A 288,358-nucleotide genomic window follows, 5' to 3' on the forward strand; every position below is an offset into this window, starting at 1 on the left:
GTGACTCCAATTATCCCCATAACACCATTACCTGCACTTGTATTCTCATTAGAAGGCAGAACACATATTAATTGTGATCTCTGAACTATGGCTTCCTACTGCAGATTGGCAAGGCAGGATCTCTTGTACTAGACACAATTTAATACATATTTCAACTAGCTAGAGCGTGTGAGAAGTTGTGGGATACTAAGCAAGCTATTCCACTCTTACTAAGTGGGACTTACTTCCAGGAACCAAACAGAAAAAGCTGTTCATTTAAACAAGTGACACACTTTTCTGAAGCTTATATTTAGGATACTGATTTTAGGAAGTCTGTGTTCTGTTTGGAGCTATCTTTCAAATAAATCCAACCATGAAGCCATGGTTTCTTCTCCAACTGGTTCCACTGGTGGTCAGTGTATGTCTAGGTGACCAGCTATTGTTTTGTTGGCCTCCAGTACATACCCACATACTGTTCATTACTATCTAGGTCATTTACTGCCCCATTCAATTATGTTATTATCTATCCAGTGTAAACACTGTTTTGCAACCAATATGTCAGTTTGTCAGTTTGAATACACTCCAATGATTTCATTTGATGTGTAACATCATAGCGTATGAATGACAGAAAGGCTTGACCAAAGCAGACCTAATATAGCTGAACTGATGCCTCTTCTGTAAAACAGGTGGTGTTACAACTATCAAACAAATTCAGTTATTACCACTGTATTGCTTTAGTCTACCACAACAGTTCAAATTTCCACAGTGGTCAAGTGAATCTGAATAGAACTGAAGCACCAACAGCTGATTTAAAAGTCAATGAATATTGAAGCCACTTCACAAAGTCTTATTCATGAGATTAAAAGATGAGGCCTTGCCACAATTTGCAGTCAGGAAATGAATTGCTGACTGGAATGAATCTAGCTTTTCACTATTGATTCATGTTAGATTTAAGCTGATAAGGCAATATATTAAAGAGATGTACATTTGTCATAGCGTCGGCTGACATTCTATTAAAAACTATGCTTGACAGGTTATTTTTCCATACATTTTTGGTCTGGTACCATTTCCTACAGTATTTTAGTTAGAACGCATTTGTGCTTTATTTCACTCTTAACTTGCTGTGTTGTTTGTATGGTGCAGTGATTACACTACATCAGCGTTTCCGAATCATGGTCTTGGAGACCCACTGTGTCTGCTGGTTTTCATTCCAACTGAGCTCTGAGTTACTTAATTAGACCCTTAATTGAACTGATCATTTGCTTTATTAGACCTTTTAATTGTTTTCAGCTCTTAAACAGTTGAAAAGTTCAAGTTACTTATAAAATGTTATAGCAAACTTGAACCGTAGCAGGTATAGTCAGGAAAGCTTAGTTGTATGATTTCTATATAAGATGCACCAAGTCCTGTCATAATTTACCTTTCTGCTTGTGTCTTTATTTCTGTATCTTTAACATATCTATATGATCGCTGCTAAGATCTTCTATGGTCACCTTACCTCTGGATACCAAGAGCCACCGATTGTATGATGCAATACGATGTCACCCATCACTAGTTAAAGCCTCTATACAGAAATAGCAATTCATTGTCATGGGAAGTGCAATACTGCCATCTATTGCTCAGCATCAAATGACATGTTTTATTTTAATACAATGTGTGGAAAGATAAACTTTAGGAGATTTGGTGGAAAATACAGTAGAATACTTAAATGCTTTAGTTTGCTACAGTGGCAAAAGTCTGTACTCTCAACCACACGCTTGTAAGCTATACACCCAACTGGCCTAGTACATATAGCAGACCTTGTCACTCCAGAATGAACACATTGTAAAGTCTGTTTGCATAATGAGACAAAAACTATTTTTGTGAGGTTTATGAAGCTTGAATTTTATCCATGGGAAACACCATTAAAAATCGTGTTTTTCATTGCAATATCTATTTGGGGAGCTTAATCTAGTGTACAATGAGACAAACACACGGAACTGTATTAAAATGAACGGTTATTTCTCATTTCATATCAGCTTCAACTAACAGAGGCTGGATGGAGTCGCTGCCAGCTCCAGATCAACAGAAAGCCATGTGGTCGGTAGCAGACTGGTGTCGATTCCCCCAGCTCGTCGCTGGGAGGGTGACCTCCTGCCTGGTGTGAGAGAAAGCGGGAAGCTTTATGCATCATTAGATTATCTAAACTGCACTGACTGGGCTGGGATACGAGAGCCGCTTCCCCTGGCTGCTCTACGACTAATATAATGGACAAGGGTCTATAAGATGGAGATTTTGCCAACAACTGCCTGCCAAAAATGAACTATTTACAATGGAAGTTGTTTAACCTTAAAAGGAACCACTACAGCATACTGTATACTGCCACATTACTTATGCAATTTTGCCTTCTTTAATGTGAGCGCCATCTTTAAACAACTTCAGTCTACAGTATGTTGTTTAGCGTTATGAGATGTGATAAATTATTATGTTGTTCAAAGATGGCTCTCGATTCCAAAAATGGATGGGCAATATGATTTTAAAATGAAGACTACAGTATTACACAAGTGGGCTTGCATAAGATTCAGTGTGTAAAGAAACTACACCTGATAATCATATTATATGGCAGCTCTTGTTATTTCCGAAGCAGTATGCTGTCATGTTGATTTAGATGAAATGTTTTTATGAGAAAAGAGGCATCTAAAATCATCCAGATCAATTATTAACACCACAAAGGACACCATAAAATAATGAAACGAAACAAACCAGAATGGTGTGCTCTTGGCTCTTTAAATGAAGGATTAATGAATGTGTATATATTTGTGTGTTGAGGGGGAAGAGGAAGGGGTTTTATTAAAAAGAAAGGTTCCCAGGGTATTCTCACAGCAAATTGACCTTCTATTAATAAGCAGACAATTTAGGGACTCACATTGCCGAATTTCCAGTGCCAATTTAACATTCTATTAAAAAAAGAAAACATATTCAAATTAAAACACTCATAAAATATGAAAAGATTTTTTTTTTTTAAACTGAGTACATGAAATGCATCAGTAATTTCTCATCACAGTGCTGTTCCCTTAACTGGCCATGACAGTTTGAGATGAAATAAAATGTTCTATATCAAACACTACACAAAGATGAGATGACCTTTGATCAAATGAGCTTTTGAAGTTTTGCATTAAGAGAGATCACAACAGACTGTTACACACAAAGTTAAGTTGTTGCATTGTAAAGACTTACATGAGGTTCAAGTCCTTTTAGCAAATGGCATGTAAAGTTTCATAAAAGGAGCAAGAAAAATGATTTAACCTGTATATATTTCTCTTTGTTTTTTTATCAATAAAGAGAAAATGGGTGTAGGGCGATGTCTCCTGTTTAAAGTATCCTGATTGTCTGCAAATGTACATTTAATTAAATGTTATAGCTTCCTTCACAACTTTACTTAAAGCAAAATTGCGCTATGTGTGATTTCGATTCACTGTTTTTATGATTTTAAGACTTCAGCTTTTTAATAAAAGTATTATATTGACTTTAAAAATGAACAGTATGTTCTTCTTAATCTACTTAAAGATAGCTGACTTGATTGAGGCAAAAATAAAATTGTTTAACTTAATATATAGTGAATAGCATTCCAATGAGTTACAAATGTCAATTCAAGGACTAGAGAGTCAAAGGAGAATAAAAGACTGTACAGATTGTATTCTGTTGGTTTTGTCATCCGTATCATCATTTTGATCAGATCTTCACCATTGTTTTGGTGTTATTGTCTTCAAATGAGAACTAGTCCTGGTTTGGACTCTCGGTCACTAACAACACTTCACAACTGTTAACGGTAACAGATCCTAACACTCCACCTGGCTTACAGGCAGAAACCTGGAAAATGAAAAGACTAATTCAATATTATTACCGGCCTGACTGACTCCATGGTTACAAGGGAGATCAATCCAGCATGCCTTTGTCAATAAGCTCTAGGAGTCTGAAAGCTGATTTGATAAGCCACACAGATAAATTGAGGTGCGTTCATGCCAGGCTTGAAATCAATCTTACCCGTCCTGTCAAAGGAGATGTTGCATAAAGTAGGGTTCATTTTGCAACCTGTCCTTAAAGTATTTATTTTCTGCAGCCAAGCAGTAAAATAAAATGCGGCTTCCGTACCTACTTCTGTCAATCTCGAACTATATCGCACAAGCAGATTCAGAAGATCAAGACAAATGCCTGAAATATTTACTAGAACGCGATGTAATGAACAGATGTGTAAATACAATAGACAATTGACAACAGAATACATAAAAATGAAAACAACATTGACATTATACCTGCCATTCTTCTCTTAAGGCACAGTGCATAAGGTAGCTTGGTGTTATCTTTTTTTTTTAATTGTTAAAAGCTCAAAAGTGAAGTCACTGCTTCTTCACCACCTTTCCCCATTTTCTAAAACAAGTAGCTACGATTTGAATGAATAAAATCAGAAGTTGTTCAAGGTCGATTCTGACCCCAAATCATTAGCACCTGTGAATTAATTGTGGACATTTTAAAAAATAATAGACTCCTTTAATATGGCAACATTTTATATAGCTAAAGGCACGTAAAGTAAGGAGAAGGAAATGAGCTCTGAGTTAAGTGACACAAGTACTGTAAATTAATTATTTCCCTGTCATGAAAATAAAAAAAATAGAATAATTTATAACCACACATATTTTTTTTTTCTTCTGAAAGCCAAAGACTGGTGCTTAACCTTGTCCCAAACTATAAGCCAAGGACTAGATGCTGGGTTTAATTATATTACAAATGTCGCATTGCAACACCACATATTGTGCGTGTAATTACAACAATCTTAATGAAGTACTGAATCTTTTGGACAGTAGTGACAGTGAACTCAAGATACTAATCACTTTTTTTTAGATCCAGAAGGATTTAGTGCAATTTGGGTAATTTGTAACTCTAATGATTTTAAATGGCTTGTGTCCATTGTGTCCAATGAAAAGTAAAAGTTAAAAAAAAGCAGCAATCAAGGTCAAGACTGTTGTCTATTTTCTTTTCTTGAGCCCTAAACCTCATCGAAAATTAGGATTTGTTTATAAACCCTGAACCTATGGATCAAGAACATGTATAAAACCGCTATATAAATTATTTTCTGATTGACCAAGAAACTCATTCCAAGCATGGCCTACCGTCGTCTAACCGATCTCCTTCAAAAAAAAAAAGGAAAATCTGGAGTCTAATTTTGTTAAATAAAATATAAACTGACAACAAAACTTGTCAGTTCAATGCCACCACCAAGGGCATTGCATGTCTACTCTTTTGGAATGACTTCACGTTTGGAAGCTCGTGTCTCACAAATCTGTCTGCTTTAAGTTCACTACTGATCAGACCTGGCACTAATTAGCAAATAGATCTGTCTCCAGCTGCCTTTAAAGTCAGACAGGTTGCTGTAGGGAGTAATCGAGGAATCCAACCCAAGATTACTTTTATATATATATATATATATATATATATATATATATATATATATATATATATATATATATATATATATACACGTTTTCACAAACATCCTAACTCTCGATAAAAAGAAAAACACTACAGTATAATAATGTATTTGTCATTTTGTGTCAGGAAAGTTGCCAGTGAAGTTTGATTATCTAAAACCATTATGCGTTGTCACTCCCTTAAAACTACCATTAGAGGTCCCATTACTGACAACATGGTGATTAAAAAAAAATAAAAAAACAACACTGCCTAGCAGGTCTAGAACTAAAGTCCAGCATTAAAGGAATTGTACTGGTCGCAATAACAGGCAATTGCATTCCTGTTCTCCACAAGTACTATAAAGAAAGATTACTGCCTGACTGAATTTGAGAGACTGTGCCTATGCCTATTTCTCCATCTGCAAACAAACTGCAGAAATGGTTATAATACTCTAGTTGCTCTGAGAATGAGTTTAATGCACAGGCAGGTCAATGTAAATACAATATTATTGCAAGGATATAAAGTTTGATGATCTAAAAATCCTCAGTTCCGCTTGGCACACAGTCCTGTTGCCGGCTTGGCTGGGAAATTCAGATTTGCCGATGCAGCTGTCACCGCTGCAGCGTGTTCCCACAGTGCCAACACCTGGTACTCCCACACTGTGATCTCATAACAAGGAATTATTACTCTGATTTAGGGCTTCAAGCATGATGGTAAAGTCCATGTGAAACATGCAGTAATCTGACAGGCAAAATGACTTTCCTCCAAAAATATGCTCATTTGTTTGAAGAGCATTGTGTATATGATATGTTTTCTATTCTGAGTTAAGATTAGCTACATCTGTAAGACTAGGTTGCTACATGTGTAACATTGCATGATCCCAGTCATTGGGATAACCTGAACCCACCTATTGTGCTCCCATTCATTTAAAGAGGAACAGTCTCCCCAATACAACAGGAATGTTAAACTCAACAGAGCTTTGGAGTAAGAATACTGTGTAAGTGTATGAACACCAGTACAACATGCAGCCAGTACAATAGGCACAAGTCTGTCCTGTCTGCCCATCCTTCTGTATGTATTTCTGTATTTAAAGATGTATATACTGAACTGCATATTCAATTGTGAAAAAACTTGGTTTGAACATTTGCAGAATGTAAGGCGTGTACAGAAGCATATGTCCATCTGTCTGTATGCCGTACTTACATTTTTAAACGTGCCTTCAGTGTAAGCAAGGTTATGGTGACTTACCTTTTCATGGTGATGAATTTTGTGAGTAGTTCTAATTTTGTGATTACAGTTATGTCATCGATGACAGTAGGGTTGATTGGTTTGAACTTAAAAAAAAAAAAAAAAAAAAAAAAAAAAAACCTCAATTCCCATTTTGATTGGTACTTTTATACAAAGTACTTAAAAATTAAAATAAAGCAAAATCTCTGTATCTCCGAGGTTCTTTTTGATAGACGTGGGATTAATATAGTAAATTGTCAAATAAAAGCATAAATACACATACTGTAAGTTGCAAGTAAAATTGTCTTTCTCTTCCCTTGACAGCAGCTCAGTATCTATATGAGATGCAAATGGTGTCAAGATTACATTTTACTCCCAGGGGATGAACAATGCATTTAAAAAAGGATAGTATGTTTCATATTCAGTTCAACGAAGCCTTTTTTGCTGTTAACCTCAAAAGATTCACATTTCTAGCAGACGAGTCTATCTCTAAACATGATTAATCCTCTGTACTGTCAAAAGTCTCATCTCAAATCTAGTTTCATTTGGGAAACGTTTGTTTATTGTAGGCTCACAATTACATTATGCTCTGTCGCTACTGACCTCGCTATCCTTAGTGGAAAGGTAAAAAGATTTTGTGTTGAGAAACACAAGCGCTATTCAATCAAGCTTTTGACCTCTAGACCCCTGCTCTTTAATTTTCATTATTCTTAACCTTTACTTCGGAAAGATCCATATTTCAGAATTTGTAACATTAATCTCCGGTACTATAAGAAGTCTCCCATGTATGGGTGATTACGTGTGTACCCTTCAGCAATTCTTGTATATTTTCACTATTCAGCCACTGCAATCTTTATGTTGTGTATGTACAGAAAACAATAACTGGATGCTGATGTCTGGATTACCTTTCACATCCATCCATGATTGAATGCTAAACCCAAGAAATACGTTTTTATTTTCCATTTCTTTGGGCTAAATCCTCCCTCGTTCACATGGCAACACAAATAAATAGATAAATAGATTACCCATCAGTTTAAACATCAGTATGACAGCCTTGTCTTAAAAACGCCACACAAGTTGACTGCTATTGTTATATCAGTACAAATGAAAATAACACGTTATTATAGACAGCACCATAAGACCATTTCCAAAGTTAGTATTCCTAAAAAATACTTTTCTTGTACCTGTTTGTTTTCAGTTCAATTACTGGCTGTATTTTGTCCTTTTACTTTTTGTAAATAAAGGTATGCCTTTTTACATCACCACTTGAAGGAGAGAAGGAACTTGCCTCACATTCAATGACATTGATAAATACTGAAATGCCAGTGTTGAAGTGTTATGCTTGACTAATATATACGTGGTGTTCTTTTTACTGTACTAAATCCCAATAATACCTTCTGTAATTTGGACACAATAGAATATTGCAGAATTTAACCTTACGATAATTCCAGCGAGAATAAAGATGAATGTCTTGCCATTTATTCTAGTAGATAATAATTCAAGTCTAGAACACTGCTTTGTTGCCTTTTGTAAAAAGAATATTGATCCATTAGGCTCCCTTATTAGAGCTGGGAGGTTAGATGGTTCAGTCAGAATGGAAATACATTTTATTCTGCAATAAACACCAAGGAGGATAAGCACTGTATCTAGTCTACTTTAACGGAGTGTATCAGCAGGGTAGTCTCACTGCAGCACAGAAAATATGTTTAAAAATAAATCATTTGTGTGCATGTAATTTATATACAGAACAGTGTGAAAGTTTCACAACATAATTTATAATGACTTTAACTATTTTAATTCATAACACAGATGTTGTATTGTCAGCATTTGTTACCATTATTTATATTTGTAGTTTTGTGAATGAATCAAACAATGCTACATTGCTACTGTTGCTTTTCATAACAACTGAAATCAAAAAGCCATATTAATATGCTATTGTTCTGTTTCTTAAAAAGACTGGAATCTTTGATCTGCATATAAATGACTTGTTATAAAAGGGGAAGATTATTATTATTACACAGAATGTTGGAAAGTAGAAAGGAATGCCACTAGGGGGCAATAACCATCATGTTATGTTACACAGGTTGAAATTCATGAATGATCCATTTTCTTTCTGATTGTTCTCTCTTGAACCGTGTTACAGCATTTCTTCCATTTGCCACCCTTTGTAACTTATTCCATATGTTTATTACAAGCATGGTGCCTGAGGCACCCTGTAGTATGGTACGGTATGATATGGTAAATACTGCAGGTCCTTCTTGTGTGCACTAATCTTTGAACTGAGGTAAATATGTCTTCCAGGTCTACATTATCAATCCTCTTTATCATCTGAAGTGTAATATTCTCCAATAAGAATGAGCTTAACTTCCTTAAAATGGCCTGTTAGTTTCTGTGAACTTGTGTCACTTTTGGGGCTAGCTTCTCCAGTATGCAGTTTAGGTTGCAAAGTAACAGAATCCCTTCTTCCATGTTGTGTATCACATGTTTTCACCCTGTTTAGAGATTTGAAATCTTAGCATTGGCATTCATGTGTATGCACAACAGTAAATGTTTCAGCAGGTTGGGTTGTGGTTGGCATCATAGTCACCAAATACATGTGACACGAGCACAGTGAAGCACTACTCCTTCACGGCTCAGCTGCTGGGAACTCCACTGGGAAACCACATAGCTAATAAGGTGGGGGTAAAGGATTTGAAAGCAAATTATTTTTTACAGCACTGCCCAAGCAAAGGAGGTTTATACTTTAAATTGAACTGGCATAAGTTTACTCCGAGCAACCTGTCTTTGCAAAAAAAGCTTCTACGTTAACAGTTTTATAAAAGACTGCACTTCAGCAGATGCAACGTTGATAAGTTCTTAATAAACAGTCATCTTTTGCAGATTTGTCCAACAGGTTCTACATGTATCACCTTGGTTTTCTATTATCAGGGTTCTTGCGTTGTTCTGGTATTATCTCACATACAGTTCTTGTAATTATTTTTTTTTTATACCAGTTGGTGCATACCAATATGCAGTACAAGCCAATTAAATATAATACAAGGTGTAGGGGCACCGTGGAGTTCAAAACATGAAGAAAAAATGTTGACCAAATTTACATTTTTTTAATGTATTATTTGTGAAGATATGTTAATTAATTGGATTAAATGTAAAATAGAAATGTACTTCTTAAAGCTTCCACAAGAGGACATCATCTCCACACTCACATTGACTGCAATTCAAATAAAGCACTGAATGGGGGGAGAAAAAAAGGTTCCCAGAAAGGCAAAATGCATTTTTAAAAATCTGCAACAGGTAAGAAAGCAAAAAAAAAAATCTGAAATGGTTTATGATACAATATAACACAATCAAACTCTTTACAAGAGTATTCAGCATTATTTATTCCTAGTCACAAACAAAACGAAGCTCATTTGAAGTGCAGGAAAGGCTTTTCCTAATAGGACCACCTGTTCAGTCCGTGCCACCGCTGGTGTGTGCTTCTTTCCTTCTGAGTGTCTTTAAACTGTATGAATCCACTCAAATCATTCTCGTACGTCTTTTTTTTAACATAATGTGTGTGTGTGTATTTATATATATAGTATATTGAAAAATATATTTTGTAAAGTGTCACTATCTTTACACTACTTTGTATCTACTTTGTATCTATACTGTAAAAATATTTGTATGGTATATTATATTTTCATGACTTTTCTTTTCATATGGTGAGATCAACATTTCCCTAATAAAATCTTTCAGAAAAATTCTATAACAGATACAATTACAACAATTCTGTGAATAATGTTTTCTCTGTAAATTATTTTAAAAATATATTTATTGTGAGGTCTAAATTTAGTTTTTTTTTTTTTTTGTTTTGTTTTGTTTTTTTACTGTGGGGGTCTTTGGATACCAAAACCCCACACTAAATAGACACTGGGTGAAACAATCCATTATAACCCTCTAAATACTTTTGGCTGCATATATCCCAAAACATAATGTTTGTCCAAAAATATTTTGATGAAAAAATGATAATTCTCACATGCTGCAGTGGGACCCTCGGGTCAAACAGACCTGAAACATAATAGGAGGTTTACTCTATTGGGTCGGAAGCCACCATTCATTACGTGCCTGCATTAGTTTGGCTCTGGACTTCGTGGTGAGAACCCAGTCTGACAGATTTGCATGCTTCATGGTTGTTGAATATAACCATGCAGCATAATTCTCATTATTTCTCAGCATATGGTCCAGCTGGGTCTTCTGTCAGCTAGTGCATTTCCAGGCCTAAAGTCTGCCAGCATGTAGTGGAAACTTGGTTCAATTGCACTAACTTGGTAGAAATGGTGCCAGCGGCATGCCTCGCAGTTTAAGCAGATGTTCCGCATGTTGGTGATTTTGAACCAACCAGCCTCATATGGCATGATAATGTGAGCACTTGACAGTTGCTACTGGCATCACTTGTTGGGGAAGGTGTGGGTAGCCAACGCTGTGATCATTTCAGGGATTCTGACAACCCCTTTTTCCCCACCTGCTTTAAACACATGCTTACATGTCTGCTCAGGATAATCCCATCACAGCGTTCTTCAGGAGCCAATAATCAGTTCTTAGTAAGACCTTCTGCTCCATGAATACTTTATTCAGCTGGTAAAAATGATTTGATATTAAATATCCTGATGCTGTACATGTATGTTGGAAAAGTTGTTTTTAGAATTGGTGTGTTCATATCAATGCTAAATTGAACAGCAATAAACCGCAGATGGTAAATCCAGATAATATGTTTTTTTTTGGGAGGGGGGAGTTTATAATGTAAAGGATCATAAACTTCTAATCCCTTCAGCAGAGTATAAATGGGTTGTCAGGGCCTGCCTATTCCTTTCATACATGACACACCTTATAACAAGGAATATTAAATGACCACCAAATAGTGAGTTGCCTCTAAATCCATTCAGTGGGATTATGTGAACTCGGAGACGATTGGGAAATCCACCACATGCCCTAATGTCAGAGACTCCAGTGTTTCGCTGTGTCTGTCAGCACCTCGTTGTATCAGTCAGACTCAACTGCTCCTGTTTTCCTCATAAGAAAAAGATTAATTCTGCAGATTATCTCTGTGCAATAAAGTACTTACTGTTAACCAGTAATTAGGAAAAGTGTCTGCCTTCTCCTGTTCTGGAGTAGCGCCAACCTTATTTCAAGATAAAGTTTGTGTTTGTCTTTGTTTTTAAGCAACACTTCATACACTAAACTCACTCTAAACTCATGCTATACTGTTGTATGTTGCTTATTTAGGAGCCAGTGAAATTCAGCCAGTACTGTTGTGTACAGTGCATCTCAGAATAAAAGGATTATCTCCAGTTCATACTGAAATGATACCAATAAATCAGGTTTATATTGAGGAATTGTGTTATGTGTGCATGTTTATCAAATAGGGTTATTTCTTGTGTAAATGTCTTGTTGATGGCAGACGGTTACATGTGTTCAAGCTGGGGGGGAAGAAAAGAGCTTCTGAACTTAAAAGGAGAATTCAACTCATGGGGTTCAACTTGGGTGCATGTCACAGGAACTTAATTTCCCCCAGATTGCTGCTGTTCGTAGACAGGCTGTTTGTCTTTTTTATGACTTTATTTTATGTTTCTTAGGTCATGTTTATAGGAATTATTTGAAAAGTGGCATGTTTATGAAGGTTATGATAAGAACAGCAGGCGACTGAGGGTTTTAGTTCATTAATAGAAGAGGCACAGAGAAGGTCAACTTCAGCGTAGACAAAAGGACATTGGAACTGCTATCGCCATATCAATGTACCTCAGCTTCAACAAGGCATTCAAAGTTTGTAATCAGCCGATCATGATTGAGAGGACCAACTTAACCACTTCAATACTACTGTATAATGACATGCCTGAAAGTCAAAGGCTTATCAGGAGCTGTTCAATAGCTTAGAAGGTGTTAAGTGCTAAAGTGAACACCTGATAATATACGCTAGGCAGTAAACAATATATGTATTGACGTGCCATTTCCCAATTGAAATTCTAAGGCAACAAATTATCGTGTTTCTCTAAAAATTATCCGATTCTGTCATTTAGTTATTTCTGTATCTGATCAAGCAAGCACAAAAGAGACTGAGCAGCACATTCGATTATACTGTATAATCATAGTGTTATGATAGCAGCAATTCATCTGTGATTTAATCTGTCTGCAGTAAAAACTGCAGAGATGCCGCTTTTAAAAAAACAAAGCAGATTCAGTGAGGGTTAAACTAAAGGACAAGACTAGCAAACGGAATGAGGAAGCGTAAGAGAAAGCAGAACTTTCAGCTTTGTCAGTTGCTAGGCTTTTCAAACAATGAAATAAATCACTGAAGCTACTTGCTCTTTAAGCACATGCTCTCCATCTCTAGGTTCCATTTAAGTCAGTATGATCATGCTAGAACTCCTGACTGACAGCTGCTGATAGGAACAGTTTGTTGTTACAGGTCCCACCTGGTGTGTCTGTAATAACTCCTCAGCTGCAGTCTTTCCAATGCCAGGGCTAAGGGAGAACAAAAAAAACACAGAGCTCAGCTCAGCTGAGCCTCGAAGACAACGTATATGTATTTTTTAACATAGTTACTGTTTTGTGCTCTCTTCACAGACAACTGCATCAGGAAAGCAAATGTTTATTTATAAAAAAAAACTATATAGTATTAAAAAAAAAAACAGGCCATATTACTGTATTAATACAATGCATGATTAATTTTCAATTTTAAATAATGAAATGAAATGACATGACTTTTTATGTTTTTTTACGAAGTTGATACTAAATATTGTTTAAAATAAAAATCTGTAATATTAGTCCTACGTATTGAATAGCAATGGATTTACTTAAGTAGCTTGTAATAGATTAAAACATGCAATAGATGTTTTTTTACAAACAACACTAATTCAGTAGAAATGTACTTTCTTAGCAGTCCTTATTCACATTGTCCCAGAGGAGAAAATTTTGTGTGCAGCAAATTTCCTAACAAGATACTAAACAGTATTTTTGTAGTTGGGTAATAATTCATTAAAAGCTTCAGCTACCTGGATTTATCTAATCTTTAACAGGTCTATCTAATCTGCCACTCCCAACCTGTTCAATTGAGACATATTGGTTGAAATGTGCAATACAACTTGTAAAATAAAGATGAATAGAATAGGAACAGGTTTTGTGAAGCCTATGTACTGTTTAGCAGGGTAAAAAAAAGGGTAACTGCTTGTATGTGTGCAGAGTAACCATTCATTAAAACTACAAGCATTACCAAATTTGAAATTACACATTTACTGCAATAGTAATTACACCAAAAGCAACACAAATACAAGTCTCACAACTGATTGTTACAATTGCGGAATACATTTTTTATATGAGTGAATAAATACATTTTTTGACACCAAAGCTCACCTGGTAAACCTGGTACTCTCTCTTGGAGTACAGGGTAAGTCATGACACTGTGGTTAAAAATCCTTTTGGCTTGCTTGGAGGTCCATATGGAGTGCTGGGTTCATCATATCTTTCTTTACTGAGCCCTACCGGTCGGAGGTAATGTGCCAATTACCTTGCCTTTGAGGTTCACTTGCTTGGTGACATCATTTGCTTGGGTTTGGTGCGTGAAAAAAGACGACTGTCTTGACAACAGGGACAGGAGTAGCCCATTGGTCTTCATTCCTCCTTATCAGTAAGTGGGTTGCACTTATGAGGCAAGATTTGAATTGAGAATTGGATAAAATAAAAATAAAATACAGGGACATTTTGATTTATTAATAATAATAATAATAATAATAATAATAATAATAATAATAAAATAAATAAATAAATAAATAAAGAGCTATACTACATTTTTAAGGATGCTAAAACATGAATATAAATAATATTGAACCTGATGCTTTGTTCATTGCTTCAATTTCTATGCCAAACATACTTTGGGATTCATTTTTGCCACAGAAATGCTTTGAACAGAAAAATCATAATTCTGTTTAGCAACGCAGTGGTTCACACAGGGAATACACTAGATTAAAATCGTAAACATCAAGAATATTAGGCACCTCCATTTCCAGAACATTTGTCAGTCAAATGGCTAGTACTTCATTCATCATTCAATAAATAACACGTCCAATGACCAGCTAGAAGGTGCTTTATATCTTACCTCAATCCATTCGTATGTCAGAGTTTGCCTCCTCCTCCCCAGCCTGTTTGTTTGGCCTTGTCTAAGGGGGAGGGCAGCTATACTGCCCCCTTGCCCGTGACTTCCATACAGTCAGCCTCTCCACTATCAGCAGACTAAATTATGGGCAGGGGTACCTCAAAGGGCAAGGCTAAAGGCCAAAGGTGTAATGAAAATATGTATAATGTTGTATTTGTTGTGTAAGCTTTAATAAATATTATTCTCTATCGCATGAGTTTTCCTGACTGAGTCTGTTTTGTTAATCAAATACACCTTTCTAGGCAGACATGAGATCATTGAATACAAATGTTAATTACACAAACAAGTGCCTGTTCATAAATGGGGGTCATAGGATTTTACATTACAGTAATAACTGTAGAATTTACTTTGTACAAATTCAATTTGAAATATAGATTTCCGTTCATTGGTATTTCTAGCATTTAAAAAATGTTCCCACAATTACATAAATTATTTCCATCAAACGTACCACCAGTTTCTGTCCTGCAGAAGGCAAACTTAAATATTTGTAAAAGACTTTCATAATTTTAGGATCATTATAATAATATTATGAAAACCAAAACAAATAAATAAAAAACATAGCAATGCTGATTTAACCACTTCATTGTCATAAAAGAGCACATTGTCATCTTTTATTAAAAAATTTTTTTTCTGGATTCCACAAATGGTTTAACACATTTATAGGAAAAAAAAAACAACCGTTTACTGCAATAAAGTGATTTCCAGTAAGACTTGAAGGACAAATACCCATTGTGATTCTTCTCAATAAGACCCACTGTGTCTGTAGACTGATTCCTTGTATTGTCTTCACATTCTTCAGTGAACTGTGGTCCTCATTCTGCATTTTGGCCATAAACAGATGGTTCTAAAGAGCTGTTGTCTGCCTCTGGACTAACGTAATCCGTGCAACATCTCACATCTACATACCAACCTACTCAGCTCTCATTCACAAATTCAACAATACGAATAAAGCCAGAAGAGAAGCTGGCACTCTGCTTGGAGCTACTTAATAGAATTCTTAAATTAAATTAATATTCAAAACATGTAATGTGAAATACAAAATAATGTTTTTGTTGTTGTTCTGTTTGAAGTATGAATATATTGTTTTATTCTACAGAAATGCCCCTTTGTTGTGTAAGGGCTGTTTTGTTAAAATTACTTGTGTATGTTTGCAATTGACATACTTCTGTAGGCTACAATATTACCAAGGCAACAAAAATCCTCAATTGTTCACTTTCACTAAAGGCCACGCAGCTGTTTAGTGTTCAGTCAGAAGACTGTTGTATTGGCTTAACAATACTGTACAAAGAGACAGAGTCCAGTTTTTTTCAGACCACCAGAGATCAGATAGCAACTAACTTTTGTTTCAGTTGTAACCTCCAAAGAATTAAACTGTTAAACAGTTTGTATTTTGACATTTTGTACCTCTTCTCTTAAAAAAAAAAAAAAAAAAAACCTCTAGTTGAAGTCTTATTTAAATGATCCAACAGCACACAGTTTGGTTAAATTATTAAAGTAAGAAAATATATATTATGAATAGGCTATATTTAAACATCTGTTACAATAATTGCCTTTAACATTCAGTTTCATAAGGGATATCAAAAATATGAAAGATGTATTTCAATCACTAAATTATAGGAGACTCACAAAACATTATTCAGGGGAGTTCTTTTCATTTGCACACTTGTGTAAACAGACTTAAAATATACTCTTGTTAATCTTGCAAGATTATCAATAAACAATCAAAATTGTCCAATTTGTAACAAATATGTATTTAATCATTAACATTTTTAAACAATCAATCATACGACATTCGATTGTGCCAGTATTTGAAGGAATTCAGTAATAAAATGTGATGTTTTGGCATATTCTTTGTCATGGTCATTCACGCTATATCACTATATCACAAAAAACACTGAGAAATTATTCTTGTTGAAACATTTTTCAACTTTTAAAACCATGCTTGTTTTCAGTACTGTATGACTAAATATTAAACATGGGATAGATTCTCTCAACCTTACAGGAAACTAACAGAACTGTTTTAGTCTTCCCAAAATCTTTGGTAAATAACTCAAAATGGAGTACTTATAATAGTACAGACATAGTTTTGAAAGTTGCTCAAAAACCTGTTCTTGAATCATATTTAGGTTGACCCATCAAGTTTCACATATATTGATCTTCTTGAATGTAATCAAAGTCAAAGGACTGTGCTATGCAAATCACCAGTAGGAAACGTCCACATGCCAAGTTCCGTGACCACATCAATGAGGGCCACGATGAGGTTATATCTATGTAAGGGGAACACCTAAAGAGAATTCACCTTGTTCCATTTCAGGGACATCATTTGTTGCAACTACCAGTAATTCAGATATCCATTTTGTTCTACAGTACTTTCTGTTTTAAAATGCATTATACTTGCTTACCAGTGTATCTTATCTGACCTATATGCAACTGCAACAACGGTGTATGTTTGATCAAAAAAACAAAGTTTTTTTCTTCATTCATACACTTCCACAGTATTAAACTTTTCTTTGATAAGAGGAAGCAAGACGTCGTGAAGTGTATTTTCTTAATAAACCACTTCCTTATGCAGGGCCAGATCCTTGCAATTTCTAACAATCTAATCAGTTTGCAAATATGAACAGCTTGCTAATAGGCGCTTGTTAAAAGGGACATACTGTATGAAAGAACAGTCTTCACATACCACTTCCTTTCATAAATATTACACCAAACACTCAAATATTAGCTTGGTTTCTGGTTATATACTTGAAAATGGCAAACAGTCATTGTTTTGTTGTCTTACTGAACAGTATTTGTACTATTTTGTTAGGATTTCAAAGTCATTTCAAAGTCATTAGAGACTTTGTAATGTATTGCTGCAAATATATTGTTGCATGTTGGGAGTGTGGAGGGGCCAAGACTGTAAACGGGGGGGGGGGGGGAGCAAATAAAAGGCTCAATATGCTCTGCAAGCAATTCTGGTTGTTTTGTGCAGTGGTTAAAGAAAACAAGCTTCCGCCAGACCAGATCATTATTTAAAAATGTGTATCATACACCTTTATACTGATATATAAAGGGGGGATGCTACAGGGGAAATAAATTCCCTTTTTGTGTATTCTTGTATTTATTTATTCTAATTAAATTGTTGCCACAAATGCAATGGCACATAAAATGATACAGTAAGTATACTACAGTTTTTGCAAGTTTCATTAGTATCACGAGAGGAAAGCAGGAAAGGCAATAGTACCTTGAATGAAGTCATTTTGAGGATGTGTTTCAAGAGGTCCAAAGTATATAGTCACAGTCCAATTGGCAATGCTCTACTTTATATTGCTCAATGATACTTCATAATGTATTTTACAGTCATAGTGGAGGGAGCTTTTCAATGAAAGATTTGCATTTCACCAGTCTCTGAATTGTCCCTAGATGTAAAGACACGTTCTGCCCATGTAATCATCACCCTGCATCATTATAAACACCAGTTCAAAAACAAGAGAGCATGATCTGAATCAGAAAACACTATCACTGAGCTGAAAATTCAAGTTACATCTTTTCTCTTCTATTATGCGGTCTGTTGTGTATATACCAGAACTTTCTTCTAATCTTTCAGTGGGCTTGAACAATGTCCTATATCATGATGAACTTAAAAGATACTACTTTATGTCCCTGAATATGAACAGAGGGGGAAAGCCAAGCTATACAAAACAACCAACTTGTCCTCAATGTTATTGGGACAAACATTCTTGGATAACCTGCTTGTTAAAGTGTTTGGTAATTGAATGGTTTAGTAATACGGAGCAGTGGTAGCGCTACAGCAGGAAGATCCTCACTATCTCATCCACTGTTAAGATAGACTTTTTTCTGTTCTCTGGAGTTCATGTTCAGATTAGGTGGAAATGTTCCTGCAATTGGTGTGGATGCTGATGTTTCAGCTCTTCTCATTGTTCTTACATCTTCCTGTAGCACATACAGTAGACACCATTTCTCCTAGGCAACATTATCACAAGAGTGTGAGAATTCTCAACATATTTGCACATTCCTAATCCAAAGTTTCTAGGTATGTAGACATACTTAAGAATTAGTTGTAGTTAAATATCCCTGCCATATAGAAGAAGAAAAGCAATAATGTGTTCATGCTACATTTATTCATGGAAATAATTAGGTACAATACACCTGATTTTCCTTGGTGGACTCACCTTAATTTATTGTGCAGACCAAACTCGGTGTGCTTAGCTTCTGAGATTTAATAACACCAAGACCCATGTTGCTGGATATGATTTTCTTTAAAAAGCTGTATACATATTGTTTTATGGTATATTTCTTTTGTTTTTGGAGGGAAACTTATTGAGCTGTTTGTTTGAATAATTACAACATTTAAGGAGTCCCTGCTGTGCTACTTTTCACAGGGCTATGTAATGATTAGGTTCCCAACCAAGAAAATGTGACGCACTGTTAAAATTCGGAGCAAATCCTGTTTATCTGTTTGCATTATTAGCCAGAAATCTAGTGTGAAATTTCACTGTGGGCTGACAACTGCAAAACCTCAGTTGTCTGCCTTGCCTTTCTTACACACAGCAGGCATCTGCAGGTTTGAACTTGTAAACACAAATTACATGCTATAACTGTCTCAATTGTGTATTATTTTGCTGACAATGCAACCAAACTCATTTAGATTTATAATTGTTTCTTGTAGTACACATTCTAATTGATGCACTTTCCATAATAAAGCCTGTCTTCTTTGTGGGTTGTGGTCAACTAAACAAATAAAATGAGAAAATAATCTTCTGGGGGAGAAATACAATTAGTATCCTTTATGTTATCTTCTAGATGCATTTTCAGTAATTTCTAGTTAGACTTTCTATTAATAATAATAATAATAATAATAATAATAATAATAATACATTTAGCTTTTTTGGGGAAAAGAATAATCCCTTGGTTGAATAGGGGATCAGTGATGACACAGACAGTCATTGAAAAGCGTTCTCGTTAATAATCTTTTAAAGAGAACACAGTAACGGGACCTTGTTTGTAGTCATTTCCCTTTGTCTTTGTGCACTCCTGGATTTAAAAGGGCTCTGTATTTGTGAATTCGCACAGACACCATAACAGCTCCCTTGTCGTGTGTGTTACTCCCTGTCTTGGAGCCTGAAAGAAGACACATTGGTTTCTACCATCTCTCTCTTATCAGATTGAGCATCCACTCCAATTTGCAATTTTAATGAAAATTAGACACCTGCATTGCAAATGATCAGCACTCTGAGGATTTACAAAAAACAAAAAAGAGTGAGAGAGAGAGAGAGAGAGAAAAAAATTGCCTTATCTGAGGAACCGGAGCTAACAAGGTGTCCAGTTTCATGAGCCCGCAGATTGTATTTTCAGATGGCAGTGGGGGAAGAAAGGGACTCTTTATTCTCTCGGCATTGACAGTGATCTTCTCAGATGGTGAAAAAATCAAGAGAGTTACCACAGCCCAGGCCTTGATAAAACTCAGGGGACAGCTGACCTCCTTGTGATCCCCTTGTGAGCTTCAGATGCTCCTCCTCATGGGACTGAGGCCGCAGCGTTAGTCCTCTCAACAAAGAAGGCCCTCTTTGGCTACTCATTGTTATATTGCTACCCTCCAGTGCTCATATACAGGGCCTAAAGACACCAGAGCAGAAACCGAGGCTGGTTCTTTTTACTCTCATCTCTGAAAGACCTATCAGCCAGTAGATCTGAGCTGCTTGCTTGTTGCTTGCCTGCTTGCACTCTTGATGGCTTCCAAGAATATCAGAAACAGTCAGCCAAGATCGCTCTTTTACCACTGAGGTCTAGCGTTCACATGACAAGGGTTCATCGAGATCATTTCTTTCCATTACACAAACTCCCATGAAAAAATTGGAGGTATTCCCTATCCACTTTGACCTAGATGTTGCTGAGATAATATGATCAAAGAGATGATATAAACATGGTTATAAATTTCCATATATAAAGGATAAGTCCATAACACAGGTATTAGGGGACCTACAATTGCTTCATCCTTTTTTATAGCCCACCATGTGTGTTAGATACAATTCACAGAATGTCATTAATTGTGTATTCTTAGATTAACAGCTGGGTGGCCTAAGGCAAAACTAGACACATGCTCACACACATTGTTAGTTGTTAGCATTACAATCGGCCTCCTCACCATCCTCAGTACTGAGCCACATTATCTCGATTTCCGTTTGACCTTAAATTAAAAATGTGATTATAATGGGATTTTCACTGCATCAAATATGGAAGTAAGCTAATAAACACGTACAAAATGTACATTACACACTGATTGCGTGGTAAACGGTAAAAATAAATTTGTATTTTTTTGCAGTTTTTGAATGTCTGGATCTTTTTGGGATGCATTCCATATAGCTATGAAAAGGCTTATCTTGAGAACCTCGCAACAAATAAGTATTTACATTTCATTTTAACACACGCTGTTTTTAAAAGTAAAACAAAAACAGGTTATTACAGAGGATAATTAACTAAAGTTTGTAGATTAGCGCGGTTTCTTTTTTTATGTAAATATTACAACGCTACTTCTTAATGTAATGCAATTATTTACCAATAATTCTACCAGCTTTGTATTATACAGTTTGCAGCTCTAGCCAAGATAACAGAAAAGAAAGAAAAAAATATGAATTTTATAACAGTATTTAAAAAATGTATTTAAAAGAAGAATGTTGGAAAAGTTTACGTCTTCTGAGCACGCCTTTCAGTTCCTCTGCATTGCATAAAATGTTCCACATCTGATCTCCAATTTTGAAAATGTTTGTGAGGAAATTGCACACTTCACATTTTAATCAGGTTCCCACGGCGTGGTCCAACTCCACTCTTGTCTCATTTCCACCTTGTGTGATCCTGAACATGACGTCCAAGGACGGCAACCAGCCCTAAACCATCCACTACCTGTCAAAGCTGTGAGCTTAGGCAGCCTGGAAAAATTACACATAGCGCTGGTAAGAAAGTGAACATTCATAAACAATACTGTATAAGCAGAAATATGTCTGAAATAATGTTAAAATGTTAAAGGGCTACAGAAACATATTTGTTAACACATTAGTTTAGGGATCCGTGGTTATATAATATGAATGATATCATACACTGTATATATACATTATTATATTCTCATTACATGTAAAAGCTGTTATTAATCATAATGTATAACTATTAATAGCAAAATGAATAACATGTTATAGATTGGATATAACCTCTTATAACAGATGCCTAAATGCTGCCATGTTTACAGTGTTGACCATGGAACATGTTTGTTTGTTCTTTAAATACATTTTTATGTTACCACCAGTTTTCTCTCCATTTTCAAATGCCCAATGTAAATGCCACCTTACTCCAGAAACTGACGTACTGACTCACGAGGACTGCAGATCGATAGACGACCTCTGTTCTTGAAGTGTAGACAATCAGAACTTTTATCTGAGCAGCAGATGCATGCTGAGCTACTGAACACTGGAGGCAAGAGTGCTCTCCGCGTGGCCCTGTCTGGTCATATTTTTGCACTATTTGTAAAGTGCCCATATTAAAGAGGGTCCAACCGACACTAGTTATTGTCACCATGTGTGAAATCTCCTCATCTTGCCTTATACTGCCTATATTCTGGGATGAAAATGGTAATTTGCAGTCTTTAAAAAAAAAAGCGCATTTGCACTGTCACCTTTGAATGCACTCAGATGATGCCACTGCGAGCTAGAAAGTATTACAAATCTATACCCTCCTTCTCTCTCTATCAGCTACTTTGAAAGCTGGTCCAAAGACTGCAAAAAACAAGCAATGAGTTTACCTTGTGTACTATAAACAGGAGCACCTGTTTTTCTCATGAGCAACTTGCTGTGTCAGGAGGATTAATCCATAAGAGAAGAGACCCATTGCTGTCGCTCACTACCACTGTCATTGACACAAGCCAAGCAGCAGTGTCAGTGATGAAGATTTTCCCAAAATTAATGTGTCCTTCAAGCTCCTGTTTTAACAAAATGATTTTGTTAGATTAAAAAGTCATACACACAGACAACGAAATTATCCTGATAAACAAAAGTTCAGTATTTTTAATTTTAAGTTCCATTTCTAAAATGTTATTGTTTTGATTCTCTACTTGAAAATTCCACAATGCATTGTTATTTTTCTTGCAACACTCATGGCATGTACACAGATCTTTTATTACCAGTATTGTAAGATGAATGATTTGTGTGTTCCATTATTTGCAATGTAGTAAAGGCTTTGGAAAATCCTGTCTCATAATTAGGCAATGGAAGTCAGAAGGCATTGAGAAGGTAGATCTACAGAGCAGGCATCAATGATCAGCAGTGTTTCATTGATTGAAACTATTTTTCTCACATATTTACTCACATATTTTGTACATCATTGCATACCAATATGCTCGTCCCAGTACCTACTCACCGGTACCAGAACCTACTTTTTCACATTGAAAACGTTTGCATAGTTAACGTAATTTTATAATTGTAAACTGTTTTTACCATTGTGTCTTAAAATGCAATGTCCAGCAAAGCATTTGAAATATCTTTACCAGATGTCTAACCATCACTATGTACCAGAGTTAAAAACTTAGTGCACAATAAAGAAAATCACACACACACCCTCCCCCCCACAAATATCAGGTTTTAGTTTGCCTCAAGTTTATGATTTTAGCTTCTGTAAACTGAATATTTTTAAGAGACTCGTTTTGTCTTAAAACAAAAATTGAGAAGACATGACTTTACCACTTTAAAATTGCCATCAACAGCAAGATTTCAACTAAGCACACAGTGCCACCAGGAGAACAAATACTGTAAATGTGGCACGACTCTCAAAGTGAAGTTAAACTTTTCTTTAACCACCTGCCTTCCTGACAAGCACAGGCCTAGAAAAACCTGGTCAAGAGCCGAGTTTAGTTCATTGAGGAGGCGAAAGCATGAAGCAACTGCAGAGTACAGTAATTCCACCGAGTGCTGTTGCCATATGGCCTGCATGGAATTAAACAGCTGTTTGTGAATGCAAGTCAAAAGTGTGGAAATACAAACTTAAAGAACCAGCAACATCTGCAAAAGGGCTTTAGTGTAACCAAGGCAATAGCATGAAAGCCAATGACAGTCCATGGCCTGTGCTTGTCAGTCCGTGGCTGTGATTAATTGGAGCTCAGAGCAGAACAAGGTCCAAGAATCCAGTGGAGGCCTTGTTGGCATTTAGGCCTTGCCCTGGGATCAGAGATGGATCAAATTGGAACTTTTATATGAACAGAACGGGAGGAATGCAAGGCATCAGGGGAGTAAGAATGAGAATCACAGGTGCCTTCACAGCTTCCTTTTACCCTCCCCAGGCCTCCTGTATGCATAATTACTATTTGGGATTTTGGCAGCTCTTTGCCTTGTGAAGTAATGATGTTTTTTTTCCTTCCTGTGTATTTAAATGGTGTTACATTTGACTGTAGTTAGGACAACAGACCCAGCACCAGTCCTAAAAACTGGGCAGCATAGGGTCACAGACAAGGACAGTTGAAGGAAGTGTTGGTTAAACACAGGCTTTGGCTAAACAAGGTTTTCTCGGTCAGACAGGTTATTTATAAAAGTGGCAGCAGGAAGATGAGTATAGCAGCTGCCTTTTCAATATGTTTTTTTTCGAATCACTAAGAATAAGTGCTGTCTGTTATTAGTCTTCCCATGGTGGTTGCTGTGGCTGAACATTCTGGAGCTGCAGCCAGGTAAAACTGGGTAAAAGTTCAGCTATGAGGCTGCAGCTGTTAAATCTCTACTTCAAAATTGTGTTCTTTAAAAAACAACAATGTCTAAACCTCAGAGCACAGACCACTGTAAGAAAATAGTTAGGAACATACAGTATTTGGCAAGATGTACCAAAGGTTTTGCAAGTTTTGTTAACAATTTAGCAGCTTTTATTCGACTTAACTGTTGAGTAAATCTTTTTTAAAAGTTCAGCTTTTTAAATTTTGGTATATCAATGAAATGTATCAACAAATTCATACATTTTTGGGACCACTGTTTTCAAATGTCCAATATAGCCAGACCATTAACGTTCAATTAAATGTGTTGCCTAACTTTAAGTAAACACATTTTCCACAGCTCCTGTGACCTCCACTTCAGTTCAAATAGCAATTTGTCACCACACAGCAGGAAGTGTTCCCTTGGGACCCTGTCCTAACAGAGGCAGGTCATTTTAATAGTAAAATAAGTGCAACCCTGGAATTTGAAACCCTCATGGCTCTATTCACAGTGTAAAGGGAGATGGGAGCTTTGATGGGTGGGTTTTGTCATCAACAGATGGAAATTCTGCCATACATTTTTTTGTGTTTGAAGATTGGTACTTAAAGAGGAGCATTGCTGGTTTGCTGTTAATGGTATGCACAGCTTAATGATCTCTGACTTGTATGTCATTGTACTGGATAAGTGAATATTACAATGGTGTACTGCCATTATGTTCTCATACTTTTGGACTGACGCTCAGGCAGTTTTGAAGGGCATTTAAAATAACGTGATACTGTATTGTGAAGAAAATAATTAATTTAGTGGAATCCCTTATGATTTTTTAAACATCAAGCAATAGCCTTCCCTTTTATTAGCAAAAAGCAACATATATTATTTATTTTCAGCAATGGTGTGAAAGCTTATTAAATCAATAAGCTTTTTTTTTACTTATTCCCAAAGCCAAGAAGAATCAAAACTCTGCCTCATACACCACCCCATTAAAAATATTTGACCTTTAAATTGTTGGGATTATTCATGTTGTCTGCATATGCATCATAGCGAGTTAATTCTAAGACCTTGTAACGCTGTCCTCTTTTTTGCAGATCCCTGATTCTTTGTAACCAAGATGTGTGTGATGACAGCAAACCTGTGCTCCATCAGTCAAGTTTAACTGAGCACTAATGCTGCCGCTACCACTAACCAGAAAAGATCCTCTGTGACATTAAAATTATGATGAAATATTGTACTACAACATAGTATAATAGTCTGCATGCCACACATTCTCCCATAATGAAGAAATCATGCAGTTCAATGCAATGTCAGTGCATGCTTTTACCAAATACAGTGATCAATCGTGATTATAGTTAATGGACAATGAGGTCCAGTTTACCCACTGTTGACTTTGGGCTTGTGAAGTCACCTTTCTTTACTGAACAACAATTAAATTGAATAAAGGCACGAAATAGATGTAGCACCAAAGTTGGGCGACCCTGGATAAATCATTTCAAAAATTTTAAAAAGGCCTTGCATTTTACACAATCGCTAGCTTCTATATAACAACATTGTTTGCTCAGAGCAAGGCTTTGCAATGTGTACTCTTGGCAAACGATCGTTACTGGCTATTCTATATGCAGACCTTTGCAGAGTTATTACCAACACCAAGACTAGCTGCATTAGAATTCACATGAATGAGAGTTGACTATCTATGTAATCACATGAATGGGAGTTGACTATCTATGTAATCACATGAATGGGAGTTGACTATCTATGTAAGCCCTGCTGCTGAATGTTTATGCAAGGCCAAATGCAACTGTTTCAGTTTTCCTTCTTAAATACCGTACAGTATTTGGAAGAGAAATCACAGACTACTTTACCAATTATCTTAGCCTCTCTTCAACCTTAGCAGAGGTTGGAAGTTTAGATCAACAGGAAGAGTTGAATGCAACATACAAACTTCCAAAAAAAAGCAGAGGATCAGATTGTGCTTGGCAGAGGCTTTAGGAAGTATCAAATACAACACCTTCATGTGAGGTTACAAAACACTAGGATTGACTCCAGACTCTGTCCCAAACAGCCTTGTGCTCCTGTGACCTCTAAATCGTGCAGTACATTTTAATTAGCAGCTGACTTTAAGGGAATGTGACAGAATGGTACCCAGACGCGATTGTCCATTGATTAAGTTTGACTGGGCTCTTACACAGGCAGATTTTTAATGCTTTTTACTGCTATTAGTTGATGGCAAACATTATACAAGGCCTGCAAAATTGAACCGCAGAGAATGCTCAGGCTTTCATATAGCATTTGCAAGATTTGTGCAAAAAATCTTATTGTGGTTGTATGGTTCTAACACTTAACGTTAAACTTTTTATACAAAGCACAATGATTTTCAGTGCTGAAGAAAACATACTGACCAGAATATGAGACCCCTAGCATGACAGAGAAATAATAAATATATTGCTTAAGGAAGTAGATGCCTGGAAATGTGTTTAATGTATATGTACTTTCTTTATTTGGGAAAAGCATCCTCTAAACAAATTAGCCTGTAATCGGCAATTGACGAGGACACAGTCACTTGAAACTGGATTTTTCCCCTTCCGTAAAGATCTACACAGTGTAACATTCCACCGAGATTTGATTGCAGATAAACTTCTTATTCCACCTGGACCAAACAGGATGATTGAAGATTTGTTTTCAATTATTCATTCGGTTTTCAGTTTCTGAAGGTCAAAAGACAATATGCTCACTCGCACTGGCGCGAGGGAAAGGTGGCATTGTCATTAAATATTTATTTACTGCATGTAGTTCAAATAAGCTCTCGAATTAGAGTGGATAAACAAATCAGCACTTGCCTTACTCTAATGAATAAAAAATTTGAAACAGAAACTGTTGCCTTGTCCAAAAAACTGTCGTACAATAGCAGCCATTTGACCTGTTGTGGTTAAAATAAAATAAAAAGTTTCCTCATCTTAAACCCAAAAAACAAAGAATATACTATGATGAATGATATATGTGTGGCGAGTAAAAATGCTGATCTACCAAGTTCACACAGGGACTACTAATACTAAGCCACTGGCTAAATGAAGCAGCCCGGGACATTGCTAGGTAATTAAAATAAATCACAATATCCCTTATTAATAGACTGAACTTGATGTAACCTTTATACAGTTTGTTTGCACCAAAAAATAAATATGGGAAAAAGCCCTTGCATTTTATGTTGCACATGGGACTGGCAGGATTTTAAACTGGAAACACACTTATTTATAGTGGCTGAAAACTTCAGAGACAAAATATAAAAAATGCAGAGGTCCCTTGACGTGAGTCATTCTGCTTTTCAGCACTCCCAAAATTCTGACATTTTTGATATCCCAGTTAAACCCAGAAGAAACTATAATGTACCAAGAAGGAAATGGAAACGTACCTTATCTGATTGAGGTGAAATTGTATTTATTAAAAAGGAAGTCAAGCTAAATGTTTCCTTAAGAAAAAAACAGCCATCTGCAGCCATTTTGCACTAATATGTACCAGCACTATAGCATGTTTTTTACATGCTTGTATACAGTACATGCATATCGGTAGCAAGCTGGTTGTAAATCAAGAGTGGTACATTTAAACTCAGTAGCAATGGCGTAACATTCAAACAAACCCCTAACATTCATATTGTTTACATTTTGAAGCGACTTGACTTGGATTGAAACAATTAAATGTCCAAGAAATGATTTTTGAACCCTAGTTCCCTATCAAATATAGAAGTGGTTTTGTGCTTCCTTTTAAACTTGGTCTATTTGGAATGACTTGTGGATAAAATAAAGCGAGAAAAACATGTAACCATAATTCTAATCTACAGACTGCAGGGAACATGTAATACATCTCCCCACCGTGTTCCTGTGTGTGAGCCTCTAGCCCACAGATCAGTGTCAGGATTTGTGGTAGTAAAAACTGAATGTGTAGAACAGATCTCACTTTTATCATTCATTTATTTTACAAAGTAAGCTTGACATTCTATGGCATCCTTCAGGCTTTTCGCTCAAAAACAGATAATATTAAAACAGATGAAGAAATCCCGGAAGCCAATTTAAATTATTTAAAAAAAATGTTGGGACTTAGAAAGGGTTTGTTCTGATTGTCAAGAAATAATATTGGTTTTTTTTTATGTAATGTTTTGAACTAAAAAAAAGTCCATCCTTATTGGATGAAATTGCTGTCATGAGATAATATATTTTCAACCAGTTCATGTTTTTCAACTGTTTTTAGTACAATGTGCTTGTCATATTAAATGTTTCATACATCATTAATAATATATTTCTTTCTGACAAACTGGGTTAGACCCCTGCCATGAAACATAGGGTTATGTTTACACAGGAGACATCTCTTTAGTTTTGCATTTTATCTTAAGGACCAGTAGTAGAACATCCTCACACATCAGGCACAGAGTGTGTCTTCTGATTTTTCCTCCACAGTAACAGTATTTGAACCCTGTGACCTTTTTTGCTACTGTGTGACCATCCCTCTGCTAAAAAATTATGACTGAAAATATTCAGTGACATGGGTTTCATCGTGTGGATAAGTATAACTATAACATGTACAGTATGTTTTATTTCTTTTCCCATTTTAATGGAAAAAACAGTTGGTAATGTAGACAACAGAAGCCTGGAATTTTTCCTTTTTTTTTTTTGGTTTGTTTTGTTGAAACAGGTTGACCCTCACTGCCGTCACAGCTGAACAGCAGTCCAGGAGACCTACAACTGGTATTAAAAAAGCAGTGACGAGGAGAGTTTACAAAGAACAGCTCAGTGAGTCAGGGAATACAGTGGGCTATTCACTGAAGACCTGCCAACTTGAGGGACTACTAAGATTCAAAGGTCACCCAGGACAGTTGGCACACAGCTGATGCCTCTGTTTGCTGTATTTCAGTCAGATTTTTAAAGCAGTCCCCAGGGACATCTGAGATCACAGGCCTCGAGCAGTCTGTATTAGTTTGATTTGTGAGTAATGCTATCATTAAGATGGAAAAGGCATCCGTTATACAAAAAACAACAACTCGTTTAGGTCAAATTAAGACGGTCTGGAAATCATTAAGTAAATTAAACTTGAAACGCCACTGTGATTCATGAGCTGATTGGCACATTAATTTAACAGATGGTCAATCATGAGAAATTAATATAAAATACTGATTACTCTCAAAGATATTGCATTACTCCTATCTTAGCTAGCAAGTATAGAATACTAATGGATTTTGCTATAAATGCAACATTAAAAAATGCACTAAAAACATAATATTTACTTAAACATGTCTTGTTGAATGTCAAACCACAAGCGTGCAGAAAATAAATTAAATTTATAACTAAAGTTCGGGAGGAGGGTCAGACACCAATCTCCGCGTCACCAAATGGAGTCATTCAATTTACACATTAACTAATTAAGACTGTTAGCACTATAAATACCTTCTTCACTTATCGCTCATTTCTGTTTTGATGTCATCGTACCACACACACCATGGAAAACATCCTCGATTACTCCATTTCATCAGATGATGATTCGTTTGCATTTTCCCCGGAGCCAAGAAATCCTCAACTAATTCAACCAGCTCCTTCCGTACCCGATCTACCAACTCCAGCCTTCACAGCTCAGATTTCTACTTGCCCAGCGCCATCACCGGATCCCTCGTCTCTTCTCCGTCGCCCAGCACAACAACAGGCTTGCAGCTCCCGTTTGTTCCACTCGTTCCCCTGCAACCCCCGACATCAGAGACTAGATGATCCCCAGGCTCTAGCATTATCTATGTACCAACAACATCCCTTTCAAATCCGGAGCACATAAAGAGATTTTAGTCAATATTTTTTTCTCCACTCTGCAGCATCCTCCATGTCGCAGGCGTTATGACGACAGCACAGATCATCGCTTTCCAGCTCACCCCGCTTTCAGCCATTTTAGGGACATCATTTGTGAGTTCTATCCTGACTGCCAGCGTGAGCTGGATGATTATTTGTCGATCATTTTAGACCTATCAGTTAGATTCGGAGATTCCCATTTCTATGAATACCACAAAGCCTTTTCTGCCTAAGCCACTGCCCGTCTCCAACAATGGAACCAGAGGATCTACTGGGACCAAGACATATTCTTCTGTTTTTTCTGTTTTTTCACAGGTCTGTTCTCCTGTTTTTTCACAGGTCTGTTCTCCTGTTTTTTCACATATTCTCCTGTTTCTTCTGTTTTTTCCTAGCATGCTCTGTATGCAGTTACATCGCTCACCCCGCCATTTCCTGCTCCCTTACCGACCCTCAACCCCCTACCCTCATGTCCCTTCCTCGCAATCCTCCTCATCTTTTCATCCCCTCCAGATCAAGAGACGGTCAAGGCCGCAATATTACATACACTGGAGGCCGCCAGATCTGTATCAACTTCAATGAAGGAATCTGCTCCTATTCTGCCTGTAACTTCCTTCATATTTGCAGCCATTGCACCGAAGCCCATTCCCAATTAGTATGTCCCTGCAAGCCCAAAAATTCCTGTCCACACCCATTAATATCCAAACCCTAGCCTCAGAACTACCCTTCTTTTATTTCTTTCCTAATTAACAGTCTCACTAAAAAGTTTTCTACTGTTTTTTTTGTCTCCCTACCTCTTCCACTTATTGCAAAAACCTCCAATCTGCCATCTTAGACCCCGAATCTGTTGATATTTTACTAAAGAAAGAAACCCCTCCTTTTCCCACCTTTCGCTAAACCCACTGGGGTTGCAATAAGGAAATACTTGGGCAAAAAGAGACTGATAATAGACCTTTCCTGTCCTCATAACTCCACCACACCCGGCATAAATAGTTTAATCCCTTATGAAGATTTCCCCCTGCAATATGCAACAATCAACCACACCATCTCCTTAATCAAAATTGCTGGGAAAAACGCATGGCTGGCTAAAGCCGATATATCAAACACATTTAAAATCATGCCCATTGATCCTGTGCTCTGGCACCTCTTCAGAGTACAGCGGCGTTCCAAATTTCACTTTTCTGTTCGCCTGATGTTCGGCTGCAGAAGCATCTCTGCATCTCCTGGATGATTTTCTTCTCATTGACTTTTCCCCACGCTCCCCCTGCCCAGAACATCATGATCCTCAAATCATTATTTTCAAATCTCGGCATTCCCCTAGCATCAGAAAAGACCTTGGGTCCTCTCACTTCCATCGAGTTTCTAGGCATCACTCTGGATTCCCAATCTTTTTCAGCCTCCCTTCCCCGGGAAAAAATAGATCATATTATATCTATTATTTCCACTTTTCTGTCCGGTCCCCCTCCTACCAAACACAATCTTCTGTCCCTCCTAGGCCATTTAAACTACGCAATAAGGATAATTCCTCAACGAAGAGCTTTCATCTCCTACCTTCTCCTGATCCCTTCCCTTGATTCCCTCAACGATATCATACTTCTGGATCCTATTTGCCACGAGGAACTCCACCTGTGGGAGCTCCTACTAAAAGAATGGAACGGCATTACTTTCTTTTACAATGACTGTCTCCTGCTGCACGAAGACATTCAACTGTTCACAGATGTAAGTCCCTCTCTCGGCTTTGGAGGATACTACAAGGAAAAATGGTTTTCTGCTCCATGGCCCGAAGAATTCAGCACCAAGAACTCTTCTCAGCATCGCTCCCCACTCACTGCAAACGTACTGGTCATCGGAGCAGCTTCTCGCCAAGGAGTTCCAGACTCCCTTATCAAACAGTTAGGTCGTTTGTTCTCTTTGGGGGTCTCTGCCTCGTCCAGTTGGCCATGCAGCGAGCCCTTAAACCAAGTTAGGTTTAATGCCAAATGAATGTGAATATATAACATGCTTCTCTGTAAAATTGCATACTCCACATTCTCCTCAAATAAATATTTGTACTTAATCATTTTGTGATTAGTGTTTGTCCCGAACTACTGAAATCACACTTTGAAAACTGACACTTCCAGTTGTCAAACTGTTTTGAAAGGTGAACTCCCTGTTGAAATGAACCTCTGTATTGAAAAGAATTTGTATTTTTAGGAAGGTACACAATGTAGATTGAAACAAGAAACAAACATTCTTGTTTTTTGAACGGAGACTTCCAGCCACAGGTGTTAAATTGTTAAGCCCCTGAGGTAGCTTAAAAGGAGGTGTTATTATTTAACACCTCCTTTTAAGAGAGAGATTACACAGCCATGTGAGGCTCAGCAGGAAGGGTGGGGAGAAGGGTCAGAGGTCACTGACAGCCCTCATGTTACAGATTTGTTTTCTGTCAGAGCACAACAGGTGAGCTCTGTGTAAATCTCCTGTCATATTTGACAGCAGCAGAGATTATGTCAGGAATCTGGGGAACACACAGAAAAGGCCCAATCACTCAAGATCATCTTTTCCCAAACAACCACTGCTTAACTTCACTACGTCAATGGAACACAGTTAATGCTGTTTCATATTTTTGCTTTACAACTCTACATACTATTATTTTCCTTTTATATTTTATCATGTTATATACATTACAAGAGAGAGAGAGAGAGAGAGAGAGAGAGAGAGAGAGAGAGAGAGAGAGAGAGAGAGAGAGAGAGAGAGAGAGAGAGAGAGAGAGAGAGAGAGAGAGAGAGAGAGAGAGAGAGAGAGAGAGAGAGAGAGAGAGAGATTTACCATTGTCTCTATACCATTGTTTTGAAAAAGCGAAAATCAACTGTTAATGGTACAAGAACTAGCAAGAAGCAACAACACAAATGCACCTACTGAGATACTTACCCGGTCCTGGCTTAGCGCAGTGGTAACATTTTTGTGAATATGGCCCAGACTTGGGAAGGCTTTGCAGACCTTATTTCCTGATGCAACAGGGCAGAAGCTTTCCTGCATTTTTTTTTAGAGCTCAACCTCATCTCATCACACCGACAGGACAGGACAGAATCCGTAACAGCAGTCAGTCACACAACACTGCTCATTACACATACATTAAGTACAATTTTAAAGTTTTCCTTCACATTGATATACAGTAGAAGTATATTATTTCTGCTTTTATTTATATTTGGTAGTCCATGCACAGCAAATAAGGTTTTCATTTTAAATGTGATAGATTAATTTGCTTTACGTTGCAGTGTGTGTTTTACAGCCTACCCAACAGGGAACCATTTGAAAAAGTTATAATGGGGGTGAAAAAAATATATATTGTAGTACTTTATCTGTATTTTATAACTCTGTTTTTGTAATACAGCTATTCATCTAATCTATTCCCCAAATTCCAATACTTTGTTTGCACACTGGCTACAATAAACTGGACACTTCCCAATGGCTTAATTTACTCCCAAATTTAATTTTATACAAGTAGTACAGCTCTCTAGTGGCCTTTGTCTCATTTCATAATAGGATTCAGAGTGACAATGATCCTCCCACTCATGCAGTTATGTCATGCTATCAGTGTCACAGCCGTGCAGTATTTCTTATGTTAAGACAGCTAATACTGTGCTCTGCCAGTAACAGATATGTAGTGTTTCTGTAGCTGCTTGTTGTGTAGTAAGTTTGTGGAGTTAAATTATTTCAATAACATTATAATACCTCATTTATTATATGACACATATTTTAATTAAGTGTATTTTGTTTGTTAAAAATACAAAGGAGCTTCTTTTATATTTAATGGTTATACACCAGAAAGTCATAGATCAATGTATCTGTTTCGTATCTGAGGGTTTGAAAATAATCCCTATGCCCCTTTTTATATTTCAACTATAAAATATGGGTAGCATATTCTGTTTTTTTGGTTTGTTTATAGTTAAAATGCTATCCTTACTTTTACAGCATAACTTTATAGTTCCATAGCAGCTTATGCCTAATGCAACATAAACAGTCGCGGACAAAAGTATTTGGGAAGTTAAAAAAAAAAAAAAATGACAAGTGATTTCTATAATTTCTAATTGTTCTATTGAAATATATCAATTAAAAGTAGACATGCAGCTTTATAATAAACAACAAATGATTGCATAACATGCATAAAATGAAAATATAACTTGCAAAAACTAATTTCATACTTTAAGAAAAGTATTTGGGCAATCAACATATTTCGTATGAAACCCATTCATTGCTAATTATTGACAACTATCATGATTGAAAACCATCACCTGATGATAATTATACTATAAATAAATACATAATTATCAAGTGCTGAAAAATAAATTGGAAATGTGTGATTAAAAAAGCAACACAAATGGTTAAAACTAAAAAGTATAGCAACAGTCTCAAAATGGCAGTGACACAGCTAAACGAAAAAGGAGAAACAACCATAAAAATAGCAAAGACTTGGTTTACTGAAAAGCACTCTGTGTGGGCTATTATTGACAAACACAGGAGAACAGGGACTACTGCAACTAGTTCCAGGTGTGGAAGACCAAGAAAGATTTCTGCAAAATCTGGAAGAAGAATCGTTCCATCAGCCCAGCAAAATCCTTGGATTAATGCAAAAGATTTGACACAAGAATTGAGAGAAGATGGTCAAGAAATTCACGAGCGAACAATTCAACGATACCTTAACCGATGTCCGTGGGCGAAAACCAAGATGCAAACCTTTGTTAAAAACAATACACACAAAAAAAGCAATTGGAGTTTTCCATTGAATAATAATGATATCTTTATTTTTAAATAGTGCCTTTCATAGTGGACCACCTTCACAAAGCGCTTTACAGGGGAAGGCTGTGAACTGTGCATTATATGCAGAGTCACTGACAATAGGACACTGATTTAACATCTCATCTGCAGGATGGAGCACAAGGAGGTTAAGTGACTTGCTCAGGGTCACACAGTGTGTCAATCAGTGGCAGAGGTGGGATTTGAACCGTGTTGAAGAACGGGCACAAATATCTCTGGAAAGATGCCAGGAACTGGTTTCAAAATACAGAAAAAAAGACTGCAAGCTGTAAATTAAGCAAAGGGTGCAGGCACACAACATACTAATGTAAGGGTGCCCAAATACCTTTGTCAAAGTATGAAATTCAACATAACAATCTAACATTTTATGCATGTTATGTAATAATTTGTGTTTTATTATAAATCTGAATCTCTACTTTAATCTTTCAATAGATTTTTGTTAACTGCCCAAATACTTTTGTCTCCGACTGTATATATTAAATAACATGCAGTATCTGGACAAAACATCAAAAAACATCATCTGTAAACCTCGTGGTCTATTTTGGCTTTAAAAACAACATACTTTGCCAGAGTGTTTAAATAGCCTTGAATAGGGGTAATATCAGAACCCTTGGAACGTTCTTCTTTTTAAAAATGTTAAGGCCTCTGGAATCATCCAACTAGTAGCCTTTCCAACAGCCTACACTTGGTAAGGACACAGTACTGCTGACATGCCTTTTTTCGCTGTTTACCTTTGCCAGCTATTGTTCTATGTAAAGGCAAAATCTATGAAAGAGATTTCTTAACTTTTGGCGTGAGGATGAATGTTAACTCAAAAAGACATACAGAGGATCTACATTTCAATGTCCTGGAGTGTTTGAATGTGGCCTGTAATATCCTGTACACGACTGTAGTGTCTTCTGCAAAAAACTTTTTTTTTCTGTATCCCAAATTATGACATATTCCTGATGAATTTCTTGCAGGAAATTAGCTTGCGTATTACTAAAATAAATCAATATAGTAGATTGTTGGAAAGACAACACTTATGATTTATACTGTATATGTACTTGTATGTCACATGATTTACCATGCATACCACTCTCCCCTGATTTACAGTGATTTAATATGCTAGATCATACTGTGTTTACATATTTGATAAAACGCTAAACATTTTGTCCAATTTAATTTATACCATGCTCTCTGCTGTAAGAATACTATAGAATTTACTCACTCAAATCTTGTTTGCATTCCTCAATACTCTCAAAATTGTAAATATATTATTATAGCAAGCTTTTTGTTTGGCTACTTGTTCTCCCCACTCTGTCCTTGTATGAAATCATACTGTTAACTACAAAACCAGATTATAAAGACAGATTTTTCTTCTTTTACTCCTTGTCAAAAGCTGATCTGCAACAATTCTAACATTCAATAGATTGCTTTCAGTCTCTGGAAGACATATTCATCAAAGACTTTGAGTGCCACAGCTTTAAACTATATACCAGCAGTTCAGACCTGATTTATTACATTTTTTTCTATATTAGAAAGTGTTTCTTTCTCAGACACAATTGAGTCTATTAGGAAATAATTGAGAATACAATTAAGTATTTCAATGTGACAAATGTACCTTTGTTTTTTATATGGAAATAATTTGTATTTAAAAACGAACACAGAGCTGACAACTCAAGATTTCTTGTCTGGCATGTGAAGTTATTAATAACTTTTTATATAACGTTCAATTAGAAAAAGTTATTCAAGCGTGAATATATTTCAAATTTTTTAATCTACTATACCTTGATCTAAGTAAATTTCTGAATTAACATGCCGTTTCTAAATTAAGCTGTTTTCATTAAGGTTTACGTATACTCTCCTTTACATACGTTGTACGTTCCTGTAATTCTATATTTATTACACTCATGAGGTAAGCCTTAAACAATCCTCTTTCCCCTTTCAGGGACTTGTCGCTTATAATGTTCATGAAGTATCCTCTATTTATCATATTTGAATTAACACAACAATATTTCACAGGCATAAACAAAAAAACCCTTATTGATGTACAAGGAGAAGATTAGTTTTAAAATGTGTTTTCCAGGAGGATTCTTACGATATTGTGGATTAAGTTAGAAATATAATAAAAGTGACAACATAGTACTAGGAACTCATTACATTTGAATGTGAAGAGTTAAATGCTCTGTAGAAGAAAACATGGCTCTACACTTTCCTCTCTCACACTGTCTCACACAGCTGCGAGAACCTTCACTAATCTTTTCAATTAGTCAGGCATTTTCTGAGGATCTCGTGTTGAACCAGGAGAAGACATCTGCCAGGCAGAATGGGCAACACACGTTGGAACCAGTCACCTGATAGCAACATGCGTACAACCACAACCACCTCAGAAGGATGTTGCTGGATTTCTATAAACACTTTGTAATTAATAGTGAGTCTTCCCTTTATTTCAGGGTGTCACAGCATTTTTGTAACCCTCCAAATACCCTAAATAAAGACCATCTGCAGTACTACTAAAAACTGAGCAGAGGAAAAAGTGAATCTGTTATGAATATTTGCTTTGGGAAGATCTTAGGTTAGATTTCTTTTTGAAATGACGTCCGCTTTAGCCATTTATTACTGGAAGTCTGGAAAAGGGTTTAGGATTAAGGTGTTCTTCAAAGGCTGAGCTAGTCGTGTTTATATTAGAAGCTGCCAAACATAATAATACAAAATGACTGCTGAAAAATTGTGGCAGTGTTTTTTATTCAATTCTATTTGATCCCGTTAAGGACTTCCCTTATGATCTCTTTTTTAATATCACAAAGGGAAAATGCATAGTCACATACTGCAACCCAATGCCTAATAAGAGTTTATCAAGATGCAAAAAATTGTGTTCTTCCTGAACTTAGAGATAGTTCAGTGAAACATTGACATGGGACACTCCTTTATGTCCTTTTAAAGTTCTGTCCACAGTGGCAGTAGGCTGTTTCTATGAGGACTTGTGGAATTCATTATTCATTTACAACTGCTTCAATACATTTATAAAGTAATTATCTTTTTTTTTTTTTCCCCCCCCAAGTAACTTATTTTACATGTATGGATGTTCCAAAGTGCAATTATTTTCCATAACTCAATGGCAAGACTGGCAAACTGCTTCAATCGAAACATTTTGGGCAAAAGCGCTGCAGTTAAGCATTTTTATATTTTATTACAGGAATGTATTATGAGTCTTCATGGGTAATACAATGATAATCAATTCATGAGAAAAGACACAGCAAACTCTGTTTTTATATAGCAAATTTACATATAATTTAGTTGTGTCCTTAACTGTATTCTATCTGACAACATTTTTCCTGTAAAGGCATTTAACATGTGTTGATATGGTTATGCAAAGCCAACCACCTTAGTTGTGGTAATGTGGTTTTACAAATGGTTTCACTGATTTATAAGAGAACTTTGTTGGAAACCAAGATACAGTAATGGGTCCCATACTTCCCATTCAAAATCAATATGGAAGGAAATAAGTAGAAATCTTTAATCCAGGGTCTTTATGTAAAAGCAAGGGGAAACCTCTCCCGTGTGAGGAAGAATATGGGGTATTATGTAATAAAAACACACACTGTACCTCATCCACTGTTTCCAGGAAAGAGCTCAGCTACAATTAATTATTCCACAAATCCTGATTTGCTGTTCTTTTGCGATTATGATTTTGTTTTTTGAAAATAAGAATTTGTAAAAAAAAAAAAAAAAAAATCAGTACAATTTAACTTCTGAATTATGTTAAGGGCCCCAACAGTACATAGAACCTATCCGTTTTAATACAATTGATCTTTTAGAACATTTTGATCTTCGTTTTTTTGTGTGCCGTAAATGCACATGCACTTCACCTGAATCGCGAGACATTATATACTGGAAAAGAAGTGCAAATAAATGAAACACCTGTGTGCTTTCACCTCTTAACCTCTCTGAATCATGGAACACACTCACAATGCAAGATATGTTGTTTTGTTAAGACAATCTTGGTCTTGATAGACATGGCATTTTTGAAAAGGGTGTAGTTAATGTTTGTCTAAACCAGGTGGCTGAAAGTAAATGCCTGACTTATGTAAATGTGGAAAACAGGCTGTTGGAGTTAGTCACGCGGAGCTGCATCACATCTGAGTTGTCAGTCGTCCAATGCCCTATTGTGAACACGCCTGGCATATTCAAAAAGCATTATGGAAGTTGCTTAAAGGTGTAGCAACTGAATTTGTTTTTATCAATTTCCCTTCTTTTAATTAGATTCTGGGTAACACTTTACATGAAGTGTCTATAAATGCTGTGTATTCACATAGTAGTTACTTAGTAAATACATGTGTACTTACACATACTTACAATGTTATTATGCATAGTTACAATGTATTTAATTTATAAATGTTTTTGCAAGATATATGTAAGTACACAATTGTAATTGCTACCCATACTGGTTTTATACCAGCACGTACTTGTTTGTTCCGTGTCTGTTTTGTCTGTTTATTTTGGCCACTGTGCCGTTTTTTTTTTTTTTTTTTTTTGTAAAAGTGTTTTCATTTTGTTCTACCTTTTTTATTTGTTTATGTACAATAAATCTGCAATTAGATATACAATGTAAATTGTTACCAGATTCTCTATGCTTTCAGTTAAATCTTTCATTTCTAAAATGTTTTATTATCTTTAAAACATCTCAGTTGTCCTCAGGAATTAGACCTCTCTGTCCTGGACCTCTCAGATTAAATATTTAACTCTGTGTGGTGTACCCATTACTCTGTTTCAGGAAAGTAGATTGGTGCAGGGTTATGTTAGATGGATATACAGACATACTAACACACTGATCTATAACTTCTCTAGTACTTTTCAAAGAGAAGAAAATATATTAAAACAAATGTCCCATAGCTAGACTTTCTAACAAGTAAGAATTAATTTCCATTTTCTGATTAAAACAATAAATCCATCACTGTGTAAACTGAACAAACTCCCAGGGTGAAACTAGAAATCCAGAAACACAACTGCAGAACATTTGGATCAGTCTCTCCTATAAAGAGAAATCCAGACTACTGATTTAAAGATCCCCAAAAAATCACATTTAAACCCTAAGACATTGGGTTTAAACCACTTCCCTGATGCCATGACCTCTGCACAAGTGAACATTGTATTTGCTTTAAAGATAAATGGGGGCATAGCTTATTATGATGTGCTCTTTAATAAGCATTCATCATAATCATTTAAGTAGTCGACAAATGTTGCAACTTCACATTCTCTTTAAAACCCAATGGTAAATAAAACACACCAACGGAATAGCAAGCAGGTCAAAAGTAAAGGTGTAGAACCCATCTATCTGTATTAAGGTACCAACTACACATGTAAATGTGTAACGAAAAAGGAATGAGAAAACTGAAGTTAACTCACTTGAGCTTTCAATTGCGGCTTGTGTTTTTTTGTGCCGTCTTAAAAAGAAAGAACGAAAACGTATGTATGATGTAGTTTAGAACTGTGATTCTCACCGTGAAAAAATGGTTAACAGAAACATTTCCAGAGCTTTTAAGTGAACAGCTTAACATGAAAACTTCTTATAATCTTCATATTTGAATAATTTACCAGACAACAAAAGATATTAAAAGCATGGTAAGGTCAAAGATGCAGAGGGATCTGCAAACACAATTTAAGAGTCGATACCACTTAGTCGATACCACTTAAATATGAATAATTAATACATTTCCCTCTCCTTGTTTTTAAATGACTGTGAAATTCATTGAGCCAGAACACTTTTTGGATCAGTCCATTTTACCTTGCTGCAAGCTATTTAATAAATAAATAAATACAAAAATACATAAAAAGGAGTAGACTGAGCAAATTATTTTTTACATAATTCTCACTTTGTAATTTACATGAACATACTTGCCAATTATCAGTAGTGTATTACTTTTACCATCTGCAATGTACAAGCTCCAGAAACCAATGTAAGAAATGCAACATGTGTGGTTCGTGGTTTTTCTTGTTGATGTTTTTCTTGCTGATGTGTTTCCACTATGGGCAGTGTTGCAGGGGGGCAGGTTAATAGTTACACTCTGTTATACCAGCTGTATTTAGAGAGAATGTTTGAGAGCGCTACTAAAGACACCGGATGTGATGACTGAAACATACAAAGCGTATTAATCTGCTTTTCATCAAATGCACATGCATTCCGTCCACTCACACAGTCCACTAGCGCAGCACTTCTCAGATGCGCTTTCAATCATCACAGTCCAGTTCATGCTGCTTGCATTCTGGTTTCCTATGCATGTACTGCTTCTGTGTCTTAGCTTCTATTGGCCACCGTTAACGTCAGTATAATCACTGCATGATGATTGGTTGAACTTTCATTTTGATGAGATTTCATTTTGTTACGCGTAAAAATCTTTAGGAAGATATTATAAATAAGTATCACATGTTTTGCCTTGCACCTATTTACCACCCTGCCAGAAATTGCGAGACAAGTTTCCAAAATTACAAGTGATGCGTGGGATACACAACACAGGATCACCAAAGTGCTGCTTGACAACGTTTTGTTTTGTTGTGATCCTGTTTTCTGTTATGAGGAGAGTAAACGAAAACCAAAACGGTATTTTTTTTCTTTGCACAACGCCCTTTTTTGCACATTTATTTTACGAAGAGTTTATTTTAGTTAAATCTGACAGTTATGCGAGTATACAGTTAAAACAAACAAACAAACAAACAAAAAGGCATAAGTAAACCTCAGTGATGCTATTACTCTGAAAATGTGTCTTTTGCCACATTGTTTATTACGAAGGAACTACAATGGCAGGGATTTAAAAAACAAACAGAAACAACAACAACAAAAAAACTTTTCTGCCTAAGTACACAAAAATGTATTTTTAACTACTGTGTGACAGGCAATAAGGACTTCACAACCTAGTATTGTTCTGGAAAATTACAGTTTTACATAGAATATTATGATATAACAGCATTGTAAATTGTTATGTTTAAGAGCCACTGGTCTGTATATTAAAGCATATTTTATTAGATTGAACAAATCTGAAAATATCATTATAAAAACTGGAACTTTCAGTTGTATAAATAATTTAAGTATTTGCCATGTTGACTAGCAAAAATGTGTTTAAAAATTCTCCTGAAAAGCCTTCTCGAAACCGATTGCCAGAAAGTCACCACTCTATGATGAAAAATCAATTTAGGTGTACAGTATGTGTATCACTGACATAATTCCATCACGTTTCCTCCAGTTCAGCTTTGAGAAGCCTTTTCTTAAACTTATTTTCTGGAATAGTTCATAGTAATTAATCTACACAGACACAACAGAGAAGCAGACATAATATATAATTGTAGATAAGTAATAAATAAGGGTCTGGAAGGTATGGTGATGATTTCAGAGAATACTATGGAAATTGTGAAATAGGGTTATTTCAGTCCCTATTGTGCATTGTTTAACTTGGACCTTTTTGTATAAATTGTTCATAGTACAGTTTTTTTTTTTTTTTTATACAATTTTATTATAACATCACACCTTTTTTAAGATATCTTGAAACACAACTCCCTCTCAACAGCAGTTACTGCATAGTGTAATAGTTATTAATGCTTGCCATTTAAGGTTTAACTGAAGTGTTATATTACAGTACATGACTGTGATACATGCAGACAGTACAAATATTTCAGTATATTCAGCTTCCTTGTTTATGGTGAATTGGTTATAATTTATCATCAGTTATTTTTTAAGGCCTATTTTGTATTGAAAAATGTATCATGTACCGATATCTATACATTTTAGAAGTACTTATTCATTGGCACTCAAATTGGAAAATAAATAAATAAACCACAGGTTTACTCCACCCGGCTGCGCATATGAGTACCTACACGTTTTTGTTAAGAATTTCACCCCTGCATATAGTAAACATGAAATCAAATAATAGAAATGGGTTTCATTTTCATGTGAAGAGGGAAAAAGGAAAAAAAAAAGAAATTGAGAACACACATAATGGAGTGCTGGTCCTTCAGAAGTTATAGGCAGAAAGCATAACTTAACAATATCAGGCACTTCAATTTCGAGAAATTGACTTTTTAAATTAAGAAGAAGAAATACAATTTCTAAAAGTAACAGTATAAACTACTGCACTTGTTTTATTTCAACCATGTGATCCTGTTAAGTCATTTGAAAAACATGTCTAAGATATTATATGTTGAAACAAGACTATTAACAAAAGAAAAAGGCTTGTAGAACTAGTTCTATGAAAGAGCCGAATAGCAGGAGTAAACCAACCACAAGTTTATTTTTTTAAGAATATTAGTGCAAGAACAATCAGCAACATTACTGAAATGGTAAAGCGCCCACCCATCAAAAGAATGTCTAGAAGATTGATGTTGCCTGAAACATTCTTTTGTTTGCCTCCGTTTATCAGGTTACAAGAGGCTGTGACACATCTCAAGTGCTTGCAGCTGTCCCCTTCGATGTTTTGCTTTGCTCTACCAAATTAAAGGCTTTCAATCTGTATGATACGGATATGCCTTAAATGCCACTGCTTGTTTTGGATTTATCTGTTGTAATCCTTGTGAATACAGAGTATTCTGAATTCTGCAAAATGATATATTAAATGCGCAAGATAAAAGCAAGGTTAGCTGACATACACTGTCAAGAAACAGCACCTTCCCTGTGCTCACCCCTAGTGCAACCCCAAGAGGCTGTAACAGCTTTCACACGTTGTCACAGGATCTAAATGTGTTGGTTGACATTTGGACCATTGGATTCTATTGGTTTGGGATGCAGCAATGTGGCAGTTTAAATGACATGCAAAATGCAGTTCTACCTGTGCTGTTGAGAGGTATAAAGGCTGCAGATAACCCTATCCATCCATATACAGTAGCAAGGTCAGGCACTACTTTGCAGAGCATTGAAGCTCAATGGAATTAACTCCTATGTGAAATTACAACACATTTGGCACTGGTACTCTTTGGACAGGAAAGGCACAGGACTGACCAAAGACTACCAGGCAGTGGTGGATGTCAAGTCAAGATTGTGTGCCTCAACCTATAACCTCGTGGTTCCCATATCTGGACTGGCATGAATCTTGAGGGACAGAGTTGAGAACCACTAATATAACCAGTGCCACACTTCATTACTACATTTTAGATTCAAAACAAAGTTGTTGTTTTTTAAAATGAGCAATATCAAGTTGGCCATATGCTACATTATGGCTGTAAAATATATGTTGATTCATTTGCATGGGAAACTCCTGTAACTAACCTATGCAATGTACAGATGGGATTTAATTAGCCTTGACAAATCAGGAATGACAGTATTACATCATAAATCTGTTACACCTTCACCAAGACCATACAGAGGTACAGCTAGCATCCATAACAAGTTAAGAATGTGAATACGCTCCATTATTTATAAGCAAAGCTAATACCCAGGATTAGTTCAGTTTCCATGTTTACAGCTTTAGTTCGGTGTCCACATGACATTGACAACCAGAAAGTCTTTACATCTAAAGTAAGTTTATACCCATTTTGCTGGATCCTATAAACGTCAGTAAGCATTAGCTTGTAAAAAGTTCAAAAACAGAGTTGATCTGATGTCTTGAACAAGTGTGCTGGCAGTTCAGTACTTTTTAACAGTGAGTTTACTGTCCCTTTTCTTTTATTGTTAAATCATTTTAAAATGTTCTCAGATCAGATCTGTCTGTATCAAGGTTTAAGAAATAAAAATAATATTGAGAAAATGTTTGTTAACATTGTGTTAATCTGTTCTGTATTGCATGCAGCTTCACATCAAAACTGTCTCAATTTAATAAGAGGTGATTCTTATGAATTACTTTCCAGAAAAAAAAAAAAAAAAAAAAAATACTGGAATTCTTCTGTGCATGTAACTGGAGTGCACTGCAAAAACTTAAACAGAACTTCTGCCTTAACTGAAAAGTGTTTTCAAATGCTGTTTTGTATGGGCAGAATAAAGCAAAGGTATAGAATTACTGTCAAATTATCAATTTGCTCATAATAACGAGAGTATGATTGACAACATTTTTCAGCTTTCGTTACCAACCAATGTCAATTATCATCTGTAACCAGGAAAGTAATTGAGAGATTTGAATTTAATAAGAGCACATTCCAGAACAATAAACTATAAATGATTGCCGTAATAACGGTCAATCGTAAACATCTGTGGTTTTGTTTTGTTTAATTGTTCTAAGGCAATGAATAGAGAAGAGTAACTTGTGCATTTCACAAAGCCAAAAACAGTCATTTCACATACACGTAGCTCGAAAGATATTTTCTTTTTCAGATTCACATTGTGATCTACCTATAAAAAACTCAAAAGATATCTGAAAGCAGAGCTGAATTTTACTCTCAATTAAAATTCCTCTATAGTTTAATCTTCTGTGCACTCTGCTTTATCAACAGTACTTTTATCTCCCCCCTCTTGAAACCTTTGTCCATTCTTTACTCAGTCAAACTGCCATGCTTCTGCTTCGACTGCAAACTCCTGACTTGAAATTAAAAAACGTTTTTTTCAAAAAAATTAGTTATAAACAACTTGTGTGCACATTGCACTTCATCACTAGTTGCAAGTTAATAAAGTGGTCTCAGCTGTTTAATTTCTCATATTTGAATTGTGTCTGATTCACCTCTTTTTCTATATAGTTTTCCATCATTAACTCATTATGGTTTTGTTTTTTTAATTTATCCTTATAGAATGGCCAGTGTGGTTATTGTGAAAATAATCCACTGCAAATAGATACAAATCATAATTTGAGCAATTGTGTTGCCATTATGTGAAAACTCTGCTTCTTTCCATAGTAATTTCAGTTTTATTAACTCATGACTTTCATATCGGGGACAGCTGCCAATTACATGTTGGTTGAAAGTCACAGACATATTATCAAAAGCCTCTTCACTTTCGATCTTCTGAACAACACAATATTAATAGACTTTTTAAGCTAGTTCATTATACCATGCTAATTTCTATTGTGAAACATCAAATAGACTTCTCATTGCTTTATCCCTCCTGTCAGAATTGGCAGGATGAGCACAGACACAACAGGGACTCTGGTACCATGCAGTGCTTTTATTCTAAAAGCTGGTTTATTCAGCAGAAGCAAAATCAAAACACAAGCAGCTGTGAAACGCAAGTCTTTTTTTTTCCTTCAGTGAGACATCACAGTCAGGTAGACAATTATGTTTAACTATCATGTATCCTGAGAAGAAGTTCTAGTACCTTTTAAATGAGGCCTCTGCTATCATGAAGTACTTCCTATGAGCTCAAACGGTTTTCTTTTGCTTACATTTAAAAGGGGAAGCTAATTCAATTGTTGTGTACTTTCATGCTCTATATGCATCTCAGATGTGTCATTTTTTATTTTTTATTTTATTTTACCTCAGCTGCAAAGCCAGTCATTCGGGATAGCACCGGATTGGTTAATAACGAGAGAAAGTGTAGAGGGGGTGGAGAGAGAAACTGAAAGTAAGACACTCAAATTAAGATATCCAAACGTGAACATGCAGCCAATACGTTCCATTTATAAAGTGTCTATTAAATTGGGATCTTTAAGGATGGAAAATCTTTTTTCTTAAAAAAATGTGTACAACAAATAGGAAAGTAAACATGTGCAATGAGATTTTCAGCCGTGTATCTTTCACAGTTTAATACAAAAAATAAACCAATGTTGGCAAAGGCTTATTTGGGGATCTTTGTACATATTATGGGTAAACAGCAAAACTGTTCACATAGCCTTTCTTTATTAATGCATGCCTTTACGGTTGCTTGTGTAGACAAAGTCAAGCAAAGGTAATTTCTTTCAACAGTTTCAGTTAGAAGCTTTTATTGAGAACAAATGTAAGTGAAAGGAACTTGGCACCACACCACAATCCTTTCTCTTTAAAAGAAACAGTAATTAATAATGTGAAATGCTAGAGCACATTCATCCTATGAAACTTAAACAAGCAGTTTTATTTAAAAACTTGGGAAGGTAAGGTTGCCATGTATCAGAAAATAAACTGAATGTGACTGTTTACCTGGTTAGAAACGCAAGGTGGTATTCATTTGTGCCTTGTGAGAACTTCTAGTTTAATAATTCAGTTGTGAAACTTGTTAGCAAAAAACAAAATAAATCATGTTAGTGCTCCGTGCCAATTTAATTAGAACTGACAAGTGTCAACCACAATCTTACCAAAACATGTCCAGACGAATCAAATTCTGATTATAATAAGTAATGATACAAGGCACTGGAGGAATGACTAGAGAACATGAACCAGTTTGGTAAGTATAGGGACCCAATCCCATTTTGGGGCAAAAACAAGATTTAAGATTTATTTATTTTTTTTTTTTTTTTTTTAAATTGGATCAATTGTGAATATTTGTACACATTTTTTTTTTTTTTTTATGCAGTCGAAAAAAAACTTTCAGAAGCGCCCTCACTGTATAATGTTTATTTTTGCTTTGTTTTGTTTAGTCTGAAAGCAGCTACTGTCCACATATCATACATGTTTACACTACTCCACACTATCTTTACACATCTTTCACCACAAACTGAGAACATTTGTAAACTTCTCAAATTTCAAGGTTTGTTGCACAATAGAACTCACTTATTCCTAATTTAATTTTTAATTGACTGACAGTGATCTAATGCAGCATAATTGCCCAATCATTTGGCAGGTATAACCACAGTACAGTAGTACTATATATTATCATGATGGTATTATGCGAAATATATTCTTTTTCACTTTTGCATGCAAGAGTGAATCAGGAGCAATCAGAAGAATGGATTCCTAATGTCTCAGCATGTTGGCATACAGCTTTTAAGGTTCTTATAATGGTAAGGTTCGTATAATGGTTACGTATTTACACATACAGTTATATCCTGTTTATACTTCTTTGCTTGTTAACCTATTATTGTTTCCAGTTTAAATTGCACACAATTTACCAGTGATATCTAAAAAGATAGTCAGGTGGTTCTGCTTGCCATTATCAAGGCATGTCCGTGCTCTTCTGCTCCCACCTGTTAACCATTTAGGAAGATGATGATGTGTTTTCCCAGTTTAACACCTTTCTGTTTTATTGTTGATGAATGGCTCAAGCAGATGTCCTGCTGTCTTTGAAGATTCCAACAGATGACTGTGATATATTGCCCGAGTACTGGTCTGAATAATCTGTAATGTGGAAAAGTATGAAACAACATTTTCTTCCAAGCGAATGTCTCTCTACTTTGCACCTTCTCCTAACAGCACCCTTTATCCTGTTCCAGCTCAGCTGAAGGGTCTGGATACTGAAAAACATCCACGCAGAAGGGCGTGGGGTCTTCACTCATCTGCTGCAGCCGTTACTCTTTAATAAAACACTAGGTGCTATTTGCACTGTTCAAGTTCAGATAATATTTCAAGGCCAGACAGAACTGTACCAATCTATTAGGGAGACTGTTCGTTAGCTGAGACGTTTTATAGTCAATATGTCTCTATTTATACATATTTGTAGTTATTATATTTTAATAACTGTTAAAACCTTTACAGGTAACTAGTTAATGACCCACAGGGGCAATTTGAAGAACTTTTTAAGTATTTATTAGTCTAAAAATAGGCTACCTAGTACCAAACCAATGTTGCTGAACCAGCTAAAAGTCTTACTAGTAGTAATCTCTCTGATGTCCTGATTGAATTAACATTGGACAGAATTATCAAAAGAATAAAATATCTTCAGTCTTGAAAAGTAACGGGGGTCTAACTGAAGTTCATAAACCCCTAATCAATGTAGGTTACTATTTACATCGACAGTATAACCGGGTGGCACAAATAGAAAAATAGAATTTCAGAATGACAGGTAGAAAGCAAGTTTTTGTATGTAGACAGTAAGGAATGCATGTGTACTAGTTTAAACTAAAACACAATTAGTACTTACTGCCGTGCTAAACAAACCTCTTTAGTTACATTTGATACGTTCTTATGATTACTGAAACTCCTCCAAAAGCGGGTCTTTTTTAAGTAACCATGTGTTTTTTGTAGGACTTTATCATGCAAATAGGCACTGAAACAACTGACAAACCTGTCTTGTCGTAAGTGTGATAAAAAAAAAGTACTGTTGTCCATTGGCTTTTGAAGGGACCCGGTATGCATACTGATACTATATTATTATTTTAGTTGGCCACCATGTGTTAATTCCACGGAAAACAGGCTGAAAGGGTACTAAATTGAAAGTGTACAGATAATGCCAGATTCCATGGTTCTCTCCGCAATTCTACATTCCCAGGAAATTTCACTGTGAAACTGTTTTCCCAAGGGATAGTCGAGTTAAGAAAAGCAAAGGGAAGGTTTCCAGCTAAAAAAAAAGCTGTAAATGAGAAAAGAAATCCCTCTTCTAACACTCCGATTTGCCAGTATTAGGGTGGAGGCAAATAATGAATGCATTTATGAACAGCTCAAAAAGGTAGTAGGTTTATACGTGGTATCCGAGTGTCTCCAGTTCTGAGCACAAAAGCCAGTTTTTCTGACTCATGAGAAGCATAACAGCATCTTGTCTTAAACTGAACAATTATCCTATTGAGACTGCGTTACACTGAACCTTAAGGAGATTACATTTAGATTGCCGTATAATGAAGTATTTATTAGGCAGTTGAAAATCAAAAGGATTATTGAATTATTTTATTAGAACATGGTCATTCTTCTGTTGGAGGAAAAGTATACTCACCCCCCCTAACCCCCTCCCCCCCCCCCCCCCAACTGTGTTAAAGGCTGATAACAAGATTGTGTGGTTTTACAGCCCATTAGGAATATTAACCTTACATTACAAAACATTGGACCTGCTGTAGGTATAGAATGTCATTATTATATTTCATTCATGCGTTTTCTTATATCATCTTTATGAATTATTCAATGTTTATCAAACTTGTCATTTGTTCTTGGCAAACATCTTTTTGTTGTGGTTATTTCATGATGTTTGCTGGTTTCCATTAAAACCACAACTGCATCTTAACCTTAAAATCTAACCATAAGCCACAAATGAGCACTATGGAGATGAATAACAAGTTTGCTTGCAAAGTGTTATTTATAAAGGTCATATTAAGAAAATGGCATTTAAGATAAGTCTGAAATTAGACTGTTGGGCCTGGGGTTAGGGCGGTAACCACCAAACGTATTATTCTTATTTAAATAAATAGTTGCTTTATTAATTTAGGATAGAATCGCATTCGCAATTTCATACACGTAAAAAGCTGCCGGTGATCCCTAACTGCTTCTTAAAACCTTTTAACCAGAATGAACTCCTTCAACTAGATGTGTGTTGTTTCTTCTCGAGAGCTGCCTTTCTTTTTGCCTTCAGTAATGATGCAATGAGAAAGCTATTGCTGCTTGGTACAAACTGCGCATCCATTGCGTCTCCAGATAAACTGGCAAGCAGCATTTGTGATTAATTGCTTAAAAAACATGATTTATCTCGGTCTTCCCTGACAATAATATATTGTCTTGAAGTTTGGTTAAAAACAATCAGTAATTTGAACCAGGTACTAGGTAGAGCTCTAAGATCTCTACATTTGACACAGATGTGCATCTTTTTTTTTATTTTTTTATTTTAAGATTAAGAGGTTACCATTTGGAAAGGATTATAGGCTATCATGAAAACATTAAATGGATCAGGAATATGCAGCTATGGGATATACAAGTGCAAGGAAAATTGTGATTGAAAGGAAACTTTAGAAATTACAATGAAACAAACAATAAATTAGTATGATCAAATAAAACATATGAACACAATAAAACATTGAGGAGGCATTTGGGGAAAAGGTACTGGGGTGCTGAAAACGAATTAAATTATTTCATGTGATGTAGTCCTATAGTTGTTTTTTTGTAAACCAACTTGACTAATATTTGATATATTCTAATAATATCTTTCTTGGACATCATCGTGAAGTCATATGGGGAGGACAAACGTATTTAAAAAACAAATATATACTATAAATAGACGCGTTATTGTGTTCATATCAGAAAATGTAAATAAACATGACAATATTATATATAATTAAATGTGACATTTCAAAAATATGACACATGTCAACATCACTGATAGCATTAATTCGTTTTAAAGTTTCTAATGCGTTCTTTGAAGGACCAGTTCTTTTACGTGAACTGCACATGATAAGGCACGGATTTGTATTTTTGTCGGTCAGAAGTTCATGTACAGACCCCCCTTTACATTAACAAGCAACCACAAAGAAAACCGCGGTGGCAAATCTTTGGTAATCCAGTTATAATGAAGTGCTCACACTTTCATCAATGTGTAAAATGCGTGCACTGCACTTCTATTAATTACTTCTGGCATTGATTTCCAGTTTCTACGTCTGTGCTGAGTTTAATTATAAAAAGGGTAATTTGGTGTCTTTGTTAAATGCAGCAATACAAAAGCAGTTTTTGTGTAATGAGATCATTCAAATATGACACAGTAGATTTATGTGAAGTTGTCGGATACAAGCGTTATCACGTTATGATCAAGTTATGTCCACGCTTTATGAATATGCAGGCATATTTCTATATTTTGTATTGTAATGTATGTGTCGGTCAGGTTTTCAAAACGTCAATGCATTAACTAAGTAGTTAAGGTCTGAAATAAAAACAGGTTTCATAACGTCGGAAATAAAAGCAAGATGCGATTAATACATCCCTAAAATTATAATTGAATGCAAAAACTAAATACTCAATATTCATTTAAAAAGAAAAAAAAAGTTGTCCCCCTTTAGTTGAGGTATACTGTACAGTATTAGATCGGTGCAGTGGAGTGTCTGTAGTGAGGCATGTTCTGTGTGTTTATTTAAATATATATTTCAGTAGATTCAAGGCAAGGGAGAATGAGTTAAACATGGTAAATCGAATGATTTATTTTTCCTCACCAGCTCCATTGATGCACAGCTTGTGCAAAGACATGTCCGGTTGGAAAAGGGCAGAGCCTACTAATTATGATACATTGTTGGAGCTATTGTATACCGACTGGGTCTATATTGTCGGTAAAAAAAAAAGTCGGCAAGTTTTAAACTTTATCAAAGTAAAGAAAAAAACAAGTCTGCAAGTAGGCCTACTCCAGCTTGCTCGGGAACTTTAGTATTATATCTACTGCCTAAAAGCCCGAAATCTTATTTAATGAAACTCGGTTTCAATATTAAATAAAGCAGCCTAAATATATATTTTATGATTAGTATTTAAAAAAAAAAAAAAAAAAAACGTTTTAAACTTTAGTCAGTCAGGGTAAATACGTATCGTACACAGCAGGTATGGGGTTAAAACAATACGATAAAAAGCTTGTCTCGTTTTTAGATTGGTTTAATATAGACTGCACGTCAGAAATGTATAAACTGTTTAACCTGTTATTAGTGATATATCTTAAACCACATCCCTGGAATATTTGCCAGTTATCTTTTGAATATCAAAGAAACAAATCATGTTAAAAAGCAAATTTCTTATGGGCTACTGGCGTCCTTTAATTTTGCAATAAAATTATTTCCTATCGTATGTATGATTGTTCAAATCAGTTGAATATCAATGTAACATTATTTTAAATGTAATATTATTTTTAAATTGTGTATGAAGATAATTTAAAAATATTATTAAGCATTGTATTTGTAACAAAAACGTAGTAATTATATTTTATGTCACTTGTTCTGCTTTATCAAATGCGGTAGGGGCAAGGTTAAATATACACTTCTTTTTCTACATTTATTGTACAATGTATTTCCAATATACAACGCAAGTTAAACTGTATAAGTTAAAACTGTAAAAAAAAAAAAAAAAAAAAAAAAAAAGTCTGCAGCCAAACAAACAGTTCAAAAAGTGAGCGGTGTCACTTTAAGCAGAAGTGAGTGGTGTGGTTTCACACTCCGGGTGGGAAAGGTGGGTGTGGCTGACTGGTGATTGACAATTTTAATCAAACCTTATGGCGCCTGAAGAGCTCTGGACGGCCAATGAGCTGACGAGCGTACACGTTTCTAAGAGCCGGGTAGCCAATAGAAGGCAAAGATGGGCGGTTTCAGAACGCTGTGATGTATCCAACGTGGGTTCAGAAGCTAGCGCTCTGAAGAAAAAAAAAAAAATCTGATGTTGCTTACGATCTGAAGTGGGGGGAATCAATTTGGTAACAATCGTATTGCGGCGATAGAGTACAGTTGATAAGCAACTGTACGAAACTCGTGGAGTGTGGACTGCGAAGCGTAGAAGCGAGATACTGAGTTGACGTGCGGGCTGGAAAGGTGTTTGTAGTGAAAGACGTGGAGCAGCAACAACTGAGAAATAATCTTGATCATCAAATAGATCGTCCTGCTACATTTCACTTATCAGTAGTAGGCTGTTGCAATATTGGAACTTGTTACAATTCTGTAAAAACTGTGTCTGTAAAAACATGATACACATGTAGCCTGCTTCTGAAAAGTTTTCTCACATATCATTGTTTCCAGAAAAGTGACAAGCTGGATCGTATCTTTGAATATCTGCAAGAAATCTACCACTCCATCAGCATGATGAATATTTTACATATTTTCCACGGAAGAAGTAACACGCTTTGATGTAGAGATTTTGCATAGTTGGTGTGCAAAATAGAGTCGGCTTTTTCGGAGAATTTGCACGTTTGGAAAAGAAAACAATTGATTTTTTTTTTTCTCATACGTTTTAAACAAAACATCGCTGGGAGAAACCGTGAGCCTGTCTGACAGATCTCGTCTCTTGCATCCTTTTAAGGGCAGCCGCTTTCGACATGCATTTAGTTTTGGCCGGCAGACAAGTTTCTTGTATTTCTTTGTAAATCGCAAACCACTTTTTAATTTTGCAATAGAGTGCAGTTCGGTTATCACAGAGCTGCTGGGAGTAGCTAACTAGTTTCACAAGGAGAATCGGGACATGCAAGCGGCTTTAACTTTCATCAATGGGCTAATGAATACCGAGCCTGCAAATGCGAATGCGATTTGTCTATAATAACCACTAATTGTGTGTGTGTGTGTGTGTTTTTTTTAAAGCTGTTCCAATCTGTAGTTCATCTGAGCTGTAGACTATTATTAAGCTGGATACAAAATGGCGGCCTCGTTGGGACAAATTGGATTGTTGCCTTATTATTTTCCGTATTTAATTTGTATTCTGGAACTGTTTATCTCCTCCGGGTTCAGCATAGATTTGCAGTGTCCTTTGAATTGTACATGCACTGGAAACCTGGTAGACTGTAGCAATTTGGGGCTGACGGACACTCCATTGGATCTCCCACCCTGGACTTCCTATCTGTAAGTATTTATTAAGTGGTCATCGACTTCAACAGGCCCTAATTTACAGTATATCACATTTCTTCTTAAGAATTCTTAGACGAAATACAGGTACAATATCCACCTATATCTATGTAGTTAAAAATAATGTATTTATTCCAACTAACTTGCTAGAATTAAGTTAATAATATGCAGTGTCCAAGTTAGTAATTTAAGAGTTAAACAGAACATTGGGTAAAAGCTGTTTAAATGTGATTCCATCTAGAGTTAAATGCTACACTTTAGTAATAAATGCTGTAAACATGCTAACCTTTTTAAGATTTTTTAATTACAACAGCTGAGTTAAAGGTAGACATGTTTGCGGTTATTTTTTATTTTTAAACAGTAAATGTCCATGTAAAACTATACCGACTACTTTATATAATTACCTGTGTTTCCACTCCTGAGTGCTACCTCCGGGATCAGTCTCCCAAATATCCTTATATTGTTAACGATTGATGCAAGTAGAGGTGCAACACCGTAACAATAGATCGGAGATCAAATCTACATTGTTTATTATTTTAAAAGGAACAAAGTTAAAAACAGAGCAACGTTTCGGCCAGATGGCCTTCATCAAGCTTAAGATTTAATATTTTGTGAAACAGCAGACCCTGTTATTGATATTAGCTTAACTGATGACTAATTTATGAAATTATTTTGATGCTCCTTTAGAGAGCGCAGAGCATGAAGCAAAACTCCAGATTCACTGTAAGATTTGTTGAGAAGTTTACAAATATTCTCGGTTTGTGGTGAAAGATGTGTAAAGATAATGTGGAGCCCTGCCAACATGTTTGCTTCCATAGTACAGTGATTGCAACAAGATTAAAAATAAAACAACAAAACACTTTAAACATTAAACAAATAGAAAACTTAAAAAAAAAGAAAGATAATCAACCATTATAACATTATTGATTTTAATGTACTGCCAATCAGATGACAACACAAAAAAATCTTTATTAAATTATCAAAACTTGCTTTCACTTTAGTAATGTAAAACCTCTTAGTCAAGCAGACAAACATTTGAGGACAAGCCTTTATCAACGTCTTCATCAATCACATAAGTTAGTCTATTAGTTTCTGGCTAATTCTACTTGCTGAATGGATTAAAAGAATAATCAATTAGGAATGTTGGTCTTTACCCCTGATTTTGTGCAAGAGGCCTACAGAATTACTAAACCAACTCTTAAGATCTCTGAATAATGTAAACAGTCCATAAATCTTACTTTCCCTGCTTAGTGTAGGCCAATATCTTCAGTGCAGATTAAACTTTTTTTTTTTTTTTTTGGTAAACCGAATATAAACTTAAGTAGATTTAAAGACACAGTTTTTCGTATTGAAAACTGTGTTTCAATGCTGCAAAGTTTGCACCGTTTCTCATAATGGGTGTGGGAGGTTGTATGATTTTAAAACTAGAAACCAACAACCCAAATTGTAATGTAAGTATAGTGCACTAGCAATAAACCAGACAGCTTGTAGTGTAACACCATACAGGGATGTCAAGAAATGATTGTTTGGCCCAGAAGACTAACTATTTATAACAAAGTAGGTGTGCTGCTTGTTTGGTTTCTCAACACTCATACTTTATCTTTTTTAAATGTAAGCTCTTGAGCAGAAAGCAGTGAATCCATCTATTTTTTTTCACTCTGTGGTCTAAGTCCCAGAAGAAAGGCTGGTGTGTTGCTAATAAACTGTTGATGTGTCAGATTTAGTTTTTTTGTCCATACCTTGGAACGTGAGAGAATGTTTCCGACTTGCTGGCCGATGTGTATGTTTACAGTATTCAGACTGTTAGTCTGGAATGAATTTGCTAAATAGCCCGTGTCTTACTGAGACCGCCAAATGGTAAGCGGTCAAATAAAATATTTCTGGTCTGCACAGGATCCAGATTATCTAAACTATCCAAACTATTGGTGAAGATTTCTTTTTAAACTCTTTAAATTTGGATTTGGGGTTACAAAAAAAGTGAACCTTGTTTTTAACATCAAATTGGCACCTTTTCCAGGATGAAATAATTTTCTTGGCATAGTCCTGTGGTTTGGTCTTCATTTACTTGGCTTTTTAGTTTCTTTTTTTTCCTGAATAGCTGTAAAGTGTGTGTTGTTTTTTTTTTTTTCTGGGAGACCCGATCCTACAAAATTGCTGTTATTCAGGCCGTATTATTTAATTTTCTGCTCAAATCGTACACACACTTGCCAAACACGTTGTAAAGTGAGTTGACAGAAGAAACAGTGTTTCTGCAGGATTGCTGGGCATGTTATCTCCAGAGATACTGTAGGGAACGTGTTGCTTTCATTTCTTCCTGGCTCATACAAAACGTGTTGCAGTTACTATTTCAATATTGCTTGAAATGCAAGTTATTCTTGGTTGTAGAATAAAGCATAATTTATGTGAGATTTCCTGCCCTCTGATTGTGAGATACCAGGCCTTTTTATTCTGTGCCCAGAAACCATGTTAATGCAGACTGAAAAGAATGACCACCTTTACAAACGGGCAGGGGGCTAAATGGACCATGTAGAATGTCAGCTGCTGGGACAATGAATGTGATTCTGGGGGAAAAGGACATAAAGAATACACTCAAGTTCCCAGTGGGCTGGTTGTGTCTCTTAGGGGATTATGTCAGAGGGATAGGAAACCACAAGAGGCAATTTAATGCACAATTCCACCTAGCCCACAGATAGTTCCAGCACATACTGTATTTTTGGTCATTTGTGCGTTTATTTAACTGCATACTGACGCAAGGATCTAATCGAAGCCACGGTCTCGCAGTAAAAGGAGATGGAATGAAAGGTTTGCTCTGATTACACTGTTTGCAGGAGAGTTAATTCACACTTTAAATTTTAGTGTGCACAACAAAAAAAATTGCAAGATCCAGATTCCAGATTGGACATGTTTAACAGTGTTGTCAGGCTGCACAATACTGATTTGTGGTCAGTCATTGTGTTTATGAAATGTTTAATGCAAGTTTCTAATAAGACCATTTTGACACGGTACATTAGCATACCCCCTCCTTACCATGGCACTTCAAAAGGGCTCTTCCATTCAACAGCTATGTATAAAAGTTTATGGCACACATTGTGTTTAGATAAAGTCAACAGAGACTGACTAGCCTGGGTCACACTGTCTGTTATGAAGTGCTGCTGCTTGGGCTATGTTATAATTTATAACAAACAGTTTTGCATATGTAAAGTCCCTGCAGAATGTCTTCATACATTTTAAATGAAAGAAGCTCAATAATTCTCTCTCATAGCATAAAAGCCATACTGACATTTTGAGTTGAGTATTAACATACACTTGGAGACTAATATTTATGTCAATAATATAGCTTCACTGAGCAAAACAGAACATTTACATGTATGAAATACTAAAGCATTTTTTTTTTTCACTTTAAATACAATACAAATATAATTCAGTTTAATGTATTTTATCCAGCCACACTATACAGGGCTGTTGTTGAGTGCTTTATTAGGTGAATAAACTGTCTCTTATGTTTAGCAGCCTTCTTGTAATGGTGGTGCTGCTGTCTCATTTAGAGTTGGTGTCAATGAAAACAAATGTCTCTTTTACAGATAGCTGCTCTTCACAGCCCCCTCTGTTTGTACTGTATGCACTGACAGATGGTCAGAGTTTATAAAGTTTTGACCACCTACAGTCTGCAGTGTTCTATCAGAAACAGGTTATTAATGTTAACTTTGATCGTTCTATTGCTATAATGCATCTCAGGACACATGACATTAGCTGGCACTAAAAGCTTTTGAGTGGTACTGCGTATTTGGTGTGTTGCGCTGGTGAAGTGAGTGGTACCTTAAGTTTGCTCCAGGTTCCTTGCCAGCAACAGAGAGAGGTGAGAAGTCCTTAGGATGCTCATCAGTGTTGTATCACTTGAAGAAAAAAGGACAGAGGCCTGTGTGAAAAATCTCTTCTTAATGTCTTCCAGTTGTCTAAACATCACGCTCTTCCTTGTTTTCACAGAAGCTCTTGTGGTAATCTGTGATTGGAAAGCAGTAGAGCCGAGTGTTACATTTATGAAGAAAAAGACAAATGAGTACTTTAGTACATGCTTTTATAAACTTATATGTAGAAAACTATAATTTGAGGACAAAATAACTGTTCTCCAGGCAGAAATTGGACACAAATTATAATCTATTCAACTTTGTCTCGTAATAATCATATTTCCTTAATGTGATCTTGTTTTTGGCCTCTGAATGCCTATACTGCAATACTGGAAACTTATGCAACCCTGATGTTTTACAGACCTGAAGATGTAACTGGAAATGTGTCAGGCATTTCAAAGTTTTAACATTGTACAGCAGTGCAGTGGGGGGGCACATCCTACAAATTACAATATCACGTTGAAATGCCTCTCTGTTCACTTTCGTTAATGACTGTATTACAGGGGCCTAAATGTATATTCATTTGTACAGCATACATTGTGAAAATGTCAGCTTTGCTTGACAACATGAGTCCTGATGCACACTATAGCGAGAGAAGATTCATCACCTGTTGGAGAGCACTTGTTTTTTCAAGTGTTTTGTATTGTGCCCATGTCTGACCTATAGAGTAGACTTGGCAGTTGAATCAGAAAATAAGTTTACTTGTAAACTACTGCTGTGCTAATAGGTAATACCTGTACTTCGGCTCTCTTAAAGGTGTTCTGTACACTGTGGCTTTAGCCATAATGTCAAGTTTGCGTGAAGGCAATTTTTGTGGCCATAACTGTTTTATGTACTGTATGAATGGGGTATTTGCAAACCTTGAACTGCTACATTGAATGTGGGCCCATAGTGACCTGAGACCCAAGTACTTCTAGTGATTTCCTGTTTGGCCTGACCAGTGATTATTAAGTGTGCGCATGCCGTCAGCATTATGACACCCAATTGTACTGAATTTTAGATCTCCCAGTATCTTACTTCTGTCAGCAATTTGTCCTCGGCTTGGAGTGTTTATAAATGGGGGGCGGGGGGTTATGAGGGCTTCCCCTTCAGGAAATTGGTTTGTTGATGGTGTGGTGTGATAGGAAGCAATAGTGGCAGCTCCTGTGGGATTGGGTTTTCTTTCACTTGGGAACCATTTCAAACTGTACAGTGGAAATGTTTTGTAAATGTTATGGTGTGCTGCGCCCAAGGTCTTTTATGCTAACTATGCGTGGCTTTTTTGTAACTCCCTGCACTTTTACAAGACCATGTTTTGAGACGGTGGCTGGGGAAAGCTGTTTAAATCTTGTGGGTTTTTTTAATTACTCCTTTCTTGTGGCTGGTCATATCTTCTGCATGGAACTTCTATGTGTGTGACGCTTCTTCTTTGGGCTAAATATTGCAGAAACAATAACCTAACGTGCTGGAGCCAGACGCCAGAGTGTTATTGTTAGAGGAATTTAGAACATAATTGAAAACAAACCTGAATTTCACAAAAACAAAAACAAAAAAAATAGCCGGAACAGAGCTAGTGGAGCAGAGGGGGGAGACATGATCCAAGTACTTTTAAGCGGGTGTCTACAAAGTGGTCATGATAGATGAATCATCTATGAATTCTCTACATCTGGTAACAGTTTGGAAATCTGGAAAAGACATTAGAAAAACATCAAAAAAGGTTCAGAGAGGTACAGTACAGTGAAGAGAGTGCGGGAATTTAAGATGGAGTGGAGAAAATTGACACTTGCACACCCTTTTCCCCTTTCTTATTATTCAGACATAGACTTTATTGCATGTGATCTCTTCATAGTCGCTCCTGTCTTTATTATTATTGTTGTTGTTATTAATGTATTGGTCAAAGATTACCTCTCTTATTATTGATAGGCCACACCACTTGTTTTGCTTATAACTTTAAAAACACGTACAGTATTTTAAATGGCCTATTTCATTTCGCTTATTAATTAATTAATAGGTGATTCACTATTAACGGCCCCTGTTTGTTTGTATGTGAAGCTATGTTTTTTCACAATAATGTAACATACTGTATAATTTAATTTGTATTAAACATTCAGACCTTTCTGTGCTTTTATCATAAACTAATGGACTCTCAACCTTCTTCACTGGTATAAATTTATCACTGATTTTTTTTCAAGCACTCCAGCAAATGCAGACGTAGTTCTATACTTTAAGAAACAATTAAACCGTGTTCTTTCAGATTGTCTCTTGCCTTTTAGCAGTTCCATGACTGCAGCTATTCCAATGTGGTACTGGATTGAACAGGCTTGGATTTTGCTGACAAGAGGGCAGAGTGCTATAAATGTTCAAGGAAGTTGTCACCAAGCAAGGCATGGGTACTGACTGCAAGAGCCAGATGGATACTGTACTTAAAGCTTTAGGGTATTTTGCCTTCAATGCGCTTTCAATGTTGTGCTACAATTAATTTGTTTGTTGACCTGTGTTGGTTTTAAAAATTAAACCATTATTTATTTATTTTTTTCCCGTGTCTGCAGAAGAACTTTTTTCTCCATGTTTTCTGACTTGTGAGGAAGTTGACATTTACTTCTGGATATAGAAATTGCTGCACACAAGCCTCTTCCCTGTGTCTCTGGGTTTTTGGCCTGGTTTCGGCATTGTCTCCACTTTGTTGCCTCAGGCCTATGCAGACCCTTTTAGCCTTTATTTGGACTGTTCATTTAGTGGAAAAAATGAACAGAAAACTACAAAAAGTTTTGAAAGGTCAGCCAACTACTTGCTACCAAAATGTGATACTGTGAGTCTCACACAGACATAGACGATTTCCCATAATCTGTTTTGAAATCAGTGTTTGTGTTTTAATATGTACATGTTTATATTCTTGCCTCAGGCTGTTTAATATTGCTAATCATAATGTTATTAAAGCTATGTTGTAAAAATGGATTGCCTTCCTGTCCCTTTCTAATAACAAAAATACATAAAAAAATAAATATTAACATGACATCAGAACTTGAACTATTTAAAGAAAAAAAAAAGAAAAAAAACACATTATGAATATCACTGAGCATATTTTTTTAGCCTTGTGGTTTACTAGTGCAATAACCACACAAGCTATTGGTTTGTTTTTGCATAGAGCAGTGAACTGGCTTTAAAGAGTAAGTAGTAGGGCTCCCAAAAAATATATATAGCGTTACACGTCCCCACGTGTTGCTACAACTGTTTAAATAATGTACCTACAATTTTTATTTTCATTGTTAACATCCAGACAACTTTTTACACTTATAACTTATAGCTCTTTTCAAAATGGCGACTGCAGGAACAGCAATTTAATACCATGTATAGTTATTGCTGTGTTACCTGTTTGACAATGGGCAATAATCCTTACACTATCCGTGCACTACAGCGGCCATTTTGAAAAGAGCTTTGAAACAGACTTTAAAATTCTAAGTGTAGAAAGTTGTCCGGATGTGAATAATGAAAATAAAAAATACAGGTACATTATTTAAACAGTTGGGGACGTGTAACGCTATATTTTTCAGATACTTACCCTTTAATGTTAAGGAATGTGGCACTATATAAATTTTAATCCCAAATCCCTCAGTTCTCTGTCCTTTTATGGTGTATGTCAAGGTAGTGCAGCAATAATTTTCCGAAAATCCAGTGTGTTTAACCTGATAGAGTGAAAATAAACGCCAAGCTGTCACTGTGCCAGGCCCAGGGCTTTGGTTCAGCTGTAATAGTCTGAGCTGGCGTGTACAAGCTGAGCTGTACAGAATTACAGTGTATGTTTTAACTGTGGCAGGGTGCCTGGAACAGCTAAACAGCCACAATAACTGCTGTGGGGTCTCTGCCTGCCTTGATGTGAATAGCAAAACTGCCCCCGAACATACATACATTTATCCCTACAAATCATTTAATTGGAAGTTTGGGCAAAATAGTTAAAACGTGCTTTTAAGCGTAGTTGAGGGTACACTGACTAACAATTAAACTTCAACTTAAAGGCTTCCCCGATTGCTTAACGGAAATTACTCTGCTTTATACTGTAGTTAGTTTTATTTTTATTTTATTTGTGTAGTGTCAGAAGTATGGTTTGTAGATTTTGAGGTTTCTCATATAAAACTAGGGCTGTCAACTACAATCTGTTAATTTATGGGCATTAGTTGATTAACCGGTAGATTAATCATGCACATTTTTAAGAAAGGTAATGATCTTGTAGCGCTGTCCTGCCTAGTAATCCTTAAAAAAAAAATCAATAGAATCTGAAAAAAAGCTATTTTTAAAAAGCATTTTTTTATTTTTATTTTAGTAAATGTAATTGAACAATGTCAAACCATGAAAAATTACAGCAAAATATAATGCACAAGAACTGAGAATGGACTCCTTATGAACACTTTTTTACATTATATACAAAGAACAGCACAAAACCCATAATAAAAAAAACCAACACAGCTTACATACGTTTCAGAATCTATTACAGATTCCAATACATTGTTATATTAATTACTGTTCAGGGATTGATGTCGCAAACAGGGAGGGGAAAAAATCCACCTCATGTTGACAAATTACAGATATCAAGGACATTTATTTATTTGTTCAAAAATGATTTGTGTAAAAGTGTACTGGTAAATTAAAGCCTATACATAATTTATTTACACTTGTTCTCTGAACTAATGGGAAACCTTCCTTTTAAAATCCTGTTATACGTATTCACAGGGATGTAAGGGCTAAATGTCAGTAGCCATCTAGAGCGTTCCATTTAATTATCTGCTAATACATACTTGGTAGTAATAGGATGACCAATTAATATGGTTGAAGTAACGTGGGATGACTGCAAACTATTCGCACTCTCCTTGTATGAACACCATTGGAAAATAATGTTTCCTACCGAGTTTTGAGTATAAATTAAACTTTGTAGCCCACGTGCTAGTTACTTTGGATTTTTACCACATAATGCCCAGACAGAATAAATAAATAAATTTCAGCATGATTAAATTGTAAAAAAAAATAATAAAAAAAAAATCTGCTATCAACTTTAGTTGATTAATCGGTCTGATTTAGTCTGTTATTTGGAACAGCCCTAATTTTATATTTTTTATTATATATTATATATATATATATATATATATATATATATATATATATTTATATATATATATTATATATATATATATATATATATATATATATTATAAAATGTGTGTGTGTGTCTGCAGTCACGAGGCTCTGCCAGACTGACTACTGAGCTATAAATGTGCCTTTACGACAGAAAGAGAAAACAGGTTTGTGCAGTGTTCTCCCTGACAGGCAGGTTATCTTAGCAGGATGGTTATATAAATGCAGGTTGTTCTTTGACCAGTTTTTTACAGTTTCAAATGAGGGGTAATAACGGCCTCTGTGGTCATCAACCTGTGCAATAAAACCCTATCGCTGAAATCACTTCACACTTTTAAAGTGCAAAGTTCTCACCCTGTTGCCTTTCATTCTCTCCCTCCATTGTTGTCAGTGAATATGTTTTAACCTGGTAATCTCCAACCAGATTTGATTGACATTGATTCTGTAGGGTAGTATAGGACCTCTGAACTCAACAGTTATGCATCTTGCATAACTGTCCTTGTGGTAAACCTAAATTACTGAGGTTATCAGGAGTCCTCCAGACTGCTCACATTTCAATACAGTATCTAAACCATGTACTTGGTAGTCTCATAACTTTTATAATCCAATTTCCTTAAGGCCTAGTTTGCAGCTTTATCACTGTTTGTTTTTCATGGACTGTTTGTATCCCTTGCAGGTTTCTGACACACATGCACACACTGTACTGTTTCACAGTTTTTTGCAAACCGGTTCCTAGAACTGACAAGCAGCCCTGTTTTTAAATGACTTGCTTCATAAAACTATGAAATATTTTTGTAAAAGCTATATGAGTGGAATGAACAAGGTTAGCTTTTTATTGTACTTTTGAAACTCATAGAATGGTTAGTTGAGAATGCTTTGTCTGTATAGCCTTTCTCTTAAAGTCAAAGTCAGAATAAAGTAACGACCAGCAATGTGATCAAATATTACTGGAGTTAGATTTTAGCATTTCAGTTGCTGTACCAGCAGGAGAATAAATAAGCAAGCTGTTTTGCTTCACCAGTGTGGCTGCTTGCTGCCCATAAATTAAGCTGGAAATTGTACTGCTGTTCATACCGAGGCAGAGCAATTGCTCTGGACAGGCTTACAGTAGGGAGGTGTGAAGTGCTTGCTGTGTGCCTGTGTTACCAGCGAAGGGTGGGGGTGTGGACGGAGCGGAGTGCGTAGAGAGAGGCACTGTAGTGTAGCTAGGCCTCTCGACAGACGAACACGCCATGTCACCACTGAAATACAGCAGCATGTGCGACTATGTGGGAGAGTGAGTTTTGTGGGTCACTAACTTTATGGGGGATTGAGAGAAAATACAAAACAACTGAGCTTGGAGTAAGGGTTTGCTTAAATAAATGCCATGAATCACTTGGGCTTCTGTAGACATGGGCACCTAAAAAAAAAAAAAGATTCTGAAAGTTACTTATAGTATGAAAGAAATTACCTAAAATAATGTTTTATATATATATATATATATATATATATATATATATATATATATATATATATAAACCGTTTCGTGTGCCCCTACTAACTGGTCACAAGCAATATTTAACACTGTGGGCCGCCATGAAAAATTCTAAAAACAAGTTTGCGGACCGCCTGCCTTATAAAGGCAGGGCAGCTCTAGATAAATATTGACGCCAGAGCACCGTGTGTGTTTCATAGTGTGCCAGTCACTGTACAATAAAGGACCTGTTCACTTGCAAAAGTCTGCGATGTTAACTGGGCCAAATGGTTAGTACAGGTGCTGAATAACGTACACACCCTAACATGTAAATTCAAGCTACTGTGACGTTTCATGAAATTCTAACAAACTGACCGATGTCAAACAGCAGTTTTGAGCTATTAGCAATGAGGTTTATTGAGTCTCTATGCTAGACAATGTAGTAGTCAGGAATGTGCATCAAATACTATATAGAAAATAATAATTATTAGTGTGTTTTATAATTTACTGGTGTCGTGATCTTACATTGAAGCAAAAGTGCTGAATTACTGTATAGTGGAGTGCTGATGTGCATAACATAGACTTTTACGGCCATAACAACGCTAAAATAAATGTCCATAAACTGTAGAGACTCGGTACATAAAATAGTTGAAAACATAACAGGAATAATGTAACAAACGCCCACTATTGAGGTACTAAGAATCCAGCCGATTACTTGGAATACCATTAATGTAAACAGTGAAGGGTTTATTGATGAAAAACATACAAGGGTAGTGAAAATTATTGGGGTTTCTTCACATTTCAGATAGACTTCAGACTCCTACCTACACTCCTGCCGCGGCAAGTTAAAAAATAGTTACGGCAGGGGGCCGGGGGGGCTACGGTATTCAAACTTTCTTTGACGATGTCAGACACCCTGCAATGCACACATTTTCATGAACATGAGAAGAGGAGGAACACATTTATGGCAATATTATATCAGAAGGCTCTGTTTAATTAAAAATAAGATTTGATATTAAATATGTTTGGCAAGCAAAAAATAAAATGTGAGATGTTAACGTATTTTTAATTTTAGTAAAATAAAAAAATAGGACAAAATAATAATAAAATCAAAATACTATTATGAAATAATAAAAATAATAATATTCTTCTGGCTCAAAATCAGTATTAACTGCTTTTGAAAAATAAAATAAGCAGCCCGCAAAAAGTCCTCAGAACTTGACTTTTTTTTTTTTTTTTTGACAAATTAAAAAAAAAATGTTTAAGGGGCTAATAGTATTATTAAGGAGTTAATGATAAATTAGAAATAATAAATTACAAAACTAAAGTAAGGTTTCACGTGAACCACCAAGTCGTTTCCTTGTGTGAGGGGGTGAAGAGGTAATGGGTTTGAGATAATAACTAAATAAATGTAATACATACATTAGTTTATTTTTTTAATCACAAAGTTGACCAAGTTTTCCAGGTACGTTTTGACTTTTCTGTATATACAACTCCAAATTTATTCAATATACACAATAGAACTCTCACAAAACAGCTAGTTGCTTTTTCAAATCACTCCTCACACAGCGCTGCAGAAGCTAGACCAACAGCACAACGTCAACTGAAAGTCCCAGAAAACCACCTGATTTCTCGTTATTCAATGGCCAAACAAAAGATACAAAAATGTATCATACAAGTGTTATAGCTGGGCTTCTAGTGTAGTTTTGAAAGCAGTCAATTATTTTTAATAGGAGAATAACAGCGGTAAAGACAGTGTGTGCGCAGTTGGGCCGATTCAATCAGACTGTGCATTCTAAAAGCAACACTTGGGCCGATTAGATTGTCCCGTGCCAATTATAGAGTTAAGCATATGACAGCTACAGTATTCAAGCGTGCGTGTGGAGGTGTATTTTTCTAAGTGTGTGTTTGGGCAGTTGAAAGGGGCCCACCAACCTTCATTTTCAGGGCCAGGGGGTGCAGCCGCACACCCTGCCCTCCCACTGGCTCCGTTACTGGTGTGTTGCATTCTGTTCTTTGATTGTTCAGACACAACTGGGTTATGTCAGAACTGGGGGTCTGTCTTTCAAGTCGGAAACAGACTAACAGGATTCCAGAGTATTCAGAAGCTGTTTTTTTATTTATTTATTTTTGTTCTGGGGGCAAAAAAAGAAGCTTTGACTGAACCCAAGAAAGTAAAGCTGGTCAATTTTTTGCTTTCCGAGGTGCATTTTTATCTTTTGTTTGAGCCAAGATTGAAATTATACTGTCAGTACATCTTTTGTGATTTTTATTACTGTGATATCTATCTTATTTGGGTATTGAAAGTCAACAGTGCGTGAACCACAGATTTCCTTAGAGATTGTCAATAGGATGATGTTTTTTTGGGGAAATATGTACTTTATGCATACATGCCATGTCAAGCCTTAGAGGCAATCCTGATGTGTTTGTTTTGCTGTGAAGCTTGCTTTTGCTTTTTCAAGAGAAGTAGCTGAAAGCCAAATTCCATTTTTCTTTGTTGCCGAGAGTATGCAAAGGTGCTTGGTTACAACTGTTGCTGTCATAGGAGGGCCTACTGTAGACTGCTAGGCCTCAATGCAGAGCTGATGAGAGAAATGGCAAAAAGTTTACAGTATGTGCCAGGCAATCGCTCACATTTTAAGCGCTACATTTACAGGGTGCTTTATCTTTGTCTTGAGTCAGAGGATACGTTGCATTTTAATGTTTGCAGTTAACAAAACTAGACGTTACCAGATCTTTCACTGTACTGTAGTTTTATTTTTTTAACTTCTTTTCTCCCGAGTACAGTATAAAACGGGTTTCCTTCTTTAGGATTAGCACAACAGCTTGCTACTCAAATACAGACCCTTTCTTTTGAACTGCTAATTGTAGGTATAGAGGGACTATAATTGGATAATCTGCTCATCAGTGTTCAAAAAAGACTCATTCTAATCTTGTTTAGCCAGGGGGTGGTAACTTGGTTTAATTTAAACCCTTTGCATTGAAATGCCATGCTCCTAGTTATGCTGTTAGAACCCCCCCCCCCCCCATTTGTACACCCCTATTGATTTTGCCCAAGCAATCTCTGCTTTGTGTGTAATAATTATTCAGATTTACAATAAAGATAAACCTAAAAGAGCCGAAGTGGATAACAGTGTGTCAAAAGTTGTCTTTGTAGACTCCTTTACTTTACTGGCAAGGCACAATAAATCAGTCAGATTTTATTGCACAGTAATCCCATCATTTACAGACTGCAAAAGTTATCTATATGAACAAACAAACACTATTCTTACAATTTCTTTTTACTATCGGCAACATTCAAATCCAGCATTCCTTCGAATTTAAGACGTGCTTTTTTTTTTTTTTAACCATTTCTTGCTTCTCAAAGATAGCCTGCGTCTTAAATTCAAGTACAGTATAGTGATGCGTGTATTAAAATCCTCAACAAAAGACGTGACTATCCGAGTACACAAGCAGCAACGTGACTTACTGCTGAGAAAAGACAAACCGAGCTTCCTGAGGCATTCCAAGCAATTTCAGCATTTCTAACAAACCATACCAGCTTGGACAGATCGGAAATGCTGATCAGACCCCCGTATGTTTTGACATGCCAAGTAATGTTCAATGCTGTTACGTGTTGCCTGATGCCGTGGAGTGTTGTGTCATGCTTGCTGTTGTTAGGATGTGTGATGCCGTAAGTGAGTGGTAGTAAGTGTACAACAGAGACGCCATCTTAAGTATTAGGTATACAGTTAGGGTGGGTAAAGCAGGCACCTGGCGATTTTTCCTGACAGTGCACAGCACAATAAAACAAGCTCAGTGGTTAATCTACAAACACTGTTTCGTGTCAATTTTGTATGATACAACAGCGTAACTGAGGTTGTATCTTTGTAAATGCATATTTATTTGATTTATTTTTTCCTCAAATGTGAGGGTGCGTCTTAAATTCGAAGGAATACGGTATATATTTAAATTATAAACTAACCAGAGCTCAGCTATGTCTTTGTAATGGCTTCAAGATTGTATAGTTTAAGTAGGTGTGGCATAATCTGATTAACTGTGAAAACGAAGCTCAATAAAAGAAATCAAAGTCAAGTAAACAATCCAACTAATTTCCTTGTCACTACCAGAGAAATTAATGAGCCTGCATAGCTTGTTTTAAACTGGGAAGAACTTTGATGTGTGTGTGTTTTATATTGTTCAAAGAATCCGCTTTGAAAGATAAGGTTAATGTGTTGAATATAAATGTACTCGCCTTTCCTGGCTCCACCAGGCACTTTGAAGGAATAGTGCTGCATTATTTGTTCCAGTATTCATAAAGGCTAACGCTGTTTATTAAAGGATACTCATGTGCAGGTCAAGCTTGCCAATGCCACACTGAAGGCAACAACACTGCACCGTGTGGTTTTGAATTGATAGGCCCTACTTTCCGTTTTTACTTTTTAATGTCTTTAAATTATTCTTTGGCATAAGTTTGTCGGTTGAACAGGTGATTTTATCATTTGTTTTGAAAGGAAGGGTATTGTATTTGTCACGAAACTAATAGTGCTAGCGGAGTAATAAAAAAAATCAGCAATTCTATGACTGATTTATCGGTTTGTTTAGATTAAAACATTTACACAGTAATTATAATTTTTTTTTTCTATTTAGTAGTAAAATGACGGGAGTGCACTAGCTGACTGCTTTATTCAACGACGAGCTTAAAGTTAGTTTATTTGCATGTGCTAAATGAACACGTAATTCCTGTTGCCATAAAAAACACACACACACAACTATTTGCCAAAAACAGCATGGTAATATATCGACGGACTTGTTACATGAATAATATTACTTACCGAGTGAGAAAGGCGGTTGGGTGCCTCTTTTTTAGATGTTACAGCAAAGCTGTAGTGATATTTCACCTTTCTTTTGCATGCTGCACTGAACCTGTGAATTGCTAGGATGGCCATTGAAATCCCACACAACGCTTGTGGTTCTTGGTACCGGGCCTCCCACTTCCATCGCTTTCCGAACGCCGTTTCTTTCCCCGGTCTTCTGTACTAAGTCTTGCTAAGTGAATCCGCTATATTGGTGTGTTCCCGCTTGCCACTCTCAACACGTCTCCACAAAAACGTTTTCCAGACTGTTTTGTTTCATTTATTTTTTCGCCCAGTGAAAGCACTTTGCTAACGTAACAACAACATTGTGTCGGCTATAGAGCGAGGATAGAGGTTCTAAACAATACAGTGACGGTGCTGCTACTTGTACAATAGTACTGACAAATTAGCAAAACCATGTTTCGAATAGGGTTGCGTGGGTATTATTGAAGAAATACGTCTGACTTGCAATTTGATGAAAACGGGTTTTATCTAAAAGAGAGAACGGGGATAGTAACAGCAGAAGATGTGTGTGTGTTTTTTTAAACACAAAACAAAAACAACTGCCATCTTCATTTTTTTCTATATAAGTTTCTTTTTAAAAAAAATATTTTATTAATATATCGCCTTCACTCTGTCAACCAAATCAGTAATACCGATCTGCTGTTCAGACAGAGTGAACAGCTGATTGTAATTAATTATTATTTGAGAACGCACCTGGCGTGAATGTAGCTAATATATGAATGCATATATTAAGGCAATTACTCGAGTACTAAAAAGATTATTAAAACAATACTAACTCGATTAATTATCCCAGCTCTAGATTAGAGTGAATGCTGAGCACTCGGTGCCCTGCTATGTTTACCATCTTTTGTTGACTGCTTAAAGTCGATTCCCATGTGAATACAGCAGCACCCTTCTCTGCTTGTCGGGGTCCTGTTCTGTTGGTTTTAAGTGGAGAAAAAGAAAGTGCGACTCACTTCTAAATTGAACTGTAGTCTCAGCAGTCAGAGTTGACGGAGATACGTTTTATGAAGGGTAGAATGTTTTCTTCACAGTGTATTAATTACCCACTCACAGCACGTAGAAGTGTAAATCACTTACTGTATGTATAGTAGTAGAAAATGGAACTGCAGAGATTTGAGATTCATGCAGACGAACCTAAAGGACACATTGTTTTTTGTTAAAACTGCTAATCAATAGACTTTTTTTTTTTTAAATTACATTTTATTGGATTTTTTTAAAATAAAACAATAACTTTTCAGTGTGTGTGTGTGTTTAAAATAGTAACATAATTCTATTTTAACACACTTTTAATGCAGCAGGCAGAGGACAAGGCAATACTGTACTGTAGCAATACTACATTATAAAGAGTTATGCTATAAGTAGCCTCTCATTTTTCTCTTGAAGGAAACTAAAGCTCAACAGTATTTTGCCTTGCAGCACTTCACATTTGTCAAGCCAGCCACTTTTACTGTATTTAGTGTAATTTAGTAATTGTCAGTTTATAAGGTGGGCAGCAATTTTCCTATCTGCTGTACAATGCTTTGTGTCATTTCAAAGGCTGAGGAGCGTGTGATTTTATAATGAAGCGTTTTGTCAGAGCTGTAGCTGCAGGGGATCTTCAAGAGTGCTATTATCTTGTCTCCGTGTGGAGAAATTTGAAATTGGTGGCTAGTAGCACTGCCCTCCTCCTCCTCCTCCCTCCCAGCCTCTCCGCTGTGCTCCTGTAACAGCCGGGGCATTTGCCTGATAGTGTTGGACTTCTGCTGGGGGTCTCCAGCTATGGGGAATACTGGGTACAGCAGGTATTTGTTGTTTATGATAGAATTTCTTTTTAAAATAGATTTTTGTTTCAATTTTAAATTGATTTGTAAGTTTCTAAAATAAATAAGTACACTTTTCTAGGTGTCTGTTTTGTTCCTGTGAAACTTGGTGTCAAGGAAAGTGTGAAGTGAGATTCTTTTCAGTCTCCAAAGGGGTTGGGGCTGATTGAGCAGAATGAGCTGATTCTACAGGATAATACATTAGCACAGGGTTAAAACTTTGCTGCTAGGGTTTACAGTACCTGGGCATTTTATTTTAGGACTCGTTTGAATTTTTTTTTTAAAAAGTGAAAAAAAAAAAAGTTTTAACAAGCTATACTGGGAATAGCATGCAATGTTATGTTTTTTTTTTCCTGCAGTAACTGCTGGTACTGTAAAACCTCCGACAGCCAATCTCCTTTCTTACCACTCCAGCCAAACTATATAGACGTTCAATGTTAACCGTTTTAGTGTTTATCATCTTTAAATGTAACTGTATAAATGGGTAATTGTATGTAAAAAATAAATTGTAAGTCGCCCTGGATAAGGGCGTCTGCTAAGAAATAAATAAATAATAATAAATACATTCTGCTTCTTCTATTCTTCCTGTGTTAAAGCATTACATCTGCTTTATAATTCGTTTCAATTACATTCGTTTTTTCTTCACGTCAGCCTTGGTACTTGCAAGACCAAAGATGGGCATGGAGTTCTGTAGAGCTGGAAGACGGTTTGGAACAAACTGAGAGAGCTGTTGTGTCACCTGGAACAGAGCTTGACAGTCACATGATGTATTGTAGAGGAGGGGTTTGTAGAGCTTATGAAATACTGAAGTTACAGTCGTTGGGCTCCCTGAAGAGTTTGCGCTTGGGATCAGATGATGCTTTATATGTGTGGAAGCACTTCTTTTGAGCTTCTACTGTTACAGTAACTCCTCAGAATTCTGTTTATTTAACAGATGCAATTGTAGCTCAGTTGATGAAGCTGTACTGTTGGATCTTGATAGTGTGATGATGGGTTCCCTGCAGGGGAGTTACTTGACGTTGGCCTTCCTGGGCCTGTAATTATTGTTGCTCTTCTCAATGCTCACAGGCTTGCCTGTTTTTGCCAGCTTCTGTTTTCTGCACTGAGAAGGGGCCTACTGTACCTAGCAGTATCATATTCCTAGTCTATTTTTATCTTTCAGCTATGCTTTTGGAACACCTGAATGTCCAGTGGGATTCGCAAATGCACAGTCCTTTTATTAAGTATAACATTTTCGCTTTAGTAAGACAGCAGTATCATTTTTCTAACTCACTTTTTTTGATTAAGTGGTAGCATAATACACAGCTTAAAAATGACACACATGCAGTTCTTTACAATAACAAAAAAGGAATTCCTCTTTCTTGTGTAGTAATAATGCTACAGTACAATTTGACATTGTGTGTGTCCGCATCAATTTTAGCAGTAAACATTTGTATTATATTTGTGTGTGTTCGTATTTTGGAAAAGCTGTTTTAAGTGTGTTAAACCATTAGTTTTACACTCATTTTTAAAGTCCACTTGGCAGTATTTTGTAATTGGAACTGCAGCTATCGAGATATTATGTCACTTTATAATTAGATCAAATGCTTTCAGACATTTTTTTCTTCCCACTGAGGAAAAGAGAAAGGGTGATGAAAAGAGTTGACATATGAATCAATTTATAGAAACTTTGTGCAGTAATTGTGCTGTTTAGTCAGTTCTTCTTGAGGGCAGGCTTTGTTTTCTCTCACAGGCCTGCAGGCCCGAGTGCTCCCATTCCCAGGGGTCTGTCAGAGGAATGTAGTACATCAGGTAGTGCATGCTGACTAGGCCTGGGAACACCCAGCCATCTTTCGACAGATTAGCTGGAAGAATTTCTGTAGCAGTTCCCGATTGTTCATGGGTTCTGGGCTGCTTTTGTTTCTGAACAGTAAAAAATGGTGTTATGACAACGGTTGACAAAGTGTTTAATGAAAGCTAGGGGTTGACGATAAATGAATTCCTATGTCTGGTCTTCCTCTGTTTGCTGTAACTGAAAGATGCAGTGCTATAGCTGCCTGTGCATGTTTTTTGCAACTCAAATCAGGAGATTAAAATGTTTAAACTTGTCCAGTGAGAGAGAAGTGGAGGAGGAGTGTAAAATTACGGCATGCTGACAGACTTTCAGGGGCCTCAAGACCATGGCTAAAAACAAGTTGCAAGTTTCATTTATAAGGATCGGGAAAAAAAAAACCTCACCCTAGAATGATACCTGTGATGCAATTAAATACCACAGCACATCACAGTGCAAACCAGTTTTGAAATCCTAACTGAACACATGCACGCACATTTGTGTACCAACCAATGTAAGCCAGGTATAGTACACTTGCATTGTTTTTCTTTAAATGCAGGGCTGTGTGTCCATTTTCATTAATAAGATCCAACCTACTGTAGGGTACTGTTCATCATTACAGGCAAAATGACATGCCATGCCATGAACATCACCACACTTCTGTTATTATATATTTTCAAAGTGGACTCCTGGGTTCAAGGAACCCCACATGGGACACGTACACACACTTGCATGTCATCTCTTGAGACAGTACTACTAGCAAGAAAACTGCTGTTTTAATAGCACGGCAAGGAATGCGACATTACAAATGCAATTGGAAATGAGCACTGTATAACGGTAAATGGGTGTTTTGCCAGATATTCAATACTGCTTACTCAGGCCTCTAGTACTCATTGGAGAGAATCTCTCTAGATACAATGTAGTGTGTGGTAGAAACCTCTATCCTTGCCGTAACATAATCCTTGGACAAATTGCACTTTAATTTCAGTTACAGTATGAATATAGACTTGGCTGTTAAATGCACTGTTAGTCTAAACTGCAGTTTGACTTTTATACAGATAAATGTCTTTGAGTTGGGAGTGAAATGGATACCTGCTGAAGGCAGCATATTGATTTGAAAATCCCTCAAGTGCTTTAGAAATCCATTCTGGACTTTTACTGGCCAGGAGTGTCAAAAAGAGGTCTAGGTTTTATCTTGTGATAGTGTTGTGGATCCACGATAGCTGCACTGAATCTTTTTTTTTTTTATGTAGAAAAAGAAACTAACAGCAAGCACTACAGTTTTGTGTAATATTCATAGTATGCTACTGGTGCGCTACAAATATTTCTTGCAGGTCGTAGATGGACGGTGGACTAAAATTATTTTTGCAGTACCATCTTTTAAAGGCTGTTAAATGGTGTGTATCGGAACACGGCTCCATGGCTTACCACTATAAAAAATATATATTCTAAATTGAATTAATGCAGTACCTAAAATAGGATTGTGAGGCTCTAGCTTCGCATCCTAAGTCTTTAGACATTTGTGCACGTGCTGGTAAAGCGAAGTGTTTTTAAGATTTACTGAATGAGCTTGTAGAACACTGTATCGTTTCGCAGGCACAATTGAGAATACTTACCAGCATGTGTGAGCAGTGTGCCCTGCAGCGTGCTGATTCCACTGTCTTTTTATTTTAACAGAAACCTGAGCTTCAACAAGCTGACAGCGATCGATCAGGCTGCCCTCTCTGAGCTGCCGAACCTGCGGGAGTTGTAAGTATCCCTACAAAGCACCTTCCGCGCATTCGCAGTGGAAAGCATTTTTTACGGGGAGAGATGGAGCCTAACAAAGCTTTAAGTTGCACTTTTGCATTGTGATTTGTACTTTAAAGCAATCAATTAGCAATCGAGGCAGCAGTGTGGAGTAGTAGTTAGGGCTCTGGACTCTTGACCGGAGGGTTGTGGGTTCAATCCCAGGTGGGGGACACTGCTGCTGGACCCTTGAGCAAGGTACTTTACCTAGATTGCTCCAGTAAAAACCCAACTGTATAAATGGGCAATTATAAATGTATAAAAACTAATGTAATTGTATGTAAAAATAATGTGATATCTTGTAACAATTGTAAGTCGCCCTGGATAAGGGTGTCTGCTAAGAAATAAATAATAATTAAATCCACACCACTTACTGTATGACAACCATTTAACACACCTAATGTTAAGACTTCAGAGTAATATGCTTTTGATCATACCCGACAACTATATTACAAATGATGGCATATTGTATTTTTTTCCAGTCTCAGATTCCATTCTGTCAAACATGCTTTACAATATAATACCTGTCTGATGTTGAGTCTAATTGGAAGGGTCCTGCTATTTTAGGCAATCTCCATTAAAACTTGACACCAGGCTGAATCCAGGGCTTAAATATTTTATACTCCAGTCTCTGTCTGTTACCATTCCAGAGAAGCAATTTTGTTTAATTACAAAGCAAGTGAGCTTGGTAAAACTGAACTGAGTGATTTGAACACTTGTTCTGCCTAGTGCACTTTTAGAATTAAAACTAGAGGCTTGATTAGGGGTCATGGCGATCCTAAACTAGAACTGTGAGTGAAAATATATGGGAAAACACCAGGTTGTGCTCTGCAAAAATATTTTTACCTTGAAATGAAATATTCAAGTCCTTAAGATTACCCTGAACTAATGTTTCTCACACACAAACCATTCAGCCCTTGAAGTAGTCAATTCTGGCTTGTTTTTGTAATTAAAAAAAAAAGGCTTAGCTGATTTCAAGCACTTGTAAGTGCATTAGCATGAACAAGGTCTACCTTGGCCAGGTAATTACAGTAGGAATAGTAACTACAGTAAGGCTCCATTGTGCTCTGTACACTTCTTTTTGTGCTAATTTGTATTCCAGCACCAGTTGTGATTTGTGGTTTTGTAATGTGAGCCAAATATCCACTCAGGACTAAGCTGCAATACCACCAGAACTCAGTTTACTTCTTAATAGAGTTTTGCTGCCTATTTTGCTCACACAGCCACCTTTTAAAAGACATACAGGGTCAAAATGCTTTAAATTTGCTATTAGCATTTTCAGAAAGACAAAAAGTGAACAAATAAACCGCCAAACATTTTAGGGTCTTGTGAGTACCTCTTAAGTTGTCTTAAGGGGTACTCACAAGAGAGCCAAAAAATTGTACTAATAACCATGAATGCTGAACCTCCCCTATTCTATATTCTTTCTTTTTCTTTTTTTTTTTTAGACGGCTTGGTCACAATGAGCTGACAGTCATCCCTTCAATAGGAGCCAGTTCATCAAACATTGTCTCTCTTTATCTGTAAGTACAATACTACTAATTACTGTACAAACCTGGAGTCGGTGGCAAAAAGCAGTCAACCTTCTTTCTAATGTTAATTCTAATTAAAACATCAGGTACACTCGTCTGCTGCTATGTAATTTTTTGTGAATGAAGTATAATTAGCATATTGTAAAATTGTCTGTATAGCAACTGACATAGTGGAATGATGGAGCCTGATCTGGTGGGAGACTGTAACTTTCTTAAAAAGCGTCCAATTTGACTAAGCAAAACAATCCTCTCAGAAGAGACTGCTGCCAAATTTTCCTTCACATCACCCGAAATAAAGTCTTTAAAAAAAGCTTACCCGAGACTACAAATTTATTTCACTTCTCATCCAAGGTTTTTAATATCTTGGATAGCCAGAGGAAAAATAAAAAATGGAGTGTCAGCAAGTTCCTTGATGGCTACTGTATCGCCGTGGTAAACAGAAAAAAGTAATGCCCTGTATTTAAACCTGTGTTGCATAGTCAAATATACTCCAAAACTATTTGAAGGTTGATCATGGTATGTGGGCCACCTAAATTAAAGGGGAGGTAATATCGGATAATAATCTGTGCAGTTCCTTTCCTGTAAGTTACTAACTCTGAGTTCACAAACTGGTAATTCACTCTGGCTGCAAGGATATGCAGGAACATTTGTCTTTACTACAATGTAAAAGCAATAAGATACATTAGCATTTAGCAGGCCTTCAACTGAGTGTAACCTTATCCTTGCACATGGAACGATCTTATCTGCCTTATTTTCCATATCGCCGGGCTATATCTAGAAAAATATGAAAATAACGAGAGAATGTGGGAGCAAGAGCGGTTTATATTGTGCTCTTATTGTTTTGGCACAATAGCACATAGAAACGGTGAGAGGCAGTCAGTCTCAGCCATGTCTGCAGCAATCAGACCAGCAGGGCTGCCACAAGCTCAGTGAAACATTACAATGCTTCTTAGATTTGTGCAATTTTGTGAATCATCCGAGAGTTTTTACAGTAGGTAGATGCACGAGGCTTGCAATAATAATTGAAAGTCTGAGGTTTTATATTGGCAGCACACGCTCTTGTTTCTGCAGGTACCGTGACTGCCAAACTAAAGCACATCCTCCCTGGGCCTGACTGTGCTGACAGGTGTCGTTTTAAATGCCTGAATTGTTCCGGCAATGCTTGTTGAAAATAGCAATATGTTGGCTAGGTGCCAGTGTTTTTAGAGGTTACAGAGTTTTGTTATAAAAGGTGCTTCATTTTTGTTCCTATTGCAAATCTTAAGTGCCTTTTATTCATTACTGTTTGCTTGGCGAATTTGGTGAACAGTTTTGCAAGCACTAATTAAAATGGGGTATAAAGCGTAACGGAGCACAATTTTGGCCTAAAGAATGATATACATTTTGATATACATTCTACATATTAACTGCTGTAATCTATTGTTAATAAAAATAAAAGGATTCTGCCATTAGTTTTAAGGAAGCAGCAGAGTGTTGCCTCCTGTTTTCTCATACCTAACCTGTATTCAGATTGGCGCACCTGGGTCACATTGTTCCTGTGTGTTTACAAGACACAGCACTGCCTATTGTATCTCACACAGCCACAGGATAAATGGCAATGCTTTCTTTGTGATCTCTTTGAGTTTGCTTATTGGTTACCATTTTAAAGAGCGTGGCATACAAAGAATTAAGATCTCATACCAGGCTGTCCTTACAAAGAGAGCAATTGAAATGAACACAGCATTTGACACAATATTTGTCCGCCTTGCTAAAATATGAAACAGGCAGGATCAGGGGTTCTCGTGAACCCGTGTCTTTGAAAAGGAAATGGTTTGAGCACAATGTTACATTAGAGTTGCTGTATATGCTGTAACAAAGGGATGTAACAAATCAATAAGATTGCTTTGATGGCAAACTGAACATAAACCTCTTTAAAGAAATCAATGATCTTTAGAGCTCATTTTGTGTAAATATCAATTGTAATTTGAGTACATGGAAACACAAAGGACTTAATTAAGCAGCTCAAGGTGATAAGATGCAGTGTCTATGTACAGCAATACAGACAGGAGTTCCAGCTATTCAGACTCTGGCCCCCTGAAATGTAAGGTATTATACAGGATAATACATTTGTCTCTGGAATTCAGAAACACTACTAATAACAACTGGGCATTTTTTTTTTTTTTTTTTAACATTAAGAAATACTACAAGACAAACGTTTCAACTGTTAGTCTTTTTCAGCGTCTTCAATTATTATTTTTTTTTACATGTAGTTCTGTGCTGCGGCATTTAAAACGAGTGAACAAAAACAAAGTAAAATCACATCTGTAATTTCTTTGTAATCTGAAGATACTCAAACGTGTCTGTCCTCAATTTATTCTAAAGTATTCCTTCGTACCTAATTGTTTGTCTGCTTCGAGGAACTTTTGTAATGTTATGATTTAACAAATAATCATCTGTAACTTTTACATCTAAATATTTTGAATGGCAGGCCTTGTACCTAAAAAAGACAGATTGGCCTCTTTTGAACTTTCTAATTGCTTTGTAATTGCACCCCCAGGCCTTGTTTGACTGGAGGAGAGAGAGGCTGAGCTGCAGACTTTGCAGACTGAAACGTAACATATGGTATTCTTAAACAGAGATTTTACATGTTTTTATTACAAACTTCATGTTTAATATTACTTTTATATTGAGTCTTGTTTTCTTCAGTATTTTACTTGTTGTTGCCCAGCACTGGTCTATACACACATACGTTTCCTCCAACAAAACCTCCCCTTGTAAAAAGCGGTAACTTGAAAATATCTTTTAGTATGCCGTTTGTGTCATGATTGGGAAGTGACTCTTTTTGTGCCTAATGGTCCTGCAAGTCTGTTTTGTTACACATCGGGCATTTGGTTACAATTATAAGCCTGGCATCCAATAAGCGTGTGCGTGATGGCATCTGAGAATAAATGTGTTGCTCTTTTTGGGAAATCAGATCTGCAGGCATGTGCATTTTCTCAGATGTGATTCATGAATCCAAGCACAACCTTCCTGGAACAAATGTAAAAGCATGATTTGGACTGCTGACTACCTAAATACCTAGTCATTCTGCGGTTGTCATGTTTTCGCAGATTCAACCCATGACAGGATGCCACAACTCATTATCCTGTTACAATAAACTGGTGCTTCAACCACTGAAGCCTAACCATTGTAGACTTTCTGTAATAACAACTGCGGATTGGCACCCTAGTATTTCATGATTTACTTGAATTGTTGTTTTTGTGCATTCCTATAACCTGTTGGCACAACTTTTTTTTTCTACTTTTAATTATCCTTATGTTGCATTGTGTGCATCCAAAACATGGGAGGGAAAATGTCAAAACCTAGGTGAACAATTTTACTACTTGGTGTCCAAGACACAAATGAACAAAAGTTCAATTAAAATTGAGGTACTCCTGATTTTATATTTTGGTCCCATTTGGTGCGTTACTGTGTAAAGTTGCAATGAACTGTGGGGATCGTTAGCTTAGATCTCCATTGTCAATCAGAGGGCTTACTGTACAGCGATGGGGGCATGACATCATCGTTGGAACCGTCTGGATCCAAAACTGTAGTCCTCACTTTCCACTTGTGAACTTGTGACCGCAAGCATCAACTCAGATGTTTCTGTATAGAGAATTCTTTTAGTGTTCGTTCACCGGCTGGATGACTTTCAAACAGCAGCGGGGCTGAGAAAGAAAGTTCTAAACCTCAGGGTTGAGAGACATGGCAAAGCATAAGGTGTCTGTTAAATTGTGAATTGAACAGTATCGGTTGCATATTGGACTGTATCCACTTCATAAAGTGGTGTCGTCCAAGTGCAGTACCAGTACGCCTGCTTTAAATAGTTGTGATGTGATTTTATTAATTGAAAAGGGTATGAACAGGCCTCGTTTTTCTGTTTTGTCAGGATCCACTAGTCGGACATAGTCGCACACATATCCAATTGACTTGAACATTTTAACAGGATCTTTGGCTGCAGTTTTTTTTTAATGTAAAATATAAGCAGTGCATCACACTATTTTTTGAAAACTGGAGGAAATATTTATGGTACATCTTTCTATAATTTGGACTGATGAATGACTCGGTGGTACATTCCGGTAAGTAAAGTATACTGAAGAAGTCATTCAGTTTTAGTGATTGATGTAATGATGAAACTAATTTATTCACTTAAAAAAAAAAGAAAGAAAAGCTTAATTTGTCACTGGCTAATCCCAGCTCTGTTCGCAAATGCCCTTTTGGCAGGCACTAAATGTGGTTACTGTGACCTAAACATATTGTATTTTTAAACATGTATGCACAAACACGCTGTGGCTAAGTTTGGTTTCGAATGTAGTCCAAATGATGTAATCCTCACACGGCTCTATTAAATTGGCACATCTCTTTAATACGAGAATCAAGGTGGTCTGTTTGGGTTTGCCCTCTTCTTGCGCAGCCCAGCTCACTTTGGTGTAGTTATTTTGTAGCTCACCGAGCAGATAAGCCGATCTTGGTGTAAAACAGCAAATTTGATAATCTTCAAGATTAGTGGCTTTAGCTGGCTTAATGAGAATAATGGGACAAAACCTTAAGACTTTAAGAAACCCCACAGCAAGGAAGGTGACAATGATCACATGATACTAGGGTGGACGTGGAGACCAAAAAAAAACACTGTGAAATCGTTAGCTATTGTTAGCTAAGCCCCTTTCTAACTATAGTTCATAATTGGGCTGGAACCAAACTGACAAGCAGAGTGTTAGAGAGCTCTATATAAAACAGTTTTCAATTCATCTTGATTTCACCATATTAGTAAAGTTTCAACAGAATAATAAATGTGTACTTTGTATGTGTGTGTGTATATATATATGTGTGTGTGTAGGAACTTCTACTTCAACACTATTGAAATAACAGATAAGCTTCTTTTGTCATACATCTTTATAGTTTGATGTAGTGCAAAAGCTTTGAACCGCAGCAATTGCGTTTTTCTCTTTTGCTCAAACTGTTTTAGTGAATACGGTTCAGTGTTGCCTTACTCCTGTAACCTTGCCTGACCCGTTGAGTCTTGCTCGTCTAAAATTCCTGGTTGAAACTCATAAAGTACACCAATAAACTGTGCTGGTGCCTCGAACCTGTTGTTTTGTGTCTGCTGGAGAGTAATTGGAGCCTTTTAAAAGTGGCTTGGACTGCTTGAGGAGAGGTCATACTGGTAGCTGTGGGGTGTTTGTGGAGTGCTGTGAACTGATGTATATGAGATTACATGGGCCAATATATCCACATAATGAATATTTTTTTTTTTTTTTTTTTTTTTAATCATCTTGTACAGTGCATAACCCGAGATTCTTTGTACACTACTGGCCACCAATCATGTGGTACGAGAATTGTTTAAAAGCTACAACATGACTTTACAAACAGTATGCCACAGTAATTCCCATTGTTTTCCTAAAGGACACCTCAGACACTTACAAAAAAGATACAGTAACGAGCAGGGATATTGCTAGCCTTGCAAATAAGCTAAAGGATACTTCCACAACAGTGAAAATTATTCATTTGGGATAGCCAAGGGGGCGGAAACATGCAACAAAGTGCAATTAATAACATAAAAGTGGCTACTGCCGTTCTTTGAAGAGAAAACTGCAAAGTACAATTCTGTGCTGTTTTTTTTTAACTGCACAGCTCTCCTATAGCATCACAAGTAACTAATACCAATTGTAATAGAGACTGTTTTAGTCAGTCAGTCAAATTCTTTTCAACTGAAGGTCAGCAGCTGTTAAAACTCCCTCCATCCTCTCTTTGATGCAGACTGTGTACGGCCACCACAACAATTCACTTGTCTATTCAGATCCCTTCCCTCTAAGCAGCCCCCATCCCCGGCCCACTGCTGGAGCACATTCTCAGGCCCTCTGCAGATGCAATTTGCATCTCCTGTTTACTCAGGTGGACGGACTCAACTGAAAAAATGAAATGCCTCCAAATGGAAAGCAGTGCCAGCCTTAGCAAATTCAATTAGCTGGGACTGGGATAGAAGAACATAAGAAATCTAAATAAACCATGTCATATGCTTTGCAGTTACCCATTGTCGATGTTGCATCCTCAAAAAAATCAAGCAGTTTAGTTAGACACGATTTCCCTTTCCTAAAACCATGCTGACTGTCTCCCAGGATACTGTTACCATATAGGTAATTTTCAATTTTCTTATTATAGTTTCCATAAGTTTACATAAAATAGAAGTCTGGCTTATTGGTCTGTAGTTACCTGTTTCGGTTTTATAAGGGTTGTAAAATACATGGTGTATACCTGACGGTGCCACCCTGGGTTAGGTTAATGTAATTTGTCTGACAATCTTCCTTAATTTGATTCCTGGTGGAATTCACAGTGTTTATATTTGTTAATTTTTGTCTCTTAGCTTCTCCATATTTTTGTCCATAATTGTGAAGGGAGTGCTGGTGTGTGATAAAGCTAAACTTCTGCCCTTCTAGCATGTGGCAAGCTGTTCCCTTAAATGGATTTGACAGTATCGCAAAGGCTATTGGGATGCGTGCCATGAGCGCTCTCTGTGGCGCACTGTGAGATAACCACGTATTGACGTGCCGTAGCCACTGTAAACGTCTGCTGGGAATTGGGGTCAGTTTGGAGGAGAGGTGGTGCTGTAATTCTACCTTGTGTCTCAGGGATCAGCTAGCTAAGGAATGTTTGATCCATGTTATGTAACACTGGCTTTGATGTGAGTTCCAGTAACTCTCAAGCATGGCCTCCCTCAGTGACTCCGGGCCTTGTTTGTCCTTCAGTAGCTGCCGACCATAACTCTCTCGTGTCAGGAGATTAGCTCTTGGTTTGCCCAGGGCCCAACAAATCGTAGCCGTCTTTGCTGGTATTCAGTAAACAGAAACTAAAGGAATTGGACAAAATTCCTTTAGTTTCCTGTCTGTCCACAGTGGTGGGTTATTATTGGGCGCATAAGTGCTCACCCTTTTTCCATTAATAGGGATAGCCTTTCAAATAAAATTTGTGAGCATCACAGCTTTTTCTTCTTTTGTGGTTTATTTGCGATGGCTGGAGAAAAATGATTTTTTTTTTTGATGTGTAACCATAGTTATGAAGTTAATTTCCAGTTGTAAATATTGTGGTTATAAACTAGCAGCTTCTAAAAGCTGTCTGCTGTTTTGCAGTGATTTGCAGTTGCTGCCGAGCAACAATAGCCACAAGTCAACAACTCCCAGGAGGATAAAGACAGTTTGAAAGCTCGTTATTTACTTTAGCCAGGGATCTGTAAGCAGATTTCCAATGTGTAATTGTAAACGAGCGCAGACAAAAAAAAAAGTGTTCCAGTATTGCTCAACTTGTGTAGATACCCACTCAAATAAAAGTGACTTGTTTTTATCTGTTTGGGTATGCACATTTTTCAGTCTGCTGTGCAGTATGTACCAAGCTTCTCTAGTGTGCTCAACTTTCGGCTCGGTCACTATTTGGTAGATTGCAGACAAGTCGGGCATTAGTTTTGGATGTCAAATACTGCACTGTGTCAAACTAGCAGCTGCTATGTGGAAAATAAACAGTCAAACTGACACGGGCCACCTGGAAATTATAAGAAACTTCTTTTGCCAGGTTCTTCTAATTCTCCCTGCTCTGCAAACTGCTGTGGACAGGATTAAACCTTCTTTGAAGCGAGTAAAACAGTTTAAAAAAAAAAAGGGTTAAATTATCATTCTTAAACTTTTGCCTCGAGCGTGGAAATGTCCCCAAATGTCCCCATGTTTTTTGGAAAGTCAGCGTGGGAACATCATGTTGACAGATGTGCAGCTGTTGAGCAAATAAGGGATGCTGTCTAAACTACCAACCATTTTAAATAACACCCTGTTAGAAGCTGCAGCTTTTGAAAAATGACCAAAAGTAACATTTTACAACAAAGGTCAGTTTTACATTTAAAAAGTTTAGCTGTAATACAGTAGCATTATCTTCCTGGTCTAATTTCTAAAATCTTAGCTGATTTTTCAAAAATGAATTTACTGCTACTTGTTCTAGGGGGTCCTGGTGAATGAAAAGTTCAGAAGCAAAGCAATCTTTGTTAACAATCTGAGGTTGCAGGAAGTTAGGCCAGACCCTAGGCCTCAAACAAGTCTTTCAAGTGGAGGAAAGTGTTGAGTATCTCTGCAGATAAATGGCTGTACAGAGTTGGAGCTCTTCTTCACTCAAGTGTGTTTATTGACATAAGAGCCCACAAGAGGCCTTATTGGCACGTTTACATGAATGCACTGCTTTGATTGGCTGAAGACATCTTTTTGCCTCATTGCAAAGAACAAGCCTGGAGATTGATTAGGGTCTAGTGTGGGTCTAGTATGTGCTGTAATAGGTTGGGAGCGTAGCTTTATCTTGTGTGTTTCATCAGAAGTTTAAGTGGCTGAAACTTAAACCTTTATTGAGTGTTTTTCAGTTTTATGCTGTTTGTCAATGTACAAAAATAGCAGATTGTAAATCTTGATTTAAATCATTTCATCATGCAAAACAAATACAAAAATACATTAGCATGGTATTTTATTGACAAAAATGTCAATGTTGTTTTAAGTTGCAGTGTTCCATGCCTAATATGATTTCTAAGGGACACTGACTCTTTGCTCTTGTATTCCCTTTTGCAGGCACCACAATAGGATTCGCAGCATAGAGTCAAGCCAGCTAAAGCCTTTCGTCTCCTTGGAAACCTTGGATCTAACTTCCAATGAGATCACTGAAATACGAAGCACCTGTTTTCCATCGGGACTGCAGCTCAAAGACATGTATGTTTCTCTTTTCTGCATCTACTGACTAATTAAATATAACAGGATTTAAAAAAAAAAAAAAGAAAAAAACCAAGAAGCCAGGCAGAAAATGTCACTGAAAAACATTAAATTGTACCTTCTGAACTTTATAAAAAATGTAGAAATGCTCATTAGGAAAGCAGATTATTATTGTATTTGTTTAGAAATATTCTTTTAATAACAAGCAAGACTTTTTGAACCTAACAGCTGTGTTCTTGTAATGACTTTAAGTACATTGAGACACGAGAGAAAGTGCTTTTATGAGTAACTGATGGACACAATGTAACAGTAGAAAAGGTGGTTCCATTTCTTGAGGCCTTCGTAGTTCTAAGCTAATTAGTATAATTAGCATCTGAGCTCTCTGATTGAAGGGGGAAAAATCTAATGGCGTGACAAGTCCAATAAATTTACAATTGTAAATCTTTATTGCAGATATCTGGGCAGTAACAAAATAGGTCTCCTGGAGCCTGGTGCTTTCGATAACCTGTCACGTTCCTTGCAAGTACTTCGTTTGAGCAGAAACAGGATTGCCCAACTTCCTGTCAAAGCATTCAAGTTACCCCGGCTAACACAATTGTGAGTAGCAGTGGCTGTGCACATTGTTAATGTTTATGGCTTTAGTCTGAATTTGGTTTAATGGTTCTCTGCTATTTGAATACTACAGTGTGTGTGTGTGTGTGTGTGTCATACATTTATTATATATATATATATATATATATATATATATATATATATATATATATATATATATACTGTTATATATTATGTGCCACATCTCATTTACAACACTGGTATAAAATGGACAGAAGAGTACCTGTAATTGTGTAAAACCAGTGACATGGGTATCTCATCTTTGGTAACTAAAACAGCCCATTACCCAGGTGGTCAGATTTTGTTTTTGGTCAAATGGGTATCATGTCACTGAGCAATTGTAAAAACAAGCCATATCATACAAAGGAACCACAGAGATGTGTATTGTTAGGAAGCTCAAAGGCCTTTTGAAAGCAAACCTGCCCACTTCCTCCAGGTGTAGATAGGCCATGAGATAAGGTGGCCGCTTTGAAGGGCAAGAGAATCGTTGATTTTGGTGTGTCTTCTATTTTTCAAGACAGTATATAAATGTGTTTGTTTCAGAGAGCTGAACCGGAACAGAATCCGCTTGATTGAAGGCCTGACTTTCCAAGGATTGGACAGTTTAGAAGTGCTGAAGCTACAGAGGAACAACATAAACAAGCTCACCGACGGGGCCTTCTGGGGACTCGCTGGAATGCAAGTGCTGTGAGTCTGTCTCCCTTTATATTTAGGTATAGGGGTACAACAGCCTTCCCATAACCATTTGTGTGTATCTAGACCCCAGTGTGCTGTTTTCTGACTCTTTTTTTTTCATCGTTTCCTGCAGCCATCTCGACTACAACAGCCTGACTGAAGTGAACAGTGGCTCGCTGTATGGGCTCTCCTCTCTCCATCAGCTGTACTTAGGCAACAACTCCATATCACGCATCAATCCTGATGGCTGGGGGTTCTGCCAAAAACTGCATGAGCTGTAAGTGTTGTTTATATGAAAAAGAAAGACACTTTACCTGTTGTAGTGTAGCTGTATATTTTGTGATTGAAATAAGCCGGAAATGTGGTGCATCTTATGAGTATCCTCTGGAGACTTCCTCAGGTTCCAATAGCAGCAACAACATCACACACTAGTCTTTACCAACAGCTTTTTCCCCTTAACGCCCACTTGTCTGCCTGTCTGCATGTTTAATTATGATTGGGGGGGGGGGGGACAGGCAGATCATAGGGGATATTTTGACACAAGAGCTAAACATTTAACCGTTGCTGTAATGTCTACAGACAGGCTTTACACCAACAGGGAGATGGATTCTTGTTTCCTAAACACATCTGCTTAGTTTAGTCCTGGCCCTTCCTAATGTAAACCGCCACAGAGAGCTGCCCTGTTTAATAAAAATGCCGGAGCCCAGCAGATCAGCGCTGTGAGCTCTCTAAGAGGAGCTCAGCCTGTAAATGTCGCTGCTGTGTGAAACTTTCCAGCTGCTTTCCAGCGCCGATGGGTATCCTGAAGCTGTGTCTGCCTTACTGCATCAAGAAAGGGCTTGAATGCAACAGGCATGAGCCTGCAAGTGTGGATGACAGCTCCAGAAAAGATTCAATAGTGACACTTTCTCAAAGGGTTTCCTTTTTTTTTTTTTTGAGAATTGCTTTAAATAAATTAGTTTCTGGTTACATACTGTGTGCATTCTTACTTTCCATAGTCTCTTCAGTTGTCACTTGGTATCACTGAGACCAGCAAAAAGCACAAACTATATGTCTTCCAGATTTAGTAATAAATTAGCAGTTTTTCCAGTGAACTGCTAAGGTTTTTTGGTTTAATGTTCAGCACTCTGCACTTTGTATGAAATCTGTCATGTAAATTGATATACATCCTTAACACCCCTAGCTAATTGTGTTGTTCTGTTCACTCAGAATGCTGGGCTCTGCATTCTAACATTCACACTGGAGTGAAAAATAGATATATGTGTACCTTGCTCAAGATCACATACTATATATATATCAATCCAGATGTCCCACTGAGTACCAATAATATATCATTTCTGACTAGTACTAATTTATACACTCTCCTTAATTTCTAAACACTATTATTTAAAAACAAAGACACACATTTAAAGATCGAGTGTGTGTGTGTGTGTGTGACTGCTTGGGTGTATGGTACTGTAACTACAGTAGGAAAAGCAGCCAAATCAACTTGCCTGTATCACAGTCTGGCTTCTTCATTAATGAATCCATTTAGAGTAATCTAGAAAAAAAAGCTTAAAAAAACACTGCTTTTTCTTCAGGGTTCTGTCCTACAACAACCTGACACGGCTGAACGAGGGCAGCCTGGCTGGGCTGGGGGGGCTGCACATCCTCCGACTGAGTCACAACTCCATCAGCCACCTCTCCGAGGGGGCTTTCCGGGGACTCAAGGCCCTGCGCTCACTGTGAGTATCCCGGAGTGTCCCCTCTCTTAACACCTGTCCTTGGTAAATCCCAGGGCTAAAACCTTTGTTTTTCATGTATTTTTTTAATATTACTAATGAATATAATTTGTGTAATTTTTATGCTATGCTTAAACTAATACATCTTTAAAATGATCATTGTCAGCAGATGATCCAACTCTCGGGGAACAGACACACATCAATGTGTTTTACTTTTGATAGGCAAAACATTTCAGAAGCTTGCAAACCTATGGTAAACTGACTCAAGCGATAATGATGTTAAGGAAAAGAGACCAGGTGAATAAGTCCCCACCTAATGTGTTGTATTTGCTTTGTCTGCTTGGAATTATACCAAGAATTAAACCTGGTACACGTACTGTTTGGTTCCCACAAATACTGATTCCCTAGAGAATTTGGTTCTATGCAGAAAGGGAAGAATGAAAAGCATTAATGGGAGATTGCTCCCATACATTTCTTTGCACACTTGAACTCCTCACAGGAGGGAGTACAGTAGCTACTTCAAGGATGTTAGGCGAGAGCTTTTTCCCTCCCAACAAAACAAAACAAAAAAACTCTGTCTCTTGCCTGCAGGATGAGGTTTTCTCAAGTGGCTTGGCAGTCCAAGGCCTAGACCTCTTTTTGACTTTGCATTTCTAAAGCAGGGAGGAAAGCAGGGGGTTTGGTTTAAGAGAAGCTTGTTTTGTGTATTTGGTTTAGGGCCTCTAACTGAGCACTGAAGCCTTCCTTCACCCATTCAGAAAGAGTTGTTCTAATCTAATGATGAGGGAAACTGTAGGGTCCTGCACCTGCTGAAAGAGACCCGGGCATGCTTTAATTAGAGCCTATTGTTGCCGGGGATTGACGAGCCTTCAGTGGGTGTGAAACTGCTGAAATGCAGAGCTATTCAAATGGAGGTCAGGCCTTGGGAGCCCTTGCATAGCCGTGATTAACCAGGCAGCAGGCATTCAGGCCCATCCAGCCAGAAAGAATAGGAAATTGGCAGCAAAGCCTGGGAGAGGAGGGAAGTGAATACAGACAAAACATCAGAGTGAACCCTTTAAACAAATCAAAGGATTCTGTGATGTTAAAAAGAATGTTCCCCTGTAGACCAGATTGTTTATACAAGTCCAGAAAAGCCAGTTCTACACCAGAACAAGTATATGCAATGATTTCTGAGTAGTGATAGTTAATAGTTTTGTAATTGTTTAATTTGTTTATATTTTGGTACAGTTCTTAAGATAGTTAAAGAATTGTATTGTATCTTAAATAGGTTATGGATGAGGTAAAACAGCTCTTTACTAGAAGTTCCCAACACCCCAAGCCCATTTATTCTGAAGTTTTATAGGAAGCCTCCAGGACTGGAATCCTCTTTTCTTCTTCTCCCCAGGGAGCTGGACCATAATGAGATCTCTGGGACAATAGAAGACACCAATGGGGTCTTCTCAAGCCTGGGTAGCCTGAACAAGCTGTGAGTATTTCAGCGTTTGAAGTCTCTTTGAGCCGAGCAGGCACTTTTTAGCCAGCTATTGTTGTGCCTCGAATGAGGATGACGGTGGGATTTGACTTGTATTAACCTGGGTTTAAATAAAAAATGGGAGCTTGTCTTTAAAGTAAATTTAGTAGGGTCAGTTAATAGGCTAGGGATATCTTCTGCTAGAGCAATGCCGAATAACAGGAAATTGTTGATGATAATTCAAATAAGTTAAGGGCTGGCATTTAAATGGTGTTTGTTGGCAGCAAGTTTTAGTATTTTCCAATCAACCCACTTTCAAGATACTGTCTATACGTAAAACATATTGAAACATAAATATGACTGTAGACATAAGTAAAAGTTTTGATGGCAGAATTTTTGTATTTTAAATAGAAAGTTTTGTTAGTCAGGGTTTAAAAAAAAAAATAAAAAAATCACAAAGCAAGTGCCTACCATTTTTGTCATAGCATTTGAGAAGCAGGCATATAAAATGACTGAATAATCACCTCAACCTATGAGAGGATTTAAGAGTCTCTTTGATCTGCAGAGGATTAGCCAGCAAAAGGCAAATCATGAACCCGGCAATGAGAGTGCTATTCAGGGTAGAGAAGGTGCTAAATAGGGAGGGGGAGAGAGAGATAAAACCAGCCAGTTCAAAAAGCCCTCGAATTCTGTTTCGCTGCTTTCCAAGTGTAGGAACAAGTGAGACCGCCACTGATGTGCTGCCCTGGCAGGTGAATTGAGGCATGATGAAAGTCGTTAAGGAATGCTGGGAAACTTTCAAGTGTCTGGGATAAGAGCTTGGGGGGGGGGGGGGGGAGTCTCTTTTGTGATAGCTTTCATTTATTTTGGAAACTGAATTATTTCTTTTTTATGTCTACCTTTTAAAAGACATTCTATTTTCACCATCAGTAAATTAACAAACAAAATAAAAACATAAATAAATGTAAAAATAACATGTATGTTAAATGTCCCCTTGTACTGGAGAGAAAGAGAGAGATCTTTAGCAGAAATATTTCCAATCTTTGGTGCAGCTGGAGTCTTTTTCGTTGAAGACATTTTAAAGAAAACATGCAGCTCTATACAGGGTGTTCAATCATTTACTGGAAGCAAACTAAACCGGCTGTCAATGAGTACATTTCCCAGAAACGTGTGATAACCGTGAAAAAAACACATGGCTATTTTAATATGAATGTATAAAGCAAAACATTATGTGGCTACTCTAAAATGATACACTTTTAGTTAAATACATGTGGTGTTTCTTATTTTACTTACTGTTTTAAATCAATATTCTTATTATTCCCAATTATTTAAGTTTCTGTATGTTTTTTTTTTTTTCTTTCTAATAAGCACAAACTATTTGTTAAGATAAACATGGAACTTTAAATTACTCGGCTTCAACGTATGAATGCAGTCCAAAACAAAGAATTCTGTTAACATTTAATGCTTCAAGCTTGACATTCCTGGCAGCTGAATTGAGTGGACATTTACAAGAGACTCCTAATGTCTGAACTTAAGACCTTACATGGTATGAAGTGTCCAGAAGTTGCCTTTTTTGCTAGATTAAACATGTATTATGTTGTTACTTCTTACTATGTGGGAGTTGGTTATTCTCAAAAAGGGTCAAACACAACAAGCAGGTCATGAATAAAAAGGGGAGTTAAGCTTCTTTTGAAAGCAGAAAGCGGCTTTCCCAGAGTAAAACCTGCAGCAGTAACAGCAGCCCCAGCAGCAAGTGAAAACTCAAGATATAGTCATAGCTGTGTAGTTGGGCGTTTAATACAGAGAAGGCCTTAAGAATGGTAATTTGTTTCCTATTAAATATGCGACACATTAAGTTACCATGAAATTGGCTGCTGGCCAGCTCTGGGCTGAGTTGCCAGAGGGATGAATTAGTGGGATGTCTCACTCAGGTTGAGACGGATCTGGCTTGCATGGGCCTCCTGATTAGGGACGCTGTAGCGGAGCGATTTGGATATAGCTATTTTACCAGTGTGAGGCTTACTACTACCACTAGGGAAGCTGACATGGGCTGCTGATTATGTCCCAGGGTTTCTAAATGTTTCTTAACATGGGAAGTGATTTAGTCATATTTACACAGATTTTTTTTTTTTGTGTGTGTGTATTGTGACTTTAAAAATGACTTTAACACTAGTATATAGACACCTTTTTTAAAATGGTAGATCTATCCGTGGTATGTCTTTGCACTGGAGGCTATTTTTCCTGGATAGAAACTACTGCAGTTGTATTCACAAATTTTGTGGTAAACAGGGACGGAAACTGTTTCAGTTTGCGTATGTTGTGTCATCCCCTGTCGTCGTCCCCCCCCCCCCCCCCCCCCCCGATTCGTTCTATACAAACTGGTCCTATACCTTTTGAATTGGTTCAAGGACATACATTATGACCATGCTGTTGCAAACATTATCCAGCCAATTGCACCGTCCTGTCAGTAGCTGCCCTTGCAGAAAAATGTAAGCTTTTGCACCAGTGCAAAGTTGTACCTAATTTGGTTTCTGAAAAGAAAACACCAACTATTCCTATTTTTTTTTCTGGAAAATAAATGTGTCAAACTGTAGATTAATTTATAGGCAGGAGAGAGAGTGTTCTGTCCTTTGCTGGTAGAGTTGCAACGCCATTGGTCAGATGTGCACAAATAGGTAGATATCCCACGTATACAGAGGCCAGCTGCTCAGCATGACTCTGGGAAAGAAATCCTCTTGCAGGAAACTCTAGGATACAGAAGCTTTCATCTGTGTCTTGGCCAGTTCAGATGAGTGCTCTAATGACAGAGTAGTTAGTATTCAGCCTCCATCGTTTGAAGCAGAGGGGGCAGCACTAATTCAGCCGCCCGCTTTCCTGTACAGAGTGTAATATTTGAAGATTGGCCTGGATTAGACTCCAGAAAGAGGGAAAGTGTCCGTTCTCCGCTTGCACTCCAGGTTGACAAGGGTACTTGTATTCCTTTACAAGATGTTGTGTCCTTTCGAGTGGAAACCTGCCTTTCATGTCAACCAGTACTCGCAGCTCTGCCCTGTCATCGCTATTAAATTCTAATTAAGATAAAAGTCTTTCTTTGAAGAGCAGCACAGGGCTAAAATACTTCACCCTCATAATCTCTGCGCAGTTCGAATTTCGAATACTTCAAACTGGTCTCTTATCAGATTCAGCCAAACTAATTGTGTTTCTTTCTCTCTCTTTCTCTCTCCCACCCCCCTCCCAAACCTTTTAACTGGACCTACATGTTTGGAAACTGCAGAACTCTGTTTGGAAACAAGATCAAGTCAGTGGCCAAGAAAGCATTCTCAGGCTTAGAGGCCCTCGAGCACCTGTGAGTATCCCAGCATACCATGCGTTCCGTGTGGAACTGCCAATAGTGGCTGCTTGAGAGGGCTGCTAGCAATTTAATAGCGTCTTTGTAAACTGAGAAGACGGGCCATTTGTGGAGGCCAGCTGCTTCCTTCTCGTTATAGTCAGCTTCAACTCTGGCCTTTTTTCCTGATGCAGGGAACAAAGTTATCGAGCATATGGCTAGTTTTGTATAAGAAATTTGAATTTATATAAGCCGTTTCACATGCTAAAAACTCACTGCTTTTTTTCAAAATACAACTTTTAAAAGCAACTGAACTGAAACTATTTGATTGATGAATTATGTTAAGTTCTTTGATGTACAGCAAAAAATAGCCTATGCCAGGAAAAGAGAATGTTATGCATATTATAGTATGGTTTCTTTTTTTGTAACTAAAACAATATACATACAATTTTTTTTTGTAGGAATTTGGGGAACAATGCAATCCGCTCCATCCAGCCTGATGCCTTTGCTAAAATGAAGCGTTTAAAGGAACTGTAAGTGAATTTGAGTGGCTTTCTTATCCTTTGTTTATTCGTATTAAAGCATTATCTTATGTATCAGATCTTTAATAGTTTTATTTTCCTTTTTTTAAGACTCCTCAACAGTGACAGTTTCCTTTGTGATTGCCAGCTGAAGTGGTTACCCCAGTGGCTCAGCGGGAAGAAATTCAAGTCCAGTGTCGTAGCCTCGTGTTCCCACCCAGAGTCCTTACAAAGCAGAAGCATTTTCAGTGTCCCTGCAGACAGCTTTGTGTGTGGTAAGTGTGTTCTGTATTTTAACCCTGACAAACCGACTTTGACATGAATGTACTGTGTGTGATTTGCAAAGTAAAAAAAAAAAAAAAAAAATGACTTGTTAGGCTTTCTGATACTGTTGTGCTTAAATATATATCTTTCAGTAAAAATGACACTCGGAAGCTGACTCAGACTTTTGAAACGACATATTTCCCAAACAACAAACCTTTCTGTGTTTGAAAATTCCAATCAATTTCTTCTGCAGGTCTTTCTGCTCACAGTACAGTAGATCTCCTTTAATTAATTAAATGCTTATCGAATATTTAATTACTCTGGATGTATAAATCTTTGAAACGGCACAGCCTGGAATGCAGCTTAAACCAACAGGCTCCTCGGGTCACATGGATGCTACAAAGGCACTCGCTTTAGAGGAGTCAAGCAAATACAGCTGTTGCACGCAGACATTTTGCAGTTTTGTTTTTCGCCTTTGAGAGCTCATGTCTCACTAACTAATTGGCATAATTCTGTGTTTTTTTTCTATGTCATTTTAATTATACCAGCAAAGCAGTGATGCTTGTGGGAAATCATATTAAGATTTTTTTTCTTTACCACTTGATTTGCCTTGAGGTGGTTAATAGATATTTCATTTTGAGAGAGCTGTAGTCATTGCTGAATTAATACTTTATTAAACTAAACGTGCACAAGCCTGTAAAAGAATATGATGTGTTTCATCCTCTTTTGCAGACACTTTGCTTTCACATCAAATGCACATCGATAGCTTTATTCTGCTCAAACATACACAATTAGTTGAGAACCAAGACTACAGTGTTAAAAGGGGAGAATCCTGAGAAATATTAAGAAAACACAGAGGAAAGTCCCTCTGTGTTTGTTAAAACAGTCAAAGCTGCATTTGAATGACATTTTTTTTCCCCCTTCAGTAAAGGCATGCGTTGAAAAGTGTCTCGATGATAGACTTCAATTTATCCAGATTAATTTATGGCAAACACATCCTAACAGCAAATTAGCGCTCTGCTCTGTTTCATCTTCAGTGTTGTGTTCAAAGACATTTTGTGATTTCAAGAAATTTCAGCCAAATCAACAGCAGAATGGCATTCTGGATTAGTAAGGTTGTCATCCCAGCGTGGCTAAAAACACTTGTTCTCCTACCCTCAGATGATGTTCCGAAGCCACAGATCACTCTCCAGCCCGAGACCACAATGGGAGTGCTGGGGAAAGACATCCGTTTTACCTGCACGGCGGCCAGCAGCAGCACCTCGCCAATGAGCTTTGCTTGGCGCAAAGACCAGGAGCTCCTGCGCGATGCGGACATGGAGAACTTTGCTCACGTGCGGGCCAAGGACGGCGAGGTGATGGAGTACACCACCATCCTGCACCTGCGTCATGTAACCTTCGCACACGAGGGCCGCTACCAGTGTATCATCACCAACCACTTTGGATCCACCTACTCGAACAAAGCGCGTCTCACTGTCAATGGTACGTTAGCTCTGCAACAGCTTAGGAACGAGGAGAGGGAATGCTAATGTCATTTGCTTATTTTTAAGTGTATTCCTGTAATGATTAAAAAATATGAAATCCCTTTGTCATTGCCTTCATAAGAACATACTGTAAATATCAGCCATTATCAAGTCCAAGGCCTCAAAAGCTTATTACAGCTGATGTGTCTTTTTCTAAATGTTAGTCACAAGTTAAATTGGTGGTGGCAATTTGATTTGGTTTTCTTCTCTTAAATTTCTTTTTTTTATTTCTGTGGAACTAATTGATTTAAACCACATATTGAATTGGATAATTTCCAAATTACATACACAGACTGATCTTGCCAGTCTCTCTAGAACATAATACATATTTAACAGCAGCAGACAGGCTTGTTATCCACATTCCAGACATATGGATTTCAAAACGGACACACACTGGTTTCATTTGTGAATGCACTACTTAAAAAATGAAGAAGAAAAAAAAAAAGATTAACAAATATATATTTAACTTTCTCCACATACAAGAAACAAGATATAAACAGGCTTTCCAAGATACGAAAATAGCACATGCTTAAGTATGGTAACATTAAAAGCTTATGGGAGAAATGTAGATCCTTCACTTGTCTTGATCCATCACTTGTCTTTTCCGCCTCTTTGTACAGTCCTTCCCTCCTTTATCAAGATGCCACAAGACATCACAATCCGCACTGGCACCACGGCCCGGCTGGAGTGTGCTGCAGAGGGGCACCCGTCTCCTACCATTGCCTGGCAGAAAGACGGGGGCACCGACTTCCCAGCCGCACGGGAGCGGCGCATGCATGTGATGCCCGATGACGATGTCTTCTTTATCATGAACGTGAAGATTGAGGATATGGGCGTCTACAGCTGTACAGCGCAGAACATAGCTGGTACCCTCTCCGCCAATGCCACTCTGTCTGTGCTGGGTAAGGAAACATATTTAAATTTCCACCTGCAGTCTCACAAACACTGCCTTTTGTTATCAACTTAAATCTTTTTTTTTTGTTGTTGGTACTACTAAAGACAGTTTACGGTTGAGCTGACACTAGAATCAACACCAGAATTAAAAAATATTGATTGATACATACAATTAACCTGCAAATGCATTAGTGGTCTTTAGTTCCTGCGCCAAGCACACCAAATGCTAAAGATCACTAATAACTTGCACCTAATTCTTAAACATTTTACAGAGACTCTGTAAAAGCTGTATGCCTAACATGTACCTTATGTGGTATCCTGTTTGCAGAGACGCCTTACTTGGTTCAGGCGCTGGAAGATCACACTGTGGCAGTGGGGGAGACGGTGGCACTGCAGTGCAAAGCGATGGGCAGCCCCCTCCCCCGGATCAGCTGGCTGAAGGGGGACGAGCCCCTGCAACTGACTGAGCGCTACCACTTTACTCCTGGCAATCAGCTGCTCATAATCCGCAACGCGGTGCAGGAAGACGCTGGCAAGTACACCTGCGTGATGTCCAACACCCTGGGGACCGAGCGAGCTCACAGCCAGCTCAGTGTTCAGCAAGCAAGCGGCTGTGTGGTCAGCAGGAAGGATGGCACCATGACTGTGGGCATCATCATCATCGCTGTGGTCTGCAGCATCGTCATTACCTCGCTGGTCTGGGTCTGCATCATCTACCAGACCAGGAAGAAGAGTGAAGAATACAGTGTCACTAATACAGGTGGGGGTCTTTGTTTTTCCTTTAGATTTCCAATAAGTCAAGTTAAAATAACTAGAACAAGTGTTTTAAAATTTAGAAGAGCTTCACACCTGTGTTTCTACCAATATATGAAGTATTCTAACAATTTACTTTTTTTTTTTTTTAAACAGATGAAACCATTGTCCCTCCAGATGTCCCAAGTTACCTGTCTTCTCAAGGAACTCTGTCCGATCGACAGGAAGTGTGCATCAGTGTGGAAACCAGCAAAGGTCCTCAGCCCAATGGACACATTGAGAGCAATGGTACAAACATACGCTCTATTTTTTAATTATCGGAGATGTACAGTCAAGGGATGTTCTGTATGTGTCTCAAATTTTAAGATATACAGTAGATGCCGGTTATTAGCAACCCTGATAAAGACCACGTTCGGTTATTAACATTTTCCCAGGAACCAATCCCGTCCTAGGCTTTAATGTTAGTGGAATTCTGATATTAGCAACTGCACGCTGCTTATTGACAACTTTATTACTAGTTGCCAGTGCTACAGAGCGCACATGCATGATTTTTGCACATGCTTCATGCAGCTTTTAACACACTGACTTTGCAACTGCGTATTTCTGGTGGACCGAGGCAGAATCGTGGCTCTGAAACTGGCTACGAAGCTGCACGCAAAATTGAGATGGATTTACAGCGGGAGGTGGTACGTTGTAAAAAGCAGACAACGTTGGACAATTTCTTATTTTAAAATTGTGTTATTTAGAATTGATTGTAAGTACAACACGTATTTTTTGTTTGCTTTACTCATTGTAAGGATAATTGTAATTTGCCCTGATGAGCTGGAGGGGAGAGTCACCAGTAACATGTATTATACAGTATAATCATTAATGTATCACTAAACCTCTTGTTGTTTTAATTTGAAATGCAGGTATTTGCCAGAGTGATGCAGGAGGATGTCAAGACATGGAAAACCACATGGCCTGTAGAAGAAAAGAAGATGACACAGCAAGGCCAGAAAACGCAGGTACAGATTGGACTTCAATGTGAAATTTGCCCCACCTTTTTTCTTCCCTGAAAACACAAACTAAAAGTCAGTACAGTTTACTTTGTTTTATTAACAGGTTAGCTTTTGTTTCATTTTTTCCCCCCGGAAACACTTAATAAAACTAAATAAACTGTTCTGAATGTTAATACAGGTTTTCTTTGTTTCATAAAATAAACATTCTGCATTGAAGGTTAGGAAATCAGGTTGTGCCTGTTGGGGAAATGTTGTTGCTGGACATTTTATTATTATTATTATTATTATTATTATTATTATTATTATTATAATAAAGAAGCATTAATATACCGAGACATGGGTTGGTCATGGGTTAATTTATGTTGTACACAGGTGGATTTATAATTTTTCTCATTTTAAATTCAGCTGGGTATGGAGTTCAAGTGATCTGCAGCGATTGTTTGGATAATGCCAACACTTACTCCAGAGATCAAGAATATTACCCTCAGAACTTCAGACCGGAAGATCACTCTCATCAACAAGCACTTGGCAGCACAGGATCATGCAGGGCTGACCTGGAAGATTCAGGCCCTGAGAATCACCAGCACTACAATGGGACTGTCAGTAGTTTGGAAAGAGAAGGCCCTATGTATCCTAGCAACCATGACAGGATGACAGCACAAACACAGAAAGGACCGTCACTGAAACATTTTGACATCAATGGTAATGTTTTAAAAGCTTTTATTTAGATTTTTTTTCCCCTCCAACATTTCAACTGGTGTTTATCAATGTTCATTCGAAAGAAACCTGCTGAATGTTACGTTAACATTTTGAATTACATACCACTTTGTAGTTTTCCATATACTTAACAAAAAACTGACACAAATTGAAAAATGTGACATTTCGAAATCTAACTTTAAATACTGTACATGGCTTCCAGTAGACTTTTGCAATATAATTTGTTTAGTTTCTTTGATTACATGATGTTAAATTAAGAGATTTTTTTTTAAATTGTTTCAATCCTAAAATTCTAGGTGAGACAAAGATTTTGGACATAGCTGTAGGATGCCAATATGTCCAGGGGCTGGATTAAATGTGTTATACTGTGTCATTTATGTTCTAGAATACCTATTCTGTATGTCTTGCCACCTTAAGTGCACTAAATTTACTTTATTTTTCAAATGTTAATATATCTCAACTCTTCTATTTTTTTTCCAGGTTCCCATTCACAACCTATAGAAACTTCAGGACCACTCAGTACTGTCTGCCCTCCATCTTTAGAAGATTCATTCCACGAACCAATTAAATTAACCGGTCTTCCTCAGACCTCATTGGACAATAAATGTGAGGTCGAAGCCAGACAGGCATTGCCTCCTAATGGACACCTACCCATGCTATGTGACTCCAATATTAGCGAGAGTATTCCATTGAGGAGAGCCAGTGATTGAAAGGATGGCCATAAAAACTGCTTTTCCTCTTTGCACTGAAAACCCTTTATTTATTGTTTTTGAGACACTACCTCAACTTTGAAACCAGAAGCTCTCCAAGGAAAGGGCATCAGAAGTTTGAGGACATTGCTTGTTTGAGCGTTTTTGAGTTGTACATAATTGTAATCTTCCCAGAGTTATCATTTGTAGTTCAACAGTTGATGTGCATTTGATGCACGCAAATGTAGAGAATATTGTACAAAGAGAGAGTTTTATTGAACATGGCTTGTACATAAGAGTTTTCATATATCTTTTACAAAGGATATTTTAATCTTTATTCAGTGCATGAATAACTGAGTGGATTCTTTTTTTTTTTTTTTTTTCCAATTTCTAAACAGAAAAAAAGTACTGTCTGGTGCCTTACTGCATGAACCCTAAGTACACTCATAAGAATCCACTTCTCACAACATTTGCTCAATTACAAATATATATTTTAAAAGGATATTGGAAAGATCACCAGCACACGTTCCTTCAGTTTTTAATTGCACTTCTAGGTTTAGTTTTAATTTTATAAAGAATTATAATGCTGGTGGTTTATGGCCTTAAACACACTTCTCATTAACTGAATTTTACAGTGGAAGAGCTTTGATTTGACTTCTCATTGGTGTGGAAATGAATGTAAACCCTATACATTTGTGTGAAAACAAAGAGGAACATCTTATTTTCAAGCACTTTGTCTGCTGAACCTTATTTTGGATTTCAAAAGTTGGTGAAAAACAGGTTGCAAAATGTTTGGCCTACGCAATGCAATAACATTTACAAAGGCAATTTTACCTTCATGTAAATCTACAGTTTGCAGACTAAAATTGTGTTTTTAATAATTTAGCTTTTCTGTTATGTCACAATGTTTGAAAGTCACTCTGCTAGTATTGCAACTCTTTAGTCAAAGTACCACCAGCTTTGGCTCATCCAGTTAAAGCATTGCCGCTGGCAGCGCAGGATGAGTCACACAACTTGGATGGTGCTGGCGCCGGTTTGTGTCCAGGCTGTGCAAAGAGGCCGAACTTTACTGGGGACCCCGAGGGGGGTGTCACATTGGCTCTGACGCTCCCAGGGTGGGGGATGGGGAAACCGGCAGGGACTCTTTCTCCTCATCGCGCAACAGCGAACCCTACTGGCCAGACACCGAGCACATTCAGAGTGGATAAAAGCAGGGCTGATCTCTGTGCTCCGGGATTGGTAGCCAGACCACCTCTGCTCTGGATTGCTCGGCGTAAAAGCGGTTCTGGCTTTAGGCTTGTGAGAGCGGAGGATGCGCACACGCCCTCAGAACGTCTGTGCTGTGTGGGGACCCTCTGCGGTGAGGAGAAAAAACAGAATTGGACATTCCAAATTGTGTGGAAAAATAACTACAAATGAATAATTGGTCACTCAATTTAAAAACAAAACAAAAACAAAAAAGCACCACCAACTTTTGTTAAATGCTGTACTTTTACAAAGAGGTGAAACTAAAAGCCTCAGACCATTTCATTCACAAATCTCAGCTATGTACGGTACATTAATTCGTAATAAACCTACACATTTTCATTTAAATGCCAAAATCAAACTTTTAAATCAATATTCAATCAATCCATTTTTAATATGGTCTAATGTAAGGGTTTTTAATATAAGGTTGTTTCTGGTTTTCATAGTGCTTATCCCAAAGCCCAAAGATTTTGAGACTATTAATCTCCCCTGTAATTTGCTCCACATTTTAAAGTACATATCTCTGATTCCTATTGGCTCTTTAGGGGATCTTTATTCATGTCACCACATATTTAGTATATTATATATAAATGAAGTATGACAGAAATGTCTTTAATGCTCAGGATGCAATTCCTTTTCATGTATCCTGTAGTTATATTTGAAATTGGAATAAATTGAGCTGTTAACCTGAACACTATCTGGTATCCAAGCTCTTCCATACAGAATCGTTTTACATGTGTAAAAGCTGCTGCAGCTGGTGTTGGTTACCTGTGGACATTATCAGTTTGTGTATATTTAAAAAAAATGTTTTAATATTATTACATGTTTGTTAAACTGTAGTGGTAGTAACACATATGGACCACTTGGACAAATAAGAATCTTATTTGGGTTATAAGTAACATGAGACAGCAACACATTATTTTCCAAGCTACTTGTCTTGATCATTCTAGTCTGTTTTTGATTCTCGACAGAATTGCACTATAGGTAGCTTATATGAGTGCCAATGTACTGTTGATGTTGTGGGGAAGTGAAAGGATGTGTAATATTAAGGAAAATACCTGCAGAATAAAACTTGCAGCTGTGATTCAAAGAAACAAACCAGAGATTTATCAAATTGTTTGCAAATTGGAAGCAAGATGTTAGACCTGGACAATGATGTGAAATAATCTGTATTCAAACTGTTGGCAGAAAAATATTTACCCCTCTCGAAGCAATTGTTATTGAAAACACAAAATTGCCTCAAATACAAGGGTAAAAAGCTCAACATTGCATTATTTTTAAGAGATTGTTTTTTTTACTGCCACAACAAATATGTGCTGCTTCCGAGAGACAAAGGGAGAGTGTCGCTTTTCTGTACAAAACTATTTATTTATATAAACTTTGGTAAAAAAAAAGATTGTACATGGACAAGAACAAGTGTCTAACGTGACACTGAAGTGTCTTTATTAAAAACCCAATTATAATATGACATGGTGTCTTTGCATCATTGCTCACACTCATTTTTTTTAAAAAAGGACATTCTTATAATAAGATTTCCTAAAACTAAAGTTATTATTTTAAACCCACCATTTGTCAGCTTCAATTGACATGTAAAAAGGTTTTCCGAAAGCAATACGTTACAATTAGTGCAACAACACAACGTTAGTACAGAGCTTGTGCTCATCTGTGTTCATTTTACAGCTTTTCTGTTTGCAATTATCTGCATATTCCATAGGTCTAATAACTGTGTATCATTCCAGGAAACGTGGAATTGCCTGCTTATGCCATTTTCACAGGTCAAATGTTTTCATTTAATTCAAATTGGGGCCAATCCATATAACTGCTGCATCTGTGAATTGAAATTGGAGCCACTTTTGCCTCTATTTTCTTACTGTGCAACCCTAATAAACTGCAATTATTTCAAGGGAATTTGTCACTGAATGGAAAACTTGTATGATTGAAAACAACTTCCATATCAAAACTTAACATTGCAAGTAAAAAAAACAAAAAAAAACATGTATTCTGGATACAGGGACGCCATTCTCATGTCACAGTTTGTTGAGGAAATTCTTACTATTGTACAGAAAGTTGACAATGTGCAAGCAGCTTCAAACTTCTTCAACAAATCATCTATCTGCATACCAGCTTTATAACAAACGCAGAGCTTTTCTCTCTTCCTTTATCTTAAAATCTAAGAAACAATTTAGTAACAACTGTCAATTACTGAGAAATGGATATGACATCAACCTCTTTGTTAACTTTGCTCCATGTGTCCCAAGACTCAGAATGTGGCACTCAAATTAGACTCCAACCGGAAAAAATGGCAAGTGGAAAGCCAGAGGTTTCTCCTGTAGGTGCTTACGTGATGGTCCATATAAAATGCACAGTGTGAATGTCAGGTACCGGCAAGGAGGCTCTAGGGGGATATTTGCTGCTATTTCTCTTTCATTCCCCTCCACTGGCACTCACAGCAACAGCCAGACGTTCCTCTCTGCTACAACAGCAAGCTGCGAGCTTTCTCATAGGCCCCTAAGAAAATGAAACCACCGAGGCTGATCCAGGCCACTCTGGGGACAATGCCTGCAAACAATCTGAAAAAGAAACATTTGTACAGGAAGGTTTTTATTTAATGCAATTAAAACGGATAAGGCTTCAGCTTTTCCCATGTTTTTTTTAAATTGGTAAATATTTTCTTGTGTGTTGATCCCACTGGAATTTAAAGCATAAAGAAAAATGACACACAAACATGTTACAGTCATGCATAGTTGGTCACCAAGCTTCTATTTACCGTAAAAAGAAACATATGTAAGATTTTCTCTTGCTGCTAGAACTCTACTAAAACAGCACAATAAGCTCTGGGCTGTTATTTAAGTAAACAACTTGTCTGTCTTAATTTTGTTAGCAAGCAAATGCACATTAATAAACACAATTTTTTATATAATCACACACAGTGCTTTATAGCTTTGATTCCTTAGAAAAGGGTCAAACGAAGTTGAGATCTGAGACATTTTAATCCCTCATAATTGGGAAAAGGGGTTATATTTTGTACACAATTCTCATGTGGGATGGATTTTGACCAAAGGATATCAATCATGCTTTGAAAAAGGGGCATATATTTCTATTTCTATCTCTATCTCCTCTTTCTCTAGGAACTCTTTGTTTTATTAATTTTATTAACTAATCAAAATGCTTATTGCTGCCATTATTGCCCATCAGTACATGAAGCACCTGTGCATAATGTACTGTACTAGAACTGAACAGCCTGACAAGGTGCCAAACACAGTAAAGATCTTTCAACAACAGATCCCAGCGTTTAAAATATCCAACCCAGATCAAATGTTTGGAGGAAGACATTTCCTGTGCTGTAACCTTTTATACATCGTCCTATAGATTTATGGTTTACAGCACTGGGTACGAGCAGTGTTGTTTTTTATTTTAAAACAGACTATTACTATAAATGTTACTGCTTTACACTTATGTTTTTTTGTTTTTTTTTTATAAATCTTTACAGTAAAATATTGAAATGCCACATCGCTCATTGCTATTCTATAACCTTAACTGTTATAAAAAGTTATCACAGTTATTATGACAGAAAATACAGGTTTCTTGAAGACAGTGGGGTATATTTATCTTAGCAGAGGAGTGTCTATATGCGACATTTCTTACATTTTAAGTTCACTGCAATATGTTACTAATTTTTTTTATTTTTTATTTTTTATTTTTTTATTGTATTCAGGGATAAATGAGCTAATAAACCCTTCCTGGGTAGGAACACAAGCACAGTTAATATAGAGGTAAAAGGCGACTGTATTAAGACCAGTCACTATTACTTTAAATCATTGAAATAAACCTCAATGTGTACATTGGATAGTCACGGGTTTGATTTTGCACTGTTTCATTTATGTACCTTTCTATATTTTCAGCATAGATTAAAAAAAATTTAAAAACCTGTGGCTTGATCCCTGGCACAGCCCCAATCTTGTCCATACTCTGGATAGATACAGTCTGCACTACTCATTATCAACTAGCCCTGGAATAAATATATCACGCGTTCATCATGTTTTAGCTCAGATGACTCATAAGCGAACGGACAATTATTTCCTGGCTCAACACGTGAAAGTATGAGTAACCCCACCTGTGACAAACATTTGGGGGTCTCCGTTTCCAACATCCCCCCAGAGTATACTGAGTAACCGTGACATCAACAATCTAGCTACATCATCATTTAATCACTGCATCAGAGCTGTCGTATATTATTCATCGTTCAACAGAGCTAATCTCAAATCCACTGTGTTGACTAAAACAGCATTAATAATGGGAGTTCCCACATGTTATTGGATAGAAGTCCTCATTAAATCCAGTGCAGTTTTAATCAGCTGCAGAACCCCATTTTCTATAAACATACAGACCTTAAGCACTGACAAAAAGCACCAGACTTTAACTATGTGTGGGATTGTGGGTGATATTAGGTTCCTAGTAATAAAATAAATACTGCCAAATTCAAACAGAGTACTTTGTCCCCAACATTAAAGCTTGAAATTCAGAAATATAAATGTACACAATCTTATTTTGCTAGGCATAAACACCCCAAAATGCTCAATAATACCTATGCCACAACATCTCATTAACTTATGAGTAATAAAAAAAAAAAAAAAAAAAAGCCAAAGCCAAATTAAAGTATTGTGGCCTAATATATGTTGTAATTTTCTATTCTCCAAAATATACGTGCTGGTACTTAGGAAGATCCTATCATAAACGTGGTTTATGTGAACCTCTAATTGCAGTTCTTTTGGTTTTTGTAGTAATGAACACCGCTCAGAGCTTCGGGCAATCTGACAGATGGAAGCAGTTTATGGCTTCACTAGACAGCAATTGAGCTTATTACCATAATTATAGCTTTAAAGCAGAGCAATTTGTACGAGGTACGTACCGGCGGAACAGTTCAGGGTTTACCCAGAATCATTTATCATTGTTTTCTTACAGAGCTATACATACATAAATATGTTTTCTTTTTAAAGATGTGCTTAGTTCACAAACAGTACTGCAATTAGAAGGTGAATCATGCATTTTTTTAGTAAGAAGAAAGAAAAAATCAAATGGGAAACACCAGTGTGGTTAATTCAACAGGGATACTTAAGAAGGCTGCTGAAAAAATATTGCAAGACTTTTTTTTTTTTTTTTTAAACTAAATAAAAAATTACACGTTCCAGAGCTTGTAGCCTTTAATATTTTTAGTGCTAAGGTGATCTTTTGGCTTTATGACTGCTCATAAAAAATATGTTTAAACGAAGCTGACTTCCTTGTGTAAGAGTATGAAGGGTATGTGCTGTGGATTGTCAAACAGTAAATTATTGATGTTGGCCATAAATAACTTGTTCTGAAATAATTACCCAGAATTTGAAACACTTTTTATAAAAACAATGCCTCTGCGCCATTTTTGTAAAATATATTTAATATTTTATATATCAGGGCATGTAGTTAGCTAAATTGCCAAGAAACACAGCTTTTAAGACAAGGCCTCTCATTCCTTTTTTCATGTTGCCAAACTAACATCTTCTAAAAGTTATGCATCATTAACCATGTGCATTTGGTTAACACAAAAACAAAATAATACTACAATAAATCTCCTTTGAAATACAAGTAAATGTTCTGTGGTGGGTTACGGACGTTTTGTTTTATTGTTGTAATCCAGGTCTCCAAATGATTCATTAAAAAAATAAATAAATAAATGATAATTAAATATTGATATCAGTCAACCTTTCTGGTTCTCAATAACTAAAATACCTATCCAGTGCACTGCAACCAGAGAATGGAAGAAAAGTGAGAGTGGGCAGACTCCAGTCTACATGTTCCTCATATAAACTCAATTTGTAAAAAAAAAGAAAGCCACCTGAAACAAACAATGTTAGTACCATTCTTATCCCACACCAAGGATAAAAGTAACACTTTGAAGCCATTTTGTACCATGAAAAGCTGTGTGATCTACATCCACAGCCTCTCATAATGCATAGCACTGGTACATGCTTAAAATATGATCTGTGGTTCTCAAGACATAGTTAAAACTGTGGCATACCTTGTTGTCAGATATGAATCCCTCAGGGTAGATAATATACGATAACATTACTGCTGATAACGCTTACCCAGAGAATCCTTTTGCGTTCCAGACCTCTTGCAACACAAAGGGAATGTTTCCTCTAGCCGTGGTGGTACCTGCCTACATCAGCACAAAGTAAACAGAAAGAAAACACTGTGATTTATGACCTATCTTTTTAACTTCCACAGTAATAGAAGCAACACTTTGTTTAGTCTATCTGCATTTTTCTTCTGTCATGAAAAATTGCAAAGCATCCACTTCCTGCCAATGCAACAGGTGATCCATAATTGCCTACACCTTAGGTATCTACCCTATGAAATTACACAGTATGAGTCCCACTAAATCGTGGTTGTCTAATTTTGTAAGCAGGAAGCACACACCATTTTGAAGTAACTGGTTTATGTATTAAGTATAGAGGGTTATTTTAATACAATAATTATTTTTAATTAGGAAAGAAAGATTATCGCACGTAGAATCAATTAATTAAAACTATGGATGGATTCAGGTTATAATTTTTCACACTTGGACGTTGATTACAGAATCCTAGTCGACATTTAAATGACCAAAGCCTTTTCTTTTGGACTTTGGTTAGGTTTTAGGTTAAGTCATGCAAGGCACGTGTCTGAAATCGTGGCCCTTCTTTCTTTCACTAAAAATGCAATTCCATGTCTGAACATTCCAAACAAAACACACATCCACTGATGCAGGTCTTCAGGGCAGCTCTCAATGAAGTGTCCAAGCTACCTCTACTAAACCTGACGAGATATCTATGCAAACTACCATGATGATAGATGTCATGATGAAATGAAATCCACCCATCCAGATTGTGCTTGCTTGTACACTTGAACACATGTTGAAATTCAGCAGGATGTTTGTTCTAACCTGTCAGGCTGTTTAGAATTTCAATAGCTTTATTCATTATCATCAAATAGTCAACTGTTTTGGTTAATGGTGTTATTCTTTAATGTCAAGGGCATTCTATTAACTATTTCCATACGTATCAGTGAGTGTTAATGAGTCCACCATACCAGTAGAACCCCGCTATTTTTGCTTGTTGCAGTTTTCTAAATAAAATACTCTGCATGATATTGGATGTGTTTATCTAGAAGACCAGTTAAAAAACAAAAGAAAACAAAAAATACCCCAAGAGCTAAATTTAATGATGCCAAGTCATGAAAGACAGCTTTTATAAAACACCCACTGCGCTGGCAATGGATTAGAAACACATCTGTACTGCATTTATGTATAGGGTATTAATTACTGTGACATGAAAAATAAAGAGTTAATCCAAAAAGAAAAACATATTGAAAGATGATATTGTAGGTGTTCTATAATTTAAATACTTTAACATTTAGTTGTGTGTGTGTGTGTTTGTTCAAATAAAAGGTTAAACACGTTTTTATTTGAAGCAACGCTGAAACATAACATTTCCAGTCTTGACATGGCTGGTCATATTGTAGCTCAATTTCTGTCCAATTCCTTGTTATGTGTATTTTGGCCCTGTAACACCTCCCAGCTGTCCTTTGCAATATTATGCTATTGCTTACGCTTACCTTTGCCAACATAATTCTGGTCTTTGCTACGTCCAGGGGTGTCGTGACTGCAGCTGCAACTCCACCTGAGAATGCATACAATATATATTACGGTTAATCTTGGGAATAACTTTAAAAAAAAACAAAAAAAACTTCTACATATACACATTTATACAAAGCAAACAACAAAGTCCATTACAAAAAAAAAAAAACTATATCCGCATTTGCTTTCAACTCATTTCAAATAAATGTCACTGAAGGATGCTTTGCAAGAGTAGACATAGCTCTCTGATGTAATCTGATTAAAGCTGTTCTGCCAGAAAGGTGTTTCCATGGGTCACACGCATCTACAGTAGCAGGAATTATCTAACTTGGTTAAGTGGCTGCAGTGACAGTTTCGGATGACAGACTACAGCAAATGTGACAGAGATACCAGACAGCCATTACATGACCGGCAGACTTTTTAGTGCTGTGCAATGGCCAGCCTGCGCGTGCACACACACACACACACACACACACACACACACACACACACACATTCCTATACCACCTGTACATCCAGGGAATATACCACACCCATAAATAAAATAGAAGGAACATATAAATGATGATAAATTATTTAACCAGAAACAATTATTAACTAGCTGGAGCTACTTAAATATAAAAAAAAGACCCAATTACAAACAAGTTTAAATCCAGGACAATGAAGTACAATTGTTGTCATTTCAATCCAGAAATATTGTGTACACACAATAATGGTCCTTAGCTGGTAATGCCATTATAAAAAGTAACACCCTGTGCTTATGGCTCAATAAATACATTGACTGTATTTATACAAGCTTTCCCAGCAATGAGCCAAGTGAGTGTGAAATTAGCAATCCAAACAAGCACTCTTCCAGACTGTGACATGTAGCATCTGATTAACTTCATTGTATTCTTAAGTAGCATATAAAGGTGTGCTTTGCAGTACTTTCAATTCAAAGTAAATTTGCTGGATTATATATATGTATGTATTATTTTGCATTCTGAATAAACTAAAATCAAGCTTCAGTGCAACAAGTGCAGGGTATGAACCACCTGTTGTTTGCAGACCCTTGCTAATCCAAGCTAGCCAGTACCACGTATACAGTACAAGACATCTAGTTTGGAGCTCACTGAGCTGTCTGCCAAGAACATGCATTATATGGCAAAGAAATATGAGTAGAAAGCAAGCCACAACTTTAGATTATATATACAGTGGGTGTAGATCTAGTTTAACAGTTGTATCAAGTAGTTTTTACAATGAGCCTATTTAATTGATCTAAACTGGGATGGACCGAAGTACTGCAGTTATTTAATTCATTAATATAGCACCCTTCCTGGTGTTTTTTCAGATAGAAATTCTCTTACTCCACGGTTTAGATCAAATGAATACGGTATACCATGACACATACTAACTTAAATTGTCAATAAAATGGACTGCTTTGCCACTTTGTGCTCAAGTCTGACATGGTGCTATTTTTTTTAAAAATCCGCCTTAAAAATATAGCTCCCCTTGAACTATTTATTTTTCAAATTCTGCATTAGGACTGATGTATAATTCAGTACAATGTAAAAATCATTAAAAACTATATTAAAAGTGCAAACCCATTTAAAGTTTCTCTTTCTCCTCCCCAAACTGGGGTTAGATATACCAGGTGGTTGTGGCCAGAAGCGTTGCTAAAACAGAAAATGGCAGGCTTTAGGCCCTCGGGGTGTTCTGTCAGTATCCTCAACCCTCCCGACTACAATTAATCTGTTTTTTCTGTCATTCCTGTCACATGAGCTGTGAATTATGTCCTCTTGTTGAAATCACTTAAAACCCCTGAAGAGCTATGTGGGTCAAACAGCTGCGTGGCCTAGCACCCAGAGCAGGCCTCTTCACAGATAATTTTCAAAATTGTCCAGTGGTAGGATGCAGTGAATTTTATTTAAAATGTTTAATTTATATTTGGTTTACCAGGACTTACCTTTTACAGCAGAACTAAAAAACATGTTACTGTTGAGATGACCTTTGTGGAATTTGTTAAGGAATGCAGCTTTGTTAAACTTATAACTTAAAAAAAAATATATATATATATATATATATATATATATATATATATATATATATATATATATATATATATATATATATATATATTTTTTTTTTTTTCCTGGCTTTTCCCCCCTCCCTTCACATTTCCCAGTATAGCATATAATCCTTTGCACCTGCAAAAGCTCCGCACACTGCTGACTGCCAAGAATACAGCACATGACCCTGCTTCCATGACCAAAGGCCCTGCAGTGGAAAAAAAGGGGGGGGAAATGAAGATATTAGATGCAGTTAAAACCATCTGAAACCCCACTGGGTTAGCTCTGAGGATGGAAACTCAAGTGTGCAGCTATTTTTGTGTTCTCATGTTCAGTGATGTAATACACTCATTTTCCCAAGAAACTTAACTGGCTACCAAAAGAAGCAGCTGGAAAAGAGCAGGGGTTACAATTACAGTATAGAGCTCAGCAAAAACAAAGACTTACAATAACAAAGATAAATGTACAGAAGATTGTCCTGAACCTTTTTAATATGGCTTCAATTATTTCCCAGTGTCAAATTATAAGCATTCCCAAACTATTTCTCATATGTAGGTTAGTATAATTTACAAGGGACTTGCATGTGGATTTGCTAAATAACCGTCTGAAGGAAATTGTACAGCTATGCAGGCGTGCATAAAATATCTTAATCCAGGAAAAATATCTCAACCTCCGCCAGAGGAGCTTTGTTTTATCCATACCCTTGACAGGCAACGCTCACTGTGGTGCTAACCTAGCCCTCCATCCTCATATTGTGCTTGTTCACAGCAGAACAAATGCCAGAGACACAACAGCCTCTTTGGCAGATCGCTGTGGTCGCTGTGTTTCTTAGGCTTTCTGCATGACCCCTCTTTTTGAATGTTCTAGAAGTCAGACTGAAGAGATACTATGTATCCAGGCTGTGAACACTAGGATATCTCCTCATACACTATAAAGAGAACACCATTTTTCACACATCTCTTGGCCAGTGAATGAAATGAAACTCAATTTAAAAGGACTCTGTCTGAACATTTTGGTTTGTCAGACTGTTAGAAACATTGTTCTAGAAGAACTGCCTTGCTGTTGATTTGATATAGCCTCCTACCAAAACAAGACAGCAAGCCAAAACTCATCCTAGACAAAGAATGGCGTCCTTAACTAAGGACAAATATACAATAAAATGTGATCGGATCAATAAACACAGTTATTTTCTGCTGATAATTAAATACTGTACTCATATTTCTAGTGTTGATATCACTTTTGATAGATGGCATAAGCACATTTTAGATATATGATGACATGATATTGTGTGCAAAATAATAAAAATAAAAAAGTTATCTACCTGCGCCCCCACCTCGATAGAGGAGCCCTTTCCTTACTCAACCAGACCACTACTTAAAAGCAAAAAAGCTATACTGTTGTGGATATTTTAATTGCACATTTCTTTAATTACTTATATGGATTGCTGATTATAAATACCGCTTGATCACGTGCTGTCTTTTTAAAATTGCCAAGTTAAATAGCTGCTGTTGTGCAATGTGCTGTATGCAACACAATTGAACAGTTTTCAATTAACTGAAGAACACATTGTTACAGATGAATTGCGTATTAGATTTATTTTACCCCTCCCTTATGTCATATTGTGACCTGTAGACCTTGTGACCTTGTTTGTACAATATGTACCATGAAAGAGGTGAAGTCAACAGATTAAAGCACCAATTGACAGCAAGTTTGAGCAATAGAGAAAAAAGAACGCAAATCTTACGATTAGAGCAACAGAACTTGAAATTTGTAAGTATGTCAAATTAAAAGGTTCATTTTTAGTCATTGGTGATGTGAAGATTAGTCCCTTGCATGTTCTGCACTACAATATTGTGCCGTATACAGATTGCGTGTTTAACACACATTTTAAGTCTGATTTCTTTGCAATGTAAACCATTATTTGTAAATGGGACCCATGTAGCATAAATGACTATATTACCTAATAAAGTAGAACATTTAAATCCTAGCATTGAAAGTGTCATAATTAGCAATCCTGTTTTAAAAAGCTTTACAATCGCTCAGCTGCCGCAAATAATGACTGCTTGATTGGTTTAAGGAATGCCATTTGAAGAACAGCATGAAATAATTACCGGCAGATCTTTTTTTAAAAGGGCACTATCCCCCCCCCACTCCTTCACTGGAGTGTGTAGTCCAGGGGCTGCACTACTGTAAGTGCCAAGATGTGTCATGTGTATTCCATTAAGTTGCAGATTGAATGGGAGACTTTGTTTTTTCACTTCAAAGGGATGCCGTCGCAGAGAGCCATCCCAGTCTCTCGCTCTTCCCTTATGAATAACAAATTGGAATTAAATCTGCTGGCTGTGGTGCATGGAAACTCACACAGGCGGAGCTCTGTTCAACTTCTATGCTCTCTGACCCCCTTTTAACTCTTCTGGACAGACACTACACTGCACTATTTACCATCCTTCACAAGCTTCACACAACTTACTTTACCACCTTAAAGTATAGAACCCTTTTCCTTGTTTAAGAATTACATTTAGTTACTTAGATTCTTGTTTAAACCCGATTAATGTCAGAAGACCAGGAAACACTTATCATTAACTCAGAATGTTTCTAAACATCAACATTTTATTTTAAGATTAAATAAAAAACATATACAAATCTTTATTGCACTAAAAACACATATTTTACTTCAAAACTGTCTTACAAAAAAAAAAAAAAAAAGATATCTCTCTCTCTATATATTAATCTAATGATATATCTATTTGTAATTATAGTGTAGCTTTCCATAGATACAGTCAGCACTCGGTTATCTGTTACCCAGATGCACATCAGTTGTGTTTTACCACCCTTGTATTAAGAATATATATATATATATATATATATATATATATATATATATATATATATATATATATATATATATATATATATATATATATATATATATATATATATATATATATATATATATATATATATATATATATATATATATATATATATATATAGGGCAGCAGTGTGGAGTAGTGGTTAGGGCTCTGGACTCTTGACCGGAGGGTCGTGGGTTCAATCCCAGCTGATGGACACTGCTGCTGTACCCTTGAGCAAGGTACTTTACCTAGATTGCTCCAGTAAAAACCCAACTGTATAAATGGGTACTTGTATGTAAAAAATAATGCGATAACTTGTAACAATTGTAAGTCGCCCTGGATAAGGGCGTCTGCTAAAAAAAAAAAAAAATATATATATATATATATATATATATATACATATACAAATTAATGCACTTACCCGTCACATGCGATTTCCATCTCCTACTTTCTGAAGCCTACTTATTTTCAGATATGTATTTTTGATATTGTATCATTTTTGTGTTCCCTGAAAAACAGACAAGGGTAGGATCGGGCCAAAATAAAATAATGAAATATGCATCAAGCGCATTTAACCGTCACTGAAGTCAAAATTTTATAGGGTCGGATATGCGAGTGATGACTGTATATAGATATAGATATAGACACTGTATATAGACACACACAGTAGAAACCTGGTCATCCAAACAGTTTAGGTGACATAGAAATAGTTCTTATGAACGAACATTCGGATAAAATGCAACTTTACAAAAAAACTTCAATACATGTACATATATTGTACTCTAAAGGTGTATTTAAACATCAGCACTCTATGCCCCAAACACTTTGTTTCCTTAGTTTTACACTGGAACATTTTCTGACAAAACAGTTCTAACTGTTGCATCCGTGCTGAGTTTTTCCCCTGCTAAGCAAAGCTGCCCGATGCTGTGTCTTTGTAAAATCTGTACAGCCTCGTCCTCTGGGTGTAGCCGACTATAGAACAGCAATGCTTTCTCAAAGTACTGGTCCTGAAATCGGAGCGCCTCGTTCCATTTCTTGCATGAACCACATGTACAAGTTTTTTCTCTCGTATTGTCTTGACACAGTCGCATTGTTCTTCGTAGTGCTGTGGCGGTACTTGATTCCAAGGTGCTCAAGAATTTCTCTAGTTTTTTGTGTCAGTAATCGTTGACTTTCCCACATCATACTCTTTGAAAAGTGCATTCAGCCTTTTCCAACCGTTCAATACGTTTTCAGCTAGAGTAAGTACTGTCCTGTCCTTTTTTGTCTGTCAGCCATTTTGAATTTGTCGGGGACACACTGGTCTAAACTTGAGCTACCGGAACATATCACTGAGGAGCTAATCAAAGAAACAAAATAGTAGTGATTACACAACTAGGTCCCTGTTAAAGAAAGCTCAGTCTACTGATCATAGTTCAATCTGGTTAATTAACTTAATGTGGCAAATACAGGGATCAGGGATCAAGAGGACAGTAAATGCTTCCTACAAATGATCATACATTCATATAGTAATTTAAAATATAACAGTAAAAGGATTCTTGAAAATAATGTGGTGACATAAGTGAAGTTTAGAATGTCTGTTGTAAGAACATATTGCTGGGAGGAACTAGTGGAGTCATCTTTCAGAATTTGATTTCACAGGGACCAGATTGCCAGATTGAGTATTGTACTTTTCTCATGTTTAAGGCAATAGGACACAGTGTGCAGGAATTCAATGGTGTTCTTCTGGACATATGGATAGATATGGACCAAGGAGTGACCATGCTTAGACAATCTCGAGTCCTCTATCGACTACATAAATGCAAGCCTTCAAAGTGGTGCATTCAAGGAATCTGTATGAGCTGGGTTTGGTATCAAACTAAAAGCAAGGGATATAGAAAATCCCCTTTAAGGCCATTGCACACTGGATCCGACAACGCATCTGAATTTAACGTGTGTCTAAACAGAAACTGTGTTGTGTAATATCATATGTTTTCATTTTATTTTTTTATTATATATTGGGTAACAACATTATTGTAGATCTAGTAGAAACATGTTTTTGTGTTCAAAGTTACGTACAACAGAATTGTATTTATATTTTATTAAAATACTGAAACTAGATATATTTACTACAAAGCCTCCACTGCACATCATCGCTCTGAAGTACGATACTAATGCATCTAGTGTGCAATGGACGACTTTTTCGGATGACGGATGCTAAATGACGGATCCAGTGTGCAATGGCCTTTAGGCTTAACAAGATCTATGACTAACTGAAACAAATATAACAATATTATATCTGATTTTGTCCAACACCAACAAAATGCGGAAGACTGACTTTTCCACATCATGAAAAAATCCTAGTAGATATTTTGGGAGGGTGGAATTTTCAGTAAATAAAATGCAAAAGTTGTTGCCTCCGGTTTCAACAAATACATTTTATTACAGTAATTTAACGAAATCTTGTAATTTGTCTGGCTACCATTTTCTATTGTGCCATTTTGGACACTATTATGATCGTGACTAAAGATTTGAATTCCTCTGTTCCACACAAAATGACTTACGAAGCAGAAACAGATGGCAAGAAAGAAGAAGTCTTTCAAAGTGTGAAAAAATCCTGTGAATGACAGTTATTATTTCACTGAGAAAGTGATCTCTATTTCCCTCACAGCTGTCTGATGCATTGTCCTTTTAGTAAAATTAGGCGGTTATGGCATTGGAATTTGCTGTTCTCATTGGTTAGCTATGACATCATGCCTTAAAATGCTAGATTTAAAAATCACTTTTATGATGCAGAAGCAGACAACTGAGACACATGTGCTGTTCTCCTTTATGGTGAAAGTGATACATTTGTAATCATTCCTGAGAGATAGATACATGAAAATGCAAGATATTGTTAAAATTGTACTTAGTCATGCAATATTTTATTTCCCCAAACAGGGACGGAAATAAGACTCTTACTGTATAGAAGTTTCATCCATTCCAAGTTTTACTACAAGCTTGATTAGCCATAGTGTATAGCTAACAAGCTCAGGTGTGTCTTGTTAAACTCATAGTAAAGCCAGTAATGGATCAAACTGCTATGCAATGGGAGTCTTATTTCCATCCCTTATATCTAAGAAACTACATTAGTCATTTTTGTGAATTGAATTCTAACAATGGTGCAATCAACTTTGAAAGAATATTATTCGACCACCAAAACAGAAAGCAATATTCTAAGGTTTCAAGTTGGCTAAATATTGACCTACCTTTAAAAACTCCCAGAGTGGAAACTGCACAAGAGAGAAGGGAATCTGAAATCAAACAGAAGTTATGTCAGTAAGAAAAAAAGGTCACAGGTTTGCCACAGACTCTTGCAATGGATTACCCAGGTGTAGTCATTGATTCACTCTGAATACAGTGACATCACAACTTTCTTCAGAATATCAAGTCCAATCAAAAGAGTGGGCCTATGTGCAGCCTTTCTTATGTAGTTACTATTACTTTCTCGATCAAGAGAACCCATCACCTAACACATTTGGAAAACTGAATGTTACACCATTCAAATAAGTTGACACTGCATTGCATTTCAAGAGAACACCCAGCTACGTCATTGAGATCTTTCAATTGAGAAATGTAGCAAGTTAATGAATAGTTATCTTCCTGTACTCCCACAAGGCTCATGAGTAATGATTAATAAATGAGAAGTCCCCAGTTTAGACTCCTGTGTAAAACAGAACTTGACAGGCAGCTGCCACAGCAAATTTGTTATCTGCCCAGGCAGGAAGCAGCAGCGAGAAGAAATCAATGTCACTGCTGTACAATGAGCTGACAAGCTGAAATCTCAGAGGAAGTTTGTCATCTCCAGCAAAAAAGGACCTTCCCTTGAGATACTCCAGTCCCACAGAAAGGTCAATCATGGCCAACACTACCAACTTCTTGCTGCTCCAGCCACAGTGTTCATATGCTAGTTTTTTATTTTAGATTTTATTTGAGCAACACAACAACAATTTGCATGTGTCCTATAGGCAAAGTAGTGTACAGTACCACCACTCCCCAACTCTCTACCCTAATCCACCTTTCAATCTTTAATATTTATTTAACCTTGTGGATATTTCTGAGGTAACAAAGTGGAAGTTTAAAAGCACAACCATCTGCTCTCTAGAAATCATCCTTGTATTTAATGAACCTCTGCGCGACAATGTTTCTCTTCCGAGATGGTGCTGCACAATATGAAAAGATTCTGAAGACTGCAAACCTGTCAACACCATTGCTTTTAGTTGCACACTAATCTTTCTAATAATCTATGTCTGTGGTTTTCATTCCTGCTCTTCAGCAACTCAAACTGTTCCAGGTTACTGTTCCAACCTGGACAAAAAATATATATATATATTTTTTAAATGTGAATTGTATTAAGAACAATGCCCACAGGGATTCGAAGCTGGACAGTAAATGTAGATTTGAAATCAACATATTGTTCCTGGTTTCAGTTATAATAAAAACCTGGACAGTTGGAGCTTCACAAGAACTGGCGTTGAGTACCACTGATCTCCAGCATTTCCAATATATAATGATGATCTGTTCTCTAATCCAAGCCTTTTTATTTGTGCATCACAGTCAAAGCTAAGATTTGAGAGAAGACTGGAATGTGAAACAGCTGATATTAAATCGGGTATCATTAACCCTTTAAGGACCGGGATCGTGTTAACACGATCATACTGAAGTGGGCTTCTAGTACCACGATCGTGTAAACACGATTAAAAACACACACACACACACACACGTTCATAAATATCAAGAAATCAGTGGATATAAGCAGATACTATTTCATGAACTTTCATCAGGTATGTTTCTTTTTCCCTTATTACTGATAATAATGGAATGAATAACTATTACTTTAATTATAAATATTTATTTTGAGAAAATAAAAATCGAGAGTAGTGTCCATTATTGCTTATAAAGACCCTGTGAATAAACGTGTATTATGTCATTGCAATCACTCAGGTGAAACAATGTCTTGTAATCTGCCCAAACATCAAGATTTTTCAACAGAACTTTCAGGGAGTATTGTAAGGTCCCTCGGATCATAGAATAACAAGTTTTTACACGTGTAAGCAGAATACAAAATAAAAAATACTTTACATTTAAATAAATAAATAAATAAATAAATACATAAATAAATAAATACATACAAATAGTTTAAAAAAAAAAAAAAAGTTTGTATGGTTTCTGAAGTAGTTTATAGTGTTCTGAAAAGAAAGACACCATTTCCAAGATGCTACTGAAAAAACATGATTTTTAGTGAATTTGTATAGTAAGAGAGTCAAATACAGCCAAAAAACACCTGATCCTGGGGGAGCACCCCACTGAAAAATGCATGGTCCTGAAAGAGTTAAAAGTTTATACTTGAATAACTGTGCAATCAAAATGAGTGAAGGTATGCTCTTTTCTTAGAGCTGTCACTGTGTTGCCATATTGCATCTCCCATTTAAGCTTTTTGAGTGAATTCGTGTTACAAGAATTGTATTAAAACATTAAAAATGTTGATCTACTGTAATGATACTTTAATGATTCATAATTTTCTCTTTTTTATGAGTTAAGAGTTGCTTTATGTAAGGGTGTATCTGTTGGTTTCAGAAAAAGACAAAACACTTGTATGGAGGACTGTATATTAATAACTGCATATGTTCATTCTGATGAACAAAAGTAAAAAAAAAAAAAAAAAAACATTAAAGAAAAAGCATATTTTAGACTACAGTATGCAGAGCAGGGCCCAGATACTGTAATATTAATTAAACTGTTAGAAATAAATACAAAACTAAACCTGCATTTTATAAACTTGTACACTGTATAAATATTCAATCTGCCCAAGCTTTTTACATTCAACGTTTAGATACTGGTATGACTGGATTTAAACTTTTTAAATAGTGTGGATTTAAACATTAAAATCATCATCACATCATACACAGAAGGTTACATTTAATCAAAACATACAGTGTCACTTTATGACCCCATTTCTTGCATTCTCACATTTATATGCCATTATTCAATCAAAAAGAACAAACATAACTATGGGGAGTTTGATTCAATGTCGTGATAAAACTGGGTAACAATGCAGTATTATAATTTTTTTTTTAACCGGATCCACCACTTAGCAGCTGCTTCAGTTTAGCAGAAACAATAATATCCTATTTATAGCTACACACCCTCAAGGGCCTACAATAAAATCTGTATTAGCTAAAGGGTCTCGCAGGTCTCTATGCGCCAGCATCACATCAAGAAATCAAGAGAAATGAAAAGGTCTTTGCCATCCCCAGAAGAAATATTCACTGACAGAATGGTGTCGCTCTAGGCTAGACTGTAACATTTATAACCAAAGCAGGCAAAGTGCAAATCTGTTCCACACATGCAGCAGATTTACTGCCAATGCTTATTAAAGTGCATACCCTCGGCAGAGTTATGCTCTGACTCAAAGATAGCACGCACAATTGAGACTGCTTTACAGCTCAATACTCATTTATTAAGGATTAGAAGATTTCACATTGTTATTGCTGAAAGAAATGACGTCATAAAAAAGTTAACCCATCCACAGACACCCCATTAGGCAAAGGCTCTTCAAGTATCATATTTTATACTGGTCTTTCAGATCAATCACTGTTCTGGCTTCTTAATATCTTGAGCAAATATACAGTGCCTTGCAAAAGTACTCAGACCCCTGACCAATTCTCTCATATTACTGAATTACAAATGGTACACTGAAATTTCATTCTGTTTGATATTTTATTTTAAAACACTGAAACTCAAAATCAATTATTGTAAGGTGACATTGGTTTTATGTTGGGAAATATTTTTAAGAAAAATTAAAAACTGAAATATCTTGCTTGCATAAGTATTCAACCCCCACACATTAATATTTGGTAGAGCCACCTTTCACTGCAATAACAGCTTTAAGTCTTTTGGGGTAAGTATGTACCAGCTATGCACACAGTGTCAGAGTGATTTTGGCCCATTCTTCTTTCCAATATGTTCGGTCTGTTTCCATTTTAAACCACTTTAACTAACTAATAAAACATACCACTGTGGCATTCATTTTTACAAAACCGTGTGTGATACTGTAGATTGAATATTGTTTTTGCTTTAGTTATGGACAGGTTGTGTTGTGTACCGCAGTCAAATGGGTTTAGGAAAGCAAAACACAATGCAAATTATGCTGCACCCAACAAACACTCAGCAGTCTCCAAAGCTGCTTGATCCCCACACATGCCGTACTGTACATTCTCTGGCTAATGTAAATTTTAATAACAGCTTGAATATTGTTTATCCTGTAAAAGTAATGTATTTACATTGGATGACAATGCGTCTAACAACCTTTAACTGCACCCTTTATAGAGGTACGTTTTGTTTAGTACATGTGGCACTGACCATGTAAGGGCAAAACCGTAAAATAAATCCTTGTATTGTATGCATGGCTTTTTTTTGACGAGTTCGTATAATGTACATGTACAAGTAAAAATAACAAATGCAGCTTTATTTACACCAGTTTTGAGAAGACATTTGAATGGCATTAACAGCCAAATTTACAGCTTTTCCACAAATTATTTTTGGGAATAATCTTAACATTCATAGACTCAGATGGCTTGGCAGTAGTCAACTATAATAACAAATACAATTTTCCATCTTCCTTTCCAGTATATTTTAAAATGTTTAAAAAAAGGAAAATCACATTTCACCCGTACGTAACCTTCTCTTCTTTTTACAGAAATCAGAAAATGTACTACAGCAAGCCATTAGTGTAATGGAGTTATGAAGTCCATATCAAACTATAAATTCTACAAAACTGTGGTACGCATCTGGAATCATCATTGTGTCTGGGTTAAAGATGATGTCGTTATAATAAACACATCCCTTTTTGTATTACACACATCCATTCTTACAGAAAGATAAGCATGACCTCATGGGATTCTGCACAGACCTCATTTGTAGACCTACAGTCATGGGCTTGGCAATGAGTGTCAGAGATACTATAACAGTATCATCAGGCAGGAAAGAGCACCTGTCACATCAATCTGAGTATGCATGACCAATATTAAAGAATATTTAAAAACAACCGCTAGGTAAAACAGAATTTATTCTACAAAATGAGAAATACTACAGTGTAATTAATCAAATTGCTATATTAATTTACTGTTCATAATCAATACAAAAACATTAACCAGTAGTTAATAAATCATGGAGTGTATTACACCACTGTCCCTGCTTTTCATCTTGTTTCCTACTTTTCAGTGTACTGTTCCTCATCAATCAGTAAAAACATATATGTGACACACTGTCAGATGTTTCAAGCAATCTGCACAAAATCCTTGAAATTGTGTGTGTCGGGTAGTTAGTTTATCACATTCTGGCGTATCAGTTTGGTTTGTCTCTCCATTTTTCAAAAGGTCACTCGGTCGATTTTGCACTACAATACACAGTTTAGTGTCACAAGCCCTTAAAATTAGTTTACCATCAGGAAAATAGCAGGGCTGGCGATGTTTTTTTTTTTTATTTAAAAATAAATAAATAAATAAATAAATAAATAAATAAATAATGGAATTTTCTTTGTAGTACCATAGTTGTAGCTCTACAGTACCTCCAAACTGTAAATTTAAGGATGTTGTTAATGGTAGTTTGTGAATAGTTACGTACCAAACTAAATTACTCAATCTTAAATGAATACATAAATAAAGCAAATTATTTATCATTGTGGAATCCTCTAAATGTGAACTACAAAATGTGAACTACAAGAATTTAGCGATTGAGTACGCCAGAGAAACCCCCCCTCACTCATCCCAGTCCGTTTCCCCTTTCTGTGTCTGTCCAAACACACGCAGTTGTTACTTAGGACTACTTTGCTTTTTATAGTGTGTTCAATTGTTAAAGTTCCTGATTACACCACTAAATAAACCTGGTTTCAGTGGGTCTTAACACAAAGCTCAATTGTCTATTTGGGACCCCGTTGCACTGTCATCAGAATCACGTCTGCGAATATGTTAATGATGGGGCAGGCGCTCTATAATGGGGCAAGACATGTCTTCAGAATACCATTTCAGTGCAGTATTCTTCGCTCCATTTATGCGCCACAGAATAGGGGGCAAGCGGCATTCGCGCTTGCACTCGCATTTGTGCTGTGATCAGAATACAGCCCTGAGAGTTTTAGTTTATAGACAGTAAGAGTTTAAGATGTTTGTGTTAATAAAAGGTTTTTAAAACATACTTTTCATGTCTTTTCCTTGAGAAACTATATAAAATGGGTAGTAAATGAAAAAATTCTTTAAATCTTTTTTTTTTTTAAATCAAGCGATTTAAAATCAGTCAAGATGTACAAATAAATACATTTAAACTTCAAGCTTAATTTTATAGCCTCTATGAGAGGAATGTGACAAATCATTTGTGTATAGCACACATCCTGTAAAGGATATATCCCTTGTATAACACTCAAAACAATTTTCCCAATATTTGTAACAGGATGTGAGTTATATACAAAGTGAGTGAGGAACTGGGGAAATGGTATTCTTTATAGTATACTGTTTATTTAGTTATATATTTTAAATTATACTTCACACTAAAAGCTAGATAAACAACTACTTTGTTTTTATGTAAAAGTTATAGTCGTCGTCCCACCCCACCCTCACCCCCGAGATAACAAATACAAAATAATGGTACAATAGTCATATGACTAAATAGAACAACTATAAGCTGGCCTTCAGCAATCCAGACTACAAGGCCACAATAAGAAATGTAACAAGGTAACGTGTACCAAATGATGGGTTTACAAAAGTAGACAAAATGATGGGTTGTCAAACTTGACATGTTTTACTGCTGTCCAGGGAGTAAAAGGGAAAAAAGATTATGAAGGAGCTGGCTCATGTCAATGTGAAATTATACAGGAAACAGATGCAAACCAAAGTCTGCAATATAGAATGAGGGTGAACCAACACCTGAACTGGACACTACAGCTAAATTGAAAATAATTACATTAATCTTAGTTTTCCCATCTTAGTATTGTCGCTCTTTGCATCTGATTTGCCAAGACCTTGATGAACAGTTATTATATTCTATCCTACAAACATGAGTAATACCCCAGGCCAAAAGATAGACTAGATATCATTAAAGTTCAGATTATTCCCATTTACAAAATAGTTATTACATACAAATGTATACTAACCATATGATTTATAATACTTATTTGTTTTATTATTTAAAAAACAAAATTATTTAGGACTTGCGGTTAGAATTTGAAACCTGACATTGTTCTGCTAAATCAAAATCTCCCCTATCTATAATGAATTTATTATTTTTTTTTTTACACTCTGAGCTATCTTAATGCATTTGCAACACATGTATTATGCTTTTGTTCCAGTGCAATCTAGCAGACCCAATTCACAAAGTAATTCGTCATGACTTACTGGATTTTAAACAAAGTATTTTTTTTTTCTTCTCATTTTTCCTTGCATAACTAAAAAGGTGCAAACTTGGAACTGGAGCAGATGCGCGGTCAATCTGTGCCTTAAGAGTTCAAGGAAAAGAGGTTTTAAAAAGACAATAAAAAGGTTAACAAGGATTAAAACAACCCCTTGTCTGACTTGTTACAGGTATGTGTTTCACTGTTGTGACAGTCCGTCTGTCCGCACGATGGGCCCTCCAGGAATTTTGGTATGGGAATGTTTCCACTGTCCAGCTGCATCACCGGCTTTCCACATCAGGTGACATACAAAAATACTTTGTGCTGTATGACAAGCAGTATACAAAGTACACAGCTACGTGTGTTTAATCCTGAGGAAATCTGTTGTTTGCTTTGGTAATGGCGCTAACCTTTCTTTTTTTTTTTTACAGGCTTCACAAAGCTACTATTAAAGGAGCACATACAATGAAGTGCTCTACTATACAAGCTGGTATAACAAGAGGCCAGGGAGCTACACCTTCCTCATGTTTAATATTGTAATACTGTAGTTATTACAATAGGTAATATTCTGGCTTGTATCAAGCACCCTGACCCATATTACATAAAATACATTACAGATCAAAAATGTATTTCAAATTAGAATGTAAAGAATCGCCAGTTGGTCAGTCATCGATGCAATCAAAAGCAATGTAAATATACAAAAAACAAGAAATGAAAAAAACGTATATAAAATGATCATACTGCAAGTGCAAAAAAATCTTAACATAGTTAAAAACAATCCACAACAATCCCAGAGAATATAACTAACAAGTTAATACATATCTAGACATCTATGCAAGCGTCTTAAGTTTCTAAGACAAAGACAGAAAAGATAAGCATTGAGCGCAGCAGCTCTAGAAGAATGAAGATATTGTGCACCAGGAAACAGATGTGTGTCAGATGGCAAAATCATTAGCGTGTCCCATCTTTAAAGGAAATGGAATAACAATGAGCCATCTGAAAATGTGAACTGACCAGGAAATATACAAGCCAAGGCTAATCTCCAATTTATTACCAGGTAATGCCTTCAAATCTTGCACATGTTAAGTTTAGTGAGCATAAAGATGCGTGTTTCTCCTCACAAAAAAAGGAGCATGAAAACCAAATGAGTAAGTGTGGAACACAAAAGTCTTAAGTCTTAAGCCACACATTCAAACCTTCAAACATAATATTGATCTTCCTTTCACTGCTCTTGAAAGGAAAGAGGATTCTTGCCTATGTATCAGGTTCCAATTCCCATTGAGAAAAGGATGCCAAATGCCTAGGCTTAGAAATGAAACAATTCATTGTGAATTGGGATTTCATTACTCAATGCAGTAAATATTAGGACACTAAAGTAGTTAATCAAGATAACTACAATTGATTTATTGTTTATATAAAGCAATTTATCTGTCATATCGGAGACTATAAATAGAACTATCAGGAGCACCATGTACAGGTGGGATTGAGACCCAGACCCTATTAAAAAATGCTGCTGAATGGATTTTAACCCAAGATCAATCTCGCTGCAAACACCAAAGAGCATAAGTATATACACCACCACCACCTGTTGGGCAATTAATATAACACACCTCATTGAACTATTTGTGGTTTATAGCCATTTCACTGAATGACGTAAAAGTAGAACAAAACTGAAGAACTACTAATTTCTTAATGGATTAGGCACTTCTCAGGATCTGTTTGAAGTTATAGAAGAAAACACAGATTGGATTTTTGTAATACTGCATTGCACATAATGAGTTAACCAGAAGTTAAAAGCAATTAAAAGAAACTGCTGTTTTAAGTCAAAGTTAGAAAAATTAAGGTTCAAACACATACGGTATTACGTTTTGCAAATAAGTGTATATTTTATTGTCATCAATTAATGGCATTTACAATACAAGGTGGCATTTAAATGGACAAACAGTTCTGTTGCTAATCTACCACATTTGCTTTCATTTGACTAACACTTCATAACCGCTGCATGAATGATCTGTTTTGTACCATAACAAGCCCCTTGACAGTGATCGTCTCGATTTGGAAAGTGTTTAGAGGCCTGGTTTCAGCTAGTTACACATTCCAGAACACTGGGAAGCGGCTGTGTTATATGTGGCCACCAGCACCACAAACTGTGTTTTATACTTTCTGACGGCAGTTCAAAAATACAACTAATATATTATGGTGAAACACCTTCCAATTTCTGTATTTACCCAACACACTAGCCCCATGGGGATAATAACATTATGTTTAGTATACTATTGGTATTTAGATCAGTTTGCCACACACTTATCTGCACAAATAAATCGTATTCTACCTAGAACTGCTGCCACCCTCGAAAATAACATAATTTATGACTTTTAGCCCAGAGTCCCACTTATAAATCATGTAGCTAATTAAATAACAGCAGATTGTAGTGAACAGGAAACAGGCTGTACCAAAATGGTCAGAGCGTATATCAAAAGGTTTCAAGGACAGGTTTTAGGAAAAATACTATATATATATATATATATATATATATATAAAATACAAAAAATAGTTACAGTACATTACCAATCACCCATTGAAACCACATACTTTTCCCTAGTTCTTTAGTACAGGTATTACTGTTCTGGGATACACTGTCACTTCTATGACCAATTTAGTAAAACCAAAATTGCAGAAAACAGAGTCTGTTAAAACATACTAAAATAAAGCTAAATTACTGTAGTTGAAATTATTTTTTATAATGCAAGACACGCTATATAAGGGAAAAATGTAATGGATTGAAATCCTATAAAGCAGCACACTAATATGAATGCACTTGCTGAAAAATTCCACCTGACAGCTCAAAATGCCACTTCATGCACAGTGTTTACACAAGCTAAAGCAGATTTGTTGCCTCGCATGTCAAAACATCAAATCATTGCTGCACTGTGCTTTGTTCGAACTGGCCTGGGGATAAAACGGGGGGCTGCAAAGAGCAATAAACAAAGTAGAACTAGTTCTGGGTACATGGATCAGTATTCTGGCAAACTTTTAAGATCATAATTCCCAGCAACTTAAAATAATACTTATCCTGTGATGTGGTTTACCAGCATGTGGAATTAGCACTTGTGTTGCTTTTACTAGGACACACTATACCAGGATTCACAATTAAGTCTATCTGGGAGGTTAACTTTTAAACTTTGTGATGGAGTAAATCGGACCAACATTAGTTCTGGATTCCAGTGAAGTGTCAGGTCAGACCAGCCAGATTAGTCTGATCTGTGCTGGGAAGGCAGTAAAGCCATCCAATAGTTACACAGTTACACACACCGACAATCTGGAAAGGAATACAAGCAGCAAGGTGACTTTTACATAATCACACTCAAGTTTACGTGCGGAAAATATTGTTCTGCTAGATACAATGGATACAAATAACTGCATATATATATCTTAATTGTACTACTTTTATTGTGAAGGGGTGTTTCAGGAGCTTGCTGGTTGACTAAAAATACCCAAGTATTTCAGAAATTCTTACACTCCTAATGATGTCAGGTGATAATTAATTGGCTAATAAAAAAAAAAATATCCCCAGGTATGACACAGGATATGCCCAAAAGACAAACTAATTAGACGATGCCAGTTTCCTTCTGATATATTGCAGTTCTGAGGAGAGATATGGACAAAGATAAAAGAAGAGAATGCAGACGCCAAGAACGCTTTTCAACCTGCAATAGATTCATTTGTCTCTGTCCAACACCTGCATATTTATTATGTTCTTTTACCTTTGCTGTCCACAGCTGGTGTGAAACCGCATGAACTAATATTAACTATAGGGATTATAATGGACTGGGGCCGGCCATTAAAATTGATATATTTCCTTTTTACAGGCACATGAAATACTAAAGCAGGAAATAATTCAATACATCGGCTTTTTCGTTTTGCTGAAGGAAAATAATGTAACTGAGAAGTTAATCTAGAGTCATACAGTATCAAGGTTAAAAAATGACACATTTAATTTTTTTGGTGGGGTTGATTAATTATATAATCTTCACAGTGGACCCATGACAGTATTAAGTAATATCATCTCTTATCGAATGAGCATAAATTAATTTACTAGTCCAACTGGGGTAGCTGCTTCCTAAGGTCAGTTGGGTTCCGCACATTGCCACTGGCTGCAATTTTAGTAAATGAAAATGAGTAAAAGTAGTTTGCAATTTGCACCACTTTTGTGAAAGGATAGGTTTCTTAGTAGCTGTTATTTAAAAAAAAAATGTTAAAAATCAGAACACCACTTACAGTTTAGTAAAAACAGCAGACAATTTCAAGCTGGAAAAAAAACAGCTGACTTGGTGTTCAAGAAAAATATAATAATAATAAACATACAACTGATATCCATAAAAAGTATGCTTACCATGAGAGTGGTTTCTATTCAACTGGAGCCAGGGTATTAATCTTAAAACTTGCTCTACAGTCCCCTGAAGGTCCAGCTTTTTGATGGTAATGTGTGAAAACAGCATAATCTGTTCATGTAGTGGTGCTTTACAGGGTCAACCAAACTAGACTATGATCCAGATGTACTGGTTGAATTTACACCAGATGAAAAGCAATACTGGCAAAAACTCTCATCAGTAAAATCTGCTCGACAATGTAAGGGTCTGAAGTGAAAGTCTGTACTGTAACAGGCTGTTTTTTTTTTTTAATCTCAGGAGAAGGATGTAGGTTTACTGAAAAGAAAACACTTCATACTTTTATGGGGCACAGGAAACAGAAAGCAGGGGTGATATCTTGACATCTTCTCCGATACAGTTGCTGTGCATATGGCTCTTTTGACATTCAGCAGTTACGTCATGGTTTAACATTTACCCTTTTGCCGTAAGCCTCTCGCAGATGTTCCTAGTCCGTAGCGGCTGTTACTTGAGCTAAAATAAATATTAGTGTCAATTCAATTACATATCAACTTCTTCAGCAGGTGCATTCACTCCAGAATTTAACAAGCTTTAAAAGATGATCCTTTTGAACCACAGATCATGCTAAAAAGTACCTGAAGCAGATCATTTATTTGATGTAACGTAGCTGATAAAAGCGAATGAAACTCAACTCATATTTGGCATAATCCAGTCAGAGAGATTAAACAGGGTTCAGAAAAATACAGCATTATACATCCCCACGTGTTGCTACAACTGTTTAAATAATGTACTTATCATTTCTCTTTTCATTGTTAACATCCTGACAACTTTTTACATTTATACCTTTAAAGCCTGTGTCAAAGCTCTTTTCAAAATGGCTGCTCTATTGTTTTATTGAGTCACTGTAATTGGTAATGTTCTTATTATTCTAATTTATTGTGAATAAAATATAACCATGCAAGTGTTTAAACTCCACTTTTTCTGGTTTGACTTCTTACTACACCTCACAGCACCAATTCAAAGACAACATGTCTCCTCATGCTTTTAGTACAGACATTGTGAACAAACAAATACAATAAATACTGTGGAATGACTCACAACCCTCATTTAACACAGTGTTAATGCAGTTCTCCTAAACAGAAATACTTTCACACATACTGTACATGTAGAAAAAAATGTGCCATTGGTCCTAAGTAGGTGAAGTTTCTGTATTTTACTAGTATCCTTGGCAATCACTATCAAACATAATTAACTGAAGATTATCGGGAGATTTCTAGGAATTCTTAAAGATTCCAGTACAAAACAAAATGCTAGAAATAAAAGCAGCAGTCTAAAGATAAACCAAAACCACACAGTGGGCGGACTCCATTTTTAACTATACAATGCACCAAACTTTCATCTAATAAATGCGGATTGCTTTTTGGTTGTTGTTTATAGTACATGCTGTATACTTAATACAAAATGCATCTAAAAAAAAAAAAAAAAAAAAAATTCTGACATTCGCCCACAAAGCTTGGTTACATAATGTACACTTGACAACCTGAAAGGAACCTGTTTGACCATGTTGGGGTAAACAATTAGAGTGTTTCTTTTAAAAGAAAATTCCCCGGACTGCTCAACCACAGGAGCATGGCAAGTAACAGTTTGTTGTTATTACAGATTATTATGCCGAGCAGTAAAAGTGACACCAGTGAACTTTCTGCTGTAATAAATCTCTCTGCTGTGAGGAACACAAGTAAAGGCTGTAATTAGAGGTTAACCTCACTATAATGTACAGTTCCGGGATGTTTAGAAGGCTCAATGTGACACATAATGTTGACTCTTTCATCCGTTTGTTCAGATTTCTCTTTTTTTTAAATCAGAGAAATACAATTGATCTTGGTTTATAAGTGTTGCTCCTGTGTAAATTATAGTATATGAAAGGAAAAAGCTGCATTTGTAATACTTTTTTTTTTTAAAAAAAAAACCTTACCCATCCAAGGCAGTTAGCAAAAAAAAAAAAAACGTTCTTGAGTAACAATAACTGCACTGCAGAAGAAGAAATCCTTAAATGGAAAGGTAGAGACTATCTGCAGCAGACTCAAATGCCTGAGTGGCAATTTTTAAATTCCTGAATCCCTTTTATGTTTTTTCACTCTTCTGATGTACCAAACATTTCTTCCAACAAATAAAATTATCTGAACATTCTTTAAGCGCTGCTTTTAAAGCTTATAAACATGGAAAGTGTCATGACATTATAACAAATAACTACAGTACGTAATACTGTACACAATTTTACAATAAACTGAAACAGTGTACTGGTCCAACAGATGCATTATATCACTGTCACACAGTCATCTTCAAACTGCATACAATTTACTCGTTACGGTATGCTATCAAGAGCAAACAAACGTTTCAGACATTTTCCATTCAAACTGCAGAATGCTTTATTTAAAAAGAATAATGAGCATTCTATACTGTAGGTATCGTTCTGATGAAATGAGTACACATGTTTGGTTCTTGTTTTCCTAGAAACGTCACTTCTGTTTGCATACTAGTTGATCAGTGGAAACCCCTGTGATCCTCTTATGCTGGGCATTCCTTTACTAGCCTGCTTGTGAGGCTTATTGGAAACACATGTTAGCTGAGATCATTTCATGGTTGGGTTGAGACAAACATGTAGAAAATTGTGGGGATCAAATATAGCCCAAAGAGTTGGTGAAACTAACATTTGGGGACCAATGCAACCTCATCCATGTGAACAATGTTTTCTGAAGCATTAACACCAAAATTCTACAGGCCAGTGAATGTAAGGCCACTCCATGAAGCATCTGTATCAATGCATGCATTCACAGTATCACTCACTGATTATGTCATTTACTAGGTTTTTAAAACTTCAATAAAGGCTTACGATGAAATTGTAGTTTTTTAAAAACATGTATGTTCTGCAGCTGGGGCAAACCAGCGAGTAAATGCCATTTGGGAGGGTTTTTTTAAATGACTGTTCATTCAGTTATTTCACAATCACACCTATAAACCCTTGTGGCTATTACTAACTTGAATGCAACATCTAAAAGAAGCCTATGAGGCAGCTAAAGGAAGTGTGCCATACGTTCTCTCATTCTTCATTATACTATGGGGTGATGCACTGCTTTCTACATTATGGTGTGGTCTTCCTGTGTCATTCAAAAACTTCTTTTTACAAACATCCCTTCCACATGCAAATACTGTAGAAGAAAACATCTAGCATTGCTTGAACGTGTGTTCAATTTTAAGACCCACATTCATTTGGTGCTACAGTAGCTTACAGTAAGTGGGCTTTGTGCTGCAAGTCATTTCACTCAACCTCAAGCACAAGTCAGTGCATTATGGTGATGTAATTTACAGACTGGCCTTTACATTAAAACCACATTTTAAAGATAGACGTTCTGTATCGTTCAGCAATTAGATGTGTTACTGCTCCTTGCTTTAAATGTTATAGAATGGTGATTTGGCCATTTCTAAACACTATATTTAACGAGATCTGACTAAGCAGGCTAAACTTGAGACATATTACTCACAATAACTATATGCTACAAAGAGAAGATGATAAGCATGCATTATGCTTCCCCTGGAAATATCTTCACTAAAAAAAAAAAAAAAAAGGTACTAAATATATAACAAATCATGGATAAGTAAAGATCAACATGGAATAAATAAGGAAACTTAGTGTTGCTTACTAAAGAAAATGAAAATTGTTAAAACCAACCTTTTCAATATTAATAAGCAATGGTACATATGTCAGTGCAATCATGATTAGGACGTGCTGTTGGATTTGTAATGTTCAAAACCTACCTATGGTATATATCGCAAACTTTGCTCATTGTTATGCACAGTGCCATAGAGCCTCTACTAATCAACCAACATTACTCTCTGCAGAACCTGATAGTATTAGAACCCATCATCAGGTAACAAAAATGGCTAAGAATTTCTAATTCCAAAGGCTTGACTATACTGTCATACTTAAGATGGTCCAACAAAATGATATAAAATATAATAGATTAACAACTGTGAAGTCTACCAACACAACCAAACCCAAAACATTTCAAAGCAATGTAAAAATTCTAAAACAAAATGAAGTGTTCCTGTGGCTGCTATGGTGCATTTTACACCTGTCATGGAATGGCGGTATACTGTAGGTCCACATGATAAAATGCTATTGTCACTTCTGAACCTTGTGAAGGTTTAAATATTTACAGTCAAACTATGTTAGAGGTTATGTGGAACTGCCAGATGTTCTTATGTAACTATGTGTTGGATTTAACTTAAGTTCATCAAAATAGAGAGAATTTGAAAGGGAAAAAATGCTTTTCTAAATGCATCAGGGTCACCAGTTTTTCAAGAATTTAATGCAGAGTTCAAAGAGCCGCCGCCAAACTAAATCCCATGTGGTGTAACAAACACCCTACTGCCAAAAACATTACACAAGCCAACATGAGCCCAAGCCCCTTTACACTGAGACAACAGTGTAAGCATGCACCTTTTGGAAGGACATATGGGTAAATGTCAGATATAAAAAAAACAAACGTTATTTAATATTCTGCTAGAACATTTATGTGTTCCTGCCACATGCTGTAGAACCCACTTTTCTTTGTATTCTCTATACAGTAGACTGGTAACTAGGCAAGCTGACCACTTTTCTTAAAGGTAAATTCAGCTGTATCAACAGAACACCACACTGATGCAAGTTAAACTTGCTGTAAACAGACAATGACTAAAGTCTGATAAACATTAACAATTAATACTGTACTTTCAGGGCTCTATGTTGGCCAGATTTAAATTGAAACATGCAAAACAGATGAAAGTTGTAGAATTGAATTTTACACTGAAGAAAGCATATGATGTAAGGTTTGTCTACTTCACATAGTTTTAATAGCTCTACCTTTGAATTACATACAGCCAATTAACATCACTCTGGAGCAGGCCATTGCTGGCATTCCATGGTGGGCCTCTTCTGCACAGCACCTACCAATGGTCCAGGCATTGTGGCCGGTTTGTAATGTGGACGGCTGTCCTCTTGGGTCCAATCTGAGACCACAAACTTGTAACATTTGCCAGATTAGAACTCCGGCCTCCACAGACGAAAAGGCTTGAGCTGCTGGACTTTCTTTCTTAATCATTTCTATGACTTGGATTTGCAGCACAGTAAATCTGTGTTCATTTCCCATGAAAGTTATAATATCACAGTGCAGTTTCTGGATGTCCACAGTTGACCATCACATAAATTTACAGCCATAAAAAAAAAAAAAAAAAAAAAAAAAAAAACCTCAAAACTTCATAATATCACTGCACATAATTTATTTTCCGTGTTGTTTTGTTAACTGCGGCTAAACCACAAGTAATACAGTTCTATGTTACCACTCACATAACAGCTGCAGGTATTGATAGAAAATGTCTTACAGTACTCTGTAAAGCCCTTGTTTTATCCATATAAAACACACTCATGGATTCTAAGGTAAAATAAAATCTAATGTCAAGTTTTATTCACAGTACTATTTTGATGGTCTTAAACATACAGAGAAGGTGAGTTGGCACTTTGCTAATGTGAATATGTCTGTAAAGGTTTGTGCCTGAGATCACAGAACAGATTTCTGACCAATACCCAACTGAGAAAAATGTATTCACTATGATGCAGATAGAAAATAACCTATAAATATATACAGTACAGCAGGAACCAAAGAATATCAGCAGGTGCCAGCTGTGGAAACAGCAGCTTATCAGCTCAGTAGGAGTCATTAATAAACAAAGGTTCTCAAAGAAGGCAATAGTTAAAACGGCAAAAGAAAAAAGGAGGGGTAAGAGCGTGCAAAAAGACTATTAATGTGCTGAGAGGCAACAAGGGGCAGCTGTAGAGCTTTAGCACTGGGTCTCTAATCCAAACGCCAGCCTCAATATCAGCTTACACAGCACTTGATTAAAGGTGGCACTTATTATTCTTGATAGTTAGCGAGCGTCATGTTTTTTTTTTTTTTTTTTTTAAGCTAACTTTTATAGTATTAGGTGTCTGTGCTGATGGGTCAACAATCAGATGAGAGAGGTTAGAAATACCAGTGACAACTAAAGCGGGTGCCCGCTCCATGGTGGGTTTTGATAGCCTGGCAAGGCACCAATCGAATGGAAGTTAGGCATCTCAGAACAAGAAGCTCTTCAGTGCCTTTCACATGGATCTCCGGTCTGAGATTCGGAAGCTAGTGATCTTTGTAACAAAAAGCATTATTTTTGTTGAAAAGTGTTGTCTTTGCATTCCCCCCCTGCTTAAGTCTGCTCTGTGATGTTGTGGGTAAAAATTGCGGGCCACTACAGTATAACAGCTGCAAAAAAGAAACTACAAAATCCATCTGTGTTTATTGGCCCTTGACCATAGCTTTATTTAGTTTGAAGAACAATTAAAACTTTGTCTCCCCCAGGGAAAGATACTGGTGGTGTTGGATGACCAGTAAAATTACTGTAATAAGAAAACTGGAAAACCCTGAAGAAATAAGGCACCCCTTATCATTCATCATACTATGCATATTAATTTAAACAAATGAACTGCAGCACAGCGTGCATCACTAATGATTACAATGTTCCAATATATTAACACTTAAGGTTACACTTGAAGATATTAAGGTTACTTGGAGTTGAAAATAATTAGTATTAGTTTTTCTTTTTTTGTAAATTTAAAAATGGTTACATTTTATGTGGCTGTTTGCAGGCGTCGGAAGTGTAAACAAAAACACAGAAACCGTTAAAAGAGAGAACAGAAGGAACGTATATGCCACAGAAAAATAAAAAATACCAACAAAGACCCACTTTCTTTAAACAGTTCAACGCATCAACAGGTCCACATTTGAATGGTGTTCAACATTCTGCTGCACTGGATGCAATACAGTACTTGTAGGACAATTACAATCAATATTCTGAGCAACTTGTGTTTCACTTCTACTGTAGGTTTAAAGCCTTTTGACATCTTAACAGCTTAAACTAAACCTGCATGGTGTGAATACAAAGGATAAATATCTAACCACACTTTTAGTGTAAACCATCCTTTGTTTTTCCGCTGCAAAATAAACACATACTTCAACTTATGATCATGATTGATGAAGGGATGTACACAAAATGCAGTCAGGACTACAGTAAACATCTCCAAGATATAAACAGAGACCTATTATCCAACAGCTGCTGCATATTGAAAAAATGTGTGTTCCACGTTTGCTTTAATATTAAGAGTGTGTGAATATTTCTCTGATGATAACCACTGGGACCATTCACTATTCATAATAACTATCAAAACAGTATCATTAAATATAAATGACTCAGGGCTTATGACTTAACCTAGTCAGTGTTTATGGCAACAGCTTATCTTAAACATTTAGCTACAAGTTTATTGGTACGTAAAATAGTAAACTGAATTGAACACATTGAATCAATAGAGAAAATCCATTATCAGAATAGTGGATTGTATTGAGGGAGAGGGAGAGGGTGGGGTTGGGGTAAAGAATTGCTTAAGTAGGTTACCCGTCCCTTTAAATGATGTAATTTTTTGCATGATCAACTATAAAATTAACATTTTAATGTGACATTCAGCCACCTTTCAAAACATTCCCTGTACTTTATGATAAGCTGTTGTTTTATAAGGCTTGAAAAACAACTGGCAAAAGCAGAGCAGAAATATGGAGAAAACCCAGTTGAGAAAAGGTTTTTTTTTTTTTAGTTATGGGCTGGACGAGGGTTTTAGCATTCTTTCCAGCATTGGAGCAAACCATTCTCCCACCTGCTGAAATTGGCAGAGACCGACTGCTCCAAAAATAAAAAAAACACCACAGTAACTGCCTTACAGCATGGTGGAGACAGATGGTTCTCCAAATTGCAAAGTGTACATAAAGCGAATACTGTGACAAAAAAAAAAAGTTTAATTCAAATGAGCAACAGCTGGAAGAGTCTATATTCCTGTACAGTATTATGGTTTCAGTGTGGATTTAAAACTATTAGCCATTAATGGCAAAAAAAAGTATTTAAAAGCTGATGGGCTTTCAGAGATGAAAAGGATATACCTACACTTTCTACCAATTTAAGGGAACTCTCAGACAACTGTACTTCTTTCTGATTTGAAACACTTGCATGCACGGAGAAGAGCAAGCACACAAAATTTAAAAAATAAATTAAATATTTATCAGCACTGTTAAATGAGTTACAGTTTAAGAGCCTGAGGTGGTAAACAGAGTTCTTATTACCAAGCTGTCAGGGGACTGCTTGGATGCACAGTATTTCCAATCAGCCACCACAGCCTGTATATGCATGTCTCTCCTCTTTAACTAGTGGCTACAAAAACCTAAAACGAGCAAGACGTTTCCAACATCCTCATTCATTTAGAAGGCAAATGATATATTGGATTTTGGAAAGCTACATGTCCACTTGTATTTAATGATGAGTGAGAGGGCATTGTGGAATGAAGTGTCTTGTTTCAACATTTAAATACAAATTTCCTGTCTTATAATGACTGACACAGGCTGCCAATGTTGTCACAGATATCACAGAGGCCCCCTGATCCTCTCTCAGTAATAAATGAGAATGCTGATTGCTTAGACTACCCAAAGCCTGGACATTTGCTTCATCGCAAGTTAACATACCCATGCTAATTGCTTGCAACCATCAGTGTACACAATGTAATAAATAATTAAAGCATGCCACTAAAAAAAAATTCATTGAGACATGTTACATAAGAAGTTTGTCTATTCACAGATCACATCTATACCTTAACAATCTATCAGGAATAATTGGAATGTGGCAACATTAGAACTCATTAACCTTCTATCCGTTTTGCCATGAATCCAAAAATCCTCATTTTTCCACCTTGTCTTGCATGGATTAATGACAGTACACAGCAGTTTTAAAGTAACCTGGGTGATGTATTGGGAACAGATGCACAGAGGCCTTTGGGGGATCAAAAATAAATAAATACCGAGGTAAAGGGTTTAATCCTAGTTATACCAAACAAGCCAAGTGATTTGAAGTTGTCTGTAGGAGTGACTGATAGGGTTCACTGGCAGTTTTGCTGCCTCATCACACCAGTTCCGACATTCTTACTGCTGTACATTTTAAACAAGCCTTCCCATCACCTGAACCTGCCACATTTGTTATGTCACAGTACACATTTTCACACAAGCAAAATGTGTTTAGTAGTATCTAACTGGATAGGAACTCTCTGTCTGGCAAAGAAAGCATGGGGACTTTATAAACGGCGCACCAACATGGAGGCCGCGCTACGCTATTTGACTAAGTAAACAAAGTGGATCAGCAATTAAAAGTTCCTGCAAGTAAAAGGGTATTTAAACAACTGTAGCTTTTTAACCCATTTAAAACCTTAAACTACACATGAAAAAGGAGGATTCTAAAATGTCAGTGTTGTTATTACGACCTGTATGAAGATGAATATGCTATAGAAAGATTTGTTGAGAGTGAACAGAACTAAAAAAACACTTCATCTTACAGTTAGCACGTTTTGAATTATTTTGTTAAACGCTGAATCACACGAGCATATCTTGAGATGCATCACAGTTATTTTCAAAACCTTGAGTGATGGTGTGGAGCGCATACGCACATAAATCTTTTTTTTTTTTTCCCCCCAGACACAGCTCAGACAAGTTTGACTCGAAACATGGAACGGTATTCTCGTTCAGACAAGGAGAATGGGTTCAAACTGAAAGCTCACATTGCCTGCTGGAGATGTTATTGTGCAACACTGAGAGGGAAGCTCACGCATCCCAGGTGAGAAAGTTAGCTGCAGGGCAAAACACAATATTTTAGGTAACTTCAAATGGAGATGATGCAAAAATAACATTTCCATGAAATGTCAGTATTGATTGATTTTCTTTTTTTCCAAATCAGCTAAACAAGCAATCTTGTGGTCTCTTTACAAAGATACCTTATAGCAGTATGGCATATAAAACATATCCCTTACAATTACAATATGACACCATTATTACAATATGTACAGTATTTGGTTAATACTACACAGGATTAGATTACATTGTACAGTAGATATAAAACTTGCTTAAATAGGTTTAAGAATGACAGCAGTAAAACAACACCCTGTCACTATCACCTGCAACTGCTGAAAAATGTTAAACTACATTTTTACAAGACTTAAGAGAAAGGCATTTTCTTGCATTCCCTGAAATAAAAGAACGCATAGGTAAATTGTGCCCTCTGGTGTTTAGAAACATTAATGCAATTTAGTTCACCCTACAATAAGAGTCACAGAGAGTGGTGAGAATCATATTCTTCAAGCAGTAGAATAACAGCTTTACATTGCTGAAGAACAAGAACTGTGTAAAAGGAATGTATCCATCCATATATATATATATATATATATATATATATATATATATATATATATATATCCATAAATACACACACACACACATATATATATATATATATATACATATACACACACATATAGTAATCCACCCGTCACATATCTACCCTAACCATTTATCTGCTATGATCAACCTCTTCAGCAACGCTAGTTTATTATTGAACAGAGTAGATTAGTTCAGAGATTGTAGATCCTACCAAAGTTTTTGTGCACTGTGTTGTATGGGCTCCGTGCGCTGCCATTGCTGGTAGTGTCACGTGAGCTGTTCAGTGTGTTGATATGTAAATAAATTCTGTTCACCTGTGGGGCGTATCAACTTCAACCTCCGTCTCGATCTCCTGCCTCACTCAGCAGTGAAAGCACACACCCACACGGCTACCCAGTCACAAGCATTAATACCCTGTATCTTTCTAAACAAGGGATTTAGGGGAGCTCCCTAATAAAAGCTGAATCTCAAAACAATAATTGTGTGAATATAGTAATTGTTACAGCTGTGTATAATGGTATTTAAAACAGGATTCATTCATCCAAATTCTTACATATCCGCCCTGACTCTGGTCCCACTGCAGTGAGGTATGCTATATATTCTATGTTATATATACTGTATCTATATATTCTGGACTCCACATTTAGCCAATTCATTTTGAGGTAATCCAACATTGGTGTAATAAGGTTTATTGGAAATATTGAATATGGACTCTTTAGCAAGTCTTAAGGGTCTATTTTAATCCAATCTGAAGAGTGAGATCTAAATACAGTAGCAATGTTTCTTACCAGCTCTCCTGGCCTGATAATTTGAGCCACTTATTAACATCACAATACAAAAAATACAGTGAAATGAGGTTTATAAATGTAATGGCAGTGGCATTAAGATCTGCCACAGTTCTGATCATTAAGATTCAGATCATCGTCTACCTCATCTACTAAATCCCATGTTTGTTAAATTCTGCCAGGCGATACTGCAAGATAATACGTTAATAGGAGAATTCAAAGCAGCACAGCTGGTACATTTTAAATTGAACTACAAGATACTTACAAATACATTTCTAAAACCAAAGAAACATTTTGTACAAGCTTGCCATTTATCAAATAACAAAGTTGGCAATTAAATCCATTACATAAACACCACAGATAAGTGTGCCTAAAATAAATCAGAATAAAATACTGGTTCTGTGACACACTGTAAATGTTACCCCTACTTTGCAGGACAAGTCTGAGCAGAATTAAAATATTTAGTTAAGATACGGTTTTGTTTAAATGCCATTTGGTACTACATTAGCAAGATGTTATTCTTGATGGTAAACATCACACCCACTCCAAATACTGTACAAGTGTTCCAGTTCTGAGCTTATTTCATTCCTGTTCAAACATTCAATATATGTCATCTAATAGCTAACACCTTAGGCATGTTTAAAAATAAATACTGAAACTCCAGAAACGGATTATTATTTTAGACAGACAGGGTGCAAATAATGTTTGTTTCCCAGGTACAGTTCAGACTTCACTTCCTTTCACTAAGCACTACTCTCCGTTGTGTTGCAATACTTATTCTGAGTACATACGACTTTTTTTTTGCTCCAGTCTAAAGTGAATTAAAAAAAAAAAAAAAAATTCCAAACTAGAAATAGACAAACATCTCAGGTTTTTTTTTTTTTTAAACTAATGTCTAACGAAGAAGAAAAAAAAGTGGAACAAACATTTTACTAGAGCTTAAGTTTTGTAACTATGTCCCTTAATCTGTCTTTTAATTAGATGTAGTGCAATAGCTCTACCAGCTGTTTGTGGCTTAATAGGGGTCCTCTTTTTCTTGGGCCAAAACCAAAAATTTTTAACAATTGACTTTATTCCAAAAAAAAAAAAAATCTCTATAATGGAGATCTATTACATTATTCTTTAACAACAGCAATAACACCTTAAAAGTCACCATAAGACTTTGAACAGACATGGTTGAATGATATCACGTCTAGACCTTGACAGACTTGGCAATGAGGCCCTTTTAAGGCACAGAAAACTGTACAGCATATTCAAAGACCCAAGTAACAGCCAAGTATCACTGAATCTGGACCAAAGTGGTCTGGCTACATCAAAAACATACTGGAAACTTGTCCATCTGTTTTTTTTTTTTAAATTGCCAGGCAGAACTTTGAAAGTAAACCTTGCAAGAGCTTGAAAGATGTCATTTTACAAGGCAGATTACATTATTTCTGCAGCCAGTTCCTGAATCTCGCAGTAATTCATCCTTAACCTTTAATTAAATCTGAGTTAAGTTAAAGAAACTCCAGTCTGGAAGACAGACGTTTTGACAACTTGTCTAACTCACAATAGTAATAATTTTAAAAGATTGGATACAAACGTACTGTAATAAATTAAACCTGTGTCTAACACAATTAATACAGAGCCATTTGTGTACCAAGGTTATGCAAACCAAACATCTAACCATGCATGCATAGTTCAATCTGTAAAAATATGTAAAACAACAAGACTACTTCAGTATACTGTATAAAGTATTTATATACCATGAATGGCTGTATGTGACCCATGCTTTTGCAACTCTGTTCTTTAGATGGGATAGTGTTCTGCATGACTGATAGCAGGTGGTCAGCAGTGTGAAACTGCATACATACTGTACACACAAATTGCTCACACATGGTTTATACGCTTTTCTGAACACATGAATAAAAAATACAATATTTGCCAAGTATCTTTTCACAACAGGGTCCTCCTTTCGGGTTTTGCTCCCTGTTGGTGTGCAGCATCAATATGCATACCACATTTTAAAGCTTGAAGCTCCGTTAAGGGAAGTCTCAACATTTTTGAGTTTAAAAAAAGAAAAATAGTCCTTAGCTTACATGGGCTGTGTGCTAAAAAACGTGCAGGAAAGTAGAACATACCTACTACACAGTACTTGCGATAATCAAATGAGAGGAATGTTTGTTGAGCATTTTATTCATCCCAAGCCAGTAAAATAAGCAATACACATTATTATAAAACAGGTGTCTAATGAATGAAGCTACTGTTAGTCAAGTGTAAACAATCTGTAAATAAATACAGCTTGTTGTATTTTGCCACATACTCCCTACCACAAACTAAAGGCCAGACTGGGAAGTGTTTTGCTTCTACGTAGTGTAACAGGAACAGGTTTTAGCCTTTCCGCAAAATCAGTTTGCTTGATTTCTGTTCTAGCATAATGGCTCCCAGTGTTATTCAGAAGCAGCTATAAATATAAATTATATATACCCAAATACTACAGATATTGTATGTAATATTATAAACATTTCTGTTATACAGCACAGATCATCGTAATTCAAAGCTGGGTTAATTGTTTTTTGCCAGTATTGCAAGGACTGTCTTTCATTTATTTCTGTAATACTAAAATACAGAATCTGTAGTACCTGCAGGTTTGAACATTTGTAACTGTTTGTCGAGCTGCATACAGAACACATTCCAGGGCGGGGGTTGGAATGGTTTCACCAGATCAGATTGTCCAGGTCTGTTCCGACTCACACCCTCGCTCCGCAGTGGTGGAATGACCTTCCTACAGATGTCAGGACTGCCCAGTCCCTGACCACATTCCGGCGCCTCCTTAAGACTCACCTCTTTAGACAGCACCGGTAGAACTCCTCTGTTTTTCCCCTGGGACACTTATCACCATTCCTTAAATGCGCTTTACTTGCTCTTATCTGCCCCCTATTTTACTGCACTTAATCCTGTACTTCAGAGTACTGTAATCTGCCAAGTGTTTAATCTGTAGTATTTTGTATTTAATCATATCCTGATGTAACTATCACTGACACTGTTATCTGCTGTATTACTGAATTGTATTTTGTCACACTTGTACTTGCTTGAACCAAAGTTATTGTATTTATCTTGCTCTTAATTGTATTATTACTTGTACTGTGATACTTGAAATGTATTTGCTTACAATTGTAAGTCGCCCTGGATAAGGGCGTCTGCTAAGAAATAAATAATAATAATAATAATAATAATTAATGCCAACTGGTGTCGTCTTGTGTGTCACTATAACTTATTGGGACGTTTCCATGCCAGGGAGGCGGTTGTAGCTATTTCAAGAGAGCTAATACAGTAGTAGTATTTATTTATGAGAAACAAGTTGAACTAAAGAAAATGGTTGAAAAATATTAGTACAGTAGCTCTCTTACCATTTACACTGATTTTTTTGTTATAAAGATTATGGGTTCATAGACGATTGCAGCATTGAGATATAGTGACATGTTTTTTAACCTTTATCCTCCAGACAAAGAGCCATCCAACCACATGAACAATTGTATTTTTCTACATGAATACATTAAGAATATTATATACTATGCTGAAATGGTAACCTCTTTTAAATCTTCACCATTAACTCAACAAATATGTACAGTATTTACCAACTTCCTCATATTTGGTACCAGTGTATCATTGCCAAGCTAACTTCGGCATCTTGTGATCAGAACTGGGGATTACAACTGAATCAAGGATTTTTGCTCAGCACCGCTGGGGTTCTTTCATTGCAACATAAAGTATATCTCTATATTAGTCTTGATCCATACATTCCGGCAGGCATAACTAAGGCAGTTAGTATTAGGCTTGAAATGAATATTGTAGTTCAACAGTTTTGAAATGAGGCTTGAACCACAGTATTCATCATATGGGCCATTCCTGTCAACTCAACCAATACTGAAGAAACTACTCACCCGTCAGTCTTTACAAAGCATGTGTGTAGAAAATGTGTGTAATTCTTCCAAGTTCTAGGTTCTAAGACAGAGGGGGGTTCATAATCTATGTACAAATATGCCATGGTTTGTAATGGTTGAGAGGCAGGAGTTGACATGGAACAGTGATTGTTTCTTGCAATGATAAATGATGTCTCTTTACCACTCAAGCAATGCACCAGAGACAGAACTGGCATGTTTGTCAGTACAGTAAAGCACAGCATTGCAAGGACAAACCTATCTTCTTTAAAAAGGACAAGCTAGAAGGTCACTTGTGAGTTGTTTCATTTTGGAAAGAAACAGCATTCCATTTGTCAATAATATGTTCTCATTTTATGGGCCAGCGCTCCAAAACAAGAAATATTTAATCAGAAATCAGTTTTGAAGGTTCGTTAATGAATATACATAATGGAAAAGACCCCAATTAAATTTCCTGCGGAGCACTGCCATCTCGAGTAAACAAAGTTATCTCGACAGGGTCACATCCCATGCTAAGATAGTGTCCAGAAAATTAATTACCGTCCTGACATTATGTCAAAATGAATCCTAAAGAGAATCCTATTCATTTGTAACTGTGTGTTTTATCTATCGGTTAGTATGCAGAATCGGTATTCCGTAGGTTTGAAATTTATTCATTTATTCTCAACCCCTTGGAGAAATCAAAAAGGCTTGTTGCCCTTTTTTTTTTCCTGTGTCCAGATGGAATTTGCGTGAATAACATCTGTTTCGTGAGCCAGAAAATAAGTACAGGATAGAGTGGTGGAGGGTTTGATTACAGTGTCACCTTCATACAAATAACTTTTGTGAAAATCCTGAAAACACAGAATTAATCTCCTTTACACTTGCTAGATTTATCTTAAATAACAGAAGACGACAATGTTGGCAAATGAAAGCAGTGTTAATATTTGTCATCACATGATTAGAAAACCCAGAAACAGCATACAAATAAATGTAATTATATGTTTGGCTGCAAACTGAGTAATTATCAATAATTCATAGCACGTCCTACCTCTCTGAATACTGTGCTTTTATAACCTCGGTATAATCCCAGAAAACCCTGAAATCAAGATAAAAAAGATACATTCAAAATATAAAATAACTCAAGATCAGAAATCATCATAAGTTAACAAGGCATTGTTTAAATGTATATTTTACAGTAAAATAACACACTCGATCATCCACAGAGTTCAAATCAAGTTACAGCACGGGGTGCCCAGAGGTACCAGACAGAGGTATTCAAAAATATTACAAATACATTAGAATTACATGTTTATCCTATTACGCATGGTGCACCAGTGTACAGTGTTATCAAAGGTAAAAATACTATAAAATAATACATTATAATAAACTAAATAATGAATTGCATATCAGTAAAGAATTGGTATTTATTTGACTTGCCACGTGGTGATCAAACCCACAAGCCCCTGCCCAATGCCAGCACTCATTTTTAATGTTGTGTTCCTACCTCCTCCCTCAGAGTGACAAGAAGAACTTGGTACGTGCTGGACGACGGGCAGGCTTGTGTTCTCTGCTTTATAACCTCTGTAGGAACCCGTATAAGACATGCTATCTGAAAAAAAAAAAAAACAGAAGTGATAAACAAATCATTTATTAACAATGGTGTCCTGGCACGACAGCGAAGCAGGCCAAGTCACATCAATTTAATAAAATCAAAACAGCACAAATCAAATTACAGAGTTTTTATTTAAACCAGGCCTATGCTAATGACAAGTTACTTTCTGAAGAAGATTATAAAGTATAAAGGCAGTTTGAAATACAAACTGCACTTGAGACAGGCATCAATTGGAAATTGTTTTGTACAGGTTGAAACACACGTTAAGCTCAACATAATTTACTATAACAGTCAACTAAGCAAAATACTGGCTGGGTTAAGAGTAGTGTACAATTATAGCTAACAGGAACCAGACAGCCTATGATACAGTGCAGTACCTACAGCTATGTTAACATAACATTATTTAGCAGGTTTCATTCAACTTCATGAAGCAAAATTAGATCACTCTAAAGGGTGATGCAAAACCTCTGGCCATAGCTGTAGGCTGACAAACTCTCAAGAGACAAGTCATGTGAATGTGTGAATCCTTAAAAGCAATTGCCACTTTAAATCACAACTTCCAGAGGGAAAGGCACAACATTTCCAGTGTGTGCCGGCTATTCTTACAAAGACTTGGGGAGAGATTGACAGGGCAAGCCATCCTACTGCACAGGCAGAGGCAAAGGTCTGTAAACTTTGTATTGTCTGACTACAATAAAAATGAGCCACATTTGAACCTAATATTAGCTACATTTGTCATTTGATTCCAATAAACTGAGATACTGTCACATTGCATCACATAGTGAACAGCCTTTACATTACTAAAATGAACCATGACACTTTCATGTTAACAAATAAGTCAAGTGTGTTAACTAGCTCACAAGAGTAATTTATTGTAGGCAAGCAGGCCATTTAGTTTGATAAGCACTTGCTATTCCGGAGCTAGCCTGTAGAAGAGGGAAATGTTCTCTTTATAAACCAAACATGAACACGTCACACCATTGTAAGAGCATAATAGACTAGCTCGGCTATAAAAAGTCATTTATAAAGAGGCAAAATTTCATGCCCACTTCAATTCAAGGAGTCACAAATAACACACGACCCCAATATGTCAACAAAATATGAATTGTCAACTATTGAAGTTTGGCATTAATATTTATAGCAATTCATGCTTCATAACACCTTATGTCCTTACGGTAGCCTTTTTTTTATTCTGTATTAATAAGGTGGCAGAAAGGAAGCGTTAAAGAGTCAGGCAAATGAAAAGCAATCTCCCCAGCCGAGAGGGTACAAAGAACCCAGCGTGGCCTCCTGACTTCCACAGCGCCACAATCTCAGCAAGCGAGGAGGCACAAAGTGCCACGGCTAGCAATTTCCTTCTGATTCTCCGAGTGCCTTACATTTTTGTTTCATAATAACTTTGATCTTTCTCGGATTTGAATCAAAACTACGGGGGCAGGTGGGGGGGTATCCTTCGGTGAGCAGGAACAAAACAGCAATATTGTTATTGTACAACAAGAAAGAGAAATGAAAGCAATGTCATCCTAGGGACTACTCTTCAAATCCACTTCGTCGGACGCTCAATGCATATACATTTGCCACAATGTAGCTGTGCAACAGGGGTTTGAATGTCAAGCCAAGACAGGTGGTTGGCATTTGTATTTACTACAAAAGGTATGCAAGGTTTGAAATGTTTCTGTCACACAAGTTTGTGCGTCAGGTAGTTGAAAAAAAGATGAAGCCAATATTGAATCCAGTATTACAGCAAGCATGACCAAAGTAAGTAGTCTCAGATGTAGCCTCAGGAGGCTGTGTGGTCCGGTGGTTAAAGAAAAGGACTTGTAACCAGGAGGTCCCCGGTTCAAATCCCGGATCACTCATTGTGTGACCCTGAGCAAGTTACTTAACCTCCTTGTGCTCCGTCTTTCGGGTGAGATGTTGTTATAAGTGACTCCGCAGCTGATGCATAGTTCACACAACCTAGTCTTTGTAAATTGCATTGGATAAAGGTGTCTGCTAAATAAACAAATAATAATAATATGCTTCTACTTCCTGTTGCTGAAAACCCATTTAGTATTGTTCATAAAATAATGTGTAATCTATGGTAAAATTATTAAAATTGCACAAAAGGGAAGTCCCTATTTTTTGGTTTGCTGATGACTCATTTGATAGTGCATGCACATTATGGTATCATTAACCATTTATGTGTCAGTTTTGGAAAAAAAAAAAAAAAAGTGTGCCTAAACCACTGTGAATATCTACTAAAAACAACCCTGTCCATCATGGGTCTAGTTAAGAGGTTTTTAAGAGTTATTTTTTTATTCTTTTTGAATACAAGTTTGTTTCACTCCAAAATGTGTGGTTTCCCAATTTTCCATTGATATGCTTAGAACATAGGTATCCCCAAATTCTCTGTATGTTCAGAGTAGTTTGCAAATCCTCTCTTTCATCCCCCAGCTTGCAAAGTCATTATAAGGCCAGTCTAGCTAGAAAGCACTTCATTAGACATCTGATCAAATTCACAGACAATTTCAAGCATAAAGATGAGCGTTTGCTCCTGCTTGAAGAGAGCATCAGTGCATAAAAAAAGAATTTCAATATTATACTCCAACCTGTCTGAGGAGCGTTCTGCTACAAATTATAATTTCAGAGACTGTTCAGAAATTGCATCCAGAGACTCTGCATGCGAGGGCAGGCTTGCATCTCAAGATACAATATAATCAGACAGAACTTCAACAAGCAAGCCAGCCAGCCAGCAAGCAAGCAACAGGGGGAATGCCAAACCAATTTCATTCAAATTTAAAAATAATAGGTTTATAATCATCTGTTTGGAAATTCATTTTGGTAATTGAAACATAGTCAAACCTGGTTTATACAAGTGGTCTTATGAAATATAAAAGCCTTCAGGCACTTGAATGAATTATATATATATATATATATATATATATATATATATATATATATATATATATATATATATATATATATTTAAATGGACCATGAATACTGGTTGACTGTACCTGCACTAACACACCACACCATCACTACAGGGTAACTTCTAAAAATACATACATATTTTCCTAGTGTGGAATTCTGCAAACAGATTACTGCTTTATGTCAAACATAACAAGGCGCCATCTACTGGATCCTCCAATGCAACTTTCTTTAGGTTAGGTTAGTGGAGCTTCATCATGCAATACAAAGGCAGCTTAGCAGTTACATTGCTGCTATAGTGCCTATAATGAGCCATTAGACGGTACTGTGCGAGGTCTGTTATGTCACATGCCATTTAACTCAGCTTACAAAACATTCTCTTTTTGCGTGTGCGAAAGTGTGTTTGTGTGGGGGTTGTATTTTATATATACTGTAGTACTTTACACTCAATCTGTATTTCAAAACCAGATTTTTTTATATATATATTTATATTTTATAGGGATTCATACCCCTTTGTACAAGAAAAACAACATTAAATAGACTTTTAAAAACAATAATTTAACAGCATCTACAAAATGTCAATTTACAGACTTTTGTTGAAACATGCGGGCAGTTTAGTTATTGATATCCGACAAGATACAGCCAAAAGTCGGTGGTTTCTTTGACATGTAGCAATACTGCCATCTTGTGGTCAAATCAACCCTGCTTTTATATTCTACTCGGAAACCTTCTTGCACTCTGATAAGCAGCATGCGTAAAAACTACTTAAAATGCAATTTATATTTCCTGGAAATTACTGAGAAAACATTTACAATTCTAGAGCACTCACAAAAAGATTAAGAGGCTGCTTGTGTGGAAATACAACACAAAACAATTTCAGACATATTATTGAATAAATAAATGGGACATCTACCAAGACATAAAAGTATACAGTATAAGAATTTGAGACACTTGAGTATCTGATACACAGATTTTAGCAGCCCTTTTCACATTGCTGTTTTTCATTGGTTTTTTTTTGCAGTTTCAGAGGACTGTGTGGGTGGGGGGTTGACAGCTTCTAATCTGCTACTGCAGGTCCAGCCTGTAACTGAATGATGCATTTGTTGGCAGTGTCTTTTTAGATTTCTGAGTCAATTAATCTTCATTTACAAGCAATTTACAGCTGTAGCCTTAATTATAGCATCCTTTTGATCAGACCACACTTTTCGTCTGTGTTGTGCTGTAAATATTAATGACAGCAACCAACTGACGAATAACACACCAGTGTAAGAAAGGGCTCTTGGTCAGGGTCAACCCTAACAAAAAGTCATCTAGGCAAGAGTCATATTGGCAGGGTTATTCATGCAAATATGTAATGCATGGGAACTTGCAAAACTCAAGCACAGTAAGCAAGGGTATAGAGCAAACTTGGTTTAATTTTTTCTATCAATTAAAAAAAAAAGTGATACTGAAGAAAAACACAGGCATAACTTTAGCAGAGTTTGCCGAATTTGGAATTGCTGGTTAATTTAATAGTATATAAAAAATAGTCATATCTTAAAATAAATCAATATGGTAAAATGTGTCCCCTCAAAATGATCTATTGTTATATATATATATATATATATATATATATATATATATATATATATATATATATATATATATATATTATATATGTGCCACACAAATGTATGCTTATAATTATGTCAACCTGGCAAAGGGGTATCTTTTTAATGTAACATAATATTCCGCAAAGTTATTTTCCCATAATGGTCTTCTATTTTTGTAGTGCCTGTGCTGAATGAGAAACTGTGTAACAGAAGTCATTTTAAATAATTATTTTGTCATTTCTATTGCAGAAATTCTATGAACACACAAATCTGGTTCTTAAAAGAAAAGAATGTCTATACCAGTATCCAAAAAACACCATTCAAGCCACTTTGTCTAACAAGCCAGCTTATGAGACTAGCCAACATGCCTGAAAACTGGCAAATCTAGATACAGAATAAAGTACCCCTCTGGCAGTCTAAAGAGCAATGCCAGGCAAAGGCATGCATATGGTAATTCAAATTTAACTGCTATAGATTTCAATCAGAACACATTGTGTACAGAGTGCTAAAAGGAATACCATGGCTTAGTTAGCAATGCACAATAAATCATTTCAAGCCACCTTTTCGCAGTTGAAATTCATGGATTATTTGCCATGCCAAGTTAAGCAGCTGCCAATTGCCCTACCTTGTCATGTCACACTGTATTTTCTAGTACATCCCCAGGGAGACCAGGTTTATAAATGCAAGAAAACCTTTCCTTCAACGTGACAAATGAGCTTTCAAAGAAAACGTCGAATGAATGGTAATGAAGATAAATCTGACATAATGTCTGGGTAACAACCTGTTTGATACCGCCACCAGACATCAACTTCTCCATTTTTCATAGATACTCGAGTTTTCAAAACAATGTTCTTATTCCAGTGGCAAGGATGATGAAATGGGACCTTTCTGTTTTCATACATATACCTTTTATTAATGAAGCGACGGGAAGTTGAAAGGCCGCAGATTTAACCCCCCTCGCATTGATTTTGCCATAAAAAGCAAAACAGTTGTCAGAAAGCCCATTAACCAGAACACACTCCCAAAGTGGATCCTATTGACGTGCTAGACTACCTTTGTTACACTGCTAGATGTCCAATGTCCAAGTGCATTACTTTACAATGAAACACTGAGTTTAGGTAAAAATAGAATGCAAAAACCTGCCTGTGCAGCGTAGGGCAAAAATAAATGAAAGATTTAAACACTTTTCAAGTGCATCAAACCATTTGTGTATCAGAAGGACCATTCAAAAACTAGTGAGACAGCAGTGCAGTCTGTTTGGTTTTTTTTAATAGCTTTCCTCTGAATTAATCAACACATATAGACTAAGACTACTAGGTATTCTGAGTAACTTTAGGTAGACCACAATTAGTGCTAGTCAGAGTCTGTGAAACCAGCGACGGTGTATTTACCAAATGATAAGCGAAAGCTGCGTTAACGAGAAGCCCCATCATTCAACATCACAAACAGAAGACAAGACGACCTCTGCAAATGCTATGATCATTGGTAATCTGCAAGGTTTTCACTGCAGGTGTTCTGGTCCCCTCTTCATGTTCATGAAGTTGACGGATGTCCTTACACCTCTTTACAAGGCTAAAAGGAGGTGCAGGGGCTTCATTAGCATGTGCTGCAGTTTTTTTAAGTTTCAGCAAAAACCTCACACAAAAAAGCAATACGAAAAATGAATAGACATTACTTAATTCACTAATTAATTGCTTATATTAATGTGAAGTTCATAAAACTGACTCTTAGTGTCAGTGCAACAACTAAACAGTTATAGTATATTGTTCTGTTTTGTTTAGAGACTGATTTATACAGGTAAACAGGTTGAGAAACATCTAAAAAGAGCATTGTTAGCTTTCTGGTCTACCAAGACGATAGGCTCAGTTGTTGTTTTTTGCTTAGAACATCTCTTGAATACAAAGACTTAACAACACAGGAGCTAATACTCAGTTTCAGCGTTTCATTTTAAAACATTGGCCTGAGGAAAGTGTTAAGTTGCTGTGAACAGAGAATTCCATTATATGTCAATGGAAATGCAGCAATCTGTATTCCCAATATGGTTTTTGAAAGCAGCAAACCTCAGCCATATAACAGATAGTTACAGATCAAATCTAGTCCCTGTCAGTGTGTGTAATCTCCGTACCCGGGGTGTTAGAAGAATCACCACTTTCTGCTGTGGTCCAATTTATTGTCAATTTAGAAATGAAATGAAAAACTTGGGTTTTTAGGAAACAATATCACTGCATTTCACAGGTTTTCAAAAACCATTAGGCTGATGATGCCATACAATAGCATTACATTTATTAAACAAAAAGAAAACTATATTTTAATATTTAAAAGAATAATCATAAATGCGAGGTGAGATTTTTTTCCTTTTGTTTTTTACAAGGGGGAATTTCATAAAAATGTTCCTTTTATTACATTGAAAAGGGTACTTTTGTTACAAAAAATAAGTTATAATCAGCACAGACACACACACACTTCTCTTAATGTGACCATTGAGAGACTATTCACATTTTATCAGTCGGGGGTGGATGAATCCCAAACCATTCAAACATTTGAAGACACTGAAAAAGACCTTGAGTCATTTAATTTACTGAGTGTCTTTCTTAATTCAGCACTATTGACTGTTTAATAGTTGTGGAAGATAGATTTCAAGAATATCTACCGTATTTCTAAATGTTCTGGGGTTATTAATACAACATTTCAAAACTACCTTAAATATTCTGAAATGTTGCGTGTCCAGGTGTCTAAATATCAGCTAGTGTTTTTGAATGCCTTCCCAACATATGGGTCTGTCTGGATTGAACCAAGTCCCTAAGTATCAGCATTCTTGGAAGTCATCAACAGACACAGCTGCTGGGTGATGTGAGAGAGTCACCCTGTACATCTGGAACATCTAAAACAAAATCCTGCTTACTAAGGCTTCTGCAGGACAGTGTGATGAATGCTCCTTTGATTCTTCAGTCATGTAACCATGGGAAGACTCACAATGATTATTTGTACATTTGTTTTACATTACAAACTTGAAAGACAATTAGCGGCAACAGCTGCAGGGTCCCGTTTCTTGTTTTGAACCTGTTTTCCTGTTTTTTTTTGTTTGTTTTTTTAAAGAAACACAATTATGTATTATGGATACTGCATAGAAGGTGTGCAACTCAATCAAATGTGCTTTAAATGACTTACACAAATAGAAAATCAATGCTCAAAAATATTTTAACATCAGACCAGCTGTATCAAAATATAAAGATCAATTAAAATAATCTTTGATAAAAAGTGAACTGTAATAATACATAGTCATTCCTAACTCATACACATACACATTTACATTTAAAATAATATGTATTCTGAGATTAGATAGGACACAAATATGCACTGTGGAAACACCATGAAGAAAAAAAAAAAAACATTCTAGCACTACCCCTGGGGACAAACTAATGGTAGCTGCTTTTGGAATAAGACCCCAGCTAAGTCAATAGAAAGTAATGAGACATTATGTACCCAGCTGCTTGGAAAATATTAGGCACTTGGGTTCTAACATTATTTACCCAGCTGCTTTGAAAATATTAGCCAAACATATTTTAATCTTTGACTGTTTGTCTGTAACCTTAACATATAAACGTGTAAATTCTTTAGCTTTCGCTGGTAAATATATAACTTACTATTTCTCCGAGGGATGCCGCTGCCATGTGTTTAACTGGTGCCATGTATGGAGATGAAGAACTGCCAAGCAGGGCCTTCATATATTCATAGGTGACAAAAAATGCAGCCGCTGAAATGAAGCAGAACCGTTCTGTTTAGGACCAATTAGTTACAATTACAGTAATTAATTAACCTGCTGGCACAGCTTAAGCATATTCTTGCATGGACACAAAAGCGTGGGTGAGTAGAAACTGTCACCCAGACCAAGTAAAAGATCTTTGTATGTTGAGTTTCAAGATGATGACTACAAAACAATGAATGTCAACAACCTGAATCCCTGGCCAAGGATTAAAGTGACACATTACTGGTGTCATTATCATGAAAGGTCCAGTCACCACCTACAGCTTGTGGAAAAGTATGACAAATCCCCATGCATAGAAACAAAATGCAAGTGCTTTTCAAAATATACCCTTAATAGCTCAACCAATCAGGTGTCAGTGCTGTGAAAAAGTAGGTCACTGGGAGCTGCTGTACATTTACAGCATGTGGAAGGGAAGCAGTGTGGAGTAGTGGTTAGGGCTCTGGACTCTTGACCGGAGGGTCATGGGTTCAATCCCCAGTGGGGACACTGCTGCTGTACCCTTGAGCAAGGTACTTTACCTAGATTGCTCCAGTAAAAACCCAACTGTATAAATGGGTAATTGTATGTAAAAATAATGTGATATCTTGTAAGTCGCCCTGGATAAGGGCGTCTGCTAAGAAATAAATTATTATAACTTCTTGCATGAGATGTCCATGCACAGTTTAATCACATGTTTCGATCCCATGACATAGCCTTCTTTAGGTCAACCAATGAGACGACTAAACTGATGCAAAAGAGTTGTCCTTATCAAAATGATTCCAAGGTCAATTTAATGATCTATTCCCTGGTACAGTATGACTTTATTAAGAAGTATCCGCGCACACTTACTGCAGTGCCCAGTCATAACGAGCAATCCCCAAAAATAGTGGAATCATCCAAAATAACCACAATACCTCCAGAGCCATGGTATAAATATCAGCCGTCTGCATGGTGCAGCTCAGAAGAGGTATACAACATGCCTTGGAGAGTAAGGGCGTGTGCTGTTTCACCTTTTACAGATTGCCAGAGATCTTGAGACTTTTGAATGAAAATGTCGGCCTGGCCGCCCAACAACAGTCACAAACCGTGCCCAACGAGCACTTGTTTGTCAGGTCCATTTCACCCCACGACAAAGCCTTGGAAAGACTGACTTGGTGTTCATTAAGAGAAGTCTCAACGAAGCATGTTACATTGCAATCCTTCAGAACCACCTCATACCATTGTACCGCCAAGGGGTTTAGCAGTTTACATTGCACTATCTGCAGGAAAACAGACCAACATGCTGTACGTCCAGAATCACCAGCACCTGGAAGAGAAGAGGTGGCTGCAGCTTCTTCCCTGGACTCCTCAGAGTCCCAACATGAACTCCATCAAACCTGTCTGGGAACACCTCGATTGACAATCGTGGAAAAATTTTACCACTACTTGCCAATGCGAATGAACTGCGGTCAAAACTCATCATTGATTCCATGCCTGTATGGGTTCAGGCCCTGCATGATGCAAAAGGCCAAGCTACCAGATACTGATGTGTTTGTTTCTGCTCAGTTTTGTGCTCATGTTGTGTCGCAATTTGGAACAATAAAGGTCACCTCTGTTTCAAGACTGCTCATTCGAATATAGCAGGGAACTGCTGTTTATCCCAATATTTAGGTCAATTCCCAGTGCTAACAGTCTCAGGTTGCATTGCAGTTTTATTGCATGTTTTACACATAATTAAACACACACTATGCACATTCAGGCCCCTGTGAGGTAGTCCTATTTTCTTATCATAATAACTTATCAACTCATCTACAGAACAATGCAGTATTGTATACAATCTATTTCCAAAAGAAAATGTTATTTATGTATTACTGTTTTACAAATATTAAGGATGTAAAGTATCTTAAGCCCCTTCATACTGGCATGATCTACCCGGGTCAGAACCTACCCGGGCAGGACCCGGTGTCATGCGGGTTGGGTACGTGATTTCACACTGATTTTGATAAAGCAAGGTTGACCTGGGTGACAGACACAAGTACACAACGCGTGTATCAATGTCCCTGAAGCAGCTTGTTACAGACGCTTCAATCCAAGCTTCTCTGGACTGAACCGTCAGCCCAAATGTTGATCAGAGCAAATGTTTCTTCATCCCTGCTGCAATCTGGCTCAGTGTGTCTCAATCAACCAAAACATGGCTAAACAGAATAAACAGAAACGTTCCTTGGGGAAATGAAACCTTCACGCAGACGTGACTGTTTGTTATTGCATCGGCTCACGAACGGCCGTTAAGTATTTTGTCTCGCTCAACCCGGTTCAAAGCGTGTCGACCCACATCCCGAGGTGGGTCACAGGGATCTGGGTTATACTTCTAACTGTCACATCTGACCTTCAACCTTTTAAAGCAAATGTAAAAGAAAACAAAAAAACAATAAATACTGCATAACATCATGAAGGACAAAGTATGTTACTATATATTGAAAATACACATTCTTTATCAAGTCTTGCATTTGACATTACTCCCACCTTAAATAATAAATGTAATCAAAATGTTCTATAAACTCGCAACTTTAAAAACTATAGCAATCAAGGCCATCCTAGCATTTTTTTCCTCTTTGTTCTCTTTGTGTTGCATGACTATTACTTTCAGCTTCTGATGATGACGATGGTCTGTTTTTAGATAGCGACTTCTCCCATGACTCACATATAGGCCTAATTAAAATAAATGTCACTTTTCACAGATCTAGAACTAGTGAGTTGTCTGAAAAGGTTTTTTTTTTTTTCTTTTTCATGTCATCATATATTTGTACATGAATTCTAGCCAGGAGAAATCAGTTTAGTTCTGCTGAAACGACAGCCCTGATCCAGTCCTTTTCTAATTCTGGTCTTCATACAATATCGTAAACCCAATACCCAAAGTCCCAGGCACCTCACCATTAGGAAAAGATCCAACAGCAGCAGAGGGAACGCCGGCATAGATTCCCCGGAAACCACCTGCCTTGTAAAACCCCTGGGGAGTCTGGAGCCGTGTTTTAATGGTGTCCAGAGGGAATAGTGCCAGGTCCACACACATCCCTGCAGAGCCACCTGCCTTGAAACAACATTGGAAGGACAATATTATACGCCAGTATAGGTCAAACACTCATCATGTACCGTTACTATTCCCCACCTGACACAAGAACCTAGAGAAACCCCTAACGCTGCAGTTTTAGGCATGCTTAGTACAAACCTGGCTCTTACTCTGTACAACTGAAGTTGGTTCACAGTTATACAAAGATCTGCTGTTAATGCCATGTTATACAAATGCTATAGACTAGGGTCCCATGTGAGATGTTACTGTATCCCATGTGAGATGTTACTATATCTCTGTATGAAAATATATTATCAGTGAACAAACATAATGGCATCAGAAGGCAATTTGTGCATTGTGCCTCATTCATACCATTACTGGACCAATTTTAACTCTCTCAAATTAGAGAACTGAGAGGTTTGTATTACCAGGGGGTTCCATCTTTATCATAGAGGTTCAAAATTAAACCCATTAAAAAAGTGAATTACAGCTATGGCCATAAGTTTTGCATCACCTGAAACTATCACAAAGGTCTACTGGAAGCCATAATAGTAGTACAGTAGTTCATGCTAGATTTTGAATTTTTTATATATTCAGTTTTTTATATATTCAGTTTTTTATTTATATATATATATATATATATATATATATATATATATATATATATATATATATATATATATAGACACACACACACACACACACACACACACACACACACACGGATGAAGGCTATATTTGCATCCTGAGCCATTCGAAAAAAAGTGATAATTCCTCTAGAAGAAAATATACTTGAACTTTGACCCATTTGACTCCTCAAGACCATCACTTTCAATTCAAACACAAAATGTCTCATTTTCAATCACTCGACAACACCCACAGTACAGAAATGTTCATTAATCATCAACAAAATGAGAATACAAAAAAATCAAATAAAATAAAATGATGTAATGCTGGTACATTTGTATCAGAGAAATTGGAGAGGAACGGGAAATTAAAACAAGGTAAAGGCAATCATCCAAATAAAGTTGAAGCACTAACAGATAACGACACAGAATGTCTGTACAGCACTGAAACATTACGTTTAAAACAACCCAAATGTACTACTGAACCTTGTCTTCTTTAATATTAGTATCAAAAGGGTGTCCATGTATTATAAAAAAAAAATAATAGATGGGCCTCTTCAGTGATTTGCTGGAAAATAATTCCCATCTCGGGTTTCTGTGACAGTTTATAAATTACTCGACCTATTTTCCTGTAACTAACTGAAGCCCATCTATTATTCTATCTATCTATCGATTATAGACTGAATATACAGGATACTAGTTTTGAAAATATAGCCAAAAGTGTGTATTTTCAAATATTACTGTTTTTGCTATTGTCAGGAATTTTTTGTATCTTAAAATTATATCAATACTACAGACGTGCTCAAATTTGTTGGTACCCCTCCACAAAAAACGAAGAATGCACAATTTTCTCTGAAATAACTTGAAACTGACAAAAGTAATTAGCATCCACCATTGTTTATTCCATATTTAATAGAAATCAGACTTTGCTTTTGATTTTTTATTCAACATAATATTGTAAATAAGAAAACAAATGAAAATGGCATGGACAAAAATGATGGGACCGCTAACCTAATATTTTGTTGCACAACCTTTAGAGGCAATCACTGCAATCAAACGTTTTCTGTAGCTCTCAATGAGACTTCTGCACCTGTTAACAGGTCATTTGGCCCACTCTTCCTGAGCAAACTGCTCCAGCTGTCTCAGGTTTGATGGGTGCCTTCTCCAGACTGCAAGTTTCAGCTCTTTCCATAGATGTTCGATAGGATTCAGATCAGGACTCATAGAAGGCCACTTCAGAATAGTCCAATGTTTTGTTCTTATCCATTCTTGGGTGCTTTTAGCTGTGTGTTTTGGGTCATTATCCTGTTGGAGGACCCGTGACCTGCGACTGAGACAGAGCTTTCTGACACTGGGCAGTACGTTTCGCTCCAGAATGCCTTGATAGTCTTGAGATTTCATTGTGCCCTGCACAGATTCAAGGCACCCTGTGCCAGGCGCAGCAAAGCAGCCCCAAAACATAACCGAGCCTCCTCCATGTTTCACTGTAGGTATGGTGTTCTTTACTTTGAAAGCTTCATTTTTTCATCTGTGAACATAGAGCTGATGTGACTTGCCAAAAAGCTCCAGTTTTGACTCATCTGTCCAAAGGACATTCTCCCAGAAGGATTGTGGCTTGTCAATATGCATTTTAGCAAATTCCAGTCTGGCTTTTTTATGTTTTTCTTTCAAAAGTGGAGTCCTCCTGGGTCGTCTTCCATGGAGCCCACTTTTGCTCAAAAAGCAACGGATGGTGCGATCAGAAACTGACGTACCTTCACCTTGGAGTTCAGCTTGTATCCTGGGACACTATCACCCTTCATTTGAATGTGCTTTATTTTGCTCTTATCTGCCCCCTATTTTACTGCATTTAATCCTGTACTTCAGAATATTGTAATCTGCCAAGTGTTTAACCTGTAGTATTTTGTACTTAATCATATCCTGATGTAACTATCACTATTTAATCATATCCTGATGTAACTATCACTATTATCTGCTGTATTATTGAATTGTGGTTTGTCACACTTGAACAAAAATTATTGTATTTCTTGCTCTTATTGTATTACTTGTATTGTAACACTTGAAATGTATTTGCTTGCGATTGTAAGTCGCCCTGGATAAGGGCGTCTGCTAAGAAATAAATAATAATAATAATAATAATAACACTATGTTACACAATTTTTGTTCCTGGGTAGTAAGTGTTATTTCCCAATTGCTTATGCCTCAAAAGTATAGAAAATGGCTATTATTCCCGACAAACTTTGCTTTTGTGACCAGGACAGTGATATTTTGAAATTTACCTATTTCCAATGAGAAAACGCGCAAATTTGTGTCTTTTCGTTCACATAAAGTCAGAAAAAAACAACATATGAATCCAAATTAACATGTATTTATACGAAAGTAATACAAAAATGACTACAAAAGATTTAGAAGTGAGTAGTTTTTCGAGATTTACGATTATACTGCAAATCACTTTCACGAATCAGCCCCCAAATGTAGTCTCCCATCATGTTCTCGTTATACTGTCCTTGGTAGCGGCGTTCAAAGTCCAGTATATCCTGGTGGAAGCGCTCGCCTTGCTCCTCCGAGTACGCTCCCATGTTCTCCTTGAATTTATCAAGATGAGCATCAAGGATATGGACTTTGAGGGACATCCTACAGCCCATTGTGCCGTAGTTCTTCACCAGAGTCTCAACCAGCTCCACATAGTTTTCGGCCTTGTGATTGCCCAGGAAGCCCCGAACCACTGCGACAAAGCTGTTCCAAGCCGCTTTCTCCTTACTAGTGAGCTTCTTGGGGAATTCATTGCACTCCAGGATCTTCTTTATCTGTGGTCCGACGAAGACACCGGCTTTGACCTTTGCCTCAGGCAGCTTAGGGAAGTCTTGAAGGTACTTGAAGGCTGCCGACTCCTTATCTAGAGCTCTGACAAATTGTTTCATAAGGCCCAATTTGATGTGCAGTGACAGGCGATTCCGATTGCCTCGAACAGACTGGTCACATTGTGGCAGAAGCAGAGCCCATCTTGACGGGTGAAGAAGCTGGAAAAAGGTTGGTGACGCTTACTTACTTTCATCCAACAAGTTCCACTGCTTGAGCCTAGATGTCAAAAGTTCGGCATTGGACTTGGTGAGACCAAGATCTCTAATCAAGTCGTTGAGGTCTTTTTGGTTGGGGTAGAATGGGTTTCTCTCCTCAGCTCCACCTCTGAAATTGTCATCTGGATCTACAACGTCTTCCTCGCTCTCTGACTTGCTGCTCTCTTCTAAAGACGGCTGCTCTCTCTCTGGAGGAGTGGGTACGGGGAGCTGATGGCAGTGTGGCACCGGGGCGATGGATGAAGGAAGGTCCGGATACGTGATAGCAGGTGCATTCTTGCCAGTCCGACGTTTGGAAGGGTCCACCATGCAGAAGTAGCAGTTGCTTGAGTGGTCAGTGGGTTCCCGCCAAATTCTTGGGATAGCGAACTTCATGGCACTCTTTTCCCCTCTGTACCATCCTACAAAAATACATGTGTAAGACTAATGTGTAAGAGATTCTCGCAACATTTTTCATATATGATATATTTTTTCAATAACATTGAAAATTGTAAAACATTTTAAAATTAAAAACTTTTACAATTTTAAAAATTTTAACAAATTTTATAACACAAAATTCCGAGCAACAATTGTCCATCTTACCTTCCAGAGTTTTTTTTCTCGCAGGTGAAATGAGGTGCCCAGGGTTTGTCTTGATCCCCGACAGGCATGCCGAAATATGCCTTGTAGGCCTCACACATCTTAGCAGATGCTTCCACGGAGTACTTTTTCGTTCTTGTCTTGATAAATTGGCCGTAGACATAGCAAAATGCGTCTGCCGGATGCTTGCAGCCTCTTGATGCCATCTCAGAAAAATGCAGATATGTATCCACTTAGGCAGCTGGAACTAAACTGAACTGGTGGGCTTAAGGCCCCTGTATTTATACTACTATTTATATTACTGGAAAGTTCTAGAAGTTACTCCAAGTTTACTCAGCACTGAATCTATCTGGAATGTTCTGGAAAATAGGTAAATTTCAAAATATCACTGTCCTGGTCACAAAAGCAAAGTTTGTGGGGAATAATAGCCATTTTCTATACTTTTGAGGCATAAGCAATTAGGAAATAACACTTACTACCCAGGAACAAAAAATAAATAAAACATTTGTTACATGGTGTAATCTCTTTGGCAGTTATCCTTGGTTCTTTTTCTACCATTCGCACTATCCTTCTGTTCAATCTGGGGTCGATTTTCCTCTTGCGGCCACGCCCAGGGAGGTTGGCTACAGTTCCATGGACCTTAAACTTCTTAATAATATTTGCAACTGTTGTCACAGGAACATCAAGCTGCTTGGAGATGGTCTTGTAGCCTTTACCTTTACCATGCTTGTCTATTATTTTCTTTCTGATCTCCTCAGACAACTCTCTCCTTTGCTTTTTCTGGTCCATGTTCAGTGTGGTGCACACAATGATACCAAACAGCACAGTGAAAATGTGTGATACTCATTAAAGAAACGAATTAGTTTGAAATATCACTATAATCCAATTATTTATTATCTTTTCTAAGGGGTACCAACAAATGTGTCCAGGCCATTTTAGAATATCTTTGTAGAATAAGCAATAATTCATCTCTTTTCACAGCTTCTTTGCTTTATTCTATGACATACCAAAGGCATGCAAGTATACATGATAAAATAGCTTTTAATTTCATCACTTTTCAGGAGGAATGAAGCATTATTTCAATGAGCTGTAAGGGTACCAACAAATTTGAGCACGTCTGTATATGCATATGCTCCTAACTGGCACATTTGATCCTCAACATTTATAAACATGTGAAAAGCAACGAGTTATGCTTAACTTACAGAAGATACAATTTGTATTTAAAACATGCATTTTTTTTAATCAAATCTTGCATTTGATATTACTCCCACCTTAAAATAAATGTATTACAAATGTTCTACTAACAAGCAACATTAAAAACACTGTATAGCAATCAAGGTCAGTCTAGTATTTTTTTTTTTTTTTGTGTTGCATGGCTATTACTTTCAGCTTCTGATGATGATGATGATGATGATGATTACAAACCTGTTTTGAGACTGCAACATATCTTATGACTCAAATAGAATTAAAATAAGTTTGATATTAATTTGATGTAGGTCTTTCTAGCATGATATAAAATAATAATAATAATAATAAGCACACTATGAATTCAGAGGCAATTATCCTTAGGTATTAGGCCAATATTTTTTTTTTTAAAAAGTTCGCAAAATACCCAACACCTGTGACAGTATGCTAAAAGTATCTCTGAATTGTACTTAAAAAGACAAGCTTGATATAGAGGCCAGTTTCAGTATGCATCCTATACTGAAGCAATAGACGAATCAATAAGATAATTGCGTTTTTAATCTATATACCCGGTTTGCATAAATCGATCCCAGACTTTTCTACCTACATCAGCATTCATGTCCAGTTGAAGGAAGACAGATCAAATTTAACAACTGTACAAACCAAGTGGGTAACTAATTACATGGTGCTGCTTCACTTTTGATTAAAACTGACTTGAGCAATCTTGATGGCAGTTTAATTTTTAAAAGCCTGCTGGTGAAATTACGATTTTATTACAATAAAAAAAAAGAAACGTAACACAGGTCTGCAATCAATTTGTGCTTCTGGGAGATGCACAACAAATACTAAATATAGCATTCAATAGAACAGACTTTCAAAAGCAGTTGCATGCAATATTAATCCATTGGTTCAGATTCAAGTTAAGTTTAAAATCACACTTTAAATTAACACGGCTATACTGGGGGGAATAAACTATACACAACTAAAGGTCACGTCCAGAATTTTACAGATCTCCTCCACACACCATAGCTAATTAATTAGTTATCAAAAAGTACGTAGTACTATAAATAACCGGTCATATGCAGTATCATACTACTATTGCATTTTACTGCATTAAAGCGTCTGGCTCAATTAATCAAATTCTTTGAAATGGTGTGCCAAGACTGAATCACATCATTTTACCATGTTGTGTGTAAGCTAGGAAATATCCTGTAAAATATTTAAATCTTAACGCGGCTCATAAACTCAAGCTTAGACATAATATTTACCAGAAGTGATGCTGTAAACTCTCTTTTCTGCATTTTCCTGTAACAGATGCCGAGTGTTCCAGGCGACAAAATCAGAAGATGTTTGTTTAGCTGATACAAGACATGCTAGTCAAGGGCGCAGCCATATTTCCTTGACCCAGAATAGAACTTCCGGGTTAGTGGATACAAACAACTCCACGTGTTTCTGTTTTTTCACGGCTTGTCAAATGTTGGTCTGAGCGACAGTGTGTACAGAATCGTTGGATACATATTTAACCTTGTATCGTTGTCTAATATATAGTTTTATTTTCTTATAGTTATTTTGTGTTTCATATTAATGCCCTGGATTTTAATTGGTCTGAAATATATATATATATATATATATATATATATATATATATATATATATATATATATATATATATATATATATATATATATATATTTCAGACAGGCACTGCGTATGACGTATGAAAATATTTTGAAATACGCTACAATTTTAACTATTTGTCTTCAAATTAAACCTGCAGTGTTTGGCTTATAGTGAAAAAAAAATGAATAGTGGTTAATATGGAATTGCCATCTGAAAACCACAAGCATATAGTAGGGACATTGAGAAATGTTTACTATAATATAAATGGATAGTGCATAGTTCTTCTAAAGTTTTTTTTAAAATTTCTAATTAATTTGCGTTGACAATTATAATACAGTATATACTCAGTCCTTCGGTCCTTAATTAAGATAGCAAGTGTGTATTTTTCTTCTTGCTAGGTCAAATACAAATTCTGTTAAGTATTTTTGGTTTGATTTATTAAAAAAAAAAAAAAAAAAAAAGTTTTAGGTAACCTTGAAATACACTTTTGATTCAGCAGCCTTCACAATGAGCTTCAATTTGTCAAAGAGGACACACAGACACAATGTTACATTTTCAATGAGCTGAAGACCTCCTGGGAAATATAGCTGTTACAGGGCTGGTTCTGCTTGTAAGAAAATCTGGGATGAAGAGATGTTATTAGCTGTGCGTGCTTCTGAGTACGATAAAAACACTGAACAATCATCTTCACCTGACTAAGACATAAGAAAGCCTATTCTTATGTCTCCTCGGCTTTCATTTTGAATGAACACAGCGAGGTTTGTGTTGTCTTGACTTCGACATTAACTTATTTTTTTAGCCAGACATTTATCCTGACTAAGCGTTACACAGGCACTTTTTAAATATAGCCTATGATGTTATTTTGAAATATTATAAGAGCACAATAGCACAAACCTGTCACCTTTGTTTGAATGAGGCTTAGGTCACCATGCAAATTAAAGAAAAGAATGGGGGAAAATACATTACTTTTAAACAGTATATTGCATAAATATAGGTACAAAAATTGCCAAGTTAGAGTTAAAAAAAATAACTATACAATTCTATGACATAAAGGGCAAGTTGACAGCTGATAGCCTGAAGTTATGTATGATTATAAATGTGCTGACCATTTATTAAAAATAGACTTTCTTTTTTAATGTACGAATAAGCAGTGAGCAAGCACTATACACATGCTAATGAAAAAAGTGAGGCCATTTGAAGTTATGTGAAATATTTTACCTGCCATTTCGATCAAAACAGTTTTGCCCTTTACTTTGTATGGGCTGACATTTAATCTGCGCCACTTATCACCTTTTTGCTCTGGGAATTCTTTTTTGTGATGTCATTGAAAGGTGCAGCCACCATATCCGTGGATCTGTCCATCTTCTAATGATAGCTGCTCTTTCCGGCCAAGAACCTGTCACATCAGAGCATGACAAAGACATTGCCTCTGATTGCTTCCCAATTGTGGTTCTGCACCAGATAATTACAGGTCTCATCTGTGCCATGGGTCTCACAAAGGTACCAGCTAATGTGTTATGAGATGTATAATGGCCATTATTTAGAAGCTGTACTGATGTATCTATCCTGAGCACAACAGTAATCTTTAGCCAAAATAGAACATGGCAAATTGCTATGGTCTTGTGGTCTTGTTTATAAACAGTTTTAGCTTGCCTTTAATTATTAGGTATATATATATATATATATATATATATATATATATATATATATATATATATATATATATATATATACTAACCGTTAAAACAAACTTGTTTTAATATATAAATAAAAAAATATATCCTTTAGTATAATGATTTATAAAGGACTGAAAACAAATGATTATTTGCACATATTTGAGTCAAAATCGTACAGTAAGTGGCTGTTCTGGTTTTTTCTTTTTTCTTATTTTTCTGGTGTGGACGCTCCTGCAGACTGCACAGCCATATTTCACTGTGCCTGGTGTGCCACTTCCAAATACGCTCTGTGGCATTGTGACGTTTTTATTTATCACCTCCTGTCACAAGAGCAGCAGTTCTCCATTAGGAAGGCCTCAACCCTTTATTCATCTGAGCCACAGTGATGTTCTAAATGAGCAGGCCCTGTTTGAAGCTGTGTGCCCAACATTTATCTTCTTGATATGCCGCTCAGAGGGCACGCTTTGGGCCTATGGGACCAGCTGCCGGAAGAAAGAGATTGCCTTTTGTCTGTTCCTTTCTGAGTAATATAATGTGCGGAGAGCGAAATTCCCTTTGCTTACTCCTTAAGGTATCCAAAAGCTCCCTGGTTTGAGATTCCAGAGATCATAACTTCAAATGTTTGAAAACCAGAACTTATAATATTTGATTTTCTATCTGGTTCCTTAAAAAATGTAAATATTGTTCCAGATCTATTTAGACATTTTTAGCAACAAATGGCTGGTTATAGCAACATGTCAAGCAAGCAGTCATACTGTCAATAATGACTCCTGCAAGGTGGTAATGAATAACATCTTGGTGAAAATTTCAAAGTGACACCTTTAGGGAAGGTCATCCTGTTCTAGTTTTCTTCTTTCAAAGTCATTATAATACTAATTACATTTTGGTCCTTGCCTAATAATTCTGCAGTCCACAGGTCAGACAATCTGTGCTGAATTAATTTAATCTTATGGCCAGGATTGATTTTTGTCAGTCTGTTTCAGACTTTACTAATCAATGAAGAGAAAAGGTAATCTATCACCCTGTCAATTCCAGTTCACTATTTTGCCATTTTAGTTGTTTATAAATACATCTGGAATAAGGTTTTGGACCTGAACTTGTCAGTTTCAGACTGCAGTGTCCACTAGATTTCTTGTTGAACCTTAACCCTTAAAATGCTACAGAAAAGACTGACCATGAAAATATTCTAGTGGTATTATTTAAATATATTATTCATGCTTACGATTAAAATATCAAAAAAAAAAAAATTACATTTCCAATAACATCTGCAAACATGTCTGAATTTCAGCTGCTATTCCTTATGGTGGTCCACTTGAATTTATTATGAATTGTTCACTTCTGTGGCAAGAACTATGACAAGAACTTTCATTGGAAAGTAATTAGAAACCATTAGATATTTAGCTGGTGTTCCTGTGAAATACATTTGAATTTGTGATCATATGTGTTACTTTCCAGCTAACTATAATTAGAATGAATTTACATCAATTCATGCAATATTTATATTAATTTTAGTTACTGGATATGTTCAAAAATATGGCACACTCATGTATTCTTTATTAATTAGGTGGAACTGTTTGAAGCAGATGTGATAAACTGAAACAGCAGTGCCTACTGGAATATTTGGATGAGTTTTGCTGTCTCAAAATCAATTTGTCGTCAGTTCTTCTGGCTTGCATTCAGCTGCTGTGGTTCCATGGCAAAGACATACATTTATCTTCGATGTCATATTCTATGTCATAGTTAGGACAGGAACTGTGAGAGAGAGAGAGAGAGAGAGAGAGAGAGAGAGAGAGAGAGAGAGAGAGAGAGAGAGAGAGAGAGAATGTATTTCACATTCATATTACATGACATTTTAACACAGAATAATGAATATACAATATAAACATATCATACCATCACACCTGATATTTTTTCTGATATGTCAATACATGGGGTTGATAAGCAGGTGAAGCTGGTTACTGTTCATTTGTGAGTAGGTGAATTCTGGACTATTTACTATTAACTGTATTACTTGGGGTATTTTAAACATGCAAGTTGTCTGTTGGTTCACAGGAGGTTGAAATGACAGTTGGCCTGCGATATATATCTTGCAAACCCCAGCAAACAAGCATGAAATCCGTATACTCTAAAATTATATTGAAATCAATCAAACAACCACTATCTGTTTAATGTGTCATTAATTAAATCTTACAGTTGAGATGATTAGTTACCCTGTATAGCCCTCTAGTGGATTTAACCCGAACTGATGGTGAGTCACAATGAATACAAAATAATAGAATGTATAAGGTAGGATTAATAAAGAAAGCTTAAAATATTCGATGTACCATCTTAAATGTAACAATATCTTTTTCAGGATTGTTGTACAGATATTCAGTCAATTTAATATACCATTTAGAATGCATGTGTTGTATTAGCAGTTTATGTACTCTTTTATTAGATTTTTCTCCCTTTTAGAGAATCATAATGCTTTCCATATTTAATGTTTTACCACGTTTATTACCAAGTCAAAATAAAATGACAGCCAAACATGTAGATGTGATTATCTTAATTATACATATATATGCACTCCATTTAATAAGCCAAAGGCCCTTTCAAATTAACATTGCATTCTAAATGAAAAGAAATATGAGAAACACAAAATGGAGACAGAAACAGGGATTTACAATTCAGCGTCCATTGTATTGTTCACAAGAAAATGGCAGCATCTTTGTAAGGAACGTAATTATTGTGCTAACTTTATAGTACTTTACAAATGTGCTTTATAATAGAATAGAATTCCATTAGAACTGTATTCATGGTAAAGCAAAACTGCCAAATGTAAGGACAATCAGAACCACCTGGAGTCTCAATAGATGTGCACACAAGCGCATTGATCTTGACCCACTCAAAGTATGATCCCTGAGATAAAAGTAAACCGTGGAAAGGAAAACGTATTCACTGTCAGCAAAGGCCAACTCTAGCCTGAAGGCTGTCTTTGAAAAATGAAGGGCAAGGAACTGAGGATTAAGCAAAAACTTCAGACACGATTCACTGCAGTAACTGCAGCAATGGAAGTGACAAGTGCAGCTGCTAATGTGCCGTTATTATTGATTGGTGGGAACCGATTTTAAAGCATATTTTCAACTCTTGCAACTGTACTTGATAAATCAGAGGATACTGGAGCGTGTTTGTTCCAATTGGAGCTATGTAATCTACCCCACTACTTTATTTCCATTTTAAACTCTTACACTTTTTTTCCCCCTTAAATGTAATTGGGGTGTAGGCAGGGAGTGAACTATCGAGAGTCTTAACCTTTGCAGGGGTGGTTATAGAGTGTTTAACCTCATCACACACAAGGGACAGAGTCTGTAATGACAGCGCATTAGAGAAAACTGGCTGTTACATAATCAAGCATCATGAAATAGGAATTGTGTCATATGTAATTAATTGCTATCAAATGTTCAAAGCCCCCTATCCAGGCTCCATCTGTAACATCCATTAATTGTGGAGTGTCCATTTCGCAGACATGTCATTGAGGTCAATGAGTGGCCCATTACCTGTGCAAAAACCTATAACCTCTGTCTATGTGTCCGATTCCGCAGAGTTAAATAATATTTGTAATACTTTTTTTTTACATTGATGTTGTTTTTTTTTATACAGTAGAAGAATATTATATTATATTTACAATATATTTATATTTCCACCATATAATAACAGAGCATTTATTAAGTTTTAATGCTACACGTATTATATTTAAGAAGTAATATTCCCTTCAAATGTTCCAATGCTGAGATTTTGTTTGAGTCTTAAAAGTATGTACATTTTATATTTATAAATAAAGTACATGCATTGTGTTAAATTTAGATATTGATGCAGTCCCTGATCATTTGGGACCGGGTGGTTTGCTCTTTTACTGGCTACAATCTCATTACAGTCTTGCTACTTATTGCAATGGGGCGAAGCTACAACACTGGAGACAAAAGATATGAAATCAACTTTTTTTTTTCTGTGATACATCCTGCACTCTATCAATCCATTTTCAATTTCAGAGATCCCAAGCACCCACTCCAAACTCTTATCGCTTTTATGAAATGTTCCAGTCTGTTGCCCCCTAACTCCGATGGCTATCAATACGAGAAGCACACAACCCCTGTGTACACCTAGAATTCTTTTCAAAGTGCTTGGAGGGAATTGCCTTTAAGCCCTGTCGTGAGGATGAATGATCTTCAATCACCTTTACATCCCTCGACACCCTACTTCTAGGTTCCTGACTGATATTTTTGTACAAACAGAATGTGTCCTGATGTTTTCTAAAGCCCAGGTCCTAATATCGGGATGAGACAATTGGATCACAGACCACTGCTTGTCTGTCAGTATTGTAGATGCACACTCTAGTCAGACCTATTCATTTCACATAGCAACTTCTTAATTTATGAACGACAAGGTAGCAGAGAAGAGGTAGATAGATATACAATGGTTTGACTAAAACAACCAAACAAAAAACACCTGAAATAACACTGTACGTAAGGTGTCGTTCTGTCCAACCCCTGTAGATATAACTAAACTTACATCACTGCCTATAGTATTCACTCAATAACATTTAATCTGTTTTATGTTGTACATACTATTTTCCAAGTATTCAACTTAAAAAGCAAAACGTGGACTTGTGCTACATTGCAGATTCGTTTTCAAAGTGAAGAAAATGCCTGCCTATTGCAGTTTTTGCATGTTGTTGCTTGGTTGGGAGGCAAATGTTTCAGGAATAGCCACAGCTCTAGGAGCATCTACATAGAAACCTAACAAGAACCTCAAACCACAACTTTACACAAAACCTTTCTTTTAATTCCAACTAAATTAATATCAGACTGCAAATTTGCTATTCAGTCCCCCAGTAGGTTGATTGAAATAATATTCTCAATACAACAGATGCTATAAAAGTGATGATGCTCCCAGAGTATTCCGCTAATACAAGAGACATGAAGGTAAGCTGAGGTCCCTGAGGTAAAGGACTGGGTGATCAATCCCTGGGGTGTCACAGTGCTTCCATTGTGTTCCTTTCCTTTACCAATTTTCAGTTGCATTCGAATGTTGTGCACATCTGAAATAAAACATTATCCCCCTGCTAATCTGCACCTGGTCTCATCAGCCACAGAATAGACAAGGCCCAGCAGTGCATGACAAGTCATTTTACCAGCGAGGAACACACAGCGTCCAGCCACGACACGGAATGAAATATTAGCTGCCGGCAGCATATTGATCCTTTGACTCATACCTGCCTAAATATAGATTTATCATGGGGAAGGAATTATGCTTCAAATGGACCTTATACATCTATGCCAATGTAACAGCAGCCAGTATCGATTGGCATGATTCATTTTTTTTCTTCAGCTGTGAGCCCTCTAGCTGAGGGAAGTGTGTCACTGGGAGGACGTTGGCGTGTATTGATCGGTTGTGAAATACCTTCCAAAGAGCAGCTGTTAGAGCTAAACTACCTGGCATACTGTATTACCTCCCTGGTGGTAATGCCACTGCAGCTGTTCACAAATTTATTGACATGCTTTTTCAAAGACTGACATACTTGTCTGAACTTTTTTTTTTAATTAAATACAACTCATTCCTTAAAGTTAGTTAGTTAGATCTTCACTTGTAGAGTTTAGGACCCTGTGCAGTTAGGCATGTTTATCATAAAATAAAGGATGATGTTGTTAAGTTCATCCACATTATAGTATTTGCTATAGTATGAATTAACTCCCAAAGTTGTAAAGTTGTAAAATGTTTTTGAGTACATTTTTGCAGTCTTTTACTTTTTTCTGGTGCTATACAAAATTACCTCTTCACCAATAAAATAAGAATATTCACTGCCGTTTCCCACAAAGACAACATAATACATGTTATTTGATCCTTCTATTATAAACTGTATAACCTTTGAAAAGACATGCAACCAGGTTGATAGATTGACAATACAGGTATATTTTTTTACAGACAAGCATATACTATACCCTTGTAAAGGTTATGAGTCATCTCAGCTAGACCAGGCCAGATACATGCCATAGATACAGACAGGAACAATCCTCTCGATCAACAGAAAAGGGACATATCATGCTTACAATGTATTTAAATCCTGATGAAAAGAAAGTAGAACCATTTTGGTTTTGTCAAGACATTGCGGGTTAGCCAGCAAAATGCCATTAGAAATGTTTATGCGGGAGAAAATAATTTTGTAAGCAAACCTGATGAATGTTTCTATGACTGTGCACTCTCCATTTTACATAAAATTACTGTATTGGCAGCACAGGTGCAGATTTGCATATTCTGTACATCAACTAATTTCTAATAACTTGAATGCAAATCCATATATTCCAATGGAATTGCTGGTATTCTTAAGATATTTAATAGAAATGAATAATGTATTTGAAACTATCTTGTAGAGTTATCATCATATCTTATATCCACGTCAGCTCACCATTCTTCTAACGAACAGGTTTAGTGGACAGGTGTTCTCTGACCGTCACATTTTAAGCATATTAGGTCTAGGCTCATTAAACTCCACCCAGGGATAGAGCTCTTATTTTAAGCTGGTTATTTTTGTACACATATATGCTAATTACTGTATTAAGTCATTTGGTTGGAAAAAAAGACACTGCAAGATGGTTGACTAACACAGGTAAGCAAGAATGGCAGAACAACTAACAGTATTAGATGGACACAAATATATTCTTGTAGAAAAAGCAATTAAGTGACTGGTTAAGTATTCTGTATTTGTCAATATCAGCACATTTGTACATTCACACATGCTTTTTGTCCAGTTGCTTTTTGCAGCTATTTTTCTATTTTCTATATATTGCTTTTTATATGTATTACAAAATGGCTTCACTATTCACTCGAAGGGTCAGAACAAAACACAACTCAATACATTGCTAATATATAAAATGGATTGCTATTAACACATATATCAGTATCAACGTATGTATACTAATACCTGAATAATTCAAACAAATTCAAAAGCACTAACTGAAAAAAGCTATATACAGCACACTATGGAAAAGAAAAGTTGGTCATGTAACCTAAAATGGAAACCAAATTCACCAGTTATATAGTAAGTATATAAACTGACAATACTAATACTACTACGACTACTACTACTACTACTACTACTACTACTACTACTACTACTAATAATAATAATAATAATAATAATAATAATAATAATAATAATAATACTACTACTACTACTACTACTACTAATAATAATAATAATAATAATAATATTATTATTATTAATACTTGTTCGGGCCAAGCATATCTTTGTGCCAATGAGAACTACAAAGCCTCAGACTGTGAAGCTATTGCTCTATTTTTCCAGTCATTATCTTTCGTACTATCTGTCTTTAGGTCTCCTGTTGTTAGCACTTCTTTGATTTAGATTTTCATAAATGTATTCATTTGATTTTCATTAATTCTGTACCTCTTTTTTTCAGTGAAACAGATGGGAAGGCAGAAAGCCTTTAATAACTCCCTTGGAATCCTGTTGCTAAAAACACCTGTGAGGAAACTCATTAAGTGTCCGTGAATGATGGGAATGCACCCAATGCACTCTCGACAGTGACTTCATTTAATTAGATTCCTTTTATTTTAAGCCAGGTAGTGATCCAGAGCAGTTGAACAAGGTCTTGAGCACAGAACAAGAAGAAAGCAACACGAACAGCCTGCATTTACCAAGCACGCTCTCTAGAGATGAAAACATTTCATTGGGTTTTGTCTACAAAAGAAAACCCTTCTGCTGGTTATATTAGTTGTGAATATTTTATGCAGTTTTTGATAGTCGCAAATGAAATAATTCTCCCGGGTCTCAGGTGTTTAGCTGCACAGTAAAAATAAATAAATAAATAAATACATACATGAATACATAAATACATAAATAAATACATAAATAAGTCACCAATATGCCTCTGAGATAGTCCAAAAGGGAAGTCTTGCCTGTTGCCAGTCGGTAAATGTAGCTATTCTAAACTCTTAAGAAGTTTTTAGGTTTTGCCAGGATTTATATATATATATTTGTATTTAGGATTGAATGTAGAAATTGTATAAGGAATAATATAAATCTAAATTAAAAAAAAAAAATCATATGAGGAGTGCTGTTATCATACAGTACTTGTCTCTACAATGCATATAGATTAAGTGTGACTTTTTCTATAAAATTTAGACTCCTAAGAGAAAGCATGCAAGTCAATTGAATCCCCAGGGGGGGGGATTCATTAATGTGATTTGAATTAGACATTGGTTTTCAGTCTGTTTCCATATTTTCCTGGTAGCTGTTTTAATATTGAGTGATTTGATTATTTTTCCACTCAAGAAAAACTAAATATTAACTTTCGATTTGAGTTTATGCTGTTAAATAAATATGTTATTCAAGTGTAGAATAATTGAAAAATATTGACAGAGGAAGCTACTTAATATTGCGTTGAATTTCCACTTAATAGAAAAAAAATTATGACTGAATAAAGATTTCTTGCTAATGTACTGTATGAACTGCATACTGAATAGGTAAACAGAATTTCTATCAAGTCTGGAAAAGATTATAAATGAATGCAATCATATTATGGATACATACTGTCCACACACAAAACATGCTCTGTTACTTTTGGATATATATATATATATATATATATATATATATATATATATATATATATATATATATATATACTATATGTATAAATATATATATATATATATATAAACTGTTACTAAGGTCACAAAATGTTTTACAATTTTTGCATGACTAGATGTAACCACATCCACTAATGGTTGCGTATCATTGCTTTTTAAAATATATATATATATATAGATGTCCCTAAAAGAAACAAGGTTAAAACTCGATGGATGACATTAAGACATCGATAAAGAATTCATGTTGAATTATTTGTTTAAGTTTTCACCCAGATTCTTTTCAGTACTTTCTTAAGGGACATTTAGTTCATGAGACCAGATGGCCATTCATTTTTAGTCAGAAAACAATATAAAAATCACAATACAAAAAGCGGACTTTATATTCCGTGTTGTGCCATTGCATTGATTCTCTGTGACACATGGCAAAGAGATAAGGTTGCATCCACCAGGACTATATTCCTGTTGATCGGTTTGATAAATCACTAAGCCAGCCCTTATTAGATTCAAGGTGGGTCTAGCTTTGTTACTTGAGAAAACTAAAAGCAATAACTCTGACACGGTCATGGTACGCCTCAAATATATTTGCCTTCCGTGTGCCAGACCTTATCAAGACCATACTTTGCAGCAGGCTTGACCAACACTTAATCATTACTGACCCATATCCAGCTTTGTAAATAAGTGGATTATATTTAACTAAGCCACAAAGGTGAGGGCTGTCCATACTGCTATAACTAAAATTGCTTCGCTTGCCTCTAGTGGCTTTTGCAATTGAGATCCCATTAACTTACTGAACCAAATGTGCAGCTTTCTTTTGTGAAGATACATTTTCTCTTTGGTTTAAGGCTCAAGAACAGTGCATTATATCTCTTGAATGAAATGGAATAACAGATATACAAAACGTTGTTTGCAGTGAAATGTACTGTTAAATGAATACTTCAAAAGCTGCGGTTTTCCAAGCTTGTTCATGTGCAATATTTGTTTCAGAAGCAGTGTATATCTATGATTGAGGCTTATAATAAATCTATGTGATTTTATATGACCGCTGTGAACTGTGGTAATGTGTACCTTTGACATAAATGTATTACTTAAAAATATTGAGGAGTAAATCCATTTAGAAAACACATATAATGAAGTTAGTGGTCTCTTCTTGATCTCCAGGGAACAGTGTATCAGGAACAATTCCTCAGACCATGTCATAATTAGCAGTCAAAAGTCTCCAATACAAAATTCATCAGTGCTTAATGCATTTGGATTCCATTTTTGAGCTGACAAACAGGACCTTTGGAAAACATTAATTTGTAAAAAATGAAAAAAAAATAAAAACAGTAATTAGATTAGTGAAAGAAATGTTTTCAGATTTTTAGAAAGTTTTATGAAAGTTGTAACTGCAATAAATGTAAGAAGTTCACAATTTGGGGCCTTTGGGACTGTCTTTAAAGGTATAGGACTTCAATACAAATAATACAAATAACTGACATATTTAAACCAACATTTAAACCAATTATTTGTGTCTGCTTAGGTATAATTCAACTGCCAAGCTTAATTTTGCAGAATTTAAATATTACTGTTACCAGTCAAGAAATGTTAAACACCTAACCTCAGGAGTCTTTTCTTTTTAGTGCCACACAAATGATGAGGAATCATATGTGTTTGACAACGTTGACCCCACTATAACTAATGAATGTACACATCTTGGAACAATAGATACAAGAGGATTTGCAGATTGTTGGTTGTTATTATTATATCATGGTTCCGGAGAGAAGACGGTGTGAAGCATTGGAAACTCTCAGTCTGGGAATGTATCTCTGTGTGTCTCACTTCCAGCCACATTTCTTCAGAATTCCTCTCAGGCCTTTGATGATCCATTAGATGACATTCACAAAGGATTCGGGCGCTGATACAATATCAGACAAAAATTACAAGTGAGAAGCTATTTTGTTGCTATTGGTTTTCATCTGCTAAGTAGCGTTCTCCTGAATGTCATTCTGGATTGGTCGATATTGCATTTTCAGTCATCACAAAAGTTCCTCTAATTCTTTTCTTGGCTGACGTACAGAAATCAATACATGTCTGCAACTTGTTATGACTTTAAAATGCTCAGATTACTACAATGCCCATTCCATTTGCTTTTCTTATGGTGTAATTACCAGCCTAGCAAACCAAAACATCTCAAAGCTCATTTTATAATTTTGTTTTAAAAAGCGCCCTGCTTAGAAAAGAGTGTAAAAAGTGAGCATATAGTAACAAAGGCCTGGCTGGTAGACATGTTTTCTCATTGCTGGCAATTTCAGAAATCAATAATTATGCTAAGATAGCCATTTCCTTCTGTTTAGAATCAATATCAAATTCAGCAAAGCTTTCAAATGGTCTTTCTCTGAGCAGATTTCCAATGGAAGACATATAAAAGGCTTTCCTAGATTTGATTCAATTTCAAATGGATATGTTCCTTTTGTAAAAGTTCAATTAGGTAAGCTGGTAATAGTCCATGTATACAAATTTGTAATAGAAAACTGACCAAAGATAAATCTAATATGTGATTAGGTTCATAGCAATCTACATAGCTTCATTTTTTTTTTTTAAATGGGTATGCCCGTTCAAAATGAGAATGTGTAACTGTAGGAGAAACAGGTAACTGCCAATAGGATTGTACATAGTGGAGATGCGCAACAGTGACCTCTGCTGGTAATACTGAAGTCATATTTTGCTCTTGTGCTCATGGTGGCTGTCGTTAGCTGCTGAGATGTCGTGCTGCAATGTGGGGTCTAGCAGCAGTTCTACAGTGCTTTCTTATATTTTATATATATATTGGTGTAGATTTACGTCTTGCGTTCATTTTGAGGTTAGGGAATGATTATTATTATGATAAGGCTGGTCCTCAATACTCAATTGTAGTATATACATTTTACAGCATATTTCTCTGAAAGTATCTTAATACTAGCTAACACCCATAATGAAATGCCCCACTTGATATTCCATATATGTGCTTACAGACTAAATTACATGGATCTGCAGGTTAGTAATCAACAAAAGTCAATGCCATTCCAGTGTAATAAAGCACAGCTCACTCTTTCCTCCAAAGTGTTATTTTTTTTTTTAGATTCCACTTTGAAAGGGTAGTTTGCTTTGTATCCAGTAATCATGCTGTGTATGAATATACAAAAAAACATAGATCAGCATGAGCAGCAAAGGGCTATTAAGCAAAGGCTGTTTTGGACATTTTCTATATCCACAGTGAGAGCCGCGTGAAACTACAGTACTGTATGTACTGATAACAGCAAGCTTGTATTTTGCTCACAATTTTACTGCAGTCTAACAGCACCACCGTGTGTTGTGTAATGCAAATTACAACCATGTAGAAAGAGGTTATCAGTGCCATGCCAAATATTTCCACTTTTTTAGGATACTCTTCGGTTTTTATTGAGAGTCTGTATATTGAGTTGCCAGTTACTAAAATGTATTTGCCAAGAAACCAGATAAAGACAAGAGTGTAAGTCTACATAATATGACATCTTTGACATGTGTTAGTTGAGAGCATTGGTTGGTTGGGAGATGCCTGGTTTGGATTGCTTGAGGTGGGTATTTTTTGTAAGATCGTGCCAAGCAGAAATGAGCAATTGTGGTTTCTGATTGAGTACCAAGGTACTTTAAAATATTAGGATGTTTTTTATATCATGCCCTCCCTGAATTACCCCTACTCTGATAAATGTATTTAAAAAATACATCACTCCTATTCTCAGTAACTGACTCTCAGCAGTCTGGTGATTAATGAGTAATAAGAAGTATATTTAATTTTTCGGTTATATCAGATCTAATAGTGTTATAAGAAGTTATTCTAAATATATTGTAAAATATATTTTCTGAATATAGGTCATGTTTTTATTAAACTACATCTTACTTTACTGATACATCTAACATGTTATCTATAATATAATGTGATATCTGTATAATGTATAATGTGATATCTTGTAACAATTGTAAGTTGCCCTGGATAAGGGCGTCTGCTAAGAAATAAATAATAATAATAATAATATAATATCATGGAAGGACATATTTGATATGCAATGTTGCTACCAATGTTTTATTTTTTCATCAAGCATACAAGTTTACTTTTAGTTGTTTTTTTGGGGGGGAAGATAGGAAAAATATTGTTGTTAATATTAAAACTTCTTAATCTGGAATATTTTTGCCAGGTTGCCAGGTGTTAATTGACTAATTGACGACCAATTAAAAAGGGACTGGAAAGCCAGACCACGTATTTTTTGTTTGTTTGTTCTTTCCTCTAAGAGCCTGGAGGTGACAGGGAAGAATCTTCACATCTGGGTGTGGAACCAGGGTGAGCTTCAAACTATCACTGTGCGTTTAACTGGGATTGTAGGATAGGTTTGTGATAGGGATTCATTTAGGGGAATTTTAATCCCACACCAGGTTAGTTTTTGCAGGGAGAAGGCTCCTGGTGTGGGACCTCCCTTTTAGTGCGAGTAGCACACAGCCCCAGCTTGGCCAGTTTTTGTTTCTTGGTCTCTTGTCCTGTTCTCGGTGACAAAAAGCTACTATTAATTTACAACCCTTCCCACTGTTCCTACTTGTGACTAAAGGTGGTCCACTAATTCTTGTCTATTCTAACCCAAGGTGTAGGATTAATTACAGTCCCAAGAAGATGGAAACAACCCCCTTCCCCCCCCCCCCCCCCCCAAAACCACAGAGTTGTAGTTCAGCAAATATATAAATTCACAACCAACACTACCAATAGTGAGAATGATAAAAGGTGCTTTAGCAAAGGAAATGTTATTGTATTGTATGGCTGGTCTGCAGTAAAGTATTGTTTTATTTGTAATTGGAACTGTGTTGACTATTTTTATTGAAGGATATTTTTTACCCCTGGTTCCTTCAGTAGAGTAACATCTTTATTATTGAGACACGTGCAATATTCAATTGTGCAGTGTCTGGTAATTCTGTAATGTGCTAACATGACCTGCATGATAATTCACAAATACTGCTTGCAGCAAGGACCCGTATTGATAAGAAACTAATACAATCAAATTTAAATAAATATATAATTCTCTCCTTTCTGGGATTAAAACAGAATAATAATAATAAAAAAAAAAAACCCGAGAGGTTTGAAAATCTCAATGTATGTGCTTGGTTATGTGAGCGACAACAAAATTTGACAGTTTGTCGTTTTGACCAGTAGATGGCAGTATTGACTTTTTTTTTTTTTTTTGTATTTTGTTTTTATGTTTTGTTTTTTTGTTGGTTTGTTTTGGGTTTTTTTTTCACCTCTGCATCTGGTGAATGAATGTTGTAATTGTTTCGTCCATTTAGACAAATAAATATGCAAATATTTGAAAAAAAAAAATGACGATATAGTGCTTTAGTGAATATGTAAACAAACTAGACTGCCCAAAACATTTTTCTGAAATAAAATAAACCAGTGTTTTTTTTTTTTTAGTTTCCTATTTAATGTCCCAAATGTCGCTGTAACCCTGTTTGAAATCCCAGTAACGGTAGAATTGTGCTGTTTCGTCAGAACTAGTTATGCGCGTTTACAGCTTCTAGTCATTCTAGTTTAAAAGGTGAGGAAGACCACAGGTTCGAAGAAGAAAATACTGCGCAATTTAACATGATAAACTCATGTTCCTTTGTTTAAAACATGTGCATCTGCTTTAGGAAAATTAAAGTGATAGAACCAATTAGGCTAGTACTTGCGAATGCAAACAATTACATTCATGATTTAGTACTAAACACTCAATTCCGTCATTGCAACTGTATATTTTATACTAGGGAATAGCATGCTGTTTGTTTTCCTTTTTCGATTGTCCCACTGCAATGTTGATGAATGCTTCCCCTATCCAAAGGGAAATATGTCACCCTGTCATGATGATAAACATGACACAATTTAGCCTATTCTTCTGAAAGTAAATTAGATTTAAATATAGTTACATTAAGGTCAACCTAATAGAACTACTCAACCAAATATAATATACAGAAAAACCACTAGATGGCACTGGAGTAAGAGTGTATGTATCCTCTACAAACTGTAGTAGTACAGGACTCATCCAGATTGATTTAGTGGGTCACATCGATGTAAACTTAAACAACACCATGCAATTCAATGTGAAAACAACAGCAATGCAGTACTATTGGATTAGTATATTGATGTAGCTGACCGATCCCTCTGTCTGTGTACTATAAATAAAAAAAATATCATTATAGTGTTTAGACAAAGTCTGCTGTGGCAATTCAAAATATACATTTATTGTGTAATACATTTCAAATTGATTAAAAAAAAATACATGGTGCTAAAAATATTGTTGATGTTCCAATAATATTTAAAAAATGCACGTGGTGTTCTATGCTTTTAATTAGTCCTTGTTGTTCCCGTTAACAGTTGGTTTGGAACCAATCAGTGAGGAGCTCCTGCCTGCACCTGTAACATTATCGATTTGTTTTACAAGAAAGCTTAAGAGTGTGGTGCAGGCTTTGTGAATATGGTCCTTTGTCTTAATTATACAAAATGATTAAAAGCTGGCAGTTAGTAGCATGTATATTATTAATGCATCTAACCAGCAGGGGACTATACAGTATATATTGTATAAACATAATGTTTCATGCAAAACAACTCTTAAAGTTCATATTGATCAATATATCAATATATGCATTAAATTTTATTTATTTTTATTTATTTTTTGCATTATTGGGACATATGGTGCTACAGCTGGTTCAATTTTAAACAACAAGAAACTGAAAAGAAAACTCTTTGAATCAAGAATCGTCCATGAAAGAAGCATCTTTCCGAACACGGTGCAATAATTATAAAAATGTGTAGTTTTCGGTGTCGTCATCCTGTTTATTTTCATCTGTCATTTTAATTTACCAAGAGTCAACAACTGCCTGCAGCAAATCTGCACTGTTTCACAAAGAGAACAAGCTTTGATAAGTAGTGCAAATGATCAAACTTAATTATAGTGAGAAACAGGCACACAGGTGTTAGATTATGTTAATTGTGCTTCAGATAATTTCTGCCAAGAAGTCAATTAACATTTCTCAGCTTTCATATTCTGTAAATTCTATCCTGTGTTTTTGTATTTTTCAATTGACTAGAATTTTGCAAACTATTAGTATGTAATTGCATTAATCACATGTTTCATTATTATACAGTGATACTATAATTTATAGTAATTGTCGGATGCATGCACGGAGAATAACTGATGAAAAGCATCATCTTTTTTTCAAATATGGTGGGCGAGTTTCATATCCTTCTGCCAGTACTGTGTTTTGGGGGGACAATGGATCACTACACAGCTATGTATCAGTAATGATACACTAGATATACAATTTAAAATGGCTAGGCTGGAGTGGGTTATCCTCATTCAAGACCTACAGTAATAAGATCTTCCTTGAATACACTGGAAGCAAGTGAACCCAATTAGCTTCAACCACCTATTGTATTTATTTCCTACATGCATGTTTCTTACAATACCTGACAGTACTTGTTGTAACACATTTAATTATGGTAAATACATTTTGAACACTGGGATGTACAGTGGTTTAATCTGAATCAAGTACAATGATAATGTAGATGTTGGTGCATACATGTCCCATGATGTGAAAGGACTATTTGCCTTATCTGTAGAGCTAGCTTGTAGCATTTTGCTATCCCTGCTTCTAGTATCTCTCAGATAGTTCAGCACTGTTTAGTTCCTAGTATGTTAGGCATTTGCCTTGGGAGAATTTATTTTGTGCAACAGAAGGCTCCAGCTGAAAATGCAGCAAGCCTCCAGCAGTGACCAATGTAATTTCAAATGATAATGATGGATTTCGAAAGCAATGCTAAACCACCTGCCGCTCCATTCAAAAGAAAGAATCATTCCAACACTGCTAACGTGTGGCCAATTGAGCTGTGATCCGAATGAGATGTTATCAAGACACTTGCCATCTGTTGGCACACCATGTCCGCTTCTCTTTACACTGGCAATGAGGTATCACTTCACTGGAGGTGTTGTTTTGTTCAGAACCTGGCAGTGGAGGAGACCTCTACACATTTTCAGTTTTTCTGGTTACACAAGTGTACTACATGCTTCTTGACTGTGGTGGAGCATGACTCCAGTAAAAGAGAATGTTATACAGAAATACAAGAGGCATGGTTTAGACTGCCACTCTAAATATACATTAATACTGTATCTGGGAACTACAGTATTACCACCAGGCACTACAAGTGAACAAAAAGCTTTATTATTATTTATTTTTTTTAAAGTAGGAAACCAAAACCTTAATCCTAATATATATTTAATTTGGGGTTGTTTGATGTTTCGGGGTCACCCTTTAGGCAATTTGTAAAGAGAATTCTTAAAAAAAAAATATATATATATATATATATATACACACACACACACACACACATATATACACATATATACTCACACACACATACTAAGAACAGTTATGCTAGCTTTGCCTTATTCTTTGCCTAATTCTTACTCTTTCTTGTTGAATGAGTGTAACCGTAGACATGGATAATCCCCTAATGTTTATCCAGTTTGTGGGCTGAGTATTGAAAGCATCTTGGTCCACAAAGGGGGGCAGATTTTGAATGCCCATTTCACGGCACTTCATGGTATAGACCTCTTTTTAAAAATTGTGCCTACTGGGGTTTTGTTGCAGCTCTCCATCACTGAGATATTCCCCTTTTTTTTTTTTTTTTTTTTTTTTTTTTTTTTTTTTTTTGTTTCTCCTGTTGCATTTCTTTGTTGTTGCCGACAAGAAACTGAATCCCAAGGGTGCTCCATTTCTAAGCATTGTATTTCATTTAGTTTATACAGAACAGTCATGTGCAAGGGCACATTTTCAATATTCCATTTGGAATGTTAGTCTATATAGTTACATCTTTTAAGGGAATCGCATGGCCTTTTAATGCATCACATACATGAGACTTTTAGTGGGTAGGAAAACTGGTTGAAAATATACATTGTTAATCTCAATATGTTCATTTTGTTTTTCAGGTGGAATGAATTCCCTTATGGTCATACATCATATTAGAGAGGGAAGCAGGTATAAACTGATTACAATCCATTTGTGGTAGACTTCAACTGTGATGCAGTTTTCAATTTGAGGTAGAAATATGCATTTAACAAAATGGATATATATATATATATATATATATATATATATATATATATATATATATATATATATATATATTGGATTAAGATATAAATGTGGAATGTGAGCTGGAGATGGCTTGGGTTCGTTCTGTGAGTAACTCGTTTGTATATACAGGTTATATAGTGGGTCACGGCAGTAAATACATGATTACATGCAAAATTAAGGTTTGACCGCTTCCATCTATTCAACCCTTATTAAAATAATCTTTGAGGTGTTGCTTTTCTGGCTGAGAAGACTTCATGAATACTGATCTGAGGCTTATGATTATCGCTTTATAAACTGAGAACGACTTCTGATCGAAATGTGTGTCAGAATTGTAAGTGGTTCTATTAGTATTGGTACTATATAAAAAAAAAAAAATGGAAGTACATTTTGAAAAAAAAATTGTTGGTGCCTGTGATACTGTCTTTTAAATAAGAGTATAGTTCATTTGCACCTGTATTGACTAAATATATGTACTTACTAACTAATATATATATTGTATGATTTGTTTTCTGTTCGTGTTACTGTTGCATAGTAATCTGAATTGAAACATAGTATTGAAATATAGTATATCTGTGATTTATTGATATCACTTTATAGAATAATTACCAGATACAGGTATTATGTACTATTGCATTTTATTACGCTAGCCCTAGCCTGAATTTAAACAAATCAAATGTGAACAATACAAATATATATATATTGACATTGTGTATTTAAAAAAAGAATAAACTACTTTTTATGTACAGAAGAGTCAAGTGAACATTCTGGTTTGTTTAGTAGTATTTACAGTGGTGTAAGTCTGTCACAGCATGTGTATTCCCTTCTCATAACATGCACCATATTATAAATATTATTTCAGCTATGTCCCCAATTTTACAATGATCAAATCATCCATGTGTTTTAACTAACCACAAATTTGACACGAGAGTGCTGCCTCAGTGTTTTTCCTCTTGCACAAACTCCACATTTAAACAATGTGTTTAATATAAAGATGTCCTTACATACATATTGTGTCAGAGTAGAAGCAGGAAGTGTGACAGGGCAGAGGCCCTGCACACAAAGAAATGTGTGTTTTGTGGTTGCCTATACACAGCCACATGTTAAAGTGATTGTTTAATTGGTGTGGGGATTCTGTCATTGTATTGTTTTATTGGAAGGTGTGGAATGTGGCCAGGTGGTAACTGAATGATTGATTGTCATTGACTTTGGGTCACACCCTATTAAAAGGAACAAAGACTGAGTGTTTGGTGTGGGTTGTGTAGGAGAGTGTGGAGCTGAGAAGGAGTGGAACGAGTAGAAAGCTACTGTGATAGCGATGCAAGGGTGCTGTTTGTCTAGTTTGAAGTTTCTGTGTGCAGGGTTTTGTTTGACCTTTTGATTTGTTCCAGTGTTTTTGTTTATTTGTGTTTAAGTAAGTGTGCAGGAGCACTAAACTTGTAGTTACTGTGTCTGCGTTGCTATTTCTGCAGCTGGCCAGCCTTGACTGCCTGCCACTTTACCACATATGGTGGGAGCAGTGGGATAGTGCCCTGACCCAGCATGGAACTGCAATTAAAAAAAAAAAAAAAGATTGCCAGGTTCCCTACATCCTCAGAGCTGGGGATGTTAATGAACTTTTTAAACCTGCCCTACCATGAGTAAGCCGAGCAACTGCGCCTTCGAGGACTAACAGGATTGGTTATACCAGTACCGTGAGCTCCTGCTGGAAACAGAGAGAGACACATAAACAAAACACTGGAATAAATCAAGGTCAAACCCTGCACACAGAAACTCTTGAAAATAAACAAACAGCACCCAGGTATCGCTATCACAATAGCTTTCTACTTGCTACACTCCCTGTCCCACTTCCTGAAGAGCACTTTCATATGAGCTCATATAAGGCATGGATTTGAACTGGTTCTGCTTCTGTCACCGCTTGGCTATTTCTAATATCTCTCTTTGGTCTACTTTCTGTCTCATAAGAATGTATGCCTGGTTTTGTGCACAGGCCTAATGTTCAAGGGCACAGCAATCTGAATGACATTAGTAACTGTCACTCCCACTAACTTCATATGTTATCTTATGCGGAATCAGACTAAATGTAAACATATTATATTTCACCTGGAGCCACAGAATTGAGGGAGCCTGGATAAGGTTGAGTCCTTTCATTTTTGAAGTTCTTTTTGCCTGCCCTTCATGGAAGTTTCATTGTTTTTCCACCTGGAAATAGTTATATTTTCAGTATTTCTTTCTAGCCCGCAATTCATAACAAGTAGTGAGCTTTGTTTTAGAGATCAACTGTTTTACACTCTTTTCTAAATGCACCAACCATATGCCAGAAATAAAATGAGGAATTAATTCTGTTCTGGTACAAATATCAGAGATCTATTTTATAAAAGAAACCAATTTCTACAATATGTATTTAAAAAAAAAAAAGGGTAGACAGATGCTTTGATTGCATTGGACAACAGTCTATTAAGACACACACATGAAAACCCACATGGAAACTCAGCTCGCAAGCAGGCTCTGACTCGTATGTGCAATGTAATTGGGCAAGTTGCAGTGGCCCGAATCACAGAATACTTCAGTACTGGAAATCATCTGTTTGAGCAATGTGCTAGGAGCTAGGTGGTCCTTCCAACTGTTAAGGCCATTCTAGAATTGCCTTGCCATGTCTGTTTTCAGAATGCAGCATGTTTTTTTATTTTTATTTTTATTACTGCTCTCTTTTGTTACTAAATAAAATGGCATTGACATCAGTACTGTTTCTCAATAATGATATTAGATAAGATCCAAACCTGCAGCTCTCACACCTGTACCACTGGTAGGTAAGAGGATAGGAGGGAGAGTTTGGTAGGATTATGTCACTTTTTATGTGTGTGACTGGCTGTAGCAGGCTGGCTCTTGTGGTAACGTCATGCCAGGAAATGCAGGACACAGAACAGTGAGTGAATGCGCTGGTGCACTGTTTAATAATAAAAAAAGAAAAACAAAAGGTTTGAACAAAACACAAACACTTTCACAAAACACAAATAAAATGACACGGTGGCCAAAATAAACAGACAAAAGAAACACTAAATAAAACACTCATTTATGCAGCTGTGCCAAGACTTGATTGCTAATCAGTCATTCAATTGAATCTCAGCACAGTCTGCACGTTAAGTACTTTGTGACACGCCCATGCCCAAATACTAAAACACATTTTATCAGCACGTGAAGTGATTGTGCAATCCCCGCACCTAAATACAAATACACATTTTAAATCACCTGTGCTACATAACCCACACTCCGTGCACCACTACACACATACATATAAACATAAAAAACAAAATACACACAGGGGAGCGGCTCCCCGACACACAGACCGATGATTATATTTGTATTAAACTGTGCAGTGGGTTTTACCTAATAACTTAATAGCTTCCAGCATGGCACATTGAACATTACAATATTCATTCTGATCTAATATCTGTACACAAGTGAAATATGTTTAGGGAAAAGAGCCAGCCCCCAACTTATGCGATCACAAAGCATATTGTTGAATTCTATACCGGATCCTGACTAAAATCAATTTTCAAATGAATGTGGAAAAAAAAAAAACCCAGTATTAATTAAATGTTACATAGACGTTCTAGGAATATATGTGTATTTGACATTATCTTTTCTCTTTGTGGGAAATGGTGTTGTATTGTGTCTTTGAAGGTAATTAAGTTTTAGCTGGCTGAATCTTCTTCGTGCAGTGCAGAACTTCAATAAAAACAGCATGAAGGGCTAAATCCAACACGTCCAGGGTCAGAGTGGCCTTTAGTCCCAGAAAAGATAATAATGGGACTCAAGCAAAAGATCTGTATTATAAATACAAAAAAGTTCATCAAGTGTTTGTACACCTGTCTCCCAAAGCTGTCCTAATGTATTATTACATATATAAAACAGTTATCTTTGACTATAGCGTATACCAAAGTATAATTCTGATATTGGGTGTCTAAAGGTTAAGGCAATTATAATGAAATAGCTTTATTGAGTGAGCCTCATGTTACTTAATAAAATAAGGCTTGAATGAAAAATGAAATCTTCAAGCAACTTAAGGCTCTGCTTAACCGAGATACAGTATTGTTTGATCAGTTTAGTCATATTAATAAATCATTTGCTAAGAGTTATGTCAGCCACTGTACACATCATTTGTATGTATTGTTGGAAGATCATTAAAATGGTATAAACCCCTGAAAGTCTCTATGATGTATAGTCTGTATGAAGTTTCTTCAGAAGTATTATCAATCTAACACAGCAACTCCAAAGTGACTTTTTCCTATCTTACAGAAACAAATAATATAATATATTTATAGTAATATTAATTTATATATTACAATATATTATGGATCCCCCAATATTTTATATAATATATAGTATGTACAAAACGATATGTAGCATGTCAATCTATTAAAATATATGATTGAAAAGAGTAAGACACTAATTTAGGCTAAGATCATATACTTGGAGGAGAGACAGGTTCAGGATGCTGGTACGCTAATTAACTGCATGTCTTCTGAAGGCTAAGAGTTCATTGTTCATGCAGACTGCAAGTTTACACCCATTCCTATTATAAGATTCCTTTCAATGCCCTCATTAGTTTAGGAGAATTAGCAGTTCGAGAAAACTGAGAACCAAAGGATAAAAGTCACTCTGAGGTGCTGATTAATGGGAGGTGAACCTGGCTCCTGATTAATGGTACAGCTCATACAGTGAGTGCTTCATATCCTATTTACAAAGACCATCACTGGCAGCCCTACTCTAGTCCTTTAGCAGCTTGAGCAATAACTAAAAGACTATTTCCTTCAGATTGAAGAGGTGTTATTCGGCAGTAGTCTGTACAGTATTTGGATGAGGTGTTTAGGTTTAGAGGGTGTTTGCCAATCTACTGAGAAACGGTAATCAAGAGTGGTACTAAACTCATTTAGTGTTGCTCTACACTAAACTACATCTTTACTTAATTATTATTATCATTAATTACATAGGAATGAAAAATATTACCTGTTTATTATTGCCTGTATAAAATAAAGATAGAGAAATACTGCATATCCAATATAGGTATTAAAAACAAAATGACCTGTATTTTTTGGTACTATATGCACACTGCACATACATTATATGTTATACAGTACTGTTTCTCATATATGTATTATGTAACCAGGAGGTGGCATGTTTTTAGGTAGATCTCGATTAGTCTAAGAGACTGAATATCCTAGAGATTTAAACAAAACCCAAATAATAAAAAAAACAATGCAGAATCCAGTGTATAATCTCTATTGACAAAAATCTTACTGCACATAAACAGATCATTACAGATACATCTAATACACAATCAGATGGTTATTGGGCACAAGATATCATCTTATGTCAGGTGTCTTAGATCCAAGCAACTGGGGGTGCTTATATTTGCATTGCTAACATTGTAGGTCTCCTCAGTTGAAAGCCCTGACCTCCCAGATAACTGTCTTTCATGAAGCTCAGTTCTCTCCTTCTCCGATGTGGTCCTTTCAACTCTTCAGATGCTCTGATCTCACAGGAAGACTAGGTTCCTAGCAACAGTGCTGCATAAACAGAAGAGCAACAGATTAGAGAGACCAAAAGCAAAGCAAGGATATCACTGAACCGGACTTCATATGTGAGGAAGGTTTGGGGGTTTAATTCCTTTTGGTTCATCATTATTTTCCATTTATTAATTTGTCTGTGTTTTGTTAAACCCTTTAGGAATCTTGACACAATAGGACACTGCAGTCTGTAGACCAGTAAAACTGTTTAAAATTACATTAACACCTTTCAGTTTAAACATAATATTATAATATGGAAACAAAAAGAAAATGTAATTTATTAATTATATATATATATATATATATATATATATATATATATATATATATTTCAGCTTTTGCGCCGTTTACACTGTTATGCTGTGAAAAACTCATTATCCTCATTTGAATTCATCCATTTGTTTTATATTGTCATCTAGATATAGACAGCAGAAAAAAAGTTAATTAAAACGTTCTTTACAGGTACACAATCAAGTGAATTGTTTTTATTTATTTATTTCTAATTTGTCATTTGTTTTGAGAGATTATTATGGTAATGGCTTATAGTGTTCCAGAATTGGTTTAAATGTCAGAAGGTTAAGAATGACTTCCTCCGTCTGCACAGGACCAGTCACTACATATCAAGGTCCCTAGCTGGGTAAAGCTTCACCTCCTGTCAGAAGGATCGATAAACCCAACATGGATAGAAAATCCCAGTCAATACAGACACCAAAGGCAGCCAACTAAATCCAGTGTTATTGTTCTAGAGGAAACTCCCCTGACAGTATAAGCCCCTTGATACTCAGCATGTGAAACAGGCTGCTGCTGAGCACTTGCAGTGTCGTGTCCATAGCACACACAGTATTCGTAAGTCAACAGTACAGGGATGGATGAATATAATGATATAAAATAAAGCAGTCAGCATCCTGCTTTCCAGCTATTGAACCCTGAATAACCCCTCTGAGCTCTACTGAAACAATCCATTACTTTGTCCTTATTTATTTATGCCTTACTTATTGTTTGCCATTATTCTGAATTAGGTGAAGGAAGGAATCGTTTCCAAGCATTTATCTCCAACATTGCTGCCATGCTTTACATTTCTAAACAGTGATCTAACAGTGGAAGATCTTAATATCCCTGCTCCTTAACTGTGTATTAATCCTGCTGCTGTTTCTCCACCAGGTGTAACTTATTATGTGTTTATTTAGCAGACGCCTTTGTCCAAGGCGACATACAGAGACTAGGGTGTGTGAACTATGCATCAGCTGCAGCGTCACTTACAACAATGTCTCACCTGAAAGACGAAGCACAAGGAGGTTAAGTGACTTGCTCACACACAGTGAGTCAGTGGCTGAGCCGGGATTTGAACCGGGGACATCCTGTTTACCTCCTAGACCTTTTCTTTAACCACTGGACCACATTGATCCACTTAGTAACATTACTGTATTTAATACATTGAAAGGGCTGCAGGTTTGAGGTCTGCAAAATGAAAATGTTAATCCAATGGTATTAAGGTTTGCCAATGTTTTGATCAATTCGATTCAGGAAATCCCATCCAGAACAGAAGGAAATGCATATCCAAGCCAAGTAAATGAAACATATTTCATCCAAAGCTAATAAGATGTGATCAAGACATGAAAATTCATCTCTTTTGAATAAACAATATGATGCTGCTCCTGAATCATTTATGAAATATGCACAGTGCTTTAGGAGCTAGTGCAAATCCATCACTATGAGTAGCATTGCAGTGTGAGGTATCCTCATAACAATTAGGGGGTTTATATTGAACACTCAATTTAAAATCCATTAAAAATCTAAAATTTAAAATTTAAATCTAAAATTAAATGCATTTCCTATTGTTTAGAGTGTATGGGTTCCCCTTTAAGCTAATCTCATGATTAACTTCCATGGTTTGATTATTAAAGCAGGTAGGATTAGTGGGCATGAACAAGAAGAGGACAACAGAGAAAGCCCCAGCACATTGATCTGGATTAGGATTAATGAGAAGCCATCTTGAGACAGTGTGGTTTTGTTGAAGAAACACCAATGATGGGAGAATTTGGCCTGCTGATTCAGCGTACTGATGTTCAGACCTTAGAATGGTAAAGGAAGATGGGGGTATCCATAGAAAGATGCAAAACACCATCAGTACAAGGCTTGTGTTGTCATTACATATAAATTGTTCCTTGTATGGTTAAACTAGGAATTATTAACATGACCAACCCTGATCTGATTTTCATTTTCCATGGTTAACCCTAGTCAGACCATGCTTTGCATATGACAATACAGCCAAACCACGTTTTCATTGTCAGATCATTGAGGTTCGAAGCATGGCTGTACAGTACACCATAACTAGCGGTAGTCGTTGTTACACCACGAGTTCCCATGAAACAGTTTGCCAAATGTCTCAGCTGTTGCCTCAGTGGTAAGGTGGTCATTTTGTTCATGAATGGCTGCTCTGCTGCTATTAGTCAGGTCAGTGTAATTTGGTATGTCGATGCTTGTGTTACTGTGGCTGCATACAACATATTTTGTATTGTTTCACCTCTTGTTTCTGTATGTGAAGATGCCTGAGGTTAGAGAAGGCAGAGTATTCAAATACATATTATGCACCTCACATCAGCAAAGCAAACATGCAGGATCATTATGGCAAGCTGTCTGTAAAACAGAGACACTTAAACTCATTCGAGGCTAGACTTTCATATGTCATTTATCGTATCGTGTTATAAAAGATGTATGGATAAATAGACACATTTTAAAACAAGAAGGAAATATGGATTACATAACTACATAATATTACATAATATAATAAAGAAACAGCTATAGTTTATTTTAAGCTACAAATAAAAGCCTCTCACAGGTGTTGATTTCCAATATACAATTTAGCAGTAATTTGCAAGTTAGAAATGAATGCTTTATTCTACCAGTTCACATTTTTTAAGATTTTATGAAATATTTAATTATGTTTTATATTATCATAAAGTGAGATACAGCAGCAGCCTTTAGTCTTATCTTTTACACACACTTGTAATAACTAGTTAATACACACTTTCAAGTCCTTTACATATTGGTTTGCGTTTTATGTTCAAATACCAGGACTTACTCTTTTTTTTTTAACTATTAATTGCTAAAATATTTCTAGAGTAGTTTCAAGCAATATCTTGAATCACTCTGGTTCAAACCGTTCATATCCTGTCAAGGCAAGTACTAAATGGGTCCATAGAGGACTGAGGCCCACATCGCAAAACCTTGTACAGGTCAACACTGAAAACATGTGTTTGCTGATTAGATTTGGAAATACAAACTTGTACTTTTATTGATAATAACGCTCCAACTTAAAAAAAAAAATTGTATTACCGGTTTGTAAAAACCATAATGACTTTAAATCCAGCCCTTCTACAGTATACAGATTAGTCAGACAATAATGCATGCATGCAGGCAAATTTCAAGTCAGACCTCAGCCATTTGGAAAGAGTGAGCACAGAACATTCTGTCTAGATAGATTACACATTTCCATACCTTGTGTCAACAAGCAGGCAAGACAAGAACAATTCATGGTAAGGGTTTCCATAACCTGTCTTTAAGTTTAAGTGTATGTGTGTTAGCATGTGGTGGTATTTATTTTTGTGTAATACAGCTTCCAGATTCAGGCACACTTAAAATCAGGATGTTTTAAGCACTAGTTGTTAATATTGTTCAAGGAATCTATACTTGACAAGTACATTTCAAATACAGATTCCACCTTGTGAACATGCATGCTTATAGTATAAAAATGTCTACTTCAGTAGTCTAGACCATAAACCATAAACCCGACCAACAGAAAATCCCATAAAAAATAGAGGTTTGTTTAACTGTGCTTATAAAACAAGCTTCTATTTGTTAAGCTTATTATACAGAAACTTTTCTAATAACATGGTTCCAGGGCTCATTGCTTATTTATATGAAGCAAACCTCATTTTATCTTTGCAGTGAGTCGATATCTTTCTGGCAAATGACCATGCTGACTATTAGGGATTTTTTCCTGTCTCAGGCTGTACTAAATTGAGAAAATGGTCTTGAAAGCAAGCTATTATACTTAGATTCTGACTTTCTAGCTTAGGGCATTGATTTAAAAGTAAGCTGAGTTCACTTGACTTTTTAAAAAAAAATACATTTCATTACTACAAAAATAACAGCTGATAGCTAAATCCGATGGTGGAAGGCACATTAAGTCAGATCAGAATGCTTGGCTAATGTCACTGTGAAAAAAGGCTTATATCATACAGGTGGAAGTAAGTCCTAAAATCCATGGGCCTTGTGCAAGCATCTACAGCATGTTACACCTTAATTGACTTCTGGCTTCCTAATTACTTATTTAATATATCTCTTTGCTTTTTATTTAATTATTCACTACAGCCATCAATTTTTCCCAGTTCTGCTTGCCTAACTTATTTCCAGGATAGTTAACCTCTGATGTTACACTTGAGTGGTATTTTATAATATGTTTTAATCTCCTATTCTTTAGTTAATCTGCAGCCGCTTGACAGTTCCCTTTAATTACATTAACTTGTAATAAAAAAAAATGAAAATTGAAATACGCCATGAGTGAATGCATGTACTCACCTACAACAAGAAGAGTATCCTTTAGGACTGGGGTCTGCAACTTCTCCGTCCCTTTTATAGATTGATCAATAACATCTCTTCAGTTATGCCATTTTACTCCAAGTATGGGGATTAGATCTGCTATCTATGAGAGGGTTTCATTAATTCATTAGTGACCAGCACTGACTGAAAGCTGGTGGATAATGCATTGTGGACTGTACCTAAAGCACTATCCACCTTTCTGATCTTAGTACTAAGTTCTGTCACATTCAATAGATTATTGTTGAATGTTTTGGACCACTGTACCAGTAGGCATCTCTGTGCTCACCACAATGTCAGAACAATGCTGTTCAAAGGTTAACACCCAGTCGCCTCTACTGGGGGACATACTGTATAGTGTAAGAGCACAACAGGGATGAATTACAGCAAGTATTGACATATGTTCTAGTATACAAATAAATGTAACAAAGGGGTTGGTTTGATAAAGGAACTTAGATCCTGTCAGAGAGGGGAAAAGGAACCACCTGGATTTTTAAATAAATAGGGGAAGCCATGTTCTGTCGGGAGAAAAATAAAACCGCTTGTGGCAATGAACCAATCTGTGAAATCAGTTCCTATTGTCAGTAGTTTGTAAACAGTTCCTCCGTTCGTTCAGGTAAAATCTGATAGAGCTCCAAGCATATATAAGCACTTACAGTACCAGTTAACATTTAAACAGCAATATCAAAAGCAAAAACAAAAATGCTCGTTCTGCAAGTTTATGTGAGAAGAATTCCACTTTGTATAGCTTGGCTGAACAGGCATTTACTTACGCTAAGATAAAAACTGCAGTTAAAAGCAAACACGTTTCCCATAGTCAGTCCCTATGGGAGCTTGTGAAGAAGAGACAGACTGAAGTGCTGCAAGTTACAACAGGTTAGCAAAAGAACGTCTCTTTTGTGAGTCTCCAGCAATAAACCTTCACATTATAGAGAAACAATAAAGGATTCATTCACCCGGGCTTCAAAAGACAAAAGTAAAAATTCACATTTTCTGAGTGTAGATTGTAAATATTTTGTTCAAACATTACACACCATTTCTTGACTTAAATACTGGATACTGAAATTTGCACTGTAAAGGAAGGTGCTAGTGATGATTGGCGATGAAAATTAGAAGCAGGTAGAATATATTTTAATGGCATCATTTCAGATAAAGTAGCAAGACATTTCAAAACATGTTATGGGCAATGTAATATAATAATGCACTGTACAATATACAATAACAAGGAACTAACATAGCTATCTTCCCAAACTAAGGTAGTTCATGAATGCTTCTGTACAGTACCTTAAGGGTATCAAATGAAAGAAAGGTGTTCAGCAGCACTAGGCTTTCTTCCATTGAACTCTGTGTATCTCAGTACTGAGACTTGTAGATGAAGGCAATCCCAGTAAGCAGCACACATGTTATGGATAACCATTTTGTGTGCTTTAAAACAGCACTGTCTCATTAAAACCTTTACCTACTGTAAGGAACCATTTATTCCCAATACCGCAGGTCTGATACTTCATACAGTTCCCTTTGAAGCCATTGTAACAATCCTGTCATTCATCTGTAGAACATGTGCATTCTGCATATGTACTGCATCTTATTGTTGATGCTTGCTTCTGGACAGACAATTATCAAAAAATAGCTGGAGGTTAAGGGATTCAAATCTATCAATCGGCTTGCCAACCACATTGAGTTGCTTTACAATAGTCTACTTTAGAACGCTGATGTCATTGTAACATTGCTTTCTTCTCATTATCCCATTGCCTTATTAATCAGCAATGGTCTGGCGTCTTCCTCCACTGGAAATGAAAATGCACCAAGGCTGTGAGCTCTTATTTCTATTATTGCAGCTGCCACATGCAGTTTACGTCAACAGCATAACAGCATCTATAGCAATAATGATGGTGGATGTCAATACCATTGTGCTGTTATGCTATCATTTTTAAATGCTGTTTTCAAGGGAAGCATTATTGCCAATTTCTATAAAATACAGTGAAAAATAATCTTGGCAGTCAGACACATTGTGAAGCACTCAGGGTTACATGACAACAGTTTGAGTAAAATCTCCCAGATTTAATAGTTTTGTATGACAATTTTTAAGCAAATCTTCAGTTAAAAAAAAAATATATATATATATATATATATATATATATACACTGAGACATACACTTATCATACTTTGTGTGCAATCTGTATTATATTTAATAGTTATCATGCAAGGAAATCATTACTGTGTCAAAGCAATGAGGCATTTTTGTAAATGTTTATATCTATTTCAACTGTGTTTATTATAGTTGTCATTATTCTTCAACAGTTTATTAGGATACCCTAGTATATACCTGATACTTTATTGAAATGTTAATACTGATATAAAAGTGTGTGCTTTTAAATTATTTAAGTGTACATTTTCTTTACATAAAAAACAACAACAATATAAATAGACCAAGACAAATTGCCAAGTTTCCAGGCACCTATTAGAAATTAAAGGTTTTCTAAATTAGCTCATTTGTCCAATAAAGCCCCATCCTGCAGTCATGTGGTTTATAGTTTGGGAATAGAACACATGGCAGCCAGGTGGGCAGCAGTTTGGGGCATGCATGCATGGCAGCTGAGCTGATATATATAGCAGTTTAGGACATGAATGCACGATTGAGATCGGCAGTCTAACAGCAGTCTGCAATTGAAGCACCTGGATGCTGGGTGAACTGGCCTGCCTTTCTCACAGTCTGATTGGCAAGGCTCAGAAACGTGTATTGAGCATCTCTTTCTGAATACAAATGGAAACAATTGAAATTGTTTTAAGCTTATCTCAAGAATCTTCTAGTTATTGATCTGAACAGCTGTTCTCATTCCATTCAAATCATGTGACATTATGACCTTTCTACTAATAATTGCAAACACCATAAAATAATGAGGTAAAGGCACCTCTCAGACCAGTTAAGTCAAATTCTAAACTCACATACTCTGTAAAAACACATCTCAACAGCAAGTTGCTCCTAATGGTTGAAATACATTGTTCAAATGCAGTACAGTGGTAGCAAAAGAAAAGAAAACAAAAAAACAGAAAAGGCATACACATTGCATTTAATATTTGTTGCTTAGAGACTCTAAAATTGCTGTTAGTTGCAGTTCGTTGTCTGTATTACAAAGTATATGTCTGGGATGTATTGTGTCTATTTGAATTATTTAATTTCCCTCTATCCCTTCTTTCTTAAAGCAGTGGAAGCAGTCAAGGGGAAGAGAATGCATCAGGATAAGACAAACCCCTGAAAAAGCACCAAGCACAGAACCTTCCTTTTTAAGGGCTCTAATAACAATGTATTAACTCCAACATGGAACACATGATTCTATTGTTTTTTATTCTCAAGTCATGCATTCTCTGTATGCAGGCTGGTCAAATGTGAGAGCTAAAAGAAAGTTCAAAGGTCGAGAATGTTCAGCTTCATTAGGTATTTCTAATGCTGCTGTTTTCTTCTTGTCCCGCAGAAATTATAATACCAATTATAAATGAACATGCTAATTATAATACAGGCAATCTGTTTCACAGCTGGTAAGTCAAATGTGTACAGAACAAAGCAGCCCTGGTTTTGTAATTCCCTGTGTAGACAATGAAAAGGTCACAACCGTAATAATGATTTTAAAATCCGTCATGGGATTTGTTACCCCAAAATACTTGAATGCACAAAAGAAAAGGCCGAAGTTAGCGTTCACAAATAAGAAAAAAAACACCATTTTATTTTGATGTTAAACATGGTGATGCAACCTGCAACGAATGCAACAGGAAAGAAAAGCCAAGGGATTGTTTACCAGTTCAGTCGGAGGGTAAGACAACAGGCAAAGATTTGTATCATCCCAGAAGGAAAAAAATAATACTGTACTTAAATGCCAATAACCCTGGCACACTTTGACTGTTAAATGTCAGCAAAACCTCAGACATTTAGAAGATTTTGATCCCAATGGAGATCGAGACTTCAAGGTTTTGCTTAGAAGGGTGATTTCAGGTTTAAAGGATCACTGGATTTAATGATCAATTCACAAAATATATCTGTACCCTTATAAAAGTGCACAGCAATATACTGTACCGTGGTAAAAAAAAAAATACCACTGTGAAATCAGTGCTGACAAGCATAGTGCAATGTAAGTGTTTTTTTTTTATAAAGTGGTCATGTATTATCATTGACCGATGAGGTATATTTATTTCCATCTTTGGATATCCACTGTTTCAAAGTTGTGGTTTAGGAAAGCACTATTGATCAAATACCTCAATTGAAAGTAATACAATTACCCTCTTCAGTTTCTCCCATACCCTTCTCTGTGGTGAGCTATTACCAGGCAAGAGATGTAGCTTCTAATGGATCCTTGGGGAAGGCTTACAGAGGGCTATGCATAAATAACACATGATTTTTAAGGCTGAAATGACATCCACTTAATCAAGTTAAAGTGTTCATAGTATATACATTATACTATAGGAGTTACCTACAAAAAACTGTAGAAACTGGTATACACAAATATATAATAACTACTTATACACCACCCTCAGCATGACGTTATTAAGGCATTTCTAAATTGATACATAAACTGCATTTCATGAATTAACCTCAAGAAAAAATTCAGTGAGAATATATATATATATATATATATATATATATATATATATATATATATATATATATATATATATTATTCTCAGTGAATTTTACCAGTATGTAAATGTATTTGTGATTATAAACTATGTAGGAAATTTGAGCATGGTATAGCTTCTGGCCATAGGGGGTGCAAGAAGCTATATCACATAAATGATGTAAAATATGCATCAAATGCCCCACCGCCAAGCACCACAGACCAGCATAGGCTTTAAATATATTGGTATGGCAAGGTTTAATAGGGGTTACTTTCTTCCTTCCTAGCTTAAGTGGTGATGATATGTGAACCAAAATGCATTTCAATTCCCCCACTGCTGACATAAGTGTTTGTGACAGGGTTCAGTTCATCACAATGAATTCCTTGTCAAATGTCTATAGTCTGCCCCTTGAAACTGCATCTACTTTCTTTTATACATATTTACCAGCAGTTAATATTAGATTTCAGAAAATAATAGATTCAATAATATTTGTGCCATACCAGCTCCCCACGAATCTTGCAGATATAAGAGAAACAGAATCATGCAAGAATGGTTCAGTTACGTTTGCTCACCTCTAATTCAATTATATTCTCTGGAAGCTGCCAACTTACATTAAAAGTGCATTCAAAAATGAGAAATTACAAAACCATTGGGAAAGGGAAAAGGAAAGGTATCAGACTCAATCAAAAATACAGCATCACTTTAAGAACCATGTTCTTTTCCCCCTGTCCTATAGTACTTTTTAACCCAACTTAGACACACCCCTGCATTTACAAATTAGCAGAAACTAAATTCATTTTAAAACATATGCACAAAGTGTCTAGGAAGTTTTTTTCTACTGCAGTTTTTGCGATTTTATTTTCACCTAAATTAGCCAGCAAGTAATGGACATGGGGTTAAAAACTTAAAAGATAAAATGCATATACCTGCCACTTAGCCTTAGCAATATTTCCTTTTCAAATGTAAAGCAGCTTGACTCTTCATAATACATCAGCAAACTGCTTGGCGGAATGGGCATATAAATCTACCACTCTCAAAGATGCTATACATGTATTACATTTACTATTAATTTATTGTAGTATATGTTTTACTTTCAAAACAATTTATCCTATTGCAATTACTTAGCAAAGTACTGTATCAATTACTTAGCAAAGCACAAGTAAGTTATTATAGTACTTCGTTTGCACGGATATAACTTGCAGTACACTATGTTTTATATTAAAATATGTATTTATTTATTTATTTATTTATGCATTAAAATATGTATCCAGGATACAATACAATTTACAACTGCCAAAAAGATTACCCTACTTACCCTGTATGATTTTCTAGTTGCTGGAATCATGGGATAGATGCATGTTCATGTGACTGTGGAGACACACACATAGCGTGTTACTTGGAACAGCTACCCTTCTAACCGCTATACACTGCGCAACCGGGTAACAATTTAATATCACATCATCGATGTAATATTGTATCTATTATATCTAAGTGAATAAACATAAGTGAAAGAGAAAAAAACAACATCTATGTATTTCCATGGTATATGTATTTACGGTTACGTTATTGCTTACAGTATTAAATGTCCAGACAGAAATTCCAGGCTTTAGGACCCTGTTATAGGTGCAACCAGGATTTCCCCTTTGGGCTGCGGGAGGGACAGATGACGCATGCGCCCGCTTTACTATCACTAGATTCCGATCGCTGGAACAAACGGACTAGGATGAAATGTAACAAAACAGGCGACAACACTGTACCTGCTTAAAGGAGCCGCTGTCGTAGTGAAACATCAAATCTACTGAGCGAGTAAGTAAAGAAAACACTTTCCAAGTGGGATTGTTGAAGGAAAACCACAAAACTGAGCGGAAAAACTAAATAAAACTACATCTGAACAAGTGTGGACTCTTGACGTTAATGAAACCAAAGGAAGCAGGAGTCAGAATAGGATAGGATTGCATAGGATCGACCCAGGGGGATCAAATAGCAAACATGTTATTATAGAAGAGGAAGAGAAAACATGAAAACTGGAAACATATGCGAATGAAAGCGCCTGAAGTGGACCAGCGGATTACCATGGCTTTTTATTTTTATTGTGGAGGATTGTTTGAAAATAAGTAAAGTTTGCAGCGTTTGATTGTGGAATTGTGTTTCTATGAAACAGCTGATTTTAGCTGTGCCTGTTTCTGCTGGCGGGGCCATCTGTTTTTTTATTCATTTCTAATCACCATGTCCAAAGTGATACAAAAGAAAAACCACTGGACCACCAAAGTTCACGACTGTACGGTTTGCAAAGACGCTGAAGGAGAGCTGAATGTGGGCTTGCTCGGCGGGGCGGAGAATGGAGAGTTTCCTTATGTTGGAGAGGTTAACGAGGATAATGTGGTTTACAAAGACGGGAAATTAACAGAAGGAGACTTGATCCTGGAAGTGGAGGGGCTTGCCGTGTCCGGATTACCCCTCTATGATGTGTTGACAGTGATCAAGAACTGCAAAGGTCCCGTCAGGTTGAAGTGTGTCAGACAAGGTAGGTGATGCAAGCAGTCGACACCCGACATGGTGATGTAAGTCCCATCCACAGCACACACATCCAATCCTCTTTCATGTTTTGCCTCACTGAACTGCTGTTCGATACAGCCAGAGGGACTGGAGCCAGCGGGCAAAGTGCATTAGAGAGAACGAGCGAAGGATTTTAGATAAAAATGAACGATAAAATATTTACAGCTAAGGCGTATCTAGTGAGACTATGTATCGTTGTCTCTTGCTGATGTATACAATAAATCTACTGTTCATACTGTTCTAAAATGTGAAACTTTATTTTGTTGATTGGTTCAAAATAATTATATGTTACGTGTGGTAAGTATTGTTTAACTTGGAAATGACACACACACAGCCAGTTCAGGAGTTTCCTCAAACGGAACGTGACATTCATTTAAACCCATAGATATAATGCACTGTTAATGGTAAATTCTGTATTATCTTCAAATGTTCTTTCTATACCCCTGCTCATGGTTTGTGTTTATGATTAAGTCACTTAACCATCTATTGGCAACCTTGCTCATAAGCCTGACATTACTTAGCTGATGCATTTACAGCATTCAGCGAGTTGCATGTCCCTCATGTTTTGTATTAGATCTGTTGTTTCCCCACAAGGAAGGATGCAAATCGAATACAACACACTCACATGTAAACAGGATTTGTAATGAGGAAGACGTATGACAGTAGGCCATTGGGCCAGTAATCCAGTCTTTGTTCCTGTCTGGCACTGCAGAGTAGTGTTGTGATCAACCAAAACCTCTTCAATTTGTTACAGTTATTACATACAGTTATTACATTTTTTTTAAAGCAGATTATACATCTAAGAAGCTAGTGTGAATAGACAGTTTATGGAAAAAGCACAAAAGCAGCTCAAGAGGTCCTTCAGGGGTTTCTTTCACAAGTATTTCAGTGGCACTGAAGCAACTGCTTTTGCCATTAACCAGTGATTTGTTTTGAAAATCTTTTCAATGTTCTTTTGGTTACAACATTTGGCTTTCATTATGTCATCAAACTGGTAACTGAAGTAAACAAAAATGATATTGGAATACCATATCAATTGATAGTCATATCAGTATTTGACAGAAGACTGCAGTACTTTACACAACCCAGAGTCAGTTGTCATTAACCTGGTACTAAATACACATGTTTAGAAAGCTGGCACCCATTTTGAGCATTACACTGCAAGTAATTATGACTGTGCAATCACATGGCAGCCACATTTCATTATAATGGGGACAATCTAAAAATGGGATTCAAAACGTGGGGTGGGGGGGAGTGTGTTAGCAAGAGTGTCCTTACTCTTCCAATTTAGTTTTCTTTTATAGTACTTAATAAATTGGCAAATAATAAAAAGAAAACACAGACAGACTTTAAGTCAAACAAGTATTTCAGAAATTGGATTCAGTTGACGTTGAATGTGATCACTTGGGGTCTCGGTACATAGTCATATGATAAAGAAACTCAAAAGTTGTAATACAAGTTAAATGGGAGTATGTGCTGTATTCATAATCAGTTTTTTTTCTTCTCCTGAGGTGTATAATAGCAGTTGCTTTTGCTGTTGAACTATATCTCATACCCTCAAACTGTCAGTCAGCTGGAGTGCTCAGTGTGCAGATGCTTTGGTCTTACTATATATATATATATATATATATATATATATATATATATATATATATATATATATATATATATATATATATACATATATACATATACATATATATATATATATATATATATATACATATATACATATACATACATATATATATATATACATACATACATAGAGAGAGAAGATGAGGCTGCTAAATCGAAATGACGAATGCTGTGTATTGCCAGCACTTGGATAGACAAACTACCAGCATCAGCATTTCTCTTCCTATGCTTCAGTAGAGCCCATATATTTACCTGCAATGAAAAGAGACTGATAATTGAGATTGTATTGTTTCTTAATTGGCTGCTTTTTGTATTCAGTGGTCCTCCTTGTAAGGAATCCTAATACAATCTCTTCTAGTGGATTTACAAACATATCGTTAACTTGTTTTCTGCTTGTTTTGAGCGGCTGACTTTTTTATCTGTTCAGTTTAACATTTTACTGGTAATAACATATTCTGATACGGTATTTGCCATGTCAGTGAAAGAGGAACTCAAGAGAATAACTGACTTTACAGAGCCAAAATGATGTCTGAAAAAAGTATGTACAGTAACAACAGTGTGTGTTTACCCTTCCACGACAGGTCATTTATTTTACTTTGTTTTAATGTCACCAAGTATGGTTGAGCACACTATTGAATTTATAATGTGCAAGACATTAACTTTCTGCCCTTCCTAATCCTGTTTTGAAACATTTTCTGAGAAAGTGTAATTGGTTAGACATAGCGTACGTCATGCTTAAAATCTGGAACAGAGGAAAAATGTAATGTCATGTTATTTCTGCTGGGGTGAGTTCCAGCACACATGCACTGTTGGGCTTCAGTGTCGAGCCTCACTAGTATCAGCTAAGTATTCTGAGAACACTATGTGACACTGATTCAATTATGGGCTGAACTTTGTTCATATTTTTTTTGTAGATTCTCTCTTTTGTTTTGCTGTAATGTTTGAGGGTTCTAGATTCAGAATGGTAAGAAAGCACGGTTGACACGTTTGGCTGTTTAGTTATCGAATCAACTGTTATGTTTTACACAAACCGTAGAATCCCATGGTTTCGGTTCAGGGTATGTTGAATCGTACTTCAAGCTTTGTTAATTGCATGCCACAATGCAGACAATGAGCTTTTACATACAGCGCGTTCTCCATTGATTTGTATTGGTTTATTCTGTGTGTGTCTTAATGAAGTTTGCTAATCCATGACTGAAAAGGCAGACGGGTCCTGAAGAGGTTTCTCTCTACAGTGTAACCTCTCAGTTTTGTCTTGTGGCAGCCATATTTAGGTGCACTTGCTTATTGTGGAGATGTCAAACTGCCATTTAAACACCTGACTTTCTTATTGGGCATGCTTTTATTAAACTCTGAAGATGGTTAAAAAAAATTATTAAACTTAAAAGAACTACTGATCTTGAGAACATGTTGTAACACCTCCCAATGTATTCCTAATTGAGTTGGAGATTCCCAGACTGTTCCCACATTCTGTCTGTTTCCATGGCAGTCACCCAGGCTCCTTGCGGTACACAAGCACACAATTCTCACATTTCAAAGTGTACATCGCAAGGGAACCTATTTGGATTTTCCACATTTTCTTCTTAGGATGTGTTGAAAATTCTCTTTCACCAGAAATGTAATTTCATACAGTAATGTTAGGTGGAAAATGTAAAATAGTTGTAATAAAATAAATTGTGATACTACCTTCATTTTTTTAACCTAAATTAAATAAGTAATGCCTTAATATTACAACATGGGGGAGAATGGGGCCCAAAACTACTTTTCAGCCTTTCTATTTTCAATCCCCTATTTACAACAAGGAAATACAAAAATGGAATAAAACAAATGCCACCATATTCACTCTGTATTTACTGTTGCTGTATAACTCAACTCGTATTTGTAATCTAAGGTAGCAACCCAAATGCCCGCATCTGCCAATGTGAACAAACATGCTAGAAAGACTTGATCTATCTATCTATCTATCTATCTATCTATCTATCTATCTATCTATATCAGCCATGTATACACAGTGTTACTGTCATAGACAGAAAATGGAACTTGAAACAAAACGTCTGAAAGAGTTCAGCTGGCTTGCTTCGCTGTCTCCCCTGGCATTATCCTCCCTTTGTATTTATCAAACCAGGTTGCTGAGGAAGTGGAAAAACAATGAAGCACATTGCTTAGCAGGGATTACTTGTCTTTACAGTAGGCAAGGCAGTCATGCTGTGTAAACACCAAGCAATATTACACTCCTAGCCAGTGGTGTAGTAGTAAATATAAAAGTGGGTAAACGCCCCTGTTTGGTGGAGTTGAACAGATAGATTAAACAGTTAAACATGAACAGATACATTGTTATTGGCCCTCAGCCAACCAGAGCCACCCATACAGTCCTTTACCGTTTCAGATGCTGTTCACCTGAACAGCCACAGAGCAGACGCTGCGCTTCACTGAACAGTTCTGTGAGCATCCTTTCATGGGCTAGGATGAAGGCTGCTAGCACCGCCCTGCAGGTCCAGTGTGCCTAACAACATAACATTAACAGAACATAAACAACCAGTCATACTCGCTCACACACACACGCACACACACACTCAGAACACACAGTCCAGTGGCCACGCCCCTTCTGCTCACGCCACAGTTCTAACTGAGCATGTTCAGCTGTCAGTCTAGCACCCAGCAACACAACACAGACACTCACTGTTAAAATATCTTGTCTTTAATCCAGGATTTGCATATCGCAGGAGAGCAGAAATGAGTAAACTCCGTATCCCTTATATGAGAAGTGGGTAAACGCTATATTGCCAAATTAAAAGTGGGTAAACGCCGTTTACCTGTGTATACCCTCGACTACACCACTGCTCCTAGCCTCGTATAGATCTTTGGGATTGCATTTGTTTATAATCCTATGCATATTTATAACCTTTCAGGTACTGAGCAATTATTGTAGAATGATATAATAATATTTAGTTTTTACTGCAAAGATGGATGATAAGTTCTATTTCCCACAAGAAATCACAGAGGCTTTTTAAATACCCAGAGCAAACATAATGGTCCCAGTTGAAGCAGTCAGGAGCAATTCCATGCATAAACAATGCATTTTATACTGAAGCTGAACAAAAAAAAAAAAAAAAAAAAAACATGCTGAGATGAAATCAGCTGTCAAATTGAACATTATATTAAGACATTACGGTACCTCGAGGGGAGATCTTTAATGTGATGCTCACATTGTAGGCAGATTGTAATAATAACCCCCTCGTTGCTTGCTTTTCGGCTTTCTTTAGAACTCTGTGGCCCATTTTGATCCTTAGGGTATGTTCACTTTTTATATGTGTGTTGCACAAAATAAAAATAGTTCAAATTGAATTTTGAAGATGAACCATCCATTCAGCTTTGTAAACAGCAGCTACAGACACACATACTATACAGCTTCTGGAATCTGGAAACAAATTATCATTAGCCAGTAAATTCCGTCAACTTTGTTTCCTTATTGAATACATTTATTTGGTGTCCTAGTCCCGTTTCTTTTAAGCCAGTGATGTAAGATTGTGTACTTGGGAGACTTTTTTCCAGTACCTTTTAATTATAATCTTACACATGCCCTTGGGCCTCATTACGTGCTGTACATCTCATTACATCCAAGGTTTTGTGGTCCCCTGCCCCGCTTGGTCCGACTGCACAGTTCCAGATTTTAAAATAATATAAAACCTGAGGATGTAGAAATTCCTCTTGGTCCTGGATTAAGTACATATTCAAGCACTGTGTTTTACCAAATAGCACTGCAGTGCAGATATGGAGGTGCAATCAATCTTTTACTATACTCTGCAACACAATTGTGATGAAACATGCTCAAGAAATGGTGTTGTGAATATCAGTCTGGGATGTCTGTATGTCACATGTAGGCCCATTCTAGTGATTTACTTGTTTAAATAATGTCAAGGTGCTGGTTTAAAGAAGAGCCAGCCTAGTTACAGGAGTTTGTGTTTAGATTGCACCGCTCTGTAAATCATTTTGCCAGGCTGATGGGAGCAGCAGCTTCCCATTCAAAGCGCAAGCTACCTCCCGCGTTCTCTGTCTTGCAGATGGATGGATATCTGCTTTTCTATCACCATGGCGCACTGCAGGAAGCTCTGGTGTCATACTAGAAAATGTCTCTGCAATTCTGCAGGAATGCACATCTGTCAAGGAAAAGCTCTTTTACAATTTGCCATCAAAATGGTATTCGTTAATGCAATTCAGCATTGTAAGAAAGTAACAGCCCCTTGGAGAGTTGAAGAGTTTAATGTTTTTGTTCTATATTAAAGGGTACATAAGGACCTTTTTATTTTATTGTGTTGCATGTTCCCGTGTGATGCTACAACTATTTACGTAAGGTGTGTGTATTTTTTATAAATCAGTGTAATTGTGTGACATGTGTGGTTTACTGTGTGCAATTATGTTGCCTTTTGATCCCACCTACAGTTTATTAAATATATATTTTTAATGCAGAGGTCATAAAGTGTATACGCTGCTACAGGAACTCTTTTGAGTCATATCCCCAATTCCCAGGATTGCTTATATAACACAGAAAGAACACACCCCCAGCCCCCCCCCCCATACCTTGATGGCATGACTCCTTACCCTTAGCCTTCAGTGTATTGTGACCCCAGATCTGATGCCAACCTGGTTCTGCCTAAACAGGTTTGTTGACAGAGCAGTGGAAAAAAAAAGAGCTGAATATGGCCTTGTAACTGCTGTGTGTCACAGGCCCTGTTGTGTCATGTGTTTACACAGCTAGTAACTCTGCTACAGGGGGCTGTGAAACATTCCCCATTATGACAGTGTGCATGTATAATATTTACCTGGCAATGTGACACACGCAGGGTTTTATTTATTTTTTTTGTCATTTTATAACACTTTATTTATTAATTAATTTGTGCTGTATGCAGTATAAGTAGATACCAACGATTGTTCAGTGAAGGCCAGTGAAAGTTACAGTTGAAATTAGAGGGAACTCTCTTTTACTGTCAGACCTTTTATCTGTAAACTGTTAAGTACAGTTTTGTCATTCAATTAGCAAAAAATTTTTTTGTCATCTAACAAATACTAAGCACATTTCCCTAAACCCTTTTTAGTGTGCAGCTTGGCTAAAGGGGGTTTATCAGTGACCGTTTGATAAACATCACAGACATGGCAAACAAAAAGCTTCTCAGTGGGTCAGAACAGTACAATTGAAAAAATACAAGGTTTATTGTCGGTAGTCCTGTATGTGAGGGATTGCATATGTTTCAACAATTGTTAATCGCAACACGCGCACTGCAGTTATATTATCTGCAGTTCAGCTCCAAGTAACAAAATGAAATAGCTTAATTTTATGAGCCCTGTTTTGAAGCGAGTGCAAAGGAACATTTTAATTCAGGATTAGAATGGTTGTAACAGTACACAAACTAGCAGTAAACTATGCTCAACACATTTCACTGCTCTTGCAGCGCAGTAAAGCTCTCATTGTAGTGCACGAAGTATACCGTTATTAGGATTTCTTTTTACATGGGCATTTGAGTGTATGTAATAGCAGCCTTCTTGCAGTAATGTAAGGCCTTAACTCAGTGATTAAATCCTTTGGCCATTCCCGTATTCCTCTTCATACAAGTTAAAACAATATGCATCTTTCTCTGGGAGGTCAAAATATATTTTTCTGTAATAAAATGTTAAATGTTAGTAAAGTTGTTCTGATGATGATACAGTAAAGACTATCCTGGTTGTATCTTGGAATAGTTATAACTTTTAGCAGGCTGTAATGACATGTGAGAAAGTTAATGTAGCTGTTTTTAAAAGTTAGCAAATAATTAGTTCTTATTTCTGTTACATTTTGTTTTAAAAACAATTAAACAAACAAAAATGATGTAGCTCAAAATTAAAAACAAACAAACAAACAAAAAAAAAAAACAAGTGTGTATGGCAGGGTTCCAGTTTCAGTAAGAAAACCAAAGCTGTTACAATACTTCTGCATTGTCAAAACCATCTTGTTGAGCAACATGTTAGTACACCCTATTAAGTTAATTAAGTTCAGGCGTTATAGGTGTACTTTATTCTAACATTTGCCCTTCAGTACATTGTTGTTGGTAGAAGCCCAAGATGATGCAGAGTGCACTGAATTCCTAACATTGTTTAAAAAGGTGAAGCAATTTTTCTGGAATTACAGCAATGCACACTGTAGATTCTTCATTTCAGTTGCAGTGTAGGTTTAGTAACTAATCCTTAATCAAGTTCTGTTTTACAAGTTCTGCAGTTTTAACCGTGCTGACTTTACTCTTATCTGTTTTAAATAAATAAATCAAATAGAAGAGCATTAACCCATTAAAGCCTGCTGTTAAAGCCTTTGTATTATTTAAATGGACACATTCCTAATCCCATTAGACAGTTTTAAACAAAGAAAAAAGGAATTTGCAGGCATGAATCTCCCAGCTGATTAATGGTAGCTCAGTCTTTTGAGATTCGTTTGTGGATAGTTCTAAGGTTCTAGACTTTTAAAATGTTTTACTATGGGAGGAATGTCTTCAGTTTATTTATTTAAAAAGGCATGCATTCTTCTTTTGAAACAATCACTGCTTTTAATAAAAGACTTGGACCTGGTACCAAGGGGAAGAGGAAAAACAAACTAACAATCAAAACCACAAACTCTGCTGAGAGTATTATACTGTGCCTGCCCCAGCAGCTGGCGTCTGTTTCAGTATAGTTGACAGCACCCGAATGGAAATGTACATTGTGCATATATACTATTTCATGTAATACATGCTTTGGATTCATGCTACTGCTAATTACCTTCTTTGTAATTCATTTCTTTATGTTTTGAGTTCTACGTGTCCAGGTGAAATAAGCAAGGTGTTGTCAATCTAAAACAGTGTTTTAGTGTCAGCGGCCAAAACATATTTATTTTATTTCTAGACAGTGTGCTTGTGAAGGTTGAATCCAAAGTAATTGGATAAACTGGCATCTGTTTATATAATGGAGAGACTGTTATATTACACTTGCTAAGTCACAGCTATTGTGAAGGCAAGCCTTTGGATAGTGACTTGACCTGCTGTCCAAAAACTTTACAGACAGAGTTACTGTCTGTAAAAAGACACATCACTGCCAGAGAATGCACTTCTGTTTTGTTTTCATGTGGGGATACGGTACATCACAAAACAATAGACCTCGCTGTCTCTCCACAGACTCCAGTACTGAGGCAGGTGAGTAATAAAGTGTGAGCAACAAATGTTCCCTTGCTTTCAAAAGTTACCAGGCCAGTCAAACTGTAATAACACTGGCTAGGAATGAAAAATCCTGAAGGAGTCTACTTGACGGTACAGATGATCTATAGTCGAACCACTGAAACACAAAAACAAGAAATAAAATACCGTACACTGGAGAAAACAGTTACATGTGTATGCTAGTGTAGGAGTAAGAAAAAACCAAACCTTTGTATTTTTAAAAAGCCCACCACTTGTAAAAATGTATCCCTTATGGCCTGTAAATGGAGGACTTTAAATGAAGCCAGGCTGTTTTTTTATTGAGAGTATTGATTTTAATTATCTGAAAGAAGGGAGGTTTAACAAACACGGGAACCTCATTTAATATAAGGTGGTGACAGCATAATATACAGAATATTATTTATTGTTGAATTCACATATTGCAGTGATCTGGCACCTGGCTGCATTTCGTTTAGTTTGCTTTCTGTTTATTTGGCTGACATTTGTCCACTATGAATGGTCACATTGCTAAAGTCAAGTAAACCTTTTGGATTACAGTGAGTGATAAGTGGCTCCTGCCTGCGTTGCTGTTATGCACTGTATTAGCAGTTGTGTTTTGTCATATTGTAAACTTAGCGACTGCTTTTTAGCCTTCAAAATAAATGTAATTGTTTACAAAGATGTTCCTCTTTAACCAAATAATGTTGTTTTGTTGTTAATTTCAATGCACTGGCTAGTCACAAATCTATGGTAAAAGTCATTTCTGTAATAGTGTTAATCCACATTATCCACATTCCTAGAAATAACAGCATTATAACCATACTATTAATGTTGCATTATATCCCAGTGCTGGTTTAAATCAGTTGTATAAGATAAGAGTGTGCAAGCTGATAATTTAATTCTGTGAATCTCATTGTGTGAAAAAATGTAAGACCTTAAGAATGGCATCGAAGAAGCTGAGGAAAACTGGTGCAGTAATTCACAGGAATTTCAAATAATACCTGTCTGCTAAGAAGCAGATAAGAAGAAATCAGCATTTTTATTATTTTGTCTTTCTGGTGTGGGGCTAAAGAATGGCTGCTATATCTCTGAAAACCATGATGGATTTAATGTCCTATAACTTACTTAATTTGATTCTAAAAGCTGAAGAATTAAACAGCATGCTGGGGAGATACTTTGTACTTCCTGTGACCTTTATAAAGTATATTGCTTTACACTTCCTTGTTTTTTCACTTGACGTTTAAGTACTTTGACATTCTTGTTCATTAGAAAAAGGTTTATAAATAAGTGTTGAAACTAGTAAAAAAGACCATATCGTCCAATTTGAAATCCTTGTATGAAACTAAAGGTTTGTCTTAAAACTCAATTGGAAACAAACCCAGACAGTGTGCAACCTGCAGTTGGAGAGGATACACAAAGCCAGGGGAAGGTGTGTCCTTTTCTCACAGCTAATTGTGGAACCGTGATAAAATGCAGGCCTCAGGTGGTGCAGTATGGTGTATTCTGAGGAATGTTTTGCGTCACTCTTTTGCAAAGAGAATAACATAACCTTGAATGACTGACCTTTTGTATAGCAACCTGTAATCACTGTTTTTACTGACTGTTTCAATGATTAATGGCAGCTGTTTATCAGTATCTCAGAAGTGTATTTTAACGCAGTTAAAAACATGATTACACTGAATAAAAAGATTCCTGGAAGTGTACATATATAGTTCACTGAATTGAGATTATAGTTCACTGAATTGAGATTAACCATAGTCTGTATATTTACATGTTGATATACTGCTACTGTAAATACTATTTTTGCATTTTTGCAAGGTGACATATGGTTTGGTACAATGCAGTTCTGGCTGAGGTATTTTATACACCTGTTACCCAAGTTGTACCTGTTGAGCCTGTTTGACAGAAACTAGCATAGTTTTAATGCACCTGCTTTTGCTTGGAAAGGGCAGGCCTATACTAGGAAGGTGTCATTGGAAAGGTATGTGGTTTATGTAGATAAACTCTGGAGTTTCAGGAAATGCAAACAAGTGTTTTATTCATGAGTCACTTGTGTTTTTCTTAAAGCGGTAGTGAAATATTTAGTGAAATAGAAGTCAGGAGCGCTAGAAACCAAAGAGGCTTTCATGTTGCACAAGTTAAAGCATATTCTGATGGCTTGATAAAACAATGTTGGCATTTTTTTTTCCTTTTAAGTTATAACCGAGTGTGAATTTAAGCATTTGAAGTTGATTAGCTGAGCAATATTGTGCCAACTGTAATGGGATGAACCAGCTTGTGAAGGCCTAGTCTAGTCCTCTTAGTCCATTATGCTGTGTTACCACAGGAAAGGCAGTAAGAAGCTGTTCTCACATTCCAGAAAGTTATGTGTCGAAAGTAGAGTTGGTGCATTGCCAGGGCTGAACCTTTGAGGTTGATGTTGCAGGTGTTGTTCCGTGACTTTACCAAAGGCTAAAAATATAACCTAACCTAAAATGACCGAACTCACTGGAAGACAGGTTTTTTTTGTGGCATTCAAATAAGCATATATAATCGCTTACATAAATGTGTTTACAGCCCGTATAAAGTTCAGTTCTCACGTTCTCATCTCCTTTGCCTGGCATATCCTGTTGTATTATACAGTAGAATTCTGGCATAAATGAGAGATTTCCTCACGGCTCTAATTGTTTGTTTTTCTAAAACAGGAACAGTGACTCACAGATTCCAGGTTATCAAAATTATATAATTTAAGAGAAATCTCTGGATCCATGAGATAAGCCCCTTGTACTTATTTGTCTTTCCATTTTTTTTTTCAAGTGATGTAGGCCTTCAGAAATCTATTGAGAAGTAAAAAAATAAAAAAAAGGAAAAAAGGAAAGAATTTTGAATTGGTACGTAACTTTGTTTTAGTTTGTGTCAAAAATTAGGTTTCCACTCTCCACCCTTTTCAGTTGTTATTATTATTATTATTATTTATTTCTTAGCAGACGCCCTTATCCAGGGCGACTTACAATTGTTACAAGATATCACATTATTTCACATTATACAGATATCACATTATTTTTACATACAATTACCCATTTATACAGTTGGGTTTTTACTGGAGCAATCTAGGTAAAGTACCTTGCTCAAGGGTACAACAGCAGTGTCCCCCACTGGGGATTGAACCCACAACCCTCCGGTCAAGAGTCCAGAGCCCTAACCACTACTCCACACCCTGCCCAGTTAGGGTTTAGTATCATCTACACCAGTGTAAAATTATTGCTGTAAACAAACTGACCTCCCCATTTTGTGGCATATTGATCTGTGGAAGTATCAATGATTCAGACAGTCCCTCTTGGTGTAACACCTGCTTTATCTGGGGTCAACAGCTTCAGAGAATTTGTATTGACTTAATGTGATCTGCCAAGGAATATTCTCCTCCAGAATTTAGTTGATGTTCTTTGAGTGCAACTACTGAAATTAAATTAATCTGAAATGTAACATCTAGATATTTTATTGTTTGTACACTATCCAACCTAATGCAATGAGCTTTCAAGCCTATCATTTTATAGACTATGATTGTTCAGAAAGTGTGCCCAGCTCAAATTAGAGAAAATAAAAATAATGGTTCTATTTCCATTACTTGCAATTTATAAATTGGGGTCAGACTATGATTATGTGGATTCCATTTTATTTATTTTGTTAGTGTTTCATTAAATTGTTGCTTGTTTTCCTCTGTTTTGTTTGGAAGTTACAGAGACTCGCTTTACATGCACTTCCTATTGGGAGTCGACAGCCATTTTGGTTTGTAAAAGCACGCAATATCTGGCGCAGCTGGGTGTGATACCCTGAGAAAGAGCACTGTAATTGCAAACGGGAAGCTGTTTTTAAAATAATATAAATTAAACAAAAGAAATAACAGAATGCCATAAACATAGTTACATATCAGTTTATAGGGTGGGGTAGACTGACTATGCTTAAAATAGTTTGCAGTCATGGCATTTTACTGGTACATAATACTATAGGTCTTTTAAGTCATCCTAAATTGCAGTTCATTAAGAAGAAAGCTGTATACCTTTTTTGTTAACCATTGACTTTGGGCCAAGTATAGGAAAGACAATACTTGGTCTTTGCTACTAGATAAAAAGGTTAGAAACTCACACTAGTCTTTTATTTAAATGGTTTGGAGCAATCGTGCCTCTGCTAAATAAACTGCTACTCCCCTATACCGTACCTGCATGAAAAACTCACAGTAAACATACAGTAGACTCAGGTGAGACATATTCATACTGTGGTCAGTGCGATCAGTTCACATTTAGCAGGGCCTGATTTCTGAAATGTCTGGCACCACATTATTTCAATAGTATGCCTAAACAAAGGAAACCAGGACATTATCTACATTCTTGGACAGAGCGGAGGGTAAACAGAGCAGTGCAGTTGAGATCCTGAGGCTAAGGATGAAACCCAGAACAGCCGTCTTTCAATCGTCTATCCAAATGAAAGCTCAATTTTACAACAATGGCACTGTTAGGTTTCAAATACCGAGTGGTTCTAAACCGTGAACCGAAAACTAGCTGGGGCACGGATTTGAGCTGTGTTTGGTTGCATGTCCAAGTTGATTGCATACAAATATTAAAGCAACTGCAATTCTGATCAATATATTTCAGGAAGACTATTAGTAATTGGAGACTGGGTGACTGTAAATATTGAGTTTGTTCTAAGGGCTACATGGTGTTCTGTAAGCATAGGTTGTACTTTTTTTTTCAGCTGCAATCCTATTCTCCATTAGATATTAACATTTTTGTTGTGCCTCAGGGTCTGGAAGGAAATGAGAATGTGAGAAATTTTTTAAAGAGACAAGAAGCTACAGGTATAAACATAATTAAACATTTATGAACTATGAAGAGCAGTGAAATAAAATGTACACTTAAAAACCAGGTTTTGTCAGAGAGTCAAACTTATTTTGGTACATATAGCATCATAGAAATGATTAGAACCACTCGATCAAATGGAATATAGGAGTTGCATTGAGCTTTACTTAACAATCAATCAATCTTTATTTTATATAGCGCCTTTCATAGTGGACCACCAACAGGTTTCTCTAGAATTGCTTTCTGTGTGTAAAACCACAACACAAAAATGGCCCAGTGTTGCCAGCAGAACCTGTGGTCATTGAATTGATATAAGGATGTTGTGGTTGTGTGATCCAGATGATTTTAGCTGTTTTGATTTGATTAAAAAATATACTGAATAATTTAAAGTCCTTTTTTTTTTTTCAATGAAGCCCTGAAGGTAATAGCTGCATTTCATTTTTAAGCTTCAACATCACATTAATATTTCCTTAATCTGGAGTTACTTATTCACATAAATATGAAGCCTAATGGCTGGGTGGTGGTGGATCCAAAAACACTGCTTGTATTTAATACTCCATTCACTGAACTCCAGAAACAACGTGCATAAGTGTAGCTCTGTGCTGTGCTCTTCTGTTAGAACCTGGACCTCTGTTAGCACTCAGCAGGCATTGAGTTTAACAAGAGCTCCATTCCTTAATTATGACAGTGGTGTTGCAGTTTTCTGATATCAAAAGTTGAGGGAAGCTTGTCATGAAGCAAATTTTTTTTTTTCTTTCTGTATTTTGAGAATACACAAGCAGCAATGCCTCCTTTGACAGCTATGTGAACCATGAAAAGACTGAATAACATCAGAGTTCAGAATCAGCAGGAACTGGAATTTATTTTGATAGTCTGATATGATTACTTCTGTCTCCCTTTGTGTAATTTTGATAGGCTTTGTGTTTTAAGATCAGCCTATTAGATGCTACTATTGGGGGAAGATTAGACAAGATGTATCTGGAATTCTAAACTGTGTAGGCAGTCATTATCATATTTTTTTCAGAATAATGATCCAGTTGTTATCTGTTGCTTTAGAATGTTTTCAAGACAACTCATAAGGTCTGCATTCCTATTAAAGTCGATTTATGTGTCGGCGCAAAAATATCATTGGGACTCAAACCTTGTGCACAAGACCATGGATATTACCTCCATATTTTATATTGACTTTGCTGACAGTTCCTGGAGGCACTCATCTGTGTTCAATGAAGGATATATTTCAGATATTGGTAAACCAGTAAGAGACAGTTATATGGATTAGAAAAACTATGAACCAGACTGTTATGTTTTCAGCATTTGCAGTTTTAATTCCTCCAATACTTTCTTTTTTCTCTAAGTGATTATTTGAGGTTTTTCTACAGATGTAGAAGTGTTTTTGTCTTCATTATTTCACTTTCACAACATTCCAAATCTCACAGTTTAGTGGCGATTTCTAGCTGATCATTTTTAATTGGATTCTTTAGGTTAATAGTAGTTGCTCAATTAAGACTTAAATAACTGATAAAACATTTTGCAGCTGTCAGCTAGAATTATTGTTCCTAAGGATTATCTCAACATCCGTAAACATATTATCATTGTTAATGTTGGATGTGAACATTAGGAAATGTTCTTTCTGAGCGACTAAACTTCACTGCTGTGTTTAACAAATAAAGGAATATAGTCGTTTAAAGAAATAACTAAGAGTGGAGCAGTTGTGATTCCAGTAGGTGCCATTATCCAACCTAGGTTATTGTTCTCAGGCTGATTTTATATCATTTTAAAAAATTAGCGATGTGACCTTTTACAATATTGACCATAAATATTTAGATCATGACCAAGTCGACGAGTCCCATGCGGCTTAAATGTAAATCCTGAAACCAAGTGTTTTTTAAAATCTATAAAGCCTCTGTACACTTATTGGCACAGACCACGTATTTTCAGATGAAACTCTTAATAAAATCTGAAAACTTAACAAGAAATTGACAAATGCTGATTGTTTAACAAAAGGACCTCTGTAATGAAAGCTCTTTGGTCTTGATTGTGAGTGCTTCTATTAGGGGGGCAATTCATTTCCTTTGTAGTCTTTTTTTAGTACACGAAACACTGATCTCTATTTACGGACTTCAGAAACCTTGCTTTGGGCATTCAAACAAAATGTAGGAGACAACTTTTTGTTCTTCTTTTGAAGTTTTGTAATATTGATGCCTCAATTAGTTTAGTTGATGAAGCAAGATAAACTCTCACAGGACCCTCGTTATTTTCGTACCTAAAAAAAACCCCAAAAAACAGAAGTGTTATTTTTCCTAAACTTGTACACAATATATAGATTCCCACCTAAACTGCCAAAACTGCCATTCCTGTGTTCTAAGATGTCACCCTGACAGCTGTTTTACATGGTGCTGTGATTGATGTACTGCACTACATACTCGCAACACTCTTTCATCTGCACTTTTCGGACCCCCACAGCTTTAGAGAAGGCAGACTGTATAATGTTTCTCCCATTGGTCTAGCCTCTTCTTTTGAAGTCCCTTTCAGGTCAATCTAGATTTTTTTTTTAAAAGCTCTTTAAGGATTGGTATACACTTATCCTAGCTTTAGCTACTCCCGACCTATCTTTTCTTATTTATCTCTTTCAGATAATTTTGTATTACAGTACGGGGTGTCATTTTAAAAGTGTATTGTATTTGCAAATTTAGTCTCTAACAAAACTGGTGTCTGCTGTGATTAACCCTGGCTCCATTATGAAACAGACTGTTTGAATAATGAGAAACCATGTAGTCTGAATTGAGATTTCTGTAGTTAGCTTGCCAAAGACTGGAGGAGGAGAGCTATTACTATGTAGCAGAATAAGCCGATTGGTCCCCTAGGTCTACTGCTAAAGGTGATATGGATGCTTCCCGCATAGTTAGGCTATTGGAGTGTGGAACACAAATAACTTTATTGTACTGGGCTTCAGTATATAAGGTCTATGAGTTTGATCCCTCAATCAGGCTTGTGTTCATACAAGCGTGTCCGTTAATTGCAGACTAGTTTGGCGTGGCCAGTTTGTCTGCTGGCTGAAGCAAACGCTCCTAATACTCGTCTGCCCTATTGAGCCTTGAGGGCTTGACAACAACCACAGTCCTCTCTCTATACATCAAATTCACACAACCATTCGCACCTCTGCAAAGGGGGTTATAGTGGAGTGGCTTGTCGGTATGTACAGTACATTTCTCGCGCATTAGAGTTTCTATCTAGAGACCCACATATCCAATTGTGATTAAACTAGCAATAAGAGCATCACAATCTGGTCACACACAGAAAGAGGTGCCTTTCGGTCTGTCGTCTGTTCAATGACTCGCCTGGGAACTTTTAAAATGAACTCTGAACTCTGAACCCCATCCACAAACAGTGTTGCCTGGTCGATGTAAGCCAAAATCTGTAAGCTGTCATGGGCACGAATTGAAGTTTGACTTGAAAACAATCTATTTGTGTAGTACTGCTGCTTTATAAACAAACACAAAAAAAACCTGTATTCATATGTGTGTCGATCTACCTGCGACAGCAAATGATGTTCTCCATGGTACATAATGAACACATGCTAAATCTCTCACTGGTAACCCACTTCTAGCTCTGTGTTTTTAGGCTTTGATATCTGTTTTTGTTACAGTGTTCCAGCAGTTTAACAGGATATTGTTACTCAAGGTCTTCATCTTAAAGTGCTTTTAAAAGCAGCTCACTGGTAATTGCTGCAAAACAAGATAACATTATTACAATTTTTAGATGACAACCATTTTTCAAGCCAAGAGTCGTCTGGTGGATTCAATGGAATATAGACAGATTTCATCTTATTTAGCACTTATATGCAGTCATATGTCATAATTTACATTGTATAAATATTTAATATGAATTACAAAGCTGTGTATGTCTTCTTTTTATCTTATTTTAGTTGTATCCTTTTGTTCTCATACTTCATTAATTGAAGCAAACTTGTCTCTTGTTTCCAGGTTAATGGAGAAAATGACACTTAAAATGGGACAGTAGTGTGGAAGGTATTGTGCAGAAAATATAGACTTAAAATACTTCACCTTGTAGCTCAGTTAAAAAATAAAATTATAAGTGAAGGGAAATACATATCCATCACATACACAACTCCATGACTGCATACATTGAAAATGAAGAGAGAATTCTAGTATTCTAGTGGATCCAGTTCACACATCATTTATAGGTTTAATTGAAAGCTTCCTCTTGACAGCTAGAGAGGGTCTCTTTGTTAGATAGAAATCATTTGGCCTGTATCTGTTGAGTATCCTTTCTGCTGTTTGAGTGGATCATTATTTCTGCATATGCATTATTATTTTTAATCCAATAGGTTTAAAATCAAGTGATGAGCAATTCTCACTGTTCAGGTGGCAAATAAGAAACTTGACTAGAATTCAGAATAATACACCTATTGAATTGGTAGACCAAGAATGCTATCCATTTCATCAGGATTGCTTTAGAAAACTGTTTTTAACTAAATAAAATATTGGCAACTTTATCAGGCAAATAAAATGTTTTGTGCTTATACTCTGAAATAACAGGTGTAAACACAGTATCAAAATTGAGGATACATGCGAAATAGGTATTTATTGATTCTAACAAGCTCTGCACCTTAAGCACCATCCGGTGGTTTAATATTGTAATTGAAGTGTTAAAATGTAACAGGATTTATATGTTAAAGAAAATTGGTTACGTTCTGTTTTGCTGTTAGAAAGCTGATATGTTTTCAGATCCTGGAAATTGTTTAGGTATGTCTCAGAAATGCATCGTTAGACTCAGAAAAACTACTAGCATTATAGTGATAACTGAAGAGGATGTGTCGTATCTGCTGCCTCCAATATCATCTGCATGTCTTATGCACTTTTTAATGCACCCAGAGCAACAATTTTACAATATTTCAGATTTCTTGTATGTTTTGCAAGGACTTTAGATTCCGTGGTGTTCCTTTTGGGCATCCGTGACCTTTTCTTGTGGACAGTTTTATTACTGTGATGACATCTGCATAGCTAGCAAAGGACATGGGTCTTTTAGCTTTGCCCTGCAACATGATACAAATGTGGAGGGGAAAGAAATGAACTGGGACGATGCATTGTTATTTCAAAGTCATTTTACAGTAATTAGACTTCCAACATTATAGTGTTGTGTGTGAAAATACATTGAGCAAAAGGGAATCAGCTGTATACTTTGCACACACCATAGTATTGTATTAGCTTACACACACAAAACGGTGCGGCTTAGCTCTTCTGCTTTAGGCATCTTGATTTTAACAACCATAGTCAGTCATCATTTCTGAGTTAGCTATTTTTGGTTGGAATGTCAGAGGATGAAAAAGAAATGCTGTCATTTCCAAAAGAATTGTCTAACAGACTAACACATTCTATATAGCATTTATTCTATAGAGCATGAAATGTAGCCTTGATTTTTGTAAAGATTGTTTTTAAAAGACTTATTTGCTCATGTCTTCCTGCTTTATATCTTTTTAAAACAAAATATATTCTGCTGTCAAATAGGTGCATTATCTTTCCTTTATGATGTGTGGTAGCTATTAAAATAAGGGGTGATTCTCTGGAATGTACCAGTGTAGGTTTCTAGTGTCAGGTATGGGGGCTCCCGAGTGGCGCATCCGGAAAAGGCACTCCGCATGGAGTGCAGGCTGCGCCCTATAGCCTGGAGGTTGCAGGCTCGAGTCCAGGCTATTCCACTGCTGTCTGGGGACAGAAGTTCCCAGGGGGCGGCACACAATTGGCCGAGCGCCGCCCAGGTGGGGAGGGCTTAGGTCGGCCAGGGTGTCCTCGGCTCAGAGTGCACCAGCGACCCCTGTAGACTGCCTGTAAGCTCTGAGGTGGCTGCATGGCGGGCCTGCAGAGTGAAAAGAAGCAGGCGGCTGACGGCACACGTTTTGGAGGACGCGTGTGACCGTCTTCGTCTCTCCCGAGTCAGCGCGGGGGTGGCAGCGGTGAGCCTGACTGAAATAAGAAAAAAAAATTGGGCTTTCCAAATTGGGGAGAAAACGAAAAAAAATAATTGGTGGTTCTAAATAATAATAATAAAAAAAAGATTAGAAAGGTATATGTTTCCCATGCAACTTGATTCCATTCTTCATACAGGAGCCTTGTGTGTGGTTTCAGGACAGGGTCAAGTTTAAGATAATTTATCTTACTTTGTTTGTTTTTAGTTTTATCAAGTGAAAAAGTGAAAGTGAAGGTTGTATTCTGATGCTGATGGTCTGCACAGTGTGGTCGTTCTTTTAATGAGATGTTGGCCTTGGTGTTCAGTTTTGTTAATCAATTGTTAACCTGCTTTGACTTACTGCTTTCACTCAACAGGTAATTGGCACATTTCTGACTTTAATGATTGAAGTTTCTGCACACATTTTGAATTTTGGTCAAATCATATTAATTACTTACGTTAAATACTCTTATTACTACTCTCGGAAATTACGGTACATAAAAAAATTCTGCACAGCATTCAAATCAAATCCCCCTAAACTTCAAAGTAAAGAAGAAAAAAAAATCAATTCAAGTTATTCTTAATAAAAAATGATGTACATCCTGCATAGTTGCTCAAACTGATGGTCTGCAGGGATCATCTTTGCATAAGAAGTAAAGGAAGTCTTTTGTAATTAGCAGTCTGAGGCGAGTCTGTGAAATCACATGCATCTGGGATCGCTGTCCTGAACTCTCTTATATAAAAAAGACAAAAAGAAAATCTTTGTTTTTAGATCAGAGAAATTCCTAGAAAATTGGGTCCAAGGTTAAGGCTCAGAGCAGGGCTTGAAATACCTATTATATGGCTTGAAATGCCTATTACAAAATGTTCCCTGACCTAGCAAGCATGCAGGGGTGCAAGCATTTTGATTGCACTCCAGCAGACCCAAGCACACGAGAATGTTCAAAGAAACTAGAAGCTCTATAGGAATATTGGGGTGCTATGTGATAAAATAATTTTAAAAAAATGAAATTAAAACCGGCGTTTAGTTCTGGTCCTTGTATTCAGTAGCATCAATCAAGCTTGAATCCTGCATTTTTATATTTGTTGACATGGTGGGTAATTGGATGCAGTAATAACCATATGGGGGTATTTGAAAATACCACAAGGGGCTCCACACATAATAGCAATCAGAATGAAACCGCTTTCACAATGGCAGGATTGACAACAGCCTTTGGCACCTGGTTTTGAAACGCACGCGTTTCAATCAGTGTTATTTAGATTTCCTGACCAATCGCCCTTTTTATACTGTTTCAAGAGCAGTTAGAAACACAGTCAAACGGCTGTAATAGCAGAGTATTTTAATCTTGACGATATGTTTAAAATGGTCAGTTACGTTTGTTGATTTTGAGTTTGACTTCAGTAATTGTGTAACGTACATTTGAGTATTGACCATGCCTACCATTCTGTTAAGTCCTGGTGCATCCTGATACCATTAAAACCAGTATTTGCTTCACAGTGTAGAAAATGTGATCTTAGGTTTCTGAGCCAGCTCTTTGGATTGTTTGATACTCTTATTTCTTCATATTGCCCACAGTTGAGTGATACAGTTATTAAAACCCCTTCAGCGGTCAATAGGAGAAAGTATTTTTTGGAGCTTGCTCAACAAGTAAAGAGACAGCTGTGACAGATTTGGAAGGGGTTTGGAAAGTTCACTCTCTGTGGTTGTTTTTTAAATTAGTTTTTTTTTTGCTGTTGCAGTGTACTGTTAACTCATACAGTGTGTGCAGCGTGAGCATTGATTGTAGTGACCCTTAAGTCAACAAGACTGGCAGTTCTTCTAATGTTCTTCAGAGTGGACACAAGAACTGGGTTATAAGGAAACCTCATCTTGGATTACCTCAGCAATATTTCCTGCAATATGTATCTGAATCACTTCTAATTACAATGTCTAGAAACTAATTTAAGTCATTCTGGAAAGCACTACCACAGCCATGCTCTAATGAGCCATTTGACTCATTGTTGCCACTGAGATAAACATAACATTCCCCACTGCGACTTTGCATTTGTACATGCGTCTTCATCAGTTCCTGTCAGTGTACTGGTCTGATGACAGATGACTAACCTAGAACTAACCTGTATTGGAATTTGAAAGAGAGCACTGAAGTTAACACAGTCTAGTCTACAATTTGTATGAACTAGCAAGTGAATCTTAGACCAATGGGAAGCTTGCGCTGTAGAAGAGAAATGCGCTTTTGTTACAAAATCATTCAACTTGTCAGTCATCGTAGCTATATACTGTAGGAGCTTTTTAAATAATTGTGCTGTGACTCTTAAATTGAAAAAGAAACCCCATATTTGCAGAACCAATAGAACGTGTTCGCCAGTAATATGTGTTTTTTTTGTTTTTTGTTGTAAATTGAGGAATATATTGCCCAGTTGATTTATGATCCATGACGTGTGATTAAAAATGTAAAAAGAGTCAGCAATATGCTGAAAAATATAACACTGAGATATGGACAACACAGGGCACAGCAAAGGTAACAGAATGTGTTTCTTGTAAACTTTGCAGGGTGTTCTGTAACACTTTAAGGACTAACGATTTTATGATTGTATGTTTGGTTCCAATAATATACAAAAATGCAGTTTATTGATGATGGTATGTTTATTAAAAATCAGCTCAAATTCCAATCCAATTACAGTGCATTATACTGAACCATTTTAAGAGATGAGTTTAGAACATACTCTCGAACAAAATATCCCACAGCCCCTTATGAGATAGTCATGCACACATAGCCTGTTCATCTGAAAGTCATATTCCACCCCCTGTAAGGTACTGTGATCTTTCTGGAGTATATCTGTCAGTTTGAGATTTTAACACACAAAATAATGGCGATGCAAAGGTAAAAAAGCCCAGTGTGTTTCAGTTCCTTGAAGTGCTATCTGTAAACACATTCTGGTTGTCTTGTGTTCCCTCCTTGTTCACCACCCCCTCTTGTTTGAAACTATCCTTCATGGTGCTTTTGAATCAAAGTATTGTCTGATCAAGCCCCTGCTAATCCCCTACTCGGCTCAGTAATTTAAAGCAGATGGCTCATTGGCTTTCATTCATCATTTCCTTCATGGTTAAGCCATACTTTTAACTTTTGAACTAACTTTTGAATTTATCATTGTCTCAATGCATCTCTCTCTCTCTCTCTCTCTCTCTCTCTCTCTCTCTCTCTCTCTCTCTTTTAAAATATGAAAATACAGTTGATTAGAATCAAGTGTACAATGGTTTTAATTCAAGTGCTGACATATTAACAATACTAAATACATTTAACATCATGTCTATCGCAAAATAGTGGTATTATACCAAAAATGAGAAGTCTCAATAGGGGGTGCAGACAGTATGGGCTCCCAAGGCAGCACTTATTCAACTTGACTAGTCTGCAAGGTGCTATATTGTGCTGGAGGTATATGCGACCGTCTTGGTTGGGGGCTGCATCTCCTGAATGGCATTCATCACTTTTGAGAGCGTTCCACATGAAACATCAATAGATTTGCCGTGTTTCCCATTGTGACTGCGAGATGCCTCTTTTATATACAGCTGCCACTTGATCAGCCAATACCCAATAATCTGAAACTCTGGGAGTTAATTTCTCCTATAAAGTAATGGAAGTTTGGATAATTTCTACTGTAATTGTAGAATAGCTATCTCCTGTGTATTGCTGTAATGCTGTAAAATCTGTGTAATTATTGCAGATTGTTGGGCTCATACCAATTCAGCATGTGACAGGCTAGAGAGCTCTTCTACTTTTCCTTAATATCTGTAATTCTATGTTAATGGACAGGCATCGTGTTCAGCATGATTGAGCAGTTGATATTTAACACTCTTTAATTCTGGCAAAAATGGATTGCTATTTGGAATTCCTTTTCTTTCTAATGAAAGGATTGTGTGACATTTATCAAGTACTAGGATATTGAGACCATATTATGCTCTTTATGGACGCTTAACAAATTTGTGCCTGCCAGTCAGTGATTGGGGAGCAATTTGCATTATTCATGATGGTTATGGAAATATTATTAAACAATACAAGTTTAAAGTAGCCAATCTGTTCCATATACAATGCAGGATAAGTTCCCAATTGAAGTACAGGGGGGGTTAAGCCATGCTCTGGCTGATGGAAGGAAGTGTCTGTACCAGCTGCTTCAAGTAAACAGCTAGGGACTACAACATGTATACGTAAAAACGTCAAGATAAAACCACAAATAAAAGGTATTTATGCATATACTGTATCTATTCCCACACCCACCATATTCTCTATTTAACAGTGAGTGGAGCGATTTCAGGCATCGTTTTAGACATTCTGTAAAAGGTTGTTAGTTCCGTTTACCAGGTCTACCTGGTGTTACAATGACTCTTTAGTGCTTTATGGGGCAAGAGGATCATAATGGTACAATGTACTGGAACCCTAATAGTTTAACCTTCCTCAAAAGCTTGAAGAAAAAGTATACAGTCTGCACAGCAGTAGCCTAACGTAATACAATCTCTGCCCCACCTATGGTGACATCAGCAGCCAAGCCTAAATCCCAGGGCTGCTCCCACAGGTATAGGGTGTGAGTGGAATGGATCAGGAAGAAAGGATGAACAGCACAGTTATAGGAGGTCTATCTTGAAGCCCCTAGGAGCACTATACTGTGCTAACAAAGGCTGGAAAGGTTAGTACTAGAAAACAGCTTGCATGGGGTTATTTGGTATTGCTTGAACAATCCTACAGCACAATAACAACTGAGCTTTTCCTGTTTCAGAAATCTGTAGCGTTTACACATGTGTTGGCTTAAAATGGTGAAAAAGTTTGTAGGAAACTGGAAGTAAACTTTCGTTATTGAAGTAAAATTAAAATAAATCTAAAGGTAGGCTAGGTGTCTTGCGGTAAAGGAGGGTTATGATTATGCAAGTGAAGATAATAAGTCATACAGTACTGGGGCCTGTAGCATACTGTAACTTTGTTTATTGTTTTTTTTTTTAAAGAGTCATGTGTGTTTTACATGATAAAATACCTTGAAGAAAACATGTATTTGTTTCTAGATGTTGTCCTCTGGCACCATAAACCACTCTGTTTTTTCTCCCATACGGTATTTTGATTATCGGGACAGGTCACAGCATATTTAAACCCGACTGTTTTGGTGGATTACATTTATATTGAGTAATGGAGCATGGAAGAGAGATTCTTGTTTTGAGACGAATGAGATCTGCCTGGAATACATGTAACATTGTAATTTTTGTCATGACTGATGTGCTCATAATAATTTCTTGACAGATGTCATAGGCATGTGACCCATAATAGCACATTTTATATTAAGTTATCTGATGTATAGAATATTCCACAGTAGTAGTTTAGGCTCAGATGCAAGCAATTCTGAGCAGTGGTGTGTTGTGTTGTGGGCCTGGCTGTTCGTGTGTGGTCGCTGTTTTGTGCCCAGCCTCTGCTCTGTAACGTGTTAGCTGTTTTTTCTACAAGTAGATCAGAGTGAAGACACAAAAAGAATTTCCCACATTCATAACTAGATATACAAGTAGCTTGTTAAACAGAACCAGTTAATTCTAATTTAGTAACATAGGAGAAGCTTGACTCTTAAAAACGAGTCTCTCTTGCTTTACTGTTGAATGTTTGAAATGGACGTGCTCTGATCTCAGGCTTACTGCGCTGCAAGTTAAGTTTAACAGCCTATAGTAGTGACCAACAGAAACATTTCACCGCTACATTTGTGGGACTGAGGCTACGTTTACTCTTTTGAATAAGTTGTGTATAGGCCTAAGAGAGAACTGTAAATGGGCAGTTGCAAAGAAACATGCTGGTATTATGTGTGTGCCATGTCTACACCACCAGAACCCTGGGGCATTCTGTGTGAAATGGAGTAAATTCATAAGCTGATTTTTTTTTTTTTTAGATCTTGTGCTGTAGGTCCAATCTGTCTACACCTAGGTAATGATAGGCTGTCTTCCTCTGTGCCATATGTTCTTCTTTGGAGCCTTGTGTGCTCAATCAGACTTCAGTCAGATTGGACTATTGATTTCCCCTGTGGTGCAGCATGAAGTGTTTGTTTAATTTGTTTAACAAACTGAAGATGTTGAGACTTGTATCCGTTTTTAATTATTGGGGATTCTGTGGGATATGTGGGTATCCCTCTGAACACCTCTGAACATTTTCTCAGTAGTGACTACGAACTGGCTCAAGGACATGAGCTCCATATTTCCAGTATGTTCTGTATCTGGTAAAATAAGAGACATGCAGAAACATGTCTGTCTCTGTTCACATTGCTGTATCTTTGCTTACGTATTGTTAGGTTTATAATGCTAGAAATACCTTAAACTATTCTGCACTCCCTGAAAAGCCAGTGTCTTCTAGTCATGTCTGGGACCATTTTTCTTACAATTAGCTTTTGGCAGACGAGTTAATGGGGGCGGGGGCGGGGGGGGGGGGGGGGGGGGGGGGGTAGGAATCTTGTGGTATTTCATCTGTCAAATACACATTTGCTTATGTGAGAAAAGAAATTTAAAAAACAAGATGCATGTGGAATATTCATTTACATGTATAATATTTACTTGTTAGAAACGGAGAAAAAAATATGTCTGAATGACTTAAACTACAGAGAGGAAAGGGGGTTTTGGGTTGTTCAATTATTCACCCTTTACAGATCATATTATATGGACCACAAACACCCTACAATTACGTTCTTGTTCTACACATTGCTATTTAAAGCCTTCTAAATCCCTGTACTAAAGTGGGCACCAGTTAAGAAACCAGCAAAAAAAAAAAAATCTTTAACAATCATTTAAAAATTGAAACTACCATGTGTGTGTGTAGTAAAATCAAAATTACAGAGGTGTCTGTTGGAAACATCAGTTTCACTCAAAAACAAAACAATCTACAGTATAATGAATTTTGTAACTTATGAAGTAATCTGTCAAAGTGTTCAAGCCGGACTATCACCAGTAGAGTATCACAGTACGTATCATCTCATGAAATGAAGCCCTTGCAGCCCTTCTTCAATGAGCTCTGTTGCTATGATACACATTACATCCAGCACTGAGTTCACAGACGTGTCATTATTTTTCATTTATCACTGACACAGTGCTTTACAATCAACAGTGCAGTAGTTATGAGAAAACAGAAATTCCTCTAAAAGAAAGATGCGTTCAGCTTGACTCAAGAAACAGGGTACCACACCTTTTGTTCTGTAATTCTATCATTCAAAGCCCTGTGTGTATATGTTGAATGAAAAAATAAAAGAAACTGATTGAATAATGTAAACATATACTGAAGTTTGCTTTAGTGCTGGAATACATTTTTAGACATACTGTGGGTTATTTTAGGTCAATTATTGTGAGTTGGCACAAAATAATCACAGGAAGGGCAATCTGGTTAAAACATCTGAGGCATTTTTGTTTGTATATTTTTGTAACATTGCTTATTCTGTGTTTTAAAAAAAAGGCTTTCAAAGTCACAATGTTGAGCACAGTGTTTTTAAAAATTCCTAAGTGGATAAAGATGACATTCCCTACCTTCTAAGTTGCCATTTGGATAGTTGACATAATTTGTATCTCAAATATTCTTATTGAACAGCCAGCCAATCAATTCCCTTATTTAACCAGCTGGAGAGCATAGAGAATAACTTCTAATTGTCACCAAGAAGATGCAGCAAGGCTTTACCAAATAGGTAATTATTTTTTGCTGTTTCATTTATGTTCATGTGCTGGTGCAAACATGATTCAAATCTGCTTCCGAAAGGCGCTATGAAATGATATTTAGAGTGATGCATGGCTATGAATGTTGACTTCTCCCTATAGTGAAGCACATTTTATAATTGTGTGTCTTTAACAAAAAAAGATTCTGTAATGGAATTTTAAGACTCAATTAAAGTTTTAAAATTCAGTTTTGTACAATGCGTTTGATCTGGTGAATGCTGCTCTGATATTGTTATGAAATGACAGTGTAGTTAAAAAATCTTTCTTTGCTCTGTCCCCATGTCATCTCACTGAAACAACAGTATGTGACGCATAGGAGAATTGTTTTTTTCAAACACATTGCTGGAAGTTAATGTGTCTGAAAGAGATGTGCCGCTTCCTCTTAAACATGTAAAGTGTTTGGTTTTCAGAAATGCATTCTCCAACATTTTGTAATGTTTTAAATGTAAATAATCTTCTCTGACTGAATGTGATTTTAAGCAAATACGCCTTAATTGTGAAGACCTTTTCCAGTAGTTGTAAATAATAGTTATGGGTTTATTAAAGGAAAAGCCTTGTTATTCTTTTTCCACTTCAAGCTTTGTAGAAAATGAATGATTGTGTGCAATATTTACTGTGGTTTAAAGGGAACAGTAAAATGCAGATGGAAACGAGTACACAGGCAGAGAAAGGGGTTCACAAGCAGGGCATTTTCTATGAAGTCATTCCACTTAAATATATATATATATATATATATATATATATATATATATATATATATATTATATTTGGTACAGCCCTCTCCTGGGAATAAGTGACGTCAGGTTGTCCCCAGCTGTCACAGCTGCTTTCAGCTAGGATAATCTCTGTGTCCTGTTTTTTTATTATTTTTTTTATTTTTAGTTATTTTCTTCGAGTAGGGTATGGAGTGACCTGGAAAGCACTTTACAAGCTGTGGTACTTGACGAGTCCCAGTTGGGCTTTTTATCTCTCCTCTGTTCTGTCAATGCCACTTTAAAAAAAGTAACAAATAATAAGATAAACAACAACTGCAGTCAAGGTTACTGATATTTTTGGACATGTTCTGCATGAAATTTAACATTTTTGTTATTAGGAACTGGCATACTAGGTGTGTGGAGTTCTTCTGGCTTCAGTCTCAAACTTAGGTGGCCTCTTCTAAATATGCAGTGTATTTAACTTTTCACAATCAAATATTCAAGTGGTATTAATTGGTGTGTTTCAAGTTGTGGCGAATGTAAACGTGCTTTAGTTTTGAACGGCGTAGTTCCGATTATATGAAATGGTTAACAACCATATATGAAATGAAGCATTTGGTTTATTTCACTGCCACGTAGAGATCAGGATCTGAATCCCTTTTTAGTTTCTCCACAGTGCTGTGTGTTCAGTCCCCTGGGCAGTCAGTTCCAAACTGTAGTGCCCAATCCGGGTTTATATTTCATTGTCAACGTGTCCCCTGGGTGGTGGAGTGTTGTCAGACTCTCATGAACTCAGCTGACATACTAGAGTCTTCCAGCCACGCACAGCTAATTCATACATCAGATTAGATGCTTCAGCTCTTGAAGTCTTCAGTGCGCAGAGTTTCACAGAATACCAATTGAGCTGGGTTTTATACAAACAGAATGGGCAGATTAATTTTTTTAAACATTTGATTAATGAGGAATCCCCTTATTACTAATAAACCTTGAATGATAAGCTTTTCATTCCTGTTGAAATTGTTTCTAAGCATGTGGTGGATCCCTCTTGTTTAGCCTGTTAGTATTTTAATGCCCACAGAAGGTGTCTGGAGGTGGAAGAAATGGAAAGTTTGACCTAAGTTTCTGTAGACAAGTAACATTAACATTTAAAAGCAATTCAGGGATTTAATCAATTGACGAAAGAGGTTGAATAAACCTAGTTTGACCCACTTAAGTTTGAATGACCCTATACTGATAATAAAGCATGTTTGGGGGATCTTTTTTAAGAAAAAAAAAAAAAGTTGTCATCCACACTTAAATTGTATTCTGGTAATCAATATTCAGGGCAGAATACCATTGCTGGTAGTCTGTCTGCCTTCAAAAGGTTTTCTTCAGGTTGTCATGATAGAGTAGAAAGATATTTAATTCTGAAATATAATAAAATGTGCTCTAAAAGATAAGCGTACTTACCAGGGAGGGACATGGTGGTCCTGGGTCCGGGAGGAGGTGGAGTTGATCGGATTCCTGGAAAAAATAACTACATAAATAAATAGAAAATCAAAGTGAAGTACAGGTGGTAGTTGAACGGCTAGTCCTATTGGGACGGCGATCTCAATGAATGGAGGCCTACATGCATTGATCTCGCAGCATCTCTGTTAGTAAATAAACAGTTTACATTTAACTTTAATCTGGAGAATAAGGGATAGGTTTGTTTTTAGTGCAGTACATGTGGTAATGCGGTGATATAATGTTATTAATGGAGATTGGGAACAGATAAAGAAAGTGAAACATACCACATGCTGGGAGACTGATTCTGTGTGTGTGTTTGGGAGGTGTGTCTTGGTAACGGGGTGCCCTAGATATAGTCAAAAGAGGGCGCGCTTACTGTGTTATAGATGAGAGGGATGAGAGGGAAGCATTAAATTGGAAATAATGTTTTATTAGTCCAAGGAAGTACCTCTCCTATAGGAAAATGTTTGTTATGACATTTTGTGTTTTTAGGAAAAGAAACGAGGAAAAGAAAAACTGAATGCTACATTTTAAGAAATATTCTGCTGGTATTAGTTGTTTATCTTTGTTAATTTGTTATGTTCCGGGGGGGGGGGGGGGGGGGGACGGGACTGAAAGGTATAAATAGCTTGGGTCAGTCTTGCCAGTTTTTTGTATGTGAGACTGTTGTGACCATATACAGAGCTTAGTGGGATCTGTTTACCAGCTTATAGCCGCTTTTGAATAGCCAGTACATTATTGTTTTGTTTGGTTTGTTTTTTATTTTGTCACAGTTAACCACTTGTTCTGAGGTTTTTGCACTGCACTGCTTGTGAATAATAAAATACAGCCAGCTTGGCGCACAGAAAGGAATATTTTTTTGTCTTCACTTGAAGTTTCTATCTACACCCGCACACCGGTCCCTAACAGTAACATAATGAAAATGTAATATTGTAAATCAGAGTTGTGAATTCTAAACACGTGCGTTGCCTGCGAGTCTGTGTCTCTAATTCAAAGATGCAGGTGTCGAGAGAATGCGCGAGGAGAAATGCTGGATAACTGCACCTTTTTCAGGAAGTGTTAAAGTAATTTGGCAGGTGTTTTGAAGAGCTTATTCTTTGCCATCTAAATAACTTACTATAATTTAGGTTTTTAGCTATTAACTGCACACTTGGCAGTTGGAGCAGTAATGAATTTAGATTAAGGCATCTCTTTGATAGTGATGTGAAGGGCTGAGTGAGTGTTTTTCATTAAATTTCTGAGCTGGGATTATTAATGTACTTTGCTTTGTTTAAGGTGAGAAGTGTTTCATTTCAATTTGCTGTGAAGCTGAATCTTGGTTCGGCTGTGTTTTCTTTTCATGTGCTTTACTTCAGTAAAGGACAGACAGACAGACATATTTTTCTATGAACTTGTACAGCAGTCTTTACACAAGTGTTTGTATGTATTTTTGTCTCCACTCACCCAGGAATTACCAGGCATGCAAGCTTAGGGCATAGTCTTCCAAACTGGCCCCATAATCAGTTGTAATTCTGATGTGGATGATCTTATTAGTTAATTAAATCCGTGGGTATTAGTTGTCATTTCTGAACATGTCATTTCTTAAAGTGTCAAACTGACACAGACAGTAATTGCTCACGAGATCTGACTTTGTGTTGCAAAAGAACACATCCCGTCGCCTAGCAACTTGATGCCTCACAAAAATAAATGACCTTTTAGAATTGAATTCATAATTACGAATAATAAATACATTGAAATTCCTGTGCTGTTCAGATTTAGAGCCGCATCAAGACAACCACATTATTTAGGTGTATATAGGGCACAGCACTAAAGTACATGTGTTCTAGGTGAAATTATTGTTGGTACATATATCTGAATATTTTACAACTTTGTTTCATATGTATTCAAAGGATATCCGAACATAAAAATACCGTTTGTGAAAATTGCACAGGTGCTGACAGCACTGTAATTCCAGTCCAAGTTTCTGGTTTAATTACAGCATTTATTATTGTGTATTTTTCCCCCTATTTTGCTGTTATGTGAGGATGGTTTATTTTGATTTAATGTTTTTGATTTGTTAAAACCGGACTATATATATATTTTTTCATATGCTTTAATAACACATCCTTAACCTACCCAATAATTTCAAGTAGCTACCACAGTGCAACTGTTATAGAGGCAAAATCATTATTTTATATTGTCTACCGATTTTAGTGTACTAGTGTTACTGTGGAAGTTTCAATATATCACTAGACTCATTTCTGGATAGCATTTTGCCTCATTAAGGCCCCAGGCTATGTCATCTGAGGTAAATACCCTGGAACTGTAGAAAGATATTTGCTGTCTAATAAACCGTTATTAAGTCACAAAGATCTCCTTTCAGTAACAATTCAGTCTTTACCACCAGACTTGTTAATCCTTCAGGGAGAGGGGATCTGCAGTGGCCACAGTGTCCTGTCAGTTACTTGCTGTTAATATCACGTGATTTCAGCAACGAAAGACACATGGCAACACAGACCTGGTAGCCGTGGTAGTCCGGTGATTAATAAAATCTCATAATTCGAGAAACAGAACTTGGAACCATTCACATGGGAAAAATTAATATTGCAGTTGGTGACAACAATCTATGTTTAGCAATTAGAAGGAGCAGTGATCCAAAAGATAGATAGTGTACATTAATTTGAATCTGACAGAAAACTTTTGGATTAAGCGCTTACTTACTCCAAGATGCATAAGCACACAGATTTGTGTTGTCTGACAACATATCACAATACTTCCTTTGTAGTCGTATGATCAGCAGTTGGAATGTCTGGTTAAAGTGTGCAGTGTGACTGTACATCTTATATCTGCTCTGCACTGGTCATGAGGTGGAAGGCTTTTAAATGTGCCCAACTGCTTTCGTCTGTTCCACTGCCTTCAGCCAGATCGAAAATGGTTTTGACCAAAATCGAACAGTCTGACATATCTAAGCCACACCTGAAATGATTCTGAGTGAAAATTGGGAAGAGGGCTTTGATGGGAACAGGTTGCCAGAGTTTTTAGGAATTGTGTCTTTGTGTTAGTGGTGCAATTCTTAGAGTGGTCTACCTCTTCTTAGCTCAGCATTTCTCTTCAGTGTTGAACCGTTACTGCTTTACAAGAAATCTCACAGACATTAAAGAAACATTTTTTTTTTAAATTTCTAAATCTCAAAAGAGTGCACCTTTAACTCCAGCATATTTTATACATAATCCATATTCCTAGTTAGTCATTTGTGAAGTCTGTTGCCTACCAGCACCATTTGTCTTGCTGTTAATGGGCTTTCCTGCATGTGATGGTGCAGACTGCCTCAGTGGATTTCTGAAGGGCCTTGGTTCCTTACCTCAACACCGACTGCAGGATGATTTATTTCTTGTATCTGTCTCTGTAATCCTCCATATCACAGCAATTTTGAATCCCACCTCAGAACCTCTCCGGGGAGCAATGTTCCACTGGAGGTGAAAACTCACTCATTTGTCAGAATGAAAGAGTGACCGTTAACTGATTTTTCTGATTTAGAACTTAGTGGTTGTAAAAGCTTATCAACCTGTCTATAGAGGCAATGTTGTCTTCTGGCTACTTCATTAACTTGGAATCAAAAGTGGATTTCTGTTTTTCAAACTGAAAAGCCTAATGGAGGTTAGAAAATATACCTGGGTGTCATTCTGCTGTCTCGGAACGTTGTGACTAGCACATATTCCAAATTCCAAACTATAAAATAGAATCGGAACAAACTATATAGCAGTCCTCCACGTTCTTTGGCCACACAAGGTCTAGGCTATGATATATTTTTTTCTAGTGACAGTTAACTAACTAATCCAAAATGTAAAATGAAATGACAGAATAATGTAGGTTTATCAAACCGCACAATAGCAGAGATTGAGTGAACAGAGTAAGAGATTGTAATAGTTCCTCTTGTGCTACACCAGTTCTGCACAAATTCATCCTGCTATGATGTTAAATTCCAATCCAGATGAATTCATCAGGTTTCAGTACGGTGCCACTTGCATTTATACTGAAGAGTAGTTGTGCCACAGATAATTCCACTGCCATTCTGCTCTGTCAGCATGTTGCAAATTCAGCTGCAGAATCATCGGTCCAATAAAACCGTGCTGAATTTGCCAAGCTTATGGGTTTGTGGCCTTAACTGTAATAAAAATGAACGGCTGTGCTTTAGACTTGCTTGCTAATGTGATTGTTATAGTATTTGTATTTCTGTAATTGGAGCTAGCATAGCAGAGTAACATCTATCTACATTTAAATATAACATGGCAATGCATTATGCATTTTTCTTTCTCTGTAATCAAGTTGATGCTTTAAAAGATAATGAAAAATGTCTTGTTTTCAGCTGCCACCAAGAAAGCGGGCTGGAAGATATTTTGGGATGTTGTGTTACACTATTAGACCCTTTTATGAAGTTGCTACTGCCACATAAAAACATGGCCTTTGTTTTTGAAACAGAAAGGAACAGGGTTTGTCCAGCTCTTTGGGCACAGAGCAGTTTTTTATACAGTTAAACTCCTTTTACTAGATGATGTTTAGAGAACTCTTTCCAGATCAATGGCTCTGCCAACAAAATTAGCCAGAGGGCAAAATAGCTGATGTAATTTGTTAATTATTGTAATTTGTAGCATAGGCGTTCCTTTATTGGAAGCAGCAGAAGCTTACAATCATCTGTTTATCCTGTAAATCTCTATTTACTCTCGAACGACTATCTCCCCCCCCCCCCGACCCACCAACCATGTGGCTGAATACCTGCCTTTTCTAAAAGCTTCAAATGAACAAAGGCCTGTTTGTTGTGATAACACATGTGCAGCATTATCATTTGGCAGCAAGGCAGACCTAAAGTTAATATTAACTCCATTTTATCAAATCAGACTTAAAAAGAGTAACATTTTAAGGTTTCAGGAAAAAATGGCAATTGTGGTAAACAGTAGGGTTGTTTAGGTTGACTGTGCTAAAATTACCACTTCTGTCAAATGTAAAATCTGACTAGATACAGTTCATGTGTTTTGGCTTCTTGTGTGGTCTTTTGCAGTTGTTTATTTGGGAGGCTTTCCCTGCAAAGCCTCTTGCAAAGCCTGCATCTATCTTCCACCCCAGTTGTGCAAAGATTGATGGTTTGCATTTGTGACACATATCTTTTGGAGCTAGCATGCATTTCAGATTTACTTGTGTGTGTTACTGTATGAATGTTGGTGGGTGTAAAAGATTTACCTCAATCTTCTCTGGGCATTCCAAGGAAACACACACCATTAGCTTGTCTTGAAACAAAAACATACAATAACAAAACCAAACTGAAAAAAAGTTTTGGCATTTTGACTGCAAAGGACACATTATGTCAAATGTCCATCTCTTTCACACCTATGTAAGTCTATGACATGGCTGGATTTGAGCGTTAAACTAGGTGTTTGAAAGGATACTGAGAGCAGAAGCACATTTGGCTGATAGCGATACTGTACATTACACCCAGGAACTGGATGGAAAGCTGCCACATAGTCAACACAAACAGCTGGCTAAATTTACCATTATCCATTAAAGAGGCAATGCAATTTATTTAATGGCTAGATTACGAAGGATCCCAAGTTGGTCCAAAACAAAAAAAAATGTGAATGTGAAAACACACCATATCACTGATGTGGTAAACTTACTTTCCAATCACCCTGTATATATAAAACCAGTACTGTAATCTCTAGCAATACTGTGTTGTGGATTTATAATATTTTGTGGACTAAGAAATAATAATAGTATTGTGATATTATTACTATGTATTTATTTTTGTGTCAGGGTGCGGTGTAATTTCCATTGCTATATTATAGTGCACTCTGACCCCAGTGTGTGCCAACCCAATCCCTTTCTTTTATATACCTTTTTTTTTTTATTTGATATGACCTTTTGGCTCAATTTCTCACACTTTGTAACAACCCATCTGGTCACATGAGAAATAAGAGCTCAGCTTAATCAGCATTCAATTGAATTACATGGTATGTGGGTAATTTGAAATTCCTGAGATTCTAAGCTATTGAAAATAATCTAGTATGTCTGTGGGCTTTACTTGAGTCCCATGTCTGATTTAAAACTTGTCATAGTCCTACTGCTTAATGTTTCCACATTTTTTCACTTCAACTTATTACAAAGGACGGCCTAATACTGCCATGCTTCCATCAAGGGAGTATACACAGGTATATTAAAATGTTGAATGTTACAATAAGGACAGCTAAATCAAGTCTAGCTTATATACTGTAACTCACCCAGCCTTACCTTTTTAACACAAAATGTTCAAAGTGTTGGTTATTCAGACAATATTTGTTCAAAGCATCAACACTAAAAATACAATATGGTGCCTAGAATCTGACACAGCCAATCCTAAGAGTGTGTTAGTATCTGTTGGTGATAATCTATTTAACTGTTTCTAGGAAGCAATACAAAACAACATAGAAGGGTAACTGATTGGTGGTTTCGCACGTGGGTCAGTTTGATTGCTTGTTTTTGGCGACCCAGCCTTTGCACAGTATGGACATGTATAATCTCCTGGAATTAAATCCTTACTATCTAGAAAGAAAAAAAACACACACACAGCTGTCTGAGAAGCCTGGTTGAGCTAAGCCTTTTGTTTCAGTAATACACTGTACAGGATCTCTTGGATCTCCTCACGAATGCGACACTCTTTATAATTAATGAATATGAATTTGATTAAACTTAAAAGAGATAAATGTGAGTTGTCTGATCTCTAGTCTCGTGAGGTTAACCGTGTACACATTCAGAAGATTTTGCCAGCAATGCTTCAATGTGCAGTTCCAGAGAGCATCCTGCCATGTGGAGAGTTACATGTTTTTATTAATTTTACTTTTAGAAATGGTCTGTTGCAAGCGGTATAATTTTGATTTTCCTTATACCACGCCTCCTTATGTCTCTTTCCATCTTGCACATCAGAAAAACTGGAAATATTTAAATGTGTAGTCCATGTACAATTTACTGTCAACAGGGTAAATGCGATTCAGTTGCCTTCCTGAATTATCGTATTGTGAAATAACGAGGGAACACTGTGTTGTTTTTCCGGCTTAAAACAAATAAAATAAACAGAATGCGGTATTCTTGCAGGGTCAATAAGGGACTAAGTGCATATCTCCCTATAAAAGTGAGGTTATATGAGGTATCCATCCATCTTGATTGGAGCTGACCAATTTCATGTTCAGTAGATCAAAACTAGGAGCAGTGATTGAAATGGAACAGGATGAATTCGATGTAGGCACTTTGTCTCTGAATGTATAGTGGTGTGGGTGAGGGCATAGGAAATGGGACAAGACAGCCAGACTGAGGAGATCTTGGGCTTGATAGCTGTTAATAATTGCATGTGTGTCTGCATGGGTGTCTCCTGACCACTTCCTTGTCACTATTCAGAGGCTGGTGTAAACAAAATCTCCACAACGAATTCCGCTGTCACTGCACACACTAACACAATGCAAGATCAAGTGTAACAAATCTGAAATTGGTCAGGTTTCTTCAAGGCAAAAGGAGATTGTTTGAAATTCACAAGTCGGAGCGAGTTTCACTGTATTATTTAATATAACAAGTACATGACATGATTATTACCACTACTTTAGAGAGAAACATATTTCTTTTAATTAAATACAGTCCACTGCAACTATTTCTTTTTTGTATATGGTGCTTGAGACATATTTTAGATGGTTCCTTAGATTCACTAGAGCGGGAGTCACCATGCACAGTTGCTTACACCTTTTGGTATGTGTAGGTATTATAGCTTCCGTGTGCCTAACCAATGGGGTACATGATTCAGTTACACAACAGTTCAAGGTGGATATTGTTTCAGCAAATAAGATTTATAATATTTATAATAATGAACATGATCGTCATGATTTTGCTTTGTTCCGTCCCCTTTAAGCAAATATTCTCTTTCCACTAAATCATTTCTACTGGTTTTGTATCTATCTCATGATGAAGCATAACATGTCTGACCAGAAGATTATATCATTTAATTGAAGTAGAAAGAAACAAGAGGATTACAATAAGCCACAGAAGAGTCTGCTATATTGGTTGAAGTTTTGGTTCAGTGTAAGTCTTTGCATGCCTCAGTTGGCACTTGAATTTTAAATAAAATCCTTAGGCCTTCACAGGCAGACTAAAGCAGCCTCTTGATACTGCAAGTTTCATCTGAGTTATCTCATTTGCATTTAAATAGTTTTGATTTCATTTACTGGCATTATAAATAAAGCCGCTCTTCACTTGTTCAGCTATGTATCTGTTAATAGTTAAGGGCTATTCAACGTACAATGGAAAAGATCTGTATATTCTTATTCCATTGACTGTTTCTGAACTGGAAAAGCAAAGGCAAATTCTACTGTAGACCAATGGTCTAATGGTACATACTGTATATGTAAAATTAGCCCATTTAGATGTTACAAACCTGTAGTATTTTTAAAATCTTTACAAAGCATTTTACTGAAGTTAGCCTCTTGGTACAGCAGTACAGTAAATCAACTCCTTATAGAGGACTAAGTACAGGTAGTGGACAAAAAAATGGAAACACCTAGGTAAATGAGGGTCACCAAGTATATTGAAAGCAAGGGCTTCCACACAGGTGTGGCTCATGCATTAATTAAGCAAATAACATCCCAGCATGCTTAGGGTCATGTATATGGGCGGATACGTGACAGATTACTGTACTCATAATATGTCTTTTAGTTGGTGAAGTGCTGTATTATTTCACAGCTTTACACACAATTCCTCACCTCTAATAAATATGTGGCTTGATTTATTATTATTATTATTATTATTATTATTATTATTATTATTATTATTATTATTATTAATTTCTTAGCAGACGCCCTTATCCAGGGCGACTTTCAATTGTTACGAGATATCACATTATTTTTACATACAATTACCCATTTGTACAGTTGGGTTTTTACTGGCGCAATCTAGGTACAGTACCTTGCTCAAGGGTACAGCAGCAGTGTCCCCCACTGGGGATTGAACCCACGACCCTCCGGTCAAGAGGCCAGAGCCCTAACCACTAATCCACACTGCTGCCCTACATATTCATGCCAGGAGTTTAATACTGTAGAACTGGACAACATGGTACAATAAACACAAGTGTCTATTTACATGTAAACCTGTCACTGTTTCAGCTGCAGAGTAAAACTTGTGGTGTTGGCCTAGTTTGTGAATCTTTTGGCTCATAGTTTGACCCTGCCGATTTGGTGTCTAGCCACAAAAAAAAAATATCCAAGCAGAGGAGCTGAGCTATATGGCCTTTTATGGGTTTGACATTATGTTCTTCCTTTTATTGAACTCAACGGTCATTGCAGTGTTTGTGTCTGCTGGAATACAGTCTTCTGCTCTCCATCTAATTTCAGAGATACATTTCTCTTAAGGCATAATTATAATGGGAGGGAGCAAAGCAAAACCAATTCAAGATATAAAATTGTTTGATAATAAAATGTTTTCATACATTATTTCTTTTAAATCCCTACTAGAATGGAGACACGTGTTTAAATCAGTAAGAGAAATAGAAATACGCACTGCTTAGGTCGCTATACAAGTCGCTCCTGAGCACTTATATCGGATCACAACACAATGTCTCAATATTTCATTAACCCAACCATACACAATTTAACACACGAGTATATCCATATTAATGTCAGATGTGGTGTTCTGGGACATTTCTCGATTTCTACTATCATCATCTGTTTTATTTAATATTCAGTTTTAAATTACAGATTGATTTCTAGAGTCCCATTGAGGCCCATTTCTAATGAAATGATTCCCCCAGCTACAGTATTGTTAAGTATTCATCTGTTTTGATACATCAGTCAGTGGAATCCAAATGTAATTTTAATGTGAAACTGTTTCGGATTGATGGGTCGACAGTATGGTATGCTTAATGAGTATATGTATAGACTTAGTTCCTTGTGGTGACCAGCGTGATGTTCTGCACATTGTGAAATCTAATGTTGACAGCCATTGGATCTTTAGTGAAAATGCTCCCCCGCTGTTGCTATAACACACAACCTGGATCTGACAAGCAGAAAGTTTCTTAACATGTAAACTGAGAATTGTGATCATTATTAACCCTCACCCTCCTCAATGTACTATACTGTATTTAAACAGGGACTCTGTTTAGCATTTCATACAAGGACTTCTTACCTATTATAACTCCTTGCTGGAGAATGGATTGACCACAAACATCACTGATATTGATTGTAAGTCTCCCATAAAACCAGAACCATAATTTCAAGTTTTTATATTTACTTGCAATGATCTCCAAGCTATAGAAGGCTGGTACAGTAGCATCATAGTCAGATGTATTATTGTGAGACCTGGTATGTTTACTTTTAGATAGAGTGCCTGGGAAAAGGTAGTTCAAAATCCAGGGTAAAATATTGCAACATGTCACAATTAAAATGGTTAGATGGCAGCTTATGTAGTGATACCAGCATAAAGCTGTAAAAGACGGAGCAGCAAAATCTTTCTTTTACTTTTTTGTTGCAACATTTTTTTTTGCTGGAGCAGTCTGGAGATCTTTAATGCATATTTTACTCTTTGCATAGCAATTTTACAATGTCTGGCAATAGCTCCCAAAGATTAACTTGAAAATGTCAGCAATGTAAAAACCTAGTCAGTGTAAGGCACTTATCAAACATTGATCCTGCAGAGGAGTTATCTTGAATGGGAGGCAAATGGAAATTAGGATTTCAAACTGTAATGGATACAGAAGGCAATGTAAGCTTTAAAAAAAAAAAAAAAGTGTTGGGCATGCAAACACTCTTTTTTTGCTTGCTTCTCAAAGACTCCATTCAAAGAGCAGGCAAAGATTAAACAGAGGCTTAAAAATGTATCTACCTCTGATTTTAATGTATACATTTCGCACTATATCGCGATTTAAAATGTAGGATTTTAAAATGTTTAAACAAATATATTCTGAAAAAAGGTTCAAATGTGTCTCGCAGAACCCTTACATTTCCTATAGTGAAAGTAAAGTGTAGTAAAGCACAGTGAAAGCATATGTAATGTGAAGAATTGTGCAGGGCTAAACTCTTCAATTTAGGAAATTTTCCCAGAGATGAGTGATTCAGACAAGGCCCAGTTAAGTAACACAAGACTTCTCTTTAATCACAGCTCAGTAGTGAAAAGCAAAATAAAGTATTCTGTTAAACCCTGAAAACATCCAGCAGTTAGGACATTATATAAACAGTGTTGTGTTAATCGTAATCAAGAAACACACATGTCCCTTGGAACCTTGTTATTACCCCAAACACCACATTTACTGTGGTACACTTTCATAAGGGAAGTTTTGTCATACAAGTTTAGAAATGTAATGTCTTACTCATAAAAAAAGAATAATAATAACAAGCATTAATTAATTTTCTTGTTAACATTTTTCTGGCATTAAAAAAAAATAATGCGGTTGGCTGCTAAATTGTTTTAATTGTTGTGTAATTTGCTATTTGACCTGAGACCACACTCTTTAATGAAAACAGTGATGCAGCTCTATTACTGGAGTGTTTTCATTTCATAAGAAAAGGCGAGCACTCGGATATTCCGTTTGTTTTAAAACTGGTCTCTTTGTATTATTTAAAGCATACAATATTAAGGTCCTTGCATTAATTGACGTGTGGCATATTGTTCAAATTGGCCTGTCAAATGCAATGCAAACTCACATAAAAGTTTTAGCTTTCAGTTGTGGGTTTGCTGAAATGTTTGGGCAACCAGCAATGCCTGGAACTTGAACAGCCCCTCCTTCAAAGCATATCATGGTTATGACAATGTTGACTCAGTGCAGATGTTTAGAAAATCATCTGATGTTCTGTAGATTAAGTTACTGTAAAGGGTTGCAGTTGCAGGTCCGGTACCATAGTATGCCATCAAATGCTGTGGTTTCATGATTTTAGAAATGGTCAGTAAAAAGATTGTAGCACTGTGTGGATTGCCTCGCCCTGTGTGATGCGCCTGCCTGTGTGATGCGCTGCAATATCATAGTATGGTGATTTTGATTAGTAATTGCAGTAATATTCAGTTACTTTTTGTGTTTTGTTTTTGCTGATTTTTCAAAGTGAAATGTAAAGTATTAGTAATTGATTGCTTCTTAATGTGTGCTTTTTCTTATCATACAAAAATACCAGGACCTTTTACTGTAATGAAGCACAACAGCTCCCCTGCAGAGACACTACTGTTCAAGTCATTAAAGTCTTTTACAAGCATTCTTTGAAAGTCAGCAGATTTTCCAGTTTAACATCTGTGCAAAGACCTAGTTGGGACATTTATTACCGATTAATCCTGCCAATACTTTAAAAACAAATACAATACAAGGACATACAAAAATGAGATTCACCAGCAATGAACATGAATAAAACAACAAACTATTATCAAATATTATAATAATGAATATTGGAGATTAGGCAAATTTATTATGTTCAAATTGTGTATTGTACGAAAACAATAGTCTATACATGTGTACTAGTTGCAAGAATGCATTTCTATAATCCCAGATGTCCTTAGTACTGCTAAATATGTTGTGACAAGAAAATGATAAAATGTGAATCCATGGCAACTTTGACGTTTTTCCCAGGACTCTTGTGCGATATTTACATGTCTTCCTATAGTGGTGCTTGTATTGTATTTCACATTGAAGTGAGCAGGGTGGATTTTATGTTTTCTCCAAATCTTCTGTTCATTTTGTTGAGCAACACGGTTGCATCTTGTAGCAGGACAATGTTGAATCACCATTTTATGCTATTTACTCATAGTTTATGTCCATTTATAGTGTGGGGAAATCACAGGTAAACACCCAGTGTCACAGTACTCGCACAAATTAACAGTGGCAAAAATGAAGCTCACACATAAACGCGGTTAACTTATAAATTAAAGAAGAAAATCAACACCAAACACAGTGCCCACATTTAGTAAACGTTGCTCAGGCCGATTACATTTTGTCTGCCGCTAAGAGGTTTTCAAAAGTTCAGGTCTCTTAAGAAGGAAATAAACAATATTTTGTAAAACAGCATAAGATAGTTTGATCTCGATAAGCTGCAAGTCCTTGGCTCACCTTGAATAGATAGCCGCCTTTACTGTAGAATTATATTCCACCAAGCAGACCATTCAAATACAGTACCTATTTTACCTCTGACAACCAATCACAATGGAATACAGCTTGGGGCTAAAACATTTGTCATATAATAGCTTATTTTCTGGAACAGGTTATTGAAGCAAGCTGAGCTACACTGTGGATTGGTTTTGTTAAGAGCACCTCTCATTACATTTGTATAGAAAATTCCTTTTATACATGTAATTGCAATTTTAAAATGAGATGCTGTAAAGACTGACTCCAAGTGCATTGGCAGCTACAGCAGCAGTTTACCTGCTGTATTCCCAATATGTGGCTATTAAGAAAATTAGATCTGCCGCAGTCATAATGGACGCATCCACATGAAAGAATTCCATTCACATTTGTGTGGCACTGAATGCATTTGGTATATAGGCAGAGAAAATGATTTGACCATCAGTGATGTGGGCTGTGTAAATCAATCCCAGAGTCTCACTTCAATATGCTAGGTCCACTGTTATCAATTCGGAAAGGGACAATAATTATTTTAGTGTACTTTGGGCCAAAATTGGTTGGGACGATAGAATAAGAAACAGGGGCCTCTCAAAATGCTGTAGGATGCTAATTCTCAATTAAACCAGTGCACAATTTTGATTGTTTCACTTGAACTGTTGAACCAAGTCTCTGTCATGTTTTGCAATTAAGAACACATAGTCCTTAAAAACAATAAACTTATTTTAAATAGTAATGAAGTCAGTTTGAGGTTGGTTCATAATTGAGTTGGCAAGAGCTGCAGAATAACATGCTCTGTAGTTTGGTAAACGGGAAAGGTTTATCGGGAAGAAGCCTTGATATTCAGCTTTCTATTAGTATTCCATCAGTGCAGGTCCATTAGAGTGTGGATCAGCTCCCTCCATTCCACTGGCAATAACATGTACCATCACACTGTGACAAGAGACCTAGTTTATATGTAAAACTGTGTGGCTTTGATTCTAGTTTACCAATTCATTTAATGCTCACTGCTTTCTCGTTTGTGCTGCTTAGAGACACAGAGGACGCTGGCTCAGTCAGAGATATATACATGTTGTATCTATAATGAGGTTTGTTGTATGAGACAAGGTACCTGCGGAGAACTGCAGAGCAACAGCTTTTCATATGTAAAGAAGATCTTGCCTTTGCAAGTCATGGATGTTAGAAGATTCTTGGGATTTCTAAAATGAGGTTCGTGATATGAAGGAACTGTTAATGGAGCTCATTGGACCAAATCAATATTAAAGCATTTGTATTGCATAGATTCTGGTTTTATGTGTTGCTGTGATTTGACTGCAGTTAACTAAGCATGATGACCACTGGTCCAGTGGGTATGTTAGTACACTTGGTCTGCAAAAAAATATTTATGAGAAGTTGCTGCTGGCTCTTACAGATTCTGCTGATGAGATGAAACACAGAAAGCAATTACTGTATCCAAATACGCCACTTATAAAAAAATAAATGTATGCATAGAACAGAGATTAAAGCATGCTTAGTGTTGGCACAACAGAAAATGTGACTTTCATTTTGCAATCAATACTGTCAGTAAAACACCAGGTGGCACTATGTGCTCATTTAAATTTCTCATTAGACAGTTACAACATCAGGCCAGCTTGTGGCGGTGTTGTGATTTATTCGCTATAGCTTAAAATACTGGGGAACTAAATCTCTCTCTGAGTATAGTGTCCCAGTGAATTTCAGTTCAAAGTATCCCACACAATCGTTTCTTAGTTGTGCATGTTGGGGGCAGTTATTTTCCTTAGAGAGGGGGTTGGTTTGGCTTGGTGCTAGTCTGTTCTGTACAAAGCGTCTGGATGCTAGCTGATGACCCAGAAGCTGTCATTAACAGGCAGTGACTGCAAGTAAGCTTGCAGCAATGTCAGTCCTAGCAGGAGCTGACAGCATCTTGTGCAGCCGATGTATTCAGAGGGGAAACTATGTATGGAATGAAGACTGAAAGAATGCCTCTTGCCTCCTGTTCTGTTTTTCATCTTTAATCCGTGCTTTAAATTAAGTTACAGCCATTATTGAATCCTGAGGAGGATCGTTTATGCTGAACCGTTAACGAACATTCCTATGCTGGGTTCCAAAAATGTAATTAATTGCTAATCCCTTTGTGAAACAAAAACACTCCAGGTTCAAATTAACCTTGTTATAGAGCCGTATCAAGAATCAGTATTGTGTGTGGAGGTTTAACTGTAACAAATACTACAAACGACAGCTAACCGCACATAATGTAATTTCTGAGGCGATGAAGAGAACTGTTTTCTGAGGCATGCCATGTCCTACATCATCCATTTCTTATTAGGAAGAGTTAATGATGGAAGTCATATGCTTCCCAGCATTCCTACGCACCCCAATACGAATTTTCAGATTTTAACAAATTGTCTTGTTGCCAAGTGTCAGGATAGTCCCAGGGCTTTAATTTCATACACAACATTAAAAAAAAAAAAACACCCTGCATTCATTTTGGGTTTAGTTGTAGAAAAGCACTTGCAATGACTGGCTTACATTTGTATTTTGAATAATTTATAAAGTTATTTTTGCTCTCCTTAGAGATGACAGTTTACAATGTGCAGTATAATTAGGATATCAAATGTATATTAAAAGTGTCACACACAAGCAGCAATTGTTATGTAGTAGTATTTTATCATTTTATAGTTTATGGCAGCTAAAATTAGATCTTGACAGATGTGGTTTGTTTCAGTGTTGAACTGTACTTTAGGGTGGATAATACTTCCCCTCATTGTGTATTAGTGGCATCCTTCTCTGACTCAGCAGCAGCAGCACAGAAATGTAGGTCGATCCCTGCTGCACATAGGAGTGCATTCTGAAAACATGGAGGAAGGGCACCTCAGACACCTCATGTATCTCCCAATCTACAGTATGGGAGGAAACTCTCAAGGTTACAACAGGCAGGGTACTGTTGCATAGCAGAATGGTGTCGGAGCCAAAGAAAGCTATTTGAGGTGCTTCAGGAGCTATGCAAACAGGACAGAAACAGGGAGGGGACCTCCTTACTAGCGCTTTGTGTTTTATGTTTTTTTTTCTGTCCTCCTTCAGGCTGATTGCAAAGCTGCTGTAATAAACATCTGTCCAAGTGGACATTTGCTGCATAATTTGTGTTTTTTTTTTTTTTTTTTTTGCTCTGGAGCTTGCCAGCACAGCGGACTACTGTGGTTTTAGGCTTCAAATGAGTATTGTCTCAGTTAAGGAACAGATGTAGACTACAGCTCATGTTATAATTGAGATATGTGGCAAGTGCTATTAAATTTAACTACAGGAGTTCTGGTTGAAGTTGAATTGAAATTCATTATAGTGGAGGCCACCGACTCGGGCAACAATTAAAGAAAGTTTCCAAACGATTCATACCGTCTCGGTTTGGAGTATCACCACTTGTACTGAGCCACAGATTGTAGAGATGTGGTTGTACCTTTTATATATTCTAATTGTACATTTCATTCCAGGTTTTCATTTGGTGATATGTAGGTGTCACTTACTTAAACTATAGGTAGCCTAACTTTTAATTTGCTGGAATCTCTATTTAGAGATAATACCGGTACTTTGGGGGGCTATACTGTACACAAAAAGAAGCACATCTCTTATCTGTGATTATTTCAGCCACTGCTATTTGAATAAAAGTGAGACTTTAAGGATTCTCAGGTTACCATAGGAGACATGGGGACGGAATTCATTGTGTATCTACAGACCTCCAATTCTCTGCTATATGAGAACTGTTTAGTTTGAGCCAAATAGACTTTTGGTCAAAATCATTTATCCCTTGAGGGAATATATAACTTAGAGAATGTCTAGTAACCATTCAAATTCAGTAACTATCAAAATATGTCAAATTACAATAAATATAAGAACAACATTGAGCCTTTTGTTTAATGAAAGTCTAGTTATTTATTTTACAGTCTTTTTTATTTATTTATTTATTTATTTATGAAACGCCAGGAACTTCACAACTGATAGTTGGCTCCAGTGAGGTTTGTCGCACAGTACTGGTGATTGGGGCTCCCATCATGGCTCATGATCCCATTTATTCATCTTCAAAAAGTCCCTGCAACTTAAGCATACAATTACCTTCTCTGAAACAACTTCACACTTCATCTCTATTTGGGATATTTGACACACGTGATTTACTTTGAAACAGAAAAGGCAAAGCCATTCATTTTACTTAAAGGAAAAATGGATAAATGAATACTGTGTACCAATACCAACACTGAAAAGTAACACAAAAAGAACTTGCTTCTTATGGTGCTTCAGATAACATTAAACTATCTGCAGATGTAAGAGTCACAATCTATATTCTTTAACACATTACAACATTAGTTGCTTGTTTGCACATAATATGCGTTTGGATCATTTAATACTGTATACAGAATGGGTGTGTCATTGTAAGTCTCTTGAATGAGAGATGTCATTTTAATAAATATTTTAGCTACTTGTACTCTATGGAAGTTGAGAATTATGAATTTCAAATGGCATACTCTCAAATCCCAATCGGTGGCAAGAAAATGAAGAGACTAGAATTGAAGTGCCATCTTGTGGTCATTTTAATTATTATTATTATTATTTATTTCTTAGCGGACGCCCTTATCCAGGGCGACTTACAATTGTTACAAGATATCACATCATACATTATTTCACATTATACAGATATCACATTATACATTATTTCACATTATTTTTACATGCAATTACCCATTTATACAGTTGGGTTTTTACTGGAGCAATCTAGGTAAAGTACCTTGCTCAAGGGTACAACAGCAGTGTCCCCCACTGGGGATTGAACCCTCCGGTCAAGAGTCCAGAGCCCTAACCACTAATCCACACTGCTGCCCTTTAATACTGTTTTGGTTGATTTTTGCTTCTGTTCTTGTATCCTATTTTATTGGCTTTTAACCAAATGTGCATGTAATTAGAATCACTACAGTATATGTGTGTGGTCCAAAAGAAAACAATGTCCATATGGCTTATTTCAAGATAATTGTGATCCCATTCTGATTTGTAAAGGGGTTTACAAATGAATGGTTATCCACCTTCTCTGCCTCTTGTAAATACATCTGTTATAAAGTGTCTGTTCATATCCACATTACATCTCACACCAAGATATCCTTTTGAGTTTGCGAAAACAAGTCCTGGTTCTGTAGATTCTGCTATTCTATAAAAAAAAAAAAACAGGTTAAAAGCAACATCAAATCATCTGTTTGCTTATGCAGTTTTCACAATTTGTCGGGGCGGCATAAAAAGCATCTAATACTCTTTATGGTTTATGCATACAATGTACTGCTTGCAGTGCAAAAAACGTAAAACATCACATGATGGTTTATAATTTTAAAGCTGAAAAAACAAAAATTGCTTTTTGAAATGTATGCGTTTGCATCAATGTGACTTCAGGATTTATTGAGATATTATTCTAAGAGTTCGACTGTGAAGTGGGTGACTCAATGAAGTGAATACATAAATACATAAGCCTTTATTAAAAGGAGTGATGACCTTGGCTTTTATTTTTTTACTATCCTCCACTGGGGATGCATACAGTATAATGCAGTTTGTACAAGTTGTGTTTTCTTGCTCTCTAGAGAACCACTTGGGTCAACATGGAAGCTGACAACAGGAGAAGCATGAAGTGACATGATGTATATTATTATTATTATTATTATTATTATTATTATCACGTTCACATATTCACATTTATTTAGGATTTACAAAGCAATTCAGATCTGATGTGTTACAGAGACTGTGAAAGTTGAAGCTCAGTATTGTAGAATAGATGTGTGTATTATGCAAGGCTTGTACCTACAGTAACTCCGGTCATTCTCCAGTGAGTGTTGTTTTTAATTCCTTTAGAGAAGTTTGAACTCCTCCGGGATGACCCATTGGCATCAGTTTTTGAGACGGTTTGCTTGTTTCATGTAAACAGCTGAATTGTGTGTCGTTTTGGATACAGAGGCATATTCCTGTCTATCTGCTTATCCACATTGTACAGTATGTCACACGTCAATGTTGTATTGACAGCTGTGGTGGGGGTGGTGTGTGTTTTTTTTTCTTTTAACTGCTTATGTTGTCTGATGAAGCAGCAAGAAGACAGATGGCACAATTTATATCAAGAGATACCCAGTTTAAGAGCTTTCCAGGGCTTTTTGTGACAGCAGAGTAATAGGCACAGGTTAAAAAAAAAAAAAAAGAAATCCTGCAAGCAATGTCTAAGTCCACACTGTAATTCCGATGTAACTTTCTGAAGATTGCAATATAAAATGACTCCCTATTATCCCTTCTATTTTTATGTATTTATTTATTTGTATTTGTAGAATGTTAAGGCTATATTCAATAAGGTAGCCCTGTTTTGCAGTTATCATGCATATTTTCTGTCTTTTTATGACTGACTGTGCATCATACAGTCTGCTTCATTATGGTACGTCTGTTTTAAATAACAATGCCCTCCTGGTGACTGCAGTAGAGGTTATCTACAACTGAACTTTGATTAGTTTTTCTGTGGCTTAAGATCACAAAGCAGGCTTTGTAATGGAGAATCTGATAAGCACTTGCTTTGACAGAAACCATTTGGCTTTTATAGAGGATGTTAGAATGGGGATCTTCTTATCCCCTTACATCACACTTTCTAAGTGCTGTTTGACAATATAAAGGTTATAATATAAAAGCACTATAGCTACTTCATCAAAAGCACCTTATTTCATACAAAGCCATATTTACAGCAAAGCCCTTTCAGGTGTTATACTGTATGATCCATCCATAACATTACGAAAAGAAAGTCAAGAAGATAAGCGTTTTATTTGCATAGCTTGTTAGTATGAAAAGTAAATGGACCAAAAATCAGACGTTTTATTTGAATACAGCTAAAATGTAAACTTTAACAACCAGTATGCTGGGTTGCTGCAAGCTGTGAATGTGTTAAACTGTACTTGGAGGCTGTCATTCAATGAAGGTAGACACACCTGGCATAGTCAGAAGAGGCCTAGCCTTCTCAGTTCTGAGACTCCTCTCTTCCCAGAGCATTTAACACTGCCTGTTTGATGTCTCACATAGAAAGGAGTGCCAAGTTTGCCTCGAACATTAGCTTAGATGGTATTAACATAGCGAGCAATACTTGGCACTGCAGTCGTTTAACCCATTTACACCTAAATATTTAAGAGTACCTTCTCTGGCTGCTGGAGGGGATTTTTAGAGGTGTAGAAGTCTGCTGGATTGTTTTGAAAAAGTATAATTGCTTTCAGGTTTGGAAACTTCTGGAAGTTTGCCAGGCATGGACGTTTGCAAGGACTGAAATGATTTGAGGTGGGAGATGTTGTACAAGCTGCTGTTTGTCAGTTTGCACTTTATCCACAAATTGCCAAAACTGTGTGATTTGATTTTGAGCCTCAGTTTTCATGAATCAACCTTTGAGTTTTAACATGCAGATATTGATTGAATGCTCCTTTTCATATCTACAGGCTAAATTATACGATATATGTATAAACATCTGCAGTCATTTTAATCCCTTCAGCCAGTGCATTACACCTAAACAATTAAAATGTACATCCCTAATATTAAAGCACAGTTATTGACAAAACATGATTTTGGCATTGCTGTACTACATTATGCAACAGAGTTTGATTTTAATGAGGCATGGAAGTGTGAGGCAAGGATTTCTTATTTTGATAAAAAAAAGTTATTATCAATATTATACACAACCTGTAGCTTTTTGCTTTGGAAAGGAATTCTCACAATGAGCCCTATTTGACTTATTTAGATATCAATTGAATGGCCATCTGTATGTTGTCAATGTACCTGTTTTTTTATGGTAGAGTATAAAGATCACCCTGGATTTTCTAGCAACACTGGACAAAATGGGGGGAGATGCATGTGATGTGACCTGTAGTGCATATTACATGAATCTTCCCCCTGCCCCTTTGTGTCCAGTGACTTGTTTTTTATTAAACATAGCCTGTAGATATACATGCGCTGAAGCAGCTGAAAGCAGCTTTGCACTCCCAGCTTTCTTTTGTTCTTCTGAAATGTAATACTGAACCGTGTGGGGCCTGTTAAAAGCAAAGACCAATGAAAACTGTTTATCTTAAAGTTTCATTTTGGCAACTCTCAAACATAGCACTTCAGGAAATCATGCTCAGTCAGATGCCACCTGTTTTTAATTCATTTATTTGAATAATATCAGTATATTGGTATGTGGAATAGTGATGGGTAGACATCCCAGGAAAAAAAAATAGCCATAATATTTTCACTCCTCCAAAGTGTTGGTCACAGGTCATGATTTTAACTTGCTAATGTACAGACAGTTAAATATCATTTTCCTGAGTGAATGTTCTGTAATTCCAGTTAATTTTAAAATACATCAGATTTCTTTGGAAGGAGTGTAGACTCAATACTTGCCATTTTAACATAGCCCACTGTTTCTCCTAATGTGTGCTGTAGGTTTCACAGTTTAACAGGAGCAATTCAATTCATTGTGTTATCCATATAACATGACAGCTTCTCATAAAGTGCTTACCAGAAACTAATATCCAGTTCAGGCACTGAAACCACTCCCCATTGCATCCCAAGCAGAGGAGCTGCACTGCTGTTCCTAGGAGGCATGCCCATCAATCACACATTTTATTGGATCTTTGCAGTTTTAAATGAATCATCGGTGTAGGGTTACTGTTTGGGAGTGGGAGCGGGGGGATCAATACAAGCAATCTCTTTGCTGTAAACAATTCAGTTTTGTGGTTATAAACTCAGACCTGATCTTTCATCATTCTTTTAAAAGTAAAACTCATTTGAAACTGACAGTTATTACTTACTATATGCAATATATATATATAAATATATATATATATATATATATATATATATATATATATATATATATATATATATATATATATAATATATATATATATATATATATATATATCAGACTATAACCAAATGTCTATAGGAGACCAGGATTGCATGCTAAACGTTTGAAGATTGGTGCAAAAGCATGTAGAGAGTGACAGACCCACTCATTCTTTGATTAAGGACCAAAATATATCTGCAGTATTTCAGTGTAAACAACTTAAAACATAAAAATAATAATTCTCTGTTGCTATAGTAACTTCTTTTTGCAGACTGGCTAGAATTGCCATGGTAGGTTGCACGGTGCCTATCCGCAACATCACTGTCTACAGTGTATCTAGTGCCATTGTTCCACACCTTACATGTACAACATTGGACAAGTACAATTACTTCTGGAAAGTACCAAATAATGACATCATCTGTTCAAATACACTTAGTTAATGGAACTCACTGTCAAAAAGCTGTGAAAGTGGGTGGGCTGTTTGAAGAAGCAAACATGATGGTCTGATAGCTGCTATTGATTTTTATAAATTGAATCGTCAACCCCCCTCCCCCACCAGCCCCCTTCAAGACAGTCTGTAATGTCTATTAATGACGATAGGCAGAGTGTAATACATTTCAATTATAGTTAACTGTCCTGTTGGAAGTATGCGTCAAATTCATTTATTTTAAAGAAACAAAGAGCAGTAATAGACAAGAAATAAAATACAGTAGCTACAATTTATCATGAAACCTCATTTCCTTCCCTTTTTGAAGAGAATAGCCTTAACACTTGCCTCATTCTCCACATGACAGATAAACTAATCGCATGTGAATATTTGCTTATTAAAGTACCCAGTGGATGGCAGCAGACAGGGCTCTGATGGGAGGCTCTCTGTGGTATCTAACCTTGGTTTCCATAGAGACGGTGCTGCTATTGTGGTGGAAGCTTTGCTAATGAATGAGGATGCAGAGGGCAGCATTGAGCTAAAACAGAAACTGAATTACAATAGAATGAGCACATGGTATTGAAAACAGCAGCCAAGCACTGAGAAGCAAATGTTTGACAGCTTTTCTTATCATAGAAATCCCAGGAGCAGAAGGAAGTCCTGCCTCGATATTGTGCTTTTTAATTTTTAGCACACATATACGGTCCTTGAAATGAACAGTATTATTCCCAAATGCAATCTGATGGGTCTTTAGGAGGCGATGTTTTTGTAGAAGAAAAATTCAAGGCGTTGATGGTGTTGGGCTGACTGACACAATCAGTGCATAAGGGTCCACGTTTTGAATTGAAACCCTAAAAAATAAGCATAAAGTAAACCTACATATTGACAATTCCATGTACATTTCATATAGCATTTGTACAATTGTTGTTTTTCAGCTTTGTTCCACATTTTTAAATGCATGCAGCAAATACATTTAGATATATTTAGAAACATTAATTTCTTACATGTCCATTTTCATAGTTTATTGGTTTCACACACTGGATTTAGAAATTGATGGTAATCTGTAAATGTGTAATTAAAACAGATATTAAGGGAGGTTTCAGTGTTTATTGATTTAGGTGCCTTGTGTCTGTAGAAAGAAAGTCATTTTGGATTAATTAAATATATTTTCATTAGCTTGTTGTAAATATGTCTGAGACTCTCAGGGGACGGAATCAAGGAGTGTGATTGCACATCCTGATTATATAAAGCTACCCACTGTTTGAAGAAGGTCTTATTGAACACCACATAATACATTTATAATGTGTTAATAATGCTGTTTAACCCTTGCACTACTGGTGTTTTCCATTGACGGAACTAATACAAATACATCTCTGTTTTACATTTAAAGAAATAACTGAAATGTTGTTGGGATACAGACTGGTCAGTGCTGGACTATCCTATAATTTTATATTTGGTGTTTTTGTTTTGTTTGTTTTGTTTTGTTTCTTCATAAAAGCTGCCTGTTGGTGTTTTTAGTTTTCCCTAAAATACAATTTCTTGGTTTCTGTTCCAACGTTGTGCATGCCACTTCATCAGGCACTAAACTTGTTGTCCAATTTGTTTACCTTGTCCAGCTGCCTGTAAGTGACCTCTCCCTGAAGTGTATGTTTGACTCCTCCCCTACTGTCACTTTCTCCTTTTGTCACTCTTCCTGTCTGCCTCTCATTTGTCTCCCCATCTGTCTCAGTCACCCCACATGCACACTGGCCAGGGAGGGAAACTGTTCATTTATATGTATGAGGCCCTCGTATAGAAAGCCATGATGTTATATCTCAATGTATTATTTCTTTTCACCAAAAGCTATTCTTTCACCAAAAAGCTATTATTTCTACAGTTGTATCTCGCTTGGTGAGGGCAAAACAACCCTTAGTCAATTAGAGAAAGGCAATTACACACAAAGACATTAAAAGTGACCAAAAACAAGTCAGTAACAAATAGTAAAAGTTAAAAAGCGAAATCAATATAATCGAGACTAAATTTGCTGAACGTACAATTTCCCTAATAGGTTTGTTTATGTGTAAGCCGTGTGAGTGTTTTTTTTTCCAGTATTACATTTCCTGTTTTGCTGTATAGCTGTAATAATTGCTTGCGTTCCCCCAAGGGAGTGTTCTGCTTATATTGATTCCTACATATCTACACTCATCGTGGTGTACAGGTTTCGTTCTTATCGGTACATTATTTCTATTTTATTTTTAATTGGGTTTAATTTGCCTGCCAGCTAAGTGCTAGAATAACTGACTGTTTGAGCGTTTGAGCCTTGGTGCTTCATTATTTTCATTGCAGTTAGATGGAGCATTACAGCTGTAATCTGTGCTGGAGCTGGGCTTCTAGTTACCTTTTTGATGTAGGTATTGACAAGTGACATATAAACTGGTGCATGCTGATTATTAATCCCCCCCCCCCCCCAGATGAAACATTTCTTCCCAGGCTTAAACATTATGCAAATGGTAATGACTCAAAGCTAGACTGAGTGTCTACTTAGATCTTTCTGACTGCTGCTTGCATATATACTGAAAATCATCTTCAACATTTCTAAATTTTAAATACACCACCGTTGAAAGCTGAAATTAAATATTCCAGAGGGAGGGGAGAGGGAGGCTGCCCAGCTGAAATGTGTTTTTTCTTTTACTAATTATTCATTTGCAACAGAATTTCTTTGGAGACAGCCAACTGTTCAGTTGACCTGGTTCAGATTTAAATCATTTGTCAGATCTGCTCTGTGCTGCATCATAATGCTGCTGAACATGTAACACAGATGGGACGGGGATGTCCTTGCTTCTTAGAAAACGTTGTCTCCTGTGGAGAGCTGTATTGGAAATCCTATTGATGGATTAATCCCTTTAGGGTCAGACTTTATAGATCAGTGGTGTGAGCATCTTTTCCTTATCATGCATATATACATATATGTGATAAAACTTGGCAATATCATTCTCTACCACAATTATGGAGATCTAACTTTCCGGATACAAGTTAGATGTAGGTCCTAAATACCAACTCAGCAAAACCTTGAGAAATTGCATTGCCACCCATTCAATACCATTTTGTTGCTTCGACCTTGATATGTTCCTGATTAAATTTAAGCCACAGGGAGGAATAAAACAAACAAACAAAAAAAAACTATAAAGCAAAAATGTTTTTTAAGAAAAAAAAAAAGTTTATTGCTCATCTCACACATTCTGCAAATGTGGCTGTCAAAAAAAAATGGATAGAAAGTAGTTGGGTCATTAGAGAAAAGCGTTTGTGTTGCAGAATTGTAGAGCAGTTGTCATTAAATCAGTATTTATAACAGGAGCAGCGTTTGAGATGTCTTGCAGTTAGCAATTGGTGGAGTACAGCTTGGTTAGTGAATACAAATGGTCTCTTAAAGGGTTTTAATGACACCTGAGTTTGGGTTTGCACATCAGCTTAAACACAGTAATATCAGGAATATTGAAATGTCATTGTATTGAATTCCCTTAATGAAACAACACCACATTTCATGATACATGGATGAGGTTCTAATGGGTTTTGAGACCTGTCTGTAAACCTGCAGTAAATTATCTGGGAGCCAGCTGCAGCCAAGAAAGACAAATTTGAAATTATAGAGAAAAATATTCAGCACAGCATCCGCATCTATTGCGTTGCTTGGTTTTCCAGATATTCGATTTTCCCCGTGACACTGCAGATTGAAGTGTCCTATGGGATTTTGTGTTTTTCTTTTCTTTTAGATGACCAATTCACACCCCTGTAATATATAAATAGAAAATGTGTCCCGTGTGTTGATAATATCACGTTGGTTTATTTGTGTAATCCTGTATTAAAGCTATTTACGTAGTACATATCAGTGACAATACAAGCTCAAAAGTGTATCCATTCTGCAGGTCCATTTATACCATTTTAAAACTGTATCTTTAGAAATGTTAAAGAATACAAATTAATTAGGGTTTCATGCATTTGATGTTTAGTATATGGGAAACTAGTACCCTATTTGGAAATCCATTCTACTGTAGATGGATCATTAATGCAGTTTTGTATTTGAGTAATTACATCTCATTCATCCTTCTTTAATGAGAAAGTGGCATACATTTCTCCTTTTAAATATACAAATGTGTTAAAGCTAGCTTCAAACGGCAGCAGGATTTTCACAGCATTTGCTTGTCCCTGGTGGTTTTAATATCAAAACATCCTTTCTGTAATAGTGTTTTTAAAGGGATATTTAAGGGATTATTTCATGTAGATTGCCATAATTCGGTATACTGATACTGTGCATAATGATTATAAATCTAACAGATTTGGAAGTTTAGTTTTATACCACCAGTAGATGCCAAAACCCCAAACCTGCTGAAGCATGTATTTAGCATGTAAATAATTTCCTAAAGCATGCAACAGTTGCTTGACAATTAACCTTATTTTTCATTATCGTTTCGCCGCTATTTTACATGTTTGGTAGTGTGCAGTCCTGAGTAATGAGCCAGTCACACCCTAAATGTTAAATGCTATATAACACCAGGATCTAATTAGAATGACCTCATTCGGGAAGCAATGAGTTTCTCTGAAAACTACTTTTGCATTATAGTCCACTGACTTTGGCCTTTTTTTTTTTTTCTATTACCGCTGTCTGTGTAAAAATGCAGAAGTGTATGATGGGAATGCAAGCACAGAGCTTGGTTTGTAATCTCAGAAGCACAACAGCAATCCTTGAAAATATTAAATATTTGATGTCTTGTTCGTTGATTTACTATGACGCCCGAGCTTCCTTCTTCCCATTTTAGAAAATGTATTACAAATGTTTGCACAAGGTGGTATAATATAAATTAGCAGAGCTGCAGGCACTGTAATAGGATTAGTAAGCAATACAAGAACGAAAGCATCCTCTTGCGTATAACTTTTTTTTTTTTTTCACTGAGTGATTTGGTGTTTTGTATTTGATTGAGAGAAATATGTTCTCCTCCTTAAATAGAGGGCCATATTTTGACCTGGAAAAGAGACTTTTTAAATGTAAGCAGCAACCCCAGCAAGGACCTTGCCTATGGCTGTCGATAAACTGGTTGCTAGGCAACAACCACGTGACTGTGCTTCAGTCTTTCAGATTTGTAAAGAACACTTTCTACACCATGATAGCGAGTTAATTACAGTACCATAGAAAATGGGCCAGGCCCCTTTTAATTATAGAACTGTTCTGTTTAGATACAGTATAGTCACAATAAACTGAACATGTTACCCTGTAATTGCATTGTAAACATTAACAATATTCAACCCAGAATTCCAATGGAATTGCATATTGGCAATTGACATTTCTTTCTTGGGTCCTCACGCCTTCTTTATCAGCACTGCAGTATCTTCAGCTGCTAAACCGTGCTCGAGGAAAATACATTTTAATTACTATTCAGGTTTGGAATCTTAATCGGATTGATCTAAGCAAGCATTCCAATACAAATAGTTTATAGAAAAAATCTTTTTAGCATTTGTATTGCCTATACGTGAAAATCAATCTACCTGCAACCTGTGTGGAGCCTGCATTTATTAATATTAATTAAGTTATATAGTATAATCCTAAATGCTGCACAGATGTTATGCAGTTAGTATTATCAACATATGTTATGTTTTCAAGGTAATCTGCAGAGGTACTGTGTCTAAACAGTTCCATGGCTTGTCTGATTTGTAGTTAGTAGAAGTTCTGTTGCAGATATGAATGTGCAATACATAACTTAAAATACCTGTAAACCAAAACGCAGCATGGTTACTCAGTGTTTTCCATATGTTCTGTTTGTGCTGGCACTTAATGAGGTATGGAAATTTAATTGGTGTCTTCAGAGAGTTGTGTAACGACATTATCTCAAAATGCCAGGAGACCCCAATTTGCTTAGTTCGGAGCTAAAATTGTCCACATTTAAATGTAATTTAATTTGTAACGGTTGCATTATGAAAAAAGGTCGTGGCTCGAAAGGATGTGTGACTGACAGGAGCTAAGGGATGTTATCTGGGACAGTGAGTGAGTGGAAATGCAGTTAAGTACATTATAGGGAAACTTGATGGATGGAAAAAGCACATTTAGGGATGGTGGTCGATCTTGATGTACAATGTGCTAGAGAGCAAGATTAATATAGCACTTCTGTGATTTATAATATAATGTGTGTGGGCCAGATAATCTCAAAACCACAGGCTATAAACAGTGTCTTCCTTTTTAATTGAATGCGCCTCCGGTTGCTTTGAAGTACCTACACATTCACCTTTACCTTAGGAATACACAGCATGTCTCATCATTCCCCTTTTAAGCCATAGCTGTTTCATTTTCAATGCCTCTCATTACACCATCAGCACTAAGCCTTGAGAGCTGCCATTTTCACAACGTTCTTTTTGGTCATAAATATAATCTTGTTCCAAACTGAGCAAGTACATGCAGTCACTAAATGTATTTGGCATCTCAATTAATACTAGCTTTCAACACATTTTAGGAATTTCAAATGTATACCATAAGACAAGAAATCTAACATTGCAATCAGGCTAAACATTTTCAGACTTTTTTTTTTTTTTTTCTAGGGTGCCATACCTTTTAAGTCCAAAACTGGCAAATTAATTTCTCTTCAAGCATTTATATTTAGTGATGAAAGCATGATAATTTTTGTAGAATTAATTACATTTTTGTGCCTCAGAACAAAAAGACCAATTTGGTTTGAAGACTGCCTGGCAATAGGGCACTATTATGAACTGCCGTTTTTATACACAATCTACAAGTATTCAGGACAATCAATCTTTGTGAAAGTTACTTGGATCTGCACAGCCCATGCCTCCGAAACAAGAGCGTGCATTGTTTTAATTATGTGCCGTCCAAGCCGAGTATCTTAATTAAGAAAACGTATTTATTTATTTTTTTCTACTAATCTTTAAAGAATTTTTTATCTAGGAAAAAATGTTGATCTAGGTTTTTTTGTATAGTTCTTAGAAGCGATGGTCTGAAAAGAATGATTTTTTTTTTTAAATAAGTTTACAAACGCTGTTTTGATATCCAAAGTTGCTGAAACACTTTATTGACTATATGTTGTTTCTGATACTCCTTTCCTCGCTCTTTCTTTTTCTTTTTTCGTTCTGTCTCTTGCTATAGTTATTTATATACAGTATATATATATATATATATATATATATATATATATATATATATATATATATATATATATATATATTAGCTCAAAGAGCCAGCTGCCAAAATACTTGACAACCAAGCCAAGAGAATTAGCTTCAGGCAACCAGTGTCTAATTCTCCAAAATAACGGAATTATCATACTTTCATTTATGAAGGTTACAACAACATCATTTTTAGTCACCTTTCCTGATGAATCTTTTTCATAGTTACTATAAGTCATGCTCACTCGTGGATTGCTTGCTTTGACATAAATTGGTGTAGTCCTTCGGGAGCCTGAGTTTAAAAATAGCAGTTTTTATTTAATTTTTTCTGCCTTTATTTTAAGCTGTGGAGCCTTTTTCAAGTGCCAGCTGTAGCTAGTCCTTATGGGATTCAAATCTTAAATCTGTCATGTGTGCATTAAGATAAACATTGTTCATCTCATCTCAATAGGTGACTGTGCTTCAGATACAACTTAAAAAGAGACTGGAAGATAAGACTGAAAGAAAACAAACCATACCAAATTAACATCCAGTTCATACAATTTCTCACAATCAACCACTATTGTGGTTAATAGTACTGAAAGTAAAATGGCCACAGTAAAAAAAGGTGTTAATGCTTCTTGATAAATGCTATATTTTACTCTACTCTAGTACTGGCCATCATTCACAACCTGGATAAATGCAATTGCATTTGTACTGCATTATTCTTTAAACCCTGAACAGAATATGTTCTTTTTTTTCATTCTTTTTGCTCTACTTTTTATATCAGACCTGTATTAAATTCTTCTCAGTTGACCTACTGTTGTGACCTAACAGCAAAATATACTGTACTGTAGTGGCGTTTTAAAAAATGGTTTAAATTGTTCTTTGAAAGGCAATTCTCAGGGTGTCTAGGCAATTCCCACCTAGTTCCTGTACTGCTGATAGCTCAGAGCAGTAGAGCAAGGACAAACAAGAACATCACATGAGCTACAGGGCCTCTGATGCCCTGCTAGCACTTGGCTTATATCTTCCTATTGCCAATGAGCCAAGTGAAGTATAGTAATTACCAGTCAAAAGTAATTCAAACTATCAGCATTACATTCACTAAGTGTAGCAATCAAAAGAGTTCCCCGAGTCATCATCGTCATCATTATTTCAAAAACATTTTGAATAAGAATGCAAAGCTCATGTACAGTCTACATGTTTTAACTGCTTATGTGTGCTCTTTATACTTGGTATACACAAAAGACTGCAAAAAATAAGATAGCTACAGTAGGTTCTGCATCTACAGTAATCATTTCATTGGTGTTTTTTGCTATCAACACAAGAATCTGTGTGAATCTGACCGTTAGTATACAGTACAGTATACTGCTCTATAGGGACCCCAGACTAGTTAGGTCTGGGTATTACAAGATTTATATCCTCCTCATTCACAAACTGGATGCATTCATTGCACTTTCTTGTGAAATAAAATGTACATTGGGTATAATAGTTGGCTTACAATGCAAAGAAATTCAAAAACACACAACACTTTGACTAGCTCACTGGGTATCTTTCACAATCAATGTCTATCTCCCATGAGATGAGGTAATGAAGGTGGCAATCTGCCAGAAACCATTCAATAGCACTAACCGGTGCCCAAGATTGTACAGCACTTCATAGGGTGCCCCTGTGCATCCGCTCAAACACAATGCTGTTATTGTACAAACCGCTGCTGCCTGTTGCGGGCTGTAGCGGGAAAACAGAACCTTCAATAAATGTACAACAAGCATTATCTTTATCCTAAATGGTGTGTATGCCCATAAACTCTGTTGTTGTTGTTGTTGTTGTTTCATACTACTTCAGTGATTACACATTTAGTCATTGGAGTTGGATCAGCTGACGCTTGCAATTCTACATTAAACCCACTCAGATAATAGCCAAGTATGACCTGCTGTGTCTGTTGCATGCCTTTTACTAGGATCATTTTCAATATTGTTATAAGGTATTTTTGAAAGGTCACAACATATATATTGTGATTCACCCGAACATACCCTCTGGGGTTCTAGGACAGGGTATTTCTGTGACACCACCGTTCATGTTCTGCTGTTTACTGTATACTGATGGGTTACTTTCTATGATTCTCCCAAGTCTTGAGCCTTTTGATTTTCTGGTTTAGGGTTAGGGTTTAGGGTTAGGGTTAGGGTTACTTAACCCTAGTTAGGGTCTTTCCTTTGAAAGCCCGCTTGTGCAGTGTTGTTCAATGCAATTTATTTTTTCGTCCATTTTAAATGCGAGTGCCATCTGGAAACAATAGCTTTCTTATTCAAACCTGATTGATTGTTGAAAACCAAGTAGTTGATCATATCAATGATTTTTCTTTGTTTTTTATAAATGTAACTGAGAACTAGACATATTGTTTTGTCTGCATTTATAGAAGCACTGGCATACTAATGTGCCTCAAATGATGTTGGGCCAATTAAGGAGGAGGTAGATTTGTATGTTAGTAAGCAGATAAAGAGTTGTTTATGTGCAGTGAGTAATACCTGAAAAACAAACTGACATTTTTAGACAAAAAAAAAATAGAAAGCTTAAGGTAGACAACAAATAATAATAATAATAATAATAATAATAATAATAATAATAATAAATCACACTTACAGAGAGCAGTTTACAAATCCTGTGTAATTTTAAAACTGTTGATACATAATTAAGAAAAATGTCATTCTGTTAAGACAACTTATAGAATCCTGTAATGTGATGTGAATCACTATAAAATGCATAGCAGTCGCACTGTAAAGAAAATAGGAAATTAGATGTGCATGTTTACAGGGAAATTCAGAAGCTGATGAAAAAAAAGGTCCATTTAAGAGTTTTCTTCAATTAACAGAACAGAGGCTGCTTTTAAGGCTTTGATATTCCACAAGGCAAACAACACAGTAGCCATTTTACTTTGTCTGGTTTTTCTATATGTTAAGAATGAAAGCTAAATAATTGAAAAGATTTCCAGAAGCACAGGTGAAATTCACTGCCACTCTCTTGCCTAGGAGGTAGAGAGGTCAATTGAAATGATTTTGATTTAGGTTTAATTTATGGTCCCTGGGTCTGCAGACACCATGGGCTTTAATTTAATAAATGACCTGAAAGAATCATATGCATGAAGCACACATTGGTTTCAGCTCTGTAGAACAGTCCTCATGAAGAGGGGGGCCATATAACAAAAGGCCTATGTCACCCCTTGTGCATGTACCGCTTTCTACAAAAAAACTAATCTGAAGAATACATCTGCAATTATCTCTCTTCAGAACATTTTTTTTAAAACACTATTGTCATTCTCATAGGGTGTTTGTATCTAACTATTTTTAATACAAAGGCTAGAAAAGATGTATATTTCGGGGGATGAGAGATTCTTTCAAAGCATTATTACTATAGTGATCATTAAGCATACCAGTTTTAGACATTACATGTCTGTATCTTAGGTTAAAAACACGTGGGACCAGTAATATGATGAGCATACAGCTTATAAAGTTGGTTAAAACCCTGAAGGGGCTGGCCATTGTTTTCCTTTGGTTAATAGCTGCTGGCAGATGCAGAAAAGTTCACTTCAGTAAATCACAGTTTTATTGTTGTGACCAGCATATGGCCTATGCGTGCCCTAATTGCTGAATATCTCTCTAGAGTTCACTAGTCAACACCCTTGCAACCCCACCCCCAAAAGTGCAGCAGATGGAAAGAGCATAAAACAAAATCCGCAGGGAATGAAAGTAATTGATCTATACAATAAGTGTGCTGCTTATTTACATTAACCCTTTTTTTTACCTTTCCGATGCACAGTTGTGCCATCCCTCCCAAACGCTACCCTACCCTTCTTCAATCCTTGACAGAACACTGTTGTATATAGGATCACTATAACTAACAGATTCATATTCTCCTGTGATTGTCAAATGAGCTCCAAGGTTAGCTTTGGGATCTGTCACTGGTTGTAATTAGTTTCACAAGCTTGTTTCTTGTGAGATGGGGCAAAGGCATTAGAGTTGTCAATCAATGTGGACGAAACAGAATTCAGATATTTTCAGAATGGAGCTTTGTTTCAAAATATAATAACTAAACATATGTCATTTTTATAACATTTTGTTCACCAAGTTATAAAAAAGCTTCCTGAGTGGAGCAACTATCTCCATGGCAGGTTATATTATTTCTAGGTTTAATATATTGTAATATATTGCCCCCACTCGGGTTCGTTGCCCCATTAAAAATTGACCCAGACACAGAAATTGGGGGTTCAGCGCTTCCACGCACTTTTAATAATACAAACAATAAACAAAATACAAAACAAACACCTAGCTCTTTACGAGCACTAACTAGACATAACAGGAACCTAAACTATAAATCAGGACAGCTAAGCTGTTTACCTGGAACACAAAACAAAATCTTCAACACAAAACAAACCACACAGGTTTACACTACCTTTCTTCTTCCTACACTTGTACACACAAACAAGCAGGCTCTCCACACAGCAGCTTAGAACAGACTGGCTGCTTCATTTAAATACCCTGCACCTGGTTCTAATTTAACAATAATTACCAGGTGCAGGGGATAATTAACAATTAACACAAATGTGCATTCGCACATGTTTTCTTCCATGCAGGGAGGATTAACCCCCTCCCTGCTGTGTTACAATATATATGTATTTTATTGTTGTTTTTTTTTTATGTTTTGGATTGGAAACTGCAGAAATATGTGACTGGTCACTCGTGGCAAGGCCGCAGATTTTGACCTTTGGCTGAAATGTATTTATTTCATGTCTCAGTGTTCCATCGTGAGCAATCTTTCCAACTATCCTCCTTCTCAAAACACATAATTTACTTAAAAGCAATAAAAGTCTGAAGGATGTTATTACATCTTCCATAGACTCAATTATAAGATAGCACTAAAATATGATTGTATCGCTGTTTCTTCTGCATTATTACATCTACAGTAACAGTGGTTACTGTATAAAGATATGTAAATACACCCACCCTTCGTTATGTCGCCCCTTGCTGTACTGTGGATTCGGATATATCGCAGTCCTGGAGTTGGCTCCCAATTTTAACTGTGCATGCCTTAGCTGCACTATACGTAGACAATTTCACTTATAATTACTGTTCGTTTTATTTTGTACTGCACATCACAAACTAAAATATACAGAACAATTGAAAACAAAGCGTTAATATATATATATAATATATATATATATATATATATATATATATATATATATATATATATATAATCGTACTATTATCACATACAGACGCATTGCACAATAACACAAAGCAAATTAAATATCTGCTTGCACTAGCACAAGTCACAGGGCAGTGACGTCAGCTCCCTAACAACAAACCTCCTATGTTGGGAATGGATTCTTTCAATGCAGCGGTTTGTGCATTTGAGAAAGGAGAGGAAGATTCATGAAATTAATTGGAGACTTAAGTTGGTGAGAAGCAATTACCCTCCACAGTACTAATTAAAACGGTGTGCAGCTTTTTATACGAAAAATGAGAAAAAGCGGTTTGCGTGGAGGATTTATATTGGACCCTGACGCCCCCGATAAAACGAGGGAGTGGTTGTACAGTATTTGTTATTAGCCTATTTGTTTTTCTATGGGTCTCTCGCTATATCGCGGCCCTCGATATATAGAGGATTTGTACTGGACCCCGACACCCGCGATATATCGAGTGGGTGCTGTATTACTAAGGCTGACAATGGGCATCAGGAATAATATAATATAAAACCTTCCAAAAAGCCATATTATTACTAAATGGGTAATTTAAATGAATAATCGACCAGGGTAAAAGAATGAAAGTTTAAGTTAATAAATTAAGGCCCCTTTTACATTCAGCTCCTTTCAAGGTCTATATTTATTTCAACTACAATTCTGCATGTTAATATTTAAACCAATATATGGTCAAGAACGTGAATATCATTTTATTAAAATGGGATTTTCTTTTGCTTGAGAAGTCATCCAGCTGATTTAGAAACATGTCTTTCTGAAATTCAGCAATGTTAGATGGAGAATTTTGTAAACTGTTATAATTAACTGAGTTTCAATTACAATGGGGTCCCTGTGGTAGATGGAAGAAAAAATGTGCTTGAATATTGATAGTTTGAAGCAACGTTTTGTAATTTATTACTTTACAAATGAGTCAAACACACCATGTATCTGATTGTAATCTTTTCCAAAGTGAGTGTAAACAACTGTAAAACTATGTTGTAGACCTGTTGATATGTGCAAGAAGGATAGGGTTGCATTCCAATTGAAGTTAAGACAAGACCTCCTGTTGTAGGAGAACACCTGTCTTTAAAGAACAGTTGCCTTTTGTCAGTTTTATGAATTTAAACCGACAACCACCTGTTACTTTTCTCATAAACAAGGAGGATCTCTATGAAAGGTTTTACATAGTGTAGCTGTTTTACAATATTAGGCAAACAATAGCACTCAGATTTGACCACGATATTCATATGCAATTTTTAAAATATATATTCCTAGTAACGTGACTTAAAATGATTACCTGAAAATCTATTCTACCCTGAATGTAGTCCAATGTATTTCCTGCATGTATAATTCGACCATGTTTTCCTATCTATGCTTGGTATACTAGAGACTGTTTTCTAGGCAGAGCAACTTCCTCCATGCAGTTCACATAAACAGTCTTAAGAAAGAGTCAAACTTTAATATTTTTTGCATGAAACAAACATGAAGATAGTTTCCTCTAGCATCCAAACTAGTAAACTTGCATTATGTTGTTTGCGCCTCTACCACCAGTCAGTATTTCATGACTTCTTCGAGTAAGGTTTTAACAAAGCTGCTTCTGTTTGTTTGTTTTCCAGGCAGCCGACTCAACAAGGATCTCAAGCATTATCTAAGTCTGAGGTTTCAGAAATCATCCCAAGACCATGAGCTGCAACAAACCATCAGAGATAACCTTTACCGCCACGCTGTGCCTTGTAAGTACTCACACCTTTATCAGCTGCTGTCTTTTTCTCCTTCTTATTGTGGATTCAGTGTCTCCCAGGTACTTGGTTTCTGGAGCTACAGGCAGAATCTAGTATTCAGGTGAATATCAGTCAGAGTTTATGTTCCTGAATTAAACAGACAAACAACAGAATAATTCAAAGGTTTGATCCCCATTTTACATTTGATATTTGAATTACATTTGGTGAAGTCCATCATTGTTCCAAACCTACTGTATTTCTCGAGGTATAATGCGCACACTCTTACAATTTCTACATGTAATATAGCCATTGTGTGTTGTATACGAGTTCTTAGGGTTGGAGTATTCTATATGCTGTAGCAGCAGTAGGGAACCTTGTCTCTTCCATTGTAAGGCTTTGTTACAGCCAGTTGCTAGTCTAATATACAAGGGTGCTCTGTATACACAGGGTGTGTGTAATGTTCTTAAAACCACTGTATTTACACAAATAGTAATGATATAACCTACTGAAGTGTTTTAAATAGCAAATGTACTGTTGAGTCCCTTATTGTTGAAAACATACTTAGCTGTATAATTAAGTTGCTTCTGTTTCTGACCATCAAAAGAAAAGCCCTGTTTCATTCTGTTACCATTGTGTTGATTAAATTGAGATTCTGTTCGACTTCCATGATGTCATAATGCTTACTAAATGTAACACCTTGGCCAAGGAACTATGCAAGTGTGGAGGAAGGTATGTTCAGGAAAATAATTCAAACTGTCCTACTCATTAAAAAACCTAGTACATAAATAAGTCATGCAATGGTAAATGAATACAAATCTATATCAAATGATCATTGCAGTATACCGTTTGGCAGGTTAGCATTCCTTTTTATATACACCAGTCAACATTTTATTCAGAGAAGGGCCCCAAGTAGAAAGTATATAAGTATGTAATCTTAATCCCATGGTGGCAAGACTGCCAAAAACGTCAACACACACTTTGTAATGTATTTTAGAGTGTGGTTTTGTGCCGTGCTTCAAAGTCCCTCTGGAAAGTAATTACTCTGAATTGAGACAATCTGGTTTCTATCTGGTAAATTGGGAACTTAGACATGTAAAATACATATTTTAATATAATCATTTCTACAACACGGCATGTTTAGGAGCATAAAAAGAAAATAGACAGTGTTTAAAAAAAAATAGTAATAATAATAATAACAATGTAAACCTCTGTCCTAACTTAGAACAATATTATGTTTGAAGAGTGCTGTCCAACAACAATCTGATCTGAAACCAACCCATCTGCGTCCTTTAGATGAATATTTTCCGAAGTGCATGTGACTGCTACATCTAGAGATCTTGACCAAGCTCTAGAACTGTTGGATTATGATGTCTTGCATTTTGAAAATAGAATTCCCTAGTGATTTATGTGGTAATCATGGATGCATAAAAGGTCAAGGCAATTGAGCATGTCTGAAGTGACAGTCTGTGGATCAAGTGTATCTTGCATGGAGAGAGAGAGAGATGGAAGTGATTTAAAACAGACCATGGTTCTTTTAAATCATTAGGCAAAGGGACATAAAATATTGATTATTATATATGTGTGACATTGGTTATATCACCAGATCATACCATTTTAAACGCACGCTTCTCAATTCTGCTACTTCGGTTGCACTGGACAAGATATTTCAAGCTCGTGTGAGATTAAAAAAAAAAAAAGGAAGAAGCCATCAATTTCATTAACTGTGCATTTCAGAGAATTTCTTTCAAATCCCTCGTGTTTACTAATGCTGTTCGAGTGAATTACTCCTTCGTTAACAGGACACTGCTAATGGATTATTTCAAATTCACTTTCAATAAGTGTTGCTGTGTGTGTTTATGGTAGGCCTTAAAAACGCCTGGCTCTGTTTGACCTTGAGCGGGTCTCAGCTGGAAGTGACCTTTAATCACTTGCCACACATTTGGCCTCAGGCCAAAGTGAAAGATCCTTGTGAAAAGGTCAGTGCCTTTACGAGGAGATACTGTGATTTACTGCAGGGATATGGAAACCCCCTGGGGAAAAACAGTTTTTTTTCTTCTTTTTATTATGCATGATCTATTAAAAGCTACATCTGAACCGTTAGTTTAGTGTTAAGAGGTTATTTCACGTAGTGCGAGTTCCGGCCGTGGTGTGACCTACTTGGTATGTATGCCTTGTATGTAGGAGAGAGGCTGATAACAGATGGGTTGCTTAGTGGTCATTTTGTTTTTGTTCTTTTCATATTTATTGATGTTATGCTAAATATTCTTTGAAACTCAAGCACATTGACTTTAAATTGTGGTACTAAAGTTACAAAATATAACATTTTGTTAAGGATTGTCTAATTGGGGTAAATATAAAGTATTAAATACGTTATACACCGGGGCTAGCTACCATAGTGTGTTAATGTTTTTTCAACAGTGCTGGGGCATGTAATGTGTAAAATGGCATCTTTTTTTTCCAAATCAATTTGAAAAAATGACTTTGAATCAGCCCTTAAGGTGCAAAGTGTAGAGTGTGCAAAAATAATCTAATTTGTACACTGAATCATCACTGACTTTTGCTTCTGGTCTCATTTAAAAAAACATGACAAAAAAGCTATCCGTTAAACGAGTGTATGGATCCATTGCAGAAGTGAATGATGAAAAGGACTCCTCTCAAGGGTTTTAAGCTGATTGATTAAACTTGTGAAAGTGATCAATTGGTTTCATTTTGACAGGAAGCCACATCTTTAGCCACGGAGAAATGTGGTCACGTGCCTGTGTGCTGTCGTTACAGCTGGCTGATGGAAGCCATTATGTGGACAGAGGATAGAGAGCACAGCAGGTGGCACAAGGCAGCTTCAGATCAGACAGGCGTAGTAGGGGCCCTGTGCTGAGGTTTGATACTCAACACTACGTGCTCTGCACCTTAACACAACCCCATGTTTTCACATCCCTGGAGCGGTTATTGAAGAAGCAATCGATATCACAGAACTGGCTTTGCTCAAGCTTGCTGATGAATTCGTTAGGTTTCGCAGGAGAAGGTCAGAATTGGGTAGCTACATTTTAAGGAAGAGATGTGATCCGAGTCCATCTTATTGCAAACAGCTGAATACAGCTGAATTATAAAATCATGTGTGCATGATTTAAAAAAAAAGAAAGTATTTTTTATTTTATTTATAGCTTTTGTTACTGGATAGCTGATTGGTTGGTCAGGGATCTGTGAAATTGACATTTAAGAACTGGATGCTAATGCTTTTTGCAACTACAGCTCAGTTCAGTGTACTAGGTCACAAGACGAGACTTTTAATTCATGTGACCTGATCTAATGTAGTAGGTCTATGTATAAAACAGTGTTGCAGAACAGTGTGTGTTGGAATGTGAGTCTGACCAGTTTGTTGCTGATTTGATAATCATATAGATAGCTTTCTCCATCATGAATTTGCTAAGTTTTCTGAAAGATGGGACATCTTACCAGGTTAGCGTGAGCTGAAGGGACTCCATAACAGGTTAGGTTTAGTTTAGTTTAGTTTAGTTTAGTTTAGTCACTTTGTGCCTACATCGCTAGCACAGGTACATGTCACTAGTGCAGCACTAATACAAAGAGAGACCGAAGTAGACCAGACTCAATAATAAAAAATACAACAATTATTCGACATCCAAGTAATATCAATAAAAACACACATGTGCACACGTATACAAACAAAACACAAATATTTTTAAAGAAAGATATTTATATTTAAATTTCATTAAACAAGTTCGCCTCAAACACTGATCAGCAGTTTTAAACCCAGAGAGGCTTGATAATGACACAATGGAATCCATAAGGGCATTCCAGAACCCCAAGGCTGTGCCAAAGAAAGAATAACGACACAACTGAAGAGACAAGGACTGATGGTCAGAGCAGCTCTGTAGAGACCCCTCAGCCCAGGTCTTTTACGAGCACAGACTGACACAGAGGGTTATTCTCCTGCCAAAGGGGGAATTATCAGTGCTGTGTGTGTGTGTGTGTGTGTTACCAGTGAATTTATCACCTTTTCCATTTTTTAACAGTTATATTATGGTGTACATTTCTCAAAGAAAGCTTTTTTTTTTTAAGAAAACCTAACAGAGACTGCAAGAATGAAAGCATTATTGGTTGAAATACAAATGCTTTTATACTGTAAATCTGACTGTGATTTAAATGGCTAAGGTTTGGATTTGATTTTGAATCTCACTTTAAGAGAGGTTGGGCGAGGGGGAAACAAGATGGTTGCATTGCTACAGATAAAACAGTAAACCATCATATCATTGTTGAATGTGAATATAATTTTTAAATTGACAGTGCAGTGTAGCTTTTTATGATTTCCACACTGGCCGCTATGTCTTTTCACTGAAATAGCACCAAGCTCTGTGTTCATTATGAACATGTGTGTTGTGGTGTTTTTTTTTGTTGATTTGGACTCAAACAGGTGCTAATGTTGTTATTCCCAAGACCTGTATTTGAAGGCACCTCAGAAAGTGGGTATTGCAATGTAATTTGCATTTCTTATGTTCCTAGCTCCAGTACAGATGGGCATTGTTCTGGAAATGTCACCAGCGATATAAAAGTCTGCTGAATTTTTCATTTTGCACTGTTAGCTGCTCCTGCCAGTGCTCCCCCATCCCTCCTCCCAATAGCTCTCTCGCTCTCTCTTTTCCATTTTTAAAATGTTTTTTTTACTTCAGATCTTTTGTTGAATGGCAGCCTCTCTGTTGTAAGTAAGCCCCTTTACTCCCCACACATTTACAATTCCTGCAGCTTTTTCTTCTTTTTTTTTATTTCCACTCGACTGCAGAGCCACGGATCATTATTCAAGACGACTTTCAGATTGGAGCTCACAAAGGGAGGATTAATCTTTCAGTTGGGCTTGTATTTCTGAGGATTCAGGCAAGTGTGAGCATTTTTAGATGCGAGACCATTTCCTAACTGCATTTAATATATGCAAAGCAAGCTAGATATGTGTATTGTCAGGGAATCGCTTGAGGTTTATATGTAGGCTAAGGGGATGAGAGGTGGGGGTGGGGGTGGGGGTGGGGAGGAAGCACGTTCAGTCAGATCTTGCCCAGAAGGACAGATGGCTAGTGGCCGTGGTACTTTTTTTCTAATTCATCCAGCAGCCTTTACACAAGGCCCACTGGTACACAGACCTCCTTTTCACTCTGCTGGAGACTGGTGTGCTCAGTGAAGGGGGAGGGGGTGGGGGGTGGTCATCAGGCACAAACAGGCGGCGATCTGGTCCAGATGCCTGCAGAACAAAAGGGCTTTTTCACAAAAAGCAGGGAGGAAGCGTGGCGCTCGCATTGTGTTTCCCACCGCATTGCAGGTTGGAATTGGGGAGCTAAATTTTAATGAAGTGCATTCCACAACATAATCGGCAAGCGAAAAAGAGCCCCTGTCAAGGAAGGGTGGAGAAATAAAAGAAGCTAATGACAGATTGTAGAAAATAAGTGTGCACCCCAGGTTGCTGTGCAAAAAAATACCGAAAGAAAAATACCGTTAGGATTTTCTGGTGCATGCTAATGAAGTTATGGCAGGTGTTGGATAGCTGTAGGGGTATGTTTTTGCTGCATTGTGTAGGCTATAGACCAGTCTGAACTGTTAATTTTAAATTGGTTGCCTAAATACACTTTCAAATAGACGACTCGTTGGTTACATTTTTTAAAATGGTGCATAACTGGTGAGGTTGTATATACAGCATCTGTGTCGATGCTCTTGTAATGGCTGATCCAGTAATATTATCAGTAGAGCACTTTAGATTAATTTGTGCATGTAAAATTGTAAAGGCATATTCGTAGAAAAATACATTAGGTTGCATATTTGAAATTAATTTGTATTGTATAAGAAAGAAGACAATCGATGTAGCGTACAATTAGAATTTGTGTTTGTCGGTAGAAATCTTCAAAGAGGCAAAAATACACCTGTGTACTGTTCTAAATATTTTGTTAAGCATTCATCATGTGTATCCTGAGGATCAGACGTACCTGAAATGACCCCCAACTAGTCAAAGCTCAGCATTGCACAGACAAGAATGTCAAATCACAGTGGACCTGTGTGAACATTCATCTTTGAAAACCAAGCCTTAAACCTTGGAGAAAAAGGTATTCCTATTGGGTAACTCATTTGCCTGTGCCACAGTAAAAATAGCAATTTTATGTTATTCTTTTAAAACCTTTGTTTGAGCATTTTCCGACCACATAACTACATTAATTACAAACCGTGATAACATACAGTATAGGTTTCCGCACAGCATATTAGAAACCTGTAGCAGAGGTTTCTGACTATTTTTGTTTCTTCAGTTTCAGAAACTGTGTTGTCAAATCCCAGTACAAATAACTTGGTTTACAACAGAAAGAGGGTTTCTAACAACGGACAAGCCCTGATGGGCCGAATGGCCTTTTCTCTGTCCATAACTTTCTGTATGTTCTATGTGGTCGAAAAAAAAATTGGGACCATACTTGAACAGAACTAGGAAGAGGCTTTTTTTTTTTTTTAAGGAAACCACACAATTTTCTTGTAGTTTACACAGTGTTACAACCTTTATTTTTAACAATATCGAGGCCTCTTGCCATCGACACATTAGAAAAGATAGTAAAATGACAAGATCTATCATCAAAGGCACTGAACAGGTTAAATAACTAGTTTGTGGTTTTGTTGTCGTCTCAGTTTTTGTTTGGATAGGAAAAGGGTTATTATTAAATGACATTGCATTTAAAGCAGAGTTGATAACTACGTGCCAATGTGAACCACACCTCATGTCGTAATGCTGAAATGCTATTTTTTTTATTTGTCAGAAATTTCAAATTAATTGGATGTCCAAACCAAATCATGTAAGTGTTTTAAAAAATGTTTCCATTACAGGTATATTATTTAAAAAATGTACATAAGGATTTTTTACAATCTGTTAAAAATAAAATGTATTCTTTAATTGAAAAGTCCTCAAGGACAGGTTCATGTAGTAGGCAGTTGTGTGGGCACTGTTTTCTCAAGTGTTAATGACAAGTTATTTCTCTCCAGTGTCCCTGTTCTGCCGAAAGGCTCAGTCCTACATTGTAATGGTGCAAAGAAAAAACCATTTCATAATATTTCATTAGCCATTAGATTTCAAGCCAGTTGGACTTTGCTTTCCTGATGTATATACATCGGAATGGCAGCAGTAGGTCACAGTCATGGACAGCTCACTGCAAATCTTCTGCTGTTCTGGAGCTTATTTATTGTGACTTGGAACAGAAAGGTGTACGTACCCCCTGGTAATGGCAAAACAAGAGGAAAAACTTCTTCAGTTTTAATTGAATTGCCCATCCATCTTGTCTAGTAACAGCTGAGCACAGCTATTAGCTACAGAGGCAGTAGCTGAATTATTTATAACCTCTTGATAGGCCATTGAAAATAAACTTTTGGGCCTTTTTAGACTAAGACTTTTATTTTAGATTACATTTTATTTCAAAACACTGTCATGCATTCTGAAGAAAAAGGATTTCAGCGTTTACATTACTACATTTTCTGTGTAGACCATATTCCTAATGTTTTGTAAATACCCCAGCAAGTCAAACATAAGATGGTGGTAGCCGTATAATGGAATGATCAGTTTTACTTTAATCTGCAAACAATTGAATATTAATTATTAATAGTTGTGTTTTATAGTACAAAGTATCCCATAAAAAAATAAGCCATGAGCAGTTTCTGTAAATAAGTGTAATTTGTATTGCTGGTGATCCACATTTAGGCAATATAAACAAAATCTGTAGTCAACCAAATCTGCTTTCTGATGAAGTACATGTATACAGGATAAATATACTTGTAGAATAACATTAAACATGACAGTTCTGGAATAAAATTGGGAACTGTTTAAAACTGTTCAGTGCTTAGCCTGGTGGGACCAATTATTACCTGTGTCACCCAGCCCAGTAGAAATGAATAGCAATGTTCTATTTATAGGGTCATACGGTCAGGTAAGGAAGTGGGGAGTTGAGTTTTCAGCCTTTGGGCATTCCCTCTGGAGATGCTGGCAAAGCTTAAAGTCTGACCGTTAATGAGCCAGGTAAGGTGGAAACATGGGGAAAGAAACGATCCTGTCTGAAAGTAAGCTGCGAAGTGTCTGCTTTTAATACCCAAAGGATCAGACACCAAAATAACAATTTTTCACCAGGAGTGACACATGTCAAAAAGAGTGCATGTAGAAAGAGTGCATGTAGAAAGAGTGCAAGCATTGTACCCAGTAGAATAGAAAACATATTGGTCATATTGTAACTGTCCATACCTCAGCTACCGGGTCCATACCTACCGAAAGGATAAAAACTATTAAAGACTAGTGGACAACTCGACACTGTCTTTTCACGTGACTGACTGGAAATGGATCGTTCATTCATTCATTCGCAACTGGTTACAGTGTCATTTCATAATGAGTGAGAAGCGACAAATGAGTTCTCGTTCAATTGGCTTTAAAGCTCAGGTGATTCGGGATAACAAGCTTATCAGCAGAACTTTCAAAGCAGGTGTTTCTGCATGCGAAACAATCGACAATGCTTGATTTCTGTGTGAAACTGTAAGTTGTTTATTATCGTTTTTGTTCACCGAGTTAATTCTGTATAATGTACATTTGTTATCTTTTGCTATTTAAGCCATCAAATTATACAACACATACAAGTATAGTCAACAGTTTGTGGTTGGATTGTTTTCGTAAAAATAACGCTGTAGTTATTTTATTAATTCTTATTTCATTCAAACTATACGAGTCGTACTGAGTCTGTACAGTACTGTACTGTAATTGATTAATTCACTGTAGTTCTTTCAACTGTTTTCATAAGGACATTTAACTAAAAACAAACTTGTAAATACTGTAAACGTGTGAGTCCTGTTACTTATATGCATGTTAATACCATGGCCCATGGTTAACTCAACACCTTGGATAAGTCGACACTAAATGGCATCCCCGTGGGGTGTCGAGTTAACCAAGGTTGACTCTATAGAAATAGAGATGCATAAAGAAATGATTTATGCCACTTAGAGATGCCCAGAGTAGATTAAACACTGCTAAAGAAGGATGGAGTTGCAATTGAATGAATGGGGTGGGGTTACAATGTTGCTTCCAAGCTTGTAAACAGACCTACTTGTTTAGTTAGATAGACAGTTATTGTCATCCCTGATAATACTCTGAAAAGGTTTCAGGTTTTTTTTACTTAAAACGAAGCATTAAGGTAATAGTAACATTAGCTGCAATTCTACCTTTTAGTGTCACTACTATGACATTATAATAAGGTTTTCTTATTGTTGCTCCCTTAGTAAAGTAGCTAAAAACAAAATGCTTTTTAATTCCCAGTGGCCTTGTATCTGACAGCATTACGTAGGCTATAAATATCTAAAGTTCTGTTGTTGTTTTTACAGGGGGATATAGAAAGCATGTCTGCTTGAAGAAAATGCATCATCTGTAGCTTAAATTAAACATTTAGAAAATAAATAAGTGAGAAACCCAACAGTCGCTATGTAAATCTAAACACCCATGTACTTTTGTTTGGAGAATACCTAAACACATACTTTCGACTTGCCCAGCCTTCTACAGTCAGGGTTTACAGGAACTATCATGTACTAACCTGTAATTTTCTCTGCCTTTCTAATACCTGTTAAAAAGCACAGGGCAATGTTACAAAAAATAAGCTCTGTTTCTTGGTAACCCTTTATGAATATAAATGATTGCAATTTCAGTTTAATTTCTTTATTCATATTACATATGCAACAGAAAACTGGGTTTTGTCAAAACTGTAAAATCTATACCATAAACACATATTTAGATATGACTTAAAAGAGCAGCAATTAAAAGCAAATGTTTAGAAAATACTGTGTACTATTTTGAAGGACTGTAAAGTAAATAAAATCAAGCAATGGACCTGTGTGCATGCAGGACCTGTCCAGCCAGCTTTATCTCTAAATCCCATTCAGGCCTAATCTTTTGGAGCCCCATCATTTGCTTTTGTAGTGTTGATTGCCAGGGTCACATGACCCGCGGGAGAGTGATCCGAGTGCCTTGTTTATGAGAGGAGCATGTGTGTGTGAGTGTGTGTGTGTGTGTGTGTGTGTGTGTGGAGGTGGGCGGGTGCACCAGGGGAACCGAGGGGCAGGGAGACACTGTCTTCAGACAAGCGCTTCAGTGTGAGTAGCTCACATTGGCTTAGCTTCTAAGCTGGGCAGGAGGACTAATTTGCTGTGCTTGTGGGCTTTGATAAAAAAAAAAAAGGCAGCTGCCAGTGCTTGCTCAGATGCAAGTGGATGAAGCTGGGTGGGGGGCTGAACGGCAAACCAGGAGAATAATTCTCCCACACGAGACCTGCTGCTGTGCTGTATCAGATTTGGAGATTTCAGCAAGGAGAAGGTACAAGGCATTTTTTCATGAGGTATTTTTTGTTGTCGTGAATGATTCCTTGGTTTCAGAGGTTCGTTGGTTAAGTGGGGGTGGGTGCATTAAACGGAAAGCATCAGTGAGGCTTATGCAGATCCATTGTACGGTGAACATTGATGTATTTAGCTGTGGTGATGAGACATTGTTTTTTGTCCCCTGTTTCTAAACGGGACTCCTTTTTGATGCAATGAATGAAGTAATCCAGTTCTCACCGTGGTCTGTTGTCGCTTGTTTGAGGCCATTATCTTCAGCCAGTGCTCCTATACGGAAAGGTGTACAGGATGCCGGCTCACTCTCTTTTTCTAGCTCTCTCCCTCCTCCCCCCCCCCCTGCCTCTGCCGCTTCTGGGTCTCCAGCTCTTTAAATGGAAGATTTAAAGCTTTTTTTTTTTCTCATCCTGCTTGCCTTTGGTAAAGGAGCTTTTAGTGAAAGAAAGAGAAAAAACCTATAGTATTTTTTGTAAGGTTTCTGGATAATTAGGCTTTGAATTTTGTTGTGTAGCCTGTAGTTTTTTTTTTCTTTCCTTCTATTATTTGTCAAACGTTCGCAAATAAAACTGTGGCTCAGCTGGAGAAAATGGAGAACTGTAAAAGGCTGTGAAGGATGGCCTATTGTGTTGAGATTCATTGTGCTTCTCTCTCTCTCTCTCTCTCTCTCTCTCTCTCTCTCTCTCTCTCTCTCTCTCTCTCTCTCTCTCTCTCTCTCTCTCTCTCTCTCTCTCTCTCTCTCTCTCTCTCTCTCTCTCTCTCTCTCTCTCTCTCTCTTTATATGTGCTATGCCCTGTGCCTACAGAAAACAAGGGGTCGGGGGGACACTGTGGTTAAAACCATGGGGTCGGTGTTGCCCTGAATTGAGAATATATAGACTGAAATTTCAGACCTCTATTGAAGATTGTCTGGAGGGATTAACCCTTTCATTGGACAGATGGTTTTCTAACTGTGTTCTGTGGCAGACTTGCTGTTCGTCTGCTGCTTATGTGCAGATAAAGACTCTGCCCTGTGATCAATTTTATATGGTTTCCAGACCTTTCTGGTCATAACAAGGGAATCTTTGAGTCTGCATATAAACCATCTGTAAAACTGAACTAGCTGTTAGTGACTCAACCATGATTTTATGAATTATTTTCTCACTATACCATTGTAAAGCTATTTAGCGTTTTTTATTTTTTTTTAATTCTACATAGCTTTATAGAAAATGTGTACAGCATTATTATTTGACGATAGTATCAGCTCATACATAAAAACATTCAGAACTTCAGGGGTTAAGTGTGGCAGATGTTTGAGAGAGCAAGCATTTGTAAGACAATGTATTGTTGTACCTTCTAGACTAGAGTCTGCAGAGCATGGAAAGCCTCAAAATGTTAGCTTACTGCATGTCTGATTTAACTCTGTACTGTCCAGACTGGCACATTTAAAGACATCTATTAAATCAGCTTAGAGCAGTGCAGGTTGTAGTTGCCTAAAAGTTTCTGTGTACTAATCTGTCCTATCAGTATGTATTACAGCCTGTCAAAATGTGTATGTTGGCCACAAATCCTGATATGTGATTGCAGATTATTTGCATAAAAAACTATGTTGATGTGATCAGATTTTGTCAAGGGTTCATATTTGAATCTCACCAACATGTTTTTCACACACATGCAAAATGTTATTCACCAAATAACCAGTTTTTCTGAAAAGCAATTTAAAATATAGAAAGGAAAATTGGTAACCATTAAAAAAAAAAAAAAAAAAAATGGCTACAGCATACCGTACCTTTTAAGGGGGGAAAAAAGGCTGTGACTGAGGATTGGTTTTAGGAAGGAACTCATTTGCCCAGAAACATTGTAAGAGGAAAATATTTCAGTGTTACTTTGATTGGCTGTGGTTTTACCTAGTATAAACATGTTCTTCCCTCCTGTCATGTGGACTGTTTCATTTGTACAACGTAATGCAATAGGCATGATTACCACACAGGAATTAATTGGACCGTTTAATTGGAATGACTTGGGGTCATCTGTTGACCTTATTCAAGCCTATAGTCTAGGTCCGAAATAACCTTTTCAGTGACATGTTCATTTTAGAGTTACACTTCCTAATTGTAAAAAATAGATGTATTGAGCAGCTGACTCATTCCACGTCAAGACTCTACATCCCATTGTGGAATGCTGTGGTGAATACATCACACGTTCTTTGCTGTATTTCATTTGTGCCAGCTGTACTAATTACCTGTGGGTATTTAATGCCTGTTCACTCATTTGTCTATAGGCCTATATTTCTCTCTGATAATAGATTTATTTTTCTTTTAAACCAGATTCTGGCCTACAAAGACAGTTCGTCGTCACGTTGATGTATTTCTAGCTCCAGAATTATGCCATGATAATGAACATCTAGTGCATACAAAACCCTTATCTACCACCCACATGCTTGGGGTTGTGATATATAAATCCTGTGAAATAAGTGTTGTCCCAATGGCCTTGTCTGTCTCTCACTGCATTAGGGAGGCTGTGCATATCCAAAGTTCTGTTGTTTTTTGGTGGGGGAAATAGAAAGCTGGTCTGCTTGAAGAACATGCATCTGTAGTTAATGGCAACTGTATTTGCATGAGGTAAGGAGACATTAGAGCTGCTCTGTCTGAGCCAAACCTCTCTCATGGTCGTACAGCATTGAGCATTCAGAAAACATTGAGTGGTACAATGGTACAAGCAGTCTGAATTGCACTGCATACCCTGTGGATCATAGTCATGAAATATTAAATCTAGCATTGCAGATAACATTTTCCTCCTTATTTGTAACATTTTCTAGAAAGAAAAAAAGCACATTGCTTAGAATCCAAATCTTTGTATGCAGCGGTCTTGATACATGGCCGCTTTGCAAACAGGTTATCATAGCAGCTGCTTCCCTGATTAAAATTACCCAGTGAGTCGTTTTACACTGCAATCATTTTCATCTATTTGTAGCACTTTGACTTGTTAGGTCTTATGTGCCTGATTACTAAAGATTGGTACTTACATTCAATATACTAGGTCCTGCATTGTGGAAATGTAAATCATTGACGGATTGTATGGTTACATTTACCGACCCCTCAGTCTTTGGTTAGACATCACAGACATCTCTCCAAGTATGTATTAGATGTCGCATTAAATGGAATGCAATTGGACTGATTGGAACCTGAGTCCGTTGATGCTCTGTTTTCATAGGTAGGCTGACATCCTTACACATCCACCAAAGCACCACTATCAGAGTGCCCTCCAGTAATAATTGACATTTTATCCAGCTATTTGACTCTATTAATCATATTCACTGAGATTCTAGATATTGTGCCACCTCATTCAACATTTACTTCCACTTCACTTCCATTGTTCATATTTCATATGTAATTAAATAATATTGTACCACCATTTGTTGTACAAATATCATAGTTCATCCACGTAGTTGCCATTTTAAGCCCCCAATCCCACTCCTGTTCGTAGTTGTCCACTGTACCCTGAACTGTATATGGTGAAAAAAAAAATAGAAGGGTTAGGATTTGAGAGTTCCTCCTGGGATGTGCTTTTGGCATCACAGTGCTACTGTATAGGGTAACCTTCCAAAACATTTAATTAAACAGCCTGTTCTTAATCAAACCAGTTAAATCACTACAGATTGCAGACCTACCACTGGTATTATCTAACACTAGATACAGTTGCTAAATTCTTCTGGCTTACAGAAATATGTAAAATGGCTAATGATGATGCAACAACCCAATAGTTGTTTTATAATGCATGATCACAATGGTCAATGTACGAACTGTACTGAAAAAAATGATTTTGTGTCCTGATAAGATAACGATCACTGCAAATGTAATTTGAAAGTCGAAGTTGTCAATTGGTCATATTGGGTTTCAAGAACCTTTTGCAACACTGAGATCTTCCCTGGCCCCTTTTGGAAACCGAGCCACGTTGACAGACCGATAGGTTGATGAGAACTTATTAAAAGTATCCCTTGTTGTCATTGTACTTAAGCAGTGTCACTTGAAGGATGATATCCAACGAGTTTGAAACGAGAGATAATGTCACCAGCCACATTTAAAGGTCAACATTGCAGGATATAGTGAGATCAATATGAATAATTTCTAGTTAAACAACGCCTTTGCAATCAGGAGCTAGTAAATTGTCAAAAAATAGCAGATAGTGCTGTGCTGGTGGTAGGACTTGAACAAGACGGTTTTATATTGTATTAATGAAACTGGAGTCTGCTTGATCCTTCACCCTGAGATAACACGTGTGGCAGGCTTATCAGCAAGGTGTCGCTGCACGACATTGTTTTTAAATCAGTAGGGAAGTCGTTTGTTTGATGATTAATAATATAATGTGTTTTACATTGCCCCACAAACACGAACACACACACCAGTATACTGTGCTCCCATTTATTCAACCTAAAAACATACACGCAGTGCCCTTGTCTCTTGTTTTCAATGTAGGTCACAGCTGAAATTCAAACCTAGAACCTCAGGGACTTCAGCCTTTAGCTCCTTCATTTTAAGAACAAAGCAGAAATCATCTTCTTTGCTAATGTTGCTATAAATAGAAGTCCCCAAAAGGTTTAGATCAAAACTGTGTATTTCATTGAATTTTCAAGTCTGTGGATTACGTTGGTGCAAAAGAAATATTAAGCATACATTTTTTTTTTCAGTTTGCAGAGAAAACCTGTGATTTGAAATTGTGAAATGGCCACATTTGTGACCCTGGGGTCTGAAGGGGGTATATAATGTTATAAGGACCAAACAAAGTTTCATCCAAATAGTATCCATGAAAAGCTCATCTAATCACGTACAAGTCAGTTCATTAAGGTGTCTGTATTGTAAAAATGTGGGTCACCATGGCCTCGAATGTGATCAGGTATACAATATATTTATACCGTTCCCAGTTTGCCAATGTTTTCCAAATTGGGGACAGTCTTGTTAAAAACGTACTGTACACATTTATACTTTAGATATTGTTGTTAAGACCATAACTCTTAAAGAAAAAAAGAAAAAACAACAAGATGTAAGGATGTGCAGTGATATGTGTAATGTTAACTGTGTGGGTGCATGAGAAGAAATTGATGTAGTTATCCAGTTAGCTTCCAAAGACTGAAGAAGAAATACATACTTTTATCTCATTAAATTCAGCAGCACCTAAAATAGGGAATAGAAAGGTAAACATTAAAGATAGAAGCTAGAGTACCCTGTGTGCAGTTAGCAACCGAACCCAACTCAAGTCAATTGGACTAAACTGATCTATTGTTGTTTGTGTAACATGGTTTTCAAGGTCAAAATCTCATTCTAAATGGGGAAATTATTATTTAGGGTGTACTACACATTAGCACAGCAGATGAATTCAAAATACTGTGAGGAAGAACTCCCTTTTGGCCATCTCCTATAAAAAGAAGTGCTTTGGTAATCCAGGTCTGGAAGATATTGCTGTCGCGCACTGAAAGAAAAAGAATCAGAAATACATGTACGCATATAGTGAAGACCTCCACCCTGTAATTTAACTCCAATAAATGCTGCGCAGGTCTCATTTGATAAATGCCTTCTGGTGGGATTGTGCCTCCGATGCTTTGTTTTTGCAGCAGCGGTTTGAATGATCACTGCATAGCTCGGGCTCGCACCGTTGATGTTGATTTATTCTGATACTGTGCTGCTCTTTTTGGAAAGGAGAAGCTGCTCCCTCAATACAAGCAGAAGAACACCACGGAATCCATTAGATACACAGGGTACGAACCAGGACACTGCATCCAAATTCTGCGATCTAACAACACGGCAAAGGGATTTCAGGAGTCTGATTTAGGGTTGAAAGTAGTGTGAAATGCCCGTTAGGTGATTTCAAAGAGGTTTGAAATGCCCGTTAGGTGATTTCTTTTTGCTCAGGGTAACGGAGCGGCCGTTGCTCTCTCTCTCATCCCAGCCATTTGGCTGCTGCGCTCAGTAGTTAGTCGGCAGCAGCTGACAATTGATGTCGAGGCTGGGAGCACACAGCTGCTGATTCGATGATTTAGTGTTTCATCTTCTAACCTTTGGAGCATTACAAGAATATTTATGCACCTCATCACGCTTAATTGCATTTGGTGCAGCGGTTACCCCCCACGAACAATAGAATTGGTTTTATAGTTGTATGGTGGTGTTGTACTGTTCCTTTAGTCTTGCAGGGTTTAGGAATATATCTGTATATAACCAATACAATACTATATGGTTCTGAAACTGGTTCATTCACAGTGTCATTGAAAAGAAAGGCCTACAGTACTCCTCTGTTCTGCAGAGGATGTATTTTATTTAAACATTGTCGGTTTTCGCTGCTATTCTCACAGAATAGTATCACATATGGGTTAATTACCATACAACTAAGGAACTTCTGACAGCTTCATCATATAATTACTTCACATTGTATATTACTGGGAATGGAAGTTGTTACTATAGATATTTGCCGGGGACTAATCAGGTTTCTTGTGTTACGGCTGAAGTGCATGTGAGGAGGGGTAATAACTCGGATTTATTTTTGTAAACATGCACACCTACTGTAATATGCATTAAGAGTAATGCTGTTTTTCCAAGGTTAAGTGCTATTACCAATACTAGATGGAATTGTAAACTACTAGGCAATATATTGTTTATGTAAAAAATAATACACAGTGTAAAATATAGTTTATTTTGAGGCAAATAGCTCGGAGTTTTCTTGATTTGATTGTTGAAATAATATGTATTTGAACTAAACCAGACTTTTAATTTTAATAAAAACTGAAAAATAGATATTATTGGGCCTATTCTGATACCGGCATGCCTTTGATTGTGCAAAATTGATATAAAGAACTGTAGCTTCTCTATATTCCATAATAAATACACAGACACATGTTTTTTATTGTGAAAGCTTTAACAAGTAGGTTGTGCTACATTATTTCTTGGATATCCCAATACTTTAGGAAGCTTGGTAAATCATTTATATCCAGGTTTTCATTCGGTAGGTAGGTAGATAGACATATATTAACAAGATTTTCAGTTCACAAAACACAATCTTGTGCCATATAAGCATACTGAAGATGACATGTTAGTTTTTGTAAATCTATATTTAATGTAGCTTGCTTTGTTCGACAAGTATTGTTGAAATGCAGTTAGGTGCGCTGATTTAGTGGTACTGTATGGGGGAAAAAATAAGATAACAAGCTGTGCTGTGATGTTTTTAAGGTTGTGTGGTATGTGACAGACCCATGTTTTCATTGTTTGAGTGAGGCACAGGCCTTCTGGACTGACAGGTGGTTGGAGGCTCCGAGCAGATCACAGCGCTTGAGAAGAGGGGCAGGCAGAGACCAAAGCAACTTTAAAAGAAGGAAAACAAACTTTGTGATTGATTGTAGGTAGCTGACAAGGTCAAGAGAAACAAACTCCGTGGACAGTGGAGCTAAGACTCAAACTGAACAACTCATTCAGTCTGCTGTGAAGAACACATCATTTAATTTGACCATTTATTCATCAGATTTGCAAATTCTACAGGTGCATTGAAATGCTGTGCTTGTGGTTTGCCAAAGAAATGTGTGAGTTCCAACAAACACATTTGAGGTCTGTGCAAAGAAAACCTCAAAGTTTCTAAAGCACAGGAGACCCATCAAGTGAATTGCCCAGTTCAAGACATATGATCCTAAATAGAACAGCCACGTGTGTCTTGATTTAATGGGTTGTTGATCTTAATTCAGAACATCAATTTTAGAGAGTTGTAGAGTTTCCCCTACGAAGCACACTGCTAAATACAATGGTGATTTGTCTGCTCCATCATATCTGATATTCTGCTTACGAGGTTGAGTAAATGCTGCTTTCTAAAATGCCGAATACATTCTTGAAATTAATTCAATCCATTGATCCTGATTTTGATTCAGTTAAACTAAAAACGTGTTTTTATTGTGTCACATAATTGGTGAGTTACTAACATAATACAACATAATAATTAACTTGCTGTACATCTTACCACAATACAAAACGAATCCCTTCATTCGACACAATTCATTGTGTGCTATAAAACAAGTGGGGCTGTGGTGTTTGTTGGCAGAGCTGATACCAAGTCCATGTGCAGTAAATGACACAGTAAGCCTTTGTTCTCAGATTGTATCATGCTGCTTATTCATCATAACGTTATTTTTGGAAGAAGCTATTTTCTTAGGTGTCAAACTGGAAGGAGAGTGATTTAGAGAAGGGGTCTGGTGGAAACCTGACATCTTTTCCAATCATTAATGAGTCCTGACTGCTCTGATTATTGTTTCAGTTCAAGGTTATACACCATAGATGTGATGCCAAGTGAATAAGGGTCCATTTGTTTATTTATTGGCACATTACTAGATTGTTACAGTATGGTCCTAATCGCTCCAGTGGAGGCAGGAAGTTATATCATAGGGCAGTTACTACTTAAAAGCAACTTTAACAATAATTTGTTATGAAAATTCCACAAAATTTCCATTATTCACGCAAGTTTATAAGCAATTATGACTATCTGATTTATACAGTTGTTAGTAAATCCTAAGAAAAATAATACAGATTGCAACTGCAGGCATTTCCTAAAACAGCCTCTACGGAGGAAGGGTCAAGACAGCAGGGTAAACTAATTCAGTGTAACGCTTGATCTCAAGTGGACATTGATCTTTACCTTGACAAGACGTTATGATGTTGCACTGACAGATCAACATCTGTTACACGTCGGCAATTATTTAGGAAGGCTATCAGAAAGAAAAAAAAAGTATTCTTGCCTGCAGATGTTTGCAGAGAAATGTATCGTGCATTAATAATTCTTTTTTCTGCTCTTCTTTTGCAAATGGCTGCTAATGGCAAGCAGGCTTGTCACATTCTCTTTGAGAAAGTATTCTAGATATTAATTAATATGACTTAGCCATCTAGAAAGTGTTACGCATCACAGAAAGTGGAAACATTTCTCCCATTAAGAAGCATGTAGTGGATAAGCAATGGTTTTGGCTCAATGATCTAAAAAGCACAAATAAAAACACAGAGTAATTAGTCTAAATAAAGACTGTCAATTTATTCTGGCCTATCTGATTGCATGGTTGTCAGAATACAGCGATACAATCTTGGTAGTTTCGTTCAAGGTTGTATCTGTGTTTTGACTGGTTGAAACTTACACTAGTGGCTTTAGACATTTGAGTGTTCCTTGGGAATACTTTTAGCTTTCATATGACTAATATTTTGATGCACTGAGGTTGAGTTCAATTGTAAGTTGAACTGTGTATGTATCCATCATGTAACCTAAATGTCTGGTTTTCCAACATTTATATGAATCTTATAAGGTAACTTTACAAATCCACCGTCACCACAACTACAACTGCTAATATATTAAAAACCATTTAAACTTGCAACTTTATATTTTCTGACTTGGATGCCATATTAGGGCTGCCATATTGGGTCAAAGTTCCATTTTAGATGGTTAATGCAGTAGAAATTAACCATTTCACTGCCACATGTTTTCAGCCTCTGACATTGCCCTTTGATTGTTCACAAAAACTTGTATTTTTTGTTTCTAGTTATGTCTGACATTATCAACCTTTATTAATTAACTATTCAAATGTGTGCATTCCTTAATGTTTGATTTTTAAAAATGTTAATTTCATTTTTTCAAAATGATGTGTGCATGCAGTATCCTAATTTGCAGTATATAATGCATACTATGAACCAGTTTGTAACACAGCCTGAAGACAGCAAGCATACATTTTTTTAAAGAGTGCATGTTATATTGTGGAAATGGTGGTCCTGTCCTCATACCATCTTGGCTATTTAATTCAAGGTGGATACATCTCAAAATAGAAGGCTTTATAACACTGAAAATTCAAATCTCTTTCACCCAGTCTAATGTTATGCAGACATATCTACGGCAGTAACAAGAGGTTCATTTCTGAGGGATTATCGTGTGTGACTCACGCCATGGAATATAGGGCGTGCTGAAGTATGGATGCATTTCTGCCTTTGTACCAATTAAGAGGCCTGTAAATCCTTCTGCTGTGTCTGATCATAATACTCATTCACGCCTTGCATCAGAACACATGATTTTTCTGAGGGAGACATTGCGCAAGATATAGGGTATAGTCTTCTGTGAACATTTTCAGGCAGCATTATGTTTCATGACTTAACCAAAGTGTAACCCCTTCTGTTCATTCCAGTTTTTCTAACCTATTCATGATGACATTTTCAGGTTCACGAATTCCCTGAATCATGTTCACTTTCACTTTTCATGTTGTTTTTATAGAGATTATTGTAACCAAACAATGTGTCATCTGGCCCCTGTTGTTGTTGCTGTTGACAGACCGAAAGCTGTCCAAATTTGCACTATATTTCATGCTATGTTACCTAAGCAGATCTTTTAGAAAAATGGATGTCATATTTTATGTTAAGTCTGTCTAACTTTTAAGTGAAAAGTGACTTCTGGTGCAACAATAGTTACACTTGAAAATGTCACACATCCATTATTCAGTGTTCAATCTTGTGCATACGTCGTGAAATTTAGAGACTAACTGGTACAGAAGGATGATCAGAAGTTTTAAGGGATTTTACTAATATACTATTATTACCAGCCACACAAAAACACAAACCTCCCTGGATCTCTGGGCCTCAAACTGAGACCTGACATGCATTGTCCAGGTATATGGGAACCACAAGCTCCTATAAAAGGTTTTACACAATTGTAGTATAAATACTGTGTTAAATAAATGCTGCTCCAAGAGAAAGGTTACTATTTGCCATTTCAAAACAATATAGGTGTTTTCTATCTTTCTAATAGAAAATAAGATCTTTCAAATTCCAACGCATTATAAACAAACTCACTGCTTCTGTGATACTCACCAATAGAAGATGAGTCATTTGGAAAAGGATTAAGATACACTGACCAAGTACTGTGGAGGACAGGACAAGAGTAACTCATGCATGTATTTGAAATGCATTTGAATATAATACTTTGTTTACTAGGAATCTAGAAATCAATGCTTAAGTATTAAAAAAGTAGTGTTTAAAGTAGTCCCTTAAACTGCTTGTGAATCTGGGATTTCTCCCTTGTATAAGATTTTTTTTTTTTTTAAATCAATTGCAAAAATAATTTACAATACACAAAAGTAAAATTGCTCAATAATTTTGTAGGAATAATCCAGTTTCTTCATTGTTGAAAGAAAGGCATGTGCGGGTTCACTTAAAGGGACGTATGGCCTATAGACACTTAAAACAAAAAAAAAGTATACATATTTTAATTTATGAAACTTGGTAAACAAAATCTGGCTGCCTTCGTATGGTGCACACGTAGTGTGAGACGCATCTAAATTCATAGTGAGTGTGGCTTGTAATCATTGTTTGTGTCCCAGATGGTTTATGAAAACATTTTGCAATGCCATCTGCCAGGCGTGTGTCCAGCCATCCGCATGTCACTGCAAGAAAGGACTGGGCTCTTATTGAACAGCACACAGCCAACAATCACTCAGGTCCTGGGCTTTCTTCTAAATGAGCGAACTTCCCACAAAAAAGGTTACATAGGTTCTGTCATGATCAATCCTCATGTCTTTGTTAAGATTTCGATTGTGCAGGCTCACAATTTAGCATTTTAAAAGGCACGCTTCCTCCACAGACAATGTTTACTGTCGTGATAGATTTGTATTTAGTTTAAAAACCTCATATCTTTATTGTTAACTGGAATGTTTCTGTAACATTACAACATTTTACTAAGAATTCATAAAAAACATGTTTTTGAAATGAATGTGTGAGATAAGCTGTATTGTGTGTGAGAGAGTGAGGTTCGATGCACTGTATATGAGTGTGCATGGAATGTCTGGTGATCTTGTTGACTAGTGAATGGACTGAACCATTTTATACATTTCTAAGTGTATATTGTAAAATACTCCAAGGCATCCGAATCGTAATTGAAACTAGTCATTGTACTCTCACTCTAATTTACAGAGAATAAACCTGGCAGGCCCAGGCATGGTCTCTGAATCCACATCTGAAGTGACATTTGTCTTCCATTGGGAAGGAACACACACACATCTTTTACTGTACAGTGCTGGTCTTGTGTTGTTTGTAAATGAA

At 36.5% G+C, this 288,358-nt stretch overlaps 3 protein-coding genes and 1 long non-coding RNA gene across 20 annotated transcripts in view; 2 read left to right on the top strand and 2 right to left on the bottom strand.

Moving 5' to 3' along the window:
• Window positions 1-19,989: 19,989 nt before the first annotated feature.
• On the bottom strand, window positions 19,990-70,260 carry LOC131701502 (uncharacterized). The gene is made up of 4 exons (XR_009308835.1): window positions 69,655-70,260; window positions 58,196-58,379; window positions 22,626-22,802; window positions 19,990-21,762 (listed from the first exon to the last, which is right to left on the bottom strand). It is a non-coding gene; the product is annotated as an uncharacterized LOC131701502 (long non-coding RNA).
• LOC117413734 (leucine-rich repeats and immunoglobulin-like domains protein 1) lies at window positions 53,078-102,679 on the top strand. The gene is made up of 19 exons (XM_034023029.3): window positions 53,078-54,376; window positions 74,989-75,060; window positions 76,548-76,622; window positions 85,238-85,375; window positions 85,829-85,972; window positions 86,531-86,674; window positions 86,796-86,939; window positions 88,243-88,386; window positions 89,771-89,851; window positions 93,111-93,182; window positions 93,626-93,697; window positions 93,797-93,960; window positions 95,111-95,431; window positions 96,093-96,374; window positions 96,695-97,126; window positions 97,276-97,407; window positions 98,031-98,126; window positions 98,526-98,822; window positions 99,318-102,679. Exons 1-19 carry the CDS (start codon window positions 54,174-54,176, stop codon window positions 99,545-99,547), a joined length of 3,243 nt encoding a protein of 1,080 aa, XP_033878920.3. The 5' UTR covers window positions 53,078-54,173; the 3' UTR covers window positions 99,548-102,679.
• LOC117413735 (mitochondrial S-adenosylmethionine carrier protein-like) lies at window positions 102,186-162,970 on the bottom strand. The gene is made up of 10 exons (XM_058999651.1): window positions 162,804-162,970; window positions 155,933-156,089; window positions 152,922-153,031; window positions 144,665-144,769; window positions 144,209-144,256; window positions 116,550-116,594; window positions 110,606-110,675; window positions 108,398-108,462; window positions 106,891-106,964; window positions 102,186-103,341 (listed from the first exon to the last, which is right to left on the bottom strand). The coding sequence occupies exons 1-10, from the start codon at window positions 162,834-162,836 to the stop codon at window positions 103,245-103,247; spliced, it is 804 nt and encodes a 267-aa protein (XP_058855634.1). The 5' UTR covers window positions 162,837-162,970; the 3' UTR covers window positions 102,186-103,244.
• Window positions 162,971-199,019: 36,049 nt separating this feature from the next.
• LOC117413987 (membrane-associated guanylate kinase, WW and PDZ domain-containing protein 1-like) overlaps window positions 199,020-288,358 on the top strand; it is a 130,411-nt gene continuing 41,072 nt past the window's right edge. For 14 of the 17 annotated variants that reach the window (XM_058999652.1, XM_058999658.1, XM_058999656.1 and 11 more), the window contains exons 1-2: window positions 199,022-199,926; window positions 265,813-265,929. In XM_058999652.1, coding sequence (XP_058855635.1) covers window positions 199,629-199,926; window positions 265,813-265,929 — 415 coding nt within the window. In that variant the 5' untranslated portion in view covers window positions 199,022-199,628. Of the gene's footprint in view, window positions 199,927-265,812; window positions 265,930-288,358 lie in introns of all 17 variants that reach the window. The other 3 variants (XM_058999665.1, XM_058999668.1, XM_058999667.1) reach the window with 2 other exon arrangements.

This window comes from Acipenser ruthenus, chromosome 25 (genome assembly GCF_902713425.1).
Source record: "Acipenser ruthenus chromosome 25, fAciRut3.2 maternal haplotype, whole genome shotgun sequence".
In the NCBI taxonomy this organism is placed as follows: Eukaryota; Metazoa; Chordata; class Actinopteri; order Acipenseriformes; family Acipenseridae; genus Acipenser; species Acipenser ruthenus.

Bases quoted from the DNA above. Each gene is read 5' to 3' on its own strand.
- LOC117413734 (XM_034023029.3), top strand. From the start codon at position 54,174: ATGGCGGCCTCGTTGGGACAAATTGGATTGTTGCCTTATTATTTTCCG. The intron at 97,127-97,275 runs GTGGGGGTCTTT...TTTTTTAAACAG, and splicing joins ATACAGTGTCACTAATACAG to ATGAAACCATTGTCCCTCCA. The intron at 98,127-98,525 runs GTACAGATTGGA...TTTTAAATTCAG, and splicing joins AGCAAGGCCAGAAAACGCAG to CTGGGTATGGAGTTCAAGTG.
- LOC117413735 (XM_058999651.1), bottom strand. From the start codon at position 162,836: ATGCAGAAAAGAGAGTTTACAGCATCACTTCTG. The intron at 156,090-162,803 runs GTAAATATTATG...TGTTGTTTCAAG, and splicing joins AGTTTACAGCATCACTTCTG to GCAGGTGGCTCTGCAGGGAT. The intron at 108,463-110,605 runs GTGCAAAGGATT...ATGCATTCTCAG, and splicing joins AGTGTGCGGAGCTTTTGCAG to GTGGAGTTGCAGCTGCAGTC.